The 261,524-nt window shown below is 37.7% G+C and overlaps 15 protein-coding genes and 1 long non-coding RNA gene across 36 annotated transcripts; 7 read left to right on the forward strand and 9 right to left on the reverse strand.

Annotated features, from left to right (window-relative positions):
* Positions 1 to 2,759: 2,759 nt before the first annotated feature.
* LOC116245637 (uncharacterized) lies at positions 2,760 to 4,375 on the forward strand. The gene has a single exon (XM_031617100.2). The coding sequence runs from the start codon at positions 2,805 to 2,807 to the stop codon at positions 3,957 to 3,959; it is 1,155 nt and encodes a 384-aa protein (XP_031472960.1). The 5' UTR covers positions 2,760 to 2,804; the 3' UTR covers positions 3,960 to 4,375.
* Positions 4,376 to 9,440: 5,065 nt separating this feature from the next.
* Positions 9,441 to 38,321, forward strand: LOC116257567 (cleavage stimulation factor subunit 77). Of its 5 annotated transcripts, none has more exons than XM_031634456.2 (25): positions 9,441 to 9,664; positions 9,936 to 10,038; positions 10,707 to 10,767; positions 11,523 to 11,600; positions 12,206 to 12,268; positions 12,621 to 12,730; positions 15,601 to 15,701; positions 16,113 to 16,174; positions 16,274 to 16,414; positions 17,211 to 17,339; positions 18,087 to 18,133; positions 19,091 to 19,154; positions 20,916 to 21,036; positions 21,523 to 21,581; positions 21,651 to 21,719; positions 21,801 to 21,941; positions 28,892 to 28,956; positions 29,118 to 29,214; positions 31,450 to 31,509; positions 32,707 to 32,859; positions 34,057 to 34,123; positions 34,205 to 34,315; positions 36,456 to 36,632; positions 36,988 to 37,206; positions 37,889 to 38,321. In XM_031634456.2, the coding sequence occupies exons 3-25, from the start codon at positions 10,747 to 10,749 to the stop codon at positions 38,050 to 38,052; spliced, it is 2,319 nt and encodes a 772-aa protein (XP_031490316.1). In that variant the 5' UTR covers positions 9,441 to 9,664; positions 9,936 to 10,038; positions 10,707 to 10,746; the 3' UTR covers positions 38,053 to 38,321. The 5 variants fall into 5 exon arrangements, with proteins under 5 accessions (XP_031490316.1, XP_031490307.1, XP_031490343.1 ...); XM_031634465.2 differs by lacking the exon at positions 9,441 to 9,664 and adding an exon at positions 9,720 to 9,847; XM_031634447.2 differs by lacking the exon at positions 9,936 to 10,038.
* Positions 38,322 to 38,575: 254 nt separating this feature from the next.
* LOC116256225 (uncharacterized) lies at positions 38,576 to 44,015 on the reverse strand. Of its 2 annotated transcripts, none has more exons than XM_031632529.2 (4): positions 43,880 to 44,015; positions 41,859 to 43,604; positions 40,320 to 41,782; positions 38,576 to 40,226 (listed from the first exon to the last, which is right to left on the reverse strand). In XM_031632529.2, the coding sequence occupies exons 2-4, from the start codon at positions 43,579 to 43,581 to the stop codon at positions 39,027 to 39,029; spliced, it is 4,386 nt and encodes a 1,461-aa protein (XP_031488389.1). In that variant the 5' UTR covers positions 43,582 to 43,604; positions 43,880 to 44,015; the 3' UTR covers positions 38,576 to 39,026. The 2 variants fall into 2 exon arrangements, with proteins under 2 accessions (XP_031488389.1, XP_031488382.1); XM_031632522.2 differs by having other exon boundaries at positions 41,859 to 43,631; positions 43,880 to 44,014.
* Positions 44,016 to 56,260: 12,245 nt separating this feature from the next.
* On the reverse strand, positions 56,261 to 62,718 carry LOC116247902 (guanylate kinase 2, chloroplastic/mitochondrial). Of its 2 annotated transcripts, none has more exons than XM_031620348.2 (4): positions 62,388 to 62,718; positions 59,799 to 59,930; positions 58,305 to 58,505; positions 56,261 to 56,754 (listed from the first exon to the last, which is right to left on the reverse strand). In XM_031620348.2, exons 1-4 carry the CDS (start codon positions 62,682 to 62,684, stop codon positions 56,416 to 56,418), a joined length of 969 nt encoding a protein of 322 aa, XP_031476208.1. In that variant the 5' UTR covers positions 62,685 to 62,718; the 3' UTR covers positions 56,261 to 56,415. The 2 variants fall into 2 exon arrangements, with proteins under 2 accessions (XP_031476208.1, XP_031476216.1); XM_031620356.2 differs by having other exon boundaries at positions 58,305 to 58,496; positions 62,388 to 62,717.
* Positions 62,719 to 68,637: 5,919 nt separating this feature from the next.
* Positions 68,638 to 70,017, forward strand: LOC116246132 (transcription repressor OFP14-like). The gene is made up of 2 exons (XM_031617842.2): positions 68,638 to 68,715; positions 68,804 to 70,017. Exon 2 carries the CDS (start codon positions 68,895 to 68,897, stop codon positions 69,687 to 69,689), a length of 795 nt encoding a protein of 264 aa, XP_031473702.2. The 5' UTR covers positions 68,638 to 68,715; positions 68,804 to 68,894; the 3' UTR covers positions 69,690 to 70,017.
* Positions 70,018 to 72,720: 2,703 nt separating this feature from the next.
* On the reverse strand, positions 72,721 to 122,259 carry LOC116262678 (regulator of telomere elongation helicase 1 homolog). 8 transcript variants are annotated; one of them, XM_031642188.2, is made up of 25 exons: positions 119,742 to 120,085; positions 116,875 to 117,128; positions 116,420 to 116,559; positions 111,673 to 111,754; positions 111,336 to 111,486; positions 110,737 to 110,899; positions 110,360 to 110,536; positions 109,119 to 109,243; positions 108,930 to 108,975; positions 106,754 to 106,895; positions 106,514 to 106,668; positions 105,841 to 105,932; positions 105,659 to 105,766; positions 105,449 to 105,517; positions 100,047 to 100,133; positions 98,061 to 98,120; positions 97,838 to 97,953; positions 95,919 to 95,976; positions 95,106 to 95,211; positions 93,384 to 93,509; positions 84,541 to 84,614; positions 83,868 to 84,236; positions 83,100 to 83,245; positions 75,658 to 75,740; positions 72,721 to 73,201 (listed from the first exon to the last, which is right to left on the reverse strand). In XM_031642188.2, the coding sequence occupies exons 1-25, from the start codon at positions 119,841 to 119,843 to the stop codon at positions 73,185 to 73,187; spliced, it is 3,048 nt and encodes a 1,015-aa protein (XP_031498048.1). In that variant the 5' UTR covers positions 119,844 to 120,085; the 3' UTR covers positions 72,721 to 73,184. The 8 variants fall into 8 exon arrangements, 6 of the variants coding, with proteins under 6 accessions (XP_031498048.1, XP_031498036.1, XP_031498031.1 ...); XM_031642176.2 differs by having other exon boundaries at positions 83,868 to 84,452; positions 93,384 to 93,485; positions 119,742 to 120,073; XM_031642171.2 differs by having other exon boundaries at positions 83,868 to 84,452; positions 93,384 to 93,491; positions 119,742 to 120,073.
* A 145-nt stretch (positions 122,260 to 122,404) lies between these two features.
* Positions 122,405 to 131,899, reverse strand: LOC116262734 (aldehyde dehydrogenase family 2 member C4-like). The gene is made up of 9 exons (XM_031642227.2): positions 131,614 to 131,899; positions 128,128 to 128,270; positions 126,236 to 126,619; positions 125,623 to 125,712; positions 125,053 to 125,226; positions 124,808 to 124,945; positions 124,540 to 124,677; positions 123,596 to 123,657; positions 122,405 to 122,901 (listed from the first exon to the last, which is right to left on the reverse strand). Exons 1-9 carry the CDS (start codon positions 131,714 to 131,716, stop codon positions 122,628 to 122,630), a joined length of 1,506 nt encoding a protein of 501 aa, XP_031498087.1. The 5' UTR covers positions 131,717 to 131,899; the 3' UTR covers positions 122,405 to 122,627.
* Positions 131,900 to 142,646: 10,747 nt separating this feature from the next.
* Positions 142,647 to 149,899, reverse strand: LOC116265133 (FRIGIDA-like protein 4a). Its single transcript, XM_031645652.2, has 3 exons — positions 148,810 to 149,899; positions 145,637 to 145,797; positions 142,647 to 143,468 (listed from the first exon to the last, which is right to left on the reverse strand). Exons 1-3 carry the CDS (start codon positions 149,645 to 149,647, stop codon positions 142,938 to 142,940), a joined length of 1,530 nt encoding a protein of 509 aa, XP_031501512.1. The 5' UTR covers positions 149,648 to 149,899; the 3' UTR covers positions 142,647 to 142,937.
* A 1,284-nt stretch (positions 149,900 to 151,183) lies between these two features.
* On the reverse strand, positions 151,184 to 158,096 carry LOC116257807 (serine/threonine-protein kinase AFC3-like). 2 transcript variants are annotated; one of them, XM_031634805.2, is made up of 12 exons: positions 157,885 to 158,096; positions 157,336 to 157,510; positions 155,153 to 155,179; positions 154,892 to 155,045; positions 154,736 to 154,784; positions 154,019 to 154,133; positions 153,713 to 153,839; positions 153,505 to 153,650; positions 152,724 to 152,788; positions 152,524 to 152,621; positions 152,048 to 152,153; positions 151,184 to 151,816 (listed from the first exon to the last, which is right to left on the reverse strand). In XM_031634805.2, the coding sequence occupies exons 1-12, from the start codon at positions 157,948 to 157,950 to the stop codon at positions 151,679 to 151,681; spliced, it is 1,266 nt and encodes a 421-aa protein (XP_031490665.1). In that variant the 5' UTR covers positions 157,951 to 158,096; the 3' UTR covers positions 151,184 to 151,678. The 2 variants fall into 2 exon arrangements, 1 of the variants encoding a protein (XP_031490665.1); XR_004173476.2 differs by having other exon boundaries at positions 151,774 to 151,816; positions 152,048 to 152,621; positions 153,505 to 153,652; positions 153,748 to 153,839.
* A 4,408-nt stretch (positions 158,097 to 162,504) lies between these two features.
* LOC116256708 (casein kinase 1-like protein HD16) lies at positions 162,505 to 177,210 on the forward strand. Of its 3 annotated transcripts, none has more exons than XM_031633151.2 (17): positions 162,505 to 162,674; positions 164,043 to 164,497; positions 165,630 to 165,755; positions 165,852 to 165,925; positions 166,087 to 166,156; positions 168,142 to 168,197; positions 168,285 to 168,356; positions 168,476 to 168,570; positions 168,723 to 168,789; positions 168,861 to 168,990; positions 169,077 to 169,295; positions 170,967 to 171,097; positions 174,353 to 174,527; positions 174,613 to 174,703; positions 176,415 to 176,572; positions 176,650 to 176,838; positions 176,912 to 177,210. In XM_031633151.2, the coding sequence occupies exons 2-17, from the start codon at positions 164,117 to 164,119 to the stop codon at positions 176,969 to 176,971; spliced, it is 2,094 nt and encodes a 697-aa protein (XP_031489011.1). In that variant the 5' UTR covers positions 162,505 to 162,674; positions 164,043 to 164,116; the 3' UTR covers positions 176,972 to 177,210. The 3 variants fall into 3 exon arrangements, with proteins under 3 accessions (XP_031489011.1, XP_031488990.1, XP_031489000.1); XM_031633130.2 differs by lacking the exon at positions 162,505 to 162,674 and adding an exon at positions 162,703 to 163,020; XM_031633140.2 differs by lacking the exon at positions 162,505 to 162,674 and adding an exon at positions 162,703 to 163,003.
* Positions 177,211 to 181,672: 4,462 nt separating this feature from the next.
* LOC116246140 (uncharacterized) lies at positions 181,673 to 182,056 on the forward strand. Its single transcript, XM_031617854.1, has one exon. It carries the CDS (start codon positions 181,673 to 181,675, stop codon positions 182,054 to 182,056), a length of 384 nt encoding a protein of 127 aa, XP_031473714.1.
* A 7,520-nt stretch (positions 182,057 to 189,576) lies between these two features.
* On the reverse strand, positions 189,577 to 195,220 carry LOC116262811 (uncharacterized). Of its 4 annotated transcripts, none has more exons than XR_004174524.2 (3): positions 193,953 to 195,220; positions 191,227 to 191,309; positions 189,577 to 189,951 (listed from the first exon to the last, which is right to left on the reverse strand). XR_004174524.2 is itself a non-coding variant. In XM_031642320.2 (3 exons), the coding sequence occupies exons 2-3, from the start codon at positions 194,555 to 194,557 to the stop codon at positions 189,888 to 189,890; spliced, it is 669 nt and encodes a 222-aa protein (XP_031498180.1). In that variant the 5' UTR covers positions 194,558 to 194,706; positions 194,772 to 195,207; the 3' UTR covers positions 189,577 to 189,887. The 4 variants fall into 4 exon arrangements, 2 of the variants coding, with proteins under 2 accessions (XP_031498180.1, XP_049935996.1); XM_031642320.2 differs by lacking the exon at positions 191,227 to 191,309 and having other exon boundaries at positions 193,953 to 194,706; positions 194,772 to 195,207; XR_004174525.2 differs by lacking the exon at positions 189,577 to 189,951 and adding an exon at positions 189,960 to 191,141.
* Positions 195,221 to 206,665: 11,445 nt separating this feature from the next.
* Positions 206,666 to 209,610, forward strand: LOC116245883 (probable polyol transporter 4). 2 transcript variants are annotated; one of them, XM_031617480.2, is made up of 3 exons: positions 206,666 to 206,935; positions 207,122 to 207,412; positions 207,747 to 209,610. In XM_031617480.2, the coding sequence occupies exons 2-3, from the start codon at positions 207,223 to 207,225 to the stop codon at positions 209,132 to 209,134; spliced, it is 1,578 nt and encodes a 525-aa protein (XP_031473340.1). In that variant the 5' UTR covers positions 206,666 to 206,935; positions 207,122 to 207,222; the 3' UTR covers positions 209,135 to 209,610. The 2 variants fall into 2 exon arrangements, with proteins under 2 accessions (XP_031473340.1, XP_031473341.1); XM_031617481.2 differs by having other exon boundaries at positions 206,666 to 207,356.
* Positions 209,611 to 214,459: 4,849 nt separating this feature from the next.
* Positions 214,460 to 220,753, reverse strand: LOC116245925 (uncharacterized). The gene is made up of 3 exons (XM_031617542.2): positions 220,377 to 220,753; positions 219,462 to 219,542; positions 214,460 to 215,336 (listed from the first exon to the last, which is right to left on the reverse strand). The coding sequence occupies exons 1-3, from the start codon at positions 220,533 to 220,535 to the stop codon at positions 214,863 to 214,865; spliced, it is 714 nt and encodes a 237-aa protein (XP_031473402.1). The 5' UTR covers positions 220,536 to 220,753; the 3' UTR covers positions 214,460 to 214,862.
* Positions 220,754 to 222,000: 1,247 nt separating this feature from the next.
* LOC116247589 (uncharacterized) lies at positions 222,001 to 227,244 on the forward strand. Its single transcript, XR_004170860.2, has 3 exons — positions 222,001 to 222,751; positions 225,133 to 225,250; positions 225,823 to 227,244. It is a non-coding gene; the product is annotated as an uncharacterized LOC116247589 (long non-coding RNA).
* A 23,985-nt stretch (positions 227,245 to 251,229) lies between these two features.
* Positions 251,230 to 255,552, reverse strand: LOC116256511 (systemin receptor SR160-like). Its single transcript, XM_031632895.2, has one exon. It carries the CDS (start codon positions 255,218 to 255,220, stop codon positions 251,543 to 251,545), a length of 3,678 nt encoding a protein of 1,225 aa, XP_031488755.1. The 5' UTR covers positions 255,221 to 255,552; the 3' UTR covers positions 251,230 to 251,542.
* Between the last annotated feature and the right edge of the window lie 5,972 nt (positions 255,553 to 261,524).

The raw sequence follows: 261,524 nt of genomic DNA on the forward strand, positions 1-261,524 counted from the left end.
ATTAAAAATAATCAATCCGTTTACATTCTTAATTACAGGTACGACGAGTTTTTTTTTTTAATACATTTCCCAAAACTCACCTAAACTCATCAGCTTTGAGGAGACACCTTGAAGAGGCTGAAGTCCCTTTCTCCTGCCCCGCCCCACATTCCTGCTTTGAGACCTGGGTGATCTTGCAGTTACTTTCTTCAAAGTACTTTGAGACCCGGTTGATCTTGAAGTTACTCTCTTCAACTCGAGAGTAATGTCTGCCATTGTTTGCAATGCAGAGGAGTAGTATCTGCAGCAGTAGCGTAGCTATATATAGGCTGGTGTGGGCAGTTGCCCACGTTAGGAACAAAATTTTTATTTTTTTTACATATTTTTACATAGATTTTTTAAAATTATTTACTTATTTTTATATGTTGTGCCCCTTCAAAAATGAGAATTTTTATAACAGTGCCTAATGGCAAAAATTGTATGGCTCTGCCACTGATCTACAGGAATCAAACTAATGTCCGAGCTTTTGCTGGCCTACCAATCTGACCAGCTATGATGCCCCTCCGGGCGACAACTTGAATTTTGACTTGCATGGTTCGCGTTTACAATGTTTTTTTTTCATATTTGGAATTTTTTTCCCTCTTGTCTCCTTGAAAGGTTGTTCATTTCTCCAATTGGACAAGAAACGCACATTCAATATATTGAAATTCTTGACTAACTTCAATTTAAGGCACGAATATCTCGTGGATCAGCTTGGATTTTAAATCCTTTCCAGCAGTCGTGTTTCCCAAGTTTCTCAGGTTTTGGGAAAGTCTCTAAAAGTTTATCTCTTTTCTAAAATGTCATGTTCCCCATTACTAATGTAACAAGAGTTTTTCAAAAAAAAAAAGAAAAAGAAAATAACGTATCGCCACTCAATTTTAAAATTAGTCAATAATAGCTTCACACTTAAAAGGAATTACCAAAAACTTGCTTACTGATAAATAACATTGATTTTGTTCATGTAGAATGACATAATACCTCTTGTGGGGAAAACCACACCTGCCTTGGCCCATGAAAATTTTTTGAATGATATTTTTGCTGTTTTATATCGATAAGTTAGTTTTTTTTTTTGTTAGTGGATGGCGCTTTGAAAATTTTATCTCTCAAGTTCGAGAGAACTTATGTTTATGTTTATGGCATTCTATCTGCGACATAGAATTATTATTTGACATCAAGTAGTTATAAGATTTCACTAAGTGAAATAACAAAAAACAGGTCATGCCAAAGTTGACTACTTATTTAGTGACTTTTGAAAGGAGATGAATGATTTTGTTATCTGCATAAATGTTAGTTATTTTTACATAATTTGTTTGTTTTTATTTTATACACCTTTTTGTTGTGTTTAATTTCATGCACTTTTTGTTTTCTCATTTTATTAAAAGCTGGATAATTCTTTCTTAAATGCATTAAAGTTCTTCCTTAAATGCATTAAAGTGCTGCGTGAGGGGGATTTGACTCACCTCTAAAAAAGCTGAAGTCTCCACCCAACCCTTCATTTTTTATAATACTCGGCCAAAACTTGTTGCCTGGAGGTAGCCTCTCATTTGTAGTATAGTGAGTTGACAATTAGAAGATTTGAAATGGTGACTGGTAGTCTACCAGCTCCTACCTCATCCGGTTGTGCTAACCTTTTAGTGATATTTTTATCACCAAGATAGTGCCATAACTTATGGGCAAAGGAAATTCACTACATTTCAGCCATGTTGTCTTGATGCACAATGGTCCATTGTAAATAGAATATTATGATCGAAAATATGTTTTTAATTGAAAATGAATTGGCTATATTAAAAAAACTGATTATTGTTAACCCACATTTTTCTGTGACTTGTTTATCATGCCATTGACCCCACTTCCAAGTCATCTTCCCGAATTTTGTCCTCCATTAAAAGAACCATATGAAAGCAAGAAAAAAAAAACTAGTGTACTTAGAGAATGCTTATTCTTTTTTTTTTTTTTTGACACATGTTTCACATTGAGAGAGCGAGAACAGGGAGGCGAGGGGAGCACAACTACAACCATTGTCGTAACTCGAGTGTAACGCCTATAGGAACCGAACCTACTGCATGATGTTCACGTGTTACCAAAAAGAGACGCTCAAGGTGTCGGTCCTGCCTTGCTTCAACTTGCACGTCAATAGATTTCTTTTATGATATAGAAAAGAAAGTTAGATGCCTATAATTTAATTTAAAATGAAATTAACATCCTACCAAGCCATGCCTCAGCCATGGATAACAACTTTTGTATTACTCAACCTCGAACTCGAGACGTGGCAAAAGCCTGGTAACAACCATCCCTTATCTTCAATATATAGAAACTTCATACGGTTAGAAAAAACAGCCAAAGAGATTATATTGGCAGGCGGGACGATATTGGTCTAATTTGATAATCTGGTAATTTCATATTTATCTTCACTTGCTTAATAATAATAATAATAATAAGAGATTATTCATTCACCTATATATTAAATATTATTAATATTATTATTTTTATTGTTGTTGTTGTTGTTAGAAGTAGAAATACAACGCGGTGAGGGATATAAAGGAAGCAGCAGTGGCTGGCTACTCGGATCCAGCCTTTCACACAACTGGCACCGGGCGGTTAGGAACTTGACTTATGGATCACCACCTGGTCAACGACGTGTCATCATCACCATCGGCCCTATTTTTGTTCTGTTTCAATTCTCGCCGTTCAAATGGCTCTTCAAGGCCAAGCCCACCCTCACTCCTTCCATAGCGGCCCTCTCCTCGGCCCCCTTCTCCCCCTCCCTCTCGCTGCGAGTCGGGATGATGAATCTGTGCAGGAGTTTCTGGAGGTTCTCTGAAGGGAACGACGATGGCGGTGATGATGGTGGCGGTCGCCGTCGGAAGAGCTTCTCGTTTCATAAAGAGGACGAGGGCGGAAACGGTGTTGTTGACGCAAAGAAGCCGCCGTCCGGCCTCCACCGGTCTCGGTCTCTTCCATGTCAAGGGTCGAGCTCGGCAGGGCTGAGCCTGATCGCCGCAGCCGCGGAGGTTCAGAAGCCAAGAAACGTATTGGAGTCGTCGGCGGTGCGACGGCCGGTCGGAGCGGGTCCTGCATTGGTGCCTGCGTTTCGGCAGAACGATGATTCCGGGTTGGAGCAACACCCCTGCACAGAAGGGTTGGGGTCCGAGAGCTCGGACGAGACGGGGCCGTCGTCCTCAGGTGAGTCCCGAGACGGGGAGGTGGATTCGGGGGTCGCCTGGAGGGAGCGCGTCTACCTGGAGAAATGGGCCAGGAGGAAGATGATAGCCAGGCAGAGGGTCCGATCTGAGCTTCCGCCGCCGCTGCCGTGGCTCAGCACCAAGGGCCGTCCGAGCTTCGTCCTTCACCCAGAGCGCCGCGACGGCCGCATCCTCATGACGGCGGTAAGGCTCGACCAGCACGACGTGTTTCTTGCAACCCGCCACAGCGGTCGCCTCACGCTTCAGCTGGTGGGCAGACCCCCTCGACCCTCCTCCACCACCACCAACAACAACCACGATGGTGCTGACGACCTAAAGGAAGAAAGCGAAGAACTCGATGAACAAGAACAAGAAGACGAAGATCATGGGAGCCCAGAACGACCGGTGCATGTGGCCGCTTTGGACGGCCCAACCGAAGAAAATGATGCCAATTGCGAAGCAGCCCAAGAAAAACAAGAAGTTCAGGCAGAAAGGATTCAGAGTTTGGCGAAATGCCTGAATGCCGCCATTACCATCGCTTCGAAAATCGAAGTCCAAGAATATGAGAAACACGACGGTGGCGGTCTCATTAATGAATACTACACCAAAGAAAGCGAGAAGGAAGACAAGAGCGATTCCGGCGTCGCCCACCTTCTTCCGGCTATGACTGCCGGAAGCAGCCAGGGTTCGTGCAGGTGCTGCGATTGCGGAGAGCTTGGCGATTTTTGGAACCATCGGTACGTTGCAGCAACGTAAGATCAGGCTGGCGGACAAAAAAAAATAAAGCCATTACTTGGAGTTGTCTCATGCAAACGGAGATATATCAAGGTGTCATTATCTTGGGATCCTGGCAAAGGTGGTCGGTAGGATCGATCGAGTAAGAAAACGGCGAGCCACAGGAATATTCCGGCAGCAGATCGGTGGAACATCCGGCATCCGCACGACTAAGAAACAAAATTAAACAATTGTGGGTATGATGTCAAAGTTGGAAATGATCGAGTGAACAGAGAGATCTTTTCTTTTCTTTATCTTCCTTCTTTTACTCAATTTTGTTAGGGTGGGGAAACAGGCTGAAGAGTTAGAAAAAAAATGGGGACATAGGAGAAGTTAGTTTGGTAATTGTAGAGCAAGGAGTAAAGCTGGTGGAGATATGGTTATAGCATTAATTAAAGAAATGAGGAAAGAATATCTTAAAATTATTTAAATTTCATTTTGTGTAATATTTGGTATTTCTTTTTTTTTCTTTTCAATTTCTCGTATGACAGCATAGGTATTGATTCTGGACAGCCCGAGGTTTTTGACTGTTCTCTATCTCTCTCTCTCTCTCTCTCTCTAAAAAAGTTAATTTGTTTGGCATTGGAAACATGCTCACAGATCTGGCAAACACCAACTTCCAACAGTGAAATTGGCTGGCAAGCCTGCGTTGAATGAAAACAAACTTTTCTCTCTATCTCTCTTATACATATATATATATATATATATATATATATATATATATATATAAGAGAGAGAGAGAGAAGTTTAATATATAAATATATAAATATATATATATATATATATATATATTGCCGTTTTATACTTAGTATGGGGAGATCCTGCCATACATTGCATTTATTTGAGCTATATACATATGTATATATGCATCGTGATAAATGATTGGACATTGAGCCTGCATTGATGAATACATGAGTGTATTGGAGTCATCAAAATCGGTCATGTATTTGCTCGCGTTGAGCATATTGTATAGAAACTGATACGATGCTAATCATTCATACAAGCGTTGAAAAATAAGCATTTTCTTTTATTGGAAAATCTAAAACAATTTTTGGTAAACAATAAAATTGTAAATAATTAAATATCACACTACATGGGTTGATGCGTATAAAGTAGCATGTATTCAAGTATTCGTTTATTTTTTTTTGGCATAAGATAATTACATTAAATTCTTTGCAATGTTTGTTTCTATTTGGCTATATGCATACCTAACTTGTCATGTTTACTATTTATGTACTAATACACGTTGTAATTGTGCAAGATAAAGTTCTTTGCATTAAACGCGCGTATTGGATTTATGGTTTTCGTGCATTAAAGTTGGTTGTATGGCAATTTATGTGTTGGCTATTTATATGTCTTTATGCATGTTTATTTACCAGTTTTATGCATTCAATTAGTTGGTCAATGCATAAAATTTTTGCCAAATATTATGTTTTTTTTTTTTTTACTAAAGCTGGTTGCAACAATATCACAATTTTACGTTAGTGTGTGTGTCTGTGTATATATCTAGCAGTTTATTATTGTATATTAATATATATATATATATATATATATATTGGGTTGTTATAAGTTGAAATATAAAGTCAATTTATACATTTAAGTGCATATCTTTGAATATTTTTAATTTGACTGCTGAATAAAATTTCTCACTTTTGAAAGCACATGTGAACCTAAAATCTTCTTAAAATATTTAAAGAAAATGAAATGAGGCAAAAAAAAAATCATGTTTGATTCTTAAATTAAATTTGTTAATTAATCCTTTCGTTCGTATTTGACCAACTTTCTCTAGCTTTACTAATTTTCTTTCGTTGCTGTTGACACCATCATGTTGATTTTCTCCGATCATTTGGTAGTCATGTTGCTTCTTAGATGTTGTGCTGCATCATGTTCATTCATAATAATGGCATTTGGATTTACTCTCATTAGCCAATCCTTTTTCTTCACAAATTTGTGTTTTCAAATGCATTCTCATTTTACTATTTTAATTTCATAAAATTGGTCGCAAGGAAATGAAATTTTATGTAAAAGACATGTTATCTGTATTTCATGCATTAATACGAAGTATAAAACTCATGACATTTTAATGTTTATGCTGAAATATGAAAATTAATCCAGTATAATGTTATTTGAAAAAGTACTGTTTCCATAATTTAAAGTTGACTGCATAATAATGCTTTGTCATTCACATACAAACACGTAACTTAATCTATTATATTTTCGTTATTAAATTTTGATTGTTAATATATAAACCATGTTTATGAATTGCATACTCAATGCATTTTTATAGTTCTTCTTTAGTTATGAGGTCATCTTATGTGCAAAACATAAGGAAACATATGTATGCAATAAGAAATTTAAAGGCATACGTAAGCTGTTTCATAAACCTATACATAGTGCATGATGAGTTTTCAACAAAACTGTATTGCATTAAAAGGTGTGATTTGGAAGACCTTCTGTTTATACAAACTAAAAATCTCGGTAGTAATATATATGGATCTTAAATTGTGGATATATTTTTTTTTAGAGAGAGAGAAAGCAATCACAAAACTCGTGCTGTTCTAAAATCAATATCTATTTCGTCATAAGAACAAGGAAATTAAACAGAAAAAAATGCCCAATGTTACACGAAAAATTAATGTTAATAATTTCACGATATTCTTTCATCGTTTATTTAATAATGCTATAACCAAGCCTCCACCCGCTAGCTTTACTCTTTACTCTACAATCATCAAACTAAACTTCTCCTTTGTGGTAGATCGCAAATTAGTAAGGAAAAGAAAAGCACTCTCCCAGTTCTCCCAATTATTTCCAACTTTGACATCATACCCACAATTGTTTAATTTTGTTTCTTACTCGTGCCGATGCCGGAGATTTCACCCATCTGCTGCCGGAATTTTCCTATCGCTCGCCGCTTTCTTACTCGATTGATCCTACGTCCACTGTTGCCAGAATCGCAAGATAATGACACCTTGATATATCTCCGTTTGCATGAGACAACTCCAAGTAATGGCTTTATTTTTTTGTCCGCCAGCCTGATCTTACGTTGCTGTAACGTACCGATGGTACAAAAAATCGTCCATCTCTCCGCAATCACAGCTCCTCCACGAGCCCTGGCAGCTTCCGGCCGTCATAGCCGGAAGAAGGTGGGCGGCGCCGGAATCGCTCGTCTTCCTTCTCGCTTTCTTTGGTATAGTATTCATTAGTGAGACCGCCACCGTCGTGTTTCTCGTATTCTTGGACTTCGATTTTCGAAGCGATGGTAATGGCGGCATTCAGGCATTTCGCCAAACTCTGAACCCTTTCTGCCTGAACCTCTTGTTTTTCTTAGGCTGCTTCGCAATTGGCATCATTTTCTTCGGTTGGGCCGTCCAAAGCGGCCACATGCAGCGGTTGTTCCGGGCTCCCACGATCTTCGTCTTCTTGTTCTTGTTCATCGAGTTCTTTGCTTTCTTCCTTTAGGTCGTCGGCATCATCGTCGTTGTTGTTGGTGGTGGTGGAGAAGGGTCGAGGGGGTCTGCTCACCAGCTGAAGCGTGAGGCGACCGCTGTGGCGGGTTTCAGGGCTCCCACGAACTCCGCCTCCCAGCTGTCGCCGGGGAACGACGCCTGTCTCATCCGAGCTCTCCACCTGAAATCGCCGCTCTGCCGTACAAAGCGGCGCGGGAAGGGCGTAGCCAAGGTAAGTTTTGAAAGGCACTAAAATTTTTAAGAATATTTGGATGTTATAAATTTAAAAAAACAGCAACCGCCTCCAGAGCATAGCCTAGTTAGTTGAGCTAAGACAGATCTCTAGTTCACGTTATGTTCATGTGTCTTAAGGCGGTAGGGCGCGGTATTTAAGTTGAGGGGTGCACCGTTGCTATCGCTGACACCGACGCAATTTAGAACCCCAAAAGCAGGAGGAATGGGAGGCCTTCGAGCTTTTTTTGGGTGGTGGGATTAATACCTTTGCTCATCCGAAAAAAAACTGCCATTGGACATGATCCATTTTCCGGTAAAAGAACTTCCAAACCTTTATTATAACAAACAACAAAATAATACTTGATCTGTTTTACTTTTTTACCAACGAAGAGTGTTATTTTAGCTCCCAACCCTTTCTCTCTCTCTCTCTCTCTCTCTCTCTCTCTCTCTCTCTCTATATATATATATATATATATATATATATATATATATATATATATATATATATATATATATATATATATATATATATATATATATATATATATATATATATATATATATATATATATATATATATATATATATATATATATATATAATATATATATATATATATATATATATATATATATATATATATATATATATATATATATATATATATATCAGTAGTGTCTATAACTGCCTTGCTTAAGCACATTGTTACTGTTTGTGCAGGTCTTTCAAGGGTTTTTTTTGCTCCTACATCCTTGTAAAATTTTCTACTTATGCCTCTACATGCAAAAAAAACTTGACCAATATTAACATATATAACAACTGCTTTATTATATATTCAATAATACTTCATGTAGAAAAATGTGTGAATAAAAGCTTATTTAGTGCTGAAGATAACGAGGAGGTATCTTGCTCTTGAGCAAGATTAGTCATCACCATAGTGATGAATGAAACATGCAAATTGAGAAGGGAATATTGGTGCCCCCCAAGTTATATATATATATATAATGTTCAACGAGGATCCGCTTTTTTCATTTAATGAAACATGCGATGCTATTGACCATAGATGCAAATCAGATCAAGAAAATAAAATAATTTTTGCTAATAGTGCCATGATAATATATATGCAGATGCATGGGACCAATATATAGTTATACCTTACAAGGAGTTTCATATATTTCCAATTTCTTGATGACAAATTTGGTTAATTTTATGTGTTCAACTTGGGTTCAAATATGCGGAGTTTCGTGATTTCACAGATTTGAGAGCATTGGAAGACATTCGACAAGTTATATCTCACTATACTATTGTGATCAGCTGCTGCCCATGACAAACGTCACAGTTTAGGAAGACCCGGAATCCAGAAGCGGAAGCAATTTAATGTGGTTCGGTGTTCATCAACTAGTGTGTAACATCTCATTATATAAAAGTCACACGTCCCTGCTTATGTTAAGAAATTGTTACAAATTTTTTAGTATCATTAAATGCAAAATATTTTTCATTTACAACACCACGATCTTCTACCATAAAAATCTTCGATTGAGATTTCTCCTTGATTCTTTGATATGCTCATTCGATACTTGATTAGTTGTGTCGAACCATGTTTTCAAAATTTTTATGAGAACCAACATATAATTTTTAATATTTTTCATTATGTTAAATTAAAATTTTTAAAATTTCTAAATAAAATTTCGACTTTTTAAAAATTGAAGGCCCTTGAGGCCCATGCCTTATTCTTATAAGTCGCGTGGGGTGGCATCCCGATATATCAAAAGTGAGTCTTCCACCTTGTAAGATAAAAGCTTTGTCGGCGGTGAAAAAGTTCCCTGCTCACCGGAATGAATGCAAGGGTCTTAGTCGAATCACTCTTCGGGGCATACCCGGGCTGGCTTCACACAAATCGGTTCAGTTAATATTAATCGAGGAATCGATTCGGCTTTTCTACGCCCCTTGCCTGCGTCATCACTCCGAGCTCCCGCGGTAGGCCATCTGCAAGACGTCCCACAGCAGGTAACTCTCTCTCTCTCTTTCTCTCTTTCTGTGAGAAATTTAGTTTTTGGACTATGGGAAAGAAGTCGAATATTTAGCGTCTTACTGGAGCATTTATATAATCTGGAGATTTAGCAGTCAATTTAGTGAATTTTTTGATTCGGATTATGAATCTGCCCGCCCTTTGCTGTTTGGTTTGAAAATGTGCGATTCTTATTTTTAGTGCATTCGTTAAGAAACCGCAGATGATTTGGACGGTTTTCTTCTTACTTTTGTAAATTTTCATGTTTAGCTCGGGTTGTTCTCTGCGTGGAAGAGTAGGGAGTAAAAGGGAAAACAGAAAAGGAGGACTGGCTTCTCTGGTTTACTCTGTTGGTTGCGTGTTCTGGATTAAGGTGGAATCTTCCCTAAGTTGAAGAATGAATAAGAGGCTCATTTCTCTGTTGATTCTGATTTTAATGTAGGCTTGTTACTGATCACTTGAGATTCTCCATAGAGGTCGGTCTAATATACATTCCTTCCCTGTTGAATGATGTGTTTAGGGTTCCATGTACGCCTCAAGCTCGGTGTTAGTCTTCAATGAAAAACATAACAAGTGGAAAGTTAAGGTGCCATTTCTTAATTAAAGAAGAAAAGCTGAAGTTAGTTAACGTCGTTCGGAAAATCCGATGCATAGACTAGCCAATCTGTAAATCACAAGTTAAATGTGCTTTTATATTGTTTTTTACTTATAAATTTGTTATTTTATTTTATTTTTCAAAATTTTCATTATTTTTATGGATATAATACTTCATGATTTGGTTTCTGAATCTTACGCTTCAATGCCTCGAGGCCCACACCTTCCCTCACAATAGGCTCAATGGGTTACTTCACTTTATTACATTTGACAACATGAGAGATGAGACATTAGCCTTCTATCTGATTTTTTTTTTTTCTCTTTTTTAGCATTGATCTATTGCGATTATTAGGTGACATGGAATTTTTGATTTTATTAAATTGATCCTTTTGTATTTATGCAATCATGAGAACTCGCTAACCTTGTCTTGAAATGCATATTTTGCAGCTGCAGGATTTAAGACTTGGAGTATGTGCTTTTTGCACTCATGGAGGATTTAAGACTTGCAGTATGTACTTTTTGCATTGTGGAAATTTAAGACCTCTAGTATATGTTTTCTACAGCTACTCATTAGTGTTAATATCTACCTGTTGGCGATGTTAGTGGTAGACTCTTAGGACCAGAGTCATGTGTAAACTGTTGCCTCCCTTTGTATACATTGGCCATTAGCTGTTCCTATTAGTCTCTTCGGTGATGACACTGACCAAGTGACCATGGTTTTTTACAATCAAATACAAAAAGAAAAATCTAGGAAAAAAATATCCTTGACGGTCAAAGACATTTAAATTCATACCGCAGATAATTTAGGGACCTTGTTCACTGCAAACTTATCCATTTCTTCTTTAGTTCCAATTCTGAACACCTTCTGAACTGTGGGCTGCATTTATGCATTCATGCCACTTGGGTTTGGAGTTACTTCAATTTTCATTTTCTCATTCTAAAGAAATTTGTTACATTCGTTTCATTATCCTCTCATAATTCAAATCAGATGATGCCATTTCTTGTCTCTTCCTAGTCATCTCTATTCTCCTATCTTTATACCCCTTCATATTTCTATTGATTGTTTCTTCAACTTCTGGTTTACTCTTGAACATGGGGTTGTGCACTCACCAGTTACATGTTCAAGGTTTTTATGGTCCTATTTATGCCTCACCTTTTACAGTAATTGCATTAGTAATAAATAAAACATATCGAAAGCTAGGGATTGCCTTGCCATGGATAAATAAGACCGACTGTTTTTTCTTATTACTCTTCTTTTTCCAGGAGAAAAAAGCTAGAGATTGTCTTGCCGTGGATAAATACAATGTTGAGGCCTCAGAAACACTTGCAAATATAGCACAGGTGAGGGGCCTAGTGTTTGTCATGCTGTTTGTTTGCATCTCTCTTTATGTGCTTATTTCTCATTGTCTCAACAATGCAAAACAACTCCTGGTGCAAATGAATACATGCTTTTCACAAACAGGCAAATCCGTAGAGAAAGCTAGATGATGCGACATGTAATGACCATCTGCCACTATGAAAGAATAGGTTGCAGCTCTATGTTATTGAATTCATGTTATGACAGCAGGGTTCAAGAAGATAAGAAGAAAATAAGAAGAAACCGTTTTCTCATAAGAGTAAACTCCTAAACAAGAGGCAGTTTTGTGTTGCAATATCGCCCATGATGCTTGAGAATTAAACCATGTAATATTGAGATCAACTTCTTGTCCATCCCTTGTTACTGGAAATCTGACTTTTAGATTCTAATTCTAGATGCCTCTTCCTTTTGTTTAGTAAATGGTCATCACCATCTATAGCTGGTATCTGCTAGTGCTCCAGTGAGCTGGGGTGCCAGCAGGGGTTGCCATGTTGGATGCTGATGGATCACAGGGTTCACATCTGAATGTAATTTATACACTGGAATTTATATTTTACATGTTGAATTGACGTACTTTATCTTTCTGCAGTTTTTACCTATTGCAGAGTCTGCACCAATATATGAGCAACTTCTTTCTACATTTCCGACAGTGGTAAGCTTTTGTTAAATTCCATTGTTGTCCGCTCCCTTAAAGCAGACCAAGGAGAGATCACTATGATATCATTTGAAGTACTTAGTTGCTGAAGGTTATATGATATTATGACATTTAACTGCTCTTAAGTAGTTGAAGATACATATTTGGTATATAAGCTGTGTCATGATGATGACTATTTTGTGAACTAAACTTGTGAGAGATCTCTTTATTAAGAATCCTGTCCAAAATGTAAAACTGTAGATTATCCTTCAATGTTCTTGTTCTTAGAAAAAAAAAGGGGTCTCTGATGATTTTTGGCATCTCTCAACCTATGGATCTGAATCATTGTCTTAAAACACATGTTTTGAAGGCCAAGTTCTGGAAGCAGTATGTCGAAGCTCAAATGGCTGTGAACAATGATGATGCAGTAAAACATATTTTCAGTCGTTGCCTGTTGAATTGCCTGCAGATTGCTCTCTGGTAAGAGGTTGTTTTATGCTTTATGTGAGCAAAGTTTCTTGCATTATGTAAGCATGATGACTTAAATAATTTGATAGGTTCCCTGCAAAAGAAATGTGGACTTCTGTTCTTTTCTAAAATTTGACAATGGTTTCATATGTTGGCCATATGGTGCAGAAATCCATCCATAGAAGTGATCCTGTCTCTCTATGGCACATGGATGCAGCATTTTAATTTTGGGTGCTGCATCTGCTTTGCATCGTTCTTCCCAAAATTTGACTTTTTTTTTTCCATATTTTTGGCCATATAGATGACAAAATCCATCCATAAAAGTGATCCTTTGCTCTATGGTACATGGACATGGCATTCTGGGTGCCACAGGCCCACAACCATGAAGCAGGTGTGGCTTGTGGGTGCATGCTAACCAAAAAAAAAAAAGGAAAAAATTAAAGGGAAACCGGAGGAGGATAGAGAAGGAGGAGAAAGGAGGAAGAGGAGGAGGAGGAGGGAAAGAAAACTTACCTGGCATTGGGAGAGTGCAAAAACCACCCACAGTAATGCAAACGGTCACAGGCAGCTGCATTAGGGTTCTTATAAATTTTGTTTACTGTAACCTCCATTTTATTAACAATTTCAAAAAGAGAACCATTTCCTTTTAATCTTTACCATCTTACTTTTAAAATTTTCTTTTATTACAGTAAGAGGCTTATTATAAAAGTATTCTATGAATCTATATGTATATAGCCATCCCTGCACCTAAGTTTTCTGGAAGATGTTGCACCAACATGAGCACTGCTACTGGCACCGGCATCGGCACCAGCACCAGCAGCACCCTGCACCCTCGTTACAACTGACATAGCATTTGATTTTCCCCTCTCCAGACTGAATGCTTCCATTGATTTCTAGACTGAGTCACATAGGTGCAGGCACAAGCACAAAATATATCCCATGACAATTTTAAAAAAGATATGTACTTAAGGGATAAGGTGCGCTATACATACACTATATCTCGATATATATTTATGAATTTGTACATATAATTATGAATTGTATATATAATAATGAAATCAAACATATAATTTCATGAAATCAAACATATAATTTCATGAAATCCTGAAGTTGTGTATGTGTTTAGTCATGATTATATGTATATAGCTTCAAAATTTTGAAGATTGAAAGGGTTTTTTTTTTAAGTTTTTTTTTTTTTGGGGTAAAATTATTGATCAGTTTGGGTCCAACCCAAACTTGACCCAGAACGTCTCCACTTGTGTCCAGATACTTGTGCCCCATACGAGCTGTACACATAGCATACCCATGTTACTTAGCTTTCTGCAAATAATGCAATATTATTATTTCAGTGCCTTTGTCATACCATGTTACCTTGTTACTTTTGTCATATGCTAAGTAACATGGACTCTTCAAAAGACTGTCAACTTGGTTTCACGCAGGGCAGCTTAGTTGAGGCAATAGACAACTTGCTTTCTTTCTCGTTGAATCATTGATAAGATCATAGTTTGTTAATTGTTAATTTTATGATTTTTGGATAATTTTTACATTCGCTGCACCCATACCCATGTTTTTTTGATGCTGAACATGCACCTGCACCCATACCCATATTTTTTTGATGCTGAACATGCACCTGCATAATGGGCTGTTAATCCTGTGCGATTTATTTGTGTTTCCTGGATATAATGGTTTGGTGATCATGTCTTTGGCGGCAGTATGACATGATAACCTACTTTCATTTCAGTGGTACTTGTTTAAGCTCTGTTACACCTTTACGTGTTAGTAGCCTTGGCAGTCCAACTTTGTTCCCAAGGAAGTTAATCCACTTGTTCATTAAATTAATGAAGCTTATTTTGATTGCATAACATAAAATTTTCCTCATCATCATGGTAGTACATATTTCTGTTCATCTTCAAAACTTGAGGGCAAAGTTTCATCTTAAATGTTGTTTATCATATTGATCTACACAAGTTGCACGCTAAATTTCTATTCTACTGAAAACACCAATGCTAGTAGCTTCAAGAAAGCTCTTTTCCAAAGGAGCCAATCCAGAATTTTTTTTGTGGTAATAATTTATTAAAGATAGCTGTAATTGTTATGAGGTGGGCCTATGCTTAAATTTCTCAACTTAGAAATACAAAATGGCAGCTGCTTCCCTCCCTCCCTCCCTCCCCCTCTCTCTTTCTCCCTCTCTCCCTCTCACATTCTCATGGTTCCTGCATTTAGCAGTACTTGGTTTGAAACTGATTTTTAAATGCTCGTCTTCTTTAATGCCCTTTTCATTTGACTCATTCTTTAATTTTGAAAAGTATAGAATCCATATCCAAAAAGTTCTTACTCAAATTGGAACATAAATGGCTAATTTTTCATTCAGTTACTATTGCATACATATTGCCATATCTCTTAGGGAGTTTAATGTGAAGTTAGATTATTTACATGCCTATTTATTTTTGTGTGATGGTTTGAGTTGGTTGGTCTAGAACATTAATGATAATTGAGTATTTGATTTGATTGTTTTTTCATGGCGTTATTTGTTTGATACTTGTAGAAAATATTCTAGTTATTCATAGTAAAATGTTGATTGGTTAACAGTAATATGCTTTTCATATTTTGTTTCACATCAATTGATCAGTTGCACTTTAAAAGATTAAAACTTTTCCAACTTTTCTTTGACTAGTTTAACTTATGAAGTGACATTAGGCATTGTCTTGGGGACCAATGAGATGTTGATTTTATCTCTTTCTCTCTCTCTCTCTCTCTGTCTCTGTCTGTCTGTCTCTCTATATTATATGTGTGTGTGTTGTTGATGCAGGTATACCAACGGTCCAGCACTTTACTAGCTGAGAAATACTAAAACCTGTTACCCATTGTACTTTTGATTTTAGGAGGTGCTACATTCGTTTCATCAGGAAAGTAAATGAAAAGAAGGGAGCAGAAGGGCAAGAAGAGACCAGGAAGGCATTTGATTTCATGCTGAGCTATGTTGGTAGAGAATCTCTTTCTCTTTGTAAAGAACGATGTATATTTCTTATGGTCCACTAGGTTTTTACATCTGTGACTTGAAATATATTAATATAGCTTTCTATTGGCTGTCAAACTATAGATATGTCTAAAAGTTAACTTACCATGGTTAAAATTTAAAAGATGGACATGTTTTAGATGCCAATACTCTTCTTCCAATAACCATCATGGGTTATTTTTCTTGTGAAAGTTTTGGATACCTTTCAAACCAGCATTCATTTTTGAAGGTTTTTGTCGATAGACAAATTTTCAGTGTGCTATCCCTTAAATGTCTATTTTCACATTCAAAAGCCAATTGCGGATTTATAACTGCTGTCAACTTTCCTGGCTTGAGTTGAGAAGAAAGTTTTCTCAATACTGTTGGATGTGCATTCAGGTACTGACATATCCTCTGGGCCTGTATGGATGGAGTATATCACTTTTTTGAAGTCCATACCTGTGAGTTTCTCGTACATTTTAACCCCAAATCATGGCATGTTTTTTCAGTATCAGTTCGTTGGTAAAGATTTAAGCTAACACAGTATATTCCTCCTTCAGGCTGTCACTGTACAAGATGAATCACAACGCATGACTGCAATACGAAAAGCATATCAAAGAGCAATTGTGACCCCAATTCATCATGTGGAACAACTATGGAGGGACTACGAAAGCTTTGAGAACTCTGTTAGCCAGGCATTGGTAATGCATTCATTTGTGTCCATTTATATTTTGACAGCTTCATGGATGTCTCATGGTTTTAAGTAGTAAAAAGTGCTAGCTGGTGGCACCCTCATAAGGCATAAGTGGGACTAGTTTGTCTGTGTTGTCAAAAGTGTGCCCAAGTCTCAAGGCTTCACTGGTTGCTTAGGCTGTCTGTCCGAGGTGACTTGCTGCATGAAAATGTCTACGGACCATCACTTAAGGCACATACACTGTTCGAGACACCCGATCACATAAGTGTTGCCAAAATTTATAACATATGATGTCATTGCGAGTCAAATGAAATACATCACAATGTGTGCCATAGAAGAAAAAAAGTATACACATGTTGTTCATATTTGAGACAAATTGTTAGAGGCATGTGCTTATCAATCTTGGCTATGTATATTTTAGTGTAAACATCTGATTTGCTTGCTGCGTGAAACATGGATTTCGTTGCCAGTTTCTAGGGAGTTAGAATTATTGTAAAATTTTGTGTTTCTATAAATGTAGATATTAACTGTACAAAAAGAAAAAAGTAGAGTATAACATGTACATAAAATAGTATGTTGTCTATATGTATTCTCTTCCAGTGCATTTATGGAGTGGTCAACCATCTCATAGCTGTCTACTTCTTTGTTTCCTTAAATTTTGACTTTGCGGAATGGGTTGGCTATGAGAGTCCGTGTTCATTTTATCATAGAGAATAAGAATCAAAATTATCAGTTTTGAGTGTGCTTTTTTAGTACTCTGCTGTTCAAGACTTGTTTTTACAGATTTCTTCCTGAGTATGCAGGCTAAGGGCTTATTATCTGAGTATCAACCAAAGTATAATAGCGCAAGAGCAGTGTACAGGGAGCGAAAAAAATATGTCGATGAGATAGATTGGAATATGATTGCTGTTCCACCAACTGGTTCCTGCAAGGTAGGGCCAGATCTAACATTTTGGATTTTCAGAAGAATTTTTAGGGCACCATTCATAGTCATTGATTTTGATTCCATATGCAAATTTTTGGGTTAGAGTAGATACGAGCATATGTTTTTTTTTTTTTTTGTGACATCCAATATGTGGTATACTGTCATGTTTCCCATTTGACTAACATGCCAAAGCTTTTCTCACACACAGATACAGCAAACACATCCACACGTTTGCACATAAAGTGATAAAACTTTTCTTTGTCATATGGCAATCAAAGTTATAGTTAACACATGATCAACCACAGTTTTTATATCTTTAGCTCTCTCAGTTTACCATATTCGATTATTTTGCTAGAGTAGACATCAATTTTGGGTGTTTCAAAATGGGGATAAATGTTATACCTCAGCTTAAAACTTTGCAAAAAGCACAATCCTGTTGCTTGCAGCGTCTTCTGTGGTATAGTATGTGCTGCTTTTCCTTTTGACAGAAACTACTAAAATCACACTGCTGTTCAGTCTCCTGTAGTAATGAGATATGAAAGTGAGGGTTGCTATTCAACAAGCAGCCATATTGCATTGAAATGGAGTCAACCCTTTACCTCCTCCTTGTTCTCCTCTCACTCTCTCCCTCTCCATGCTGGAGGGTGTATGTGCACTGTGTGGTTGTACAGTTGTACCTACATGCATTATTATTCGAGTTCAAGCTAGATGCCTGTAGGTTCTCTTTTTTAATGCAAGTTTGTGAATTTTGCAGGAAGAGCAGCAATGCATGGCATGGAAACGCCTGTTAACTTTTGAAAAGTAAGAACATGAGTTAAGGTTTTTTACATTTTACACCACAAAGTTTATGTGAGAAAGGGTACTCTTTGTTCCTAAACTTCTTGTGTTAGACTTATCACAAGTATCGTTCTTGGCATTCTAATCATCAAGTTTTTCTTTTGGGTTTTTATGAAATCAAGAATATCATGTCCTGATCACATCCTTTGTGGTGCTTGTCTGTATTGCCTACATTTGATGATCTATGTGAGAAGCTACTGTAGTGTGAGATGACAATCAAAGTTTTTTTCTGAAGACACACATCAGAATGTCAAATAAGCAAACAAGATATTTTTGCTACTATATGGGTTACTAAGTTCATTTTTTTTCTTTGGTTTGTACCTTAGGTGATTATATGGTATTACAGTTCCAAATATTGTTTACAGAAGTAGAGGTTAGCATGAACCTTTTTGCTGGTAAAAAGACACTGAGTTGCATGCATATGAAGCAACGTGTATGAAGTTGAAACTTGAAACCATAGGCTTGTTATGGTATCATCCTGGATAATATCATACAAGTAGTCAAAAGAATATAAACCAAATCCTTGATAACTAATTCCGGGTAATCAAACGAAGAAGACATGATACACCCTGGATAAATCACTTCTGGATGCTTGTCACCCTGAATCAGTTATCCAGGATCTCTATACATTGATAACTGATTTCTTCAATCAAACATACCCTAAAGAAGAATACAAGTAAATAAATCGATATATTAGAGCATGTGTATGTGTGTGTGAGAATGCTTGTATATCTATATAAATGTGAAAATGTGTGTACACTGGACAAGTGTACATATGTAATTAGACATATTTTAAAAGGTGGGAGAAGCATGGGTTTTGGTCGATCTATTTGTCTCTTTATTTATTGGATTAGAACTCCAACTGTAGGCACTACAAGGTGCTTCATTAGTGATTAATAATTCTTCTCTCATTCTTTGCAGAACCAATCCACAAAGGATTGATGTTGCCTCGTCTAACAGAAGAGTTGCCTTCACATATGAGCAGGTAGTATGGAAAAATTAATTTTTCTGGTTATCTTCTCTCCACTTGAATACAGATTTATGAAGTTATGCTATTGTTACTGTAATGATTGCATTGGCCTATTTTTTTTCCCCTTCTTCAAGTTAAATCTACCTGTTTTCTATTGTGTTGTGGTCAAGGGACATTTTCTCATCTCAGAGGGGGAAAGTAAAATAAATCAACTGACCATGTACTATGTGCTTTTTTACACCCGGCCCATATCGAAATGCTTTTGTATCTGGCTGTTTTATTTATCAAGTAGCTTTTTTTGGATCTAATGAAAAGTTTTGAAAATCTGCACAAAAATAGAAGATGGTTCTGTAACAAAGTGACCAGAACTCCATCATTTGTCAAGTATTTCCAAACCAGTATTGGCTTGTAGAACCACACTTACAATCGGTCTATGGACTTTCACTTGGGTGGTCGAGTAAATATGTTAATTTCATGATTGAAATTCCTGCCATTTTATCATGCCAAAATTATGATGTATGAGAAAGATACATAACTCCAAGCCATACCCTATTTCTTTTCCGCTCAGTTTTAGTGGGAATTGTATGTCTGACCAAACATTTGTTCATAAATTCAATTACTAATTGTCCACATTACATATAACAAAGAACTAAAGGAGCTGCATTGAAATGGACTTTTCACACAATATGGTAGGGAAAGGAGGGAAGACAAGGGGTAACTGGAAAGTACATCATTTGAGCTTGTTCAGTCAGGTACCTTCCTCAAGGGGATCAGCCATGAGAAAATCATTGCTCTCAGGTGGGGGTTTCTGATGACACCTTTTAGGGAAGAATGCACCGGGTTCCATGGGAGTAATAACAAGATTTGTTGGTGAAAGCTCCAATAATATGCAGCTCCACAAGGCTGTCATCTCAACGATTAGAAATTGTGTGTCAATTCCTGTCAAACAAGGACCAGTTGTTAGGTGAGGGATCCTTTGAAGGTGACTTCCTGGATCATACTGCCTCAACAATATCACCCATTTACATATATGGTATGCACCAGTGAAGAGTATAATAGACATGGTTTGATGCTCACACATGAGAAGATATATAGGTGTCTTCCAGCCCAATAATGTAGCATTGCCATTATGGACCACTCTTTGTCATCCATTATGTGAGATCTGATGGATGAGATTTTTGGAGAAAAGAGAAATTGTAGCATGCCTAATTTGCACATTTCTTTCCTAATATATATATATATATATATATATATATATATATATATATATATATATATATATAAATAAGACCCAAAACAAAGTGCACAGACAACACCATTAATATATATATATATATATATATATAAAACCCAAAACAAAGTGCATAGACAACACCATTAACAATTGACAGGCTATCATTTTACCATTGTTTTGATGAAAAGAAAGCAAATCGTCAGTTGCTGCATCTGAGCTGCTATATGTGTGTGTGCAGAGAGAGAGAGAGAGAGAGAGAGAGAGAGAGAGAGAATCCCAAAATCAACTATTCTAGCTAGACCATCCATCATAACGGATGTAATAGTTCTGCTCCTTTTCTACTTAAACTCCAAGAATCATGCCTAGTGTCTCTCCCGCTCTTTAGGTACCAGACGAAACCCATCTCTGTCTCTCTCTGGTAACTTTATGTGCATGTGGTTGCAGAAATGTACATTAGATGTGATCTTTCAGACTTAGAAAGCCTTTTCTTCTCCACTTCACTTGTTGGATGACTGACAGGTGTTTATATTTTTAATGGCCAGTGTTTGATGTATCTATACCATTATCCTGATATTTGGTATGATTATGCTACATGGCATGCAAGGAGTGGCTCAATGGATGCTGCAGTCAAAATCTTTCAGCGTGCTCTGAAGGCTTTACCTGGTACACTTCAACTTTCTATGAATAATGAATTTTATAGTCTAAACTGAAAAAAAAGCACCTGAAGAATTATTAGGAAGTAAACAACTTAAATTTCGTTGTCTATTAGTTATCTCAAACACTACTTAAGGAAGGTACAATCTTTTGCATTACGCTTTAGAAAACGGGAGCTTCTGCATTAAGTTTACATACTTCCAAAAATATCATGAAACAAAGAATGTTGTTGTTCCCCATTGTTTTTTGTCATTTTGAAGAGGTTTAAAAGAAGTAACTCTGCTGACCGCTACCCATATGTTCTCTCTTGTGCTATCTTGCAGTGTAACCCTTGGGCACATTGTTATCAGCTTCACTTGTTACCTGTTTTTCAGTTGAATGCATGTATATGAGTCTATACTTGCGAATGCTACTGCAACTTTTATATCCTGCCTTTGAGTTTCACGTTCATAAGAAATCAACAACCTCTTCAATTTGTTTTTGACTTTTGCCTAGAATCTGAGGTACTATGTTATGCTTATGCGGAACTTGAAGAGTCACATGGAGAAATTCAGGTAAATGTATCTTTTCTACTTACTTCTTTTTAGCACTTCAATTTTTTCTCAACAATTTTCTGCTGGCAGGCTGCTAAAAAGGTATATGAAAATCTTTTGGCCAACAGTGAAACAGCAACAGCATTGTCTCACATTCAGGTGAGTTTTGCGTGGGAGTGGTTCTCTTCTTTTAATAAGTCATTGTCATCACTGGTTGGTAACTCTAATTGCTTTTGTCAGTTTATTCGATTTCTGAGACGAACTGAAGGCATAGAAGCAGCCCGCAAGTACTTTGTGGATGCTCGTAAATCTCCAAACTGTACATATCATGTTTACGTTGCTTATGCAATTATGGCCTTTTGTCTTGACAAGGATCCAAAGGTACTTAATCCTAATGAATGTCTCAGTGCTGATTTAAATTTATACTCATTTGGTTTTGATGCAGTAATGGTTCCATCAAAATGAATTATCAACTGATTGAATGATATAAAATTTGTTGGCGCTGCTGAACATCTTCTTGTGCTTGTCATGCCAACTTAATACTTGTGAAAGTGGCATATGTCATATATATTTCTGTACACACACACACACACACGTGTAGGTATGTATCTGTGGATGCATGTATGTATTATAATCACAGATATCGCTGAGATTTTCAATGTCATATATCTTGATCGCCACAACAAAGGACATGGTTTTTGAAAAATATTGTGAAATGTTCATTTATCACAAAAATGAATTTCTTGCCATAATAACACAATATTATTGCGAAAAAATTGTGAGTTATTTCTTAAAGAAAAAGGCTTCTGAAAAGCCCGTGTGTTCTTTATTTTTATAAGTGGCAAGGCTGTAAAGGAAGAACTTGGAAAGTTGACTTCTATAAAACTTGAAATTCTTAATAGTTTGAAAGTCGACAGTTTGAAATTTGAATCTTGTGTTAGAATTTAAATATTAGACATTATGTAAGTATACATATGTTTCATATATGATTTGTATATATGAATATCTATGTATGCATAGGTGTTATGTATTTTATTTTATTTGCTTCCTTTTCGTTTTTATGTATTTTTTATTTCTTTTCTTTTTCTATTTTTACCTTTTCCTTTTTTGTAAAAGGGAACTAGCTGTTGGACCAGCTTCCAACGGCTAGATTTCTAGCCGTTGGAGCTGGCCCAACAGCCAACTCCTCCTTCTTCTCTCCCTTTCATTGTACTATATATATGGGACTGTTGTCCCTTGTTTGGTAAAGGCTTTTAGGCCTCTCTTGTGTATTCTTCTCTTGAGATTAATAGATTTGGTATCTTCTCCTCAAGTTTGAGGTTTGGTTGTGTATTACCTATTGAAGTTGTTGGGATCTTCAAGAGTGTATCTCTTGAAGCATTTGTATTCTCAAGATCAGGCCTGATTTACATGGTATCAGAGCAAGGTTTTGGCTCTTTGTGTTGCTGTCTTTCAAGCTTGGAAGATCCAATTATTACTCTTTCCTTGGAGCTGTGAAGCACTCCAAGTGTTCGATATATTGTTGGCTGAAATTTGACACAAGAAGGTGCTGTTATTTTGCTGGCCTCTTTTGGTGATATTTGTGACGGGATAAAGCTCCCTTGGTGGTGAAGATTGTGGCAGTCCTTGACGCGTCGAAAGCTTCATTTTTGTGTGGCTGTTTTTCATCCTAGCACTACCTCAACGTCTCTTTTACAAGGTACACATTATGGATGAAAGAACTTCCTCTACTCCTCTTCCCAAATTAACTTCATCAAATTATGTTTCTTGGGCAAAAACTATGGAACATTTTATTAGAAGTAAAGGCCTATGGGGACTCGTTGATGGGTCAAAAAGTGAACCTCAATTAGTCCTCACCAAGACCATAGATGGTAAAGCTCAAGAACTAGATGGAGTTGAAAAAGACAAGGCTATGAATGAATATGAGAGAAAATGGGAAGAGTGGAAGATAGGACACCACAAGATTATCACTTGGATTATTGCTTGTGTTGATACTACAACCATGGGCCAAATAGCAAAACATAATTTTGCTCATGAAGCTTGGGAATTCCTCAAGAAAACCCACACTATGAAGGATGTGGCCTACATGTGCAATCTTCAAATGAAGATTGCAAGTCTCCAATAAGGAGACAAGACCATTAAAGAATATGTTGGAGAAATGGAGCAATTATGGGACGAACTTGCTCTATTTGAACCCGAATGGTATGATCCAAGAGACATTGGAGTTAGAGAAAAACAAATCCAAAGGGAGAAATTTTATAAATTTATTCTTGGTCTTAGATCGGAATATGATGGAGTCAAAACTTCCTTGCTCCATAGGCATAAAGTGCCATCTATGAACGAAGCCATAGCGGAACTTCAAATGGAGGAGAATAGACTCAATTTTTCAAAAGACAAGAGTGAAAGTGTTCTTGCTACCTCAAGACCCGGTGCTCATATGAGAACTTATAGGCCTCCTCACTTTAATCGAAACTATGAGCATAGCAATAATGGCAACAAGAAGATTATATGTTTCCATTGTCAAGAAGGACATACCAAACTTAGATGTCCTAAATTGAGGAGATTTGATAAAAAGACAAGTGTGGCTGGGACAATGTATGAAGAAAACAATCGATTTGACCTAGACAAACTTGTAAGTGCCCTCCAACCAAAGCTTATTGATGCTCTTCAACCGCTTTTCAAAGGAGGAGGGACTTCTCCAATCTCCGGAGCAACCGTGGCATCTACATCATCAAGTAAGTACTCTTGGATTCTTGATTCCGGAGCTTCATTTCATATGACCCCTTGTAATTCTTTGCTTACCGAATGCACTAAGGAAGAATCGTGTCCATTTGTTAAAACCGCCGATGGAACTCCTCTTGAAATCAAATGTGTTGGGAATATTGATCAAAATTTTAATTCAAAAGTTTTTAAAATACCAAAAGTTAGATTTATTCCCAAACTTAACTTAAATCTCTTGTCGGTTTCTCAAATAACAAATCATGGATGCGATATTGTCTTCTCACAAAATAAATTTTTGATACAGGACCATCTTTCCAAGAAGACGATTGGGGAAGGTTCTAGGAAAAATGATCTCTACTATGTTGACTATTTGGATCTTTCCAACCCTACTTGCAATATAGTCAAGAAGAGTGACATTCAAGTTTGGCGTCAAAGACTTGGGCATTCAAGTTTAGGAAAAATGTCTTGTATCCCTTTTTTGGAAGAGAAATGTAAAGAAATGATCTCTTGTGATGATTGTATTAAAGCCAAAATTAAGGCTTTACCTTTTGGAAATAGAAATTTTGTTGCAAAAGCACCTTTTGAATTAGTGCATTCGGATGTATGGGGTCCCGCTCCTATTATGTCTAAAGGTGGTTTGCTTTATTATGTCATTTTTGTGGATGATTACTCTCGATATGCTTGGGTTTACTTTCTTAAACGCAAATCCGAAGTCCTTATGAATTTTAAAAACTTTTACAACATGATCAAAACTCAATTTGATGCAAACCTTAAAATTTTTAGAAGTGATTCCGGGGGAGAATTCATTTCCAATGAATTTGAAGAATTCCTAAAAGAAAAGAGAGTTATACACCAAAAGTCTTGTCCCAAAACCCCCCAACAAAATGGAGTCGCCGAAAGAAAACATAGACATATTCTTGAAACAACAAGAGCTCTTCTTATATCAAAAAATGTTCCAAAAAATTTTTGGGCTGAAGCAATTTTAACATCCATTTACTTGATTAATAGAATGCCCTCTAAAGTTTTAGAAAATATTTCACCTTTTCAAAAACTTTTTAACTTGGAGCCAACTTATAAAAGATTCAAAGTCTTTGGTTGCAAATGTTTCATTTTAAATGACAAAAATGATAAACTTTCATCTAGGGCTATTCAATGTGTCTTTATTGGCTATTCCGAAACTCAAAAAGGGTATAGATGCTATGATATTGAAAAAGATAAGGTGTATGTTTCAAGAAATGTGATATTTTTAGAAGAAGAAAATGGCTTTAATGAAAATAAACCCAAGCATGAAGATGACTATTCTTTTTTATGGATAAATGATGATGATGTTGATAATGATGATGATGTTTTGCCTTCTTCACATAATGATGCTCAAAATGAGGTTGAGAATACTCCTTTTGATAGATCTTCACCAAGAAGCGATGGATCACCAAGAGAAGTTATAGTTTATAAGAGAAGGTCTCAACAAAACATCCAAGAGTCTCAACCTACTCTTAGAAGATCTCAAAGAGATTCTCATCCACCTCAAAAATTTGTTTCCTATGACTCTTTTTCCCCAAAACATAGAGCTTGCTTATTAGCTATTCACTCTCATGTTGAACCTTCATCCTATCTTGAAGCCAAAACTAACCCACATTGGATTGAAGCAATGAACAATGAACTTAGAGCCCTTGAAGACAATAAAACTTGGGACATTGTGTCTCTTCCTATAGGGAAAAGGACAATAGGATGTAGGTGGGTTTACAAAGTCAAGACTAGAAGTGATGGATCACTTGAAAGGTATAAAGCTAGACTTGTTGCCAAAGGATATGCCCAAGAATATGGGATTGATTACGAAGAAACCTTCGCCCCTGTTGCTCGTATGACCTCTGTTAGAGCTCTTATTGCCATTGCCTCCATTAAACAATGGTCTATATATCAATTGGATGTCAAAAATGCTTTTTTGAATGGATACTTAAATGAAGAGGTATACATGGATTCACCCCCTGGGCTTGATTTACCTCAAGGAAAAGTTCTTTATCTTAGAAAGGCATTATATGGCTTGAAACAAGCTCCAAAAGCTTGGTTTGACATGTTTAGCAATGTTATGTTCAAACAAGGTTTTAAATCATGCTATTCTGACACTGCTATGTTTGTTAAAAATACTGCTATAGGTATAATTGTGTTACTTTTATATGTAGATGATGCCAACAGAATTATGCAGGTAAAAGACTTTCTAAAGAATGAATTTGAAATGACTGATTTGGGTAAAACTAAAATATTTTCTTGGTATTGAAGTAGCTTATAGTAGAAGAGGATACTTACTCTCACAAATGAAGTTTGCCAATGACATTATAAGCAGATCAGGTATCACTGATGACAAGGTGGTAGACACTCCTGAACCCTTAGGAGTAAAGATGAAGATTGATGATGGAGAAATTCTAGAAAATCCCACTCCATTTCGTCAATTGGTTGGAGCTCTCACATATCTATCCATTACAAGGCCTGACATATCACATGCGGTACATGTCATAAGTCAGTTTCAACAAAGACCCACTTCTGTACACATGGGAGCCGCATTGAGGATTGTTCGATATGTCAAACACACAATCACTAAAGGATTTTTTCTATCATCCTCATCAAACTTGAATATGATTGCCTATACTGATGCTGATTGGGGTGGAGATCCTAATAACAGGCATTCCACCACCGGTTTTTGTGTTTTTCTAGGTGACTCTCTTATTTCGTGGAGGTGCAAAAAACAAAATAAAGTCTCTCTATCATCAACTGAAGCAGAATATCGTGCCATGGCCACCACCACCATGGAGATTGTATGGTTAAAAAGCTTATTGAAGGACATTGGAATTGACTTAAATGAAGCAACCAAGCTCTGCTGCGACAATAAAAGTGCCATCTACATTGCTAGCAATCATACTTTTCATGAAAGGACGAAGCATATTGAAATGGATTGTCACTATGTGAGAGAAGAATATCTTAGCCGAACAATCGATATATCCTTTGTCCCTTCCGAATATCAACTTGGAGATTTCTTCACCAAAGCACTTGCTTCAGCACGTTTTCAGTTTCTTCTTGGCAAACTTTCGGTGATCACACCGTAAGTTTGAGGGGGGGTGTTAGAATTTAAATATTAGACATTATGTAAGTATACATATGTTTCATATATGATTTGTATATATGAATATCTATGTATGCATAGGTGTTATGTATTTTATTTTATTTGCTTCCTTTTCGTTTTTATGTATTTTTTATTTCTTTTCTTTTTCTATTTTTACCTTTTCCTTTTTTGTAAAAGGGAACTAGCTGTTGGACCAGCTTCCAACGGCTAGATTTCTAGCCGTTGGAGCTGGCCCAACAGCCAACTCCTCCTTCTTCTCTCCCTTTCATTGTACTATATATATGGGACTGTTGTCCCTTGTTTGGTAAAGGCTTTTAGGCCTCTCTTGTGTATTCTTCTCTTGAGATTAATAGATTTGGTATCTTCTCCTCAAGTTTGAGGTTTGGTTGTGTATTACCTATTGAAGTTGTTGGGATCTTCAAGAGTGTATCTCTTGAAGCATTTGTATTCTCAAGATCAGGCCTGATTTACATCTTGTTGATGCATTGTTACATTTTTGATGCAGTGGTTTGTTGATAAGTTGGAATGGAACTATGGCTTATGAGTTGCGTGGCTAATTTATTTTTCTCATGTCTAGTTCTGGTCGTCTACTTATTACATACTACTTGTTAGTTAGTTATTCACTTTGTTCTTTGTTATATATTGCTGTTTTTGTTATTTTGCCTGCTTAATTAGCAAATTCTAACTTATATAGCCTTTTACTGTATACTTTTTTGTGTCTTCTTTTAGCTTTTCATTTATCGTTCTTACATATTTTTTTTATTTTTTAAAAAATTTACGAGATTTTCCCAATTAAAGCAATATCTGTGTATGTGTTACACACACACACACACACACACACACACACACACACACACATATCTATAGATAGATAGATATAGGTATATATATATAAAGGTACAAATTTAAATGCAAAGCATTTGAGTAAAGCATAAAGTATAGTAACAATCAATTATCTACAGCTGCACCTGCCACCAGTGCATACTTTACTCAGGTGGAGCAGCTAACAGCACCCAGTAATATATGGTGCAGCAGATTTTAGTGTATCTTTGGGATGAAAAACACTCAGCCTCATGTTTGAAACGCACCCTGATGGTTGAGATGGAGCATCTCAAAGTGCATTCTGTGACATTTCTTCCACCCATTCAAATATGTCCTTAGTATATTTACAGATCACATTATACATTGAATTAATTACATTAAGTGTACCTAGTAAATATATTTTTCCTCTTATTTTTTTGTGTCTAAATGTGGTCTAAATGCTAAGCTGCTTCTTCTCAAATAGGATTTCCCAGTGAAACTATATTTTCTAAAACAAAGATCTGTGATCTCCAATCATTAGGATCCGTGTAATTATTCCAGTATGTCTTGTTGTTTATCTAAAATTTTCTCTCCATTGTATTCTTTTTTCTTCATTCCTTGTGTTATTCCTCATAGATATTACAGCATCTTTTTCTCCATGGGTGCATGCATTACTGACTATTTCCTCTTGCAGGTTGCACAAAATGTATTTGAAGCTGGGTTAAAGAGATTTATGCATGAGCCAGGATACATTCTCGAGTAATGTTCTTGCTTGCAGTTTTTCCACCATGTTATGTAGGCAGACATTAAATTAATTTCTTATCTGGTATAAGTGAAGTGCTTAATGTTTTGTAGACTAAAAATATTATATTATTTTGTGTCTTCTGCTCTGCCTGGTTATGAAAATCTGAACTATACAGGTATGCAGATTTCTTGTGCCGCTTAAATGATGATAGAAATGTTCGTGCTTTATTTGAACGAGCCTTGAGTTTGCTTCCTCCAGAAGAGTCTGTTGAGGTACTTTTCAAGTTTGCTTAAGATTTGTTATATATGACTTTGACTTTTAGTGTGGCTTATAGACTATAGTTCAAGCTGATAATTAATTAACTAATTGCAAAAGGTTTACTATTTTTATCTGATTAGATATTTTGGAAATTAGTTAATATGGATAATAATACTGTCATTTTTAGTTGCTTGTGCAAGGCCACATTCTGATGCATAAATATGTGAATCAAAGGACATTGTTAGCTCATTTAACTATATGCTATAAGAACAAGTGTTTGCAAATACATCTGATTTTTCTTTCATTATCATTGTCATCATCATCTATCCCATAGATTTGGTGCTTATGATACTGGTGTCTATGGGGTTCAGCGGTCAGCTATAAGAAGCTGCAAAGAAAACATAATGTGTGTTCATTATCTTAGAGCCTGAGATATTGTGATATTTCAAACTTTGATCCTTGAAAGCATAAATGAAAAATCATCTTTTGGTTGCAATATTTGTGTTGCTGATGGCAGGAGAATTTTTTTTTTTACAGTGTTTTAGATGTAGTTCAATTTTAATGTATTTTACTTTTTTTTTTTTGGTTTGCTGATAAATATCTATTAAAGGAAAATACTTCTTTTTACGAGAATGCTACTATAGCCATTTTCCCATCGAAAAGTTTGTAACTGATTTTCATCCAAGTGAGAACATGTTTATGCATAGCAGGTGAATTTGCTCGCTCCTGTACAGGTACTTGGATTTATCTGTGGTTGTTTTTTTTAATATAGAGGCAGGATTTCTTCTGATTGAAATTTTAGGCTTATAGATAAATATGTGATGGTTGGAGGGTTGTAAGTTGGGGGTGGATAATGGAAATGACTCGAGCAACTTTTTCTATATATTACAATGCTGCATGGAGAAATTAAAATGTGTTTATGGGTCGAGTACATAAATGTTGAGTTCATTGTAGTCTAGTTGACACACGCAACAAAATAGTTTCCATTCTAGTAAAGCCCAAGATCACAAGTCTATCTCATATTTATGTCCAAGATCTTGGAAAAAAACAATCGTCAAATTTGATACTATTTTTGTTATATTAGCATGCGTAGTGAGGATGTGATCTTATTCCAGGCTTTCATAGCTTTTGAAATGTGCATCTTTGAACAAACCACTTTGACTTGCCCCTTCTTGAGTCATTCTAGTGAGAGAGACTCCTGGGATGTGCTTTACACTGCTTATCAGTTGCTTCCAATGATGAAAACAATGACTAGTTAGTTATTTGTCCACATAAAGGTGATAAGTTGCTTGTATTTAGTGACTGATCTCCCAGACAACTTTCCCTTCTGCTCATCTTATCGCAGATAAAGTGTTGCATATGCTCTATCACGCAGTGTCATCTTTTATCCTTTCTTGAAGGAACCTTTAGGAATGGTGCATCACTGTGCACTGTTTCCCCCTGATTTGTTCTGCAATCCAATCAGATTCTTTTGATGAAACTTTTCATTTTAGAAATTTATTTATTAATATTTCTCAATTTGCATAAAAAGATTCTTAAAGACTAGAAAAAAGATAATTTTCATGGTAACATGTCCACGAGTATCATGACAATTGTCACAACTTTATTTATTTTACTGATCCTATGCATGTGATGATATATTAGCTTCCAGGTCTAGTTCTGGATGATAGTCACAAATATTGGAGATTTTTAAAGTATCATTTTTATTGCCAAAACAACATCGAGCATTTTTAAATTTTAACAGGAAACATTGTGATGTTTTCAAGATATTGCCAAAAGTTATAACTTATGATATTTTCCCCTTTTTATAAAAATTTCTTTTTTATTGTACTTTAAGTCGCCCAGTCTCTTCAAAACACTCATCGCACCCGAGTTGGGGTGCTGGTATGTGTGCAGGAACCAACACTCCCACATGTGTGACGTAGGTCTATGTTCCATTTCTCTTTATATCATACTTTTTCCTGTTACTTGTTTTATATATAGTTATATATAGTACTCTCAACATTTTCTTGGAAAAGAGTCAATGACTTCATAAAAATATATAATAGCAGAGAGAAACCTCACTGATAAAAACCAGAAAAACATGTACATGACTATATTTTGCACTAATATGAATTTTTTGTCATACTCATATCCATAGCAATGGCTTGAAAAATTTTGGTGAATTTTATATATAAATAATATGTATATCCATTTGTAACTGAGAACTATCTTGAAGTAGTTCACATGTTTGCTGCTGTCATGGCCAGGTATGGAAACGTTTTGCCCAGTTTGAGCAAACATATGGTGACCTTGGAAGCATGTTACAAGTACGATTCTTTCTTTCCTACTTTGTTTTTTTGTGCATGTATTTTTTTTTCTAGATTTTAGTATCTGTTGGATTCAGAGGTCTGAATCATTGCCCACTGCAGAACGTCGGGTAATCAGAAATTTTATATTTTGCAAGCCTGAAGACTTTTGTTCGCTAATTCTGAAAGTTCACGAAATGGATGGATACCTTTTTTTTTTTTTCAAACTTCAGAATTTATTATATGTATTTTGGTATACCTACAATAGGTTATGCAAAAAGGTCTCAGTAACATCTTTCGTGGTACTGCTTTCTAGTTAGTATCTTTGTCACGAAAGGCCCATGTGTGGAATTATTCGCTGGTGGAATTATTCCATTTGAGCTTGGAGCAATTCAGTCCAATGCTTGACCTTGCTCCTTTTCTTTCTTTATTTATTTTTTCCCCAACAATTTCCTTTTCTAACCGTTTTCCATGCATTACCATTTTAATACTTTGAACCTTTTGTCTATGGACATCTTTTTTTAATAAACCTTTTTCTTTCTCTCACAATCGTTTGAACATCTGGAGATTCATCAGAGAACATGTCTTGATGTTTCTGTTGATTTTGATTTTCATTTGTTTTCATTTTTATTACAGAAGCCTTCTCCTAGCGCCCAGTGTTTTTAGTCAAAGCAAAACCCAGACATGTTCATTTTATTTTTTCTGAAACACTTTTGGTAAAGGGTGCTTGTGTCTCACTCAAATAAGTGAAGCTTTAAACTCCATAAGGAGGGTAAAGTTTTTGTACAATCAAAATTTTGCCTGAAGAACTTTTCCCAATAGTGAAACAGGCCCTTAGCGCATATGTTCTTGTTGAGTTGGTAGACCACACATATTCACGTTCTGATTGTTCATGCTTCTGGCCAAATCTAAGTTGCACATGGTTAACGGCAGTCTCCTTTCTGCATGTTTTGTATAACCTTTTTCTCTTTTCTTCTTCTGGTTAATTGCTTACTTTAAATTTCAAGAATCTCTTGTTTAATCTTTCCCTTTCTAGTGGCTTAGAATTTTGGATGCAATTTGATTGAATTGTGAATCTGATTGGCCCAATGTGCAAATGTGCTTTGAATTCATTAAGGCATTCAACCTGGTTGCTTATGCAGCTTCCAACACCCAGTCTTTCTTACCTCTGGTTTTTATGAAAAATTTTATGCATTTAGAGTTGTAGCAATTTTTCAGGTAGAGCAAAGAAGGAAGGAAGCTCTTTCTAGCAGAGGAGAAGAGAGCTCATCATCTCTGGAGTCCTCTCTTTATGATGTCGTGTCCCGCTATAGTTTTATGGACCTTTGGCCTTGCTCATCCAGGGATTTGGATCATTTGGCTCGTATCGAAGTAATGTCTTTTTACCTCTATTATTGATTTAACATTCAGACATTTGAATTGCTTTGTTCCTAGTGGGAAGTGACTAACCTTGGGTCAAATTTATCATGTCCTTGCTAACAAGAGAATCTGAAGCTCAGAGTAAAGTTTTAAAAGCAGTGTCTTGTGGGCTGCAAATGCTATGTACTGCTGTTTGCTTTTGTTATGGCCTCATTCATTATTTTGTTTTTGTTCTAGGTTCTCTCATCATTAGAATCAGGTGACACTTTTTTCACTTTTCATCACAATAAGCTGTCATTTCATGAAGTTCCAGTTTTCCACTAGTAATTATCCTTCAACTTCATGACATAGTCTGCCCTTTGGAAAAGGGAGGGGGATGGGTGGGTGGGGGGAGATGGCTAGTTGATAATAGATGATGAAATTGCTAAAAATTGTTTTTTGTCAACAAGCGTTACTTTTGTTGACTATGGTATCTTCTGTGTCAGAAAATGAAATAAAAGTGTGAGCTATTTATTAGTGATATGCAGGCATGCAATGTCCATGCACTTATCTGGACAAAGTGATGATTCATGATCACTTAAAAAGGCTGCTGAAAAAGCCATCATCAAAGCAGTATTTATCGGCCGTGAATCGTGCCAATCTGGAAACTGTCAAATCCATTTGATAGAATTGTTGTTGAATTGGCAATTCAACTGAGAGTCTGAGAAGGCTATAAACTGATGAATCTCGTTAGTTTGATGGAAGTCCTCACCGAATTCAGGAACAAATGAGGGGATAATCTTACCCCTGAATTTTATATAGGTATAAGTGGAAGTGACTGCATTATTAAATTGACTACACATATGACGTCATCTACTGGTCAAGTGACAATCTTTCATCTCATTTCACTGATTAGCAGCTCATGATTAGCTGTTAGCCCTGAAAATAACTAGAATGCAGGGCTTGGCTTGTCTGGTTCTTCAATGATTTTCTTTTTGTTTGCATGATAGGGTCCCATAAATTAGTTGTCTCCTTATAACAGTGGTGGATATCATATTCTTCTACTTTGGTCCAATGCACTCCAGAATTGGGGCTTGAACTTCTTTATGTTAGTCATTCTCTGACATTTTGCTATCCAGCAAGCTGAATTTACTTAGCTTCTTTAATAAAAGCATTGAAAAACAGTCTCCAACTCTCCATCTTATTTGTTATGGGTTTTTGATATCACAGTGGCTCGCTAAAAATATTAACAGGAAAGGTGACAAAACAACACTACCTTATGAGACTGGTTCTTCAGGTACATGTTAAAATCTGCTTGACGAGGTGCTGATGGTCGATCTGATTGATAATTTTTTGTTTCTGTCATTTTATTGTTCAGAGAAGAATTTGGCTTTGCAGGCACCAAATTCTAAAACTGGTCTGGCATCTACGAAAGTAATTTATCCAGATGTATCAAAGATGGTCATTTATGATCCAAGACAAAAACCTGGTATGGACATATTGTCAATTTGATGTTGTTTATGTGAATCAATGCAGCATAGTGAGTGTTTGTACATCCTTGCTCATTCTTGTTTGCGGTCAACAACATTTTAATCTATTTGCTGAAAAGTTATATTCTGCTGCATAATCCGTAACACTAATGTGAAATTATCTCTTTCACAATGTTAATACATTGTGCTACTCTGGAAAACACGAAAAGAATGCGAAAAAGCATGTTTTTTTCATTTTATCCTTTTTTCCAAGAAGACTCATCTTCCCCTATGTCACCGGTGCGCGGGGTGCGGATGCGGGTGCCGGTGCGATACATATCAAAAAATTGCGGTGCGGCAGTGCGGCGAGGGTATTTGTTATTTTATTAATTTATTATTATAATATATTAATAATATCAAATTTGATAAAAATAACTTAAAAAAAAAACTGAAATCAATACCGAGAGGTGCTGATGGGATTGGATGCATTCGAACACCTCACCGATGGGAGTCTAACGTTTGCCCTAGATCGACTGATCGTGCATTCGGATCAACAATCTCCATTGCCATTGCTTGACCATCCTTATTTGTACGTGGCGGGGAGAACCGGAGAGGAAATGGGCAGGAGCGAGCATGAATCAATGATCAGGAGTGATGTTATCAAGCTCTGCTTCTGCATTTGCCGATTAGGGAGTATCTGATAACTCGCCAGAATCCGACAACCGGAGGACAACCGGCGATCATTTTTTGGAGCATAGGTGAAGGCTCGGTGAAATTTTTCAACTGCCGTTGGTTACTGAGAAGGGTGCGGGTTGGGTACAAATTTCCTCGGTCGGCTTGTTTTTAACATTTTCGATGTGTTTCTTTTTTGGAAAAATATGTGTTTTTTGTGACTATGGCAATCGTAAATCAAGCTACATATTCCTTATATTTAACTGCCCACTTTATCCAATTACTTATATATAATGAAAAGGCCATATATATATGTATATATATACTTCCCTTGTTCCCACCTACATATATAGGATATTTTAAGAAGTGAACCTTTTTCTTAGTAGCAGGATCTAGAGAAAGGATGGGAAAGACGATTTCACTATATTTTTGACCAGGAACAGGGCCCACCCCACCACAAGAATGTTTTTCTTATTAGGACGATAACTCTGAAAAGACAGATTACTTATCTTTTCTTTCATCTCGGGAGAAATACGATTTGGGGGAGCTAATTCAAATCCTTCGGGTAAAATGAGAACAGCCCCTACATTCAAACCTCCCTTTTTACCATTAGCAAGAATCTGTTTCAGTTGCATATCGTAGGGGATTCTAACAACTGCCTCAAATACAATATCAGGAAGCACAGCTTGTGGAACCTCAATATCCACGGGCTTGTTACCCAAGTGGCAATTAGTGCATGAAATACGCCCAGTTGCTTCTCTCGGATTTTCATAACTCTGCTGCACAAACATGGGTTATGCATTTGAAATAGATGCCTGAGTCATTACATATATCATCATCGATACAGAAATGCATCGAGTCATCTGTTCCTTTACCCAAGAAAAAGTATTTCTATTTTTTTGCAAGGTCTAATCATTGATCCCGGAAATTTCTATATATATATATATATATATATATATATATATATATATCATGTAAAATATTTGAAAAAATAAGAGAGATGTAATACAGGGTGCACCCTGGGGTAGACTAAGAGGTCTAGATCAGGCCCATCTCTTGCAGTGAAATTTTTTATTTCTACTTTTTATCTTCTAATTTGGTTTAAGAAGTAGGCTTGTGTGGCCCTTAGACTTGGACTGTAGTCCTTTTTGTTGCAATGGTTAACGTAAAATTGCAAGTGAACTTACAAACCGTTTGAATTGTTTGTGAAATTTAAGGTAAATTACTATTTCACTTTTGGTAGAATATATATCTGCATACATTTTATATTTATCTATACACTACATGCCCATAATTTTTCAAACTGCCACCTTATATCCGTTGTATCACACAAGTACCCAAACCTAGTGACATAACTTAATCTTGTACCTTATGAAGATGCAATTTTATCCTTTTTCAGGTTGTGCAATAAAATCACATCATAATCAATATTTTAAATGAATCTTATGCTTCTTGAAGGTTTACCTTTAAATTTAAATTTATTTCTAGGTGCTGGACTTCCTCCCAATGCAACTGTACCTGGCCTTCCAATTGTTTCTGCTTCCACCTCCTTGACAAACAGTTTGAGTTCAGTTGGCAATGGAACATCAAAGACTCCCGATGAGATGTTGAAAGTAATGTCACCAGCCTTGGTTACGTTTATAGCACATCTGCCAGTAGTGGAAGGTATTGCACTTCTGATTTGCTTATTTTTCTTTGGGAGGTAGCAATTCTACTAGTGAACTAAATATAACTTTGCTCTCCAGGTGTGCTTTGGTTCCAATTTGTGGATAAGGGAAACATAGCATGGCAGGATCTTGTATCTATATAATGCTGCTTGATTGTAGTTTTTTCCTTGTATCAGATTTTATGAAACCCAAGCTTGTCATTTTAAACATATTTTCTTGCATGCTCTTAAGCTGTCTGCTGTCTTTGTTTTTCGCAAATCTTGTGCTCGTCACATTTATCAGCATATGGATTGGTTTCTAGCTCACGGTACCTAGTTTGTCGTTGATTTATAACATTGTTATTGGTTTTACAGGCCCATCCCCAAATGTAGACATTGTCCTGTCCATATTGGCACAGTGCAACTTTCCTACTGGAGCTACTGGAAAATCAACTAGGTTACAACATCAATCGGCTGTAGGTCCTGTTCAAAGCACCACAAACGATCTAGCAGGGCCAGCAAAATCATGGTCAAATGCAAATAGCTCATCTGCAAGACCACAGAGCCATGCAGGAAAAAGAAGGGATTCTGATAGTAAGCTTCTATATGGCATCTCAAACCTATTATTTGTTTGAGTTTGTCCTAAGTTTCTTCCATTAGAAGACATCTTGCTTGAAAAGCTCCGGCTCTACCCTGTTAGAAGGGAAAATTAAGTATAGTTCTCAGCGTATGCTGCATGGGCATGTTTTGGGTCAAAAGGACCAAAAGGCAAGAGAAAAATTTACGACTTGTGAAAGTGAAACAAAACTAAAATCATGACAGTAGACCTTTCAAATTCCAAAATTTTTAGAAGTCAAGTCTGTCAAAGATATTGTAATGGAATACATGTAAAATTGATATTCTTGACAAGTTAAGGGTATTATCGATGTTGGTTTTGTGACATCCTAGACCTGGATATGCCTATTGTGACCCATGACATGCATCCGCCTGCCTCTGATTCACAGCTCAATATTGGAACTAGTCTGTGATGGGCTGTAGATTTTGTCCTCATCAAACAGAGAGAAAAAAAAAAAAAGTAATCAAGGTCAGGATTTCAAGATCAGGGCATTGCAGGTCCCTGTTCCTTGAAGTTGCCTCAGATTTTCATGTATCTAGTGTTACTGTTCCTCTTCCACAGTTGGTAGAATAGTCCCTTTATATGGTGCTGTCATTGTGATTTTATCATTCCGCTAGATTCTCAACTTCTATTCACCTGATGACTTTGTTTTGTCAATAGGACAAGATGATGATGAAATAACCGTACAGAGCCAACCGCTGCAGCGAGACATTTTCAGGCTTCGACAAATGCGGAGGGCTAGGGGCTTGACCTCTTCACAGACTGGATCCGCGTCTGTGGGGAGTGGAGCTATTTCTGGGGAACCTTCTGGAAGTAGTGGATGACTAATTGGTCAATCTACTACCTTGAAGGCCAGTGAGCATTTCCTTTTTCCCTTTTTGTTGTGGCAGTTTTTTAACTTAATGTTGCTACAACTTCTGATGTAAGAAACAGTTCTTTTTTCTGAAGAAAGTTATAGTTTCGTTTGGGCACATTCTGCGTTTGAATGTTTATCGTATCATAAGCATGCCAATCTTGTAACAGTATCCGTGTTCATCTTCACTTTGCTTTGACTCAGCCAGTAAAGCATCCATGTGTTCTTATGTTTTTCTTACTAAGCTCTCAAGGTCTTATACGTGCTAGGGCTGCCAGCCGGGAGGTACGTGTTTATTGAACTTTTAGGCAATTGCTGGGCTTAAAATCTTACGGACTCGTGTAAGCCGAGGAACCCTCTTAAATTTAGGGCTTAAATCCAACCTCCTAGGCAGGTACAAGGAGCACCTCTTGAACCATTCCACTTACTATTAGGTGAACATCAACAAGTTTCTTCCCAAAACTGTTGCTACGATAAGTTTGCATGTCTTCATAAAAGAGAGAAACTTTACAAATGCAATTACAGCAAAAGATCGATTCAGAACATCACTATATGCAAGAAACTAAATTACACATCGTGAGAGACAGAATCCCACTTTGGCAAGACTGATAATATAATGAAAGGAACCAACCACTTCGTTCTTGCAAGGAATGAAAAAAATTGTCACCCTGACAAGTAAACAAAAACTCAAGCTACTGAAAAGAATAAATAAAGCCCAAAAATGCAACCACGGCTACCAAAAATCCTAAGTTTGTGCAGATCTCAGCACCCACGAAATCTTCAAAACGCAAAGAAAACGGTCAAAGCCGATTACGCAACCAACAACTTGTTACTCCCACTCAACCTGAAACGCTCGACCCGGAGCTCGAGTTGGAACCAAAACTAGATCACTTTTTATGTATTAGTTTCCTGCCTTTGTTCTTTAACCTACTGAACTTGAATCGATTAATCCTTGCTTTCTTTGGTCTCTACATGTTCTGTGCTTGCATCCAATCTATGATCGACCTCTTCTTTCCTGTCTTCGTGGTGAGCAACCAAACTATGGGGGATGTCTTCTTTCCTGTCTCCATGGTGGATGTCTTCTTTATTACCTCCATCAGATTCTCTCTCATCGAAAGAATGCACCTCATGAACAGCAGAACTCGGAACACTCTCAGCTGATTTGGGCTCAGATTTATCAGCATTAGTTTCTACTTGTTCCTCCTGCTCTTCAGTGAATGTAGTATCGGTGGCTTCCCCAGCATCGTCTTTGTTAATTTGCTTAGATACCAATTCAATATCTTCACGAGGTCTTGCTTCGGGTACTTCCAGCTCTGCATGCTCATCAGAGAAATCATGAAGCTGCATCATTTTGGAGCCGTCACCATGCTTTTCAGAGAATTCTTTTGAAAGTTGCATCATCAACTCCTCCATGTCATCCAGGGCTCTGGCTTCAATAAACTCCAGCTCTGACTGTCCATAGCTTGGTTCCGATTTATCCTCATTTGGTTTGCTAGATTCTCCTTCCGAGAACTGCTTCAAAGCAAGACCAATGTCCTCTACAAGTTTTGGTTCAAGAATCGGCATCTGTATCAAGTCACCCGTTGCTACTTCTTCTTTTGATTCTCCATCGGAGTGTATTTCGAGCTGCTTTTGTGGCCTGTTCATGGAAGCCGACTCTTCTGCAACTCTGAAATCGCCAATTCTGTCCAATTCAGTCAAAAGGTCTTCGTCGAGGTCTTTGATGCATGCGACCTCTTCCTCCCCCATCACCCAAACGTCATGGTCGGCCCCCGGATGATCCTTGGAAATTTGCACAGTATTTGGCCGATTCGTATCGTCATCCATAGCTGATGACTCTGAAACAGGGAGTACGGGGTCCAGAACTCTTGATGTGGCCGCGTAGTTTTCATCAGCAATGTCCTGTCGAGCACCTTCTGACAAGGATACATGGATGTTCTTAGGCGATTCATTATGGGATCCACCTTGTATCGTCTCAGAGGTGCTATGCTCCATATCTGATAAACCTGAGGACTCATGCAATTCTTTAGTTTCCAAGATCTGTGAACCAGTTAACAATGTAAGATCAGCAGGGGGGTGATCCACAGGAAGAGCATTGGCGCTCTGCAGACAATCCTCATGTGCATTTTCAGATGAATCCTCCACCTGCAAATAAGATAAAATTTGATCGCATGAGCATTTCTTGTTGAACATCTCCTAGGACATCAACAGAAAATAAAAGCATGTTGAAGGTACTACCTCAGACACATGATAATCGTCAACGGAGGACAGATCTACAGCTGATACGTCTTCTTTCGGAGGCATGCTCTCTGATATTGTTACAGGTAGATCAACCACTGAAACGGCAGCAGTAGCCGCTACCTCCTCAGCATTAGAGGGATGAGCATGGACATCAGCAAAGGCTTCACCATCCTTACTCAATGCTCTTGGGGATAATTCAGCAACATGGATGTCCTCAGCTTTTTCTTGATTGTTGCTGGGTTGGATGGTCTCAATCACAGCTTCTTTTACCTCCGGTAGATGAGACTGGTTGCTCAGATTGGTGTGGCTTTGGCCATCTCCTACTGGAACAGAAACATCTGCCAAAAGATCGTCACTGTCTGAAAAAGCCACACTGGGTTTATTGACTGATTTGTTTTCTCCATCAGCAGTCTCTTCTTTAAACTCATGTACAATGTTCTTTTCCACTTCGATATCATGAGAACCTTGCTCTGAAGACTCCACTGGAGCATCAGAGGCTCCGGATGAGCATGGGAAGATTCCTTTCTCCGTAAAGGGATCACCTTCAACTAATGACGCCAAGCCTGAGTGAAATTTTTCTTGTGCTGATGGGCTCGAGTCGAAAACTGGCTCTCCCACCCGGCTGTCATCTGCTTCCTTTATCAGAATGTGCGGGTCTCTGGAACATGGTTGTGCAATTTCAGTAGTGCTCGTCGAAGCACCAGTCCAGAATGACTTGTCGCTTTCTTCATGAACATTTCCACCAAACTGTATTTCGTCTTCATCTGATGAAGTAGAGGAATTTGAATCATTAAAATCTTCTTCAACGACGTCTGATGCTGCATACTGCTTACTTGGAGACTCGTCAAGAGGAAGTATGACATGCTCAGGCGAACCCAATCTTGCAACCTCCATGTGAACTTTTCTGCTTTTCATCTGCATCTCTTCGGAGGGCATTTCTGATTCCTCCTCTAAACCTGGAAAAGGAGAAGTAGATCCTACGTGGTGGTCAAAAGATTCAGGTTCCTGAATATGCTCCTCTGTGATATCAGAAGCAACTGATTCAACGTCATGCACAAGATCTTCCTCAGGATTGCTCTGTCCTTCTTGGATTTCCATGTGCTTCTCTTCTTCTTCTGAATCACTCTCTCGCTCTGGTGATGATGAATCACTATCACCTGGTTCAACAGAAGCATAAGTCGCTGCATCAACAATTTGTGCTCCATGGGCTTCACCATGCAGTTCATGGTCTTTCGGTGTCTGAAAAAAGAAGCTCATGCTAGAGTCTGTACTTCCATTCTGAATACTGGGAAAGATACCTTCTCCCAAGGGATCTCCATTAGAGGTACTCACTTGTGGGATATCTTTCCCAACTGCATCAGCAGCATGGTGGCCATGAAAAGAAGACTCGCTGTGCTGCTTATGGGGTTCTGCAAGGCTCGTGTTAAGGGGTGGATTAACAGGAGGAAAACACTCAAAACCTGCAAAAGAATTTACAGCTGCCATATTATAAAAAAGAACCAGTAATATCAGAAACAATCTTCTTTAGATCAGTACCTCCAAATTGTGGCCCACCCAATAGATGAGCTTCATTTGTATACAGTCCCTTCTGTTGAACAGCCATGAAATCTCCATGGCTGGAAGTTTCTCCCGTAAGCATCCCATCCACGCCAGCATGGTCATATGGAAGATCAAATGGGTTCCGTTTTGCCGAGAAGGTTGAAGGCGCCCTAGCCGAAGCTGGAACTGACACCTCTGCTAGTTCTTCCTCTCCATCACAGGGTAGATCAAAAGGATTCCTTCTGATAGAAGGAAGTGTCGCAGACCGAATCAGAAAAGGTGAGGCTTGAAGGGAAACAGAATCCAGTATGTTGAATGAAGAATCATCCATATCCAACAACGATATTTTCTCATCTGATTGCAGGTCTATAAGGTCCTTCTCCAGCTCAATTTTTTGGTTCCTCCTAGCTCGACGTTTGGCCATCAGATTCTCCAGACGTCGGTTCCTCTCCAACTCAGAGCTGCCAAGATCCATGACATTCTTCGTGTCATCATCAGTCCACTTGACCCCGCTTATCACTTCGTGCCCTTTGTTTTCTCCTTCACGACTCTCGCCGCCTTCCTTCTCCAATTCAGTACTAACATCATCGTCGTCCTCGTCATCGTCCTCTTCATCATTGTCATCCTCATCATCAGAATCATGATTTTCAGAAGATTGCTCAGAATTTCCTTCGGACACTTCAAGGGAAGCAGGTTGGGGGGTCTCGGAATCCAGCAGGGGGTGAAGTTCGTCAAGCATGGGCAGTATGTCAGCCATGGAAGCATCAGGAGAAGAACTCTCTGCATGCTCCGAGCTAGAGTGAGATAGTTGGTCGTCTTGATCAAGCCCAGAGGATGACTGATCATGACGATCTATCCTCATCCAAGGGGATCCCAAAGAGGAAGTAAAAGAATCCTCAACATAGGCCTCAGAAACTTTATCCCGAACTTCGAAATCGTCGGCCTTATGCTTAGTCTCCTCAACATGATCTTCTTCAACCTTGTTCTCCTCTTTGTCCTTTCCTATGTCGTTCATCACGAACCGAACAGTTCGTCTGCTGTTCGAACGACAATAAAATTTCCCCCTGGATGAATCATCTTGGGATTCACCAGCCTTTAAGTTCCCAGCCAATCTACTCTCATGAATTGCTTTCTCCAAACGACCAGTACCCAGTCCTAGCCCTTCCCTTGGTCGACCTTGTGTGGGAGTGAAAACCAAATCCTCCTCATCTGTAGCTACTCCAGACACAACTCTCTCATCCTTCTTCTGTATCTCCAAACGCAAGGAGTCACCACCTTTGATCTCTCCTCCTTCATCACCCAAATTCCTATTCTTGATTGCCTCTTCTTCGATCGTCTCCATTGTATTCCTTTCCTTCTCAAGCAAGGGAACCTCCATCTCGGAATTCCCATCCTTCTCGGTAACAACAAGATCAACACCACCATCCGCTTTAAGAGAAGAGATCTCCCGAGTTTTCTCTTCTTTCTCCTCACAAATTTCAGGAATATGGGGATTCCCAAAACTCAAAAGCGTCCCCAGAAGAATGGCAGTGCAGATGATGACAGGGGAACTGGAAAGCAGAAAGAAGAAGGCGGCAGGAAAAAATGCATATAACAACACAATGAAAACCAAGATACCAGAAAGGAAGGGATGTTCACGCACAGATCCGCAGCAAGCTTTGCTGAAAACGATCAAGGATCTCTTAGTTTGACACCCGACCTTCTTGCAGTCAATACCCATCTTCAAATCTGTGCTGTTTCGATCTTCCACAATCGGATCAAACAAAAAAACTAAAAAACTATCAACAAAAACTATCAAAAAGGGAATTATTCACAGACTCCTATGCCAGAAATCAGATTGCTAACCGTCTTCCTCTCTCCCAAAACACAAAAGCGGGAGAAGGTGAAGGACCACCAAGGGGAAGAATGAGAGGAAAACAGATCAAGCCCAAAAAATAGACTTTTTTATTTAATGGGTGCATAAAAAATCCATAGGTTTGATGACAATAATAGAAATCGGAGGAAAAGATTGGAGTTACTTGGATCGGAGGAGTTGGTATTCTTGGCTCAGAAATGGTCAATCTTGCCTCTCTCTCTCTCTCTCGGTTTGTCTTTCTGCTTTCCCTCCCCACCTTTTCTGTTATCCAAGCTTTGGACGGCAGAGATAATGATTCATGCCAACAAAGCCAAAAGAAAGCGAGGAGGAGATCCTCCAATGTAGGGGCCAGCCATGATCACTACCTTCCCTTCTGTTCCTCCTCTTGTGGGGAATCCAATTAATCGCCGATTTTTTCTTTTTTCATGTTTCAAAACATAAAAACCCGGGAACCGTTAACGATCGTCTCGTCTGAACGGCGGTGCTGCCCTTCAAATCCCTACCTCACCCTTTTCTCTTTTTACTCACGCGCACACATTATATATATATATATATATATATAAACTAACCGTTAAATAATTATATGGATTTTTAATAATATTCAATCTCTTAAGTGTTCTTCAGAAAATTTTCAAGATAATATTTTCCCCAATCTTATCGTTCGCTTATAAGAAATTAACAAAATCTAAGTCATCTTCACATATAAAGCGTTAATGATGGCTCTTTTAAATAGTACTTCCAAGAAAAGGTGCCCCTGAGACGCAGGCTCCCTGTCATCAAGTGGCTGACTCTAAATTCAAATATCAAAATTAATGTATATATATATATATATATATATATATATATATGATGCGCAGAGGGCAAAGTGAGAAACAAGACTTCTTAAATATATAAGCCATGTTTGGATGACACTGTAAAAAAGCTACTTTGTAAAAATTAGTATAGTAAGAAGATGATTTTTAATAATCCTTTAACAATTGGTTTGTATGATTGAATGACACAATTAAAACACATTTTTTGGGAATAATTTTGGGAAACCAAGTTGTTCAATGTTTGAAAATTCGGTTTTGACAAAACTCAATTATGGGAAAATCTGGTTTGAGTGTCACCTAAATGTTCTAAAAACAGCGTTTCAGAGGCAAAATGTGGTTTACTTGGAGTGTCATCCAAACACTGCCATACATTTGTATTTTATCTTTTTTAACCGTTAAAAAAGTGACTATGTTGTGCTTTTGTGTCCAAAGAAGAAAAAAATTTTTTGCTTGTTCTACATCAGTTCAAATGAAAACTTGTTTTCCGGAATCTAAAGCAAATTTTATTGCCGCTTATCCTGTAAGGACTATTGATTACGTAATTTTTTTAATAAAAAATTTTATTATTGACCAAAAAATTTGTTTTTAAATTATTTAAATAATAGAAAAATATTAGATAACAAAGGTGTAGGCTTTTCTGGTGCCGCATCTGCATGGGCATTTTAATAACAGAGAAGGAGAAAGGACATCCCCGTAAATTTGGAGAAAGATTGAGAACATTCCCCATACGCGCTCAACGGCTCGAGGCGCCAAGCCTGGCCTCATCCAACTAGACCATTCGATCGCCGATTTTACCGGACGAGGAATCGTCACCGTTATGGAGCAACGGTGCTTTCGCCTTAAGAAACAAGCAACCACCCTTCCGTGGGGACCCACACTCCAGTGGCCTTTACAGCTGACACTCGGCGCGCCCACGCTGGAAGGCATTAAACTAAACAGCGGAATTTTAAAAAATAAACACTACTTTGCTATAACCATCTTTTACAACTATATATATATATATATATATCGGTTTTTTTAACATTTTGCGACATTAAAAACTGTTGCCATTGGTGTGTTCGACGGCAGCACTCCATAGGCCATGGTGCATTAGCCACACAATGCATCATTTATAACAGTTTTTACCATTATAAAATATGAAAAATCTCATCCCACGATAATTCTTCACATGTTGCGTATTTGGATGACGAAGAATGTTGTTGGAAGGCTAAAAAACATAAATATACTATTAAAAATGCTCCATAACCTATTGGTAAGAGTACTATAAACTATTGTCATACTATAAATGGTTGTTAAATTTTTTAGCTATCACCAGCAATAGTTGTGCAAATTTGAATTCATTATATATATATATATAAGAATTGAAATCAGATGGCTAAAGAATTTAAGCCTGTCTCTGATATCACTATAAACTGTTGTTAAAATTATGAATGTCTAGCAGCTAGTCGATTTTAATTCCCACATATATATATATATATTAATGTTGTTGATAATACTATAGTTGTTAAAATCTGTTTCTGAATCTAATTAAAGAGTTTACCAATTCAATGAATTGGGTTCAAACGAATAAGCTGTGAATAGAAAAAAAGTTGAAAAGTGACAATATGTCATAATTTTTGTCCAGCTGCATCTAACCCCACTCTTGAAGTAGCTGGTGTTTGTTTATGGGATTCTTGTCCACCGAGGTGAGTTATCTTCTTGTACAACCTTTCAATTCTTTGTCTTTTTTGTTCTTTTTCACAGGATAAAGGAGGCATTCGCCCACACTTGAAGCAATAGAGGACAGCGGCTGTAAAGAGTGGCGAAACTTTTTTTTTTTTTTTCATGGAGTACTAAATATATTGTTAATAAATTTTTAATTGACCTTGAAGCAGTGATCGAGTCTCGTGAGCTGCTCCATATAACTGGACTTAGGTTCATTTAAGTCCAACATGCAAATTCAAGGTTTCAAATTGGACTCTGTAAAGCATATTCTCTACGGAGACCCCACTTATCTTCGCCCTTAATTGTAATGGAATACATAAAAAAAAAAAAAAGCTTTGTATCGGATTTATCTTCATATAGGTTTGCTTTTCTATGCTACAAAAATTGCTTACATGATTGAATGATGAAGTTAAGATATCCAGTTTAGAGGTCTAGAGACGGAAACTTGGAGTACCAGCCCTTGCCACTTTGTCATAAATTAACCAGCCAATTAAGAAGCCTCACTGTATCTATCTCGGGTTTGAAGGGGTTTAGCATAACTGGTTGGATTGATGGACAAGTCATGCGATTTTAAATAACAAGTTGGCTCTCTCCTCTCTCTCTCTCTACAGTAACTCTATCAAGGAAAATTAAACCAAATATAATACATAACATATATATATATATTCTTATCGAATGCGTCATTGTTGATGCCATTTTGTGTAGAAACTTATTGGCTGATTGATACGACTACTTTTAATTTTTAAAATTGGTTAAGATATTTTAAATTAATGTTGAACTCATAAAATGAAAAAGGGCGATGAACCGATACTTATCAACGGATATGCGGTATGGATGAACTACTCAATACAGCGCCTGGACAATATTTTTTACAATATTGATCTGAAATAAGATTCAGTCTTCTACGTTATATTTCAAATTCATACAGGCATAGATTTGGGACCGTTTGATGTAGAGCCGCAAATGGATGGGCAATTGTGTCATTTTTCCTTTACTGCATTTTAAACTGAATTTAGCTAATTTTCTTCTGATATATTTGCAACTTTATGGGAAACCAAGAGAGGACATAAAGGTGCAACACTTTAGTTTGTTTTTTATTTTTTTCTCATTTACTTTTTAGAAAAAAAAATAAAAATAAAAAAAATATTGGCCATTACCAGCGGGGAGCAGATAATAAGAAGAAATACTAGAAATTTCTAAATGTCCAAGTTGAAATTCTTGATCATATCTAACACAAAGTCAGAAGTCATCAACGAGCTCGACTCAAACTCGTCTTGTTTATAAACGAGTCAAACTCAGGTTCAAATGTATGCTTGAAATGTTAAACGAGATGAGCTCGAGTTGTAATAATTCAATTCGTTTAAATTAGATTTGGCTCGACTACATAATGAATATTTAATTATATGAGGAAAAAAGTTAAACGAGTAGCAAGTAAACGAAATCGAAGTAAACAAGTTAATAATTAAAAGAAACAAGACGTGGTTATGATAAACGAGTTAAACAAGTTGAGTACGAACTCTATGTTGTATCGTAGAGTCTAGTTCGAATTTGTTTTATCGAGCTCAACTCAAATTTTCTAACTAGAATCAAGGTCACGCTGCCCCAACTCGATCTCGACTCGCTCGTGTGCAGCCCCAGCTGAAGTAAATAAAATTGAAATGCTTCAGTTTGGTTTTTTGGAAACTCAACTAATTTGAAATATCAACCTATTTTTTAGAACAATGCAAGGTTTGTCAAAAGTAAACAATGATGCTTAAGTCTCAAGGGGCATTGGTTCAGTCACTTGGGACAGTAGCTAGTTTGAGTAGCATGGGCACCCACATTCCTTTGGCAATTGGAACCCGAAAGCCATGCACTAGCTGACATGCAGTGGGGACTCAACCAGACAACAACAGTTCGACTCAATCCTGGACAGAAGAGCAAGGAGAAGGGAAGCTTCCGCTCTCACTCACGAGGTAGAATTTTTTCAATCGGCTCACTCACCTTGAAAAAGAAAAAATCATTGAATTATTTAGAAAAGTTATTTGAATAATAATGACGCAAATAGATTCTTGTTTCTCATCGGTGCTACTCATTTAGACTGCAAATGGTGAATGTACGACACTTTAGTTGATGAATATATAATTTCTTACCCATCGAAGTGGTCTTCAACCGCTAGAAAGAGATAAAAGATAAATGAAAGAACTTCCGCTCTTCCGGGTATCTACTCTTCACTTATTGGACCACTTGTTATCTTATTTTGTGAATGCAAAGAATTGGAACTATCAATGTGAAATATTCGCTTCACCATGGTCCCTGTTGATAGAGAAAGGACAAGGCATAGAGAAAGAAGAATACAATAATAATAACAATAAAAGGATAAAGGAATTGGACAGGCAAAGTTGGCCGGTTTGGACGGTAGCAGAAAAGGAATTTGATCCTACCAACAAAAGAAAAAGACTTATTTTTAATATTTTTTAATAACTGTTATGGAGAATGTGGGGAGGGGGTTTGCAGATTCATTTTTCGGGTATGTCTCCGTCTTAAGTATCAGCAGAGGCATCCCCACCTTGCAAAAGAAAAACAAGCAGCTTTTTATCATACTTTATTATGTGAATGTATCTTGCAAACTAAGCTAACGATGCATAATTAACAAAAAACTTATATTTTCCCTTTACTATAGAATTACTGCTATGCTCTATTCACCTGAAAATGCGCTCAGATAGTCTTCAATTGGAGGCTGATAAGAAGTTTAAATTCCATTACCAGCCATTTGGCATGAGGAACCTTGTGTAAGCGTTTCACGAATCTGCTATAAATATTGAGACAAATTCATGGAACACTTGTTTAAGCAGTTCATGAATATATCTCAATATTTGGAGAAGTTCATGGAACGTTCACATAATGTTTCTCATGCCAAACAGCCGGTAATAAAACTTAAAGCTCTTATCAGTCTCCAATCAAGAAAGATCTAAGCACATTTTCAGTGAATAGAGTAGAGCAATATACCTCAATATTTGGGGAAGTTCATGGAACATTCACACAATGTTCATCATGCCGTAAGGAGTGACCTTAGACTTAATGAAATTGAAGGTTATGTGTCTAGGACTTTGATGTTAGGCTGCATGTTTAGGTTTTAAAATGACCAAAATGCCCTTGAAAACAGATTTTTTTTTTTTTTTTTTTTTTTTTTTTGTGAAAGTTACTTATGAACCTATGTTGGGTCAGATTTAGATCCAAATTGGATCTAACAAATTAAGGCACTCTCGGAACCAGATGCAGTTTTCCAGAACTGAATCCAAGTTTAACTGGCCTAGGATCTGACATCCGCATGCAAATGAATCTGATTCTTCTTAGATCTCAAAGTTGAGCAAATGAATTTGGATTCATGTTGGCAGTCCAGAAAACCCGACCCATTAACATCTGCAACATTATTTTTGAGCTTCCTGCAGAAGAACAGCAGCTTTCATGTGAAAGTGGCAGACTTTTCCTGCCAAGAACTGAAGAAAACAAGTTGGTGGTAGCTGTGAACCGATCCACATAAGGTTTTCCCTTTCTTCTTAAGGTCCCTTCCTCAATTGGATGCCTAATTGATAGCACAAAAACCATTTTAGTGTGAAATCCTTTCATGTGTACTTCTGGATAATTTTTTTTCTGGAAAAATAGTATTAGGACAGTGTTAGAGCAGAACTTTTCTTACCAAAAATTTTTCCGGCTGAAAACTTTCCTCCTTTCTAAGGTAACAAACAAGTGAAATATCTCTCATTCAATACACCCTTTCTTAGGATTCAGGTGAGCTAGAGGATCATCCCACCATAAATTAATGAGCGCTGGAGCCTATATGAAATTCTGGTTAAGGGACACTAATTATAAAATTTAAAAATTTTAAGGGGAACTAACATGTAAATGAAAAAAGTATTCAAAAACATCAATATAAAAACAAAAAAATAAAAAAATGGGGTCAGTGTAGACAATTGTCCACCCATAACCTACACCTGCTTTTGCCCCTGGCTTGTACATCTCTTCCTCCCCATTCATTGCACAAGGGAAAAGTGTCCATTCTACTTGAACTAGAAATCAGCCGCCTACCAAGTGCTAGTCCCCGACAGGAGGCGGAGGGACGGGTGGCCTGCCTAGGCCGTGGCCCCACCCTAGCTAATTGAAAAAAAAAATTACATTAAAAAAATTGAAATTTTTTAGTTGATTAATATATTTTTTGGTTTTGGGTTTAGTTTGACTCTACCTGGTTAAGTTAGTTGGACCGTTAGTTGGACCATTTGGCCTGTTCCTATAAAAAATCCTTGCTCCAATTCCGGAGCCAGTCACATGTAGGAGGTAAAAGAGGAAAAAAAAAAACTTGGCTTCTAACAACTCTTGGTAAATGATAAACTATGGTGCCCAAGTGAAGTGACATTTTTGTGTGTCACCAAGTTCACACATTAGTTTCTAACATTTAGAAAAAAAAAAATCCACGAGGGCTCCACTTCTAGCCAGTGGCCGGCGTCCAATGTCACCAAGTTGAAAGAACATCAAATTAGAAATTCCATATTTCTAATTTTGCTTTAAAAAAAGTAAATAAAAAATAGGTTATACTGCCCTCGACGTGGGTCTCTCTCTCTCCCTCTCTTTCTCTCTCTCTCTCTCTCTCTCTCTCTCTCTCTCTCTCTCTATATATATATATATATATATATATATATATATATATATATATATATATATATATATATATATATATATATATATATATATATATATATATATATATATATATATAGTTTTAATTATTGGGCAGTTCATATGTATCTCCCTCTCTGGCATTTTGTAATAGTAATGCTACCCCACCACCTCTTTCGTATGCTTATTTATTTTATGAGTTCTTGGGGTTGCTACTTTGTGTTGGGGTAATTTTTTATCTGTTCACTTTTTTATTTTATGATCACTTTTTTTATTTTATGAGTTGTTCGCATGACTGGTTTGTGTATGCCACCTTTTCATTTGTTGGCTTCTTTATTTTATGAGTTCTCGGCATGACCAATTTTCTTATGCATGTGCTTTATCTGTAATTCAGATCTTGACTTCTTTGAACGTTTGGCAGTTTGGTTGTTTTTCACTTGCATGCAAACTATTATATATTTCGAGTGAGCAAGAGGTTAACAACTCACAAAAAAAAAGCCGTTTAGTATTTAAAAGGCAAAAATATCAAATAACATATTTTTTTTATTGATGTCAGTAGACAAATCAAGAAATATATATATATAGTCAAAGTTGCAAAAAACAATTGACTACCAATAGTCTTTGAGTGTGGTCGGCAGATGGGACAAATGTCAGCTATCTAACCAAATTGACCACGAGGCGTTTGAATGACACTTTCATCTAATTCAATCTTATAAGGACTTGCTTTTATGACAATAAGTGTTTTTTTTTTTTTTTTGAGTAACGCACCGGAACCTGGTTTTCTATTAATCAAGGGAGGCTAGTTTCACTCCTTTTTACAAAACTAGATTTTGTTAAATCTTAGTTTTCTTAATGACACCCAAACACTCAAAATAGACAAAATTAGCACTAAATCTCTGTTTGCTTTTTCTTCAAAATATTTAACCATACATATATATGGATTCAAAATTTTAGATTAAAACATTAATAAATCTTAGATTTCTTTATCAGGTTTCAGTACTTATGGTTTTCCTTTGAATCTTATAGATTTATTTCTATGGCTATATACAAGAAGCCTTGGCTTCTCTTTCCTTACCTGAATATTATAAACGAATGCAAACCTATGTTGTGTCAACTAAATATTAACATGCAATCTGCAATGCATCGGACATGTGCTGTGAAAGGTTGGAGGATTTCTCTATTCCAATTGGATGGAAAATTTTAAGAATTATATATATGCTGGCTACCTCTATTGGCAAATTATTTTTTTTACTTCCATCCTTTCAAACTACAAAAATCGTAGCTAAATATCTTAAAACATCATGACCAAAGAAAACCTGTAGCCGATGTACTTTTTCTAGTAAGTTTGGGTAACGGAAAATTAAAAAATCCACCTAGCCAGCATAATATATATATATATATATATATATATATATATATATATATTGGCCCAAATCCACCTATTTATACAGCCGTCCCTATTTACCCATCTTATTATACTAATAAAACTACGGGGTCTCAATGAGACATATGTTCCACCACTATAAATTTTATTTTTAATAATTGGATTTAAGTAGACCTGGGTTCAATTATATGGGTCAAACCACGAGACCTAAGTTATTGTATTAAGGTCAATTGAAAATTTGTTAACTATATATATTCAGTGTTTGGCTCCGTCGTTGCATAGTGCCCTTTTCGATATAGAAAACTGTGAATGGGTTTTTCTCTAAAAAAATTTTTCTATCTCCGTCACTGTAGGTAATGTTTATTTACCTGCACAGTCCGCACCAGTGTCCAGGCACGCCACTGTAGACATCATCACTGACGTGGGAATTGTACCGCATGCGCTAACGTTGATTGGCATCCACATGCTTGCGCCATTGAAGTGGAGATATTCACTGATGCGCCTTGTTGCAACATCTGCGAGTTCACTTCAGCGACGCTACGTTGTTGTCAAGTCGTCAGCACTCGGTGCACCAGCAAATAGTATGACTGTTAAAATGATTAAAGGGCATGCAGTGTTTTTTTGCAACTCTGACGTGTTTTTACTGTTAGTGATTATAGCTCTGACGTTTAAAATGCATCGTCAATAAGGGCTCAGTGACGTTTTAACTCACAGTCAGAAATCCGCACATACGTTGCCGAAATCTTGGATAGTCACAGTAACTATCAGCCGCAAATTTTCCGACATTAGTATAGTGAACATACAGTGACTAAATAAATTCTGGTCGAAGTTCCGATGATGTAGATCATCTGTGTCCGTTTCCTATAGTGAATGCTGACCTTTTAGTGACGAGGAATTCCGGTCAGTGTCTATGGTTAATAAACGTACTACATTTGCGCTCTCTCTCTCTCTCTCACACACACACATATATATATATATATATTACACCGTACAAATGTGCTTGATGTTCATATATTATAAAAAACTTAGACAATCCTGCAAATCTGTCGCAGAACAATTATCTATTTTTCATTATACATTGTAAAAAGAAGAATCATTAAAACTGTATACAATTGAGCAAATCCGTCACAGTACATATATGTATACATTGACATAACGGCTTTTAAAACAGGAAAAAAAAAAAAATCATAACCAAGCTGTATGGCCATTGCCGCAGTGGCCTTAAAAAAAAAATGATTGGCTTACTAAATACTATATTGTTGCCTGCAGTTGTCTCAGTTATTGAGGGAATCTGCCTTGTGTAAGCTATGAACACAGTCCGACATTTCTACTGTTATAGCACATGATATGCTATTTTACATACTTAACTTACAAGCATTTGCTTGGATGCCAAGAAGTTGGTGTTGCCTTGAGCTACTGTGCAGATCTAAACGGCAGATATGAAAGTAAACAGAAGTGAAACGCTCATCCAAGTTTGTGTAGGCTGCTGTAATAGGCTTATCAACACTTGCCCTTGCGCACACACATACAGGAAAATTAAAACTAGTTGGTTGCCCTGGATGGTTGCATACTTAAATTTTGTCGCTAAAAGCACTATGAACCTGTCACTAAAGCATCACATACCATTACTACATCATTAAATATTGTTGCTAATGTCCTGTGGCTGAAGACTTTTAGCAATGGGTTCTAAAAATTTAATCATGCGACAATTTAACAGCCAGAATATATTTGGAGTGCGTTATTTTTAAAATTTAAAAATAAATAAGGTGAAGAAAATAAAATAACATAAATATAAAAAAATGTCAACGACATGCCAATAGCTGATAATATCGTGACCAAGTCAGGATATGTAATTTGTAATCCACTGTTTTTCTAGTGTTTACAGGATATCAGGCCCCATGCTTAGGCTTCTTGTCATAATTTTTTTTAATTCATGTCTCATTTCAAGCTTCATTCTCAAATTCACAATTTTTTAACCACGAGTTTACACTGATTCTCATGTTAAATCAAACCACCAAATCCCAAGAAAAACAAACACCCAGTTAACTAGTTAATTATTTATTTGAAGTAGTCTACGTAATCTTTCATTGTTTTTATTCATCAGTATATGATAACTTAAATAATTTAAGCATAATATATACCGTATATTCTTTGGTACACATTTACTCGTTGCCCGTTCATGGCAATACTTAAACCATGTAAACGGGGCGGTCACAGTCAAGATCATGCATATGAAATAATATTTCATTTTAAGTACATAAACAAAAGTTCCTGTCTGTAGCATGACGTTCAACGTGCCCGTCAAATGAAATAACAAAACAATTATTATATTTTTCATAGAATTGAACGGATCCAAGTGTTTGGTGCGGTCTCATAACTTTCCCTTACAAGGAGCCTGCATTTTTACCATAATCCGGAAACTATGACTTAAATTTTCAAGTTTAATTTATATACACTAACCTTTCAAGACATTCTTCCTTGTCCCCTTTTCATATATTTTTATTAGTTTTGCTACTAGCAGTCAAGTATTGATTATTGAGCCTGATTTTAATATCATACAAACACAGACTATATGTTTGGAATTTGGATGCACATAAAGTCCTGGAATAAGTTCGCTTAAAGCTTGCAACTGAAAGGGGAACTAAAGTTGTGTAAGAATTTGTGTGGTCTCTAGCTACAAGGTTCAACGATCAGCTAGTGCTTTTTGAATTGAGACGGTGTTGTGTGTGTTTAGGGCCAATTACATACAGTTGTGTTTGAAGTTTGAGAGGACGTTTGATAAGAAAAACATTGCACTCATAAAACAAGTGTTCATAAAACACGAGAACATTAATAATTCCAGGTGAGTGAGAGGGCTATCCCACTACACAGGCGAGAGCTGAAGGCCCCCCTCTTCTCCTTTGCAACTAAGGCTCGAGTTGCAACAGTACCAAGTGGTGAGATTGCCGCATGCTCGAACGTCCATGTAAAACCCACTCCACTTACGATACAAGGAGCATAGCTGAGTTTCAAACTAAAGACACACCTTCAAAGTGCCTCCAAGCCCACCATTTTGTGCTATGCCCCCTCGGGGCAAGAACATGAATACTTACTGTAGGAAATGCGATGGCATTATAGGCGTTGCTTCCAGTTCTATCAGCCTAGATATAATCATACAACGTTTACTAAAACAAAATCATTATGCCGTTGAACTAGTGTTGCAGGTAAATATGTTCCTAAAACACAATATTCTTTTAGGTGCTTTTTCAAGCACCCAATCACCTCTTCTTTTCTCTTCAAAAAACTCTATCAAACATGCGAACGACGTATGTGAAGCACTTCGGGAAGAAATACATTAGATCTGTCTCCTTTCGGTTGATGCTTTAAAGCAAATCATTAGTTGTTACAGAGATACTATTTTTATTGCAATCAACCAACGTGAATTAAAGTCTGCACTTTCCACATGACATGCCAAAATAAAATTTGGAGACGAGTATCACAACTTTGCCTGTAAAATAGCGCTAACAGAATTTGATAATTTTAATTTCTAAAGATGCATCATCTTTTAGGGATATTATTTTTTCTGCAATTGATATTTGGGGAATAACTACATCCGGTGCACTCTATGGTTTGTAACTCTACCAACATGAGACTTGGAGACGTGACTCTCAGACCCTTATCTGTGAAAAACAATTCTCAAAAGTCTTCGTACGGATATTTCTCTCTAAGAAAAGGTGAAAAGAAAAGCCTTTTGAATGATCCGCATGAGAAATGTCTTTAAAAAGAACATTGCAGAAGCAGTATATATCATACAGCGTTTGACCTCAACAGATCTAATGCTTGACTGGAAGCAACCACATGAACAAGCAGAGAAAAGGAATGAAGGTTTCCATGAGGCTTAGACTAGATTGCTGTCTAACAAGCTTCTGAATCCAAAGCTGAACTTGTGAGCATTCCACAAAGGCACAAACTTAAGGAGTAACTGTCAAAGTTATGATGGTGAATGCAGGCATGAACTAAAAATAGAAAAATTTCTTGCAGATATATTAGTATATACATAGCGAAACAAGGGAAAAAAAAATAAATGTTCCGCTTTGCACGAGAAGATAGAGGGGGTCATGGTGCCAAAGCATAAGAAAAAAAAGACGTACATGCATATTTTCACTGTTAAATATTTGCACTTCGCTGCCGAACTTTAGCTTTTTCAGCATCAATTATAGATTCTACCAATTTAACTGCGTTCTCAAGCTTTCCCTCAGCATTAACAACGACATAGTCAAACTCCTTTAAATGCCTTACCTCCTCTCGAGCAGTTGCTATCCTCACCAGGAGCATCTCTGAGGTCTCTGTCTTCCTGTCTATGAGCCGTTTCACTAAAGCTGTCTCACTCTCAGGGACTAGAAATACAAAGACCGCCGAATCCCCTAGTATGGCTCTCAGAGTAGCAGCACCTTGAATATCTACTCGTAAAACAATGTCAAATCCTTTGGCCATGAAGTTCCGAATCTGCATACAGGAACACCGCCACCAATAGTACATTCATGACTAGTGAAACATAACTACGATTAAAATCAACTAGGAAAAGCACATAGGCAACACGAAAATATGTAAGTACAGAGAGATGGAGAGGAGTATAGAAACCCAAAATAGAAATGAAAGGTTCCACTATACTGCCGCTGACATGGCTTTTGACATGTGTACCTAGCTAGCTGCATAAAAGGGATGAACATGACAAAGAACAATTACATCCAAAATGCAAAAGCTATCAATTTGGGGAATACATTAAGCAGCAAATCTTTCTGACATTAAGCAGCAAATCTTTCTGACATCAAGGGGTAGACAGAAAAATGGAACCCTATTCAGCAAGTGCCTTTGTGCAAGTTTTGTAATTTCATAGGAACATATTTGTGAGACAGCTTACGCAAATCTGGTAAACTAGGTTCCTTTTCTTTTTGCCCAATTTACATGACTTGACTGCATAGTAACTTCCATTTATGCCAGCAAAGGTGTCTTGAATTTTGTGCAAGCAAACTTATTCATTTGAGCCATTTCAAGAAATAAAAGTAAGGGTGTTTCTTGAAAAGGGCTCTCTTTAATATTACCTGTCAAATAAAAGCATAAGCTTCATCTTCTCATCTCTCCATGTGCATAATGACATAAATATAGGTTCAAAACAAAAGCATGGTCTCCTTCAAAGTGACAGTTTAAAATTTTATTTATTTGCATGAAATCACAAATATTGTCAATGCTGTGGAAAGGTGTGGACATATTATCATTCTTGGGAGAGCTGTCGACATCAGCAAGATATCATAACAGTGCAAAATATCACCTACGAGATTCCATACTCAAACTGACATTCTCAGGTCAGACATGCACTAGTTGAGTTCTATGGGTAGCAATTTCTCAAACCTAAGTGTGGCAACTCCTTTGAATCACCCTAATCTGAAAATAATTAAACCTTCAAGAATTCTAAAATTGGACAACAGACAGTAATTCTGATTTAATTGATCGTGAATACAAAACATAAAGACATTTACAGACCAGTGACATAGGGCTCTTCCACACAATACACAAGCCTAACCCAATCCATGTTTAAGTACTCACAACCACAAGATGACCATACAATACAAACCACAAAGATAAGTACTCAGCATGCTAAAACATACTAGAAAGTAGAAACTTACAGTACTTGAATTTATAAGTTAACAGGTAGGTGATTTTTTCTTTCGTTTTCTTTTTTTTTTCCTAAGAAGTAAGTACCTTTTTTCTGCACATATTTGAAAGATAACATGACATAAACCTATTATCTCATTTTCCTTATACTTATTTTCCTTTTTTTTTTCCAAAACTTAAAATTTTGAAATAATAATAATAATAATGAAGGGGGGAACAAATTCACAACTTACAGAGAAAAACCTTTCAGAGAAATTAGCAATTTGTTGTATCGTTCAATAAGATTATCTATCAAAGTTAAATAACATTTGAAAAAGTCGATGTAAAGAGAGCCACTGCATGACTTAGTACCATGATCATCTGAAATAAACAGAAACAAGTACCTGCTGCTTAGGAATTCCTTTATAGTCTCCATAGACAAGAGCATACTCCAATAGCTCATCGTTGTTGACCATTGAAAGAAATTGTTCTTTAGTAACAAAGAAGTAATCCTTTCCATCAACTTCACCAGGTCGTTTTGGGCGGCTTGTAGCTGTAATGACAAAGTGAATTCCCTCCCGCACTTCCTGCAGTCTCTGTTGAAACTATGATGATTTAGGCATTGGCTGCAGCAGTCATCACAGTCCATGGCTTTAACCAGATTGAACAACTAAAAACATATTTATCAACTCCTATAAGAAGGGATCGACAAGGCTGTAAATCAAGAGTGTGGATCACTGGTAATAAATAATAATCACAAGAACAGACAGGAAATGAACAATTAAGCAGAAAACATCCAGGATCCAGCCAGGAGCATAAAACAGGGAGAAAGAGAAAACAACCACAGAAAATTGAGATGTAAAATAGACTTTGGTTGTGAAACTTGGAAGAGTAAGAAAATTAAGAAAACCATTTGATTCATGAACATTGGAATATTCGTCTAAAATCTCATATAACATGTATTTAAAGACATTTTGTTCACTTTTTTTCAGTTTTTTCAGTTTCTTTAATGCCAAACAGTTTTTTTTTTCATTTTCTATTTTTTATTTGTTGCTAATCTACTTATCTTTTGATGTTTGTGTCATTAGTTTCTCACTTATTTTATTTTTCCCTCATTTTTAGTTTTTTAAAATTTTAAAAATTTACTGTATTTGTCCTGTTTTTTTAAAGTTCGTTGTATTATACCCGAGAAAAACCTCGCCGTTTAAAATTCCCAGATGCTATTTGTGACTATGATTCAAACAAATATAATCTAAAGGGCATGTTTAGTAGAGTTAAGATTTTGAAACAACAGAACTATGTATCAAGGTTTCTTGGTGATCACCCAATTTTGCTGGATGGAAAAACTTATTCTTTTGCTGAAATCCAAGCTAGATTGCATGTAGCAATATATACATATTCACGTGTCTATACATAAATACATATGTATAGATACACAAGAGAGAGAGAGAGAGATTGTAGTTTTGACATTGACAGGATTACGAAGTTCAATTATATGTCAGGTTACTGCTTCCAATGTGATCGAGCTTTACCTTTTACAATTCACTAATGTTACTGTACTCTCATTTTTACTGGTATATAATTTTACTTGTTTCAATTTGTTGATCTTGTCTCATTAAGCTAATCATGTGTATGTTTTTTATTTTTAAAATCAGTGATTCCTTCTCTGCCTTTCTTATTTTTCTCCCATTTTCGGAGCCGACTAGGACAAGCACCAACTGCTCTCAAAAGTCTAGCTTTTGCTTCCTTGGAGCTCTTAATTACACAAGTTTTCAGCAAAAATAAACAACAATGAAATGGATCAAAAAGAAAACGTACAGAACCAGAACATTCAAATTCAAACAACATCCAAATTCAAAGATCTAACAGCCAGCAACTATAACAAATGCATTTCATACCTTGATAAGAGCATCTTTTCCTACTCCACTCGGCCCACTGATCACCACAATCAAAGGATTTGTTGGTGGAGCTAGAGGTTCTGAACTGAAACATGAGCCTAGAGCTGATTCAAGTCCCCTCATCAATTCAACCTACCAAGAAGTTAGCCAGCCAAATATCATACTCAGTTGATCTACGGAAGGTATGAATTCACAACGTTGAATAGCTAAACGATCAATAAGAAACAAGAAAAGAAAAAACAGCCACCAGTATAAAGGACCAGGCTTCCAAATAGAACCAAATCCATTAATGTGTGAGTAAAGAAGAATGTTCCATTTCCATATGACACTCGATCCTGCATTTCTCCTCATGCAAAGCATGAAGAAAATAAGGAGAAAGAATAAGAAGAAAAAAACGAGGAAAATAAATTTTTTTAAAAAAAAATCAAACACAAGGTTAATATGAGAAGCGGCCTGAAATGGCCCATTCAAAGTATTTTAGCTATCATGGGGACCTGTATCAGAAAACAGGCCTCTGTATAGGCCAATAGAATAACACAATAATATTAAAAATTTATTTCCTAATTTTTGTTTAATTTTTTATGGCTGATATGACCGAATACAGGCTGATGGGCATTGGTGATAATGTGTAGTTTTTAAAGGATTTTGAGATGAGATGGAACTGGACATTGATAACACTGCTGGACGGTACCATGATCCCTCAACTATTGCCAAATATAGGTTGATGGGCATGGGTGATAATGAGTAGTTTTTTAAGGATTTTGAGATGAGACGGAACTGGATATTGATAACACTGCTGGATGGTACCATGATCCCTCAACTAAGTTGGGTGCACAGGCGCATTGTGGGTGAAGTTGTTAATAATTGATGATTATGATACTTTAAGCTCTACTTCAAGTGCATATATTTCTTTTATCTTTTTAAGTGTGTGTGTGTGTGTGTGTGTGTGTATACATATATAAATATATATAGTTATAAGCTTCTCTCTCTCTCTCTCTCTGTCTATAGATATAGATATATATATATATATATATATAAAGAGAGAGAGAGAGAAGCTTACAACTACATTTGCATATCAAATAATTATATACATATACATACACACAATATATATGTACATATATGTATGATTGGTAAAGACCAGACACTTAGGTTAGGGATAAAAAACCAGACCCATCAATTTTGTTTTTAAAAAAACTATTTTAAATAAAATATAAATATCTTAATATGTTTATAAACACTATTTAGATATAAAACATGCTTTGGTTTGTGTTGTTTTAATGAAAACTGTTGATTTTTTTTATTATCATGCCATGGGGGCCATTCATTTTTTCTTATTATAAAAACAGCATTAAAGTCTAACAAATGATCAACTTAGTGTATGTTTTGCATCAACCCATTCTTAAGGTCATATCAATAAGGTTAGATTGAAAAAAAAAGAACACTTTAAAAATCAAAATCAAAGGGTCTGGTTTTTATCCCTGACCTAGGTGTCTGGTTTTTAACAATCTTTCTCTTTCTCTCTCTCTCTCTCTATATATACACACACACACACACACACACACACACACACACACACACACACACCAAGCTTTTTTCCAAAAATGGCTCGCCAGAAAATTTTCAGCCTATATGAAAGTAAAATTTACAATTTTTTTCAACCTAAACAAGGGATCACAACGGTTGATAAGCAGAAGTGAGAGTTCGTGAATGTTGTAATTTTTGAGTGGGATGACTTTTGCGAAACAGAAACGTGTAAAGATCTAACAATGGTTGAATTTGGAAATCAAGTGTTAGGGTGGCAGTTGGCACTGACTAGGTAATACAATAATTTCTTAATCGATAGAAACGAATAAGAGCCATATCCAGCAGGGAAAAAGAGGTAAATTTGGAAAATTTCTTCTGCTAAGATTGTAAAAGTTAAAAAAAGAAAGGTCGTCTATTTCAATGTCATAGGCTGTCACAATATAAGGTTCTAGTTCAAAGACCCCCAGCAAGAGGAGAAGGATCAACAACACGATGAGATGAACTGTATTATTTGAATACTTCTTGTGGTGGTCGCCACTTGGAAAAGCAAAAGGTTTTCAAGGACGCTACGACATAGACCGATGAAGCACATCAAAGATTCAAAAAGAGCTGCTCACTTATGCAGAATAGCAACTTAGCAAAAGCTTATCCGTCTGGAGTTATGAGTCCTTCATGCCACCACCTGGTGGATCAGTTAGCTCGTCTCAGGCCATTCCAGGGCGTTCATGGCCATAATGGAGTAAGACTCGAGGCCGAGGCCGTGCTTCCGCCATTTCAATGCAGGACGCAGTTGGTGCTCTCCAAATATTCAACAATAAGAAAAGAAAACAAATTTATATACGCATATCGGTCCAAACAGGTCGAAATTCTCAATGTCGAGCATCTGGATAAGAAAATCTAAATCTTGAATCTCTAAATTCACCAAATAACCTAAAATCATGGTGAACAAAGATCACGGACAAAGGAAAAAAAAATGCTCAACCGAAATGCACAGAAAGAAAAAAAAAAAAAACACAACGAAAAATTTTCGCTTTTAAAAAAAAGGAAGACCGAGGGAATTACCCTATCGGCGCCAGGAGGAGGGAGAGGGGCGGCCTGCGACCTCCTTGTGCCGCAGGTACTGAACGTCGACGCCATGGAAGCGGAGGCCGAGAGACGAGCCCTGAAACCAAACTTCTTACACTCGGAGCTCGCCGGAGGAGAGTCGGAGAAGTAGAAGCTCCGGTGCCGGCGGGGCGTAAACGGCGAGAAGGCCAAGCGAGAGGGTCCAGGCCGCACCAATGAGTGAAGGAAGTGGCGGAGGGAGGAGGAGCCCTGCAGCAACGGGTTCCAGCCCATCCCCAACGACCGACTGGCCATTCGTTTCCCTCCCAAACCTTCGCGTTCGGAGCCATGGTTCATCAATATCGTCACGGTTTCCAAAATATCGGGATCTTTTCAGGTGCCGATACATACAATCAAATAAAGCAACGTTATGTTAAAAGACTTATTTATAGTATTTTCATTTTCATTTTCATTGGCGATATTAACACGTTAAAAACAGACTTCTTAGTCACATGTATTAGAGTATTTATTAAATTCAACTTTTTAAGGTGCTATCAAGTCCGAACTTATGTTGTAAAAATCGATTCTCATAGAAAAAACTTCAAAAAAATTATGTGTAAGAGTGGTATTCATAGCATCCCATCCGATGCAAAATTGATAGGAGATAAGGCTCCCTACCTTTTATTCCAAAAGAATAAACATAAGCTGTATATAGGAAAAAAAAGTAGTGTTTGATAGTCTCGGATCTCATATTCGAAGTTGTATTAAATGGTATGCATGGTAAGATCGAGCACCAGTTTAAACAAACTCTTGGTAGTAAGGATTTTAAATCCACATTACATGTAAAAAAAAAACCATAAATTTGAGGTTGGGAATGGAGTTCGACCTTAAATCCACTGATCGGAGAACGATCTCAGCTTTACAGAAAGACAGACAAACCCTAAATAATGAAGAGGGAATAAGCCTCAAGAAGAACTTGAAGCCCAAAAGAACAAAAGATGAGGGTTAGGATTCAAAACTACTAATATATATAGTATAGGCAATTTACATATGTCACTTAAAATCATCTTTACATAACGTTGGTTTCATGATATTATTGTGTAGTTAACTAAATTAACTGGGCGGTCCCACTTCCTCACTTGTAGGTTCGTAGATCCTTGTCCACTAAAAAATGGTAGGGGACTCATTTTCTTTCAAGAATGATTCAGTTATCCATGTGAAACTTATTCACCGACATTCAAGAATGCGTTCAACAAAGAAAGGATTTTATTTTGTTGTTGTGGCTTTAGTTTACTCTTTCTGAGATCAGCTGCATTTAGAATCAATCTTTTGATTTTGCTTTGTTTTGTTTTTCCAGAATCGTTCTCATTTTCTTTAGTATATTGCAAGTATTGTTTTGTCTATTTTACAAACGGTAGACTAGAGTCGAGTCTGCTGCTGGAACTTTTTGTGTAGTTATGCTTCATGTTATGCTTGTATGGGTCACTTAGCTGACTTGGAAAAAAGCTAAGGCCATGTTTGATAGATTCGGACCCGAGATCCGAGAGACTGCTTTAAATAAGATCTTAATTTATACATTGGATCTTAAATTCAAATTATATACACAAAAACTTTGGATTTAAGATAGAATTGGACTTGAGAGGGGGGAGTTAGAGGTCTATAGTCAGGGATGTCAACGGATTGGATACCCTTGATCATATCTATTTTTTTGGATATTTACATATTCGGATTCGAATATGAAAAAAGTGTCATATCTGAATCCAAATCCAAAATTTGATTTTACAATCTGAATCCAATCCAAATCCAATTTTTATATTTATATCCAAATCTGAATTTTGAACCGAATTTGTTATTCAGCATGAGATACAGGATCCTTGTCTAGAAATAAATCTGATCTGAAACTGATCGAATATTTATGTAAATCCGAATTCAAATCGACTTCTAAATAAAATATTAATTTTTTTTCATATCTGATTTTTTCGAATCAATTCAGTCATGAATTCAATTCAAATTGGATATATTGATGTCTCTGTTTGTATGGCGTAAGCCAACATGAAAGAGCAATCAAAGGGCAACCAAAGGACATTAAACAAACACCAGATTTCCTAGGTAAAAATGAGGAGTAGGATTTTCAGCACATGGTCAAAACCTCATATTTGATGGCGATAGAAGGATCTTTCACCCCAGGGGCGGAGTCAGCATTTTGTTTAGAGACGGGCCAAATAATCCAACCTCAAATTTGGGTAAAAAAATACATTGAAAAACTAATTTTTTTTTATTTTTCTAATATTATTTTTTTTTCTAGTTCGGGGTGGTCCACGGCCTAGGCGGCGGCCCCCCTCCCTCCACCCCTGTCTGACCCTCTTTAGTTCTCAGATCCTCAGTGATCTCAAATCACCTTACAAATGGCGACATGTCAATGAAGGAATGTACGTGGGCGGTCACTGTATCACTCATTCCACCAAACACAAACACGGTGGATGGGCCAATGCATTCAGGCCTGTTTCTGAAATGCACAAAAATGAGGGAACAATAAGTTCTCATTCTATGCGCTTTAAGAACATGAACACGAAGTTCTTATTCTATGCGCTTTAAGAACATGAACCAAATATTCCTCCAAGTAAAGATCAAATCTGTTTGTAGCTGGTGGCGATCAGCATCCATTTGGTTATTAGCTGGTAGAAGTTTGCTCATCCTTCAAGCTAGTTTTGGATAAAAACGGTCCTACATACCATTCTAGTTGCAAAGAATTTAGAAATGTGATGGACAAAAACATTATCTGAAACACACCATTCCATTATATTTTTTATACATTTTCACGGACAGGGACAAAAAACCATACCCCTTGAGATTGATGGTTAAACCATTTTTTATGTAATCTACCCTTTATATATATATATATACATATATATATATAAAGTTAATTATTATTTTTAGTTTAACAGTGTTCTTGTAATAATAAAAAAACAGTCTCTTATAACATCAAAATTTTGACAGTAGAAAAATCAGTATTTTTTGGACTTGTGTTGGTTGAGCGAATCTCCACATGCTCTATGGGGGCAGGGGTGGAGGCAAGGGGGTTGGTTCGGTAGGGGCCTCTGCTGTTTTTCATATTTTAAAAAATTCAAAAATTTATATATATATATATATATATATATATATATATATAATTTGAAAAATCTATTTCAACCCATGTTAAAATTTTGAAACTATAATTCAGTCACTGCAACAAAAAAATGTTGGCTCCAACCCTTTATTTAGGAGAGGGGATATCCCAAAGAGGCCCAAGTACCTCTTCATTTTTCTTTGAGGACTTAGGTAAGGTGTAAGATGTTCATTAACTAGAGTCTCATGCATCCATCATTTGCAGTTTAAAGGAGTAACGGTTATGAGAATCTAATTGATGACTGCATGTCACACACAGGCTTTCAATGATGTGAAATTTGAACAACCACATTCTTCTTCTTCTTCGTGCTTGGTGGAGGAGCACCAAGACATTATTAGTCTCCGTTTAGAGAGTTTAGTCATGCATACACATAAAAGTAGTTGAGGTGGACATCCGGTCAGGGCCCAGGATTTTTTATAAGCTTGTCCGTTGATAATTTTCTGAGCCTGACCTAGCCCATCTATGATATGAATGACTGGTTTTGTCCTGACCCTGCGGCTAACGAATTTTGTTGGTGACCGACTTGTTGATCTAATGGTTACAACTTTTCCTTTTGGTGCAATTGATCTTAGATCTCAAACGAAAGAGGAAAGATGTTGAAAGGTTGATCCAAAGCTAACTTATCATAGCCCGCACTTGATAGGGGAGAACGTTTTTTTCTTGTTAGAAGGGGGAAAATATCTCTGCTATTTCAAACAATGTGCAACGGCAATTTTAATGGATGTGTTCCACAGACAGAAAGGTTATCCTTGCTTTCAAACATGCCGGCAAGGTTATCCTTGCTTTCAAACATGCCCGCAAGGTGTAAGGTATAGTCACAGAAAACACGTTTCTTTTTTTTAACTTGAAAAAATGTGATAAATTAACTAGCCGTTTAAAACTTTAAAAAACATGTTTTTTGAAAAAAATACGTTAAAAACGAAAAAATGTGTTTTTAACGTATTTTTTTCACTTTTTTTTCACTTTTTGGATTTGATCTTTCTTTCCTTCTTTCTATATCTATAGTGGATAATGGCAGATCTTAATGTTAAACAGTTTTTTTTTATTTGTTGCAAATCTACTTGTCTTTTCATGTTTGTGTTATTAGTTTCATACTTATTTTATGTTCCTCAATTTCTATTTTTTAAAAATTTTAAAAAATTATCATATTTTTAACATTTTTTTTTCAAGCCCACCGTATTATACCCAAAAAAAGCTCTCACCGTTTAAAACTTCAAGACGTTATTTGTGACTATGGGTGAGTCGCATATTGGATAAGAAAAAAATTCGGATACAGTATTACCTTGTTAAGTAGACCAGGTTTGGACCCGATTTTAGCAAAGGCTGGACCGATCGATGCCCCCTCTTCCATGATGGCTGACGCTAGTGAGCTGAGCCCACCTGACCCACCATGGGCACGGCTCGGTTCAGGCTTTTAATTTCTCATTTAGTAGCTGGTGGTACTGTGGGACGCACATGGGTGATTGAGCCAATGCGATGGGCCTGAGTTACTTGAATTGTACATCTTCCATACGTGAAAACCTTCAATTTAAGGTAAGGTTGTAACTGTGGGGTTGAACACTACTTTGTAACATGGGAACTATTTATTGCAAGGATATTTGAACATTTTCTTTTTTGGATTATAAATTTTTATGAATATTTTCTTCTCACTTCACTGATTAATTTGAATGTAACTAGAAATTATTTATATACTCATGTCTAATTGGAAATATATAATTACTCAAAAAATGGAAGGATGAAGACAACTAACCTTAAGAATGACAACCTTCAACTCACATCAACACTCGTCAATACCATCAGGCTAGCACCCTCCATAATCGAACCGACGTCATGATTAATATATATATATATATATATATATATATATATATATATATATATATATAGAGAGAGAGAGAGAGAGAGAAGTTAATATTACAAACTGAGTTTCATTGAAGTTGGAAGCCAACCACAAAAGTACTACTTTCACCCATATACGTTTAACTTAAAAATTGAGCAAGAGTAGTGCATTAGTTCTGGTATGACTGTACCATCTTTAAGTATGAAGGTTAGCATGGGAATAAATTTAGAGTTTAAAATAATATAATAGTCATATAGGTTTTGATCTCATATTACTTGATGATTTTTTAGTTCATAGTTGTTACTGGCGCAGAGAGTTGTTTGGTCAATTTCGAGTTACATCATCACGGTTGGTACCAAAGCAGAAATTTGCGAGAGAGGCTGCAAGAATCCCTTTGCTGGTCCCTTCTTTTTTTGAGATCTATGTGTTGATCACTCCTTAGATACAAAAAGAAGATCAAGTTCATTGGGAAAGCAAAGAAAATTTAAGAGGAGTCTCTCTCTTTTTTTGCACAGTAAGCTAGCACGAATTAGTGTTAGTTCATTGAATGTCCGACCTTTTACAATAATGTTTCAATAGCCAGCCAGCAGTTAATTAGAACGTGCAAAGTTTTCTTTAGAGTAGGCGTAACTCTTGGGATTAAGACTGGTCAGTTTTTGTTTTAAATTTTTAAGGCATCAATTCTTTGTAAATTATTGATTATCGACATATAATTTGAAGCACGGAAAGTAAACTCTCTATCTTAAGTGGACGAAAGGTTAGGTGAGAGTTTTGGCTCTAGTTTTTTTTAAGTGGTAGAATAAAATACTTTCCTATTCACCAAAAATTAGAACATGCAAACATTAAATTCTATTAAATTACACTTTTCATTAACAAAAGCGTTATTCTCGAGTCTGATTTTTTTTTTTTTTAATTAAAATCAATCGTTAGATCGCATTCAGTTTTGGTTTTATCAACCGAATTTGGTAAGCCTGCCGAACAAGACAAGTGAATTCAGTGATAAGAATCTGATTTTGAGTGGAATTTTTGAAGCAGCCGATTCAGCTAAATTTGTCAATCCGCAAAAAATATTACAAAATTAGAACTAAAAACTCTTTTCATTTTAAATCAGCGAATTGATGCTATAACACTGCAGCAAACTAAAAAGCAAACTAGAAATAAAAGAAGTAAAAAGATCCACAAAATTAAATTGTTGCATTGACTATACTAGAATTTGGTGGGTCGATCGTCTATATAAAATGACCAAGAATTCCCCGGACTGCGTGGTGTCATGGCTGACAAGTATCATATGATAATGCAGATCTCCAACTGTCATAGATCTAGCAGATAACCATTGGCTGGTAAGTGAATGAAACTTCAGAAATTCCTCCAGATTTCGACACTGATCGGACAACTCAATTCTCTCTCTCTCTCTCCCTCTCTGTACAGACTATAGAGTATCAGACTACCACCACCACCAACAACACCATTTTCACCGCCACCGCGCTACTGCTCGCCAACACCATAGTCCTGATAATAGATGAGACAGAGCAAAAAAATTAAGATGCCAAATGCTCTCCACAAAGCGCTCCATGAATACTTCTTCAAGGCGAGAAGAGCAACACGATCTTCAACGGAGAATTCCGTAGCTGCTGCCACCTCGTCTTCTTCCCGCAGCTCCGCCACCTCATGGCTTTTTTCCGCCTGCAGGTTCCCGAAGACCGCCTCCTTCGCGACTGACCGGGAGGTTGAGGCGCCTGCTGGAATTCACCACTTCAACACTCTGTTCCTTGCAGACGATTCCGGCCACCTGCCGGAGTTCACTTCGATTTCCTGCAGCAGGTCGAGCGACTTCTCGACAACCGACTCCGGTTGCGTCCCCCACGATCTTACCAGCAGCGGGCGGTTCTTGATCGTGCCAGAGGCACCTAATTCCACCTTCGGCGTCAGCAACGGACTTCCGGCGGCCCCGGCTATTACGGAAACAGAAACCCGGCTCGTTGGGCACAGCGTTGCCGTCACGACGTACTCGCCGGATCCGTTTCAAGATTTTCGGCAGTCGATGAAAGAGATGGTGGAAGCGAGAGCGCATGAGCAAGGGGTAGATTGGGACTTCTTGGAGGAGTTGCTCTTCTGCTATCTAAAACTAAACCATTCCCGCGATCACAGATACATTCTCGCCGCGTTCGCGGATCTGTTGGTGAGCCTCGGCACCGATCAGCTGCCCGCGTCCCTCCGGCCGGTCCGGTTACAGGACACGCCGGTGCAATCGGTCAATGGGCAGAAGGCGAGAAGGAAGAGTACAGGTATGAGGGAGAATCCTGCGAAAGTTTGACCCATCTACAGGCGGAAGACAAGCAGGCGACAGTTTTCTGAGCTTAGAACCAAATGGGTCGTCGTTGTTTCTCCCCACCTGAAAAGGTTGAGCCATTTCCGGCAAAGTAGATCGCTTTTTGTTACTAACGATGCTCAATTTCCACCGAGGAAAGTCCGAGTCGGATAGAATACTGAACCGAGTTAGACAATTTGGTTGTCCGGACCGGTACATAGTTCTCCTTGTAAAGTAAATCATAAAAGGTGAGGAAGAATCTCTGTTTGTGACGTATCGGAACTTCCGGTTCATAAAACCGTTACAATTTTTTTGGAACTGTATTTTGATGGCAATCGCCTGGGAATTAATTGGCATGGCATCCCGGCGAGAATAGCAGCAGTTATTTTCACGGGAAAGGGTCGGCAGTTTGGATTTTCCGGCTGCAAAATTGTAGGAGGACGGCTGTCTTTTCCATGTTTTTCTCTTTTCCGGTTTCTTGTGTCTCTTTGGCTTTTGTGTTCATTTGTATAGAAGCGTGAAAGACGCCCTGTGAGCATCAGACTCGATTCTTTTTGTTCGTTATTCTTTATAAATTCGTTTATTTTTTTCAAATGATTTATACTGACATCGTAACGTGAGTGCCACTCTTGTTCACATGGGCCAATTAAAGGCACAATAATTCCTCGAATTTTGTTTATTAAATTAAAAGCAGAGAAAATGGCCTGCATGACATCCAATAATTCAAAGATAAAACGTTGGAGATCTTCACATGAGCACCAGTTTTTTAGGTCTAATTAATATATGCGGCTAGGTCTTTTATTATTTACATAACACCCCCTCCCCCATGGCTAATTTGTTGAATTTTTGTGGAGAAAATGGCGTGCCTGCTGTCCAAAAGTACATTGTGACATCAGACTTCATGTTTCATATTTCACTATGGCTAATTTATTTGATATTGTTCTTTTCTGTTTCTTATTTCACTATGACTAATTCATTTGATATTGTTCTTTTCTGTTCTTATTTCATTTCCTAGGTCTAAACACCGGGTAAGCAATCAAACGAGTCTTATCCAGGTTCATTTCTTAAGCAAGAAAACCTGTTCAAAAAATTACTTGAAAGCACGTAACCAAGCAAGCTGAGCCTAAGCTCAAACTTTTGGTGCCGAACACGAGTCGGCTCATTGTTCTGAAACGTTCATATTCTTTGACGCAAATTTGAACTTTGGGAGATGCTATATTTACCCAATATGTGTACATAATGAAGCATACATATAAGCAAACGGCCCATCTTCATAGATGTCAATACATGAGAATTGATGACAGGAAAAACAGTTCACAAGTTGGATCAACCCATTGCAGCCCTGGCTTGAAGTATTGACATGGTTGCCAACACTCCAAAACAGGTATTAACGCCAATTCAGTTCCCGGCGACATTTAATGCAGTTAGATTTGACATAGGCTTAAAATCTGCAGTAATTTTTGAGTTTGGGATTAAGATAAAGATTGAAATAAAATCTTTTGTGCACGAAATGTATATGCTCATTGAAGTTTATCTAAATACCAAGCAACCATTAATAGTTAAATCTAAGATAATTCTGTTAGTTAAGCCTGAATCCAACCCAAAAAGACAATGAAACGCATATACTCATTGAAGTAGATCCAAATACCAAGCAACTATAAATACTTCAATCCAAGATAACTCTATTAGAAAAGCCTGATTCCAACCCCAAAAGACAATAAGAAGCAAACATTTGACCTAAAACCAGTATTGGTTTATATTGGTCCGTGCTGGCCGATACATGTCATCCTGTTGCTGAAATGATGCAGGGCTAGTAATGGTTTATATTCTTTTCTATTTTTATCAATTTAGGATATTTTAAAGTATTTTAAAAATAGAGCGACAAAAGCCAACACTCACCAAGATGGGCAGCCAGCTCCAGTTGGGTAGCCACCTCCAGCTTGAGTTTGACTCAAAAAAACTTAAGTTCTATGTCACATAGGTACGGGTACGAGTGCCGGTGCGGATAAGAACCATTTTCAAAAAACTTGGTGCGGGGTACGGCCGTACACACACATGCACATATCCATATATATGTCAAAAAATTTCAAACAGAATAATATATTTGCATATATATATATATATATATATATATATATATATATATATATATATATAAATTACAAACAGAATAACATATTCATAAATCATAATCCAAAATTTATCATTCTTTATTTTCATTCTTCTCAGTCCCAAATTTACTAAACAGAGACCGAAGAAAATCACACGTGTACAAAAGCATAAACACAAACAAAAGAACAACATAAACTTTTACATGTAAAAATCGAAGCAAAAAACGAATCCCAACACTACAAAGCAAAAATGAAGAAAAAAAGAGGGAAGTGAGACATTACAATGAGGGCTTCGAAAATTTTAACGTTAAAATGGTTTAAAAGGTTAAAATGTAAAAATCGTTAACATTAAAATCGGATAAATTTGAACTCAATCAACTTTGACCGAGTCTAAAAAAGGTCAAAAATGACCTTGGGTGCGTTGTGTAGTACCCTGCCGTACCCGTGTCATACCAGTACTGCGCGTACCCCGTGTGACAGAGCTTAAGCTCTTAAGCTCGAACTCAACTCAAACTTGAGTCCAGCTCGACTGAACAAACTTGAGCTTGACAATACAATGTCGAGCTCGAACTCGACTCGTCTATGTTAAGCATGTCTTTTTTCTTATAACTCGATTAACTTGTTTAACTAGTTTAGTTGCTACTCATTTAATTATTTTCTCATACCCTTAAGCCGGATGTGTGCCCCATCTATTGTCCAGGCACACATTCAATTTACCCAACCCAGAGCAATCGCTTCACTCTGAACCAGGGATAGAGATGGATTGGCCAAGCCAGGTCATGGCACAATGTATACAACACAATGGTCCTTGACATCAACAGCAGAAACAACAGCAACAACAAAAGTAATCATAATAGATATCTATTAACATGGGAAAAGAACAGAGAGTCAGATCAACCAGAATCTGGAGTCAACGTAGCTGATGCTTCAACTAAAACTGCAATAGCATGATGTTTGATTGAACATTATTACTTCAAAATTTTGGCGTGTGACTTAGATTACAGGCGTAAACAAGATTCACTTGCTACAGAAAATGAACACACCGGCATCCACCAACACTTGGCTGGAATCCTGGCTACACCAATAAGGAAATAAAATTTTTATCTGAATGATACATAAAAAATATGCATTGCACAAGGATGTGCCTTTTACATGCTAAACAACTTATCACTTCATCCAATAAACAGCCAGAATTAAGCTGAAAGCTGGACAAACGAATTGCATGACATATGAAATTTGAAACATTGGCCTCGAAAGGATGAAAACACATGCTTCTCTAGAATGAATTGAGTAAGCCAGCCCAAAGAGATCGTACATGAAAGTTGCTCTAGGAAGCGTTGAATGAGCAGCAAGTGTTTGACTACCAGGAATATGAGCATCAATGACATAATTAGCGGTTCCACTCATCTGAAAATAAAAAACACTAACATGACACATCAAAAGGGAAATGCAGCTATTCTTCGTCAAGTGTTGTGTACATAGTACAAAATGGAGTCACACGGGATTACATACAAAGACACAAATTTATAGTTCAAAGTTTGCGTCTTTGTTTCTTTTTTATATATGCCGTATGTGTTCATCAGTTAACTGCACGTGGAATTGATCTAGCATCTCATACTGCAGGTAGCTTAGCTGAACCAAGTGTTGTATTTAAAGGTCTGTTTTTCATATAAGTGGTATCCAGTGAGTTGGATAAGGAACCCACTGTGTGAAATATATACATCATATACATGAGGTCGGGTTCACCAAATAAAACAAAGGGTAAGATGAGAAGACATTGGGGCTGTCTCTGTGTGTGTTTTAACACATTGTGCATGTTATACTGGTGTGATGTGCGCAGAGTAGTGGTACGCTTGCTACACAGATTTCCAAGCAAAGAGAAATCTTTTGATTATATCAGTGTCCTATTTACCGCATTTAAGTGTTACCATGACATTTTAATCAAGTTCAGATGAATCATTATACAAGGATGTAATAATGTATAAAAAATCAAGTGCAAAACGATAAGTTACAAAATGGTGGAAACTCTCATATATATATATATATATGTGTGTGTGTGTGTGTGTGTGTGTGTGCATGCGTGTGTGCGTGTGTGTGTGTGGTGGAGTTTCTTTATATTCTTTCAAAAGAAAATGCAGCTCTTTTAGCTGTCAGCAGTTCCAAAGATTTCTAACCATGGGAAAGTTTCCAACACCTAGAATGGTCCTTATAAGATAGGGATGGTTCCCCTTTCTCGTAGGCTCATAGGAAAGTTGGTAAAAACCACACTACTTGGGTAAGAGACAAAAAATAGACCCATTAAAATTAATTATGAAGTTTCTTTTCAATCTAACCTTATAGATATGATTTTAAGAGTGATTTGGTGAGAAATGTACGTTAAGTTGGTGGTTTTTTTCCTTAACTAATGTTCTTTTTTTAATGACAAAAAAATGAACTGTCCTTAATCCTTATAACATTAAAATTTTGATACTTGAAAGATCGATTTTTTCTTCAAAAATGATTTAAATTAAAGCATGATTTATATTAACTAAGTGTTTATAAACACATTTGAAGGTTCACATTTTGTTTCAAACACATTTTAACACGAATTTAAGAGGTCAGGTTTTTATCTCTTACCCAAGTGTATCTACCAAATACTCCACACACACACATATATATATAGATATATATATATAGATATATATATATATATATATGTGTGTGTGTGTGTGTGTATGTGTGTGTGTGTGTGTGTGTGGATTCCTCTGGCCACCCGAAAGAATTCAGGCCTCTCACACATGCAGCAAGATGCAACACAGTCCCTTTATATAATATATATATATATATGTGTGTGTGTATGTGTGTGTGTGTGTGTGTGTGGATTCCTCTGGCCACCCGAAAGAATTCAGGCCTCTCACACATGCAGCACGATGCAACACAGTCCCTTTATATAGTATATATATATATGTGTGTGTGTGTGTGTTTATTGTAGTTTCTTTGTATTATTTCCTTTGTATTTTTTATTTCATTTTTTGTATTTTTATTTCTCATTCTGGAAAAGAGCTGCAGCTCTTCCAGCTGTCGGTAGTTCCAAAGGTTTCTAACCATAGGAAAGTTTCCAAAACCTAGAACAGTTCCCAGAAGGTAGGGATGGTTCCCCTTCCCGTATCCAAACTTCTTTGAAACTGTTGTAGTGATTATTATTATCAGTGCAAATTGAATCACTTGGGCTCTTGTGAATATGTTTCTTGTGAGGTATTGGGATTGTGAAATATAAATGTATATTTATACCTTTATATGGTATCAGAGCTTGAAAAGCTTTCAGTCTAGCTGTTTTAAAGTGGCTAAGAGATGTGAAGAGTTGCACATATGATGTGACAAGGATCTATTTTTCTTTTTCTAATGCTGAACGAAACTGCATGCTGGTGGTGGAGGATTCATTGGTGCCATGCCATTGAAGGTAGGCCTATTCAATGAGCTGAGTCACTTGAGCTTGGCTTAAGCTCAAATCATTTAATAAAATAATCTAGTTCAAGTTAAGAAACAGAATTGTTTAAGTAAATGAGTCGAGCTCGAGCTATGCATGCTTGGCTTATTTGAACTCGATTAAGCTCAACTGCAAAATCACATACATTACCATTTCTTCTGCAGACTGCAGCCTAGTTCCATTTCCATGTCTATATGACAGGTATTCGGATGCCACGCTGCTCTTGAAAACAGTTTTGAAGGATGAAAGGGCTGTTGCGGTTGAAAGGCTATGTTCTACAGACTGTCTTCTAAGGCAATAAGCAACATTATGCAAAATGCCATCCATATATGCTTGCAAATGTTGAAGTTGGAGAGCAAAAGTACTTGAAAGGGGTACAAATTAACAAGTCATATACCTTCTTTCCCAATTGCTGCAAATCGAACCTTAAGGTGTTGCTCATACAAAGGGATATATGGTGCAGGGACATAATCCTTAAACCTAGAAGGAGACAAGAAAGAGAACAAAGTGAGATATTTATAATAAAATTATATTCAAGGTGCCCGACGTAGTTTTACATAGTGACTGATAAGCAAGACTTGAAGAAAATAGGACAAACAGAAGATGTGAACATCTGACCATGTACTTCTTGTATGCGCACTCTCTAGGAGACTAGGTTCAAAACTATTGGAAGAGTTCCTTACAGAAAATCAATCAGACCTATGAATTCTATTGTATTTGAAGGAATTTGAATAGGACTGATGAGAATGCGCCTGGAAATTTCTTACAGGTGTGCCCATTATAAATCCCTCAAACACTGAAATATCCCATATATGAGAAAGGCTTTGAAAAGTTCCACATCTAAAAAGATTGTAAATAGTGGTGCACATATATATCTGAGCCTAAAACCTTGCCTCCCGGCTCAAATCCTTCTATGTACTGACAAAAAACAAGCAATGAGCCGGGTTGAGATTCATTAAACCAAGTTCTCATGACAAATCTTATTCAGTTTGTGACAGACATTTTAAGACAGCATTTTAAGACATTTTAAAACTGATTACATAAGCATTAGATTTCGCAAGTACAAATGTTGAAGTTGGAGGCTGTAGAAACACGAACCACACAGAGAGAGAGTGGAGAACGAACACACAATCTACGTGGAAAACCTCAGAAAGAGGTGAAAAACCACGGGGAGGCTCTGACCTAGGGGCACACCGCAACCCTAGGAGAGAGAAAATTAGATTTCACTTAATTCAACACTAAACACAAGTGACAATATAAAGAGGGAGAGAGGAGAAGCCGCCTAGGGTACCGAGCCCGCCTCGGTACCCGCGCCCCATAGAACCGGGTCCAGGAATGGATCCGGTTCCCACAGCAACATATTCTAACACTCCCCCTCAAGCTTGGCATACATGTCAAACATGCCAAGCTTGCTAACATTCTTTTCGAATGAAGAAGTACAAAGCCCTTTAGTTAGGACGTCTGCAACTTGATCTTCAGACTTCATATATGGCAGAATCAGCTCCTTTGAGTCAATGCGTTCCCGGATAAAATGACGATCAATCTCCACATGTTTGGTCCTGTCATGTAGAACTGGATTATTGGCAAGATTAATCGCAGACTTGTTGTCACAGTACATCTTCATTTTATCTCCCAATTCCACACCAATATCAGTCAAAAGAATCTTCAGCCACAGCATCTCTGTAACCCCCATTGCAACAGCCCTGTACTCAGCCTCCGCACTAGACCTCGAACATACTTCTTGCCTCTTACTTCTCCAAACAACTAGGTTACCTCCAAGAAAGATACAATACCCTGTAGTAGACCTCCTTGTGTCAGTGCAACCTGCCCAATCTGCATCTGAGTAGCCCTCAATGGTAAGTTTGTCCTGTCGAGTATACAACAGTCCTTTTCCTGGGTCATTCTTTAGATATCCCAACACTCTTTCTGCACTCTTCCAGTGACAATCCGTGGGAGCATGCATAAATTGACTTAGCACATTTACCGCATACGTGATATCAGGGCGAGTTAGAGTAAGATAGATAAGCTTACCTACTAGCCTCTGATATCGCCCTTTTCCTTCCTCATCCAGAATAGTGCCCGTCTTGATACTTATCTTAGTTCCCGACTCTATAGGAGTAAGATAGGGCCTACAACCAAGTTTGCCTGTCTCCTTTAGTAAGTCAAGAGTGTACTTCCTTTGATTCATAACCAGCCCTGTCTCTGATCGAGCAATCTCTATCCCCAGAAAGTATCTCAGCTTACCCAGATCCTTGAGGTCGAATTCCTTAGATAATCTCTCCTTCATCTTTCTGTTTTCTTCTTCGTCACTGCCAGTGACAATCATATCATCAACGTAGACAAGGAGAAGACTCACCAGACCACCTCTCTGCTTTATGAATAGGGTATGATCTCCATTTCCTTGCTTGTACCCAGTAGACTTCATAACGATCCTTAGTCTCTCAAACCAAGCTCTAGGCGACTGCTTCAAGCCATACAAAGCTTTCTTGAGGTGACAACATTTTCCCTCTTGAACATATCCGGGAGGCATGCTCATATAGACTTCTTCCTCCAGATGGCCGTTCAAGAACGCATTTTTAACATCAAGCTGGTCCATGCGCCACTTCCTGTGCACAGCAAGAGCAAGAATAACCCTCACGGTCTTCAACTTTGCAACAGGGGCAAAGGTCTCAAGATAGTCGATTCCATACTTCTGACTGAACCCCTTTGCAACCAAACGAGCTTTATATCGATCTACAGTGCCATCAGGTTTGTACTTCACGTTGTAAACCCACTTAGAGCCAACTAGGTGTGTCCCCTTAGGAGTATCAACAACTTCCCATGTTTTGTTCTTAGCTAACGCACCCATCTCCTCTGTCATAGCATTTAACCACTTGGGATCATCCTTAGCATCATCCACCGACCTGGGAATAACAACTTTGGATAAGGTTGTGATAAAACATTTGTAATTTGTACTGAGCTTAGCATAAGAAACAAATCTCTGAATAGGGTGAGAAGTACATGACCTGGTGCCTTTGCGCACAGCAATGGGGAGCTCTTCATTCGATGGACTTGGGTCATCCGGGGAGATCACAGGATTGGGATTGGTTCTATCCTCATCACCAACATCTTCCACTGTAGCTTTCTCCTTTCTGACATAAACCTGGCCAAACAAGTGATCCCGGGCAACAATGGGCTGAGCATCCACCGTGACCCCTTCCATATGGCTGCCCTTCTCATTACTGACCGTGACCGTGTCAATCACACTGGGACTAACCTTGTAATCCAAAAACTCCATAAACTGAATTAGCTGATTAGAGGAATACTCTTCCCCTTTGTTCCCAAGACACTCCCCCTGAAGAGGATTCACCGAAAAATACGACTCATGTTCATGAAATGTGACATCCCTCGAAACATACACTTTGGAAGTAGTGGGATCCACACATTTATACCCCTTCTGAGTGGAAGAGTACCCCAGGAAAACTCCTTTAATAGACCGGGGATCAAGTTTTTTGAGAGTAGGGCTATGATTATGCACAAAACAACTGCACCCAAAGACACGAGGAGTAAGAGGCCACGGATTCTGAGTGGGCCACAGGGTAGAATAAGGAGACTGACCATCCAACACCCTAGTAGGCATACGGTTAATGAGATGTGCACTAGTGAGAAGTGCATCACCCCAATACCGCTTCGGGACATGACGTTGGAACATAATGGCCCGGGTAACATTCAATAGATGACGATTTTTACGTTCAGCTATACCATTTTGAGGAGGGGTATAACTACAAGAGGTTTCATGAACAATACCCTTGCCTTTCAAGAATTCATCAAGGGATTGGGAGACATATTCCCTTGCATTATCCGTACGGAAAGCTTGAACAGTAGTATGGAATTGAGTCTCAACAAAGGCAACAAAGTTTTTCACAACTGCTGGAACCTCACTACGTTCTCGCAACAAGTACACGAACGTACATCTAGAGTAATCATCAATAAGCGTCAAAAAATAGTGACAACCACCACACGTGGGTACTCCAGAAGGACCCCAAACATCGGAATGAACTAAGGCAAACGGATGAGTGGTTTTATTCAAAGAAATAGGGTACGAAGCCCTGACATGTTTAGCCAATTGACACACTTCACAAGCGAAGGAGTCAATTGAGACAGAAGCAAACAAATGAGGAAACAACTTCTTTATTAACTGGAAGGGTAGATGTCCAAGACGCTCGTGCCATCGCAGAACAGTAGATCTATCGTTCACACCAGACAAGTGACCACTCGTGGCAGAAATCAATGCTGAAGCAACTTGTACCGGCAGCCTGTAGAGCCCATCAGTAACCGAACCAATCCCAATCTTCTTCCCCGTCACCAAGTCCTGCAGGGAACAATGATCAGCAGAGAAAATCAGATTACAATTTAATTCTTTAGTAATACTGCTGACAGAGAGTAAGTTGACAGGAATATTGGGAACATGCAGGGCATTGTGAAGACGGTATTTGTTCAACAGGGACAAGCTCCCTTTCCCAGCCACAGAGATAGAAGACCCATCTGCCATAGACACGCGTTGCTTGCCAGAAGAAAGTTGATATTCTTGAAAGAGTTTAGAGTCCCCTGTCATGTGGTGAGTGGCTCCACTATCAACAATCCAATCACCAAGAGAAGGGTTACCTTGATCAGTCGAGGCAACGAGAGCTTGGGCTAGCTGAGCCCCTTCAGACGTGGAGGACTCCTCAGGGGTAGTAGATAGACGGCTGATGTACGCCTGTAGCTCCTTGAGTTGAGCAGGGGACAACTTGGACTTGGCACCACTAGAAGAATTGCTCTGACTGGAATCAGACACAGAAGGGCTACGCTTGCCAGAGGGAGGACGACCTCTGACCAGTCTCTTCTCGGGATGAAGATCCCAACAGAAATCCACCGAATGCCCCAACTTGTGGCAATGAGTGCAATGTCGGGCAGGACGCTGCCCAGTCCCTGAGGCACGGCTGACAAAGGCAGAAGGGCCATGACCGGTGTCAAGATGCATCACCTGGCGACGTTGTTCTTCAGACTCAACACGAGCATATACTTCCTCTATCCCCGGAATCTCATCACCATTAAGAATCTGGCTACGAATAGACTCAAATTCATCCCGCAGGCCTCCCAGAAACAGAAACGTACGGTCCATCCATTCCTTTTCCCAGTAGAGGGAATGATCTGAACCGCATGTCCACTCATCAGTCACATGATAATCTAACTCCTCCCACTTGGTCTTCAGGGCAGCATAGAAGGCAGCAACAGACAAATCACCCTGTGTCAGAGAGTAAATACTGCGTTTAATCTGATAGGTGCGCAAATGTCTCTTCTTGCGACCATACATCTTTGCAAGCACAGTCCACATATCAAAAGAGGTCGGCTTCCGCAGAATGAGGGGCTGAATATCGGATGACACGGAGCTGATAATCCACACCTTCACTTGGCTGTCCTCCAACGCCCACGTCGCCCATTGAGGATCAGATTTGATGGGCGCAGGTTTGTCGCCAGTGATGTAAGAGAGACGCCCACGGCTAGTAATCCCAATCTCGAGAGCGGCAGACCAAGATAGGTAATTGTCCTTGGTCAGACGGATGGAGGTGACCTGGAGCGGCACGTTCTCAGTCTTGGAGGCGCTGCCCGTGTCAAGAACGGCATCTTTTTGAGTCCCCATCGCTTCTGCCATCACAAACTAGCACACAGCAACAAGAGGCACAGCAGCGGGAATGAGGCAACGGCGTCGGGAAGGAGGCAACGGCGTCGGGAAGGAGGCAGCGGCGACGGCGGCTGGAATGAGGCAGAGGCAACGTAAAGCAGGCGACGGCGCAACACAGAGGCCACCCACGGTGGCAGAAACAAAGAACGGGACGAACGGAGGACCGCGGAGGCGTAACAGAGGGCGGCGGAACAGAGGACGGCGGCGGCGGAACAGAGGACGGCGGCGGCAGAGCAGGGCGACGTCACAAGGGCAGCAGCGACGCCGGAACAGAGGACGGCGGCGGCGGAACAAAGGACAGCGGCGGCAAAGCAGGGCGACGTCACACGGGCAGCAGCGGCGCCGGAACTTCAACGGCGTCGGGCGACGAAAAAACTTGACGATCCTTGGAAAAAACGCTTCTCCAACTCCGCTGGCTCTGATACCATGTAGAAACACGAACCACACAGAGAGAGAGTGGAGAACGAACACACAATCTACGTGGAAAACCTCAGAAAGAGGTGAAAAACCACGGGGAGGCTCTGACCTAGGGGCACACCGCAACCCTAGGAGAGAGAAAATTAGATTTCACTTAATTCAACACTAAACACAAGTGACAATATAAAGAGGGAGAGAGGAGAAGCCGCCTAGGGTACCGAGCCCGCCTCGGTACCCGCGCCCCATAGAACCGGGTCCAGGAATGGATCCGGTTCCCACAGCAACATATTCTAACAGAGGCAAACATTCCGCACTTCATTACATCCTTTCTTGTGAAGACTTCTCACATACACAGGAAACGAAGCAAAATCAATGCATGAATTAGTATTATTAATAAGTTCAGGCACAAAGACAAGATTTTTCTTAATATTGAGAGCACAAAAAGTATCAAGAGGTTTAACAGGTTTGGAATCAGAAAAAGATATGGGTACATTTACCATGTAGCGTAGGGTGTTTAACACCATCTCCAGTGACAACATTGTTTTTCCTCGTGTGATTAGCTTAGAATATTTACCTGCATCGTCAGTGACATGACCAGCCACACTGAAATCAATATACCATTCTCCTTGATGGTTTTACTTTTGATTAAATGAATTTATAGCACCAAGAATCACATCCAAGTCTCCCATGTTTTTTTTTCCCCCGATTGGCATGTTGGGTGAAAGTGGAATTCCCTGGTTTCCCTACTTGACAACTCTACGATGAGCTTGTCCTTGATATTCTCCTCTTCCTCTAGTCAACCCTATAAATAGCACATCTTTTACCAAGATGTACAACTTTGCCATATTATACGAGAAATTTCTCGCCGTATAATACCCGTACACGTTTTTTATGACAATGCATGAAACCCAACTCTTAAACCAGCAAGATTCTGCTGCAATTTATCCAATAAAAAACTGTTTCGCCTATTAAGACCAACTGATGAGCAATATTGTTCATGGTGATGCTCTATAATGTTTGATGAGCCTTTGTTAAGATTTTGAAAGTCCTTCAAAGTTCAAATACACAACTCGAGATCTTGAAATTTGAGAATAAGTGCTGACCAAGTTCTCATACAACTCCTTAGAAGGCTTTCAAAATCAGTTCAGAGAAACAAATTGGACTGCAGAACCGGAGGACAAACACAGCCCGAAAGAGGCTAAGTTTGTTTATTGCAGAAACAGGAACAACCATTCTTTGGCATCTCAAGGTCCACATCAGAGTGCCAAAGATGCATTGCTTGGGATACAAGACAACCACAGGTGCATGTCCTATATCCTGCATTTGCTTGACGAGGCATGTTGTGGAAAGGCAGAGTTCCTGTTTGCAATTCCAGAGTCATTCAAACATATTTTCAGTTGTATGTTCATCTGACACCCTAATGAGCATCTGTTGTGATAGATTGACATGAGATATGAAATATCAGGTTGTCCTCTGTTGCATTCATGATCCAGATTCTAGATTTTACATATGTGAGATGATTTAACAGAAAATCATGCCCTTTTCCAAAGAAGATGGACGGGAAAACAATTAACACAAGAACATCACCATCTTGATGTAGGATCTTTTACCAACTGAAGGTACTACCAGAAACAGATACAAAAAGCAAATGAATATGGAAGAAGGTAAAATACCAAACAACTTTTTTTTTATCAGCTAGCTACATTTGAATGCAATACCTTTTCAGAAGAAAAAGCCTTTCTGGTGCAGAGAATAACATGGCAACAGATTCTAGCACAGAGCTTGCTTTCATAGATTTTGACCGTAATGCCTTCAAAAATTCCACAAATTCCTTATATTCTGAACTTGATAATGTGTTCCTTACCTGAAAAGGAAAAGGGGGCACAACCACTGGTTGAAATCTTTCCAAATATCCTGCATAACTAAGTTCTTTTTACAAGACAAAAAAGCTGTGTATCAATGCCATGAATAGCATGGAATGAAGTGTGAGAAACCATTAAATCTTCAGACCTAAACTCAGAATTGAAAATCCTAGAAATCTTCATTATGAGAACTTGTGTTTGACAGCAGAAGATATTTCAAAAAACTAAAGGAAAAAATGGGGAGACAATTGATACAAGAGCAGATCAGGAAGTAATTTACAACCAATTGAGCACTTTAAAGCAGTAAGTAACAATTGATTAAGTAATGACGGCCAAATGGTTCGAGTTTTAGAAACGACACACTTCAAGACTAGCACGCACAGTAGACAAAATGGCAACAACCATTTCGAGTTTCATAATTAAGAATTGATCAATCATTATATTAAGTTTTCTGTTGCAGAAAATTGGAAGTAACAAAATGAATGTTTGTGGATGGTCTATATATATATATATATATAAACAGAGAGAGAGAGAACCTGTGGTGTGTGCATTTGTGTGTGTGTGTGTGCGTATTTGTGTGGTCTAAGGTATATGTACGTGTGTGTGTGTCTGGTATTTGTATACCTGCTTTAAAAAGTCAGATGCTTTTGTAGCTTTCTCATCACCATGAGTTGTAGATTTATGACTAGTGTTGGTTCGACTAACATTTTCTAAGTCCACTGTCATCTCTGTACTGGTGGAAGCATGCTGGCTGCTCTCTTCTCTACAACAATGACCACTTTCTTTCTCAGGCATTGACATTTTCTCAGACCTCCACGATCTTGTACCTACGTAGGTCTCCACATGAGATTCAGAAGCTTTAACTTTCGCAGATGTTATTGTTGGATCCCCAGATTTTGCCTTTTTTGAAAAATGAGATACAGTCACCTTATCCGGTGTCACTTGTTCACCCACAGAGTCTTCATTTGACAGGTCAACTGCTTCATAATTCTTCTGTCCAAATTTTTCCACCGTTTCATGAGCACATGAAATATCCAGTGTAAGTGGTCTTGTCAGGTGTCCATTCAATTTACGAACAGTAAGGATAGATTTATTTGCAGGCATAATTTGGGCACTGAGTTGACTTCCAGTGACTCTTTTAGCAGCAAGAAGAGAAGACAATGGCTGTTTGTTGGAGCCATGTACCATAGTTCTGGAAGGTTTCTCGACCTGTTATAAAGATTCAAAATAATAATACCAAGAAAACCTAACAGAACATTGTCAATAAATTAATAATGTGCAGTTATTTGAATATTACCAAAGGTACAATAGCTTTTGAAGACAATATCATATTTGAATGCTGCTCCATTTTTGCGTCAATGCAGCAAGTCCCTGCAAAATCATGTTGAACATATTGAAACTGAAGAAATGTATAAGAGAAAACATTCCTCAAGAATCCTAAATATACCATGAGCCCCCGCTAGAAAAATAGAGCACGGTCATCACCACACAGGTGGATAAAGATGGTTTATGATTGATTAAATTAGCAAGCAATTGGATTAACAGATTCTATATTTTAGACTAAAACCAAAAAACTTATGCTTTGCATATTTAAACTTAAATTTCTCCTTAAGCAAATGATAACACATAATTAATTAGCATGCTGTGATAATTGACATAAAATTTCTTCCCTTGTTGACTTTCATAAATAACCAAGTTTTGGTATTACCAAACAAGGTCAAACCACTAATTTCAGTGGAAATCAAATTCACAAGGTGCTTTAAAATGTACTTCCCAATAATTGTACTGATTTAGTATCATTCAATTGTTGTCCGATGTTTTAGTTTGATTTATCTGAATAAGTGCAGTAGAGAACATACTTAAATCAGACTTCCTACAAGAAATATAGTTACTGTTTCAAATGAAATGCTTCTGTTCTGAAGTGGATTTGCACATATATTGCCACATGATAATGGACATCTGGATAGCCAAGAAAATATGCTAGATAGCCTAGATCAGTCATTTCGAATTATTTTTAACTTGATCAATTCAATTTTTCATCATTGCCAGTGATAATCATTCCATAAACACAAAGCAATAATACAATCACACTTGCAGAGGTGTGTTTGCCAAACATACAGTATCAAAATAAACAACGAAATCTAAACCACCTGTCAAACATGAACCTCGTTAAATCTAACAGACCAAGCCTTTGGGGTTTGTTTTAAGTTTTAAGATCATATAATGCCTTTTGGAAGAGAAGAACCTTCCTTGCAGGAATAAAGAAACCAGGAGGAGCATCCACACACCTCATCTATAGCGCACAGGTGCAGAGTGTGGGTCCAAAAGATTTTTGAAAAAACTTGGGTGCGGGTCCACAAGATTGTGTGTGTGTGTGTGTGTGTGTGTAACTATGTATATATATATATATGGGTCCACAATAGTTTTCCTTTTGCCAGAAAAAAAGGCAGGTGCAGTCAGCAGCACCTGATTCGGATGGCCAAGTTATAGAGTGCTATGCTGGAGCTGAGTCTGCACACTTGGCATGTTCATGTAACATAGCACCTCATTTAAGTCACCATTCCAGAAAGTATTTCTGACACCCATCTGATAAATGGGTCATTATTTAACAAAGGCTACAAACAATTGTTTTCCTAACAAAGGTAATTCTAGCAAAAGGAGCAAATATATCTTAATAATCTACAACATATTCTCATTAGCAACTTTTACCAGGCATTCTAAACTTTAATCCTTGTAGAGAACCTCCACTCTTAATCTTGACTATGTATACCCGTCTACATTATGCTAAAATAGCAGGAAAGCAGAAGATTGAAAAAACAGAACTAAAAGTACATAAAAAGAATACAAAAATTACAGAAAAAATACATACAAGGAAAAGGTATACAGAACCTATATAGAAGTTATATAAATAAATATATGAATCATATAATATCAAGAAATAAGCATATCCATATGCATATGAACTGTGATATATGACAGGATATACATAAATATAAGCACATAAAAGCACTTAGACATAATCTAACAGGGAAATACCCTTAAACAACATAACCATTAATGAAAGGCACGACTAGTAAAATAATGACTACAACCAGATTGTTGTTGCATGAAAAAAATAGGTGTGGCATCAATAGGCTTAAGCATGATCATGTTGGAGTAATGGAAGAGGTAGTAGAACCATGCAATGAAGTCAAAGATGAACAAAGAGAATTTATGAAGTTTGGAGTTATTTAAAAATAAGAGGAACATTGTGAATGACCTCCGTTCCTTCAAATTGGAAGTGAATGATACGGACTCATCCGATCAAAGGGACAAATGTAATCAAGGAAAAATTTAAAAATAATAAAGCAAATTGAATCGGGTTTGCCTAGACCCGATCCATACACCCAAACATAATGGGCGGTGGCATACTTGTAAATACTTGTTGTTTTTTGTATTTACTTGTAACATAAATTAGGTTATATCAATGACAAGGTGGAAGGGCCACGGTTGCTGCCCTCTTTTCTTTTCTCTCTCTCTATTGCACGTGCAGTCACCTCTTCCTCTTCTCCTCTTGCATCTACAAAAGATTGCATCCAGTGGTTTGGCATTATATCTCAAAATCTTACATGGTATCAGAGCAAGGTTATTGCCACTGAGATTGTCCGGTAAGAAGTTTCATTTTCTGGCCTAATTTCTGTTTTTTGCCCTAATTTCTGCCCTAATTTCTGTTTTTCTGCTCTAACCCTAAAATCTTTGACCTAACCCTAAAATCCTTGATTTTTGCCCTTGAACTTGACGTCTGCCCTAATCTAAAATTCCTTGTTTTTCTGGTTGCTATCGTCTACCCTAGTACCTACTGTAAGTCTTCATCCTTATACATTTAGCCTCAAAATCAACCATGGACCATCACAATCGCAATTCTTCCATATTGTCGTCCAGTTTTCTCTTTCAACTCATCTCCCAAAAGCTGAATCACACCAATTATTTGACTTGGAAATGTCAAATAGCCCCTTTCATCAAGAGTCACCGTCTCTACGAGCATCTCAATGGCACCACACCTACGCCACCCGAATGGATCATGCGAGAGGTGAAGAATACTGCAGGGCAAATTCAAGAAACCATTGCTGAAATTAATCCTGAATACGAAACGTGGATGGCACATGATCAATCCCTTGTAGCATATATCACCTCCACATTATTAGAAGAAGTTATGGCGAACGTTGATGATGATCTTTCAGCACTGGAGTTGTGGAATGTACTCGTTACCACGTATTCTCAAGTATCAGAAGCAAGATTTCTACAACTCAAGAGGCAATTTCAAGATATCAAGTGAGGAACACGTTCAGTTTTGGAATACATACATGAAATAAAAAATGTCAGTGACCAGCTTGTAATCATCGGGCACCCAGTCAGTGACAAGGACAAGGTACAGCAGGCTTTGAGTGGTTTGGGGTCAGATTTTGATGTTTTCTGCACTGCTTTAGAGGTATTACCTGTTCTTGAAGACCTCAAAGCAAAATTGATTCAACATGAAGCAAGTCGACAAGAATTATTTCCTTATGGCAGTCACAATGTGTTAGTCATCGAGACCCATGCTTTGCAAGGAAGCCATCCTAGGGTTTGGAACTCACAGGCAAGCATGGGGAGAGGTATTCTTCCAACGCCAAATACAAATGCTTAGGCAAATGTACCAAGAAGAATACCTACTTGCTTTTATTGCAATAAGAAATGTCATGTGAAGTCAGAATGTTGGCATAACCCTCAAAACAAGGGAAAACAAGTCAAACATGACAATAAGGCAGCACGGTCAACTGTATGTCTGTATTGAACACGATTGCATCATCAAACATTCCTACTGATGTGCAACAGATTTTAATATGACAACCTTGTCTAAGGTCAATCTTAAGCAAAATGAAGAAGTAATGGTATGTGGATTCTGGTGCTGCAGTCCATGTGACCGGTGACGCAGGTAAGCTTTCTAGTGCTCTCCCTTATTTAGATAAAGGTTCAGTTGTCACAGGAGATGGTTCCCATCACAAAATATCACATATTGGAAATGCAGACATATCCATGACTCACTCCTCCATACCTTTAAAGAATGTTCTTGTTATTCCAAACGTCAAGAAAAATATCATTTCTGTGTCAAAGCTTATTGATGATACCCATTCCTCTGTTGAGTTTACTCATTCTTCTGTTTATGTCAAGGATGCTCGAACCAAGAAGACATTCGTTGAGGGTGTTCGCAAAGGAGACATGTACGTCATTGAAGAAGCTCCAAAGGTGTCCAAGTCTTGTATTTCAAATTCATCTTTTCCCATAGTGAAGTCAATATAGCAGAGTATGATAAGTCATCCATTTGGCATGGTCGTTTAGCACATTATAGTCGGTCTTTCATTCAAAGTCTTGTTGCAGACGGACTATTACAAAAGTCTAGTCTAAGTCCAATGAATGAGTCTAGCATGTGCTCAAGTTGTCATATTTGTAAGAGTCATGCTCTCCATTTTCAATCAATAAATAAGTGAGCTTCGAAGTTATTTGATACCATATATTCTGATGTTTGGGGGCCTGCTCCTATTTTTTCTTCTTCCAAGGATAGATATTATATTGTTTTTATTTATTCTTATTCTCGTTACACTTGGATTCACTTCATAAAAAGGAAATCAGAGGTTTTTCGCTTGTTCACTCAATTCCATGCCTTGGTCCAAAACAAATACTCTAGTAATATCATGCATTTCCAATGTGATGGTGGTGGTGAGTTCATTTCAAATGATTTTACTGAGTATTTACTAAATCATGAGATCACTAGACAGATTTCTTGTCCACACACACCACAACAGAATGGCATTGCTGAAAGAGCATAGACACATAGTTGAAGGTGCACTAAGTATGATGCATGACACAGATCTGCCCATGAATTTGTGGACTGAAGCTTTTCATATTGTTGTTCATGTCATTAATCGACTACCATTGTCTCTACTTGAAGGAAAATCTCCTTTCTTTATTTTACACCAAGAACAACAAATTATAATGAACTACGTGTTTTTGGGTGTGTCTATTATGTACATGTTGATGTTTTCTTGAGAAATAAGTTTCAATATCAAGTTGTTATGTGCAGATTTGTGGGTTATGCAGAAAATTATAAGGGCTATAGATGTTACAATCCAAAGACTGGGCGCGTGTATATATCACGAGATGTTGCTTTTGATGAGCTCAGGTTGAAGGATTTAAAGGAGCCACAGGCAACACTTAATGTAAGAGATGATGTATATGATTCATGGTTGAATGTTGTAGGCCAAGGGGCTAATACATTCCATGCACAAAGTGACAGAATTATTGATGAATTCGAGACAGCCACAGATACTCAGTTGGACAGCACACCTTCATCTACTCAGACCAAAACATGTCTTCACCTACTCGGTTTTTAGGAGTAGTGTATACTCGACGATCAGTTCCAGCAACTGCTCCAGAAACTGTCACTGCTTGTCCACGTAGATCAGAACGTGTACGGCACCCTATTGATAGATGGGTAAGTTATGATAATTTCTCTTTGGATTTTCAGCTTTTTATGATAGAATTGAGCAAAAAGGTGGAGCCAAGATGCTATGAGCATGCATGCAAAAGCAAATATTGGGTCGAGGCCATGAACGAAGAAATGGCTGCCTTGAATGAATGTCAAACTTGAGAGATTGTTCCTCGTCCAAATGGTAAGAATGTAATAGGCTCAAAATGGGTTTACAAACTCCAGTATAAACCTGATGGCAGCATTGATAGATATAAGGCTCGTCTTGTAGCTAGAGGCTTCACTCAGCAGCATGGGAAAGATTACGATGAGACTTTCAGTCCAGTCATCAAGATGCGAACAATCTGTGTTATCATCTCTCTTGCAATCTCACATAGATGGACTTTACATCAGTTGGATGTTAAAAATGCTTTTCTTCATGGCTTTCTAAAGGAAGAGGTATACATGAAACAACCCCCAGGCTATGCTACCAATGATCCAACTCAATGGGTGTGCAAATTACAAAAATCGTTGTATGGGCTTAAGCAAGCATCTCGCTCATGGTTCGATAAATTTTCTCTCCATATACAGCAAGCTGGTTTTCTCTGAAGTTCACTTGATCATTCCTTATTCATATATCACGCGGATGAAGATACCACTTGGCTACTCATATATGTAGATGACATATTAGTTCTTACTGGAAATTCTTCATGTCATATATCTTATGTTAAAGAGGTATTGAAACAAGAATTCAAGATGAAGGATCTCGGCGAACTACGGTATTTTTTGGGTGTTGAGCTTGATAGAAAATGTAACACATTAACTCTTACGCAGCATAAATATACTCTTGATATTCTGGATAGAGCAGGTATGACAAATTGCAAGCTCATAAATACTCCTAGTGTTCTCAACACAAAACTGAATGCCTCTGATGGGAGTGATGCATACTTAAATCCTAGTTTCTATCGGAGTATAGTTGGCATGCTGCAATATCTCACCTTTACAGGTCCAGTCATAGTGTATGCAGTGAATCAAATATCTCAGTTTATGCATGCACCCACAGGAGGGCATATGAATGCTACCAAACGCATTTTGCGTTACCTTAAGGATACTCTTGGGGATGGACTCGTTTACACAATACAGTCTACTATTTTGAATGGACATAACATTTCCACCTACACTGATGTAGTTTCTGGTTATTGTCTCTTCCTTGATTCCAATCTTATTTGTTGGAGTAGCAGGAAACAACGTGCAGTTGCCAGATCTAGCATTGAGGCAGAATATAGGGCAATGGCTGTAGGCACAGCTGAAGCCTCATGGTTACGTCATCTGCTTGGAGAACTCTCCCTTCCCATTGCTTAGTCATCTTTATTCTGTGACAACCAAAGTGCGATCAAGATTGCTTTCAATCAGGTTCTACGTAATCGCACTAAGCATAGAGATTGATCAACACTTCATTCGTCAAAAGTTTGAGGAAGCCGAAATTGTTCCTCCTTACATAGCCACGTCTCAACAAGTAACTGATCTTTTTACCAAGGGGTTCACAGGGCACCATTTATGGGAATTGAAGAACAAATTGTGCATGATCAAACCTCATGTACAACTTGAGGGGGTTGTTAAGATTGTACAAATTGAATCGGGTTTGCCTAGACCCGATCCATACACCCAAACATAATGGGCGGTGGCATACTTGTAAATACTTGTTATATTTTGTATTTACTTGTAACATAAATTAGGTTATATCAATGACAAGGTGGAAGGGCCACGGTTGCTGTCCCCTTTTCTTTTCTCTCTCTCTATTGCACGTGCAGTCACCTCCTCCTCTTCTCCTCTTGCATCTACAAAAGATTGCACCCAGTGGTTTGGCGTTATATCTCAAAATCTTACAGCTTGGAAAGATGCCAACACAAGAAGATTAATATCACATTCAGAATTTTGTTTTAGAAGCCTCTCTCTCTCTCTCTCACACACACACTAATGAACTTGGTCCTACATGGCAGTGCTTAGTCGCAAAATGACAAAATGATTTGCAGAACAAAAAATACAGATAACAGAGGGAAGCATATCCATTAAAGAAATTCGTATTGTATTGAGGAGAGAAATTAGAAATGGAATACAAAAATGAGGATGTTGAGATGTCCATCCTTTTGGATTGGTGCGACCCTAGTAATACTTTGATAACTATAACAAAGGTTTTGAGAGGTAATCTACAAAATGGCACTGGCAAAGGAAATTCAGGATTCACATGTGCAGTTGAGCCTTTTGGTACTGTTGAGAAACAAATTTATAAATTTGAGGGGTAGATTGGAAATTCATCATTGTCTTAAGTCCCTTTCTATTAGTTTCTTAATATTGTGGGCCCCTATGCGGTCTTTATAAACTAATATTACATCAGGATTTGGGATATAAGATCCTTTTTCTTCTCTTTTCCAACTTCCTGCACAGGTTTTTAAAAGACTCAAGTTTAAGGCTGGACGTTGGGCCGGGTACCCAGCCTGACTCGGGCCAGGAGAAAAAAGGCACCAGGCCGGCTCGATCAATTATCGGGCTGGCCCGGTGGGCCCGATTAAGCCCGGGTAGGCCCGACAACATTTTTTTTAATATATATTTTATTGATTTTTATATATAATTATAATATTTTATTACGATTAACATATAAACTTATATTAAAATTTATTTTTTTTTTAATTTAATCGGGCTGGCCCGTTGGGCCCAGGTTTTGGCTTTCTGGTCGGGCCAGGCCAGGCTGGCCCGATGCCCAGGTTTACTCAAGTTCAACAACAAGAAACAGTGGCTAGTCCATTACACGATTGAACGAGCATAGATCCATCTTGAAACATGACAAAACTGCCTTTTACATGTGAAAATCTTTAGAACACGTCACAACTGCTTTTTAAACAAATGCAAGTGAACAACAATTTGCAACTTGTTCAACTGCCACAGAATGTTCCACATGAAGTTTGCACAATAACAGTCAAACCTATGTAACACGGGTACTGCTCCAAAGGAGCAGTACCAGTACCGTACCGGTACGGGTACGGGTACGGCGTTGACCGTGTCGGGAACGGTCAAAGTACCCGAGGTCGAATCCGACCATTTTCAGACTCGGCCAAAGTTGACCGAGTCCAAAATCGTCCATTGCACGTTTTAAAAAACCATTTTTTTCCCTCTCTCTCGCACGATGCCTTTGCCCTCTTGCCTCACCCCTCTCGTCCCTTGCCCTCTCGCCCCTTTCACCCCTCTTGCCTTTCTCATCCTCTCCCCCCCTTGCCCCTCTCATTCCTCGCCTTTTCGCCCCTTGGAACTCCCAAAGGACAGATTTTTTGTCTTGAAATTCTTAGTATCTACAAATTTTGGATGATGATTTAATGATTTATGAATATGCTATTTTGTTTGTAATTTTTTTGATATATATATATATATTATATATATATATATATATATTTGTGTGTGTGTGTGTGTGTGTACGGCCATACCCCCGCACCCAAGTTTTTGGAAAATGATTTGTACCCGTACCCGCACCGGTACCCGCACCCGTACCTATGTGACAGAGTCAAACTGAATTAAAAGAAGAATTGACCTGTTATCTAAAAGAAAAAGATATGATGAAACACAAAACAAAGGAAGCACACAATAGAAACCAGAACCAAAAAGCATACCAGGTGTCAGCTTTGAGAGCTCTGAAGCCACTTGTATATCTTTGTCTCCACCAACAACAGCTGGTCCCTCGTCAATTTTTTCCTTCAAAGAGACCGTGATATCTATACCTAAATCAGGAGTAGAGTCTGAACCCAAAACAATGAATCACAAACAAGGCTGAAATTCATGACACTAATGCTTCATTTATCATCTGCAAGCTAGTATCGAGAAAGCAAGATAATTAACTACTAGACCAAGAACAGCAAAGTGCATAGGTCACATGCCCAGGCCAACATAAGAGGCTGTGTTGCATAGAGTCTTCAAATAATTAATACTTTTATATACAAGCAATAAAAGAAGGGAGAAGATAGGCACCACCAATACAGTTTCTTATGCAGGAGATAAATCTACTGAAGTGTAAAACTAATTGTGGATAAAGGCAAAGTAGGAATATCAGCTTGTAAGGAACTAAGGATGAAGATATTGAAAACAAGGAGCCCAAGCAGAAAAAAACATCTTTACGGCATTACCTTAAGTGAACCAAGAAAAATTTCTTAGTTTTAAAAGTTCAAAGTCCAGACAACTTAAAGTAGCCTGAGAAAAAAAGAAGAGAAATCAACGGATAGGATCTAGATTGTGCGTTCTACAAATAAGAGTAGTCAAATAGTTTTGTAGGTTTTAGGTTTTATATTCACAGCCAGTTGCAAATGTTTCACATTCTTTTCCAATGGAAGTTTGCTTGCCTTTTACTACTTCAATTTCCAGTTCTTGCTTATCTCTTGAAAAACAGCAGTATACTTCCCATGTCTTTTATTACTCAGCCCAAATCACAAAGAAAATTCTGAAAAGGCAAAAGGCCTTCATCCCAGTGAATTGATCCACAAGACTAAGGATGACAGTTTGAACCAGATTATTCAACAAACCTCATGGCCTGTGAACACGAAATCTTTCTGTTTTAAAAAAATTGTGAAAAAAAAAAGTTACACAAATCCCAACAAGTAACCGAAATAGTCTAAAGACTCTAAAACAAACTGGGCTGCTGGCAAGCCAAGCCTTGGTTGGATTCTTCTCCCAGAACCAGTCCAAACTCCAATCGACCGACCCAATATGTGCTACGCCAGCCTTTTATACACCCCCAGAAAAGATATCATTGCTCAAGTTTTCATTAATTTTGTTTGCTCCTTTACAATTTAGTAGAAGGCCCACATTAAACATTGAGGGTCATATGAGGACCAATTTTCAGAAATAAAATTTTCTAAATCTCCAAGGCCAAAGCTTTTGCAAGTTCAGAAACATGTAAAGCTATTATGCGAAAGTTTTAAGACTTCTAAGCTTGACTAAATCTCAGAAGAAAGGGAATGAGCAATAAAAAAAATAAGGGACAAAAGAAACAAAAGAAAAGGAACAAAATAAAGGAAGGAGGAACAGAAAACTGTAAGAAAGAAAAAGGAAGAAAGTGAACCAAGGAGAAAAAGGGAAAGGATAAGGGAAAAGAAAGAAGACAAGGAAGAACGGAAGAGTGAAGAAGACTGGAAAGTAGGAGATGAAGACAGGAGTAAGAAAGATTCTTTTACTAAAAGAACAATAAAAAAATGGAAGAGAAACAAAAAGGCAAGAGACTGTATCTGTAATCTAATTGCCTTTTTTTAATATTTCTAAGATTTTCTTAAGAAAAGCTACTCAAAGTGGCTCAAATACTTGGATCAAAGAGAGAGAGGTATGCAATAAAACAAACAACTCACCTGCTTTTGGCTTGGCATTCAGTCGGACGCTTACTTGATTTAATGTTCCAATATCACGGAAAAAACGTGTCAATGTAAAGGCTGCATCTCCAAATTTTGAGTAACACTGTGGAACTTGATTTAGTTAGATCATAGATGCCATCAATCTTGAAATTAGTCATTTTATAAAGCTAGTTTACAAAACATTGGCATTATCTAAAGGCTGCTGGTACACACAAAAAAATGACTATTTGCAAAACATATTGATCCTTTTAATGTTAACAACATACAAATCCTTGAAAGAGGAAAAATTATGGGAAAAACAGAAACCACTTGGTCTCATTTGTTCTACTCAGTGGCACAGCAACATCAAGAAGATACAAAACTTTGAATAGGAGAAGGAAGAAAAATAAAGGAGTTAAGAGCATGTTTGTTTTTGGCCACAGAACCAGAAACCATACATTTGCTTTCTTTAACCTATGATAGGTCAAAGACTATGTGTATGACCCAACAAATGCAGCTTTAAAGGGCCTGAACTTTTGAAGGGCGTACTGGAGAATCACAAGCTATGCCCTTCCTTGGTTTGTCCAAACTATGATCATTCTGTGCTTGCGACGACTGACCAGGAGTCATAAGAACCATGTATTTTGGGAGTCACAGGGCAAAGAAAAAAATGCTTCAAGAAAAAATTTTACAATTTCATATAGCACTTGGGTCTGTCATCAAACTTAACAAACTCATCTAGGGGTGTACCATTCAGAAAAATGTGAGTGCATCATGATATTTGAAACTCTTGGCAATGCACCAATATCAAAAGAAACGACAAAATAAGACCTTAACATGAGGTTGAAGCCAAAGTGGCAACTGACGCTGACGATTGTATTGTGAAAACCTGCAAAAGCAAAAAGATCTAAGATCCAAGTCTACAAGTTTAGGTTAAAATGCAAAGAGAAATTACTGTTGACATTTCCAAGGTCTTAGGCCAGGAAACGATAAATCTTGCCTCTTGCATTTAAATTTTTCAAGGATTCAAGATATAGCAATTATGTTGTTTCAGGATGTGTAGCCAATGCCACACCAATGCCAGCAGCACCCATGAACTTGAAATCCAAAAGTCTTCAAAGCCACAAACAAACAGCCAAGAAGAGGCACAACTACTATAACTTACTGTGACTAATATGAGCTGGAGAATAACAGAGTACATGAAAGTAATAAGATGGTCCACTTAGAAATTCCTTTACAACATTGTCAAACAAAATACAAGAGACACTACATTTCTTTTCTAAAGATTAGGAAAAGTGGGAGCAGTTAACAGAAACATGAAATGGTTCACCAAAAGCGACATGAGAAGCAGAAGAGAGGGCTGGGCGTTAAAAAACGCTGAAGCAGGGAAAACGTATGCTCATAATACAAAGGTACAAGCAAAAATAAAGGTAAGTGAACATGGTGGAATATAAAACGTAAACAAATGAAGAAAAGTAGTAAAAAGTAAAAAAAAAGGGAAAAAAGGAACTAAGTGTATCCTTGTGATAGTAGAATATCATATGCATTCATGTTAAAAAAAATTTAAATTCCATTGAGGAAGTGAGGATAAGACAGCAAAAAATAATGAAAATAGACTAAGTAAAATTGAAGCATGTTTCTCAATGCACAAGAAACAAGCTTCAAATGAGAGACAAATTTCCCCAAGCTTCCTCCTTTAAGAAAAGGTTGGAGATTTAAGCTCCCTAACTATGTGTAGGGAAGCAAGATACCCCATCAAATAGAAGCTTCCAGTAACTATGAATGAGAATCTTCATGCTTGAAATGTTTATATAATACACTGATAGCCTCTTCACCAGATAATGACATTTCAGTGGATAAAAAGTTAAAAACTGACCCAAAAAAATGCATCTTTATATGGACTCCAAAACAGCCGGAATCCATGAAGATCAGGATTTACAGATTAGACATGGTTTTGAAAGTCCACAGGAGCGTAAAAATGATTTCATGGGCATATATGAGTTTTCATGTATTGGCTATATTGGCTAAAAGAAACTGCAGTTCAGAAATTCAAGCCAGTATTACAGACTTTTTTGGTGAGCACATCTAAGAACTTAAGTGTGTCATGGGACTAGGATCTGCAAATGTATGTAGGAAAGGAAAAGCACAATACTGAAAGTCATGGGGAGTTCACATTTAAATATGGAAGATTGCTAAAGCACAGTACCATCCACAAAGAAGATCACATCCAGCAAGGGCAAATACATAGATTCCATGAATAAAAACCAACAATTAATACTTCACAATTAAAGAAGGTGAGACACTGTCATATGAGAAAAAGAGCTTTCAAACAACCATTTCCCTTACCTGGTTAATTATGCATGTGTAATGCTACAAACAGAAAATATTGAAATAAACATCACATCAATAGTGACAGACTTAAGAGCATTTGACCACTCTTAAAAGGCAACCAGCTAATTATCTCATTCAGCTTAGCCAGTCAAGAACAACTTAATCTACTATTATCTAAAGATAATCAAGTTATGATTTCAACCAGGTAGAACCCATAAATAAATTATATGAATATCGAGTCACGGGGTTATCTTTCAGATGCTTAACTGATGCCTTGATGGTAAGGGCAATAAACCAATGATCACAGAAAAAAATATGCTGATTTACTACTATTACAGGATTTTCTAAGCTAATCGATCAGTGCATATAATGAATTTAAGGTGATGTTAAAATATCAGATTAAATATGACCAGCATAACCTTTCATCACAAAAAATAATTGCACCATAATCATGACGATGCCGGATCACCCGACCAATTGCTTGATTCACTGCCCGTGCAGCTTGTTGGTCATACCATGCATCTCCAGTCAAAACCTGTCAAAAAAGTAATTACGTCCATAGTCAAAACTAAAAGTTCACTAGGGCTCATACTATTCAAATGAATGTCAGCAGGTAAAGTATTTTCTGGAAGTAAATAATACCTTAGCATTTCTTTTTTGTGATGAAGCCTGTGAATCCAGGTATTCACGTTTCAAGCGGACCTAAAGAACAAAAGGGACTACAAAGTTGAGAGAAGAGACTGGCTATAAACTCCAATATTTTAGGAAGAGAAAAACGAAAAAAAAAAACATTTCCCCTGAAATTAACTAAAAAAGGAACACTCGTTCCAAGAGAAAGCTAAGATGCTACAAGTTAAACAGCAACACCAAGAAACATGCAAAAACTGACAGATGATAAGAAGCATGTAAAACGGCAGTTGTAAATTGAAGCATGCAAATGGTGAACTTTTCAAGGACCTACTATTTACAGCCAATTGGTTAGGAGCTAATTCTACTCTCCTAGATCCAGACTGGCATTTATTTGCAACAATGTTGTAAAAAGCATACTGTAAGCCGTATCGGTCTGGCTTTAAGATACGGTGTATCGTAACATACAGTAATTGTATCATATTTTAAAAAAAAAATTAATTAAAAAAAATCTGAAAAAATCATAAAAAATTAGTAAAACTTAACGTATCGTAACGTATCGTACATGTATTGTAACTGTATCATAACGTATCGTAATTGTATTGTATTGTATTGTACCTATATCGTAATTGTATCGTTATATGTCGTAACTGTATCGTACGATGCGGGGCTTGTATCGTAACTATACGATACAGGTGGTGTATCGTATAGCATTTTTGAAACATGACGATACGTATCATACGATACTGCCATGTATCGTACGATACGTACAACACTGATTTGCAGAGGATGGCATGAGCTTATGAATGTTCCAGGAAGATCACACTTGCATGCAATGTTAAGGATATCTCGATATATCAGTGAAAAATACACATTACATTTACATAGTAATTCATTTTTGCATCATCTATAGTCAAGCTGAAGGATGCACACAACAGCAGAATAGGGGAGGATCAAAATCCACCACAAGATCATGTATGTTTTTGTGACCTAATAACATGGAAACGTAAGAAGCAACAAAAGCTGCAATCTCTAATATTAAATATCGATAAGGAGCATAATTACAAATATCCCCAATATTTTTCTGAAATTATGGCCATTTTGTTGCCAACCAGTAATATCCACCAAAATATCATCACCAAACATGACAAATATGATGATGTTATAGCAATATTGTCCCAAGATATTCCCTGAGACAAGAAAAAATCCATAAGTTGGACGTATTTTTTTATGTTTAAAAAAAAATATGTCTTTTCATATTTTGTGAAAGAAAAATTATGGAAAACCTATTATCTCATAAATTCTTTTGTGTTCTTTGTAGTCAAGTTTTAAAGCTTCCAATTTTTTCTGAAAGGAACTTCAAAAAAAAAAATCTGGTCAAGGCATTGTGAGAAGGAAACTGGTAACTAAGATAACAGAGTATCCATCTATGGCCCAAGGAGCCACTAAATTAAAATGCACCAGAATAATTAATTATATTATTTCAATAAGATTTGGTTACTTAGCTTCCTTCAAAAGCAGCACAAGGACCGATGGATGCCGGCTAGAGTAAAGAAGAAGCAGTATGATTGTAGTACGACAAACAGTCTAAACCATCTTACATTCAAGACCTTCACAGAAGCTGCATTACTCATGAACTTCAAGTTATTTCAAAATGGTAATGAAAGTGATCTACAACAATGGAATGGAATGAGCAATGGAATTAGGGAAGTAAACATTGATATAAGCTTTCAGGTTCTTTTCATTTAATCTTCAGTGCAGCATTACTCATGATACTTTAACAAATAGAAATTATATTCAACTTATGTCCACTTTTACCTTTCCACCACATATGATATACACTCTACCTGACTGCAGAGTTGCAATTTCTAGTGCAACATGCTATAATTTAATTTCATTAGAAGATAGCTTGGTGATTCAATTACAAGAAAGAAACCAGACTTTGTTCAACTGTCTTAAATGATATTGCATGTGAACCAATGTTATAATTGGAAGTCAAACCTTAGCATCAGACCTCATAGCATATGGAATACCAGTAATGATGACAGCTCTCCCAGCATTGTCAGCAAAGTCCAAGCCTTCACTTACCTGCACATATGATTTAATTTACTTTTTTTTCCATAGAAAACCTTAAGCAAAGATTACTTATAACTGAAGAGACATCTTGAAGATGAGGAAAATAATCAACTCTGTTTAATTCTAATGATATGAAGAACATTTAATTTTAAGATTACTTTATGTTCTTTGTCAAAATCAAAACATCAACCAGACCTGATTTGCATTAACTTTTCAAGTTAGGCTTTTTTATATCAAAATTCAAAGTTATGTCACATGGGTGTGGATGCAGATGAATGTGTGGGACAAGGATTAGACTCATAAGCAACGTTGGAAAAGGTGCATTTGGAAAAGGTGCATTGTAACGCATATCGGTCGGGCTGACCTATAGGTCGTATCGCTAATCAACAAAAATTAATTTTTTAATTCAAAGAATATTAAAAAAAGAGAAAATAGACAAAAATTATAAAAAATCTAGAAAGTAAAGAAAAAATCAGAAAATTTCAAGTCTCAGCTTCTTTCTTTCCTCTTTTATTTTTTTAAAAAAAAGTACATACATATAATTGAATTAGCTTTGGTGCTAGTAATTTTTTATAAAATGATTATGTGACACATGCACATCAACATAAAAATCATGTTTTTGAAATGTAAGAAAAATGCAAAGTGGAAGTGGATCACATTTAAGTGTAGGTTCCACATGTTTTGTTAGCAATTTTTTTTGGGAACTTCATCTCATGGAGGAGTAGGACAAGGCCAAAAACAAACAATTTCAGTCATGATCAAGAAAGTGGAAAATGAATTTTGTTGATAAGCTTCTTCTTAAAGTTATTATAATGAACAACTTAACTTTCAACAAGCTTCGATCAGTGGATTTCAAGAATTTTGTTGTTAGTGCTACAAACTTTGGCCCATGATATATTCTCCCAAACAGTGAAACAACAAAGAAAAAACTACTAGATGAAGCAAACAAAGATGTCCTATCATATGTTGATGGAATGAAGAAAACATGGACACAGTGTGGATGCACAATTATGTTTGATATTTGGAAAGACACGATTAGAAGCAGATCCTATATAAACTTGTTGGTGAGCTCTCCAATGGGCACCATATTTTGGAAGGCAAGTCATGCAGAAAAACGTCCTAAAAATGCAGAATTTATAGTTGACTTTTTATCTTCAACTATAGAAGATAAAATATAATTATAGAAAGGTAAAATACATCTTGTGCTGCCCATTGTATTGACTTAATACTTGAAGACATCGATAGTTTGGAAAACGTGGCAAGTATCATGTGCAAAGCAAGGCAGGTTGTCAAGTTCATATATAATAAGCAACAAGCTTTGATATAATAAAAACTTACACAAAGGGAAAGGAGTTGAGGAGGCCTGGTGTGACTAGATTTTGCCTCTCAATTTATTTGTTTGGTTTATATCTTAAAACAAGAAGAGAGCCTCAAATTTATGGTTGCCTCCAATGAATGGAGACATGTAGAACACCCTGAAAAGAATGATGCAAAAGAACTTACAAGTCTCATTCAAAGTGATGATTTCTGGAGAAAGGGAAGAGAAATAATCAGGTTTGTTAAACCATTAGTGAGAATATTAAAGATGATAGATGGGGAAGGGGCCACTTCGGATTATTTATATGAAGCACTTGATAGAGCTAAAGAAGCTATCAAGAATGCAAACAACGACAGGAAAGAAAAATATATGCGATAAGAGATGGAATCTATGTCACCAAGGTGTGGGGTGCGGGTGCGGGTGCGGGTGCCCATGTCGGTGCCGGTGCGGCACATCTCAAAAAATTTAGGTGTTGCGGTACGACGAGAGTATTTATTATTATTATTATTAATTTATAATAATAATTATTATTATATATATATATATAATATATGTGACAAAAAATTTATCTATAGATCACAAAAATTATTAAATAACAAAATCAAAATTGCAATTTGATAACGAGGGATTATTACTGTAACGATTTTGGTTTTGGGTAGGTTGGATGGATCTGGATCGAGACCCGGACCCGAACTCCATCACTCGAAGAGGAAGCCCGACGCAGATTCCCCTTCTCTTCCTTGTCTTCCTCTGTGTCTCCCCCTTCGTTGCCCTCTCATTCCTCAGGTGAACATTCGATGCAAAGAAGAAGGTGGAGGAAGGAGCAGCGACGGCGGCGGCGGTGCAGTGCGGCAGCGATTAGGGTAACTAGGTTTTTCTCTCTCTCATCTGTTCCCCCCTTCCTTCTCACCCTATCTCACCTGAGCCCTCTCTGTCTGCACTCTCTTCCTCCCGCGCTCCTCACTCGCCCTCTCTTCGTCTCGCCTTCAATGCACCTCACCCTATGTCACAAGGGTGCGGGTACGATATGGGTATGAGTACGGGGACACGACAATTTTCAAAATTTTTGGATACGCAAACACGGCGAATTTATATTCTAAAAAATGATAAAATAAAATAAAAAATTAATAGTTCACTCTTACAATCTCATAAGAAAGAAAGTCTCAAACAAAACATTGTTTATCACAAAGCCACATCTGATCTGCTAAAATGCTAAAAACAAGAATAACCATGCTGAAACTCCAATAGGAAAAATCATACAGCAGGCCATAGACACTCAAACAGAAAATCCCCAAATCGGCAAATCCAAAAACACCGTCCACAACATTGAAGAAGAGTTAAGGATCAAGATCAACGGATTAACCGTCCAATCTTCAAACAAAAACATCCCCAAATCGGCAAATCCAAAACAAAAAAAAAACAAAAAAAACAAAAAAAAAAAAACCAAATCAAGAACATGAAACCCTAAGTTCTAATTTCGAAAAGAAAAAAAAAACCACTTACTTGTTTGCTGCCGGCTACTGCCGAACACCACCAGACGTCGTCGCCATTGCCCGCCATTGTTGCCAAACTCTCTACTGCAACAGTCGTCGGCGGTGAAGGTTAAAGGTCGAGCGTGGTGCATAAAAAGAAAGTCGAGGGTTGTAAAAAATCGGGTTAGAAAATTGGTTCGGATCGGATTTGACCCAAACTTGATCCAAGTTGTATCCCACCGTCCACGTGTCGGGATCCGCGTGTCGGCATATCGAAGCGGGTACGCAGGCTATTTTGCCCTGTCTGTGTGTCGTAGCCCTCACCCTTGCTCTCTCTATTCTCCCAAATCGTGTCGTCCCTCTCCCTCTGTCTAGAGCTCTTGTGTCGTCCCTCTCCCTCTGTCCCGAGCTCTCTCTGTCTGTCTCCCCTCTCTGTCTGCACTCTCGCACTCCTGCAAGCTCTCACGCCCTCTCTTCTGCATTGTTCCCTCCTTCGCAACTATCTCGCTCTCTCTCTCTCTCTCTCTCTACCGCCCTCTCCTTACCTCGGTGCGGTTTGGGTGCGACCTCCCTAACATGGTGCGGTTTGGGTGCACATCTGAGTCGCACCTGCGCCGCGTTGACGCTGGTGCAAGTCCACAATAAGTGCACCTTGGTGACATAGGATGGAATCGTAATTGCAGAGTCTCATACATGTTGCAGCAACTTATCTAAATCCTCATTTGTTTTGGAATAATATGGTATGAATGGATGAACAAGTTCGGAAAGGTTTAGACTTAGTAACAAAAAAACTTCTTGCTCATGAGGATTATGCAAAAATGGGTCTTGAATTGATCAAATATCACAACAAAGATCCTACATTATTTCTTGATGGGTTGGCCATGAGTGTTATTGACACTTCTCATCCACATAAGTGTCTTACTTTTGCTGAATTCTTTATGATTGGTTAATATTTTATTTACAAATTTACAACTGTATAGTTCTCAATTCTGTTTGTTTCTTTCTTTAAATTATGTAAGGTATTTGGTGAGATATATTTGGATCTTCTGTGCCCATTCTTCAAAGAGTAGCAGTCAAAATTTTAAGCCAGCCATGCAATGCACCAGCTTGTGAAATAAATTAGAGTGCACTTAAAGCTGCTAACACGAAGAAGAGAAACAACCTTTGACCATCTAGATTAATAGATTTGATATTCATTAGAATGCATATGCATTTGCAAAGCATGGCTGCAGAAATAAAGAAGATAAATACAAGTCCAATCTATATTGACCATGTGAATCCATTTCCAGAAGAAGAAAATATAGAGGTTGGGTTGTCTTCAGATTTAGAAGAAGAAAAAGATAATTAAGAATGCTGACCAAGTCGAACAAATGAAGAAGAAGACTCTACTTCATGGGATGAAGATTAAGGATTGATATGTTCTTCTTTTGTAGTGAAGAATGACTTATTGCGTTGTAAAGCCATGAGGGCTATAAACTTGATGTTACTTATGCATTTGTTTGTTTGCTTGTGTTCATTTTCTAATTTTCTTTGTTATGTACTACTTTTGTTGTTGTCTTATTAGTTTCTCATTTATTTTATTTTTTCTTAATTTTTAGGATTTTTAAATTTTTTTTCCAGTTTCTTTCCTGTATTTTCAAGTTCACTGTATTATACCCAAGAAAAACCTCACCATTTAAAACTCTGAAACGTCATTTGTGACTATGATACTACCATAAAAAAAAGCAGTTTCTAGATAAGGGGTAAGCATACAAATAAATCTAGATGAGTCCCCCCCATAAGTCATTGATACCAGATTATGGTTGTCTGACTAGATATTGATCTTTTTCATACAGTCCAAATCTGGCAATGTGATATACAAATAGACACACATGCACATGCATGCATGCCCCACAAGCATCCACCATTCGGTGGACGCTACTCTTCTAGACTGCAAAACGTAGATGTGCGACACTCTAGTTGACAGGTGAACTACTTCCAACCCAGGTCCCTAAATCAGCATTGGACCCCAAGGGCAAGACACCAGAACAAAATAAAAAAGCATGCACCAGCTTAGATGCACATAGAGAGAGATTCATATAAAACATAACATAAAAATTATGAGAGGAAGGAGCAAAGATATTCAGAATTGCATGGATAACGTTTTCAAAAACAAAAAAAAAATCCTAACATATTGAAATACAAAATAAATTCAGAACACCTTTGACAAGAAAATTGCCTTGGGAATGAAAGGAGAAAAGCGAACTTCACAAATGGAAGTAGCAAAAGGAAATGGATTCAGTGGAAAGAAGACTCAATGGGTAAATAACATTCCCAAAATAAGTTGTGTTATCATTCTGTTTTCACATAGCCTCCTGGATACCTTTCCATGACGCACTTACATGTGTATACACAAATCCATTTTAGTTTCAACTTTCTTTTGTCATTGAAAAGAATTATTCCAGAAAAATCACAATACTTCTAAAAGAAAAGAATAGATGCTCATATTGTAACAAATAAAAAAAATACTTGTAACATATAGATGTCAGATGTAAAACCTTCCCACGGCACACAGCAAAAAATACTGCACCAGATGCTGAATTATTGTTCAACTTAGCCTTGTAATCCTGCATTTTCACATTGAAAATTATTACAAAGTTTGCCTGAGCATGAAAACATACTTTTGGAAAAGATAATGTTCTACACAACCTACTACAGTCAAGAACCAAAGAAAAGCTACAGGAACACAAAGGACTACAATGGGACACCTCGATTGCATTTGGAAAAAGTGCAGACTGTCTGGGCTCAATGACGGGCTGCTTATGTCTAGAAATCCTTTCCCAGATTGTAAGTGAATTCATTGTGCTTCCATGACTCTGTAATGGAATACCAACAATTCTCAGCGGCAAATTCAGTGGTTGCATATACAACTCAAGTATGAATTGATTACCATGCTTTGCCAAGACTTGATGCAATTGTCCATGACATAGTAAGATGGGAAGAATACAAGAAGTCCCCCAGGGACAATCCGGGCAAAGTTTACTGTGACATAATCATTTAAGAGCAAATTATAAATTTGTAGAAGAAAACACATCTGCAAAAAACTTGCAACTGTTCCATTCTTCAAAGCAATAAAACTGGGCATGGGCAGAAAAAAAACGACTTACCTTTCTACAAGTATCCCTACTATTGTGGTTTTTCTTGAAAATGTAAAATTTTCCTTATTTTCAAATAAGTGAAAAAAAAAAACAAGAAGCAATAGGTTTTAGTAGTGCAATTTTCACAGAAAATATAACAAAAGTCACTGGAGTTTTTAAACAATATTAAATAATCAGGAATCCAATCAGAATATAATCTCGAATGAAGTCTTTGTAACCATGTTGAGCATGGAATTGGCTCAAACTGCTGCCCAGCTTTATATAAATGCTTTATAACAGGGATAAGATTCAGGTCTACAACCAATAAGACCAGGACCCAGCCTGAACCAAACAAAAGTAAACGATTGTTTGCAGGTAGGGTCTCTCCCCACTGTAAGGTTCCAATGGTCCAGGGTTCTACAGGAATAATCGTCTTTCAGGTTACATATCACCAATCAATGCAAAGAGAGGAGGTTTGATACGTACCAACTGCATTACCCAGCTCTTGTTGATATTCTGATGAGTCACGATTTCGATAAGAGGAATTAAATATTGAACCAGATGGACCAGCAGGTATAACTCCAACCCAAACTTGACTGGGGGAAATAACATGAGGATTTTCCAGTCTAACCGGAAATGGCCTGATAATGGCATGGACGTTATATACAGAGAAAAAAAGCGTTTGATGAACAAAAACAAGAGGGGTATCATTAGGAGTCAACTTACAGATTGAGTTCTAGAGCAAATGATTCCATTGGACACAATGTACCAGAAGTCAAGATAATAGAGTGAATCCCTAGCCTAACAAACTCTTCCATGGCAATTCCCGGATTAAAACACCACCAGCTAAGCGTCCTGGTATTTTCACCTAAAGTAAAATGAATTAAATTTTGATTCACTGTAGAAGTAAACTTGTAATCAAGTGAAATAACTTCACTAGGTTAGCTGCTTTTTTCAGCTCTTCTCTTCACATGATCTGGCAGGAAAAAAGCTCCATTATCCACAATACTGACTTTAGCATTGCCCGTATGGTCTAGACATCTAGAATACCAACATTCTTGTGATCAATCCCAATAGTCGATGGGTGTCTTTAACCCTTTGAATTTCATAATTTTCAAAATTAGTTTTGAATATTACTTATGCTTTTCTAGTGTTTCAAATACACAGCTTAAAACTTGTGTAACACACATGCTAAATGCAGTGGATGCTCCAAATTACAATATGTGTTTTTAGTGTTTTAAATACACAGCTTAAAACTTGTGTAACACACATGCAGTGGATGCTCCAAATTACAATATGTGTTTTTAGTGTTTGTATCTCAAGACTGTGTAGAGACTTCATAAGCAACCATGTGCAGATGCCAGCATCAAAAGATTCAGAACCATGCAACAATTGCATGCACATTCATACTCACTCAAAATACATCAAATCATGCTTAATTTACTCAACATTGGACTAAATTGTTGTGCAAATAAAGGTAGGCAGAATATGGGGGGAAAAATATGACCAGATTTAGGCATACTAATACACTTTAAAAGCAAATAGCCAAATAGGAATGCTAATGTAACATTGATGAAAATCTTCAAGGGCTTATAAGGAGGTTGCTGAAGTGATTGATTCTCCTGATTCTTGGCTTTTCTAAGGGCTACAACTGAAGTTGCTAAGAGGCAGGTTGAGAGCCGCCAGACTCAAAGCCCAAGGCTAGTGTGGGAGTGGGCCAGGTATTTACAGGTAACATGCACAAAATATACAAACTATATTTAGCACATCTATGCCTAGAAAGTATGAATTACCAACTCATAAAGCAGTTGAATCATGATAATGACCCAACCAAGAGCACAAGAACCTTTCAATGGAAGACCAAGAAACATCAAATACAAAGTACCACATTCAATATCAAGTGTATCTCTGAAGTACAAAGCAATACTATGCACCCCTTTTATCCAATTCAAGGGTGTAATTTTTGTAGATCAAGCTTAAGTTGCAAACGAAAATCCTTTTCTTCCTAGAAACATGTAAGGCCCCTCAGGACTAATTATTCGCAGTCCCAGGAAAGACACCCTAAGGATCATGAAATATGCAGTAACAATTTCTTGAAACAAGAAGGCTTTTGTGCTTTTTCATAATTGGTTCATCATTTTATGCAGTTCCAACTATTTGAAATATGTTAATCATGTTTTCAATTTTCTATCCAGTGACATTGTCTCTTGTATTTCAAAGAAACTTTTCCTTTTTTTCTTGAAATTTTAATTGTTCATCAAAATATTTTTTTCTACATTGCAATAACTGCATAGCCGGATTAAGCCTGGTTAGTACCTTTCTAGTTTCTTATAACCTTGACTCAAGCAAATGGCACTGCAGCTGATGAACTACAATAGTTTTCTCTTCTTAAGAACCACATTCTCTCAGCATATCAAAAACAAACCTCCAGATCTCAACAAAGCCCAACAATTTGTAGTATTTGGCAAGTATTTTGATGCCAATACTACATCAGAGTACACCAGGCCCATTTTGATTTCACCATATCCAAGAAAGAAATTAATTTCATCAGTTTGCATTTTGTTCCATGCTAACGATAAAACTTTAAACTTTAAAGTCAAGAACTGTTAGTTTACATGATCATAATAGGTGCTGACTGCTGACAACTGAGTCGCTTCTTGCTTGCAGTCAGAGATCACACTCGATCAGTAACTTTAAAAAATACACAACAAAAGAGAAAAAGAAAACGTCATTTGGCACTCAGTTTCAAACTCATTGCAAAATATTCAAAAAGAGGTCTTCAAGAGCAATGGAAAATTAGCAGTCAAAGTCACATCATCCCTCATGCAACTTTAGGCCTGTGCAGAGCCAGATCTATTGATTTCGGGAAAGAAAGTAGGAGACTAAAAGTCAATAAGGATACCTTTTAGAGACCCATTGCCATTTATTTCGGACTCATGCACATGAAACTGCATTAAGCATGAGGTATAACTGTCATGCTAATAGCTATCAAATTGATTGCATCATAAAGTTCAAAAAATAATTGTACAGTACAATGGTCGAATAAATCTAAAATCATTAGAAAAAAGTGATTGCAGCATTGACAACTTACACGGTAGTAAGCTCCATGTCCTTTGTCTCCATCTCTAAAGATAAGTTTAAGAAAATCCCTTAGGCTTTCAAGCCTGCAAATACCATCCTTCTTTTGTTCCATTACATTGGCAGCCAAGTTCGCAGCTAACATGGATAAGAGAGTGATTAGTGTGAACATATATATATATATATATATATATATATATATATATATATATAGTAGGGGCAAGTTAGGCGCTTAGGGGAAAACACAGCAGCAAAATTTTGCTTCTGTTTTATCTTCACACTTCACGCCTTTCTCATCATCTATACACTTAATACATGCATTGGCTTGGACCAGTTATGCAAAAGTCATGAATTTCTAAATACTGTTTATCATAAATCCAAGTCATTAGTCTTTTATTTCCCTAAAAAACAAGCAATGACATGGAAGTACCTAATGTAACATATTCTCTTTGAAGTCATTGAAGAATATCAAAAGTTACATCTATAATTACAAAAAATGTTATCACATTTTAAACAGCAAGGTTTTTCTTGGGTATAATACAGCTAGCTTGAAAAAAATGAGAAAAATACGGCAAATTTTTAACAAAAATTAAAAAACTAAAAATGAGGGAAAATAAGATAAGTGAGAAACTAATAACATAAACATCAAAAAATAACTAAATAAGCAAAAATAGAAAATAGAAAATGAAAACAAGCATTTTTGGCATTACAAAATGTGAAAGAAAATGAATAAAACAAAAAAAAACACAAAAAAAGTGTAAAAAAAAATCTTTCTATTTTGTTTTGATGTTTAAAAAAAACATTTTTTTAGTTTTAAATGGCTGATTTATCGTGTTTTATACACGTTTTTTTGAAAAGAAAACGTGTTTTTTGTGAATATGGACTAATATCAATCAAAAAACATCTAATCCTATGACACCTATATGATATCCTCCCTAATCTTGTGACACTTACTAGTTCTAGAAGCTTTTATCTGAAAAAAAAATGGCCAAAAAACCTTTGCAAAATGGAAAAGCACGACTTGTCTCACTTCATGAATGTTGTTTCCTTGTTTGAAATGAAAAAAAAATATATTACAGGTAAATTGAATTTTTTGTCTTTAAGGAAGACTAAATGTCAGCTACATTTTCCAAAAAGCAACAAGGTCTACATTCAGAATCATGAATAAACAGCAAAACATGATCTTTTTTTCCTTTGTGTTTGTGTGTGCATGAAGAAGTGCAGGTAGGAGAAAGAGAGAGAGAGAGAGATCACCATCCTCAAGGAGTACTGCCACATGCTCAATCGTATCAATAAGCATATTTGATGTTTCATAAGTAATGTTAAGATTTCCAAGAAAGTCAAAAATATATGACCCTGGTTGTGTGAAACCCAACTCCTTTGACTGAATAGGCAATTCCTTCACTTGCTTCTCCAGCTTAAGCAAAAGAGCTACAGGAATTTTACAATGAGTTAGATGAATCAAATGCAAGTACTATAAAAACACACTTTGCTTCATCTACAATGCTAACATCTGTACAATACACTAGGCGCATCAACATTTAATATTTGCAAGGTTAAACACATATGTAAAGGAAATTGCAAAATATTGAAAATACTGATGTTCAATTAATGTTTTGTAGATACTGTACCTTTAAGAATGGCAAAGTTCTCAGGGTCCAAATGTTTGTCATCGAACTTTTCAATTGACCTTCTTGAAAGAGAAAGTTCCACACATTCCTTTGCTTCAGAAATGCATGCAGCAAGATGACCTGAGGTCAAATCAAATGAAGCAGCATCTGCACAAATGCTTTCCTGCATCAGAGTAATGCATCTTTAACCCAAGAAAAGTTATAGAATATAAACTTTCTGACAAATATTAGCAGCACCTTTCATTGTGGTAGCACGACTACATCACTAAATTTGCAAAACAAACATATAAAAAAACAAAAAAAACAACATATGATCATGTCTTATCACATCCATTTTTCAAATCTTCATAAAATTTGGAAAAAGATGAATGTCTGTTAAGCAAGTTTATTCAGTACCGATGAGGACTAAATTATCATAAGGGCTAGAACAAAACCTTAAGCAAAGTAGAGGCTAGAAAACATTTTCAATTCTCATGATCAATCATATGCTTTCCAAACAAATAGACAAAATGAACTGCCAAATTTCTCTACAGAATCATTGAACATAAAGCTTTCTTGGGAGAAAAATAAAGAAAAGGTCAAGGTAATGTGACAATTACCAAATTATGGGCTTCATCGAATATGAGTATTGTATTCTCCCACTGAATACCAGTGAGAGAACTGCGATTTCCAGGATCAATAAGGTAATTATAAGGAGCAAATACAATGTCAACAGCTTTGTGAAGTTCTCTTGACAAATAATATGGGCACCTGAAACAGACAAACAGCAGACTAGAGGTTATCCATAACAAAGTGACCAGTCCAAATATCACCTGAAAAGAGCATTTTGTTATTCAATTTGTAATTAAGATGAATTGGAATAATACGTATTTAAACATTGCACAAACTAACAATTAAGGACATGGGCAAGCATAAGGATGCATCATAGAAACATACGGCCCATTTGTCCTCCCTATATTCACCAAATCCTCTATATCAACAGGTTCAGCTCCAATGTTTGGATTATTCTTGATATAATCTGCAGAAAAGCATCTTTAGCATGAGGAAGTCATAAAGATTATACCTAATAAAGCCAGAAAGACTTTGAACCTAGAGGCAAATCACAAATATTTGATACAAGCCCTCAAATAATATTCTTGGCAAACTTGAAGAACATCACTCATAACCAGAAATGGAAAAGAGAATGAAATGCATATTAGATATGACAAAAGAGAAAATGAAAGTTGATCAGCAGTAAAAGCATAGGCATCATCTACTACAGCAGCTAAAACTAGCTTATGTTGAGTGTCATTACTTGGACGTGTGGAGATTGTTTGCAATTTCTTAGAAATTGTGGGTTGGTCTCTTTTTTATTTTCTTTTTATTTCTTTTATGGACCTATTTTGCAATTCTGTTTAGCCAACCCTAATCCTCATTAATATGGGATTAGGGCTAATGAAGATTGATTTGGTTCTCTTTCTTAAAGCCCACATACAGTGTATCAGAGCAGGCAAACTCTAGCCTGGACTAACGCTTCCAGGTCCCCTTCTTCTTCCTCTTTCTTTTCTCTTCTTTTTCCTTGGTAGACATGTGGTTACACACATCTGGTTTCTGTGAGGAGATTGCCTGTAACACTCAGCTTCTTGGCATCATAAACAGTTTATGAAGTACAGTTTTAGCACTAAAACTTCCTGAACCCTACTATGTTTCTGTGTGAGTATTGCTAAGACATTACATCAGAATTCGAACTAATAATAAATATAAAAATATACGACCTAGTCTTGCTCGTGTTTCGAACCAAATAGAAAATGGATGTCTGTTAAGACCTTTCGGTCTGATAACGCTCGTGACTATATGTGTCAAATTGTGGAGGATTTCCTTCGAAAAAGGGGGATTGTTCATGAGACCTCTTGTAGCTATACCCCTCCTCAAATTGGAGCCGCTGAGAGGAAAAATCGTCAGTTGCTTAATGTCACCAGAGCCCTTTTGTTTCAAAGGAATCTTCCTCAATATTATTGGGGAGATGTTGTCCTTACTAGTGCATACTTGATCAACCACATGTCTAGTCGTGTGTTAAATGGGCGGACTCCCCACTCTATGCTTCCAGGGAATCGTCAACCCTTTCACCTTCCCCCTCGTGTCTTTGGATGTGTTTGCTTCATTCATGATCACAGCCCTAATGTTAAAAAACTTGATCCAAGGTCAATCAAGGGAATATTTGTTGGGTATCCTCCTACTCAAAAGGGGTATAAATGTCTTCATCCTACCACTGGTCGTGTTTACGTTACCAAGGATGTCACATTCTTGGAACATGTCTCTTATTTTGGTGAGAATCCTCTTCAGGGGCAGAAGTCTATGTCAAGAGAAGAGTATTCTCCGAGTCAGGAAATTCAATTTACAGACTTCTTAGAGTACAAGCGGAAAGAGAGTCCACCGGTTGTTGAGGTGCTTGAACATGAGAAGAAGGAAGGGTGCTCCACTGGGACGGAAGATGAATGTAGTCGCTTGTTTGGGCAGGTGTACTCAAGGCAAAGGTTTCGTATAGATAAGGTGACTGATGGTGAGAACTCTACTCCTAATCCCAATCCTACTTCATCCCTGGATGACCCAAGTCATGCCCAACATAAACCTGTTGAGGAAGACATTCAGACATAAACTGAAAAAGATGAGCTTCCCATTGCCCTGAGAAAGGGTGTCAGGTCATGTACTCAACACCCTATTGGTAACTATGTGTCATATTCTAGACTGAGCAGGGATTACAAATGTTTTGTATCATCTCTTTCTTTGGCTATGATTCCCAGGACTGTTACAAATGTTCGAAGTGATCCCAGGTAGACTCATGCTATGCAAGAAGAGATGAAACCTTGAGCAGAAATCAGACATGGGAAGTGGTAGAGATCCCTGAAGCGGCTCATCTGGTTGGATCCAAGTGAGTCTACACCATTAAGTACAAACCAGATGGGAATGTTGGGAGGTACAAAATTCGCCTGGTTGCCAAGGGGTTTAGTCAGAAATATGGAATTGACTACTTGGAGACGTTTGCTCCTGTTGCGAAGATGAAGACTGTTAGAGTTATTATTTCTCTAGCAGTGTTGAAGGAGTGGAAGATGTATCAACTTGATGTTAAGAATGTTTTTCTCAACAGAGATCTTGAAGAAGAAGTGTATATGTGTATGCCCCCAGGATATGAAAAACCAAGAAAATACTGTAAACTAAAGAAGGCTTTGTATGGGCTCAAACAGTCTCCCCAAGCATGGTTTGAACGTCTTAGACTTGTAATGAGACGACATGGCTACAATCAAGGAAATGGAGATCATACTCTGTTTGTTAAGAAGAAGGAGGGTAAGGTTACTCTTTTGTTAGTCTATGTTGATGATATGATTGTTACAGGTGATGATGAAAATGAGACAACAAGATTAAAGGGTTTACTGGCTGTTGAATTTGACCTCAAGGACCTTGGCAAACTAAGATATTTTCTTGGCATTGAAATTACTAGAACAGGTACGACCCTTGTGTTAAATCAAAGAAAGTATACCTTGGATTTACTGAAGGAGACAGGACAACTAGGGTGTAGACCGGCATCTACTCCTCTGGATGCTGGACACAAAATCAGTATTGAGGATGGAGAAACTCTGTGTGAAGAGGCTAAGGGGAGGTATCAACGTCTGGTTGGAAGATTGATCAATCTCACTCTAACTAGACCAGATATTACCTTTGCTATTAATGTGATGAGTCAGTTCATGCATGCTCCAACTGACGTTCACCTGAAGGCGGTTGACATGATTTTGTGTTACTTGAAAGGGAATCCAGGCAAGGGGCTTCTATATGTGAAAGAAGGGCTTATTGAGATTGAAGGGTATTCTGATGCTGACTGGGCAGGCTGTGTTGATACTAGAAGATCCACTTCAGGGTACTGCGTCTACTTGGGGAAAATCTTGTTGTTTGGAAGAGCAAGAGACAAGATGTTTGTTCTCGCTCAAGTGCAGAGGCTAAATAAGGGTTGTTCCTATGGGAGTGTTAGAATTACTATGGCTGAAAGTTTATAAAGATTGAAGGACCTATGAAGATGTACTGTGATAACAAGTCCGCAATAAATCTGGCCAACAACCCTATATTACATGACCGAACGAAACATGTCGAAATTGACCGACACTTCATTCGGGAAATGATTGATGCGAGAGAGTTGATTCTACCATATATGAAGTCTGAAGACCAAACTGCTGATGGTCTGACGAAAGCCTTACCTTTGACTCAGTTTGAGATGAATGTATCCAAGTTGGGCATGTTTGATATGTATGCCCAACTTGAGGGGAAGTGTTGGCGTGTGGTATATTTGGGTCACCTATTTGGGTCTGGATCTAGACCCAATCCAGTGTATTGCTTTTATGGCCCTACTTAACCCGTGTAAACCCTAATTTTCAGGATGTGAATAATATTCTAAGAGAGAGAGGGTCTGGTTGCTAGTGGGCACCAGTCCTCCTCACCCGTGGTTTTTTCCCTCTTGTTGAGGGTTTTTCCACGTTACATCATGTTCTACTCTTGCTTTTGTTTCTACAGTTACGAAATTCACAATCAAACTAGGAGTCTAAAATAGTCCAAAAACCAGCGAGACCAGGGTATTATGGCCATTGGTCAATGGCAAACTCGTAATTTTCAGCCATAACCACGGGTAGATTAGTAATTGGCTAATCGATATTAAATTATGATAATCATGATTAAGTTTATGTAATGATAGTTTAAGAGCTTAAGCACCCAATTAATGATGGATTAGAGCTCTTAAGCTAAGATTAAGCACTAAGCTAGACCGAAAGTAAAATTAATCATTTAAATCTAATTAATTGAACAAACCTCCTCAAAATATATTATTGTTTTTCTAAACCTACTCAAGATAGGATAATAATCTAATATAAAATAAAATATAATAAGTAATAAAAAATAATAACTTTTGGCTATAAATAAGGGTTGCCACCCCCTTTGGAATGCAACGTAAGGGAGAAGGAGACGAGAGAGAAGAGAAAGAGAGGACAAGAAAAAAGGAAGGAGAGGAGGGAGAGAGGGGGGGGAAATTGAGGAGAGAGAAAATGTCCATTTGCGATGCATTGTAATCACTTAAGGTAAGTATTCTTGATGATCCTGGCGAGGCTGGTGTTGATCCTGGCAGGTCTATAGATTCTCCTACAGTGGAAGATGACTTGCCTATTGCACTACAAAAAAAGAAAAAGACAATAGTTTGTGTGCCCAGATAGACTTGAAGAGCATATGTAGTAGTGTTTTATATCTGCCCAGTCTGCAGTTCCCATTCCTATGAATCATCAATAGATGATTATGGATCCCAAGTGGAAACAGGTTATGCGGGATGAAATGGATGTGTTGATGTCACATGGAACTTGGGAACTTATTGATCCTCTTCCTAGGAGCGACATTGTTGGTTTTAAGCAAGTGTTCATGATCAAATATCATTCTGATGGCTCTGTGAAATGGGATCAACCCAATTTGTTACTTTGACGTCGTAGGTGTGTTCCATTAAGTGATGTTACATGAAGAAAACAAAAAATATAAGGAAAGGGAAGAAAAAGAAGCAGGAGGTACTACATTAAGACTTAAAAAGTAATAGCCATGCAAATGGATATGAAGTACCCAAAGCAAGACTCATCAAGTAGGCGAATTCAGAAAATCCTGAGACAAGGGTCAGTTTCAAACATACCAGACACACAATTGTAATGGTAACAACGACGTTTCTTGGAAAGAGAATAGCAAATATTGTTTTGGACTCTTCCATGAAGATTTTTCACTTTGTCATGTATACACATCTGCTCTCGAGAACCTAGGACAACCATCCTGGGCCTGCAAGTCAGACAAAACTGCAACTGTGTCAATAAAAACCAAATAAATAGACATACTGGAAGAATACATATTGATATCTAAACAATGTCTCAGGAACTCCACACAAATAGTGACATCATGAGAAAACAAGTCATCATGAAAAATGTAAAACCATAAAAATACAATTTACCTTCAAGCAAACCAAGGTAAAGGAACAGAAAAATATCTAGATTCTTTGTTTTAATAACAATAGCCTAAGACAACAGGAAGTAAGATAAATGATGTTACAGACGCATCAGAAGTATATTAATATTCTGATCCATATTCCTAACTGACCTATAAGGGCTTGTTTTCAGCTCCTGGATGACTTGACGTAATTGGCTGTGTGTTCTTGAAGTATAAATTATGGTTGGTAGCTTTCTTTCAGAAGATTCAGTTGAAGGTTTGTTGATAGTATTCCCACCATTTTTCCCCACCAATGCAGGATGAATCGATGAATAACTTAGACTTTGCCTCCAAGCCAATGATGCACAAAGCAAACACAAGGTCTTCCCAGTTCCAGTAGGACTCTCCAGTAATGCATTACATCCCTGGAATATTTGCAGTACATAATATTAGCAAGAAATCAAATCCACAATATCATGTCTAAAAATAGAAAACCAGTTGCTTGATTTTTGTTGTAAATGTGTAAACCAAAAAAGAAAGACAAAGAAATATGAACAATGGCTCCAATCCCGCAAATGTATGCCATATAAATCCAGATGGAACAATCATGTGGTCAGTTTGTTGCTTCAAGCAAAACTTCATCAACCTAATCAAACTTAGACAAATTAAACAAAGAAACATAAATGGATGAAGAACCTTGGTTGTCAAAATCTTGAGTAGTCAGCAGACTAGTGCAACTAGTCCACTGAGTCAGTTACCAACCAACCTGTCCTTTAAACCAGCGACTAATTGGTTGGACTAGTCAAGTAGTGAGCCGACTAATCTCTGGCTAAGTCATGTGGATGCAGGTACAGGTACGGGTATGGACATGCAGGTATAGGCATGGAAATTTTAGAAAATGTGGGTATCAGGATACGGCATGGTTCATATGCAAAATACCATCAAAAATTCAAAATGAAAACATTTAAATGTGTTTGTTTGCCTGTGTATATGTATATGCATTTCTTGTGCAGATGCATATGCATTGCATTTATTTTCATATAAATATATGTATTTCTTTATTTATAATCAACTGACTTGGACCATATTAGACCAACTAGTCCCAATTAGCCTTTTTACTGTCAAGATCAACCTCTATCCGACTTCCAATTTTAACAACTTAATGAAGAACATGATCTGAGGATATGCCCTACTCAGTTCCTGAATACATTGCTCACAATGGTTTGCAATTTCACATTATTTATCTTTTGCATCGATAATAGATAGAAATAGCAGAACCACTACATCATCAGGAGATAAGATTTTATGATCTGTAATAGTGCTCACTAAATATTTAGTTCTTTTTACTGCCAATTCCACAATAAGATTGTGATAAAGGTTGTGATAAGAAAAGGTTTCCAAAAAATGCTCAGAAGCCAGTTCAAGCATGACAAACAACAAAGTGAATCAAATGTGTTCATTCATAGTCGATCATTTTTCTGGTTTTATATCTTAGACAGATAAACCTTTTAAGAGAAATTAAGGTGCGCAAAACTGTACTGTTATAGAGTTGAACTAATAATAATTTTTTTATTTACTAAAAATGTGTATGCTTTTGTTTGTGGTCTTATGATTGTGTTGGTCTAGGCAACTGTAGGAGACACAACAACAATGACACTCCAGATAATAATTGTTGGTGTATTTTGGGGCATGAAAGAAACACTCAAAATTCATCCATCAGGAACTTTTTTATTAGCAGATATCCGTAAGTTACATGAATAACTTGTCCTACAAGTAACAAGGTAGACGTCTGAGAAGATCTTGAACAAACCAGCATGTGACAAGCAATCAAGATACCCAAGAAGAACAGCTAACAAAAGACCACAGGACAGGTAACAAAAAGCCCAAAAAAAATAGAAACCAAAGTCACCATGAATGACACCACTATTAGGGGAAAAAAAAGGAACCATTTTATTCATCAGAATACATTTTGCTAACAAAAGAACAGTAATTAAACCCTGACAAAAATATGTCCAATGAAAGTAATAGTCAAACATTGATGGTGGAGATGATGTCTAAGAAAAATATGCATTTTGTTTGTCGTCACGAAGAACCAAAAGTTTGTATACACGTCAACCTTTAATAAGTAAGTTTCTCATTGTCGTATGCGAGTTTTTGCACTACCAAGCATGCCAGAAGAGAAATATTATACGCACGGCCTGCGGTAGCCCTAGTGCCAACAGAGTCATCATCATCGTCTCCAAATCAATCTCCACATGATGAGAAGAAAACACAGACACCGTTTCATATGCCAAGTTTGTGGCGCTTGCAGCCATAGTCATTAGGCAACCTAGAAACTAACCCATCATAACATGCCTTTAAATTACCTTAATTTGAAGCAACTCATGAATTTCGTAGATCATTTTGTGACTTCGAAATATTTCAGGGTGGTCAGCCACGGAAGTGGACCACTCCTAGCATCATGTTTCATGCAACAGCAACAAAAGGAAAGCAAGAAAGATGATTCACAAAGCCGCATTAAAGCATCATTTTTTCATTGGATGTCAAAATATATAGGATTTTCAGACTTGTCAATCACCAGATAAGGAAAAAAATCAGTCAATCCCTTCTTCAGTTCCTTCTTGACCAAAAAGTTAACACTATAATTACCACCACAGTTAAATCTTCAATCTTTCACCTCGAAAATAATCGAGGCCAATAAAATTGACAACAAAACAGTCTTGTTGAGCGTACAGGAAGGAATGAAATTTAACCAAGAATTGATTTAGGTTAATTATATTAACCAACATAGGATAGGGAAAAAAATTGTCATCCTCCAACACCCCATCTGCGGAACATCCCTCCAATGCAAGGCTGCTGGGAGTTAAGGCTCCCCTCCCTATTATTAGAAAGAAGAAAGAATAACGAATGGACCAGTCCAAACCAATTCCCGATCATCCATACCATGCACAAGAAAGCAAAAGAAAAAACTAGAACGTTTTGGTTGTCTAGTCCAATTCCATCCAAGTGGAGAGAGAGAGAGAGAGAGAGAGACGCACCTCCTGCAAGGATCGGATGACGCTTTCCATGTACACGAGTTGGCAATCATAGGCATCGAAAGGGAACTCCACGTCGACCCCCCTGATCTTGTAACTAGGCATCTCTTCCCTTCTTCTTCTTCTTCTTCTTCTTCTTCTTCTCTAATTTGGAGCTGCAGAAACCCTAGCTACTGGGAGCGGAAGAATTTTGATCGATGGAGTCGGAACTAAGGGCCTCTGCTCTGGGGCGGCAGAAGGGTTTCCCGCCATAACGGCTTGGGACGTTCGACTCTCGGTTCGGGTCTAATGCCTCGACCCGAAACGAAGCGCAGGCGTCGAGTCACACAAGCGGACGCTTTACGGCAATGGCAACACTTTTTGAATAACCTTTCCAATAGGGCCCTGTTTGATGCGCCAGGGAAAAGGAAAAGAAGACGAAGTCGTTCACAGACTTTTTCCTCATTTTTGACGATTTTTTCTCCCGGGCACATCAATCCACCAAAGTTTTTCCAAAACCCAGTGGGATGGGGAAAGACATCCTCGAAGAAAAAAATCGGACCACAAGAAGGTGTTCGACTTTTCTCCACGGAAATTCTTTTGCCCGATTCCTTTCTGCGTGCACCAATGGCTTCCGCCATAGGATCGGACGGCCCAAGCACCTCCATGCAGAGCCGCGGGCATTGCCTCCAAGCTTCATTGCCTGAGGCTGTCTTCTCATGCTGAGCGAGACGATAAGGTTCCACAGTTGCAGCAAATGATCGGTCTTCTGATCGAGGACCGGAAATAATGCGCGACGAGGCAGGCGCCCGGTCTTCCCGTCCCGTGCTTGGCCTCCTCTCTAGGGCCACTCTGTTGCCACCGGAATTACGCGCGGCGGTTTCTCTCAACAGCAACTCTGATTCTGAAAAGGGGTGCTCCGGTAAGGGAGCCTTTCTCCCAAGAAGAACCAGGTCGATTGCAAGAAATTGCTACTTCTTTTTGTTGTCAACTCAACGAGCAATGGCCAATGTATTGTTGGCTGGGACATGGACAGCAATGTTGGCTTCCTGTTTGGAGAATGGTGACGTTGAAGGGTGCGCTGTAAGTGTTTGATGAAATGCCTGGAGGAGATACGGCTTGGAATGGCCGTCGTTTCGGATTATGTCCAGCAAACACAAATCGATTTTGGAATGAAGGGAAAAAATCTCCTGCATGAAATTTTTGTGGGCAAAAACTGGATGGAGCTTTTCCCGGGTGGATCTTCTTGTTTCTTGCATGCAATAGCTGGAGAAACCATCACGTTGAGACGAGATTCTATGAACGGTGTCAAGGTTATGGACTGAAACTCAACCCTGCTGCATTACTCCATGATCTAGGGTAAGAACGGTGACATCGAGGATTTGATTTGGTTGCATGGTTTAGAATCTTGAGTGGTGACATCGATTATTTGGTTATTTTTCATTCAAACAAAAAATGAAGATAAATTAACTTAAATTCAAAGTCTTGGCCATTATTGTACATTAACTTAAATTCTCTTGTTTCTTTTTTTTTTATCAAATATCATTTTAATATTTTCTTCCCTTTCTGTCCATGCAGACTTTTATAATTATCTCTTTCTTTCGTATTTCTTTGATCTACTTTTCCTCCTCTTATTCAATTTTCTTTTCTTTTTCTTTTTTTTTCTTTTTTTCTTTCATTCGTTTATTTTTTTCTCTTTCTCTCCATCCAAACATCCAAACAAGGCTAAAAGCTTTTCAGTGTGAGAATGGTTTTCAGCCATGTAAAGTTTCCGAACAAAATTGTTTCCTATAAAAATTTCACAAATATTATTAGCTTGTTAACCAAAAAAATACCTGAATTATTTGTAATTTGAACTCGCTTTGAATTGCATCGAGTGGGAATTGAAGGGTCGAAAGTATCTACTACTGTTAAAAATGACGCAGCCCTGACAGCTGCTGGTCAAAATGTTTAACTGTCGCTAAAAGCGCCATGCCACAGGAGTATTAGCAACAGCTTATGGTATAACAATGTTTTATTATGTTAATATTTAACCATCTGGTAACTTCTAACCGCTAATTAAATTCGATTTTCTTTTTTATAGGACTGCATTTATTATCTAATTTCTTGTTCAACCTTTCATTTATTACTCTGGCTTTTCGTCGTAAGGATTTGCAAAGCGCTCTCCTTCATAAAACTAAGCTGTTTATAATTTAAAAAGAAAGGAAAGACAAGACTCATGTTTAACATTGTCAGTAAAATATTTTATGGATTTGAAATAAGCTGATTTTGCAAATAAAGTAGATAAATATTGTGATACTTCCCATAATTTAACTAAAACCGGTGATCATAATGTTACGGAGTTGCATATAATAAGGAAATTCAGGAATATAGTGTTATAGCCTTAATGTGATGTCTGTGGTAGGTTTCAAGCAAACAGTAGTAGTTCGAAACCCACCTGCAAAAGACTTGATTGCTCCCCCATTTTTCCTGTGTCTGAATTGCATCGAGACATGTGTCGAGTACGATATATTCATCAACTAGAGTCTAGTGCCTACCATTTATGGTCCAAAAAAGTAGCACTTACGAAATTGAACTGTGCCTTGATCGACTAGGTATGCTAACACCATTTGAGGCGATGGCTGTGGTAGGTTAAATTGACAGTTCTAGAATGTGTTGAACCAAGACATGGAGAGATGGAGCAAAGATATTGAAACTCCAGCATTTTCATTATATATATATATATATGCTTCTTTCCTCTCTTTTTTGGAATTAAACTACATGCTCCACTTAGTGCAGTTCACTATTCATTTCTTTAAAATTACATGAACCCTGGAGACAATCTACTCAAGTTTGGTAAAACTCTTTGTGATCCCTCCTAAAAGACCATGGATTTATTCAACAAATGAGACATAAATATAGAGTACATGGTTAGAGCCAAGGAGAGTTGTGAACTGGAGTGACAACTGATTTAACTTGGAGGAAGTTGTCAAGGGCATGCAGGCCAAGGTTGCGGCCGAACCCACTCATCTTGTATCCACCATATGGGCAGTCCGGGTCGAACGCCAAGTAGCAGTTGATCCAAACGCTCCCGGCCCGAACAGATCTTGCAACTGTATTGGCCACATTTATGTCCTTGGTCACTATGCCAGAAGCCAATCCATACTGGGTCTTGTTGGCTTTCTCAATGGCCTCATCAATGGTCCTGATCATCACAGCCCAAAACAAATAACTGGTTAAGAAGAAGGAAGTCTTTGTCTTTCCTTTTGTTTCTTCCCAAAATATTACCAGAAAGATGAAACTACTGTGACCAAGCTTCACCATTTTCATATTTGGATGCTTCTTTAGCTGTGAATGGATTGTCAAATGCCAAGCATAGCCAAAGCCCTAACAGATCTGGTGTGGTCTGTGTTAGGGGTAAACATCAGGCCAGGTACCCGACTCGGGCCGGGGCTTGGGCCGTAAAATTGGGCATTGAGCCGGCTTGATATGTTCTTGGGCCGGGTTCTATATTGAAAGCATTTTTTTTTGTTCTAATCAAGCTGGTCCTCGAGCCAGGGGCGGAGGGAGGGGGCCCACCTAGGCCGTGGCCCCAACCCAACCAATTGAAAAAAAAAATTACATTACAAAAATTGAAATTTTTTTGTTGTGTAATGTATTTTTTAGATTCGGATTTAGTTTGCCCTATATGGATAAGTTCGTTGGACCGTTTGGTTCGACTCTGAAAAAAATCCTGGCTCTACCCCTGCCTCGGGCTACAATTTCGATCAGTTAGGCAAGGCCCAGATTGTGACCCGGCTTGAGTCTGACTTCTTATCGAACGAGCCAGGCTAGCCTGATGGGCAACCTTACTCCGGACTTCATGCTCAAACTATTGAAAGAAGCAAGAGAATACTTACTTGAACTTCATGAGGGACATGACCGGTCCAAATATTTCCTCCTTGGCAATGATCATGTCATCCTGCAGTATGAGATTAGGGAACAACAAATTAAGTGTGACCCAATAGATGCTAGAATGCATTTCTTACTTAATCTGATATGTAACTGCTTGCTCAGCCCTGTAGACCATGGTTTGTTGCGTACATTTTATAAAGGAAATACTGAATAAATTTTGACATTTTGATTGCTCAAATGTATACAGACACAAAAAGTTCCCAGTCTAATAGCTAAGCTATACTAGCATATAAGTTCAAATCTAGGCAGTTGGTTCAAACACACACACACACACACAGAATTTTGTTTTTTCATGTTGAATATGTGCAGAGAGATGTTTGAAAGACAGATTGCCTAAGTAAACCCTAAATGTACAGATGTGCATACACAAACACATGTGGATCAGTTGTAGAGATACAATCATACTAACCTATTTATATATGTTATCAGTGAACAATAAAAGTATTTCATTCTACTATTCAACAAGAGGTGAGACTCCCATACTTTTTTCTCTCTTCCTCTTTTTAGTGTCTTAACATAGACACTCTCACTATACTTTAAATTGCACATCAGTGTTCTAGTGTCTTAACATAGACACTACCACTATACTTTAACTTGCACATCAGTGTTCTCCTTTTATACCAAAAGAAGTTGATACCTTGAAAATTTTAAAATGGAGACCCACTGCCTACTGTTGCGGCAACTCCCTCGACAATGCCCATTTAGCGCCCATTAAAATATGAGGATTTTGAGTTAGTGCCCCTCAGCTAAAATTTTCAGCTCTGCTGCTGATGCGGATGTATTGTGTGTGTGCTTGTGTGCTTGTGTGTGCATGTGTCCCTTTTTCACAGGGAACAGAAATGCTAGGCTACATTCTAGAATGTGATGAAGAATTTATGTATGTATATACCTTCACATCTGCAAAAATGGTAGGCTCAATATAGTAACCAACATCTCCACAAGCTTTACCACCTGTGAGCAAGGTTGCTCCTTCCCTCTTTCCATGTTCAATGTAGGACAGCACCTTCTCAAACTGCTTCTCGTCAACCTGTTAACCAGTACAACATTGCAGAAAAGAAAAATGAAAGATGGCGCGATGAAGAATCAACATTAACTGCGTGATCTGCAGATGGATATGGTTTCTTCCCCATCGCCATTGTTTGAGCAGCAAAGTTTACCTGAGGACCCTGCGTAACGGTGGGATCAAAGGGGTCTCCCACCACCACTGCTCTTGCCTTCGCCACGCACTTCTTCACAAATTCATCGTAAATTCCTTCCTGTAAAAGAATCCTTGTTCCAGCAACACATACCTCGCCCTGCAAAGCCAGAACCAGGAGTAAAGATCAAGTGATGAAGGAAGAATATTTGGCTCATGATATTTATATAAAGAGATAGATCTAGAGAGACAGAGATAGAGATTTGCCTTGTTGAAGAAGCAGGCCTTATGGGCGAGGTCAACAGCTATGTCTACATCTGCATCATCAAAGACTATGAGAGGTGATTTTCCCCCAAGCTCGAGGGTCACAGATTTTAGATTGCTTTGCCCAGCCGCTGCCATGATCAACCTCCCCACCTCGGTTGAACCTATGAAACTGATCTGCAGCGCAAGTTGAGGACTACTCTTAGTATTAGAAGCAAATTTTAGCTGCAACCAACATCAGTCAGGCATTATGTGCACGAATATAAAAGTTTCACAAATTTGAGCATGCATGTTTCAATTAATTTCAGCAAATTTTTTGAATTTTCCGAGTCCACCTACTTGGCTAATGACAGATATTATGAGCGGAGACAGAAAATTCCAGATAAGAGACGCTAGTTATAAAATTTTAAATTTTTAAAGAGTTTCGATATATAATTGAGAAAAAAAATCTTGAAATATCAATATGAAAATATTTTTTTTTTATCGGTTTCTACGGACAATTGTCACACGATGCGCGCACACACCTGCCTCCGCCCTGGGATAGATTAAGCATAGGGTTCAAGGAACCCTTACCTTGTCAACGTCCATGTGAGAAGCAAGTGCAGCTCCGGCCGTAGGCCCAAAACCAGTCACTACGTTGATCACTCCATCTGGGATATCTGCCTGCAATTTTCACAAAAGCGTTAAAAAAAATTTAAAAAAAAAAAATCATACAATCAACCAATAAGAAACCTTCATTTTGTCATTTTTTCGACTTGCCCAGGCCGCGTCGAGGAGCCATTTGCATGGTTGGCTCAGCCCACTTTTAGGGCACGTTTGCTTGTTTGGAAATTTCCTTTAGGGGCCGTTTGATGTATTGAAAATATAGAGTTAGAAAGAAGTTTTTAGAAACTTATTTCATGAAATGAATTCAAGAAAAAGAATTCAAGAAAAAGAAACGAAATTCATATTTCCAAAACATTTTTATGTTTGTTGAACTTAGGTTTATGTTACTGGAAATAAATTTCTCAGTTTGAAAAGAATGAAAGATGAAAATAGATTAAATGAATGTTTTGGAAGCCCAACTATCTTAGAAATTTTTTTTCACCCCGTGGAAAAAAATTCTAGAAAGAAAAAAACCAATCCAACGGTTACTTTTTTTTTTCATCACCATTGAACCCCGAGATACAAAGCATTAGCAACTCACCAACTTAGCAAGGTGGGCAAAGTAGAGCGCGGTCAAAGGGGTCTGCTCCGCCGGTTTGACCACAACGGTGCACCCAGCTGCGAGGGCCGGGGCTAGGCACGAGAAGAGCAGCAGCGACGGGAAATTCCATGGAATTATGAGCCCAGCCACGCCCATCGGCTCCCGCCAAGTGTGTCCGATGAGCCCATTGTTGAGCTTGAGGGTCTCGCCGTGGATCTTATCGGCGGCGCCTGCGTAATACCGGAGGCTGCCGGAGACGAAAGGAATGTCGACGATCTTGTTCAAGAACAAAAGCTTGCCGGCATCGACTGCCTCGAGCGCGCCCAGTTCGTCCACGTTTTGGTCGATCAGGTCCGCGAATTTCATCATCAGCCTTCCTCTTTGCTGCAAATACCAGACGCGTCCCCGTAAATAAATACAGATGAGATTAAAACCAGCAGTCCAGTAAGAAAACGAAGGAAACCCATGTTCAACTAGATTTTACAATAAGGTCATATCCAGATCAACAATTTGAATCTGAGTCAGACCCGTGCTGGATCCATATCTCATGGACAGCAATAATATACCATGCTGATGCAAGGTTTGGTTCAAGATTGGATCTTATCTGACCTGTCTACTCTCTTCCTTTTTTCTTTTGTGAATCCATAGATTCTTTTTGCTTTACTTATAGTGTCACCTCTAGATAATGAGGGTGCTGACAAACCAGATCCATATGCATATCCAAATTCATTATCTATGAACATTTTAATCTAGTAATTGATAAGCTTGGACCAGACATATCTGACCCATTTATATTTTCGAAGATAAGGATGTCAACCGAACAGATTCGAATAGTATATATGATTAGCTGCATCCATTTTTAGAATGTTAGCATATTCAGATTGATGTGAACAAAAACGAAAAAAGTCATATCCGAATTTGAATCTGAAATCTGATTTTATAATCTGGATTCGATCCGAATCTGATTTGTACATGAATATCTAAATTTGAATCAGAATTTTGAACCGAATCTATCTGATTTTTAAAATGTAAGAGCATTGGATATAGTGTATTTATTTGGGCGCTCCATCTCAGAATCTAAGGGTCAGACTTTATTGCCTGTTCTAATCATGGCGATTGAACTAAAAAACCAGGGACTACAGGAAACGTAAGCTGTTTGGCTAGTATCGACCGACAAATTTGAGTTGCTTCAAATGGATCGGGATCTGAATCCAGATCAGGTTCAGAACAACCCATTTGCAACTAAAAAGGCAATACAAGTATAATCTATAAATCGTTGGCAGAAGAATCAGACTTCTACCAATTAGTGATCCAATGATGAGTAAAATAGGACACACAAGCATTAAGATATTCAATGGCAGCCGTTTGGCAACAGTAACACCATATTCACAAATAACGCTTCGGAGTTTTGAATAGCGAGGTTTTTCTCAAATATAATACGACAAACTTGAAAAAAATACGGTAAATTTTTAAAATTTTAAAAAACTAAAATTGAAGAAAAATAAAATAAATGAGAATAACACAAACATCAAAAGAAAAGTATATTTGCAACAAATAAAAAAATGAAAAAAAAAATTGGCATTAAACAATAAAAAAAAAGTGACAAAAATGTGAAAAAGTGTGTTAAAAACGTGTTTTTTTTTTTTTGTTCAGTTTCAAACAACATTTCATTTTTTCAAAAATAATGTGTTTTTTGTGATTATGAGTAACATTGTGGCTGTTTTATAAATCTGTTCCAAAAAATATGATAGATTCATGACACGCCATGACTCACTGTTCCATGAATTTACCTCATTTTTTGAGCAAAATTATCAGAATGTGTTATTGCTGTCAAAAAGTAAAGTCCTACCCAATATAAAACTTAGCATGGTTCTAGTGAGTATGAGTCTTACTGAGCCAGGCATCCTGGGCCATGGTCCTTTGTCAAAAGCCTCTCGAGCAGCTTTCACGGCGAGGTCAATGTCTTCCTTGTCGCCCTCTGCAATTTTCGCGATCGCCTCTCCTGTCCGCGGGTCGATGGTGTCGAAGGTTTTCCCTGTCAAAAGAACACGCCCGTGCCATGTTAGATTGATCCATGATCTGAATGCAAAAGCAATTTGTTCCCATAAACTTAATCAAGTTTGATGCTTTTGTTGAACAAAAAGTGTAAAAGATCCAGAGATCATGTTTGATGATTGTTGGTGATTTACTATAATCAAGCAAATTTTCATTGTTTGTATCCTCTTAAGGTTCATGTAATCAACAACGTTATCTTTATTATCATTCCAAAACTCTAATCCCTAATCTCATCAATGAGCCCTTCCAGTGGCATAGCTACATAGTGACTGGTGTGGACAGTTGTCCAAATCAGTCTATTAAAAGTTTTGTATTTTTAAATGAGAATTTTAAATATTTATCAATGAACTCTTCTCAGTGGTGTGGACAATTGCCCAAACCAGTCTCTTAAAAGTTCTTTATTTTTAATTGAGAATCTTATTTATATATATATATAAGTGTCCCAACAGATTTAAATATTTTTAAACAAGTGTCCCTCCAACCTAGCTCTTCCTAAGTGAGGGTGGTCCGGTTTTGAGTGAGTAAGCCATTGGTACCACCTCATGGCTTCATCATCAAAGTAGATGATGGCTGTGGCACCTATTACTTGCGTGGAACTTGCTGGCACTTGAATTATTGGTGGACTTTGTAGTTCCATTCTTGTGCCTTTTGTGTGTGGAAACTTTTGAAAACCAAATTTGATAGGCATTAGGAGACTAGTGTGTTCTTCACTAGTAGTAGATATTATTTAATATGGGCCTTCCTTATAATAATAATAATAATAAATATTATTTAAGAGTTAATAAATATTATTAATAATATAATAATAATAATAAATATTATTTAAAAGTTATTGGGCTGGATCGAGCTCCCATCGGCCGATCGGATCAAGCCCAGGCAAGGTATCGGGTACCTGCTGGTGGCCCAGCCCGCCGCCCAGGTTTAGTGGTGAGTTGAGTGTGGTGAGTTGAGTGTGCATCAAACCTAAAATCACCCTATACCACAGTCAAATCATTTGGGCCGTCCGGTCTTTCTTTCTTAATTCACCATAACCCAATGTTGTAAATATCTGTTTTTATCTCTGAATGAACTAAAGCAAGCATCGGATAAACTGCTCGATTAAAATAGAAATATATACTTTTAATATAATTTAATTTATAAATACAATTAATTATAACAAAATGTACAATTATATATTTATAAATAAAATAATATTTAAAAAATAAGTTACGGGAGCCGAAGCGCACCGACATCTCATCCATGCACACCTACTTAATTATGATGCATAAATCCATCCCTACCATTTACTCTTTAAAACAAAATCTTGTTTATTGCAAGCTCTAATGCTACGTTGCTCTGTTTAAGAGAAATTATTCAATCTCTTTCGAAGAAAAAATAGCTTTTCCCAGTGAATTCGACATCTAGACCCAATTAAAAATGCCAAAAAGGAACCCCAATTAAACTTTGGTTAATTCATTTCTATAATAGAAAGAGACAGTGTTAGGTTAAGAAAAACACAGTGTTTCCCATCAAATGAAAATGAGAAGCAGGAGTCTCACAAAGAATTCTAGAGAAAGCAACAACCCCGTTATGTTTGAAAACCGAGTCCCCAAAGGACAAGCAATCAAACATCATCCACTAAAGATCCGACCAGCAAATGCTTTAGTCAGAAGATGATAAGGTTCAAAAGAAATGAGCCTTGATACAAGACACATGCACGGACCAGATCTTGCCATGTCCGTTGTGGCGTCTGTGTATGGATTACTTTCTATGTGAGAAAGAACCACTTACTGGCTACTGCAACATGCTTTGTATTATATAGCTTGTTTGATAGCGGTAAGTTTTTCCCGAATTGAACTTTTCAACTTTTTACCATTTAACAATGAAAAGCATATTAGTTTCAAGGGATGCAGCATAGTTGGTTGGGTAGACACGGTACAGGTGCGTCGTGGGTTCGGTTCTATATGACAAGCACGTAGATGTCAAACTTTTTACTCCTTGAGATAGATGATGCATAATGAATGAAAACTTTCTGAAGAAAATTAAAGTAATTAGGATTCATTTACATAATTTGATTGTTTTCTTTACCTTTCCAATAATTTTCATATTAAGATGTTGACTTGAGAAACGGTGCTTACTTTGCTCGCTCGGGTCCCATTCCACACTCAACCGCTCGAACTTTGCGAACATGACAAAAAGGTGGGCTCACATAAGTGGCTTGGCTATAGTGAGACCACGTAGATTTGTCCTTGGCAATTGATTTAGGGCCATAATCCTTGAACCGCAAAAACTCAAAAAGTTTGGGAAGCCAAATTAATTTTCATAATAAAGAGAGAAAATCCAACGCCCAAGTTTTCCTCGAAACAAGCCACACCTCAACACTCTCCCTTCGAGATGGTGAAATTAAATGGAAAAAAAAAAATTGAGCTCACTAAATTATAATTTTTTGCACATGAGTTCATACTAAATTATATATATATATATATATATAATCTTTGGACTTTTCATTGCATTTGAGTGAATAAATCCTCTCTTGACAGCTGTTGTAATTAGATGAAGATACTGGTGTTAGATGTCTCTCTCTTGCAATTATGGCCCTTTGACTTAGGTAAGAGAATTATATATACATTTTTTCTGACTAAGGCTGGCGAAATTTGATTGGCTGGATATCTCTTTCTCTCTCTCTTTATATATATATATATATATATATATATATATATATATATATATATATATATATATATATATATATATATAGAGAGAGAGAGAGAGAGAGAGAGAGAGACCCTTTGATTTAGGTAAGAGAATTCTATACATTTTTTGTGACTACGTGGGACCGCTGATGAAACTTGATTGGCTGGATATCTCTCTTTATATTATATTATTATTATATTATATATATATATAATATAATATAAAAAGAAAGGAAAAAAAAGAACCTTTGATTTAGGTAAGAGAATTATGTATACATTTTTTCTGATTACATGGGACGGCTGGTGAACTTTGATTGGCTGGATATCTCTTCCTTATATATATATATATATATATATAAAGAGAGAGAATTGAGACAAGCACTTAAAATGCATAACAAACTGAATGCGGAATTAATCCCGTAAACAGGAACAACTAAAATCTGGAAAACCATGACTGAAGGAGTTTAATTGTGTAATCCGAGACCAGAGACTCTACCACCATAGATCGGTATCCCAACTAATTGTCCCAGTTTTACTGGAAACTGGGTTGTCCTCAGCACACGTATATAAATGGGATAATCCGGGAAAAACCAATCAATCTGTAGAAGAAGAATCAATCTGTAGAAGAAGAAGGAGAAGAAGAAGAAGAACCTGAGACAGCGTCGACGAAGTGGCCATTGATGAAGAGCTTGGTGAACTTGATCTCCGGTAGCTTTGCCTGAGGCAGACGCTCGCCCTTACCCTCGGAACCCATCTCTCTCGCTCTGATCTTTTTCTCTCCGGCCTGCTTCGCTGCTTGGCCGACCGTCGTATGCTTCCGTTCAACACGCCCACCGATATAAAGGAAAACTTTTCCCCTTTAGCTGCCAGTTTGGCGGGGCGCGGGGACGCAGAGGTTGTGGTAGAACTTGCTTCTCTCGTGGCTTTCAGTCCACTCTGTAATAATGACTTCCTCTCTCTTTCAGATTTTTCCCTCTCTCTTTTCTTGCTACCTAACTTCGAGGCGGCGCCACAATTTTTTTATATAATTTTCTTGAAAAAGCTAGCCAGTCAAAACGTAATCCTAAATTTAAAATTTTCAAAATTTTGCAACGGATGTGGAGGTGCATGGCCATGACTGTCGCACTAAAAAAAAATATTGTAAGGTTCCGTTTGATGTACAATAAGTTTTGAAAAAAAAATTGGATTTAAAAAGGTTTGACTTAAAATAAATTGGATTTAAAAAGGTTTGACTTTAATTTCTTGTGTTTGATGCTGAGAAAAAAGCAGTACAAACACTAAAAAAAATTCTTGTACATCAAACAGGCCTAAATGTGTTAAGTGAATTAAATCCATTTACATCAAGTTTGCGTAGCCTTTGTTGCATGACATGTGTTCGTTCGGGAACAAGTAAGGCGACATGTGTCCAAGTCAGAGCATGGAGCCTCTTCTGCATGACATGACATGTGTCCAATCAAATTGTTTATGAGATTAAACTATTGATTCATAAGTATCTTTCCTATGTAAGGGTAAAATGGTAAATACAAACATCAAATGACAGAATTACCCAAAACAAAACGAAGAATCCCAAAAACTGAGAACCAGGATTTACGTTTGGCCCGGTAACTAAGCTTATGCTCATTAATGCGTTACAAGTCGGTTGCAAATTTAAATTGATTAATTTTTTCTCAATTAATATGACGGTGGGAATCTTTTAAGATGGGTCAACGTTTGCTTCCACCACAACAATGATCGACAGTCTTCATCCGTATTAATTTCGCTCGAGTCGGCGGAATTAAATGCATATTTGAAGGCCAATTTTATGGGATTTTAAAATATACTTTTTTTTTATATAATATCCCATTTTTGAAAAGTTTAATTTTGTATTTATAATTTAATATTGTGAAGAATTGTAGAGGACTTACAAACGTGTTATTTAAGCGATTTAGCTTTGAACCAAAAACTAGGAAAGAGTTGATTCACCTAACCAAGAGCTGAGCTAGCTACTTTTTTTTAAAGGAGTCCCTTACTTTTCCTTTCTGCTGGGATCTCAGGTCAGATGATGCACCCACCCACCTGGATAACTAGATTTGCTAACCTTTTAAAAGATTTCCCCAACCTAAATCGCATCTTTTCCATGATCTCGCTACGAGAGTCATTATTCAATTTCTTCACATGAATTTTGTGAACGACTCAATCATTCAATTTTATACACATGATTTTTGTTAGAGTATAGTGTGTGTATATATATATATATATATCATACTAATTGCCACGCATAATCATTAGCAATGGTATGGTGCAACAATAAACATGGTTTATATATATATATATATATGATGACCCTAACTTTTAATAGTCACCCAGCCATTTGATCTTGTTAAGGATGATTACCAGAAAAATAAACAGAAAAAGATATATATATATATATATATATATATATGTGTGTATGTTTAAATATGTTCAATATCAAATGATTAGAAAAAAAAAAAAAAAAAAACTACTACTAAAAATGGAGTTGTGATAATGTGTAATTGTTTAGGGTCATAAATAGATAGAAACACATATATATATATATATATATATATATATATATATATATATATATATATATATATAATGGATGTCAATATATCCGATTTGAATCGGATATTCGACCGATCCGATCCGAAAAATCAGATATGGATAAAAATTTAATATCCGATTAAGAAATCGGATCGGATTCAGATTTAATAAATGACATTCGATAGGATTCGGATTCCGATATACATGAATATCGGATCGGATTCGGATTCGGATCGGATTCATTTTTAGACAAATATCCTCAATCTAATACTTGAAAAATGGTAAAATCGGGTTCAAAATTCGGATTCGGATATAAATATAAAAATCAGATTCGGATCGGATTCGGATTGTAAAGTCGGATTTCGGATTCGGATATGATTTTGCTTTATTCGAATTTGAATCCGAATTCGAATATATAGATATCCGAAAAAGCGGATATGGTTAAAAATGTATCCGATTCGAATCCGATCCGTTAACATCCATTATTGCTAAATATTTATGACCTGACAAAATATCAAAATGAATTTTTTTGTTTATTGTACACTAAAAAGTGGATTTTATAAATCAGATAAGAAAAGCTAAATCACGGTTGACTAGATAAGCGGGATATTATTAGGGAAAGGAGCAATTATAAGAGCACTGAACGAAGTCAAAAAGCATTCCATATAACTATTGAAAATAAATGGGTTCGTGTGGGCAGTTGCCCATTCAATGTCCCTTTAGTCTTGATCAACAAAGTTTTTGCATAAAAAAAAGTGGGTGGGAAAGGATGGAACCCATAACATCGGCCATCGCTTTTTGTTAAGCCTGTCAAAGCTGACAACGACTTCTTTCGTGGGTCCAAAAACTTTCCTTTCTCTTTTTCCTTTAGGCCACGTTTGATGGCCACGAAAAACACTGTGGATGGAGGGAAAATTTTCTTTTTTGTACGGATTCAACCGGTGCCATCAAACTTAGCAAAATTTTCCCCGCTCAAAACTCGCTTCCAGGGTAAATTTACCCTGGAAAAAAGTCGGACCCTGGGGTCCGACTTTTTTCGAGCGATTTTTTTTGTAGCCGTTAGGGCTTCTTCGATGAGTTGGGGAGGGCGAGGGGGGCGACGCGAGGAAAGACAGGGTGGTGGTGGTGGCTGGGGAAGGAGAAGGAATCGGGCAGGCGGCTGGCCCCGCGCCACCATTGGCATCAAAGCGGCATCACTCCATGAACGCAAAGCATGCCTCCTCCGTCGTTAAGAAGACCATCCCTACAGAGAATGAGACCAACGGGACCAAGCCCACCTCCCCTCCTCACCAACTCTCGTAAGTCTCTCCGAACGATTGATCCAATTCTTCCTATTTCTCTTGATATTTTAGTTTCCCTTTCTGATAGTTTTTTGAATTTTTGATGCTGACAAACTTTCGCCGTCCTATTTGGGACCTCCCCTTTTCGTGGTTTTGGCCTTTCTTCCTTCCATTTAAAGGTATTGTCTTCTCCTCGTTCTGCTCTCTTGGTGGGGAAAGGACTGTCAAGAAGCTGAGATTGTCGAAAGCTTTGAGGATTCCTGAGGGGACGACGGTTTCCGATGCTTGCTGCCGGATGGCAACTCCCCGCGTTGATGCTGTTCTGCTTACCGACTCTAATGCCCCATGACACACAGTCATGGTATCAGGAGAAAGATGGTTGTTCAGCAGTAAATTTACATTTGTTCATGAAAAAATTTTCTTGCATACCAAACATGGAATATTTTACCTCGAAAAAAACATCCAGGCTATCAAACATGGCCTGAATTAGGAAAAAGGAAAGTTTAACCAACCGTATATTTACCATGGCTTTTTTACCTGAAAAAATTCTTCCCCCTCAAAAAATCCATGCCATCAAACGTGGCCTGTCTTGCTTTGGTTTACATAGTCGTGTGGTGGAGGGAAAGTTTTGTTTATAAAGGAAGCTGTTATATAATTTTCAAAATCTCTCGAGCTAAATTCAATTTTTTTGAAATTTTAATTGTAAAGTTTTGATTTTATCAAAACCACTATACATCAATTTTTCATGCATGGTGGTGATCCTTTGTAACTAAGGTTGGGCAACTGGTCCGGGTGCCTAACGGGTATTTGTACCTATCCCGATCCGGCTTGGTTCGAGCAAAAAAAAATCATGCTGGCCCACGGACTCGATTTGGCCCGGTATATTATTTAATATTATTTTATTTTAATAATAATATATATTTTATTATTGGAAAATATTTTATATCAAAATATTTTTTATTTTTAATTAGGCTGAGCCTGATTTCGGGTCTCGGGCCAGGCCCAGACTAAGTTTCGAGGTCTCAGGCTGACCCGAGCCCGACTCTTATCGAGGCCGCCCGATGCCAAAGCCTATTTGTAACCATTTCCATTTGGAAAGCCAGTTGAACACTATTTAATTAATGAAGCATAATATTATATCCAACGAGGGCAAGGGCGAATGCAATGGATAAAGTGGGGTGCAGGTAGACGGCGAGTTTTCGTTCTGAATTCATGTGACGTCAAATTTGATGTACTGAAAATAAAAGAGAGACACCGATATACAAGTCATTCTAAGGTCATGAAAGCATGCCTAGTATTCTTGGGGATACAGGAAATGGTAAAGACTCTTTTAGCCAAATGATAGGATGAAATAATCCTATTTATTTGGAATGAAATATAATATTATAAATAATATTGCGAGTGTCATCACTGTATGGCACTATGTACCATTTTCTGTATGGCAATATGTACCATTTTCAACTTTTTTTCAATTATGACAAACGAACTCAAAGAGCTTAAATTGGTTTTAATTGCCCACACTATTTCATAAAAGTTGTTTTATGTACATATTGATATTTCATTAGTTTTCACTTTTTATTTACATATTAAAAATCCTTAAAATTTAAATTGTAAAATAACCATGCCCTTAAAAGCACTTTGTCAAAAGGGACACTTTAGTAGTGTTTGTATGTGCTTCAAAAAATTCATAAAACACTTGTAACAATATTGAATGAATCTATCTCAATTTTAAGGCAAATACATAAAACACTAACAAAGTGTTCCTCTTATCAAACACCTATTTATGGTCCACCATTGGCGCTAAGCAATGAGTGATGTCGGGATGGTCAAATCATAATCGGCAGCTTGGCTGAGGGCAGGGACCACCTTCGTGAGACCAACCATTTCATTGGACCCACGTGTTGCTATATGTGCCGATGTGTCCAGGCTTGTTCCGCATCAAACCTGCTGGAGGAGACCTCCATAAATTTTATTAATCCAACAGTGCCAAAAAAACAATATTTACAAGGGAACTAACAAAAATTGTTGCAACGATGCGTCCAGGCTTGTTGCTGTTGAATGTTTGCAAAGGCGATTTGTTCATTCATATTTTCTGGATTAAAAAAAAAGAAAGAGAAATGTTCATTTTGAAGATTTTTTTTTGTTATAATTAAGAATAAGGTTTTTTTTTATACTTTTTGTATAAGTCACTTTAAAAAAAATGTTAGAGTCAGGTGGATGCGCTTTTGCTTTTTCAATATTTTCTTTTGTGACTAAAATATATATGTTTCTTCAAGTGGCACACTAAAATTTGATAACGATATAATATGTTTCTCTAAGTCCATAGTCACAAATAATGTCTTGGAGCTTTGAACAGCAAAGTTTTTTTCAAGTATAATATGGCAAGCTTGAAAAAAAAATATAGTAAATTTTTAAAAATTAAAAAAAATAAAAATAAGAAAATATAAAATAAATGAGAAACTAATAACAAAAAAATCATAAGTAGATTTGCAGCAAATAAAAATAGAAAATAAAAAAAAAAACTGTTTGACATTGAAAAGAAACTGAAAAACTTTAAAAAAACGTGAAAATGTGTTAAAAATACGCTTTTTTTGGTTTTTAACGTTTTTTTTTAAAAAATATTTTTTAAAGTTTTAAATTGTCATTATATTTATCATGTCTTTTTGCTTTTTTTTTAAATAGGTTTCCTATGTTTATGGGTAATAGTAAAAACAAAAAAAAGTTGTCGGTATCTTAAGGTATGTAAAAGGTTAACAATTTACCAGAGTAAAAAGAAGCCAAAAGGCCGCGCCCCCTTCCCCTTCCCTAGAAGTGGTGGGTTGTGTTGGGCATGAGTGGGGTATCGTACATCTATCAAATAAAGTATTGTCATACCTACCACTTATAATATATGAGATTAGCTCTTACCATAACCAAAATGACCATGCACTTTTTATGTGATCGTCCGCCCAACCAACAATGCTATGTCCCTTGAAGCATGTTGACAATGTAATTTTTTTCCGTTTAATAAAAGTTTACTCTAAAGTTTATGATCTTAATTAACATTTTCTTACAGAAAGTATGGCTCTTATTAAAAGGACACAACAAATATCATTTCTTTTTGAAAATGGCAGGCAATAATAGGCCCAAGAAAAGAAATTTCTCAAGAAAAAAGACATATAGTCTTTTGAAGTTTATGATAATATTTCGAATAAATAAAAATAAAGAATAAAAATAACTTTGGTCATCGGTCTGTGAGCGCCTTTTTTGACCAATGTTTTGTTGGGATATTTTTGCTGCAAAATAAAAGTATATGCACTTGTCCATGTACCTTTCGCCATTGTGCTCCCAAAAAGCAATGGGCCCATAAATCTTGAATTCATTTCATCCTTTGGATTCAATCTGAAGTTGATTGAAAATTGACAAGTGACTGTATCCAAAAATTCAACATGTAGGTTACAAATATGTGGAAATTGGTCGGCCCCAAACCATTTCATTTTTTGTTAAAAAAATGTTTTGAACAAAACAAAAACATCCTTATATGTTTATAAAAAACTATGTTCAGAACCAAACACGCTTTAGTTTAAGTACAATTATATTTCGATGTTATATGAGGTGTTCAATTTTACTTATTATAAAAGTACAATTATATTTAAAACTTGATTAACTTAATATATGTTTCTCATCAAGTTATTCTTAAGATCATATCTGTAAAGTCAGATTGCAAAAAAATACACCATGATAGTTGCACTTAAGTAGTCCGGTTTTTGTCTTCGACCTCCTGATCTAGGACCTGATTATTAAAAGCAAAAGTTACCATTCAATTATATATATAATATATATATACATATATATCATTCATCCATCTAACCAAAGCCATATGATTGCTTGAAATGGGTTTTCTCCTAGGATAGTGTTATGCCAACTTGGTTGGAAGCTTCTGAGTTCATGGATTCTGTCGTGAACTGCTGAAGAAGGGTTGAAGAAGGTGGATGCATCCATGGATGTCGTGTTCAACCCATGGTGAAGGAAAGAAATTTCAACAAAGACGGAGAGACCTCCAATGGTTGGTGGAACACATACTGTTGGATTATGCTATGAAGTCAAAATTCTAATTTAATTTGGTTTCACAAGAGACTACCTAATCCACATGCTTTGCACAAGGATCCAAATCTACCAGATGTAACACCTTGTTTGATTGCTAAAGATTAATAAATATATATATATGTTGTCCAAAAGCATCATAAGTCATTGCTAAAAGTGTAACATGAACTGTTGTCGCACCATAAACTATTGTTAAAGCTTACATGAAATTGACAGTTTTTTTTTTTTAACTTCTAACTAGTAAGCAACACACACACACACACAAATATATATATATATATATATATATATAGAGAGAGAGAGAGAGAGAGCGCCTCTTAGAATCCTGGTAACCCTAGTAACAGAGGTATCTTTTTGTTGAATGTCTGTGGTGAGTATTCAGCGAGGAGAGAGATCCACTATGGCCAAAATGTTAAGATTGTGGTTGTTAAGATCTAGTTTTCATGTTATAATCATAAAATATAAGATCCCAATTTCCATTGCTTTCCAAAATGCATTACTGATATGCCTTAGCATGCACCAGGCCATGTTGAGCAAGAAAATTAAATTTAGAAATTACTATAAGTATTATTGTAATGCAAATATCCGCCGATACTGGGCTGATATTGAGCAAAGCGACCAAAATTCAGAAACGCCCGAGCGTCATTAATGGTGAGGGGTGGATGCAATGTTATATTAGTCACAAAGGCCAATTTAGATTTTGATAGATATTGTTAGGATTCATGTTCTTTCGCATGTGCATAAAACTATTATTTATTAAGTTATTTTTTCCTGTTCTTTCACTTCATAGGGTGTTCAAGAATTGATCCTAAAATTCATTTAGTTAGAGAAACATGTTGAAATTGATCATTTATTCTCATGTTTAAATAGATGCTTTTTAAAGAACAGGTTTATATAATACCAAAAACTGCCAAAAACTGGGAGCCAAACACTAGTGTCTTTTGTGAACTTCCGTTGAAAAGCTGGTTCCCAGCAACAGGGGTGGAGCGAGAGTTTTTTTCAGGGGGTAGGCCACATGGTCCAACGACCTTATTCGGGTATGGTCAAACTAAACTCGAATCTGAAAAATATATTAAGCAACTAAAAATTTTTAATTTTTTTAATGTAAATTTTTCTTTTTCAATTAGCTCGGGTGGAGCTACAGCCTAAGCGGTCCCCCCCTCCCTCCTCCTTTGCACAGCAAGTCAGCAGCAATGAACAAGTTGATAGTGGCCGAGCCACATGTAAGCTTGTGAGGGCAGTTGGCCACTAAATGACTCAAAAATTTATTTATTTGCACATTGGCTTGGTCCACCCACTTGCTTATTCTTATATTGGAGCTCTTTATTCATTTGCCTAGTGTTTCTCGAACATTTCATTAGTTGTTTTGTGCGTTTTACCTGTGACAGTGGAATGACATAATAAAAAACCTGTCTCGCAATGTTGCACTTTCTCTGTCAAAAGTTAAAAGCAACTTAGTTTCTCCTACCAAGAGGTTAAAAAAAAATAAAACCAGGTTGAAACTTATAACACCTCACCCCCCAAGTCTTGACATACTTAGAGAAATATGCCTATGTATTGAAAAACTACAAAATTTTCAAGCCTGATTAAGAAAAGAATTTTCGGAGACAAGCCTTCCGCAACTCAGACGTGTTTATCATAATCAGACTGTAGTTAGACAATGTAAAATTATTTATTTTCTCTAAAATTTTCCTTTGATAAATATGTGAAAATGAAGGTTGTTTTGGGTTTTTTTTAATATATAGTTATGGTTTTGAATTAAGTGTAGAATTAATTTTTAAAAATACAATATATTTGAAAATTTTCAAAAAAAAAAAAGAAATATACTCTCTGGAAGTTTCTTAAAACTTATGCAAATTCTGACAAAAATTGTAAAAATAAAACTGTATCTTTGCAAAATGGAAAATGCAAATGGTATATGAATTTGATATACGCAAATCCTTTTTCTAAAATTCAACCTCACTGTGAAGGCAGAGTAAGTTAACCATGCCCTTGAATCTAAACATTTGAAAAATGAGAACTTGTCAAACTAAACCACCATTAACTTGTGATATAAGAAGATTAGCCTTCTTTTCTACACAACAATTTGTATGTATTATAGTGTTTTTAAGATATTAGTTCCGCTATTTAAGCACATTGAAATATCCAATTGTTCCCACGATGAACATGCACTTTTACATATATAGTTGTACAAGGATATTCCGTTATATTAATAAAAGAGATTGGAGCCTAACTCTCCTCAGGTTTACATAGAAAACATTTTCCTTCAGAAACTTTTGCAAAATTTTGGGCTTTTATTAAAAGTTTCAAACATGATACTCTTGAAAATTTTTCTGAATATGCTTAAATTCCCTAAAAAGAATTCATATATATATATTGAATGATGACTCTAGCTTTTGAAAGTCACCCAGTTATCTAATCAGGATTATCTAATATATCATTGATTCACTATGAACAGCTGAGAGAAAAACAAGAAAAAAAAAAGTGGTGGGTATTTTTGTCATCTAATATTAGTTCACTTTCTTCATATGAATGTCATTGGTTATATTGTTAGGTGACTCTACATAACTATAGTCATCATTAAAGTCACTCAACTTACTCATGAATGCCGTGTGATCCATTGAGATAAACAGTTGAACTAAAAACAATGAGAAAAATATGTAAACTAATACTACATAACGAAAAGACCCATTGCCTTTTCCCCTTTGTTTTTCTCTCAAACATCCGATCTTAATCATAATGGCCAGTTGAATGGAAAACAGGAAAAATAAAAGGAAAATGATATTTTTTATAATCTAGTATTAGTTTAGACATTTTTCTCATTGTTTTTCTTTAACTCTCCAGCCCAGCCATTGGCAGCCAGCAGCCTTCAATCAAAGATCAGCTGCCCTTAATGAATGAACAGATGGAGAGGAAACTGACTGACAGCCCTTCATCAATGAAGAAAGAAAGAAGAAACTGGCTGGTTATATTCTTTAAGTTTTCAGGCAGAATCAAACTTTCATCTCAAACTGAAATTTAAACAAAACGTAGTCTTATAGTTTCCTTTCGTGTTTTGACAGTTTGAAATTTTGGTTTCAAAATTGAAAATTACTTGTGGGATGGAAAGTGAATTCAAATTATAGAGTTCATGAATTAAAACCTTATGTCTTGTGTTCTAAAAAAAAGATTAAGAAAATCCAGAATTCTGAAGTCATAATTCAACCCCTTCAAGTGGAATCATATTAATCCAGAAATAAGTCTACAATTCTGAAATCAAAATTATTTTATTAATAACAAAAATTCTTTTTTTTTTTTGTTAAGAGAACAATATCTCTTAAACTCTACCGTCTCTTGTGAATCAAACGCATCTTGAGAGTTTTTTTTTTCCTTAGCTTTCACTTTTTACCTTGTTGCGGGTGCATGCTTAGCACCCCTAACAAATCGAGGCGATCCGACTCAAGTCCAGTCCGTCTGCACCCAAAAGACAGACCGTCACCCCAAAACTGTCAAGCCTAACTAGAACAAAAATCGATCCAATTTAAATAAGGAAACAATAAGATTGTGTTGGCGCTCTTTTGTAGCAAATCGACCGAACCAAGTTTACCTACATGTAAATGATTGACTCCTGTTACAATATACCATCCACGTCGGTTTGCCGATATCCGATCAACTGGAATGTAGCTATAAAACCAAAAAATAGAATTCCGATTCCGGACATTCCTCGATGGAAGGAAATGAGAATCCGGGTGGTAAGAGAAGAACTACCGCCACGGGCGAGGGGGCTTAGCCCTCATATAACAAAAAAGAAAACCCATTCAATTTGTACAGAAATATAGTCAACAATCAGCGCTATGGGTTGCTGTTACTCTCATGGACAAACTATGAACTTTCTCTTAACTACCTTAATTCTCACCTTTCACTATGCCCACCTATATATTTTGAACACTTGTGAGATCTACTGTTATCTTCGACAAACAACCAACAAACTAGAGCCTCAAAAAAATGAGAACAGCTCTTCTACACCGAGTAAGAGTCAAATAACCAACTAACAAGCAAAATCTATGAAGTAGCATATGCCTAAGAGAGCTAACGGAGATAGGTAGACCCCTGGTAGGAAGGTAGAACAGAGGTGTAATCATAGCCACTGTAACTTGCTGAAGCAGACACATAAGGAGAGGCAGCAGCAGCACGAGAGGTGGGTACCTCTTCTGGCATGAATGGATAGGAACGTTGGGACATGGCTGCTGGACTCCGGCTTCCACCAGTGGTTGATTCTGGCAAATACGGGTAGTCGTAACCACTGTAAGCCGACACATAGGCCGCAGAAGGCTGATGGGCAGGTAAGCTCTGGTCCCGCCAAGTTGATGATGGGTATGCATTAGCATGCCTTCCAGCTTTGGCAGGCGGGAAGGAAGCAGAACCTACACCACCACCACTCACCCGGCTCCTCTTGTTCTGCACTTTTGGGGGCCCACTGAACTTCTTCTTGTCTGCCTTGGCTTTCTCCAATTGAGTGACGCGCTTCTTCAGGCTTTCAGGTGAGAACTCGGCCTCTAGCTTGTGGTCTTCAATGCACTTGATCATGGCCTTGAGAGCATTTATCTCCGAAGAATCATCCTGACCAGCAGGAAGAAGATCCAATTGCATTAAAGGGCTATCAAGAATATTACCTCAGTTGAAATCCCAATCACATGAATGGACCGTTAGATCTTGAACTTGAAAAGAGGCAACCAAAAAATAGCGTTGAAATAGACATTCAAGTCAATTAAGGGAACCAGCCTGGGATCCTAGAGGCTATAATGAACTTTTTACATTGACCAGCCAGAGAAGCCAACACTCCACCCTAGCAACTTGAGCTACTACAAGAGAATCTATGGAGTTCACTGGCCCACAATCCTTTTGTTAATACACCATACTCCAAACATGCTGGGCAGTGACTGAGAAACAACTACAGGATTTCCGCAACAACCACAACCCTGAGGCAGGAGTCTCGTGTCAGTTTTTATGTACAATTTGCATACACTTAGGTCAGCTGCACGTGATATTAAAGAAATTGCATAATGATGCACGTCTACAAAATGTTTATAGTTCTGGAGAAGGGTAATTCATAGGCATAGGCTCGGAACAATGCCAGATGTAGCTTCAGCAAGGAAGACAACCGAAGCCAAACTTGGAGATCATCCAAGAGGTGAGAAGTTAGAATTTGTTTTGGTACCTAGCAAGATTCCAAAGACCAACGCCAGTGTCTCATATTCACAAGGCATACAGTTGAAATATCAGCAAGTTAACCATGTAACTTGATCAAATATGTGCACTCGAATCTTCACAACCACGTATATCATATGAGAGAGACAGGACTTCAGTATATTTTGTGTAGTGCATAAAAGCTACGTGATCAAAGCATGCTCAGGTGAGCCTGGCAGCCTATGCTTAGGGCAGCAGGGTGCTGCCTAAGCCAACTAGGCCCCATTGCTTAGGTCGGCCTAATTGTGCCTATGTTATCCCTGCCTGCGCACAGTTACTCATTTGTCTAAAGTTCCTTCCCCCTCTCCCATTTGTCTTCTAAAAATTTATTAAATTCAGAGATAAGCATCAGCGTGAAAGAGTGCAATCATAAACAACATGTACCATAAGTGGCACAACAGCATGAAATCACTTTTTGGGATGCAGAAATGGGTCAAACCCATATTTTACAACAATACCAGTTTGCAGAGATGGCATGAAAGACTATAACTTCTAAAGGGCTTCCCAATATCATGAATAGGAATGTCCAAAGTAATCACAAAGCAAACAAACTAAAGATGATATATTTGAAAAGACACATTTAAAACTACAAAAATGAGAAAAAAAAAAAGAAGCTGAAAACAGAAACTTTGTCTTTTTTCCGAATCTGTATTGTCTTTTCCCATTTCCAAAGAAACTCCCATATCTTATTACGTTGACCTTTTCTTAGGCTTCCATATATTTGAACTTTTGAAGCAATCTTAGTTAAACTGTTCATTCCAACAACATATCAGAGGTTTGGCGGAATATGGACAAGAAATATTATTATATTTTAATTTGGAAGTCAAGTGTATACATCCCACTGGACCCACTTTTGTTTCGTAATTGACTTGAGAGAGGGGGGAAAAAAAAAGAATGGGGCCTTCAGGTTTTTATTAAATAATGTGCAGGTAAAAGATCATCATGTTGTAGAGATTATCAAACTACAACGATCAATATGCCAAAACGGAAACACAGTTGTGAGTCAATAAACAAGAGATTAAGCAGACTATACTTCAAAAAAAAACTTGGTCAGCCATGCCTTATGACTTGTAGACACAAATGCTTCTAAGTGCATAAGCATCCCAAAGGTTATTTTCAAATTTCAATTAAAACACAGTCAGAATGTTCCTCTTTTCTTATCTCAGGCTACACAAGCTAGGAAACCCAGAACAGCAGAAGACACAATTTTGTCCTGCTCTAAAAGGATAAGTAATAACCTGCAAAGACTGATGTTTTCCAAAATGCATTATAGAGCATAAAACCATATTTTAATAATAATATGAATTCCTCCACTTGAACATCATAACAGAAAAGCAGCTAAGAAACATGAAGACAGTAAAGGATCATGAAATGCTAATCATCAAAGACGGAAAGCCAAAAAAATCAAAAGGGATCATGAGCTAAATAAAACCAGTTTGATTACTTCTCAGCAATTTCAACAGAAACACATTTAAAAGTGATGTACAAAATGAGAGAAACAAAAGGGGGAAAAAACCCTTAGGAGTTGCAAGCCAACTTACTGCAGAACCACCCTTTGCAGCCCCATTTGCATTTTTTCTTATGCTTTTGAGGTAGGCTTTGAGAAGTGGCACTGGGGCGAACTTACTAACTAAATCAGCCTCATGAATAAAATATATAGCATCAATCTCCTTGCCGTTGTTGACCAATTCTTCAATAATATCTGTCGAAATTAAAAACTGATCAGCTGCACATACAAATGTGCATAGATGTGTGCATGCATATATATATATATATACATATATACATGTGTGTATATATATATATATACACACACATGTATATATGTATATATATAATGTTATAGAATCACAGAAGCAACACCCAAGATTCCAAGCAGATTGCTTCCAGAAAGTTACATGCAAGAAAGAGCGGGTTCAATTTGACCAGGTAGAATTAACAACTTTAAGCAGTTGGTTTTGGAAACATTAAGTGAACCTTTTCCAAACAAAGTTCTGGAGATCAGATGAATACTAAGCTAGCTAATCTATTGTTCAGTGGCCATGGAAAATTTCTCACCCATTAGACAAAAAATCTCAGCAGAAAATGGCCCTTACTCCATTTATTGTAAACCAAAATAGCATCGTTAATGTATAAAAGCAAGAAGCATCACCAGAACAGAAATAGGAGGAGTAGCATCCTAAAGCTTTTGCAAAAAACAAAAACGTTATCAGAATGAGGACTAAATCAGAAAACAATGATTGTATTAAAGAAATTGGCAGGGAACAAAACACCTTTTTTAGGCCAGGAGTTTATTACAAAATACTAAGCTATATCTCAAAGGCTCACCTAAGCTTGCACCTAGGCTTGTCTAGACCCTTAGGCTTGACTAATTTCAAAGAATAGCAGTTCCTATACAACTTGCCACTTGAAAATGCTTTAAGCATCACCTAGGCGCCCAACAGCATATGTTATCTTTCTCTTAAAAACCCAAAGTTGCGTTCTTTTTTTCCTCATCACTTTTTTCTTCTAATTTTGCATTTTTTTCACTTTTTGTTATTGCAGGTGATTTGCGTTAAGAAAGTGTGTGAGTATATAGTTATACTTATACATACAACTATAATTCATATACTCTTACATTTTGGTTATTTTTATGTTATTTTAGGTTCTTAACTCTGATATGTAATATCATATATATATATATATATATATATATATATATATATAGAGAGAGAGAGAGAGAGAGTGATTGGTAAAACCAAACCACTAGGTCAGGGACAAAAACCAAACCCTTTAAAATAATATTTATAGTTTTTTTTTTAATCTGTCACAAATATCGCGTCTTAATCGAAAAAGATGCGTTAAATACACCAAAAATAAGTCAGCCGCATAAAACAGCAATAAAACGCTTTTTTTAAATGCCATAATGTTTACGTATTTTTTATGAATTTCTGATTCTTTTTTTTTACATAATTTTCAAGATATTTTAATTTTTTTAAAAATTCACTGAGATTTTCCCGAGATATACAACATTGTTGTATTATACCTGAAAATTTTCTCGCCATATAATACCTGTACAGATTATATGTGACAAGATTCTAACCTTACCAATATGATCTTAAGGATAGGTTAATGCAAAATATAAATTAAAATGATCATTTTTTGGGTTTAATAGTGTTTTAAATATATATAAGTTGATCATCTTCTTAATTCTTTTTCTTGTATAAAAGTCAGGTTCACAACAAACAATGTTAACATGAAAGCTGTGATTTTGTTGACGATCTATATTTCCTTTTTCTTTTCCTAATAATATTCACACACACACACACACACACACACATAATCTTCTTTTTTTTTTCTTGTTCATTCAAAATTTTAAATTATGGTAGAAATCAGTTTCACAACAAACAATGTTAACATAAAAGCTGTGATTTTATTGAGGATCTATGTTTCCTCTTTGTTTTCCTAATAATATTAGTAATTTTCGTTTTTGTTTTAAGATTTTCGTCTCAAAAATTATAAGTGAAGATTTTAATAGTTGCCATTCAGGAAATGGTAACATTTTACATACCACACACACACATAATCTTCTTTTTTTTTTCTTGTTCATTCAAAATTTTAAATTATGGTAGAAATCAGTTTCACAACAAACAATGTTAACATAAAAGCTGTGATTTTATTGAGGATCTATGTTTCCTCTTTGTTTTCCTAATAATATTAGTAATTTTCGTTTTTGTTTTAAGATTTTCGTCTCAAAAATTATAAGTGAAGATTTTAGTAGTTGCCATTCAGGAAATGGTAACATTTTACATACTTTACAAAATTAAAAGCATTGATATTTACTTGTAAGGTTTCTTCTACGCAATGTAACGTGTAAACATTAATTGTCCAACTTCATTAAATTTAACCTTTCAGACTTACAACTATGATTATCATGTTATCAAATGTTTAATGTGTTTGTGTTATGGTGCATTTTTAATTGTTGTGTCGTTATCAGTTGATATTTAGGCTCTTCACTCAGAAATGCTTTGGTTTTGCTGTTAGTTTTAACAAATACTATTGCATTTTATCGATTCCCCTTTCTAGGGAAGGGATTGATTATGTGCCTAATCCTGCCTAGTCCCTTCTACGCTCAGATCCACGTAGGTTGTGTCTGCTGCTTTTGACAACAGTGTCTTGTATAACAATTAGGGTTGCATTTGATAATTCTACTTTTCCCTTTATACTGCTTAAAAGTGCCTAGTCCAGCCTAGGCACACCTAGGCCCAGGTGGCCACTGATTGTCTCAGCTTCTCCTGGCACTTTTGACAACAAAGATATTACGTCAAGATTCAATAAAAACTACAAAATAAGTAAGATAAAAAACAGAAGATAACAAGAAGATAATTTAAGAAATATAGATGTTACGTTTAATTTGAAACTTTTAGTATATATGACTGTCAGGAATATTTATGCCCTGGAACAGGGGTCCAGTGGCATGAAATAAGAACCTTGGAGCTTTGCCCCAGATGACCGCAGCTGATATTGATTTAGAATAAAACGTCAAACTTCAAGGCATCCATCTTAACTAAACATCAAAACTGAATTTTTCAAGCACAGTGGAAGGGATCAAATATATGCTTATTCCATATAAGTTCACTGAGACCTGCTTGAGGAAAGCCTCATTGATTGGAAAACTTTGATAATACACAAAGGAGAACGCATGCCAATTTTACCAAGTAATGAAAAAGCATACCTCCCATTTTCTCCTTGAGACCTAGAGTGATCGCGAGTTTTGGCATGTCCCTTCGAGAAGCAAATGCCACTACAAGCTTCTTCAAGTAATCTATTTCAAGCTTATCTACCAGTTTGTAAGCAACTAAAAGTTGCAGAAACATTTGCACCTCAGCAGCGTTTGAAGCCAAACCACCATCACTCCCATCGATCTTCTCCTTCCAAGATTGAGCCAGCGACCACGCTCGCTCCTTCACGCTAGTCGCAACTCCCCCTTCAGTGGACAAGGTCCTGAGCAGCAATCCGCACGCCCACCGCTGGTCGGACAGCCCAACTTTGTCCCCCCGCTTGAACACAAAATCTTCAAGCGCGTGCAGTATGAGGGATGCTGGATCAACTGCGTCTCCAATAGCCGGCTGCAACTCCGCCCGGATCGTAGCCAGATCCTTCCTCCTCACTATCAGAAACCTCCAGAGGCTGCTCGCATCCATCTTACGGCACAGGAAACGGAGGCTCTTCGCTACATCAGCGTCCTTGGGAACATCCCCAGAATGCTCCTCGATGTCTGACAGCGCCGCCTGCTTCAGCTTCTCGACGCGGTCGGTAGCATCCGACTCTTTGGAAGGGAGTGACTCCTCCCTAGTGGCCAGAGATTCCAGGGTCTCCTTTGTGGTAGAGTCAAGGGTCCGAAGTTTCGAGTCCAGCGTTTCAGACTTCCGCTGCAGCGTCCTCTCGAGGGAGGAAATGTGATTGGAAAGGTCCTTCCAGAAATTGGTGAAGTTCGTGATCTTTACCTGCTCCGTCTCGAGGTGGTCGATCGCCTTCTGGAAGGGATCGACATTAATGGCGACAGTGGCCATTGGGGAACCTTAGGATCGTATTCTTCCCTCTCTCTGCCTATAAAGGAATAAGAATAAGACCAGAAACCTTAACTCCTTCCCAGAAACCCTAGCGCTGTGAGGAAATGAACCCCAAATCGGAATTCTGAGGAGCGCAACCGTTGAATGAAGCCCTAACCACGAACCAACGAGACACCAAGACGACGCCTGAACGAGGGACGCGGAGAGAGAGAGAGAGAGAGAGAGAGGGAGGGAAAGAGAAATGGCGGGGAAGAAAAGCATCCGACAGTCGGTCCTTTCTTGATATGACCGGGTAGGCTTCGAACGGGTCGAGTCCCGAAATCGAGAAACTGCAGACCCGGACAAATAAACGGCAACGGCATCCGATTTGCGAAGATTAGTTGCGATCCCTTTCGCTACTTTTTCCAAAGCAGAAATCGAAGTTTTTGCATGCATATTAAATCCTACTTAATTAATCCTTTTCTGAGCCTTTTTTTCTTATTTTACATTTTTTAATAGAAAAAATTTCCAAAAATATTGTCAAATAAAGACTCCAAATAACTTGCGAGAAAAGCTAAATAATAAACGTATAATTCAGTTATAATGAATAATATTGGAAAAATAATTGTCACTAACTTTATTGTATGTAATGTTAAAGAGGTTCCCAGGGTTTATTTGATAGTTTTATGGAAAGCAGGGTGCTCATTAATAAAATCACAAAAGTGGTTGTTTTTTTCCATAACCAATAACCATAAGCAAATCGTAAGTCTTAAAGTGGAATTTTCTTAAAAAAATATATAACAATATTAGTGATAGGAGACTAGACATATAAACTTAAAAAATAAAAATAAAAATTCATTTACAAATATATGGGTATTCCTAAATTCTCCTCATATATTGAATGCTACGGTTTTCTACCCAACCCAATTTAATGTTACAAGTGCCAATGCCATAGTTTTCATCTAACTACTGATCGGAATTGCTTGTAATTAACAGCAAAAAAAAGATTTTAATTAGCAATCAAAATTGAATTTTGTATGCAATTTTACATTTCTTCCTAGTGAGAATCCAAATTAAGCATTAATAGCTAATTTAGTTATACGTAATGATTAATGATTAATCTATCTTATCAAATACCATTTGTCTGCTTTAACCATCTGAATTTCTATTCAGGAGGTTCATGTTCCATATAAATATGAAAGTTAAATTTCGTCTGATTTTTCTAAAGAACTACCTGTAATTCTAGCGTTAACAAATTATCAAATACCGGATGCCTCCAAGGTTGAATCGGCCACATCCGCGCAAGTAGGCTAATTTAGTAACAGACGATCGAAGCCAGTTCGTACGGGGGATTGCCTGATTCGATATTAACGACATTATCGGGCACCTATTCAATCGGCTGAACAAGGACTTGACGACTTAGTCGAATACCCAAAAACTGCAAAAACGACCAAAACTCCAATTATATATATATATATATATATATATATATATATATATATATATATATATATATGGAGAGAGAGAGCGAGGAGAGAGGATAAACATATTGACAAGTATTGAATTCGACAAGCGCAGAAGCAATTAGATATATGATCGTCGTCGTTACAAAATTTCTCCTGCTAACAGATGGTGGGCGTGCGTACACATTACAGAGCATTCCTTCGCCAATTTTCTTCTTTTGCACAGGAAACAAGATGTCAACCACCTGCAGTATCATGCTTCTGCTAGTCCACTTTGTTCTTTCGCTGCCTGAACCGTTCATCATACAATTTACCTGCAACCTTAGCAACACAACGCCGTCTAGTGTAATGGACTAAGCAGATTGCCTTCAAAAATAATTATTCACTCGCCATCTTGGACAGTTGCCGAGCTCACTCACCCTTGCCACAAGCAATTCACATGCATGCATATGTATGACCAACTACCTGTGCAAGAGCAACTGGTTGCAGCAGAACAAATGCCTGCATCAAGAGATTCGACAAGATCGAGTGACCGTCGTGATTTTCACTGAATTTGTGATTGTTCACAGATCCATCACCACATTATTTCTCATGTAGTGCCCTTAAAGAACGGATGGTTCAGCGCTTCATGAGCTGTCAGTCGCTCAGCTGGGTCAAATGCCAGGAGACCTTGTAATAAGTCTGTCAGCACTCCACCAGAGTGATCCACATGCTGGCATATCAGATTCTGCACAAGTCCGAAAGCAGGAGCATAAGACAGACTGAAACAATGGTTTCACACTGGGCATCCCATTTCCACATTGAAAATGCAGAACACTTGTGAATTATTCTCAGCTGCATACAGGTGGCTGCTTCATTCACATTGTCAAATATAATAAATATAGGACGTACATTTGATAGGCATGAACACGGAGTTAACTACAGCCAAAGCTTGCCTTTAAGGAGAAATGAACTTCACCTTCAGTCTGTCAAGTTTCCTGACTGCTCGGATGCTCTCTCTAGAAACTGCTCCCTCTGGCCAGTTCAACCTTGTCCCTCTTCGAAAATATTTCTCAGCAGATTGACTATAACAGCAAAACATAACACTAAAATGTCAACAACAGGGAAGAAAAAACACAGATAGCATCAGTAGCATTGATCGCATTGCACTCCTTCCGCTCTTTTGTCGTTCATTTCCAACCTTGCACAGAATTCCTTATAAGGACTTTAGCAACCACATAGTTAGAGCTCAGCTAAATAGACTGAAACCTGAGACATCTTCACTCCCCTAAAAGAAGGTAATGGTACCTCAACTACCCAAACAAGGAAACCAGTTGTCCAACACCCCTTTGGACTCCCACGAACAATATAGACTCAGCTATACCGTTAGAAAAAGGATGTGCAAGCAGGTCGATCATGGAGAAGAATATTAGACAACAATACTCAGACAAGTACCTAGCTTTCCTAACCATCTGCACAGGCAAGGGACCCAAAACTCTCTCCATCATAGCCAAATGCTCCAAATTCTCATGAGTTTGAAACAGTGTCTCCCCCTGCAAAAAATTAGCCTTTCAAAACATGTACATTAAAATTTCATGATCCTACAATCCCAATCACTGACTTCATTTCAAGCCAATGGAACATATTATACTTACTGAGCAAAGTTCAACGAGTATGCAGCCCACGCTCCAGATATCACATGGATAAGTCCATCCCAAGCCTAATAGCAAGAACAAGCTATAAGAGTCACAAAAATATTAACTAAGGTCATGCTCAAATGTATCCAAATGCTTTTACAATATCAAATGGCCCATGGCAGCAGCGAAACATTTAGTTCTTTACTTCTTTATAAGGCATGGAATTAAAAGCAAGACATAGCAAAGTGGCATTATGTAGATGATAAACAGACTGCTTTTTTATTTTTTGGGAGAAAAACACGTGAAAATGTCTCCACAAAATAACTTCTGAAATAAACAGAAAAACAAAAAGCCCACCCACCATTCCCTAAGTTTAACAACATATTAGCTCTTTCAAGCTCAGCCCACTAAAAAAAATCACAAGAATTTCCAACTTCCTAGGATTCCAGTTTCCTAGGAAACTAAAAAATGCATGATAAGCACCCTCTAGTCTCAGCAAGTTAGTCACATTATGTCTGGAAGAATTTTTAACAAAAGCGAAAAAACTGTAAAATCCAAAAGTAGGAGACTACTCTTTCCGCTAGGTGGAGAGGAAACAAGTTCACAAAATTAATGAAGTGAAAACAACAACGATGACCAGGATATGCACAAACACGCTTCTAATAACAGCTCTAAGATATTCTTTTGAGGACTTAGTTTCTGAACCTTCTGAAACACAACGACATTACGACAGTTTATTCCATCTCACCCAAATAAATAAACTTGATTTTCATTCACCCGATCAAATTAACCAGTTTACCTAGAATAACCTCAGGTGCACGGTAATGCCTTGTTGAAACAACAGAGCTATGAGCCTCATTCTCAAAGGTTGTGCTACCAAAATCTATCAACTTTATGGCACTCGACTTTGGCAAGTACTTAAAATGCATCTCACCCTGTGAATTCCTCTGTTGCCAAACATCCATTTGTTGGATAAAAATTACTGAATACCTGAAAAAAGAAAAAACTGCAGGGGTCTTGAAGAACTTATAACATGAAATACCTTTCTGCATGGAAGCTTCACATACTCAGAGGACACAAGAAGTATGTTTTCTGGCTTCAGATCGGTGTGAATTAGGTGTAGATCATGAATATCTGAATAACATGAAAAAGCACTAGTATTAGGTCAGATAACTAAAACATGATTGTGGATGACACCAAAGAAAATCAAGTAAGCTGCAAGGAAATGGTCATGGGTGCCACAGAATAAAGAAGATCATGGAGATCAGTAAAATAAAACAAATAAAAATAATAATTGAATCTAATCTACACACATGCAACAGATTCGAGTAGCTGACGCCCAAACTCTCGAACTAGATCAACAGGAAAGGGGCTGTATTTATTTCTCCGTAGAAAATCAAATAAGCTGGGCCCAAGCTTTTCACACACCTGATCACATCATCAAAGCTCATCTAAGAACACGTTTTAAACACACAATGTACACCATCTGAAACCATGAATTCTCAAATTCAAATTAGTTCTCATAATCTGCATATATATGTTTCAAATTAAATAGACATGTCTCAAAGAGAAATTACCCAAGATAACACACAGGATTGACACAATTCAGACTCCGCCAAAAACTAAATTATTTTTTAGCAGCACTCTGTCAATGGCAGTAAAAACTTGAACCACAGCATTTAAATTAGAATCATAGTTTAGTTTTTTTAGAATTAAAAATGAAAAGTCATACTGCATCTGACATTAGAAAAACAGAGAACTTTTGAACTTACAATTTTGTAGAAAAGAACAATAACTATATAAGACATGATTAAGAAGTAAATGAAAACCAGAAATTTTGAACAAGGAGGCCAAGATTACAGGCCTGCAATGCCAGTTTCCAACACAAAAAAAAAAAAAACTAGGGAAAGCATCTCTGATAAAACAAATATCAGGGTGAAATAAGCAAAAGCTTTATCATGTCCTGTAGGAAGTTGATTTACAAGCAAATGGCAAAAAACTAATAGATCACTTCAGCATGAAATACTTACAATACAGATATGATTGCGGTAATCAAACCAATTACGAATTCGTACGCAGCTGCAATAAGAACCCACAAACATGCAGAGATGAGCATTTGAATGCAGGAAGCCATAACAAAATGAAAATTTCGCATAATATTTCCAAAGCAATTAAAATGTACATACTGTAATCCAGTGATATCGTTCTTTGTAAGCCGGTTAAGGACATCAATTTCCACCATAGCAGCATCACGATATTTACGTATGCTTCTCACTACCTTGATTGCCACATACTCTCGTGCTTCACGATCCCAGCATTCTAGAACACGACCGAAGGTGCCTATAATTCAAACTTCAAAGGATTACCAGGACAACAGAAAAAAAAAAATGAAAGGGTGGGTCATGTTAAAATAAGCTTCTCAAACAACCAGAATACTTGCGATTTACCTTCACCAATCTTGCTCAGTATTTTATCTGCAAGATAGCAGAAAACATCAAAAACCATGCAAAAACATCGATAATAAAGACAACTATACAACTTCGGCAATCTATCAACCAACCAAAAGTGACTAAAAAGGAGTTCTGTATGATGCCAGTAATGGTATTCGCAACCATAATAATACAAACTAAAATTAGCATAACCACAATCATATGCACAAGGAAAAAAAACCAGTAAAAGGACAGCACTTAATGCATACATACAGGTGTGCACACACACACAAATGCATTTAGATGCACATGTGTAAACACCTGTACAAAAAGGATTTGTGGATTTGGATAACCAATATTCAATGAACATCTGACCAGTTCAGCCATTTTTTCCAATCTAACTTCATGGATGAGATCAAACAGCTCAACAATGAACATCTTTAGGTTTGAAAAAGAATGCCAAAATCTTATGCAACGACTAGATTTTATGACCCTCCAATTCTCAATCTACCATTGAGTTTAAACTTTAAAACCCTCATAAATCTTGATCTGTGCATCGGCTTTTCATATTTTTTAACCCTACAGATTTGGGACATCCAAAATCAACGTGAAGTCAGAAAAACAAAAATCAGCCAGACAATCAAAAATATTGGTTGGAAACACACAGACACACATAGAATTGTGGAGGTGGAAACTATGCATGCAAGTTGCAGCAATGTAACTGCATAGATATTGCTAAGAATCAGAAATTGAATCATATTTTCAACATAGGATCAAGGTATTTTCAATTTATCAAGATTTGACATAATATGGGCCCTTGAGTCTCAAATTTCAAGTCTTATAAAAACTTATATTCAGTTATGACCGAAGACTCATTCCTGGTACAAAATATATGCATTACATCTGTAAGTTTGATCTCTCTGTGTGTGTGTGTGTATAGCCCACATATGCATGGAGACAGATGCATGTATCTAATGAACCAGAACATGGCTATGTAGGTAGATTCTTACAGATATTAACTTAGCTGCAATTTTGAGAAACAACTCCAAGGCAACATAATTATGAAATGTTAAATGATAACTTGAAATGTGCAATTACTCATGTGTCTCACAAACATAAACAAGAAAAATACAAATAGCTACAATAGTGTGAAGAAAACCGCCTTTATATCGAAATGATGAGACACATTATATCACATGAATGGATAAAGCTAAAGCTAAAATGTTCAGTCGGTGGAGGAAAATGGGTCACAGGACTCATAACCACCAGATTTTGTGATGCATGTCTTCCTATGTTCATGAATACTTCATGATGTCATGATGTCTGGTCTTGCTGTGCTTTCTCATGTCAACATGGGAAAAATGTGTGAAAATGGAGGGTGCATGTACTGTTTAGACTATGAACATATCAACGGTTCAATGCTCAAGGAACTCTCCTCATTTCACCTTGTAAAAGTTCAACTTGTAAAAGAGAAAACGGATGGATATGATACAACAATTCTCAGGATAACCCATTTAAGGAGCCAAGATAACACCCTTTCAATCCTTGAAAGTCTGACCCGAGTGTTTCTTAGAATCTTTACACGATTTCCCAAACAGCCAACAGGTACTTACAAGATAAAACTCAAAAAAATATGCCTCCCGACAACAAACTGGAATCTTCTCTTCTTGCTTTCCTATTGCAGTGGAATATCCAATTTCTTGATTCAAATGGCATAGTCACGACTCGGGCATGTGTCACTCAGTGTTGAGTGTTGCTACCGTTGAAAATAACATGGACGTTTGCCCATCAAAGAAGAGGACACACCCTACCTCCTTTGATCTTCGTTCATAGAGTGGGTCAGGGCACAGGTGTTCATCATTCGTATCCACTACGAATGTCTACACGACTCCTTGTTTATCTGGAATTGTACATAAATGCTAATAGAAAATTCTGCCAAATAATCAAGCATACGATTTCTCCACTTTTTGTACCACAACCACCTACTCAGCCATTATGTATTCCGTGCTATGGGGTTCCTTCATTGTAGATTAAATACTCATATTTCATCGCTACCACTCCCTAGGCTAAGCTCCCGACTAATGTGCGTCCTCAGTGTAGGATCAACATCGCCAAGAAACAGAGATCACAAATTCACCACCAGACCAAGAAAGAAAGAAAGGACGGAAGAGATAAGGGGAAAAAAGGTTCAAGGGGCATACATCTGGGCGTTAAGTTCTCTCCAAGATCAAACACATAATGTCCCTCTCGATCATCATCCCGCATAGGAGGCGATGCCCTGGAAGAGCCCGCATCTGCCACAGCCAACCGGCAATCCACCCTGCCCCTCTCCCCGTGCTCTACCAAACGGCTGACACCCTCAGCTTCCCGACGAGCCTACACAGATCAAAACCATATCAATACCAAAGAAAATAAACCACTTCAAACTTCTTCTCCACTTTCCATAGCCCCACAGTATTCAAAAAGAGGAAAATAACTCTAACGAGCCATAACTTGCCGCACACCCTAATTAACCACACAGCTCGGCATGCTTTGTTATCTCGACAAACAGGGACAGCATCCAAACAAACAGTAATAAAGAAATGCTAACGCCTAAAAATAAGCAAACCCTAATTCTTCCACCGAGCAACCAATGCTTGCTAAACTTCCGGCAAGTAAACCATCAGCACAACAACGAGAGATGGGATCATCAAAAATGCGGTGACAATAAAAAACCTAATTTCACTTTAAATAGACCATAAGAGGCGGACCTGAGAAGGGGGAGAAGGGAGGACGTCCCAGGTGGGTCGAGGCCTCTTCCTCTCACGCCTTTCCATCTCCTTCGCCTTGCTCGCGAGGAATTGGATCGTTCCTTTCCCTCCTCTTTGTCTCCGTGCTGTCCTAGCGTTGCCTTCTAAGCAGCGCTCCGCCAGAAACACGGAGCCCCGGCGAATTCTTTCAGTCTGAAACAAATTTTTCCGGCTCCCGCAGATAAGAAGGAGGAGGGAACAAGTTACTGGATCTGCAGAACCGACCTCTGACCCGAATTTCGTGGACAAGTGGATCGTCTCCGATTTTGGGTTTAGGAACTAGTTTTTTTTTTTTTTTACCTAAAATTTTACATTGAACCCCAGCTTTTGCCTCTAATTGTGTATAACTCCCATTTTTTCTAAAATCATATACGTCCAACGTAAAACTTGCTCTGGAATTTGTCTCCATGTATGTTGAAAGGATGTTATATTGTTAACCAGAAGTTGACACATAAAATTCTCACAATCTTTCATAATGGACTATCAGATGGAGAACACTTGCTCTTGAAAGATAATACTTATTGCATATTAAAATTAGGTATTGTTGAGAGGTAGGCTCCCGACCTTTATTATTACCAAATCATAGCATATTTATAAAAAAAAAAAGTTAGGTTTTAGAGTCGAACATGAAATTTACTTCGTTATTAATGTTATGATCCATACTAAGTCAATAACTTGATATGGCAAATTCCCGATTTGCTTGGCCTACTAAAAGCGAAAAACTAAAAAACAATATTCAAAGAAGTTAATGTCATTGTCACCGTCACCGCTTTTTTTTTTTTTTTTTTTACTCATATGACATGAAACTTTGATTCACCGAGCAAACATAAAACCCTGAGACTAGTACTCCCACTTGTGAAACATTTGTCTTCTTTAGGCTTTGAATTGTAGTTTTTGTATTATTTTTATTCAATGATAATATATATATTAGTATTAAAAATGTAGTTTATATTCAAAAAACAATTTTTTTTTTTAATTGGTTTGTACCCGGGCTCGGGTATTGGACGTCGGGCCAACCCAAGCCCGAGTCTTATCCGGCCAGGCCGGCCCGATGCTGAGGTCTATGTTTGCCCACACTAGTCCCACCAACTATGTTTATTCTTTATATCAGGACTTGAAATATTTAATTGTTTATATATGTAGGTCTCCTAAAAACATTAAAGTTTTTGAAAAAATGTCACGCCAAGTATAATTTTTTTGGCTCAGCCAATGCTATCAGTTGTTTTGTTTTGCGCTAAAAGCTAATCACCAGTCAACCCTCCCCACCCACCCCAGTGGCGTTGATGTGTGACCAGGCAATTGCCTTGTTTGTGTGTACAATGTCTTACTACATTTTATTTATTTATAACTTGGTGTTTTTTAAAATTACAAATATTAAATATTAGTGCTCCTTAGTTAGAAATTTCTGGCTCGCATAATCAACCTACTTGGATGAATATTCTGAGCAATTAATTAAAGGGAAAAAAATGCTATTTTCAGCTCATCAACAACAAGTTAGACATAGACATCCCTTCATATATAATAATTCTAAACAATATTGGCATAATACAAGTAAAGATTATTGGGAAACAATAGCATCAAGAGTAAATTTTTTGCACACATGACATATAGTGTTTGCCAAGATATGGGACATGACCAATGCCAATAATGTTTTGGCGTGAATCGTTAACTAAATTAGTATTTTTTTTTAGTTTAGCATGTTTATGTGGCAAAAAAAAAAAGAATGAACGGCTTTTATAACATCGATTTTTTAATAGTAGACAAAAATAATGTTTTTCTTAAAACAACTTAAATTGAGACATATTTTACGTTGAATTGGTATTTATGAACACATTAGGATCCACATGCTGCTTAAAATATTTTTAACAATTATTTAAGAGGTTTAGGTTTTGTCACTCACTTAGCATGTGTGTTTGTGCATATATATATATATATATATATATATATGAGAGTGAGTGCACTAACAAAGGTTGAGAAAAAAACGTAAAATGTACATCAATTTTTCCTCATTATTTTCTCTTAATCCTCAATACAAATTAAATGGCTGCGTGACTTTAAAAGACTATAGTAACCATTCAATTTTATGCATGTATATAATATATATATATATATGTGTGTGTATGGTAATTATAGATTTCAGACCACTCAACATTCATCATTGAAATACTTTTTTATATATCAAAACGTACATATATTGTATTAAGAATGTTAATAAGTCAATTTCTCAAATTAACATGCTTCTATAGCAATAAAGAAACGAACATTCTAATAACTTATATTTTTTATAATATAACAATGATTTATTAAAAAACAACTTGAACTAAGACGTATTCTGTATTTAGTATATATAAACACATTAAAACGATAATATGTTGTTTAAAATAACTTTTTTATGATTTATTGAAAAACGACTTGAACTAAGACATATTCTGTATTGAGTATTTATAAACACATTAAAACGATAATATGTCGTTTAAAATAACTTTTTGCATTAATTTAAGACATCTAGTTCTTGTCCTTAACTGGTATGGGATGTATCGATTTTCCTATCTATATACACACAATTCTGGTAACGGGAGACAACTTAAAAGGCTAAAAGGGTCAAATCGTTACAAACTTTAGGGAGAAAAAGGTGGTTTCTTGTTTTAGGTACTGAGAAAACGCAATGCATGTAATTAACAAGTTCGTTTTTAAACATGGTGGAGGAAAAGGCCTTTTAGACTTTTAGTCGAAACTGAGTTTTCCTACAACCTTATTTCACTGATGGAAAAACCGTGTTTGGTTCCTAAACAGGTTTTTAGGTGTCACCCAAACACGGCGTTAGGTCCCAATCATACTTTGGCAAGTCAATGGTAAGGTTGAGCAGCGGGCCGGGCCGCCGTAGATACCTTGCTAGGGCCCAAAAAGAAAAGGCATTGTGTCGGCTGGATCCGGTTGGGCCCGATAAGCCGATGGGCTTGATAAAATTTGTAATATTTATTTCATTAAGTTATATATATAAATATAATATGTTAGTACTATTAATTATATTTATCTATTATTTTATATTAAAAACATGTATTTTTAAAAATTTAATTGGGCATGACTCGGGCTCGGGTTTTAATGGTCAAGCCAGGCCAGGGCTAGGGTTTCGGGTGTCGACCGGTCCGAGGAGTTGACGACCTTTATCAAAAAAGCCCCCAACTTTGATCAACAAAAAATATGAGTTGGGTACATGAGAAACAAAGTCATTGAGTTCATGTTCTAATATTGCCAATTTGTTATCCAAGCTTTTTCCATGGAGATGCATTGGTAAAACTTGGGCAGCTAGAGCCTACCCACATCATGAAAATTATCTATGATAACTTTCTGAAAGTAAGGAAATCAAGGAGAAGCAATGCAATTAATAGTTGACAACTTATAGATAATGACAGTATAATTGTATCCATGCACACCTATTGTTGTGGTAAATATCATACTGATAAGGCAAGAACTTGTCGCCTTCCAAACTTGTGAACCAAAAGAAACTCACGGGATTAATCTGAGTTAGGGTTTATTTGATGCAGTGTAACCTTGATCAAAACCAGGTTCTCCTCTGCCCGCTAAAACTGAGTCACCAAGTTAAAGTCAAATCCATAAATTGGTATCCCCATTTTCAATAGCACAAATCAAATTATATATATATATATATATATATATATATATAGAAATTAAGCATGGGCATCGAGCTGGTCTGGTTTGGCCTGGCTTGATAATGAGTCGGGCCCGAACCAGCCTGACATCCAAAACCTTGGCCCAGCTTGACTCGAAAAACCTAAGCTCAAGCCCGGCCCAATTAAATTTAAATATGTATTTTTAAATAAAAAGTCATATAAATATAATTAATCATAATACAATATTACATATATATATATAAATTAATAAAAATTTAAAAAACTGATTATCAAGTTGACAGAGACTTATCGGGCCGACCCGGGCCAGCCTGGGTTCCTATTTTCTGAGCCCGAATAGGGCCGGGTAGTGGGTACCCGACAATAACCCAGCTCGGCGCTTAAGCTTAATTGAAATCAATGGGTTCATTTCTGACACAGAGAGAATCCATTAATTTCAATATATATATATATATATATTGTTTTAAGTCAAATGAAGTTAGCTTTTATGTATGTTTGTCTCTTCATTATAAAGAAAGCAAATGATGATCTTAAAATTGACAAATTTAATGTAAATAGAAGAACCATAAAATGATTAAGAATCATTTGTTACATTTGTTCGATAATTCACAGAAAGCATAAAGTTTATTTTCTAAAGAAAGTAAATAACAGCTTGCTCATGGATTTGTAAATAATATCACACAACGAGTGAACATGTGACCTCCCATAAACCATCAATGAAGCTAAGCAAAATATCTTATAAATCAGTTCATATTAGCCCATATAAGGAGTTTTGTGTACTTGTTATTCTAATCAAACCCATGTAAGCGGTTAAAACGAAGTGTTACTGCGATATTTTCTTTCTAGGATAAACGATCTCGTTGTTTTTACAAGCAAGCGTTCAAGAACTCGTGGTTAAATCAACGAGCATCTAAAATTTTCCAGAGACAAACATGCGTAAGATTGTGGTGCTCCGCCTGGTTTGGGTTTGTACGAATGCAAAAGATTTCGATTCGTAAAAGCGTAGAGAAAAGAGGGAGAGATCTGGATTCAACCATCCATCCGTTGATCTCAGGAAGGACTGCTCCACGCTCCCGCGTTTGTGGGGACACTTGGGGAAAGGTATAAGTGCCTCACTTTTTTGTGCCTTTCTATTTCATCGTCCAATCTATCCTATCTCCTCCCCCCCTCTCTCTGCAGATTACTGCAGGCTTACAAGCCACCGCCTTTACCTTGCCTCCCTAAATCTCCATTGCATAAAGAAATTATCTTCCTCCCATCCCCTTCCCCTAGCGATCATCATTTATACGCATATTCCCTTGTATTCTCATTCTTTCCCTCTATGTCCGTCACTGGTGTGTTTCTCTAAGAGCCCGTAGCGCAAAAGGCTTCCGATCGTCACAACTGTTTTTCATACGGTTCACCCATCTCATCAGTTGCCTTCTTTGGAGGTGCTTATCGATCCAACGTATGTCTGGGCGTTAAGTTCGATCTATTTCTGTTGTTTTATCGATCAATAATTGCGTCAAACAATAACTTTTTTTGTCAATTATTACCGCTTTGATGTTGAATTTGGTGTATTGGATGATTAACTTTTACAAATTTTGATGTCTGTTTCGTGGGTCGTTAGAAGAGCTTGGTGCGAAGGACCAGAAGGAGACAAAGAAGATCATCTATTTGTTTTTTCAGTGTCGTTCTTTGCTCCTTTCTGACTATATCATGAATGATAAAAAGGAGTTTTTTGATCCTCTTTGATGGTTGTTGGCTTTTTTTCCTAGGTGGGTTATGGATGTTTGGTATTCTGTTGGTTCTATGTGTGACATTCACGTGTTCGATGTGGTTTTGTTTTGCAGACTGAATCATGATTTGGGGACAATCCTTTAGAAGCAAACGAAAAATCTTTTACGAGTTCATTTGATTTAGCTGCTTGTTGATTACCGTTTTACTGCATACCTCATGTGACAATAAAATTTAAGTCTATGAGCGTTCTTTCCCTTTGTTTGTTGCTCGTTAGCAGCTCTTTGTTGTGGATGTTGGTTGCAATATCTTAAAATATTATTCCTCGTAGGAGTGTTTTTTTCTTTTTCTCCTCTGCTGAAAGCCTGAAACCGTTGTTGATTTGGATTAAACATCTAAAATTGATAGTGGTTCAGTATTCTGCTTTTGCTTCTTATGTTAACTATAATGATCTTAATGCAAAATCGTTACAATGAGTTCCAAGTGTTCGTAAACATCTGTAATCTTGCCGTCGTGGCTTTTCTGGCAGTTAAGGACAATCAATCTTTTTTCTTTTTTTGTAATGTTTTCTGTTTATCCATGACCAATAACAGATTTTGTTCGGGATTTTTAGCTATAACTTATATCAAGGCTATCATACTAAGGTGTTGATGCATTTCAATAGCTCGTTCTTGTAGCTTGCCCTTGTTCATTCGAGTTGGCATATGAAGGAGTTATTCTTGTTTGATGATTCTAGTTCTATTGTTTGTTCAGCACGAAATTGGTATACCCTTGAGAAGCCTGAGTACCTGGGATCAGACTGGGGAAGTGGAATTTTGCATGGGGACATGACGCCTAGACTGCGAAGTGGAGCGAGGAAGCCTGTAATGAGACAGAAAGGACTCGGTGAACCAATTCCAGTTTTGGGTGCTCTTGATCCTTCTTCTGTTCCTGCAGCAAACAAACCTACTAGACGGACAGCTGGAAGAGGGAAAAATTGTGATGCTAGTTCCCCAGGTTTAGGAAAGATTCCTTCGGCGAAAAACATTGGCACAAGACAAAGAGCTGCTGGTCGGGGAAGGGGAGTTAAATTGGCCAACCAGGACGAGGATTTTCCTGGTCAAGCTGATCGCGTCCAAGGAGTTGGTTTGGATCAGAAAATGGAAGAACGTAGTGCAGATAAGTTAGTAGCTGAGGAGGAAGGAAGCACAGCCCCATTACCTGAAAGGGTATGAAATTAGTTTACTGCTATCAGTCATTATCTGCAACCTTCCTATTGTTTATCTTCTGGAGAATTAGGTAAATCATAAACAGTTACAGCAATGTCATGATTTATAGGAAATGAAGCAGTAATTGATTTTATCAGAGAATCTACTTTCTGGTCAATAAAATTGATGGAAGTATCTCTCTTTGTTTCTGACAATGATATAAAATGGAATTTCTTTGAATTCAAAACTCGTGGATTGTTTGAATTCAAATGTTTCTTTATTGGCTGAACACTAGATGAGACTGTTGCACCTTGGCCCTGGCTTGGGTGGTAAATTCCATTGGCCAAAGCCTTGGTATTGGATTTTATGGCATAACTGGATTATGGATCTGGTGGTTGCTTGCTTTCCAACAGCTGCTTAAGGTTATACTAAAGTAAATATAACATTCCTATAACCAATTAGTTGTAGAGGGATATGGTAGGTTCATTTATTTTAAGATTTTTTAGATTATTACTTTATTAGGTTATTCCATGTGTGTGAAATTTTCTGTCATTGAACTTTTTTCCTCTGGAATTTGAAATCCCGACCTCCATGGTGGATGGTTTGGTGTGCTTCTCACTCTAAAAAAGTCCACCTCCTTGGATAGTTTGGTCTGCTCCTCATTCTCAAAGCACCTACATGCTGCTGTGCATTTGCTTATCCAATTACAACTTCAAAACCATTTGTCTAACCAACAGTGATGAAGGCGCATGTGTGATTGTGTGGGCAATTGCACGTACGGATACACACAAAATGCTTACTTACATATTAGTTTTCCATGGCCATTTGCTTATTTACATATTGATGCCGATCAGCCACTTTACTATTTATTTGAAGGGTTTAAGATTTTTGTAGGGTATAAAATATGATTGCTATGTGTTAGTGCCTTCCAGTGAGAAATTTTTGGCTCTGCCACTGCCATCCAACAAAGGCAATTTTCTTTCTCATGTCTTCATATGACATCATTTTACATGATTAATAGTCTAAGAACTTACCATACATCATGCAAGATGATGAACATGGAAGACAGCAGAACAGTATCAACTCGCTTTGCTTTTGGCTTATCTTCATGTTTTATCTGTTCTTTATGAAAATTTCATTGTTTTCACTTCAGGTGCAATTTGGAAACTCACCCGTTTATAAGATAGAAAGAAAGTTAGGAAAAGGTGGCTTTGGTCAAGTTTATGTTGGCAGAAGGGTAAGTGTTGGGACAGATAGAACAGGATCCGAGGCCCAGGAGGTAAGCTTTGGAATGGAATTTTGAAGTTTGAACTAAGCAGTTCTTTCATCCACCGATTATATGTTCATGTATTGACTCACTATTGATTATTAAAAGGTTGCTTTGAAGTTTGAGCATTGCAAGAGTAAGGGTTGTAACTACGGTCCTCCTTATGAGTGGCAAGTGTACAGGTAGATTAATTTTTCTAACTTACATAGTTCTTCCTTATTGAAGCATTGGTATTGTTCATTTGTAGACAAAAGTTTGTCTGGAAGCTTTCCTCTTTTTTTTGTTTTCTTCTCTCTTTCTCGGACTATTATGAAATTTACCTTTTGTTTTTTTATTCTTCCAGCACTCTTAATGGCTGTTATGGATTGCCTTTGGTCCATCATAAAGGGCGGCAAGGGGATTACTATGTTATGGTAAGTTATTTTCTGATGATCTTCCAGTGTTGACGAATGCTAGAACCTGCATAAGCAACATAGAGTGGATGTGCATACTGCATGGTGTCTCATATCCAGAGCTTGACAGCCCTGTCAATGGCTTACTCTATGCAGACAAAGCCATATTATGATTGATAAGTTACTTTTGGGTGTGACGAGGGGAAAGTTAGCTTGATAAGAAATCAATGAACATTAGCAATGTTTTTTCATTGTGAACTCCAGGAAAGAAAAAGTATATCAAAGTGCATAAATTGAGCTAATGCTAGTGTGGTCATTGGATTGGGAAATTGTTCATGTTCTTGATTGCTTTCACAGTTTATAATGCTTTTCTCACTGGCTAGTAGGTAGCCAGCTGACCTAAGTCACGTGGTTACTTTGGAAACCCTGGGGACTAGTGCTAGTATGAAGGTGTGGGTACAGGGACACACCTGTGTCGTGTGTACATTTTACGTTTTTAACAAATTTTTTATTTTTTATTTTTTAAGCAAATTCTGCTGTGTTTGTTATATTTGTGAGCTGCATACGGACTATGAAATGACATGATTTGAGATACAATCATAAGTTTCATCTTCCAGTTAGGACGAACCAGGACCCCATCAATTCCAAAACCAACCCTATAGTGCCCTATAGTGACATTCCTTGCACCCTATAATCACATTCCTTCTCTGGTCCATGGTGCGGGGGTGGCTAACGCAAACAAAATTGGGGCATTTGACCGATTGGCCAGAGAGATCCGTTTGTACCCATCTGTCCCTATATGGAATGATGCTCTTTGTTATGCTGCAACCCATCTTGAGTCTCCACGACCTCTTTTCTCCATCCGTGACCCAAGAAGTTGGCTTTGCCAACATCATTAGGGTATCCCCTTTATTCTATGATGACTCCGGCATGGACTGGCTTTTTGGAAGCCCATTCCTGTCGTGCTCATGGGTCGGCTGGACTGCCAGTGATCTTCTAAAATTATTGTGCCTATACCCGCATCGTCATACCTGTACCTGGATTTGTACTTGCACCCATGTGACTTAGCACTTAGCAGCCGACTAGTCTGTGGCCACATAGTCTGTAGGGCCATGGGACGATGGCATAGCTGAGATGAGACCACGGAATAGCTGGCCGACTAGGTTGACTACTTGCTGCTAGGCCATGAATTATTAGTAGGCCTTTTGGGTAGGGCTGCACGAAGAGTCGAGCCAGCTCAAGCTTGACTCGAACTCGACTCGTTTATAAATGAGTCGAGCTCAAGTTCATTTGTATGCTCAAAATGTTAAACAACCCCAATTTGAGTTGTAAGAACTCAACTTGGCTCAACTACACAATGAATATTGAACTATAAGGAAAAAATAATTAAATGAGTAGCAACTAAACAAGTTAATCGAGTTAAACAAGTTACAAGAAATGAGACATGCTTAACATAAACGAGTTAAATAAGTCGAGTTGGAGCTTGACATTGTATTGTCAAGTCGAGCTCGAGCTTGTTTTGTCGAGCTGGATTCAAGTTCAAATCGAGTTTGAGCTCGAGTTTTTTGAGTCAAATCAAGCTCGAGCTGGCCCAACTCAAGCCCGACTCGGCTCGTGTGAAACCTTACTTTTGGCCTTTGGGTCAGTTTCATATTTTCTTTTTACTTTTCTTAGCTTTTTGTTGAGAAGATAAATTTCCCTTTCAGAAAGTTTTGAGTTACACATTTATATTTTACGGAGATATGTATATCTGTTAAACATACATACAAATAGGTATACAGAAAAAACATATATATTTGTATGCATATGTATACATATGTATATAGTTTATTTGATCCTTGATGACATTTGTATGTCTTTTTTTACTTTTGGCCTTCATGTTGTGTTGTCATATCTTTTATTGATTTTAGTTTGGTTAACCAACTTGAACCAAATAATCCTTCTTAATAAGGCCTTGACCGACTTTTGCCCAACTTTCCAGTTTTGACAAATTAGGCTTTCTGCAGGTCATGGACATGCTTGGTCCCAGCCTCTGGGACGTCTGGAATTCTTCTAATCAGGCGTATGGATGCATCTGTTTTGTCTCTAGCTTTTCCTTTATTGTCTTGTGCAGTTTTTGCATTCTGAAGGTTTGCTAATATTTGTTTAGGATGTCAACTGAGATGGTTGCGTGCATAGCTGTTGAGGCAATATCTATATTAGAGAAGCTTCACTTGAAAGGGTATGTTCTGGTCGTGTTTCTTCATGGAGGCCATGGAAGAATTTGATGGCCTTCTTTTCTTGCTATTTAGTTGTGCAACATTGTTTTGTTAGTTTCTAATTGTTCTGTCTGCCATGCAGCTTTGTGCATGGAGATGTTAAACCAGAAAATTTTCTACTTGGTCAGCCTGGGACAGCTGATGAAAAGAAGCTATTTCTGGTTGATCTTGGATTGGGTATGTTAATCATCTTGACTTTTGCTAATGCCTTATATTTCTATGGACTAGCTAAAACCAATATACATTTGCATCTGAAGATACTTTATAATAGAGAATTGCCTATTTTCTTTGAGTGTTTTGCCACTTAATTCAACTTATTTCTTCTTTAGCATCAAGATGGAAGGATACATCATCTGGTCATCATGTTGACTATGATCAAAGGCCTGATGTTTTTAGGTGTGTATGTTGGTCTTCAGTTTTTATGGTTTCTCGGGAGTGAGACAATTGACATAAATTGAAATTTGCAGGGGGACAATAAGGTATGCAAGTGTTCATGCTCATTTAGGTAGGACAGGCAGTAGAAGAGATGACCTTGAATCATTAGCATATACACTAATTTTTCTTCTAAAAGGAAGGCTGCCTTGGCAAGGTTATATGGTAAGATAACCACTTATATCTATTTTAGATATTTACCTTATTTCTTTGCTGACTTCATTTTCTCCCTTTTGCCTCTAAAACTGCAGGGTGATAACAAAAGTTTTCTTGTTTGTAAGAAAAAGATGGCCACCTCACCGGAGATGCTTTGCTGTTTTTGTCCTTTCCCATTTAAGCAATTTCTTGAGATGGTGACAAATATGAAATTCGATGAAGAGCCAAACTACCAAAAGCTGATATCACCTTTTGAGCAGATTATTGGATCAGATGCATCATTGAGACCTATCAGGACTGATGGAGCTCTTAGGGTCAGTTCTTTTATCATTCTGACATATATGCTGATATTCATGACATGGTGGGGAAGATAAAAAGAAAACAAACTACGCACACACATAACTATGGTTTGCTTCATGAATAGGTGGGTGGCATGAGTCCAACTTTGTACCTGTGCTGATGCATGGTTGCTTACGTCACTCCTTGTGTACGTGCTTGGAACCATGCCTATATGTAGACATTGGTTATGGTTTTCTCTGTATATCAGTAGATGTGCATGTGTAGGCTGTGTTTTCTCTGTAAGTGTGCATGTGTAGGCTGTGTTTTTGTGTGGTAAGCCCAGGAAGTTGTAGTGCAATGACTGCTTTTGAGTGTCAGCTAATTGTATCCAAAAGGATGTCATCCCGGAGGCATTCATTGAAGAGTCAGTTTATAGACAATGGGTCGACTTTGGTTTAACTTTAAATCCATTCTAGGCAACAGTTCAACACATTCTTTTTGTCTGCTCATTGATGATAAGCTTAGTTGTTAAGGCGTCGCCTAGTGTGAACTAGCCATCAGTCCACATCTCACGCCTAAGTGATGGGCCTAAGTCAGTCATTTAGGTGTGGGGTGTGGGTTTGGCGCCTAGGCTGTCACCTAGGCACTCTTAGTGGCGCCTAGGCTGGACTGGGCGTTCTGGTGCCTAGTCCATTTGAAAGTTTGGGTGACTTTATCCTCTGATACTTGATTTGTTTTGCTTCCCAAGACCTGTTATCCCTTGAGTTTAGCTTAATTTTATTGGAGGGAGTCTGATTGATCCAGTGGTTGCAAAAGTTCTGTTGAAAACAGAGAATTTTTGCTATAAGTATCTTAGAAAATTACAATTCGTGCAGAAATTAGTTTGCTTACAAGGTCTATCTTTTACCTGAATTGATTGAGCTAGGATTGTAGGTGTGATTTGAGTTCTGCTAATGTATGCATTAGACAGCTTAAGTCAGAGTCGTGTAGGTGTCTTTTACAGTCTTTCAAATTTGTTCATATTCAGTTGCCATCTACCATAGGTCCAGTTTAGAATGCACATATTTCAAAGTAGGTATTATTTTGGTTATTTTCTGTTTCATGTATATTTTTTAGTGGTCAGCTTCAGTTCTACAATGAGAAGTCTATCATCTGGTTTAAATTCAATGCATTAACCATATTTTGCTGTTTTATAAGTTGATTTTGACTAGTCCTAACTTGCTAACATGCTGGCGCACATAAAGCATAAAGGTGACATTTTATAGGAGGGTCACTGTGACCCTGCTTCAGTTCTACAATGTTCATACACAGTATGGAATATCTGACTCATAAGATGCACTGTCTTACATGTACAACATCACCAGATATTTTAAAGATTGAAATGATCCATATCCAGTTTTTATAGGAGGGTCACTGTGACCCTGGTATGCTACCTCTGGACTGTGTCCCACTTGACAAGCTTGTTGGTCACAGACTGCTTATCTGGTAAATTCTGCTGTTAGCAGTAACAACTATTAAATAGTTGTGCATTGGTGCTTTTACTCAATCTATGGTGAGTGGTGAAATGATCAAGGAATGCATCATTTTTTGGCTTCAATGTGTACGGTCTGCAAAGTGCAATTATAGGCAAAGCTATTATGTTCAAGATTCCTTAGATATCCTTATCTTTCTTTACGTTTATTCTTTCTATGCTTTCATGAACATAGATAGGGCAGAAAAGGAGCCGTCTAGTTGTTGAACTAGAGGATGATGACCAGCCAAAAAAGAAAACACGCTTAGGCACACCAGCCACTCAATGGATCTCAGTTTACAATGCTCGCCGTGCTATGAAACAAAGGTATGTAATGGACATTTTAGTTATGATTGGGAAGTTCTATTCCTTGCTCTCAACTAGATAAGTGGTGTAGCATTGTGCCTTTGGAATTCCTATAACTCAAAAATTGGAAAACTGAAGGTAATATAAATCAACTCACTAAAAGGAGCCGAGAATAAGTATTTTTCTTTTTCTTTTTCCTTTCCATTTTACATCTGTGGCATGAAAGATGGTTTTTTTGATTGCTGGTTATGATAAATATTTTCTGCTGCTGCATGCTAGTCATGTGCATTGAAAAGTGTTAGGTTACTAAAAGTATTAATGTTTGCGTTAGCTTAGATTGTTGATTAGATGTCTTTTAATTCCATGATTTGGCAAAAGAGCTGGTCAAGTTTCTCGGAACATTTTCCTGCTGAATTGAAGCATGTTTCCTTTCCCGAGCAAGGAAAACATGTTATTCATCTCAGGAGCACGTTGTCAAAATTCATGTTAGGGAACAATGCTCTCTCACTCTCTCTCTTAACACACCAAGAGAAGAAAACCGAAGAAGACAAGGATTTACGTAGTTCAGAGACAGGGTTATCTTATGTCCAGGGCCATACAAAGTTTTTTTCACCGCCATAGAAGAATCAAAGAATACAAGAACCACCCCTCATAAACAAGGTGATTAGGGCAAACCCGCAAAAAAATTATATGAACGCCCTTACAAGCCTATTAATTATGGATCAGGCTTCACATTCCAACCATTCTAACATTAATGCCATCAATTTTTTTAAGTGATTTTTTGCAATGTGAGCATTTTAAGTTTCATGATTAGTTATAGTCCTTTTTTCCTTCATAAATAGCTCTATTGGCATCAGTGGCAATCATTTATGCGGCAATATAATTTTTCTTAGTAGACTGTACTTGCTGGTCATCATAAAATTGGTAAAATGGAAAACCTTCTGCATTTATATTACCTTGATTAACACTTCTCTATTTGTACTGTCTCTATCTATACGGGCTTTCTTCCACATTATGTATTAGATGGCAGTCAAGTACAGCTAAGAAAAAGTTGGTGAGTTAAGAGTGCTTCTAGTGGATGTATGTGTTTTTGTCCCAAAATTCATTTGGCCTTGGAAGCAATAGACATTATGAATGGGTGCAAGTGCACTCAGAAGACTTTCTCAAGGTTGATCATAAATATTTCTCCTTTTTTCTTTGGTTCATGGTCCAAGGATGGAGAGTGAGGGGCCTTGGACCATGCTTTTCTCAGCAGGCCTTTGCCTCACGTCTTGCAATGGGCTCTTCCTCTTGTATTGCTTCTGTATGTGTGAATGTATCGTGAATTTGTGTGAACCATGTCTGATCTACTTTATGACTCAACTCTGAGTGAACATATTACCTGGACCAGACATGGATCTGTTTCAGATTCACTAGTATGATTGCAAATATGTCAAATATGGTATAATATTTTTTTTCATTTTTGGCTGCACAAGATTCAATCTTCATGTATTCAGCTCTTCCAGAATTTTGCAGCCCCAATTGATTAGGTTTGCTCAAATCATGTTTGTTTGGATAAGTGCCTGATAGCGATAATAGTGGTTCGGGTTTGGGTTGAATATCCAACTGACACAAAAACTGTTTAACTTGGCACTTGGTGTAGAAAAGAGGAACCCAATTTCAGTTAAATTTTTGTTTATCTTGGATACAAACGGGGATACAGTTAAAAATTCAAATCTGATCAGATTGTTGTATGCAAAGATGTGTACTTAGACCTGAATGCATTGCTTAGAGGATTTGACACCCTTTATCAGAGCTAATGTGCCGTTTCCTGAATTCTGTTGGAAGAATGAGCATGTTTTTGTTCTTCTTTCCCTAATGGACATACTTATATGTGAGGTTCTTGGTTGGATCCAATCTTATTATTTGGAGCCAGATTAAGTTTAATGTTTGGATATTAGAACTGAAAGAAGCCTTAATCTGACTTTTGGTTTGGTTGGATCCATTCAGATTGATTTGGCAAGCAGTAGATGTGACCCGAGTCTGACCAGTTTACTTCGCTACTACAGACCTGCATGGAACCAAGTCTGGTTTTATTTGTTGCTGAAAGGATGTAAGACTAGTTAAATCTTGGAAAGTCTAGCTAGGACTGTCCAAATAAATCTTTTTCATATCATACTTGGGTAAATATAAACCTAGATCAAATATTATCTAAGTAGGCCTGCCAACCAAATGGGCCTGGATTTCCTCATACTCAGGCGAGATTTGATCTGGATCTGTTTTGATCGAGTCCTTGATGTACCTAGGCTTCTCTTGATCTGAGATTTCATTTGATGAGGTTTGTTGAGTACACAAGACCCGGCTCTCATTGGACATGTGATTAGATGAACTTAGATCTGATTTAAAATGGGATCCCAATTGAACTCTAGTGCGTTGGGTCTAGGTCTAAATGCATGTGGTGTAACCATAACTCAAAGTAACTGGATAAGGCAATTTCAATTTTAAGGGCTTGGAAAAAACATTTTGCTCAGGATATCTAAGCCGCCTGGTGTGGTCTAAAGTCTGAAATAGGAAAGCCTTGGACCATGAGGTTATCAAGTGACCTGTTTGTGAAGACTCTGGACAGACTCTGGACAGACAAATAACGTGCTGGTCTCAGCCTGGCTATCATCAGTTTCTATAAAAAATCATTCTCGTGGTCTGCTTATTTCATTTCCACCTTTGGCTAAGGAAGTTGGGCAGGTCAGGCACTTGCGAAGCTCAGTAGCATGGAGGGCTGCTGGTACCTGGGACTTGCTCCTTTATGCATGTGTTATACACATTCATAATCAATTTTGTATTCGCACATGTATTTAAATGTGTTTAAATTTGTGGACCAGAGCTGGTGGAAGTCATTCAGAGAGCAAGATAGAGAGGAGACACCAAGTAAGGAGGCTAAAAATTTTGAGGGAGTCAACCTCTGACCCAACATCGTATTCTATTTAACAAAAGATGAAAATGGGCCACATCAACTTTTGAATGCACTTGGCTTGCTTTTAACTTGAGTCAGTTGTGCACCTGTTTTAGAAAGTAGTCTGGTTCGGCTGATTATACCACTCACATTTGCGAAGCCAGGGGCTGCATTGAAGGCACTAAGTAGAAGCACCTGCACCCATCGATGCTTTTTTTGGCTTGTCTGTGTTATTTAGACTCTTATGGTGACTTCTCATGACTTAGATGAGACATGAAACTTGGTATGCTTTATTTGTTAACAGCCTTATATGCAAGTCGAATGATGTATCTTATTGTCTAATGCAGGTATCACTATAATGTTGCTGATTCAAGGCTTCATCAGCATGTAGAGAAAGGAAACGTGGATGGCTTGCTTATTAGCTGTGTAGCTTCTTCATCCAATTTGTGGGCCATTATAATGGATGCAGGAACAAACTTTTCTTCTCAAGTTTATGAGCTGTCAGCTCTATTCTTGAACAAGGTTTTTATGGTTATTGTAGAATTCATTTTTTACAATCAGTATTTTTAGTGTTAGCTACTTAATGTTCTGATTATTTTCTTAACAGGAATGGATTATGGAACAATGGGAAAAAAACTACTACATCAGTGCAATAGCAGGTGCTAACAATGGCTATTCCTTGGTTGTGATGTCAAAAGGTTAGCATGAATGCTGAACCCGGATCCATTTTTCTTATTCTGTAATTCTTTTGTTAGTTTGTATGCACTGACTGATGAACATATATGCGTGCGGAATGATAAATTTTGCTTGAAATATCACATTTCCCTTTATTAGAACACAAATTTAGTCAGAAATCAACCATTTTGTTGATTGTCGTCATAAATTGACATTCTCTTGTCAGAGGAGATATCAAAATGGGATGATCAATGATCAATGTCCTTGTATGCAGAGAACTGTCCATTTTTGAGAATAAAGTGTTTTGTAAAGCTACCCTCTTGGTAATTATCGTCATTATTGTTGTTATATATATATATATATATATATATATATATATATAATATGTATGTATGTATATCTATATGTGTGTATATGTAGAGTCTTTCTTGTGTCTTATTTTTTTCTGTATTTTATGTTTTTGTTAAGGAACTAGTGCTCTGAGTTGGTTCTATGTTGATGTTAAGCATTTATTTCTTAAATGCTATACATTTTTATTATCTAGTTGTGCTGTTTGTGTTAAGCATTTAATTGTTAAATGCCTTTTATTTTATCATCTAGTTGTGCTTTTCTGACTCGGCATTGTACCTTTGTGAGTTTGTGAAGCTCTCAAATGCCAACTTAGTTTACAAGTGTTCTCTTGCCTTTTTGAAATTTCTTAACCTCCCATTGTTTGCTTAAAACCAGTGCCTGTGTATGTAGACGAGTTACCAATCTATAAGAACAATGAAATCAATGTCTTCCCAAATGAAGGGACCTTTTATTAAACGAAGAACATCGATGTGGACTGGATTGTTTAAGAGTCCAAAGTCATTTGCATTATACGAAGAAAGATATCAACATGCTTTCAACAATTGCCTTGCCAGTTTTATTGGACATATTGGATTAACAATTTTTTCTTGACCCGTTAACAAGCTTTTGACAAGAAAACTAAATCCACATCCTGGAAAGGAAAGCTGCATAAAAAATTTCTGCATCACTTGTTTATATAAGATGTGCCTCTCGTGTTTCCTGAAGCCTGTTATGCATACCCAGGATCTACCATCCAAAAGTCTGCAGAACTTGATGTGCCTCCTCGTTCCTGATAAAAGCTTTCAGTCATCTTGGTTTTTACATGGTTCTATGATGAAAAATACCTTCTCATTAGGGTTTTGTGGTGCCTTATGTTTTTGTGACCCAAATTCTCTTGCTAGTCAAATCTTGTTGCTTGAATCGATTGAACTTGAAGAAAATCTTTACCATACTCTTTTCTGTGAGAGTGCTAGTGCTGCACCCATGGAAACATTGGCTTTGTAACCAACTGCAGTAAATGGTACAGGAGTGGATGATGGCCATGTGAAATAAGTTTTTACAAAAGTAAGCTACCATACATAAACTGGTAAGCTAATAAAAAGTTCTAACTGTCGGTCAGAAGGGCTCTTACATCTTACTAAGTAGGTTGACTTGAAACTCCAAGTTGTTGGTCTGGTTTCAATACCTAGGTTGTGCATCGTTTGCCATTTGGCAATAATGCAGGAACTCTGGCAAGAGAGAGAGAGAGAGAGAGAGAGAGAGAGGTTACCTTGGTAGGTCCTGCACTGCAAGAACTTGCTGGTTTCCTTCATTATCAGGAAATGGAAAGCATGTGGTTGCTTTGTGCAAGGTGATAAATGCAATGCTTGTTATGCTAATAGTCCGCTACTTTTCCTGTTGTAGGAACATCGTACACTCAACAATCCTACAAAGTTAGTGACTCTTTTCCTTTCAAATGGATCAGCAAGAAATGGAAAGAGGGATTCTTTGTAACTTCCATGACAACTGCTGGAAACCGCTGGGCTGTTGTCATGTCTCGTAGTGCTGGTTATTCTGATCAGGTATATTTTTGCCAGTTCCCTAGCCGCCCAGATGGAAGGTAAATAAATGTTCACTTATTCTGTTTCTTGAGTTTCAGGTTGTCGAGCTTGACTTCCTATACCCTAGCGAGGGAATTCATAGAAGATGGGAGAGTGGCTATCGGATAACAGCAACTGCAGCAACATCTGATCAGTCTGCATTTATTCTAAGCATCCCAAAAAAGAGAATAGCAGATGAGACCCAAGAAACCTTGCGAACTACAGCTTTTCCTGGTATTCATGTCAAGGTATGGTGGCTTTGAGATTCTAAGTTTTGGTGTTTCAACATGGTGCTTGTATTTATATTCTTAATTGTTCCAGGAGAAATGGTCCAAAAATCTTTACATTGCATCTGTATGTTATGGAAGAACAGTATCCTGAGATTTGTTTCAGTGACAACATCAAATCAGGTAAGAAACTGATATTTCTGGCAATCTTTTTGTCTTCTCATAAAGCTGTCTGTCTTAATGAATGGCTGTTAAAGGGATGTAGTATGAGTTAGCCCTCGTGAACAATTCATCTTTGTACTGAAGTAAATATCCAATATCAACGAATCCAAAAAATGTAATCTTTTTCAAGAGAAATCTGAAATAGAGAATTCTTCCCCCGTGCTTATCATAGTTGAAGGCTTGAAGCAATTCATCTTATTTTCATGCCAGGGATTGGCTTTAGGATTTCCTTTATCAGCATGACTTTCCCGTTCACACTCTTTAGGATCAAATGTTCTCTGGAATCTGGATCGATATATATTCATTTTACCTGCCTTTTGCCTTAGACAAAAGATGACGGTTTGTATTCTTTGCAAAATGATCCTACTATTGGCAAAAATTTACATCTCAAACCAAACGCATAAATGTAGATGTGTGCGTGCTTAGATGCTGGATACTTTATCAGTTGTTTACCCAGAACCCATCTTTGGAACTTCATGAATTCGAATTCATTGTCCTCGGTGAACTTTGTTAAAAGCACTGGCTTCTTGTTTGCGTATTGTTCTGAGCAGTGTAACTCAAGTTGTGGGGTGCAAGTATGGTTAGGCTGTTCTAAGGGTAGGATCTATGTCATATGGGTGCTTTTAAATGGCTGCCGCACCTGTGTTGATACTGGTGTTGGTGCTTTTTTTGGGTTCAGCCAACTGAACAGGGCCAAAACTGATTATTTCAAATGTGTACATAACTAAACTATATCTAATACAAAAATTTATATCTAAATATAGATAAATGAGGCTACTAAGCAGTTAAATGGCTATGTAACAAATGATTTGTTATACATATATACACACACGTATATACATATATTCACTGCATCTGCATTTACATTTTTTTGAAATTGCTGTATCTGCACCCGCACTCTGCACACCCCGCACCCATGTGAGATAGGTTAGGATTTGGTGTGTGTGTTTGTGTGAATAATTTAGATCTCGCCCGATGTTGAGAAGGCAAAGTTGCCATTTGTGTCTGAGGACTTGGGCTCATTTGCAAGCCAACCAAAATAGCACTCAGCGTGTTTCCCTACAAGCATTTGGTATAGCGGTCGAGGGTTACCTGGTTACCTCCAGAGAACTGACCCATTAACGTTGCTGGTCCTTGACTCTTCGAAAACATAAAAGAAAATCCCAACAACTTGCAAGGAAAAAGACTGCTAATTGATGCAGTAGGTGCCCGCTTTGTTTGACCACAGTGGTCAATTCTGTTGTCTTATTGACTTGCTGACAGCTCCTCTTCATTATGATTTTGCTGCTGAATGAGAAAATATGCTAAGAGAACTATTTTTTGGCCTTGCGTTCCTTCTGTTGTTGGACTACCCACTCAACATAGTGCAGTTTTTGCTTTTGGTATCCCTTTTTCAAAAGCAAGGAACTGCTAACCTGTTTGCGTCGTCCAGGTTTTAGATTTTATGTTGGACTTTTATTAAGGCTGAACTATTTGTTTCAAACACATGGAAAGACGCGACTTCGTTGCATTGCCAGCGACGAAAAACTCTGTAGCTAGTACTCCTGCTCCTAAGGTTAACTTTCTAACTTGTGATATATATGGAATGTGGGACCAATCTGCTCCTATGTGATTTAGCATTTGGTAGGATAAATAAGGGTCCATCCTGGTGAGTTTTCTGTCCGAATATGGATGTAAATTGTTTGGATTATATAGACCATCGACCCAATTATGGATCCATCCAACTGGATCTGGTAAAAGAAATTGGATCCAATTACTACTAAAATTCAGATTTGGTGATCTGTTTCATGGCCCAACTTGGATCCTTCCGACTGGAATTCGATAAACATCCGGCATAATTACATGTAACCGTTGGACCTTTTGTTGTTCACATCCAAACTAAGTCTGAAAAGAATAAAGGTGCGAATGCATTAAAATCTAGACCTGCCCAAATCTGAGCCGTCTACGTCAAAACTATTTCTGAGCACAATTGACTTTTTTCATGGGTTTAGATGGATTTTGCCAGATTAATAAAAATTTTCCTCTTGTATTGAGACTTTGACGTCCTTCATCTTAAAGTTTTAAAGCCGGAGCTTGCAGCAAGGTGGATGTCTCCTGTTCACATATTGGCGTTAGTTTTTTTTGAAAGGAACCACTCGTTTGTTAGGCAATAATAGAAATCCTTACTTGCCAAAAAGTGGAAATAATTATCCTCTCCCTCTCTCTCTACAGGAGTCTCCCTCTCTCTACAGGAGCCGCGTATTGGGTATATTTTTTGTTTGATTTCCTTGGGTGCTATTTTCCTAGTAACATTGAGAATTGGGTTGAAGTTTGTTATTCAGTGGGCTTGGGAGGGCCGGTTGTCCGCCCCCCACTCTCTGTGTGTTTGTCCAGGTTTTTCAGCTGTTGCATGATGTCTCGATACCGTTTAGTATTTTGTTTAAGAAGAAAAGGATCTTATTAGGTAAAATGTCTGAAAATATTTGGTGAAAAGCTGATTAGGTCAAAATAATGCTGGAGTACATGTCAATATTTTGAATAGAATAGTATAAGAGTCTTCCACTACAACTAAGCTACAGGCCTAGAATGTTTTCAGTTTTGTTATTTAGGCTAAAAGCCTTACTTCTCTCTCTTAGGCCTGCTCAGCTCACCATAGGCTACGGCAACCCCAGATTCGGCTCCTTGAGTGCATTTTGTGAGCTTGAATGGTGCATCTGGAATAAGCTAAGCTAAGCTAGGCTGTTTGGTTTTCTTTCTCTGACCCACTGGTTTGCGAGTTCGGAACATATGTCTGTGTGAATCTGATGCTTTTTCAATTAAATTTTATGAATAAAATCACTTCCAAATGATGATCAGAATAGAATTACATTAGCATTCACATCCCAACCAGAATCAAAATTCGATATAATTTAATATCCACTTGCACATGGATGTATACCCATCAATTTGTAAACCCTAGATTCAATCTAACATGGGTTCTCATAATCTGATTTCTGAATCCAATTCCTAACCTTAATTAGGTCGCACAAAAATCATGTTATCTGGATCTGACCCATATATAACCCTAGTTTAGGGCCTCCAAATAATGAGCTAAGCAAGCCAAGCTGGGTTCTGCGTCACTGTTGGTCCTTTGAAGTTGAATTCCTGCACATATTGCGTGTATATGCAATATGTTTGAAGTCAAATAATCTCAGCGATGTTTTTCTCGGGTATTTTTCAACGAAGTTATTCTTCTAGAGTAAATCTGAAGAAAATATTAACAATTTAAAAACAATAAAAATTGTAAAAAACCTTAAAAAATTCAAAAAATTAAAAAATATTAAAATCTCAGAAAAAAATCACTATAAATTTGTGATTTTTTCATGTTTGGTGAGATTTTTTTTCCTTTTTTCGTTTTTATTTGATTTTTCTGTAAATATCGAAAGATTTTTAAAAAAATCTCGTAATATCTGTGACACTGGTACAAACAGTATCTCTCCCCACTTTCCAAACGAATTTGGCAATAAAATAACAAGCTTCTTTATCCATTTACCAGAAATGATATAGACTTTGAGAGTTGATACCGATATTTAACAAGGTTGTGTGTCAAAGAGGGCTGCAGAAAAGTAAATTCAGTGTGCAGCAGCACATGGGATAGCCAGTAACTTTGACTGTGCTTCCTGAGAATCTGAAATCCTCTGAGATGCCACCTACCATTGTCCAGAACACGGCCGAGAATCGATTCCTTCATCGACCAAATCTTATTTCTGAATAGATCTGACATCTCTGCCGTCGGTTGATCTCATCCAACTATTCTCAACACAAACTAAAAGATCCACCAGTAGTACATGAACTTAATGTTCATAATTTTACTGGCCATCCATCACCAAGGTGTTTGACTAAGATTTTAAGTTTCCCCGAGAATATGATTTAGTGACTTATATGAGCTACCCACATGCCATTAACAACTCAGGATGAAGCTCGAACTCAGCCTACGCGAAGTCCATTCTTTTCATATGCTATTGCCAGTTTGATTATGCTTTTATCATAAGATTTTCACCATAGCCGATTCAATGTCAAGAGAAACCCGAAGTTAATTTCGAAAACTATGGTTTCTTCTATTATTTGATTCCTTATTCATAATTTTACATATATTACACCTACTGTGTATATGCCACATTTTTGGAGAGTCCCTAAGAATGAGATTAGGAATTGGGAATATTAGCATGTGAAATCCTACTTGAGATGCTTTTGCATCTTCCCATACTCATGGTACAGCACAGATCCCTTCTGAAAACGGGATCAGAGTTCTTTTTGTCCTGATTTTTTACCATTGAGTTAAAATAAGAAAGGGCACTTTTTGCAATATTATTAATTAAGCTGAATTTTAAGTGGTTTATTTTGGCAGCTCTCTTATAAACCAGCACCAATTAACTAAATCTAAATTTTGAAAGAGGAATAGAGACAAACTAAATATAGATTTTCTTTTTATTTTTTGAAGAAAGGTCTAAACATACTTTCACAGGAGTCAAAATTAGATGCCGGCTGACATGTTTGGCATTTTAATCAAGCATAACGCTGACTAAGGCACAAAAAGCCAGCGTTTGCGCCCCTTGCTGCCTATATATATTCACAACCGTTGGCGTCTATCGGAAACTCTCTCATGCTGGACGCGATGGAGTGGTCTCCCAGCCTAGACAGAGCAAACTCCGTCACCGGAATCCGAAATTGGTGGCAGAGTGACCAGAGAAGTGTCCGACATGGGCACCGGAGCCTGCGGCTCGGCGCCACGGCCGACGCCTGCTGCGGTTGTTGGAGAGCATCACCACCTAAGATGAAGGGCTGGAGGGTCTTGTGGAGGAGAATTAGGAAGGGAAGGTGCAGGATCTTCAACTTCTCCAAGTCAGTCTGTGTTGCTTATGATCCTTATACCTATGCCCAGAACTTTGATCATGGGTTTGCGTCGTTGGAGCCGGACAATCTCAGCCGTTCATTCTCAGCAAGGTTCTCCAGTCGGTCGAGGGATTACCTGGTCAGGATTGATCGAGATTTTGCTTGAGTTTTGTGGCTCCGTTTCTTCCTTCTTCTTCTTCTTCTTCTTCTCGACTCTGCTAGATCTCTCAGGTGAACTGTACAAAGAAAAAAAAGAAAGTTGAAGTGAGCAGATGCGTGTTACGATGACAATTGGTTGTCATTTTTCCCGAGAATGAATAGCGTTTGATAAGTGGGGATATTCTTTGACTGTCTGTTGTCTCTCAAGAGATTTTGACAATTGCTCGTCATTTTTTTCCGATTAGGAGAGCAATTAGTGTTTGACAGGTAGGAATATTCATATTTATCATTTAGCGTACTTGGGTAGTTGTTTGATAGGCAAAAATACTCTTCAGCGTGAAACTATGTTTTAAAAAACAAGTTCTGTATGCCCCTCAATGCATATAACAAGTGTGCCCGATGTGAACATATTTACCACACTTCTCCTCTTTTTTTTCATAATGTGCGAGAGCTGATAAAATAGGAATCTATACTAAAATTTGAGGACAAAAAGTCTCCAATTATAATAACAAACCGCATTTACAATGTGTGAGAGAGCATAGATAACAAATCCAACCCCTCAATGATAAATAGGGATATCCTAAATAGGCCGAAACCCGTCACCCTTTTCCTTGCCTCGGGTCCAATGAATTCATTTATGAGGAGGGCCACCTCAGACAATTATTCTTCCACTCAAACTAGCTTTTACCATTTGAGTTGGTGATTTTCACAGTTAATGCAAGCGAGAAAAGATATTCAAGCAATCAAACAACCCCTAAAAAAAAGGAAAAGAAAAAAATGTCTACTTTGTAGATATTAGACCTGTGTGGAAGCTTAGATATAAAGCCGGCGATGCTCGTTTTAGCGGAGGGCGGTGGGTGTTCGGATCGGACGCAGACAAGCTACTAGGCAACCGTGTTCGGGACATTTAGGTGTTTGCAATAAGGAATTTCTTTCACCTTTCCATTTTTCATTTTTGTCCTTAAGGAGGTGTTCCTACTCTTTTTAACATTTTTCCCTGTTAGGAATATTTTAATCATTTCATGCGTACCAACACTTTCCTTTTTTTTTTTTTTTTTTATTTATTGAGGGTCCGAACCATTGTATGGATGTAAACCGTTTGGATCGGATCCAATGATCCAAAAACAACCGAGAATCAGATTCATTGAAAGATTTTCTTGGTGGCTTTGGTTTGTGCAGCTCACGTTCACACCTCGTTTGGATTTGGATGACTTTTCTTGGTCTCAAACAGGCAGCTGTCGCTAACCAGTGATGTTCATAGTTCCGTGTTCATCGCCATATTCTTCCGTGTCTTCAACCATCATCATTATTAGTTTTGGACAAGTATTACTTGACAACATATTCGTCATCCGAGGGATTGATGCAACGGTGTGAAATGAGGATTGGTTGGTGGTCAATTTTTATTTTGAGTGTCAAGGACCTCAACCTCCTGTGCTGCAAAAATGAGATCATCGCGCAACTTGAAGCGCAGATGACCCTTGGAGACACCGAAAACATGCCCTGTACCTTGGGAAGATGGGGTTTGAGTGAGAGTTTTGATTCTCTATTGGGCGGTGTGTGTTCCCCGCTCACCTGGATCACATACTACACCCTTTTGATAAACTGGGACTTCATATAAATTAAATAGGAAAACCAATTGATTTTTTTCGTACCCATTAGGTTGCTAACGGCGTTTGATGCACCCATTAAAACCAATTTGAGGTTGCCGTACAAATTTCACCCGATGCACAGGGCCAATCAAATTTCTAAAAAACCACGTTAAATTCTTTCATGCCATCAAACAGGCCCTAAAATAAAAAGAAAATGTGTCTTGCATGTTTGTAATTTTTGCATCCCTAATGCATGAATCAAGTTAGAACTCCCATCTTTGAGACATCTGAATTTGAGGGACAATGGAGATTTTGAACTCATGATTCTTGAATAAGTAGAATCTGTCGCAATCAAACACTTATCGAGGTTTAGCTGGAATCAAATTCCAGAGAATATAAATGCTAGCGCCATCAAATCAAACTCTACTATTCACAATCTTAATGGGTCGTTTGGCTGTAGGGATACTATGTGATTATCTCATGATTGCCCCAGAGACTGGGATAGGTTCATTGAACACTAAAATTAGTGTGTCATGAATATGCTCTAATCATCATATGCTCACATAGTGTCCCTACTATCAAACAACCCCTACGGCTAAATTTGTTTTCCCTTGGATATCAAATCAATACTGCATGGTTTCATAACTCAAATCCATAGAACCGACATCCGCCGCCTAAGCTTCAGTCAACATATCAAGAAAAAAAAATGGAATTGGAAATCCTAATAATTGAAGACAAACTATGACCATGAAAAATTGAAGGTGGAAACTCATGGCTAGCCTAATAAGCCAATGGATAAAACTAAAGGACAAAACTCTAGGATTTTTGCCTTCACATGTTGAAAGGAACAATATATAACTGAGATGACTAGTCCCTATTTGGGTCTTTTTCTTTTTTTTGTTGAGATTTATATTGTGCAATTGACTGAGTGCACATGATTGAATGAACATGGGTACAAAAAAACTTTTTCATTTTCTTATTTCATGCTTCCATGAAAAGCAAGTGGATGCAGTGAGACCCCTGTTATCTGATGCAACCCTTCTATTTAAAAACTATAGGTTTATTTTAAAGCTTTCTCTGCACAAGATAGTGCACCAAACTGAAGCAAAAGGAATCTTTCATTTTTCTGATTTTATGTGAGAAGTGATTAGCATTAGGGATGTATAGTTTGTGAGTAGAGGTTGTTCTCAACAAAATTGGGTCTACGAAACCGTTCAGTTTGGCAATTGGATCTTGAGTCCAAAATTAGTAGAAATAAAGCCGCGGGTTTGGTATGAGATCACTCATTTTGGCAATTGGATCTTGACCCTCCAAAATTAATAGAAACAAAGCCATGGAGTTTGGATCTTGCCCCATCCATGTCTTTCAAGTCCCATGGGCATCGTCCTTATGCAAGCTAAAGCTAGTGGTACCTTATGCCATCATAAAGGGTTGTTCAGAAATAGTAATAAGATGTTACTTTTCTACATATTTGTTCAAAAAATTGAAATTGAAGCAGATTCGCAGTATATTTTTTGAATCGTTCCATTTTTAAGGCAGATACATGAAACAATAACATTCTGTTACTATTCTCAAACCGGCCCTAAAAGACCTCAGACCATTGGACTTCTAAGCCAATTTGGGATGCCCGTGGATCGAGGAGGAGATAAAGTAGGAAGATCAATATCCAATAAATACTGAAATTCTTGGATCTCCTATTCAGTTGCAACCAAAGTCATCTTCTAAAAAAACAGGGCCAAATGATCATGCATGTACTTAGGCGTGGCTTTAGGATCCAATCTTTCCAGAGTTAGAACATTCCGAGTCATCTGGATCTGGATCTTTAAAAACTGAACTCAAATCCAAATACTAATGCTTTCTTTTTATCAGCTTAGCATTTAAGGCTCAGAATTTGATGAACATGGGATCGTGGGTCCAATTCCCCATGCACGGGCATCCATTGGGGCAGAAAACTAAGAAAACAGAGAAAGTGCCTACTTGCTTAGCAAATTCAAGCAAGTCAGAACAGTTACGAACGAAACAATTAATTTTTCAAGAGCCCGATTCAAAGTCCACACAAAGATTAAGAGCATATGACCAAGTGACACGCTCCTAACAAAGAACAACACAACAATCTTCTTGGTGATACATGTCTACATATATAATTGGGTTGTACTTTACAATCTATGCTGCTTTGATTTGTTTTTGTCAAACGCCCATAAATCAATCTTTCTTTGTGTATCTTAACAAAAAACAAACGTTTTTTTGGATCCCTAAAAGATTTGCTGCGTTCTTTGAGAAGTAGTATAAATAGAGTTTTAGTTGGAAAGAGTTGGATAGATATGGGCTAAGGTAAAGCTATACAGTGTCTCGAATCTTTGGGAAATGTGATTTGGGGTAACTCTCAAGTAGATTCTTGCGTAGCTGTGCAATGATAAACTCAAGACAGAGAGTGGAATGGACGGGAAAAGATTTTTGAGAGGAGTGAAGCCCAAGCTGCAAGATGTTAATTGAAAACATTTTACTTTTGATAAATGACAAACATTAATTGCTATTGTCTTGGCAATCTTAGCTATTATGTTCTCTTCTTCCATTTAGACATCATATATGTTATTGTGCAGCGAAAAAGGTTCAATGTTTACATCGTTGAAGACTAGAAGATACAATCAAGAGTACAGTTGGAAAGCCATTAAAGACTGATAAAATTTTTACAAAATTTAGGTATCTAGGCAAGTGATTTAATTCAACGCCTTCAAGAAGAAGGATAACAATATGTTGATACCCAAAAGGCATTTTTTTTTAAACTCAAGTGGGAGAAAGAAATGGAGAAGGATTGGTACTGATTAAGTTTGTTGTCATAGTTCTTAGATTTTTTTGAAATTGAAACCAAAACTACTAGGAGACGGGCTGGGATTCGTTAGCAGGGTTGTTAGAGTGAGAGGCATGTAGCGCTATCAAGGGCAACTGCATGCCAATCTGGTTCTGAAATTTCTCTGCACATGATTCAGATTCAATTTGGCAATGCCCATCCTTCTTGTACTGCAACTGCGAATCCCTTAGTGGAAGGAGGAAGATAGAGAAGGTAAAAAGAGATGAAAATGAAGCCTTGTCCTACCATTTTCCGGCGAATCACCTCTGCCGCCTTCTAAAGTCACTGATGTCATGTTTTGGACGTTCATCCCAAATTTAGATTTCTGGCTCTGCCACTGAGGAAACGTGCATGAAGCATTTCAACCTCAGGCTGGCTTCAACATGTGCAAAGAATTCCATTCTTTCCGTCATTTTAAAGAGAGAGCCTTCGCTTCCTCTTTGATTGCATGGAACAAGGAGAGAAAACAAAAGCCTGTGATATGGAGTTCGGGTTTATACATCCAGGGTCAGGCCTTGAACTATGAGAATTCTCCAAAGTTTCTAATCATTTAGGGTGTGTTTGTTTCACTGTAGATTTGATATCTGCTGTGATCTAAGATCACTAGGATCTTAGATCTGTAAGGTTAGACACCCCCAATCGAGCCTTACGTTAGGCCGTGAATTCAAAATCCGTGCTATTAAGATTTTACAATGCATACCTTTTAACGATTTGAGATCTGAGGCTCTCAAACACTACGAAAAAGAGAAAAGAAACTTGGTGGAGCGGAGATATGACAAGATTATTATATATTCTTAGTTACCTGGATTCCACCATTGCCTCCCATTTCGTAGTGAATCTTACCTTTTCTCCATGTTGGGGCAATCATTTAACTTTCCAACAAGCTGGTGGGCTAAGAATTTCTATCTGTTGTCCTTTGCAGATGCTGGAAGAAAGTGTGAGCATAGTGCTCGAGCGTCCATAGACATGTACAATCATTTTCTTTTTCATTCATTAGAAAAGAAAGAAAGTTTCATCGAGGATTCAATGTTGCTCTTGTACTCAAAAGAGGGTTCACATGTCTGAACTTGAGATATGAATCAAGACCAGCTTCTCTGCAGCTTCTGCAGAATGACCTCAAGTTACAGTCTGCCATCTTAGGAATAATAATCTTTTAAAGTAGTCGATCTTGTTCTTGAAAGATGAGAAAACTATATATCACAGGTTGGGAGGACTTTGTTTGAACGAATTGCTGTGGGGAACTTAATTTTGTATAAAAACTCGAAAACTAGAGCTACACTGTATCAGAAAATTCAGAAAATACGTCTATTCTTTACGATTAGGAGGCAAAATGCTAGCACTTAAGGAAAATTACCCAAAACAATATAATGTTTTCATGATCATCATTACCAGTATGTATTTTAAATAACCCTTTGAAGAACGGAGAAAATCTCTTGGAGATTCAGTCACTTGATGAGGCCATTATATCTTATAATAACGACCTCGCTTGAGTTCGCCAGATCCATAAGATTTCATTGGGACCCAACTCAAGAAATCGATGGGGCATGCTGTTAGATATGCTTTGCATCTAGTGGCACTTTGCTGCTTAAGATTGCTAAATCTATTAGCTCTCGTTGTACCCAACTCAAGAAACCAGTGGGGCATGCTGCTCTCCTGCAGGATTATACATGGCATTTTATTTCATAAATTCTTGAAGTAGTTGGTTGCATGTAATCTGAGCTCTTCTTTATATATACTTTAATTTTAGATCCTGACCTTGTCGGTGCTGTGTTTGCTGAAACCTTATGCATTCCATACTGATGAAGGAGAGACTATTAAGCATCTATTTTGGGACTGCCCGATTATACAGCATCTATACCAGACATCATGTTATACAATCAAATACTATATCTTCTAGATCTAAGTAAACTTGTCCTCAAGGTCATTTGGCATTAGGAACAGCGTGTGGGTGTTCTATGATCAGCCCCAAATTTATTCTATGAGGTATTGGTAAGGAGGCATTCTGTTGTCCGGTACACATCATTACGGGGCCAACATGCTGTTGGTTTAGAAGGAAGCCGCTTACTATGGCATACATGGACTTTCAGACTTGGTGGAAACTAGTGTGTGCTCAGAATGACGCATTTCACTGCGTGGCATTAAGGTTGACACAAGTCGAATTGCTAAGAAAGTTCTACGTGATGTTGCTTCTCTTATCAAAGGACTTCAACCGGCTGTAAGATTCTGCTTCGTACATTTTTGTGCCTTCCTAACTGCCTGCTGAGAGGTCTTCAAATGAAATGTCATGAGATGACTCTATGCTCTCTTGCTCCAAGGGGCTTAGAGTAGTTGGTCAGGTTGATGGGCAGGTCGTAAACCTGTCATCAGTTAGTTTCTATGGACAATAGCGCTCGCCCCCCACCCCCCAACACACACACACACACACACACACACACCATCTTTAAGAGAAGCAACTGGACTTCGATTGATTTCAACCGCAAAATATGCTTCAAGGTAGATGACTTACACCGTAGACTGAAAAATTTTTCCATGAAATGGGACGAGACAAACTATTATATGGTGAATAACTGCACCTATAAACGTATGGAGTACGGGTATTGTCACCGATGTGGATGGCAGACCTCTAGTTAGTATGGAGAGCAGGTAGACGCCGGTTCAACTATTGCTTTGAAGGATTCTTTTCGTGGACATTGAACTCGCGGCAGCCAAAGCACCTGGTGACACACAAGTGACCTCAAACAGATGAGCAGTCTTTGCAGAACGATGGAAACGTGAAGTTGAAATGCTTTCTGATATTAAACAGCCCGGAAAGTTCTTATCGAGCTGCTTGATTCTCAGTTGTGTAATTCAAATATGAACTGAACTGGGCTAAAGGGTGTGTACATAATACCGGCATGAAAGTTACTTGTGACCGTGAAACTAACCATCTTTCATGTCGTGTGCAAAGCAGTCACTTTAAAAATAGAAATATTTCGTACATGAAAACACATCAACCACGAGGTAAACCCTTGGGTTTTATAACTAGATTGCTCCTATATGATGATTCTTGTTAAAAAATGGCAAGTATAATTCAGAAATAGAGACAGAGAGGGAGGACAAATAATTGGTAAGATATATTAAGGGAGAATATTATATTGGTACACTCAACACTGATAACAGACAAGACATGCAGGTGCATGACAAGGTAACAGCCGGAAATGAAAAAGCCTCGTACGAAATGGGAGGGTACTCATCCTTCTCACTCATTTTAAAAGCCAAGTTTCAGTAAGCGCCATCAATCAGTGCAAAATAAATCTGGGAGACAATCAGACAACATATAGAAGAAAACATTTCCTTGAATTTGGAAGTTGCCCATTAAAATGAGAGTGAGGCTGTCTTGAGGACGATTGTCTAAAATGGATTCACTGTATGACACAGCTGCAACCTCGACCATCATCATCTTCATCCTCCGATTCATTCATTTCACTGGTAGATCAAGAACAAAAAATTAGAAATTGGGGGTGCGATCGGTATGTTGATAAACAGGTACAAATATGGTTACAAGATAATGCAAAGTTCTGCAACTCTTATGAGGCTAGGAAATGGATGGAATGGTTATCTTAGATATTTTGAAAGAAAAAGAATCAAAAGATCACATAAACCAGGTACCAGCATTCTCTATCACGAGATTATATTCTGAAAGTAGGAATTAAAGTGTGAGGAGTACAATGAGAAGTTGTTGGCCTTTGAGCCAGATGGTGCCTACTTCTAACAGTAAGTTGTCCATGGTAGACACCGAGATGGATTCCACACCATGCTGCTTCATGTTAAGAATACTACATTTTAAGAGTCAGCACCCTTCCAATGATGTGTCTTATAATGCTCCAAACGAAAACAAAATTAGCTCGCTTGAAAACCCAAAGAAATAGTCATAGAACAACAAAAAACTAAGATAATGAAGCAAGGAAAGCAGCATGCTTCTCCGCAACGACCATATCTGTCTTCTATAAGAAGCAAGGAGGCAACGCAACACTGAAGAATGACCATAATCTATATTCTACACATACAGAAGAACAAATAATACATCCTGAACCTTGACATGCTCTGACCGTGAATTTTGTAACTAGTGCAAGCGGGGCTTGGTCAGAGGCTGTGAAGGAGGCAAAGCATGGTTCACATTGGAGAAGGTACTGCAAATTTATCATATATCTACCCAACTTCCACACTGATACCAAAAGGATTATTAACAGTAATACTACACCAAAAAGTTCTAGCAACGCTGCACCTTAGAAAGCCATTTTTCACTTGAACATTAACAGAACTGGTATACATAACTTCCAATATATAGAGAGCCATTCAATCTAGACCCATATCTCCACAGGGCCATAAGGATCATGGGATATTACCAGACCCACAAGGTGTCATGTTCTAGCACAGGATGTGTGCTGGAAATGGAAAACCCTTTACTGCTTCAACCACAACAGACCTAGTACTATATGAAGAAAAATTTCCAAGACAGAAAAGCCAGAACAGCGGCGTATCAGAAAGATGGCAGGATCACATACATCAGGAAGAAAATAACTCTTCCATTAGAGAGAGCTGCATAGGATGTTCTGCTCTTCAACTTCTTGTACTTTAAATTGCTTTCTTGGGTTTTCAAATCTTTTGTGTTTCCCCTTCAAGAGATAAAAATACAGTTGTTCCTTGCAAAACTCAAACAACAATGGGACTTGCATTATGTAGTTTACAGTAAATCCTTACTTTATTCAATATTCAGCTGCTGGATATATTATCTCAGTGTCCACTGTCCAGTATACAACTACCAGTTGCCTCAACTCTCCATTCTACATGAAAAACTACTAAATTTCAGAATTATCTAATAATAGCTTATAAGTAGTCATGCCTAAATTGTAATTTCAAGTTGAAAAAATGATGAAGTAAAGAGAAATGATCATGTCTTTCAATCAACTTTATTATTTTTGTAACTTTGCGCATCAATATGAACAGTTGATAAACCATATTCGTTTACTCCAAGACACTCCAAGGTTTCAAATTTCTGCCCCCCTCTGTTCTTTTGCCTTTTCTGAGTCAGCTCACACCTTCCTATACCGTTCCTGATGATGTTGTAAACTTTCTATGGAAACAACTATAGACCTGCTTCTTCTCGTGTATCTGGTTTTAGTAAGCAATATCTCATCTCCCTATGCACTGCCTTTCTTGAACTTTCCTTGGGAAAGTTATGCTTGAATGATGTAAAAGTATGGCAGCCTTAGATGCTGGGAGCAAGAAGGAGGTTGGGGGCTTGGCTTCTTGTTAGAATGATGTAAAAGGGGGAAAAAAAATGAAAACAAACACGCAAACCTGAAAAAGTTGCATTCAATGCCGCACAATCTTTACCTAGATTACTGTTAAAGCAAATAGAAGAACAAAAATCTCACAGACTGAAAAAGGGAGCAAAAAATCAAGTTCAGAGTTTGGGAGCCTAGTACGCGAGAAAAGTAAAGAATTCTCTTAATCTATTGTATTATAATATTATCTGTCATAAGGCACCCAAAAGTGATGGCAAGACAGGCCAGGCCAGGCCAGGGGTTAAAGTGGGGCAAAGAGCTACATAGCAGGCAAACAAAGACAACGGTACTTGCTTCTCAAGAGAAAAAAAGAAAGAACAGAACTTATCAAATTTATTTGACAGACTTCACACCCACACTAACATATCAATTATCATTGGTAAAAAGTATCTTGTTAACAGATAGTCAAGCATTGATGTACAACACATGCTTACCCATAGGTAATGCATGTTCTCTGCAGCTAGTTGAATTCTCCCTTTACTAGGTTTATTTTAAATGAATTTTTAGATATCTGTTTTGAAGGCACTATCTGAACCACCATACAAAGTAACAGTTGTCATCATAACTAAGTCTTGTTCAGCTTTAGAGGTCACATTTTTTGTTTCTCCCCATTTATGGCGACAAGTTCTCCACTCTGCAATACATTATATCACCACCCAGGCACTTTCTCCATCCAAGCTTTCAAGACTTTTTTCTACTTTCTTAGTTTCTTCCAGTTTAACCATGTTCCGTCCTAAGCAACAGTAACAATGATCTTAGTTATTATTATGACCTTTCATTATCCCTTTTAGATCTTCAAAAGTCTTCCTTCATAGATTTAGTTTGCATGATAAAATCCAGTAGTGGTGAATCTATAACCACTTGTAGCAGGGAACCTCTATAACTTTTTTTTTGTCCGTTAAAAGGAAAAAGCTCACATAAAAAACTCCCATTTAATTGGATTGAACAATGCAAATTTCTGAATATGTAAATGCCTGTGCACACTGTTTTCTGACCAGCTCGTGAGCTATAGGCTTAATTGACGTTAAAAGTAAACTGAAAACTTATAGAAGCTTTATTGTCTTCTTTTGTTCTGTTTCCTCCCTTAGAATATGGTAGAACCTTCTTGCTGCAAGTATTTACTGGAAAGGGTACCCCTTAAAGGTTATTGTGTCCAGTATTTTCATGAATTGCATGTGAAAGAGAACCACATCAGACAGGAGATTGTGATCCAAATGTGAAGGGATGCCATTCTTGATTCACAGCTTGCCTCAAAACTGGACAAATTACCATTTCTGCCTTTCATTCTCACATGATACACTACCATGACAGAGATGATCATTTACCATTTACAGTAAAAGGAGATTTTCCATCAGCGTGGCTATGATCTTCGGTTGTTCTCTTAAGAAAATGTACATAAGAGTCCCTAACCCGTCGTGTGCCAAGTAGGATCCCTTTGGTCGAATTGCAGTCTCTGCCGTAGAGCATGAAAAGTCAAAATTGAGTTCCCGAACAACAAGGGAGTACCTTTGCTCTTTTTCCACATTTCCGATTTCCCAATGGCCCAATGAGATATAAACCCTCAAGCATCTGAACCCACAGTCTAATCAGCCTCAAGAACCTTGCCCAAATGCATTCATGTTCCGGTCACTTTCAGCCATTTGACGATCAAGGCAGTTCATCAATCAAATCAGTAATAACTAACCGACTGGCAAACAAGCTACAAAATACATCTTGGCCGTCTGAAAAGAACACATAAAACTTCATTGAAATGCTGAAGCGCAAAAGTTCAAACGGCACCTCTTCCAAAATGAAGATCTAACAGTAGTTCTTCTAGTATCATACAGTAACAAATTACCCCAACTATAACCTCCAACTGGAATTATTCAATCCAAGTTCAACCAACTTGTTCTTCAGCTAAGATCACTAAGATATTAGTAGAATTCAGATCCTAAGCTCGCCTTTTCCCACGTTCTATAACAAGAGGAATTACTCTAAAAATCAAAACATGTACACATTCGCGACACCCGCATTTTGACTTAAAAGCGGGAGAAGAGATCGAAAATAAGAACATATCAAACGTAAAAAATTAGTCAGGTCACCAAAAAATAGACACAATAAGAGCAAAACTCATCCCCGAAGAGACCAAAAATTGGGCACCTTGGTTCGAATTCCCTGATCTCGGTAAGATCACGGCCCCAGCCGTCGGTCCACTGAACTTTCCTCTTCGCTGCAGTATCCAACACTGAGCTCTCGTCATTCTCCCCCTCAACTTCCTTAGCAGCAGGACCACCACCATCACTCCCACCGGCCGATGGCTTCTTTAGGCTACTCTTTTGAAAAACCTTTACACCCAGTTCGTCAACCCCGTCGGCTGTTCCCGCGATCACCCCGGACGGCGAGGTCGATGAGTACTCCTGCTGATGGACGACTGGCTCGACTTTGAGAGGCGAGGGTGGACCATCGAGGCCCGGTGGTGGTGGCCGGCCAAAGCAAAGAAAGGGCTTGCAAACCCGGCGGGTCTTCGCCCGGTGCTCGGCAGGAGCCAGCGGGTACTCGGCGGTGATCTCCTCCTGTGAAACCAATTGATACTGGCGGTTCCAGGGAAGCACTCTCATGGGACTGTCGTCCGTCCAACCCCTCCTCCTCCTCCTCCTACGACGACGACGACCACCACCACCGATCCAGAAGAGAAGTAAGGCAAGGCCCTTGGAGTACCCGGAAGCTGACGAGGAGATGAACCCTCCTTCCACTGAGATTAGCATCACCCTGCCTCACATCTGATGTTAAAACACACATACACACTCTCTCTCTCTGTAGGGATGCTACTCCCAGGAGGTTGCTTCTCTCCCTTTCTCTTGATTAGAGAGAGGATCCAGGAGGGGAAAGAAGAACGCCACCACCACCAGCAGTCCTGGACAACCAATATTTGAAATTTACAGACAGGAGAGGAGGAGAAAGAGAGAGAGAGGATCTCACCCTCTAGCTATAGGCAACAGGGAAGAAGCCAATAGGGAGCAGAGCGGCCCCTCCTCTCTACCTCTCCCCTTCTACCAGGTGGGGTTGGCCAACCACATTAGCAGCGCCATGGTGGCTGCAACTGAAAGAGCCATCCACGACTCTTCCTGCACGCCGCCCATCTCACGGCGACAACCCGAAAAAAACAAGGATATTATGTTAACATCAACCAAAAGGAAAAGACAGCAGAAAAAACATTAACAACAGATGAAGGGAGTGAGGGAGAAGGCAGGTCACTTCACCGATTTCCACATGATCATCACCCTCCAAGGAGACCGCCATTAATTGCATTCTCTGCACAAATAGAAGCCCAAGCTTCGTCAAATTAAGTTAAAATATGTTCTCTTTCTTCGAAATTTTACTACAAAAGCTACAAGTTTCAAGATTGAGAAATAAGTGTTTCCTCCTAAGATCAACAGTGGATGGAATTTGCTTTTTTCTTTTGCTTAATTCGACTGCTACCATCCAGCGGATTAACATAAATTAGAGAGACAAAGCACCAGAAAGTCAGAAACACGTCACGGAAACAACAAGGGCAGGTTGCTTTCACCAACTTCCACATTATCACAGCGGCAACGACGTGACCAAGTGCACGCTGTCATCATTTGCTGTCGGCGGAAATTGCCTGAAGGTCGAGAGAGAGCGCACTTATTTTATCACCAAAAGTTTGCGAAAAGAAGCTTCACCTTTTGGGGAACTAACATAAATATGTTCTTATTCATCAAATATTTCACTTTAATTTTTCAATATACTCCAACCTGCCTCAAGGAGTTTTATTTGAACTTCCAATGCCCGATACGGATTAGCATCGGTGTCTTTTTTAAACGTAAAAGATACTTTACAATATTGCTTTAAAAATGAAAGGTACATAGACCTATATTGGAGTAGCCGTACGGATCCATATTAGTGTCTCATAAAAAGTGATATTAGTAACACTAGGTAACTGGCATAGGGGGTTACATGTTCGAGTGCGTGTGTGGTTCCACATTAGTTGACCTCGTGCTAGAAAACCAGATTAGTTGACCTCGTGCTAGAAAAAAAAACTTCAAAATGTATCAGCATTTCTTATATGAGTAGCTTGAAGAGCCGTTTAGGTTTTTGAGTACTTGGAAGACAAAATAATGGTCAGTGATGGGGTTGGCGTGATCAGTCACTATTTTGACTGTCAGCAACTATATGTGTTGCAAAGGAAGGTCACGATGTACAAGTTAAAGTACAATAGGGCCGACACCCGAAAGCACTGAAAGTAGAGTTTGTATTATAAGAAACCCTATACCATAGGGAAACAAAGGGTTGGACCGGGGCATAGCCATGATTTTTTTCAGGCCAAACAATTCAACATTTGAATCTGGGTGGAATCAAACTGAACTTGAATCCAAGCAATATATTGTGCAACTAAAAATTTTCAATTTTTTCAATATAATTTTTTTTTCAATTGACTGGGGTGGGGCCATGGCCCAGACGGCCCCCGTCCCTCCGCCCCTAGGTGAGAGTTTTGTCTCTTTGCTGCACGGTGGGTCTCCTTGGTTCGCTCGAAAAGACTATGTGATGGAAAAAGAGAGGGTTAACAAACACAATGGCTTGAACAACAATGGTTTGAACAGCAAGTTGCATGGTGAGGCTAAGAGGGTGGAGCATAGGAGAGAGGAAAGAGGGTTGAAGAAGGGAGAAATGAACCAGTTAGGGATGAAGACTAGTAGAAAGAAGAGTTGTAGGGAATGTTCAAAATTTCCAATGATCATTGTGGACAGTAGCGGAGCTATTGTGGGGCTGGCATGGGCGCCTGCCCACGCTAGCCCAAGATAGCTTCGTGTGAAATGGAGCCTCACGCCCGTGTTGATGCCGGGTTGCCCATGCCAGAAATGGATCGGGTTCCATGAGCGATCCAGCTTCACAAAGAAACTTAAAACAGTCGGCCCGCCCATTACACCCAAACTCACCGAAACTCAGAAAGGGGAAGGCCGAAGGGGCGAAGCGCCGAAGCCACAAATGGCGAAGGGCAAGGCCGTAAGGGTGGCGGGCGCCAGATGATTCTTCAAGATGATTGAATCGTTTCTTCTTCAAATGTGTTGGGTTTTTTTCATTTTTTCCCCCTTTTGATTTTTGTGCTGAAGAACAGAAGAAGCGCCCAGTGGCTAGATCTCGATTGGGCGGCAGCAGCAAGCAGCCGACAGGGTGACGAGCGGCAGGTGATTCTTCTTCTTCTTCTTCTTGAATGATTGAAATTTGGATCGTTTCTTCTTCGAATGTGTTGGGTTTTTTTCATTTTCCCCCCTTCTGATTTTTGTAAGAACAAAAGAAGTGCGCGGTTGCCAGATCTCGATTCTAATTTCCCACATGATCAGTTGGTGGGTGCTTTGTTGAGTTGTTCCAGACTGGGGGACTCCTGGTATGGTATATCTTCTTAGTTCTCCCTCGTTTTTTTTTTGTTTGTCACTTTATTGCTTTTGTCTAATATGTGATATTCCGTTAGGGTGTTTTCAGAACACTTTAATCTGTTTTTGCTTTCTATAGATGGAAATGACTTATGATGGAGAAAATGACCTAAAGAAGAGTATCTCTTTTGCTGTTTTACATAGAGAAAATGTGCCTGCAGCCTACTGACTGTTGTAGTTGAACTCAAACAACGAAGTCTATCTATTCTTGTCCTTGCAAATTTTGTAATTCAAAGTTCCATAGTATGCCTCCTAAGGATCAAACCGATGCAAGCTCGAGTTGTTTTGTTTTTATCAACTTCATGGTTTCAGTTGGCAAATTCCCATGTGAGATTACAAACTAGCCAAATTCATAGTACATAAAGGAAAGTATCGGCATCCGTTTGGTTCATGACAGAGATATTTGATGGTCTTTTCACATTAGCTTGTTTTATCATTGGCTCCAATTGAGGAGGATTCGTTATTAGTTCTTAAACTGATGCGACGTTCATCTGGGAGGAGGAAATTTTTCGCTCTTTCTATGCAAGCTCCTTGATTCTTCTTTCTTCTATTGATCATCAGTGGTTGTATCAGTACAAAAATTGGAAGTTTGATTTCTTCGCGCCTTTAAATCCTTCTTTCATCTTATTCTTGAGGATTCCATGAACATATAGTTAATCTATCCTAGTTTTCATGGTTTGATGAATGTCTTGCCATTCAACATAGTGGAATGAGTGAACCCTTATACAAAATCATTGCTCTTTAAATATGAGTTCATTGTTGATTCAAACAAAGACCAACTTGCATGTGTTTTGTTTTTGTAATGAACAAGACAATTGATTAACAAAAGATGGCAAAGTTAAAGACTTTAACGAGAAGTTCTCCAAGATATTAAGCATATTAAGGTATATTGAAGTTGCAAATATGATATATGTTTGTTACATGCTTTAGTAGAAGATATTTGTTTAGGACAAGAAATAACTGAGACAAGCCAAAAGCCTGCAAATATGATGTATGTTTTTTTACATACTTTAGTAGAAGATATTTGTTTAGGACATGAGATAACTGAGACATGACAAAAGTCTGCAAATATGATGTATATTTTTTTATATGCTTGAGTAGAAAATATTTGTTTAGGATAGGAGATAACTGAGACAAGCCAAAAGTCTACAAATACGATGTATGTGTTTTTATTTTTACATGCTTTAGTAGAAGATAATTAAGACAAACCAAAAACCTGCACTTATGGTGATATTTTAACCAATGATGCAATTCCTGCATATGTCTCTTGTTGAGAACACTGCCACAAGAAAATTAAAGAAACAAAACTATGAAAACCACATGTTCTTTATATACTATTTTATTTTTATTTTATTTTTAATGAATAGGCATGGATAAGTTTGTGGTGAGAATGCCTACATCTGATAAACATTATTCAAAACGAGAAAAATCAAATTAAGAAAAGAAGGAGAATCAAGTGAAAAGCAAAATGATATAGAATTTGACGAAGCAGAGTTGCCTGCAGATCCTATGCTTCGTCCTTATATGTCAACTTATCATCCAAATGTTTAGGAAAGTATTCGCAGAGCTGATCTTCTGTGAGGCTCTTGTCAGCATCGTAATTGTGAATTTTAGCCCAACCATCAAAAGCGAAAGTTTAATCCAAAATGGTTTGATGAGTATAAGAATTGGTTGGAGTACAGTCCAAGCAAACATAAAGCATATTGTCAATATTGCTACCTTCTGACAAATTTGTTACAAAGGCATTTGTGTCTGATAGGTTTAACAATTGGAAAGAGAAGAAGAAATTTGATTTACATATTGGGGGCTCTAACAGTCATTATAATGTAGCACGAATGAAGTGTATAAGCTTAATACAACAAAGAAAACATATCAGTCCAATGCTTCATAAGTAAAGTGACCAACAATGACCAACAAAACAATGAACATCAAACTCATCTTTGGGCAATTGTCAATGTAATAGGATATTGTTAAGACAAAGATTACCATTTCGAGGGCATGATGAAAGTGAACCCTCTTTCAATAGAAGAAATTTTATCGAAATATTGAAATCATTTGCAAAGATTAGTAGCCAAATTAATAAAGTTGTATTGAAGAATGCTCTAGAGAATAACAAGCTCACATCTCCCGATATACAAAAAAGATATTATAAGAGTATGTGCAATAGAAACTACAAATGCTATTATGAAAGAAGCTTGGAGATACTTTTTTTTCTCTATTGCTTGATGATTCTCGAGATATCGATTAAAGAACAAATGACTATTGTATTATGATTTGTTAATGAAAAGGGTCAAGTAGTTGAGTGATTTCTTGCCCTTATACATGTGATTGAGACAAGTGCCATATCATTAAAAGCAGTGGCAGAAGTAACATTCTGCAAGCATGGATTGAGCATAGCAAGTTTGCACGGACAAGGTTATAATGGAGCAAGCAATATGAAATGTGCATTTAATGGACTAAAGACTCTTATATTAAATGAGAATGAGTCTGCATATTATATTCATTGTTTTGCACATCAACTCCAATTGGCACTAGTTGTTGTTGTTGAATATCATCCAGTAACTGAGTTCTTTTTTGAAATATTATCCAGATTGTCAAATTTTTTCTCTACTTCTTGTAAAAGGTCTGACCTTATTCGGGAAGCAGAATGCATGAGAATTGCTAAAGCACTTGAGTTAAGTGAACTTCAAACATGACGATGATTAAATCAAGAGATGAGTCTCAAACGACTTGGTGATACTTGCTGGAGTTCTCATTATGATGCCTGAGTCAATTTAGTCAACATGTATCCTTCTGTGATTAAGGTATTAGATTTTATTGCAGAAAATATAATTAAAGGAAAATGAGAGGCACTTGAATTGATATGTACCTTGCGAAATTTTGAATTTATATTTGACTTGCATTTGATGTATAAAGTTTTGGGGGTAACTGACACACTTTCACAAGCACTTCAACGAAAAGATCAAGATATTGTAAATGCTATGAATTTAGTTATTGTATAAAAAAGATGCCTTCAAGATTTGAGAGATAATGGTTGAGACTCTTTTATGAGTGAAATTTCTATATTTTGTAACAAATTTGATATATTTGAGCCTAATTTAGAGGAAATCTATACACCTAAATGACGACCCAGACGTGTACACGAAAGGATTACATTTTCGCATCATTATCGTATTAAAGTATTTTATGCCGTTATTGATATGCAACTTTAAGAGTTGAACAGTCGTTTCACTGAGGCAAATACAGAACTTCTTCTTTCAGTGGCATGTTTAAGTCCAAAGAATAACTTTTCTGCTTTTGACAAACATAAGTTGATTAGTCTTGCCGAGTTCTATCCTAAAGACTTCAATGAAGCAGATTTCTATAGACTTGAAATCAATTAAATGTATATCTTGAAGACATGAAAACCACTGAAGAGTTTTCAAATTTAAAATCTTTGACTGAGCTATCTGAAATGATGGTAACAACTGGAAAACACATAATATTTCTTCTGGTGTATTTGTTGATTAAATTAGCACTAACTTTACTAGTTGCAACTGCAAGTGTTGAGAGAGCATTTTCAGCTATGAACATTATCAAAACTAGACTTCGTAACAAGATGGGAGATGAATGAGTTAATGATGCTTTAGTCACTTACATCGAGAAAAACACATTTGATAGTATTAGTGATGAAGCAATCATGCATCGTTTTCAGAATATGAAAAACAAATGAGGCCACATGTAATTTTGTACATTACTATAGTTTTTTTGACTTGCTTTTTGTGGCCAATTGTAAACTTGTTTATAACTATAGTCATTTTATTTACTTTTTTATGCTAATTGTAAATTTGTTCATATTCATAGTCATCCAATTGACTATTTTGATGTCATTGGCCAATTGTAATTTTGTCCATAACACTAATGATATGATTTGCTTGTTGGGACCCATTGTAAGTTTGTTCATAACTATGATTATTTGCTTTATTTTAAAATAACATATATTTTAGTTTGATTATTTTTTTTCACATTAGTGCCCCATAGCCAAAAATTTCTGGCTCCGCCACTGATTGTGGACATAGAAAATTGAATAACAAAAGAATAAAAAAGTGAGAGAAAATGAGAGAAAGGGAGAGAGAGATTGGAGGGTGAAGAAGTGAGAAATATAGGGAAAGAAAAAAAATGATGAAGATTATGAGAAAGAAAAAAAAAGTTGACAAACAAAGAAATGAAAAACCAAGTGTTGTAGGGGGATGTACAAGGAACAAGGAACATATGAAAAGGATGGAGCTTATAAAGGAGCTTCAGGGACATGAAAAAATTTAAAGAAGCTGAGAATGGAGAATTAGGAAGAGTTGCACGGATAGAAGGGGAGGATGGAGATGAAAAGGGTGAAGAAGTGGGATTTTGGGATGGAGAAGAAGAAGACCAACGTGAGGATAAGAGGGTACCAATAAAAATAATCCATGGTAGGTTCTTTTGAAATATATATAGTTGATATCATGTAGGAAGTGGTTTATTTTGTCTTATTCAGTAAATCACTTAAAAATTATAGACAATGACTAGATGATAAATGTGATATAACTTTTCTTATACTTTGTGGTTGTTATGGAGTTGGGCCAGGGGAGGGAGGGGGTTCATTCATGACAATCATGAATAATTAACTCAAAGCGAGTTATGCAAATTAGGAAGTAATTTAATTTTGAGTTGGTTAATTTAAAGAAGTCAATAATTTTATGCTCAGTAGAGTAGCGGTGATGTAAACCAAGAAACATCAAACCAAATAAATCATTATACAAATGATTTGTAGGTCCATTGACAATTATTTACTTTTAAGTTAATATTTATTTAGAAACTTAGATAATAATTTATTGTGTCAACAACAACTATCGACATATGATGTTCTACTTGTAATATGTTTCACAAGTGAATCCTTTTAGGTTGTGCATAAAACACTCTATTATCTGATCAGTTAAACAATTACTAAAAAGAGCAACTAAGGATGATGCACTTTGGCTAGATTTCAAATAACAACTATTTTGAGGTCTACTTGATGAAGAAGAATGTTTTGTTGAAGAATGTTTTGATCAACATTTTCTAATTTAGAGATTCTAAGATCACTACGATGGTGAACAATATTCCAAGAATTATGGGTTTAAGGTAGTATAAAAATTGTGCTAAAAAAGACAAGAGATAAGTGTGCAACCCTCCTATGCATGACAATAAGAGAATTCATGATTGTAGACAAGTGCAAGGTGGCCCAGTTCATTGAAGACATTGAACAAGTGAATTGCCATGCATGGGGTGTCCTTATGCTCGCTCATTTATACACAAATATTTGTAATGGGTTTATGCCATGTCCACATCTATTTGAATCCAAGTAATTCCCAATGACAAAATTCATGATGATGAAGATCTCGTATATACAAGAGAAATGGTTGGGATGATCTATGTGGGCACATCAATGGAAGCTCATCAAGAAATAAATTATTATTTATTTTCTTGGACTACATAAAACAACAATTCATGATTGTAGATAAGTGCAAGCTGGCCCTGATTCATTGAAGACATTGAACAAGTAAATTGCTATGCATGGGGTGCTGCTATGTTCACTTGTACATAAATATTTGTCATGGGTTCATGCTGTCATTTGTTTGTACAACCTTCAAATAATTCTCAACAACAAAATTCATAAGGCTTGTAGACAAAGAAGAATTTAGGTATGTCATTCTACAAGAAATGGGTGCTCTAAGGCTGAAATTAATAACATTTGATAATAAATATAACAATTTGAACATGTAACTTAAATTGTCCAATGTAGTTTGCTACCCATTACACCATTCTATCAACAATGCACTTTTTGGGTTTCACAAAAGAGAGAGAAAGATTAACAATAAAGTTGTTGAATATATTGGTGTTCTAAGTGCTATAAACAGAAACATGATTGTCATAATAACTTGTTTGTTCTTTTGATGGGTTGTTCTTGAAAATGACTTGGTTGTTTTTTGCCATTTGTTTTTTTCCATTTTCTTACCAGCAACTTTTTGTGCACTATTCTTTTTTCTAGTAATTGTAATAATTTCTTAGCTTTCTTTTGATATATGTTGTTATATGTATTAATCTATTGGGTATCTACACTTGGGTGGTGCTTCTTCTGTGGGTTAAGGGTTGTAAAACCTTTAGAACTCACTTTTATTTTGTGACATTGTTTAGGTGGGTTGTTATAGATTGATGGTCAAGACAACTTTCCTAGTGCATCACTTGTTAATTTCTTCTTGTATTTATATGTTTCTTTACTTTTTGATGTCAAATCTACTAAATGCATAAGTTATATATGCATGAGGTTGTAATAAGAAGCTATTTGACACTTCTTATCTTCACATTAAGGACTTATGACTTGTATACAATATTTCTATCTTCTATGCTTTGTTCATCTTTCATAATAAGTGACGTAGATAATTCTCTAATGTTTCTTAATCAAGTGCTTTTGATATATATTGAATAAATTACCTTTGAAGTAGTATTTTTTTGCATGTATACTTGACTACTTTGTCATTAATATTGTAAGTAACATATGTTTCTTGCCCTTAAAAGATTCTTTGTCCTCCCATACCTGATGATACCTATAGAGATTTGTTTTTTGGATGCCTACTTATATGTTCTAATTTATAGCAGCTCCATTTTATGCAAATGCAGTTGAGGGGTACACATATTGTGGCTCACATTAATATTTTTATACACAAAATTGTGGGTGTAAGTTGAAGCATTTCACATTTTCTTTAAGTTCGTTGATAGTCTCCATTGTAAGCCATTCAAATGCAATTGAGGGATGCACATATTGTAGCTCACATTAACATTTTTATACCCAAAATTGTGGGTGTAAGTTGAAGCATTGGCATTTTTTTAAAGCTTATTTTGTTTAAGACCATTAATAAATAATTCATGTTGTTCTAAGAGACAAAAGATTAATAAAAAACAATCACAATTGACAACGCCATGACTCGAACTCGAATAAACTCATGATTGGGTAATCAGGTCAAAGAGTTGTCCAAACGACTCGACTAAGTTAGGTCACAAATTTTTATAATGCATTTTTTCTATAAATAAATTGTTGTGACTTCATGTTTGATCCTTTCATCAACTTACAATGACTAACATATAATATGAGTGTTTATGTATAATTAGTAAAATTTATGATATTTCACTATTCAAAAAATAAGAAACTTTAGTATTCATCAACACACAACAAAAAAAGAACATGCAATTAGTTGGTGATCCCAAGTAACTGATGAGCCTAACTCGCAACCTAGTAAATAGATGATTCTACCCAACTTGGCTGACTTGCAACAGGGATTAGAGAGTTTGTCAACTACGGCAACAATAAAAGAAATTTTCAGTGTATGATGATAATCTCAAATTTTTGTGTACTTATCATACCTATATATATGTAGTGTCTTTCGTTGCCAATGCTCATTTCCTTTTTATCTTCATCCAATCTTTGAAAACATATATTTTCTTTAAGGTTGTACATACAAAAAATTTGTTCCTATGAAAATTAAAAAGTGAGACTGTCTTTGCATTGGAGCATGTACATTCTAAGACTTTCGTTGAAGCATGTCTTTTAATTAAGTGTATACTTATGTTGTTTCCTATATTTTGGACAATGTGCTAACAAATATTTAACCATATGTGAGACAGTTGCAATTGCTATTAAATTTTGTCATTTGTTAATACAACTTTGGGGGTGTTTTGCATTTATTGCTTAAGCACATACCACAAGCAGTCACTCAAAAGTCTATGCAGTCTGTTGCACAAAAATGCACCACTCAAAATGGAACTCTGGGGTGATGGTCTATGTCTAAACACTGCAAACATGATCATGGATGAGTATTAATCATTGTTTTGTAGAAAACAAGAGCATTATTAAAATCTATTTGTAGCATATCAATCTTCATTTACTTGCATCACATTATAGAAACAAGGGTCCAGGCTTAATTTCTTCTACAAATAATCAACTAACATATTTCACTATTTTTCATGGTCTTTGTCTTCTTTCTCCTCAGGTGGTCCTTTAATTCATGCATATGAATAGAAAATTTTCACAATCATTATCTATGTTTACAAAGGGATTACAAGTCTTCGTTAGTACAATGTTAGCCTTTCAATACTTTAACATATTAGACATACTTAGAGATACCAAATTATTGTTATGATCACGTAAGAAGGTATACACATTGTATTTCCCATTGGGAAGCAATGTTATCACCATTCTTGCTTGACAATCATATCTTGAATTTGGCTTCCACAATATTAAATTTCCACTTAGCTTCTTTTGACCTTCTTCAGAACAAATCTGTCTCGACTGACACAATGTGCACATTTATCCAAAACTCATTTCTAACATTGAAATCATGCTCAAGAGCATAAACATTATAAAATTGTACGTGTTTGCCTCATTATCGAATGACATTCCTATTATTGGATACAAGGGTCAACAATATTGTTAGTGCTTGCACCTGCATCACAAAAACAGCGGTAGAAAAGACCATTCTATTCACCTTTCTTATCGCTGGGAATACTAACTTCAGGCTCATTATTTATATAATCACCAAAACATTTTCATATGCAGGACTAGAGTTAGGTACATCATTCATCCAGATGTTATTTTCGTGATTAGAACTTTCAAAACTAATTGAGATACCTTCATCACTGCTGCCATATTTTTCACTACTACCAAAAGATATGGGTATCACTAGTAAAACACATCATACTACATGCATACCCAAAATGAAGTTATTTGAGTGGATAAAGTCCACAATATTTTTTTTACCAAAATGCATGTGACAACTGAACAACAATGATTAATTGCACATGACCAACTATTAATGTAAAATAAAGCTGCAGTGACTTACCAAATAAAATAAAGTTCAACTAATGAGTTACCACTTCAATATATATATATATATATATATATATATATATATATATATATATATATATATATATATATATATATATATATATATATATAGATGATAAGTAAAGCAGTCTAATGAGCTGTTATATAGAAATTTGAGTTATACCTTTTGGTGACCACCAACTAACGCATACGCATACGATGACGATGATTTAGCGAACACGCATTTGACTATGTACACGGTGAGATACCGAGATGACATACGACACCAATTTGTGATATGATCTTTGAACTTTTCCGCCGCGTTCCTTAAACTCTATCATCTTGAAGTAATTTCCAATGCAATGGATCAATTCCACCATGGCAGGCTAATAGACAGAAAATATTATCCCCATGGAATATCTTACAAGAACTACTGCTCGCATAGGTAAAAGCATGGGACAAGGGTTGTAACGTGAATCACGTTGCACGAGTTTGACTTTAAAAATCCACGGATAATATTTCTTGGGCCGCCCTCTTCATTTTTTACCAATAGGAGAGGAGGAATGGCCGGAGAGCTCGACAACGCAGCGCCGGTGGGTCAACAATTTCGAGCTCTTCTCCACAAAAGAGATTGGCCGCCGCAGGAGACGGGGAATCATCACGCGGAACTTTCGCTGCATGAAGACGACGTTGATTGGGAATGCAGGCCGTCGGCGTCCTTTTCCCTTCTGATCTCTCTCTCTCTCCGTGGGAGAAACCTTGACTGCAGAGTCTCCATCCCTGTAAGGACGTGTATCTGAAGTCATAGGGCACAGGTAGCGAGCTTTCCACGAGAGAGGGAGGGTTGACTGAGATGTTCTGGCAAAGGGTTCATTCCATCTGATTGGTGCCCGTCAACTCCCATTCTCTCTCTCTCTCTCTCTCTCTCTCACACAGACGCTGCCCTACCATCCCATTCTCGTCGCTTTCCCATATCTCAGATCTACACCGCTCTTTTGCAGATCTGAGACCAAAAAATATCCGGCAGGAAAACCACGGAGTTTCTTTCCTTCTCTCTGTATTCTCCCTCCCCCTCCGAGGAGGACAAAGAAGGGAGAGAAGCATGACTATGGGGGAGACAATAGGGAGGCCAACAATGGGTTATCCCCATGGCCGATACGAGCGGGTGACGGCTTCGGGCAGTGAGGACCACCGGAGCCCCGTGGAGGAAAGGAGCAGCACCAGCAGCAGCAGGAAGTATGTTTTCGCTTGTGCCGTCTTTGCCTCTCTCAATTCTGTTCTCCTTGGATACGGTATGGTTTCCCTGTTTTCTGTTCTCCGTTTCCATCTCTTCCATCTTTCTACAACCCCAATCGTCTTGTCTGTGGTTCTTTCCACTGATTAAAACCAAGAGGAATCAGAATGAGGCCATACCTCCTGTGAATCTATTTCTCTATCCCCCATTTCCAATTGCTTGCTTTTTTAGGAAATTAGAGCCCCCCTTTCTGATGAAGACTTTTTCTATGGTGAAAATTACACGATCTTCTTGTAGTTCTCCTTGCTGTTTCTTACGATCTGGCCGTCCCCTTTTTTGGTTTCTCAAGTGAAGGATCTCCCTTGTTGTGTCTAATTTGCGCCATGTTGCAGATGTTGGCGTGATGAGTGGAGCAATCCTTTTCATACAAGAAGATCTGAAGATTACGGAGGTACAGGAGGAGGTCCTGGTTGGGTGCTTGAGCATTGTCTCTCTACTTGGAAGCCTCGCCGGCGGCAGAACATCAGATGCCATCGGCCGGAAGTGGACAATGGGCCTCGCCGCCATTGTCTTCCAGTCAGGGGCAGCCCTCATGGCTCTTGCTCCCTCCTTCGGCCTTCTCATGGCGGGCAGGCTCTTGGCTGGGATTGGCATTGGCTTCGGCGTCATGATCGCTCCCGTATACATTGCAGAGATATCTCCCGCCATTACCAGAGGGGCACTCACCTCCTTCCCTGAGATCTTCATAAATCTGGGAATTCTCCTCGGTTACGTCTCCAATTATTGCTTCTCTAGTCTGCCTGCCCACTTGAGCTGGAGGGTTATGCTCGCTGTCGGCATCCTCCCCTCCGTGTTCATCGCAGCTGCATTGTTCATAATCCCCGAGTCCCCTCGATGGTTAGTTATGCAAGGTCGCTCTGAAGAAGCGAAATGGGTGTTGACAAGGATCACGGAGAGGGAGGAGGAAGTGGAAGAGAGGTTGGCGGAGATTAAGAAAGCTGCAGAAGCTGGCTGTGCCGACGGCAAGGATCAGGATAAGGCCATCTGGGCCGAGCTACTGAGGCCTTCCCTTCCCCTGCGCCGGATGCTGATCACGGGACTTGGGATCCAGAGCTTTCAGCAGATCACCGGCATCGATGCGACCGTCTACTACAGCCCCACCATCTTCAAAGCCGCAGGCATAACCGGAAACAAAGCACTCATCGGTGCAACTGTTGCTGTCGGCTTCACAAAGACTATGTTCATCTTGGTGGCCATTTGCCTCATCGACAGGGTAGGGAGAAAGCCGCTGCTGTATGTCAGCACAATCGGCATGACCACTTGCCTTTTCTGTCTGGGCCTTACGTTGACGTTCATGGGCAGCGGCCATGAACCTAAAGGAGGAGGAGCTGTTGGTATTGCCATAGCCGTCTTGGCCGTCTGCGGAAACGTCGCCTTCTTCTCTGTGGGCATTGGACCAGTCTGCTGGGTCCTGACTTCTGAGATCTTCCCTCTGAGGCTCCGAGCACAAGCGGCGGCACTTGGTGCCGTAGGAAACAGAGTATGCAGTGGCTTGGTAGCCATGTCCTTCCTCTCCGTCTCTCGTATCATCTCTGTAGGTGGTACCTTCTTCGCCTTCTCTGTGATCTCGGCCTTGTCTGTCGTGTTCGTCTATACTTGTGTTCCAGAGACGAAAGGGAAAACTCTGGAACAGATCGAAATGCTTTTCCAACACGGGGATAGAGAGTGGCAAAAAGTTGAAATTGAGCTCGGTGATGCTGAGCACTTGGTTGAGAAATAATGATGAGTAACAGCTGAGGAAGATCCTGCAACAAGAGTTAAAGTAGGGCCTCGAATACCTGCCTACTGGTTAGAGCATCTTCTGGGGTTCTACAGGCGATTCACCCCCCTGTACTTTTAGCTACAGGGGTTCTTCACCTGGAGATGACCTTCTTTTTTGTGAAATGCCCATCATCACATCTGGGTTGCAAATTTGCATTTCCCAATATAATCTAGTTAGGGAAGTATAGATCAATATTGTTTATGAATGCAAGTTTGATCCATGCACTGTAGAAAAACATTTTTTAAGAAACATGCCCACTTCAGCTTTCTTGTGTCATAGTGGGAGGAAAAAAAAAGAATATTAATGAAACATGAATAAACATGTTAGAGGCACCTTATGCTCTCTCTTTTCCTTTTATATTTAAGTTGGCTCATTCACTGTGAGTATTCTTTAATTTGATGTTCAATAGAAATGTTTACTGGTATGTATCAATACGATGCTTGTTGCATGTGATGGCCTCCCTTCAGGTTTTGTCTTTTCAGCCCTTTTTCAAGGTTTTTTTTTTATACTTCAATGAATAGCTTCAGGTGGGCAGAGACCTAGTAGTACATTTCCACGAAAAAATAATACGGAAAATGGCCAAATAAAACAATTTAATTAAGTAATTAATTAAATCTGTAGTTTAATTAATTAATTAAATCTGCATTTAGCCTCCAACCTGCTGCTTACGCCTGTGTAATTCCAGGTGCACTCTATAGATTCTGGCCCATTTCCTTGCAAGAGGATTACATTCACGAGAGACCTCAAAATGTTCCGCTAAAAGCTGAAGTGAAACTGTTGTTAAGAAAGATAACCGTTCAACATCAGGCTGCTCTCTCAACTTAGCCACATTGTAATTGAATCTGCCATTAATCCTCCGGGATTCAGCCTGCAGAAAGGCTCCAGTTTCCATTTATGTGCTTTCAAGGACTTTTTTTTTGTTCTTGGTTCACATGAATTACGTGTATTCTTTTCAATATTAAATTTTGACAGTGAATAACCTCAAGTGTATCGGGCAATCAGGTGGCAAGGCAGTTCACATCCAAGGGGTTTACAATATAGTATCTGGGCTTTTGAGCTTGTCTGAACAGTATTCTTGTTTTATTATTGTATGCATTCATGACAAACATTAGCTACACTAAAATAAGAAAGCACACAGAGGTTTACCAAATAAAGCAGCAGGTTGAAACCTTATATAAGGTGCATGCACCTGTATCAATCTCACAATGAGAAAAATGCCCTTGTCTTCACATTTCTTACAGACTCTGTCACACGGATACTTGCGTTTAGCCCACGTACCCGTATCCGATACGCGAACACATGTGTCCAGATACAAGACACGGCTGGAACACACCAAAAAATAAATTATTAGTTTAATGTTTTTTTTTTTCATTTTATCATTTTTTTGTGATGCATCCAATTATTTTCATCAACAATCTTTTCAAATACTCAGCACTTTTGTGATAAAACAAATTTTTTTATAACAGTGAACTATTAGTTTAATGTTTTTTTTCATTTATTATTTTTGAGAATATAAAATTTGCCGTATCCGCGTATCTAAAATTTTCAAAATTGTCGTGTCTGTATCAAAATTGTTGTGTCTGTACCTGTATCGCCGTACCCGTATCGTATCGTACCCGCACCCATGTGACATAGCTTACAGATGATACATTCAGGTGCATCTAAGCTTTCAGGCGTGCCCTTTAATGCAAATCTTTTCATTCTCAGTTTTCAACAAGTAATTGAGGTGCTCCGCTTTCCTTCACTAGCTGCAACATCTCCCTAGCAAAGAATTTGGATCTCAATTAGTCGATATTTTGATAATGTAAATCAATCAAAAGATTTTTATTGTTAAAACATCGACTAATTGAGATCAATCAAAACATTTTAATTATTCAAACATCGACTAATTGAGATCCAAGTTCTTCCGTTATACTAGATAAGTAGACAAACAAGTACTGCTATAAGCAAACGAAAGTATTAATCTTTGCATTTTGCATATTAACCCCACCCCACACCCCCTTTTCATCCCTTCTTTTTCTCTCCTTGGAGAGGGGAGGGTAAATGAAGAACTTGTAAATTGAACTACCCATATATAAAGTACAATCCACCCATCTTGACCTTTCTATATTAGATATATCCAACTCAAAATCAATGTCAAGATAAAAAGATATTAAAGTATATGTTGACAATGCTACAAATGTTAAGTCAGCTCTTTGTTATTTTATCTATGCTTGAAGCAGTTTTCTTTTTACAATTTTTTAAATATTTTGGTGATAGTTTGGCAGTTTGAACGAGGTGAAGCCTCTCCACTTTTCCCTACCCCTACCTTCAGGATCCAGTGCTGCTTCGGGACGTACGTGGTCCTATAATATGCATTTTAACGTGTCATGTATGCCATTGTAGTTCAACGTAATAGTAACCACAAGAATCAAACTGAGGACGCATCGAGAGCATGATACTCAAACCAACAGTTATGCCAATGCTCTTTGAAGCCAATATTGTGGTGATTCTTTCTGCTCAAAGTTAAATGAAGGCACACATTGCCTTAGATAAGGGTGTGTAATCTTATTCAGGTTTAAACTTGAATCCTTTAGTTGGGTTTTATTGGAAAAGTCAGATCAGTTTACCAATTGAATTTAATTTAAGATTTTAAATTCGGTATGCTGTTTCGTAATTGAAACTCTAAGTTCTATCTGAGTAGAATTGGTAAAGGTCTGACCTGAAGTACACGTAAATGTGGCATTGTATGCTACTCAGGTTTGAATTCCAATTTCAAAACTGATGTCCAAATTTGAGTCTAAATCCAAATCTAATTCGCGGAGTCTGGTTATGCTATCAGTAAAGGCTGGATTTAACCCGAATCTGAACCCTTATATCCAAAAGTGATACCAAGCTAAATTTTTTTGGGTGAGCTGCATCAGTGGGGTTCATCAACAAGATACCAAATTTGAACAACACTTGAAAATTTTCTCTTTCGGTTTCTTCAATGTCATTAAAGTTGAGAAAACAAAATCCGTTTGAGATGCCACGGCTTATCATGGATCCAAACGGTTCGAATTCGGGTTTGACATCTAAGCATACACAACAATTTAGATAATTCATCTTTACTAGTTAGAAAAAAGATTCAGCTAATTAAGATCCAGATATGAGCCACATTAATTAAGCTTTATACTTGAATTAAATTAACCCAGGGGCGGAGCCAGGGGCCGCATGGGCCCTGGCCCCACCTAATTTTTTTTTTTTAATTTTACGTGTAAATTTTTTTTTTAAAATATCTGTCCTATATAAAAATTTTGAAAAATGTTATTTCAGCCCATGTCAAAATTTAAAAACTTTAATTCGGCCTCCCTCATGAAAAATTTGTGGCTTCGCCCCTCTCTACCTTCCAAATTGAGTGCTGTTTTAACTGATCATATTAGACAATGAATTAAAGCCTGTGTAAGTTCATGCTTGCTAGTCCCACTTAAATTAGGCTTATTACACCTAGACTAGCACTCGAGCATATTATCACTTGTATCCATAGCTAAGATGTTGATATGTTATTGGAGGGTCTTTTATGAGAAGAACATTATGTTCTTAGAATGCATGTTTTTAAAACACGTTCTAAAAATACCATGCAACTGTTTCAGAAACATAATGTGATTATGTCTACCATTTGATTAATAAGTCTTTAAAAAGCATCCATGATCACACTTTATTTTCTGAAACAAGAACATGGTACTTTTGAAATATGTATTCTAAGAACATGCATTAAGAACGTAATATTCTTTTTATCAAGCGCTTTTAAGAGTTGATTCACCCCTCATGAAGTCGCATTTGGGATTTATCATTTTGAAAGCATGGAACTGCGTTTTTCTTTAATCTTGCTTTGAGAACCATGGATCTCTTGGCTAGACAAAGCCAAAACATGAGAATGTATTCCTTTTTTTTTTTCATTTTGCTTATCGATTTCTGTGAACTTGTATCCTCGACCCTGATTTTAAGAAAATGTGATATGGGCATGGCCCTACACTGTAACACCTCCTTGGCAAGAGAGAGAGAGAGAGAGAGAGAGAGGTTAATGCTGGAACAAGGAACTCAGTGTTCTCTAATCCATTCGGGCATGTATGACACGCAAGGCCAAGTTCTTCTCAATTAAGCAACCCCAGGTGAGTCTCCTGATTTCATTGAGTTATTTGCCATTATTTTACACTCACATAAATTTGTTGACGGCAACTAGTTAGAGTCACCTTAAAATTCTTTTTATTGGGATCTAAAAACCTCTTTTTTTTCTTTTGTTGTTAAAAGTGACTGGTTCATTCTACCGCCCCCTAAAAAAAGTCACTGCCTTCCCCTATGCCCACCCTTTTGAGCGCATTGGAACGTGACAGTGACCACTCCAAGACTCGAACTTGAATCCTTAGAGGAGCCGGACTACCTTGCAGCTTAGTATGCTACCACCCCTCGAGGTAAGAATCTTAAAAAAAAAAAGAAAAAGCTTTGAATAGTTTAACAATGGCCACATCTTGCTCCGAATTTAGGAAAGGTTGCAGCTGTAAAAGAAATCTGACCATTTTCTTTAGTTGATTTATTTGACGTATTGATCAGTTGATTTATTTGACGTATTAATCATCAGGCCATTTTCTTGGTCACCTTTTCTTGGGTCCCTCACTGGATGAAACTTCCAATGTTAAACAGATTTAGCCACAAAGGGCATATAACTGGTCGGGCTGGCGGGTTGGTAAGAGCCCGATCATGAATTTGACTCCCTGGGCATTGTTCCTTTGAACTGCAAATAATCAAATAATGGTGAGTGCTACACTTCAACTTCAACAATGGTGAGTGCTACACTCCAGTTGATGTGTTGATGGGTGTAAGCATAAGATCATTCAAGTCTTGAACATTTAGAGAATGAAAACATACACAAGAAATTAAAACAAACATATCCAAAGAATTTGAAACAAAATCATGTTCATCTTGATGGTCCAATCTTGGCAGCCATTTTGCTACCGGTGATTATTGAGGTCAAATTTTTGTGTACTTTTGTGTTCACTTTTGTGTAAGATAGAACAGGGGGGCAGACAGACAAACGCCTAACGATATAGATTTATTAAGCTTAATCGAATCCAGCTACTGGAACTAGCCGGAGCACACCCTACACAGGTTCATTGAGCTTGATCAAAGTTGCTTATTTGAGCAAGTCTTACAGATTTATACAAGAAAGAGCTGCAGAGATGCAAAGAATTACTCCATCATACCCTAGAACATTGCAGTTATTTAATTTTATACAAATCTCTTATTCACCTCAGATCATCATAACTATGCAACATAAAATGTGAACTACTTTGATTACTAAAACGAATCTTAGGCAGAAATATTACAAGCAGGAAACAAAACAAACTTATTTATGTCTGAGTATAAAAAGGAAACTCAAGGCAGTCCAACAATGCAGCCACTTGAACAAAGCCAAAACACACTATAAACCCAAGGAACTGCGGAAGGCTCTACAGAATGTGCTGGAAGCCACCAAGGGGAAGGAAGTATTCAACACACTGACACACCTTGCTTTTCCCATCTTTTAAAGCTTCTTCATGGTTGATGAAATTTTCCTACTCGACATGCCAGTTAGATCGCAGCTTCAACGTTTTTCAGGAGAGAATACCTTTCTCACTGATGCACCAATCAAGAGCAAGACTTAAAAACACAGATCCCAAGCACCAAATTCTTAATAGGAGTCATGAGCAGGGCTTTCCTCATGAATGTCCATTGAAGAATCATTTGAATTAGAGGCATGGATTTCCCTGTTTTGATGGGAATGGGCTTGGCACACCTGAAGAGATTGGACACCACCACTAATGTCGTGATTTTGTGAAAATGTGCCATGCTGGTCCGTGTCAGAGGAGCCGACTCTCCTCCCTCCATTTCCACTCTGCAACACATTGCTGGGCAAATAACCAGCCTGAGCTAAATGAAATGGCTGAAGGCTTCTCCGCACTGGACTGGATAAAGCATTAGAAAAAATCGAATTCTTGTGCTGATCAGAATGGCTAGGTCGTGCGCCCTGAGCCAGAGCCTGTCCAGTTACACCAGGATATGCTAAGGAATTATTCAAAAGGAACATCTGGGGCTGAGCATTCTGGTGATACATTTGAGACCCTGGAGATGTCGATGTTTCTTCTCCACTGCAATCAAGCTCATTCTACAATTTGTCAAAAAAACAAACATTTAGTACATGTGCTGAATACATATTCCAGTACATTCCCTTTAACTAGAAAGACTGGTCGGCAACATGAATCCATATGAGTAAGGGAACTATAAATAAAGTTGTCGTATCATGCTTTCCACTTCATTTCAAGGAATGGTCAGTAAATTAAATGGTTCCTAGCAACCATGGGGATTTGAATCTCAAATTCAACCTAATCACTAATCAGCTACCCAAGAAGAGAGCCCGCCAAACTCTTCTTGCAACATGGTGATAAAAGGTTTAAAAATAATAAACCCCTTGGAGAATCCACATATTGAACAAGTTATGCTGTTTAGTATAGAACTTCACCAAGTTGGGTTCAGGAACATCTAAAAGTGATTTTCTGTCAAATAGTTATTAACCTAGCACCGGAACAATCCAATCGACTTCTGAATTGGATCCAAGTGACACATTCAATCACAATGTGTAATTTTTGAATTGGCTAATAGATCTTACACATCTAGAAAAAGGATCACTCGCCTACAAAGATATAACCCATCCTTCATATAGACCAAGGAACTATCCATTTCATTTAGCTGATATAAGTCCCGACAGTTTATGGCCCCTGTGCACATTTCTTTTGCAGCCTTTCTGCTAGTGTATCCACATATTTTAAACAAAAATAGTTTCCCGCCACTGCATCGGGTTAAACCTAAGGCATACTGAGCTACATTAGCAAAATAACAAGAATAGTTAAACTACCCTATTAGCATGCATATCTTTCTCAAGTTAATCAGCCCAACATGGATGCAGATTAACTATTAGACAGCAAAAGATACAACACATTGTATCAGTAAGTGTGCAATATGCATGCAGAGGTTTTGGGACCCAGTTGATAATAGGTTTGCAGAAGTCTCTTTGCTATCCTGTCATAGTTAAAATCATTGTCAAAAATATCATTTCATGTTTTAAACAGTGAGGTTTTCCTCAGTATAATACCGCAAACTTGACAAAAATGGGAAAATATGGTCAACTAAGTCACATAGGTACAGGTACAGGAAAGCGGGTATGGGTACGGAATTTTAGAAAATCTTGGTATGGAGGTATGGCAAAAAAAAAAAAGTGTAAGAGTGTGTGTGTGTGTATATATATACACACACACACACAACACATCATGAAGACGACGTTTAATAGTTTCTTTCATAATTCATACATATAATCTCATAAAACATAAATAAGCTAATACAAATATGATTAAAACATGAGAAAAATGTGAAAAATGTGGTTTGGATCGGTTCCAGGTTTAAAATGTTTGGAAAGAACACATTTTTTTGTGACTAAGGTTAAAATAGAAATAGCTAACTACTTCCAATTATACATATATACAGATGTATGAAGAGCACCTCATTCTAATTGGAACACTCACCTAGAAATAAAAGAAATCAAAGCACATCAATTTTATATTCTCTGGCAGCAATTGGGATCTGATTTACTCACAAAATCTAGTATCACATAAAAAATGGATATATTTGGTCCCCAAAATGACTCTAGTTCTAAACTTACCATCTGCAAAAACATTCTATTACAATTAGAACCTGAAAAAATTGGTTGGAGTTCTCTTATAAAAGGACACAAGGATAAAACGCTGTATCTAATTATCTACAGAAGAACTAGGTGCCTGAGGAAATGGCTACGGAAGCAAAGAATATCCTATTACTTTGTTATTCACAGTCACACACTAAAGAGGGAAAAATTGCTCTCTGAAGAATAATAAGATTGATCATTTTAGTTTCTTCAAAGTATAAACCAATGTTCCTGAGAACTTATGTAACATTTCAAAGGTAACATTCGTGGTGGAGCACAGGATACACCAACCGTCACAAGCAAAACAGCTAGATGCAATTTATCAAAGGAGCCTTCTGATGCTCCTATATTATGATCGAATATCAAAGTGTACCATATTTAAGAAGAAAATAAACTAAAGCAAGGGAGACAACAGGAAGAAACAAAATAGCCAAGATAAGCAACATAATTGCAATTTGAATCTCAGGATCTCAGACAGCACCAATAATGAAGTCGGTTATTATGCCTACTGGTAGTAGAGCATTCTCTGTAAGCATTGTGCACAAAAAACCTAAAGCTCCTAAAGCTCTTCTATATACATCATCACTGCAAAGTGCAAACCCCTTTTCTCGTGGGGGACAACTTCTTCTCCCTCCCATTTTCATCCCTGTCATTTGTGTCTGGGGTTGTATAAAATCTGAGAGTTTGGCTGGGTTTTAAACTAAAGCTAATGTAGATCAAACTAACAAACTGTCCTGCACAATTCACGAACAAAGGGGAGAACTCCAGGTAGACATACAAAAGCCTATACTTTCCCGAACTGCATAAACATCTTTAGTTTGTTCTTGTTATTGCCATTATGTTTGCAGTCCTCGGTACTCAGATCATGTCAAAATAGACAAGCAAGAAAATACATGGCAATTATCAAAATGTATAGGGCGTTTTTCAAGAGAGTCAGTCATAGAAGCTTTTACTACCATCCGTTTTGGTCCAAAATTTGGGGCTAAGAGAATCCAGAATCTCCAGATCCCATACAACTCATGTGTTGACTTTACATCAGGCTTATCTCTTCAAATACAAGTCCTTAAAACTATCTGGAAAGAGATAATTGCCTTTCTTCTTAAAAGCAAAAAAAGAATTTTGATCTTATTATTTGTAGCTCAACAGTATTTTTGCATGTGCCATTTAGCTAAGAAATTCTTATATGAGGTATATCATCTCATCCACTGCATTTCAGTTTTTTTCAATAAGCTGAGCTGTGATGTTGGAGATCTACTTTCTCCTTGATATGTCATCTGATTCATTAGATTCCATTTGCTTATTCAGCTGGGAGTGATACTGCTTTGTATACCATAATTATTGTGTCAACACTGTCAAGGACTTAGAGGGCCACGAGCTGAGAGACTTGAAAGTTGAAATATACCCACCAAGATATTTCATGCAGAGATTTCATGTAAAGTATTATGTCTTGCATTGTTTCTAGTTTGGCTAATATTTCATTTTGTCATTCATGGACAGTATCATAATCTTTCTACAGCAATGAATATCAATACGATCAGTAATCAGTATTGCACTAGCATATATACTTGTTAGAGGATTTTTTTTCTAGGTCAGGTGTATTTATATATCATCTTTTAGAAGGTTTTGTTAGGACAAGTCGATTTGGGGATGACCCCACTTGTGTGTGTGCATAAATACATTGTTTTGTTAGAATGTTTTGCTAAGATAGGTTGATTTGGAACAGGTTTTAAACTAAATGTTTGGTGACTGCTTGGACTGAATGTATGAAATTACCATATAGACATGTGACTTACTTTGCTGAATGCATGAAATTATTTGCTTACTAAAGATTGTATCTCATTGTATTTATGATCGTTTATTTCCTCTAAAGTGTTAAAGCGTTTACATTATTTTGATTTTTTGTCTTCATTTTTCTTATCAATTCTTATTTGATTTTTAAATTAAAAAATTATGCTTTTTTCTATTAATCATATTCACAAACCATTCCAATTCCAATTCTAATTTGATTCACCAATCCACTGAAGTATTCGGCTATACAATTCCACTCAAAACCCGATTTTGATAAGATTAGTAAGCTAAAGAAAGAAACAGTTATTCATGTTTTATATTGACCTTGGAAATATAATTTACGAAAGTGTAGCCAACAAATTTTCATATACTCAACAAGATTACGACAATTTGAAAAATGAACACCTCACGATGAGGTATACTAATAAGTAGTATGGTATACTAATATTAATGATCACTAGAACAGGAAAAGAATGTACCCAAAAGAAACACACACTCACAGATTCTTTGTATGCATGACGAAACAAGAATTACCTGTGATGTTGAACTAACAAAGGGAAAAATCAACATCATCTACAAGTCCAACTAAGGCACCCAAGGTTAGGGGGAAAATATCGCTCATTTGAAAACCTTGGCATCCACAAGATAGGGGCATAGTAAGAGAAGACATGAGGCAGGTAATACAACACGATAAGGATAAAAGGACAACATATAAGATGAAAATGGAAATGATATCTGACAGAATAAAAGATTCAGCGAGATATAGACCTGTAAATAAGCAACAATATCTGCTGCAGTCACCCTTGCTCCTTCTTCATGTTGCCTCAGTATCCACTGGTACAGTTTCTCCTGATGAATATATAACAATCATAAGTACCTGAATAAATGAACATGTTAATAAACGACAACTACATAACATCGTTGCCTTTCCGTTGCAAAAAAGCAACCACTAGCCATTCAGATTTAGTAGCCTTCGAGGTGCTTGTTGAACAACTTAGTCGTCGCTCCATTAGCATATTTGCCTAGCAACGATGTCCTTTATACTCCTTAGGAAGCAAGATTCTAGCTGCTTTACCAAATAAATTTGATCGCCGAGGACCATGACAAATGAATCAGGTTATCCAATAAAAAATAACTAATATCTAGGTCTAGGAACTCGAGTATCGAACAACTTTGCCTACGTTCCCGAAGGCAACCCAACCCGACGGATAAGCATTAATTCCTTTGAGGGCCTTTTGTTCAAATAGACTGACTTCTGGCGACATTCATATCACTAACAGAAGACAAACTAGAAAACGTCCAGTTTTTGAGAAGTCCTAGATCAAACAAGTGAAATAGGGGTAACCTGCACTTATTCACTCATTAGTATAAAGACAAAATCAACCAAAAAACATCTAACGCTCTAGAAGTCTAGACCATCTTGTCCAGAGCAATCCAAATCAGTATCTTAAATACCGACAATCCAAGATAAGAAATTAAGCATGGAAAGCAACAAAACAAGAATATATATATTCCAACCAACAAAACAATATGCCCTTCCTAAAACCCCCAAACGCAATCACGCCGATGCATAGGATTCATGGAGCACCAATGGCACAAAACTCCAAAACCCCAAAACGAAGGGAAGTTACAAACAAAACCCAAATTCGATGAAAAAATATCTAATTGAATCTGAATTCTCACCATCCCGTGCCTCTCACCCGCCTGGAAGGCGAGTTTCTGCTGGTTCTGCGCCTGCGTGTATAGCTGCGATAGTGAATTGGCAGCGCTGCAGAAGGTGCTGTACATGGTCCTGTCTACCTCATCCAAGCCCGTTGCATCGGATTTCCTCTTCTTCGCCATTCTCTTCAGAGACTCAACGATAACAAATATGCCAAAGAGAAGGAACGGAAAAAGAGAAAAATCTTAAAATTGCTCAGTCGGCTGGGCCTGGAATATCCTCTTCAGGTGGAAGACAAGAACCCTGGAGCTTGCGCCATGAAGAGAACCAGCAAAAGAGGGAAAACTAACGAAGATGAAGAGAAACCCTCCTTGACGGTGCGGGAAAGAAAGCGCGAGTAGCAGCCTCGTGCTATATAACTGAAAAAAAAAATGAAAAACGAAAATACAGGGAGGAGAAAAAGGTTGTAAAATTCAATTGTAATTAAAGTAAATTAATTGATGGAAAAGATGCTTGTAAAAAATGAAATATGGGAATATTGCGAGGAATATGAAAAATTAATTCCAAAGTATTGATGTTCGTACTTTCGTTTATATAATATATATATATATATATATATATATTATTGGATATTATAACTCAAAGATAGTCGAAAGATTTCAACTTTCTATAATCAGCCCATTTAAATAAAATAAAGTACGTATAGTATTAATTTATTTTTCAATTTTTTAAAAAAATCGTTAAATAATTATATTCATAATTGCTACATGATTAATTTAATATAAATTTTACAACAATTAATGAGACAAATTTTTTTTTTCACCCTTTATATATATACATAACAAGTAGCAGTTAAACCCTCCTATACTATATTCGTTAGGAATTATTTAGGTTATTTAATCAAAAAGATACATGAAAAATATAAAGATAAGCTATTTTTTCAAAAGTCCAAAATATCATTCAAATAACAAGAAAGAGATAATGACAAATAAACAAACAAATTTTGTGGGCATTTTTGCATTTCATATTACAATCTAATCTCCTCTATCAAATTCCTGGAATCAAGTGCTTAAATAATCCCCAACAAAATCAATATGAACAAGTAGTTACTAGACTCTTATATATCATGTTAAATGGAAATCATTTGATCGTCGATTCTAAGCCGATGAAAGTTGGGAGACTAAGTTGAAGATATAAAAGCTCAACTGTTTTTTGAAGAGAAGTAAATGTCATTCAAATCAAGCGATTATCCTAGTTCAAAGAAGCTGATTGTTTATCTTTTTTTTTTTCTTTCTCTTACTATCTCCTTCTTTGAAGAGTATTTCAGCCTCTTAAAAATAAATGGTTATACTTATTTCAATTTAATCTTCACGATGTAGATTGTCGAATGTACTTAAAATTGACAACCAAAACTTTTCTCACTAAAATTGATGTAAATGGTATGGTACTAATATATTTTCTTTTATAAAATATATAGCGCAATGAATAGTCCAATAAATAAATGAAAAAGAGGTTGGGCATCGATTCAATTTTTTCTTTTTTCTTTATCATGTGCTGGTTTTTGAGTTCCATGTTTTCCGTACGGTTCATCAAAGGGAGAGAAGACAGTATGGAAGAAAAAAAAAGACAAAAATAATGAAAAAATTGGTTGAAGCCTCAATATATAGCAAAAAATGACAGGTGCAAGATCCTTACCCATTCATATAGGCGGAGGAAGGAAAAAGAGAGAGGAAAAAATGCATGGTATTTTAACCAATTAGTATTAATTCACACCATCCTCCAGTAACAAAATCAAAGTCGAAGATCGTTCCCGATTGGTCTACCATTCAGGATTTGGCTACCCGTGAAGATTCTCAAATTACAATGGATTTGGTTACCCATGAAGATTTTCAAATTAGAAAATCGAAGTAGATTGTTCCAATTTGGCTACCCGTGAAGATTCTCAAATTACAAAAGCAAAGACTAAGATCATTCCTAATGGTACCATTAAAGGATCTGACTTCCTGAATAAGCTCCCTCCCATCTGGATCAAATGAGAGGGAGAATCGATAAAAGTTGGGGGAGACACAGAGGAAGCCACCGTAAACTGGCAGCGATAGCGAAAGAGCTAGTGGAGCTTCAAGGCAATGCGATTTGTATGGCCTTGTGGGCAAAAGCTAAGGGCATCAGGGGACTCGAGACTAAAGGCGGGTTACTGGTAAGGTACTGAAAGATCTCGGCAAGAAATGGTAGGCCCAAATCGTTGCCCAAACTCTCTTGCCTTTATAGTTGCTCCTCTTGTCGTTGTCCCTCTCGCGACCGTCCCTCCTGTTGCCCACTCCCTCGTGTCATCGTCGCTTTCTCTCACTTGCCATTGCCTTTGTAGCGGTTGCCCTTCCCAATGCTGTCAGCTTCACAGGTATGCCTCTTTCTTTCTCTTTTCCTCTATCTCTCTCTCCTTCTTCCTCTCTCTATATGTTGGCCATTTGTCGATGCAGACGAGATAGGTGCTACCAGAGCAACCTCTCTCTTCCTCTCCCTGATTTTGTAGCTTTATTTTCTCCCAATTTTCTAGGATTTATAGCGATAGCATATCACAGGAGAAATAGCGGTTGAACCCCTTTATCTCTTTCAAATTAACTTCTTTTAACAACATACACCATTAGTTATAACCTTAATTTGATTAGATTAGTGCCCTACTCTTGAAAAGCGATCCAATTTAAATTTAAAGGAAACTTAGTTCTCACAAAGAGTGCAAAGAAACCAGTCTTTAAGAGGAGGTAATGAAGCGATCAAAGAACACAAAAGATGATGGTCATAGCAGAGCAACTATTGGAAGCACACAAAATAATGAAATTATCTACGGGCTTTATTGGAACAACACTCTATTACTAAGACTATCCAAGTGCATCACGATTTGACTATTATTATCCTTCAATCATGATGAGTTCAATTGGAATAATGCGATCCATAATCAATAAAATACTGCTAAATTTTGTGACCATGCTTGCTTCTGTTTTTCCTCTTTCCCATGTTTAGCATCTGAATTATATTTAGTCTTAATTTTCCTTTGCATTAAATGTAACAGAATGAAATTGTGTTGTCCTTGCATCCTGTTGAAAGCCTCATGATGTTCTTGAATTGGGAATGGTAGAATATGATAAATTTATCCTCTTGGATTCTATCACATCATTGTGAGTTAGCAGCTTCTTTTATTACGTTGAAAGGGTTTATCTTATGCTTATTAGTATTCAACATTGTGCTGGTTAACTTATGTTACCCTTATGATGGGCTATTTCACACTATGAGAAGGAAAACGTGATGTTGTCAACAAAACAAAGAATTGTTTGTTTATGCTGGTTCAAATGCTTTGGCAATAGTGACTGTAGAATTTCAGTTATGGAAGTTATTGAACCTATGACTTTACATTATTCTTAACTTAAAAAGGGGCAAAGGGAAATGGTACAAGGCTATTCATATGAATGTGGATGTTTTGAATATGGAAATGTAGTGACTGATTAAGTCTGTTGGGATCAATTTTATGAAATTCGAACTTATGTCAATTTTAGAATCTAATGAGTTAAGGTTTTTATCTTAACGTGTCATTCAAATTAAATGCTTTTGGAATTAGTTTTGAGAATCTTGGTTTTGGTGTAATCTGATTTGTGTGATTAAACAAAGGCAACTGCAGGTTGTGAACTCCATCATTTTACATTGGACACTTAAGGGAATAGTGTGCTGATTATTTTGTTGTTGGTGATAGTTACCTGAGCATTTGCCCATTATGAGAGCATTATGACCTGCTATGCTTGAAATAGTAGCTTTCACAAGTTGGCTAGTTGAGTTAATTGCTGATAGCCAGGGGCAGAGCCAGGATCTTTTTCAAGGGCGGGCCAAACGGTCCAATGAACTTATTCGGGTAGGGCCAAACTAAATCAGAATCTAAAAAATACATTACGCAACTAAAAATTTTAAATTTTTCTAATGTAATTTTTTTTTTTTTTCAGTTAGTTGGGATAGGGCCACGGCCTAGAACCCCCCCCCCCCCCCCCCCCCGCCCCCTACTGATAGTGGTGGCTTCAGGGCAGAGCTATAATTCTTTTCCTGAGGAGCTTCTCTATAATTTCCAAAATTTATATGGGGCCATTTTGAAAATGTTAAGCAGAATTATATTTTTTAGAAACTTAGGGGAGAGCCAGCCACCACCGCTCCCCACCCACACCCCCCCCCTCCCCTCGTTGGGTGGCTTATGATTTAAGAAGATTATAGTTTGTTGACTTCTTGATACTTGTATATGAAGTGCATGTCTCCATTATATCTAAATATCAAGAAATTGTCATTGACCAAACTATGAAGTTCATAAAATTTTCCTTATTTTATTCTTAAATGCTAAGCCACTGCTATTAATAAATAGCACAGTTGTCCAGCTTTTAAGACACGAAGTTTTAAGCATGAAAGTTGATGATGCTTCCTTAATATGATGGGCATATGTGGGCGCACTGGGAAGGCAACACATACAATAGCAAAACTTCATTTTATCATCTCAATTATCAAAACATGTGATGTATTATTCTATATGGGGGTCGCTCTTGTCGATAGAGTTCAACTTTCAAAGATACTAGCTGGTAAATTGGTAATGCTATTGTTTGGTACGAAGACTTAAATGATTCCTACCTATTTGGATATCCTACTTGTATTTGATCTTTTCTAACATATGTTTAAGGAATTCGCTTAATTTTATATATGCATTTGTGGTCTTTTGGTTTCTGATAAATTTTGTAAATTTCATTGATATTTCAGGTTTTGTTCAAATGGCAAACTCCTCCACTTACCTGAGGCATTGATGTGAATATAGATATCTAACACCGATTTGCATAGTAAAAGTGGACCAAAATTTGAGATGCTTTTCTGAAATTAGGTATGGGGATGCTACCTCAAATTGTTAAATTCTATAAGAAAATTGTGTGTTGTCTGCTTTTAACTTCTTGTTTTTTATTACTGTAAGGAACAAAAAAATGAAATGTTGTTGAAAGAAGATTATTCATATTTATAAAAAAAAACCTTCATTTTTAAATCAACCAATTCGAGGATTCTCTAACAAAGTCATCATATATTAATATATTATTGAAGGCTTACCATTGACCTAGAACTTCTTTTGTTTGGTTGGTCATCATGTGACTTTCTGCCACAGAAAGTTCAGCAAGGTGAAACAGTAGTGTATGTGTCATAATTAGGAAAGATGCATTTGATCATTTTATCTATTTATTCAAGTTTTAGTTCATGCCCATCTTCTTGTTATCATGTTGAGCCTGTTAATAGAATTAGATGGAAGAAGTGATAAGGATTCATTTATGGAGCATGAACTATATTTAAGGACAAAGGATTACAAGTAAGAAATTCGGATTACAATAAGAAATCCTCTTAATATTCTAATGTTCTAGACTTCTAGCTAAAACTGCTTTAATTATTTTTTTTATTAATTTTATGCAGATTCAGATTAGCCACTTTGGTCGACTTCTTGCAGAGATCAGGTTGAACAGTGATTAGAATTTACTCTTATGACTTCCACAAACTCATGAACTGATATTTATGATTTTATTCCATATTTGCTTTCCCACAACCTGATTGACCTCATTAATTTTGATATTTTGATAATTGATTTATTACTTGGTGAGCTAGATAGTATATATAGACATTGTGTCTGTCTTGTCTATAGGCACTCTTTTGTGTGGATTTTTTTTTCACTTTGCTTGAACATGGTTGTGGCATTTCTGCTGCAACTTATGTTCTCTTTTTCTCCTGTGCCATATATTAAGCATGCATCCATGACTTCTTGTTGGCGTATTTTGTGCTCTCCTGCCATAAGCGGAGCGCTTTATCTGGCTAGTTGCGCCTACTTTTGCATGTGAGCCTTCTGCTTAAGTATCTATTTTGTCACAATGTTCATGCAAATTTCTTTTGAAACCTTCTTGTCGTTTGAATGTCTAGATTCTCTCATGGATCCAACATTAATAACCCCAATGAGATTGTCAAAGCAGCTGAAGGCCATCACTTGGGTCTTGGGCATGGCTTTGCCAGTTTTGGTTTCTGGTGGCTCTGTAATCATATTGTTAGGAACATTATTGATTGCTATTATGGTTCGTTTTCACAGGTTGATGTTTTTTTCCTTGAACTGTGGTTCATTTTCACAGGTTGATTGCCATTATGGATCTCTTTACTTCCTTGGTAGACAGTAGGCACTAACATCTGATTTATCAGACACTTTTCTCCGTAGCATTTGCTGCTGGGGATTAGGCTCCCCGAAGCCTTTTATTACCAAAGGATTAATGCATTACAGGAAAACAAGAATGACCAGACGCTTGTCTCAAGCATATATTGTTGATTCCTATATCTTTAATGGCAATTCTGCTGTGGCTTTAAGTTTGATTATCATGTTATGCCTTTACATGCTGTCCCACCTTCAGATGTTAGTTTGTGCATCTAACTTCACCTTCTTGTTTGCATTGTGATCAAGTTTTCCTTGTATTGGTCGATTTTGTTGTGGAGATGCACTGCCACATGCATATTGATATCCACAGGTTCTGTGATGTAAACTTTTATGAACATTTTTTTTGGGAGGATGCGTTGGTAATAATAACTTAGCTGGAGACGGTGACAAAATCACTGGTATAGACGCATTAAAAGCCACGATCAACGACCGGCCACTATGCTCATTTATTTGTATCATTACTGATGCATGTTTCATGTCAGTAAATGTTTCTCTTCCTTTTTTATTTTGTCAGTAAAACTTTCATTGACACTGCACTGACTTTTTTTTTTTAGCGCCAGTAGGTATGTTGTAAAAGGTTTACTGATGCTTTGTCTCTCTTTAGTAATATCATTTTGGCACTAATAAGGGATCATTTTTTTGTACGTGGTCTTCACGTTCACAGCTTCAGTAATGTTACAAAAACCAATGTAATTAGACTCGATCAATTTTCCTTTGAGGTATGATACTAGAAATGATAAACTAGCTCACTGAGGAACTCATACAATACATTCTTGATAAATTACGTAAATCAATATGTTGAAATATACATCCGTTTATGTTATACAGTTCCACATTCAGACTTCAGCTTTTTAAACATCTATGATACTTGACTGATTTCATTCTAGATCTATTAATTGCATTTTTTGTAATTTTCTAAGAACTATTCATCTTATTTCTTGTTAAATGAAAATCATTTTTTTGAGAAAACACAAGTAGTGGTATATGTTTATTGAATATTATGCACATACCACTTCTTCTCTTAATTAAGTTTTATACACATTTATGCTTTGCAACTATGTTTGGCATTTGCTTTTTCTTTTCTCTTCTTGTCTTTTTGTATATTGGAGTCGTTCTCTCTTGCAAGAAAATTGTTTCCAGTATATAGCACTTCACTTCCTTTTTGACTCACATACATCATACATGTGTATAAAACCACACACACACACACAGAGTAATACTCTTATACTTGTCTGTCATTGTTAAACATCGTTTCAATGCATAATATATATTCATTGAAATATTTGGAACTAGCTGTTGGTTTAACTTTGTCCAGTCGACAAAAATAAAAAGTATTTTAGTCTGCATCCATCGTATCATTTCCTTTATTCAGATGTTTTAATTTTTCATTTTACAATCATCTCATTGACCTTAACCTCTATCACACCTTCACTTGTATTTGCAAGCATAGTTGAGCTTCCTTCTTGCATTTGGATATGTAGTGCTGCAATTTTAACACATATTTGAAGGCCTTCCTGGCATAGAATTAACAACTAAATATATGTTTAAAATTTTAGTCTCAAGAGTTTGCATGTTATGAAGTATGTAGAAACAAGAGTTGCAACTAATGAACCATGTATTATAGGGAAAAAATATGAACACTTTAGCATATAAAACGCCTAAAACGAAAAAAGAAAAAAAAAGGAAGCACCTCTACTTTCAACTTGAATAAATCAAGAAATTAACTCATTATTTATCCTTATGGCAATGGACAAATGTTCTAAAATACGAGACTTAGTATTCGTATAGTTATACCAAGTTTTCATGCTTATGGTCTTGAGGAGTGTAGCGTAATTGGTCAAACTGGCGATAAAGGGCTGGTCACTGGTTCGATTTCTGTTAATGCTACTCCCCTGTATTGCAAATGGTGCATGACACTTAGTTGACGGATGTCACGTTCCTTACCCAAGTTTTGAAGCAGTGGCAGGGAAAAAGGGGGAGGGGCTTCACCTCTTCGGGGTATCTCCACAATTACTGTGACCAAGCATAACATATTAATGTTCCCCTCAAGTTATGCAGCATGTTACAAAATGAAGAGAAAAAGCATAACATATTAATGTCCTCTCAAGTTATGCAGCATGTTACATAATGAAGAGAAAATTTGCAGCCATAGGAGTTTTTCATATTACAATTCAACATTAAATAGTTAGAGGAAATATAGGTATAGCCCAATTAAAAGTACCCAATGTCCAAAACTACGTCTCCTATTGTTTTGAAAAAGCAAATAACAAGCTTACAAAAACATGAGTTTAAAAGGAAACTTCACTGTGAACGCTAATCTGCATATATCCATTTCCTAATGTACTAAGTTTCTAAGGTATAAGCTTCTAAGCTGAGCTCAATGTAAGAATACCTTAATCATTATAACTCCATAATGATACAATGAATAATCATTCCATAGCAAAAATATAATTGTTTATTTTATACGCATAGCACATAAACTATATAAGATGATTCCTCATAGATCCATAACTCACAAGTAGGGTTGGGAAACAAGACGAGCTGAACAGTGAATAATATTTAAACTCATTCTGGTACTTTATTAAAGCAGCTTTAACTTGGCTCATGTTTACTATGAGTTGAACCTAATTCATTTGACAATAAAACATACTTTCTAGTGCTCGCCAAACATGAGTTCTTTCATTTATATAAGAAGTTGAGCTTGAAATTCACTCTTACTGCTTTGTGAGTCGTGACGAACTCAGCCAAGAAGCTAAGCACCACGCCTGTTTTGACACTAGCAAAGATGGGTCTGGACTGCAGTCAATGTTACGTGGGTGCGGTCCGTGATCCTAGTGAGGTTGCCCGTGATCCTAGTGAGGTCGCCCAATGATTATGCCCCTTTTCTGCCCGTTTGCATTATATTAATTGTATTTTTAAACAAACATCATGTTTTCTTACCTTGATTTTTCTTATATTTAACGTGTTGCATATGTTTTAATAATGCCATTATAATGCGCAACTTCTTCAAGTATTAAATTGTAGAGAATTTATATCAACTTTGAGTTTGTTTATTGGCTTGGATTCAACATTCTCTGAATCCATGGACTTTCAAGGAAAAATTTTCTTGTTCTTGAAGAACTGAACCAAACCTTGACCTTGTGCAGATTTGGTTAACTTAAACGAGTTTGGCCTTAAGAATTGGCACTTAGAATTTGAAGAATTACAGCTGTTAAGATATTTGGTCTTCAGCTTTTGATGTCTTGGATCTTATATTTTGGTCGTTCAATTACATCTATTTTGTTTTCATATTTTATTCTTCTTTAATTTGTATGTACTGTTTTGGCCTGGACAGGCTTATGTCTAGATCCTAATTTGCCTAGTGCTTTTGGCTATGTAGTTGCTATCTCAAGTCCATCTACCTCCTTGTAAAGTGTGAACAATTTGAACTAATATAAGCTTTGTAAGATGCTCTACTTAATTCATGTGATTTATATTCATTGTCCATATCTAGTTGTCTTATTACTATGCCTATTAAGTGTTTTTAAGTGCAAGCTGTGAACACATTCTTGAAAAGAACGTTTGTTTTAGTTGCTAAAGTTGTTTTGCACGCTTTTGAAAGGTTAATTTTCAGAAAAACACCTAAGGGGTTGATTATAAAAAAACAGTTTTTCATATGGTTAATTTAACCAGGGTTTGCACAATAATAAAAACACACATCCTCGTTTTGTATTGTCAAAAAGACACCTGGGTTTTTGCACTATTATGACAAAGAACTGTTTTCCATTAGCCCCGGGTCAGTGTTGCTAACTTGAGCTTGGGTCATTATAATAAAAATACCAAGATGCCCTTAATAAAGACCAATTGATTGTCATTTCATTAGTTTGACCATAAGTTTTTTGTTAATTTAACCATTGAATTTTTAAAATAATCTAATGAATATTTTTCAATATCTGGACAAAATATGAGGCTTTTTCTAACAGTATGAAAGGGTGGGTTTGTTTTTTGTTATTACTAATTTTTTAGGTGTATTTTTTGAAAATTTCTTCAAAAAACAAAAGGAAACTAGAGGAAAAAAAATGTAGTAAGATGTGCAACTCTAAGCTTAGCCCCTGAGGCTCATGAGTCGCTACCAAGATTTTAGTTGCCACACAAAGATCTCTGTCCACTATTTTTTTCAAAAAGAAAAATATTATAACTTGGGCTCTCATTGCACATTATCTTGGCACTTGCTTTTCAAATGAAAAGAAACTAATTCAGATGAGGGGCGTAGTGTAGTTGGTTGGGCTGGCCAATCTTTGAGAGCTCGGTCGTCAGCTTGATTTGCATAGCCGTTACCCCTTTTGATGGCAAATAGTGGCAGTGCGACACTATAGTTGACGGGTATATCATAGGTCCACTTGCATCTTAAAGTTGCCGTGAACCCCAGGGTGAGGGGGAGGGGGGAAGCTTTCAGCCCTTCTTCGGGCAGGTTTTGCTTACCCAAGGGACTAATCCACATAGAATCCGAGACACATTTAAACAAATAAAAATTTGTTAAATCTGTATAAGCCATATGAGAGAAATAAAAGAAAGAAATAAAGAAACCTTACCTGGGCTAGATAGCATCTTGTGAATGCTAGAAATTCAAGCTAACACATTCATTTACAGAAAACTTGAGTTAAAAAAAAAGTAAAAAAAAAAAGGTTGAGCTACCCTTGGATGGGCTTGAAGAAGGATTTAGCTTGCTATAGGCTGAGCCCACTTTGTCAAAGATCACATGAGCCTGCTTCACTAGGTTCTATTAAGGGAGTCTACGGTATTATTTATAGTCTAGGGATCAGGTTGGGCTGGGCTAGATTAGAAAAAACAAATATTTTGAATGTCTTAAATGAATGGAATCATGGAAAGCTACCTTTGCTTATAATTTCCAATAGATGACAATGGGAGAATTTTGAAGAATACAGAAAAGAAAGACCTAAATGTGCAAGCAATGACGTTAAATACGCTATTCATGAATGCAAATCAAATAATTGGCCAAAATATCACAAAAGATCATATTATTATCAATATCATGGATGTGACAATAAGTCCAAGGACAACTTGGGTAGCTTAGGGCGGTACAATGAATCGAGCCAACTTGAACTTGCTCAGTTAAGCTCGACTCGAGCTGGAGTCATTTGTTAAATAGTTGAGTTTGAGCTTAACTGAAAACTCGATCTTATAAACGAGCCGAGTTACATGAGCTTGACTCGATTAAACTTGAGTAAGCTCATTTACTCTAAAGTTTCTTTAAAAAGTTCCACACTTAATACGAAGGAAAGAGATCAGGACAAAATGGGAGTTGGTAAACAAGCTCAAACAAGTCGAGCTCAAGCTGCCACTCGGTCTATCGAGTCAAGCATAAACTGACCTTGTACAACTTGACTTGTGCTTGAGTCGAGCTCGACTTGACTCATGTACAGCCCTAGCCAAGCATAGGCGACAAGACAAAGAGGACGACATGAGTTGTCGCTGGCAATGCTCAAGCCTGACTTTTAGCTAGGTGTGAAATTGGCATTTCTTGGGCTTATTGAAAGATTTAAACCTAATGTGGTCCATCTTTTTTTGTGAGAGGTGTCTAGATAACATGATTTTGAGCGTTAAAACTCTACTTAAAGTGAGAATATCTAGACATTTCGAGATTATTCCTAAAATGTGTTTAGTGTTATCAAACTTGAAAATTTGTGTGTCAACTAAAAGATACTATCTGTTTTGAAATTACTTAGGCCAGATTCATGTAATTAAACCCAAGCTTGAAGGTTGGAAGTGCATGTTAGGCGCAATTTGCTCCATTTTGGTTTAAGAACACAAGTTACACGATTCCGAGACCAAATTCCATAAGATAGAATAAGCCAAAAAGGCTAGAAGATTTCATATTCATAGTAGCCAAAATCTCCTAAGTTCCTAACCATACGGTTGATGATGTATTGGAATGTTCAAGAAAGGCTACAGGAGGGGAAAAATGGATATCATATTTGAAACATCACTACAAAAAAAGGTGGATTCTCTGACGGCCAAAAAACATTGGTAAAACTTTCACTGACATTTTCTCGACACGCATTGTTGCATTGACTGGTGTAGACATCTTCACTGATGCGTCACAAACGTAGTTAAATAAACTATTGATGAACGTTGGTAATAATAAAGTTTCACTTACAGCCCACAGAGCAAACTCAACATCCATACTCGTTTAGTTCATTGAAATGCTTATACTACTGGTCATGGTTCATCTTATCGAGGGTGTTTGGTGACGGGAAATCTGTGTTGTTTGGAACCGAGTGTTTCATCAATGTGTAAACATATTCAATAGAACCCATGCATGGAACACTGAGTTCTTTTCTGCTACCAAACGCCCTCTAAGTGCCTAGAACCTTGCCTTAAAAAATTTCTGTTGGCATCTCTTTGATGCTCTCGAGCAGACTATATTTGAGATTCAACTCTAAGGGGCCAAGTAGTCCAATGCATGACTTCTCTATCTGATGAAAAGAGACAATGATATGCTCAACACTTCTCTTGAATGATGCTGTTTCTGCATTAATCAACTCCTGTTTTTATTGCTTGACTATTGCCCTTGGGCCAAGCATGAGTAATTTTCTTTTGCACCTGGAAACGACACCATTGTTCTCTCGCCCACCTGCAACAGCAAGCAGCTGCTATAAAGATTTTAACCATTAGAAAAACAAATGATGGTTGAAGGAAGCGGTTCATGAATCAGATAGAAACCATCTGCAGTGCCCCCGATCATCCCAGACTGCTCTCTTTCCATTACACTGTTGAGAAGCAGAGGTATAGGCACCTGTTGGAAACTGCTTCTCCCCAACTCGAGGCTAGCGATTGACAAAAAGTAGCCTCCAGGTACTTGCATGTCAAGCCAAAAGGTACAGCATGAGTTCAAATTCCACGCACGCCCAGTGGAGTATATAGGAATGCATGCAATTTCTCCATTTTCATAGTAAAAAAATTAATTCGCACTTAGGAACATAGTATGGTTGGTCGAACTGAGTGTCATGTTCACATGTTCACGATACATCATCTCATCTCAACTATAAAATGGTGGTATGCATTACACTCGAGTTAAAGGTTACACAATAATAGGATCACCCAAATCCCTGTAAATCCTGGGAAAGGGGGAAGAGATGGCTTTGCCTTGCCCGAACTGCCATCATAAAAAGTAACCGGAACTTGACCAGTGTAAGTAAGATTAAGAAGAAAAAAAACTTAAAAGATCCTTACTCTTGGGGGATTCTATTTTCATTGTACAAATAACTGAAACTTGACCAGTGAAATATTAAAAAACAAAAAGTTTTTTTTACATCCTTTGTCTTGAGGGATATTTGACAGGTGGGGGTTAGGCAAATACTTGCCGGAATATGCCAAGAGATGCAGATGGGTTATTCAACTTGAAGAATAGCCAAGTACAACCCTTTAGCTGGGTCAAATTTCACTACAAAAAAAGAGCAGGGACCAACGCGTGGAAAGGAGGACGTTGGTGAAACCGCATTTTTACTGACGTCCATGATGCCGTGTGGCTGAAGATCGAGTTTCACGACAACGCTCAACCAACGGCACATTAACGGCTACAAGAAACGAGAAATGCATCTGGTAACAAATGCTGACAATAAGGTAAGATATTCTTGACAAATTTATTGTGAGTAGTGCTTGTAACGATCAAGAAGCTAAATATAAGTTCACTTCTAATCTTAAAACCTTCACTGCTGAGCAAGGATAAGTTCGTTTAGTAAATGTTTCTTGGAAATTATTTCTCAACATACCCCTAAAGCGTGGAAAAATAAAATTTTAAAAGCTTGAGAACCGTGTGAGATTTTTAATTTGCACCTCTAATCTTAATTATATTATTTCCACTTGAAACTATCGTTTACATATTTATTAAAATTTTGAATAGTTATATTCTTTTAATACTTTAAATTCTGATCAAGCCATGATCAGAAAGTTAGGCGTGGTAGACTTGATAAAAGAAGGTGGAGAGATTAGAAAGAGACCTTTTATGCACATATTTTTTAATCCTTTTGATTAACCGTGATTTTCAAATGTTATGTATATACACATATATAAATACACGTTAAATAATTAAAAGATTAAGTTTTTTTTACGATGCCTCTTCGTCTTTCATGTGTCCAAAATGTCCCTTTTGCCCATCGTGTCAACTAAGATTTTAAGTGTGTGTGGTGCCTTGAATTTATGGGTCCGTCCTAAGCAGAAGGCGGAAACAGGGGGCCTGGCACAGGTCTGGTCTTCCCCTTCCCTAATTTTTTTTTAATTTACATGTAAATTTTTAAAAAATTCATTTGTCCTACATAAAAATTTTGAAAAATAGCATTTTAATTCCCGTCAAAATTTTGAAACTATAATTCGACATCCATCATCAAAAATTCCGGGCTCCACCTTTGGCCCTAAGTCTTGGCTTTATTGGATCCAGCTAAGACCGAGTCGAATTTTGGACGCGAAGTGGACTATTAGGGGCGTGATAGATGGGCCCTGGTTAAGGGTGGGGGCAAATTAACGCCAATTATTGAGCTAGGGTTTTTAGTTGGCTGTATGCTAATGACATCCAACCGTGTGCACAGCCTTTTTACCTTTACACGGAGGAGGCAGATTGATGGCAACATTTGGGGCACAAAAAGAGGGCAGTACTTTGATTTTGATTGTTGAAAAGTAGTCAATGTTTCATATTGGACTTTATCGGCCAGCCAATTACCTTTTAGTAAGAGAGAGAACATTTTAGTAAGAGAGAGAGAGAGAGAGAGAGAGAGAGAGGAGAGGGGAGCTAATTAGATCCAGCCACATTAGCCTCAACAACTGCAAGCTAAATTATCGAATCGATGATACACAGCCTGGTTGCACTACCCATCACTTGAAGAGAGAGAGACTCTTTTGTGGTAAAACACTTATCTAGAGTCACCCAACCATCTTATCAGGACAGTCTATATGAAGTATATGGATGGTCCAGAGAAAAAAAAGAAGAAAATAGTGTAAACAAATATTAGATGACGAAAATTTATATCACCTTTTTCTCTTTGTTTAATTTTCTCTTACCGTCCATCATGTTGGATCGGACAGCTCTGATTAAATGGCTGGATGATTCTGAAAAGCTATAGTCACCATTCAATCTTTTGTTCACATGTCATTACATCATATATCTAGTTGACTACAATCCATGTTCTTGGGAGGACTTCCGTAAAAAGCTTATCTTCAAGTTTAGATTAGAGCTTTTGACAACATATATATAGGCCGAAGCCAGGATTTTTTTCAAAGGTGGGCCAAACGGTTTGGAACTTATCCGAGTATGGCCAAATTAAACTCGAATTTAACAAATACATTACACAACTAAAATTTTTTAATTTTTGTAATGTTTTTTTTTTTGAATTAGTTAGGGTAGGGCCATGGCCTAGGGAGTCCCCCCTCCCTTCGCCCCTGCATATATAGGATCACAAGGCATTGGACCTCAAGAGTAGAACTTAGATCCGAGCAGAGAACCATAGACCTATTGAGTAGATCCTTGGCTTCACTGAGTGAATATAACCTAGTTTGATAAATCATGGATTTTGGTGTAGAACTTTTGGTATATCTATAAAGTAAGCCATGCCATGTCCCATTGGGAGAGCCAGAAGGGCACTTGCTTAATTTGAATGCAAAATCCGCTCTCACGCACATACATCTTTTCTAGTTTTAATATTTATTTAGATGAAACTGATTTCGGTGTAAAAACCCTAACATCATACTTTTTGCTTCTAAGGTTCTAGTTTACTTTGGGGTTTGAGTGGACTTACGGTATATCCTTCAACTAGAGTGTCACACTTCTCACTATTTTCAGTTTATATAAATAATGCATTAAAGCGTGGCAACAACCATATGATTCAAACCTCAAACCCTTTCTATCTAGCCGCTTTGCCACTTAGTTGTCAAAAGAAACTAATAAGGATTTGTGTCTAAATCCATGTTCGCTAATTAAAAACAGCAAAAAAAGCAAGGGAAAGAATTTATACTGCTAGAGAGAGAGAGGATCAATAAATTTCTCCCATTCCTTGTCAAGCTGGTTACATGCACACTCTGCACATAAAAAAAATTTGGTGCATAGAAGTACAATGACTAAAATACCCTTATTGAAATAATAAAAACAAACTTTCTAAGGAGTAAAAAAAGGATTGTAAAAAAGTAAAAATGTCTACTTAAAAAAAAAAAAAATCAAAAATGCCTTCACCGGCCTTTAGTGCATATTTATTGCGTGCACACGACTCAATCTGGTTCCCTGTTCAGTGATTTCGCGCCGGGGAAGCAACTCAGGCGTTGGGAAGCTCCGGTGGGCCATTCTCGTTCCGCGTTGACCCTCAAAATTTACCACAGTTGAGAATGTGGCATCTTGTTTTAGAGCCTCCTGAAACATTTTGTGGGTTTGATTTTTCTGGTGGTCGCCATGGTTTCACGCGTAGGCGTCTGTGCTCCGCTGGTGTCCTCAGCCGAGGGGGCCAACTTAGCTGTCCTGATTGCTTCCTTACTTCTTCCTTTCTTTTTGTTTGGTGTCGACGTGAAGCAGCATCCTCCTCTCTATCCTTTTCTCCTTCTTTCTTTTTCTTCACTGCTTCTGCTTTGGTAGGTATCAACATGCCAGAGAGAAGGTTTAGGACAAGTGTGAGTGTGACTGCTGTTCATGGTACGGTACGCACTGAATCACAACCTCAAGTTTCAAAGCAAGAGAAAACATGTATATAATTGAATGTATTTGTGTGTTGGATGTTGTCGGATGATTAAACATTTTAAAAATTTTCATGCCAACAGACAGTATAGCATTGCATGCAGATAGATATACACATGTTCCCTTAGAGTTCACTTGGTTAATGGAAGGGTTACATACAATTCCATGAACATGCTCCAAAAATTGGGATAGATTCATGAACCATTGGCTTTAAAGTTTCATGAATCATCCCCAATTTTTAGGACAAGTTCATGGAACAACAGTAAGTAACTGCTAGATGAGTCAAATAACCACTTAGATTCTAGCTGGTATTCCAAGTGAAATTTAACCATTATAAATCAATGTAAAATATATACTCCACGAAGAAAAATGAAAAATAGTTGTATATTTGATGTTACAAAGTTCAAAATCAATTCTTTGGTCACGCATCTAATTTCAACTCTTTCTTTTCCACTTATATAATACAATTTTAGACCAATATATATATATATAATTGTTAGATACCAAACAACTTAGGTAAAGGATAAAAACCAAACTTATTAAATTCATGTTAGAAAGCGTTTTAAACAACATGCAAACCTGCTAATGTGTTTATAAACACTAATTCAATATAAATCATGTTTTAGTACAAGTTATTTTTGTAAAATATTACCAAAATTTTATATATTATAAGAACAATTCATTTTTTATTATTAACAAAACATTATTTAAGTAAAAAAACAACTAAGTTGACATACGTGTCCCTTCAAACCACTGTAAGATCGCATCTATAAGGTTAGATTGAACAAAAAAAAATTAACAATGAATTAATTTTTAATAGATTTGGTTTTTGATTCTTACCCAAGTAAATTGCTTTTACCAATATATATATTGGCTTCCCACACGCATCTCTGGCATGTAGCAATTAGATAAGTACTGGCTTTGCAGGCATCTTGCTATGCCACCATGCTGCACTTTAATTAAGATTGTCTCATTGGGAATCTTCTTGGCGTTTTATGAGTGGTGGTGGCCACTACTTTCTTCCTCCTTCTCTTTCAATTTCTCCTGCGCATATAAAATAATAGTTGCTACTGCACGTATGCGCTGAAGTGAGGGATCGAATTTGATGGGAAAGCGTGTCTACCGATCACGCGTATGACTTATTCTACAGTGGCTTGTGGGTCTTCTTCTATTATTATTCCAGTGAAAGGTGGGGCTCAATATAATTGGTCGGCCCCAGATGGGCGCGCTTGTTTGATTTTTGTGGGTGTTATTGTTTTGAACTGTAAAAAGTAAAATCCTACTGTTTGAATTGATTGTACATCACCTAAGTTTCAATACAGTTCAGACCTTCGAAATAAGGAAAGAAGGGATGGGGTACCTTTTATGTCTGTTTCTTCAAATAAAACAGTTAATTGTTAAATCATCAAAAAGAAAGACTAAAGAATTCTTGATTAGTTTCAAATAGATGCAATTGGCCATATGGGAATGGATAGATTCATTGGTATTCAGTTTCTTAACATTCATTTTGTTAGATAGTACCGTAATGTCGAGTAAACTCAAAACTACTTTCCTTTCCATCCGTAAGATGGAGTTTTAGGTCTCATTTCATGCACAAGAAAAATACTATGGAAGGATGGATTTTTTTTTTTTAAAGTTTGTATGGTTTTTTTCTACAACATCAAACACAAAAATTTTACCATGCATTTTTCATTGAATTCAGAAAAACTTTGTACGCAAAAAGGTCAGACATCTCTAGGTCCGACTTTTTCTATCAAACTTTTTTTCACTAAAATTTCTTTCTTCTTCTATCTATTGAAAATTTTACCATGCAAAAAACTTTCTTCAAATGAGCCACCCAATGTAAAGCGACCACAAAAGTTGAAGTGGTAGAGGGTAGTATGCCTAGCCAGTCGTATCATACTTTAAATTGATTTGACACATAATGTTGGTATCCAAGTCCGGGTTTATCAATTCCATCCTCTCTAATTCTTCTTTCCAAGTGTCTATTTTTCCATATAAATATAGTTGTAAAAAAAAAAAGAACAAATTAGCAGTGAGGAGAAATGGAAATATTTCAAATTGAGTTATGGCTCGACATTTATTCATTAAATTGACAGTTGATTTGAGCCATTAGATTTTTAAATTGAATGGCTCAAATGTTATATTTGTTTTATTATTTTATTATTATTTTTTAAGATCTTTTCTCTTCTTGATCTAGCTTCCCTCCCTCCCACTTATATCAAACCGGTGAGGCATTGGCCGGTGGCAGTGTAGATGGATGAATTATTCCACCCATCTTTTGTTAAAACGAAAGAGAGAAGAGAGACGCGGCCGCCGGTGCCTTTCGCCGGCCCGTTGGGTCTCCGCCATTCCGATGGAAGTGAAAAGGAAAGGTGCCGGTGGCCACCGGCACTAGAGGATCAATAAGGAGAGAAACAAGTGCAAGGTCGGAGAGAGAGTGTGTGAAAAAAACTGTTAAAAAACAAATAAGGCAGCATCTCACTCAAATCAACTCTCAATTTGACAAATACATGTTGTATATATATATATATATATATATATATATAATCTGACTCAAATCAACTCTCAATTTGACAAATACATGTTAGAGTTAAGCTTTTAGCATTCTTTATATGTAGTATATATAGTGTTGGAAGAACTCAAAAAACAACTAAGTTTATTTTTCTTTGCCCAATAATTGAATGAGTTGTTTGGTTGTTCCAGATGAGGAGTTGCGAAATTTAATTCCTCTTTCTTTCACTTTACACATAGAAGCTTAATTGATTGAGCAAGAGAAGAAAGAGTTGTGACAGACGTTTCACTATTAATGTGTTGTCAAGGTTGGGCTTTGTATACCTGTAAAGAAGAAAAATATGTCATATTTTCTCTCGATCTTAACAGCTAGCCTAACTATCATGTGTCTCTTCCTTTGCCTGTTAAATCACATTTCACAAAAGATACATTAAAGAGCTATGCACGGTTATTAAAAGTAATAAAAATTTTAGAGTGTTTATGGTAACTAATTAAATATCAAAATCATTGTTGACCATCCAATTCAATGAAAGATGGACTTAATCTTCTGAGCTATCTCAACAATGGATTGTCTAGTTCTCCTCTGCACCTCCTCTCTTATCAGTGGCGGAGCCAGAAAAATTAGCTGGAGGAGCACTTGTTTAAACAAACTCAAATCTGGTGGGGCACTAAGAATAAATATTTAAAATTTTTGTTTAAAAATAAAAAACTTTTAAGCGGCTGGTGTGTGCAACTGTCTATACCAGCCACAACGTGTTTACGCTACTGTCTCTTATGAATGCGTAGTTGTTCCTATAGACACGGGCATAGCTAGAAATTTTTTATGAGGGGGAGCCAATTATAATTTCAAAATTTTGATAGCAGCTGAAATATCATTTTGTAAAATTTTTATGTAGAATACATAAAACTTTTTATAATTTATATGTAAATTAAAGAAACTTCTTTTTTTTTTTAAAGGGCCCAGGGTCCTGCTGACGCCCCCTTGGCTCTGCCCCTCCCTATAGATACACACATTTGTGCGATGTCATACTCATTTAAAATGCTATAAAAATATTTGATAAGAAAAATAATTGTGTTTTTGTATCTGGAACATTATTTTCTTATTTTAGAAAACATTATATGATCATGCATAGAATTTGATTGTTGATTAAAAACAACATAAAACAAGAACATTACGTTTTTAGATCATATCTTTGACAAACATGTGTTTGAAGAACATTTCTTCCTATCAAAGGCCCTTATGAGTTTTACAAAGACTTATAATGCCTTTCGACTTTATAATTTCTTTTGGCCAAATAGAACTTCTAGCTGCACAACCGTAAAATTAACAAGGACTCGATTAGACAATGCCCGAGATTAGTTATTGAAATATACGTATTAGTTTTGGAAGTTGAGCATTATATATATATATATATGTGTGTGTGTGTGTGTGTGTGTCCGCGCTTAAAATAAAGGAAAAACAAGACTAATAGCTGTTTGAAAATTAAACACAGCTCCTTTGATGGTTGAAAGTACTTGCTTCTGCGCAACTCAACAGTTATTTGAATTCATCAGTTCAATTTGGTCTAATGAGCTAGCTGAAGCTAGTTAATATGACGTTGATTAATGGCCCAAAAGTTTATACATATCTTCAACGATATTAAGGAAACATGCTTCTTAAATAATCTTTATTAGGGATTCGGATCAGATTTTGATTGAAAAAGGTTGAATATGAAAGAAATTAGCTTAAGATCAGATTTAGATTTAAGAATTGATATCCAGTTAGATTCAAATTCATAGAGGTTTTAAGTAAATATCGTTTCAGATTTGGATTCAGTTTCAAATATATATCTTACAGTATCCAATATCTAATGCATTTTAAAAGTTGCTTCTTAACACATCATAATGCCGTTCAGAATTGGTTGCCTATTCAAAATTTGGAGTCGGGAAGGGGATGGGAAAATAAAAGTCAGATTTGGATTGGGCTGGATGATAAAACAAAATTCAGATATAGTATACAATTTTCTTCATTCATATTCAAAACCAAATTCAAATTAGAATATATGAAAATGAGGCAGATGTGATAAATGATACATGTGATCCGAATCCGATCTATTGACATACACCTGAATAAAGATGTTGTTATACCTCGAAGGGTGCTAGCGTACTGGGCCTTCTCTAAGGACTCGTGTTCGAATCTTAGAGGAGTCACTGCCACGTCCCAGTGCGCTCTACTTTTAGACTGTAAAAGGTCTCGAAGCATGTTCCTTGAACTAAGTGGGGCGGCATAGGGGGGTAGTGGCTCTTAGGGGTAGTAGAATGAACCATAAAAAAAAAAAGATGTTATTATAAATATTTAAAAATTCCTAAAATATAAAATCCGGGCATATCCATGACCGACATCGGACTCACTGACGCGATGGAACAACAACCAACCATGAGCCAACCAAAAGTGCCCACTTGCAGTCTTGGCTGGATCATGGCTGTGCTCCTTGCATGGCCAACACAGAGAAAATGAACATCAGGGCCACTAACTAGTCACATGCTCTCCAAGTGCATGCTAAAATGGTAGGCCTTGTTTTTGACCTTTTGCGCCCCGAAACCCAATAATAGGATGTGTACAACCTGTACCCGAACTCATCTTTTAGAAATTTTGCGAAAATAATGATGATGGCGATGATGATGACGACGACGACGACGACGACGACGATATAGTCCCTACATATCTTTAGAATGGGTTGCCTTTACAGGCACTAGTTTTAGTTTTGAGTGGTAGAAATTTTGGAGCCCTCTTCACATCCTGTGGATCTTATTGCCTATATTAGGGTTTGTCTTTTAGAGATGCTAGCTATTTCTATGTTCACTCATCAAAATAATAATATTTTTATGTGACATTTATGGTTTGTAGAGACCATATTGGTGGGGCAAGTATTGATGATAATGACTATGATTGTGATGATGATGATAAACCACAAATGAGCAAGAAAGTTGTCAAATAAGAACCACATACAAAGAAACATTATGATTGTGCCCAATTAATGAATGTTACAAAAAGAGACTGAGTTTCCAAATTTGTCCCTGGTGTTGAGAAATCCATTGTTGACTAGTTGTCATTGTTAAATCTCTGCAATTGCACTTTTAAGATAAAACTGCCCTTTTGTTATTTTAACCACAATTGAAAGCGCCCTATATTAAAAAAAAAAAACTCAATAAAATAGATTTTTGTTCTTTTCATAAAAAAAAGAGGAGAAAGCGTATGAGGTCGCCTTTGTTGAGGGCATTTATTTCCTTTTAATATTGAACATAGAAAGTCTTGCTGCTAATTTTAAATTCAAAATAACTTTAAATATTTGACTAAAAAGTGGAGATGGTTTTTAAAATTAGCTACATATAAAGTATAGATGAATATGTTGGTGACGGCTTCGATGGGTATAGTGTAGCTGGTCATGATAGGGGCCTGACAGGTCTCTAGTTAAATTCTCTGGGACTATTTTCTTGTGTTTTAAAGTAGTAGAGCAGGACATTTAAGTTAAAAGAATACATTCTTAAACGCCGATGCAACTCAGGATCACGAAAGCAGGGGGAAGGAAGAGGCCTTTGAGCCGCGTTCCAGGCAATAGGACGAACCTCTCACTCGCCCGAAATATGTTGGTAACTACATGATATAGTTAGGATCTTATGTAAGCTTATTTAAAGATCCTTTATATTGTAATTTCCTCACTGTTCTCCAGATAAATTAAGTACAATAACGGGTCACATTCATGCTGTTAACTTGCTTAGAACGACACGAAAATAACGAGATTGTAAAGGCAGTTGTAGATATAATGTACAAATCATAAATGAAAAAAGCTATTTTCCAAAAAAGGGTGCTTGCCTTGTTTGTCATTTGTCAAATTTGTCCCCCGTTTGAAACTTTTCTAAATCCATGAGATCCACTTTCCATTGAGCAGGACAAATCCAAACGTGAGGTCATAGATAGATCCTTGAAGTGACGAACAAAAACACTAGATTTGGTAAAAAAGACAATATTGCTTTTATTTATCCGCACAATGATTTCGATCATTGACCCAAATCTGGTTTCATTTAGTTGGATCTCGCAAACAAACATGGGGTCCAAATATTAAGTACTGGATCCCAATCTGCAATGGACTAAACTGAATCCGGGATAGAGATCTGACAAGGTTCCGACCAAAGCGCCAGATGGTACGTCTATCGGATCAGGAACCAATTTTAAAGTTAGGTCCAAATCGGAATCCAATTAGGAGAGATCCGATTAAGTTGGTTAAATGGAAGATTTCTGTAAAAAAAAAAAAAAACTGGGTTTATGGATTAAAAAATATTTTTATAAAATAACGAAAATGCCCCTGAAATGATATATGAAAATATTTTTTGTCCATTAAATTACCTTTCTACCCTTTTCGCTATTGTTAATTTCTAATATATCACTTAAACGGGTAAAATGTAATTTAGTGATGGACGTTAATGTTATATAGGAATAGGGTTTTTTTTTTTTTCAATTTTTTGTGAAGTTAATGGGCAAGCTGTTGTATGCCATTGAGGGACAAATGTGATTGGGCAGCAGCGTTAACTGTTGATTTTGAGGTGAAATAAATGGTTGATATGATGTTGCTGATAGATGAGCGTCTTGTGGATAGGCCCGAACAAGGAGCCAAGCAACTCGAGCGAGCTCGGGTTCGAGTCAGTTCTTTTGTTAAACGAGCCGAGCTTGAGTGGATGGTTCTTCCACTCGACCATTTTCTTCCAGTTGAGTTCGAGCCGAGCTTGAGCCGATGGTGACCATTTTTTCGAGTTGAGTTCGAGTTCGTTGAACGTGTCTCAATTCAGCTCCAAAGCCACAGTAACACTAATGAACTTGTTTTTCTCATTTTCAACTTCATTTTTCCGTCTTTTTTCTCTGCCTTTGTCATTACTCCAATGCGGATGAACTCCTTCGACCAGCATCGGCATCCGACGATCGGTGAAACTGGTGATGGCAATCAGGCCGTGTTTTCTTTTTCTTTTTTTTTTTCTATATCTCTTTCTCTCAAAATCTCTCAAAATAAAAAAAAAACAAGGTTTCTGAAAACCCTCTCTCCCTCAAACGAGAGAAGCCAAGATCGAGCTGGCCGAACTCGGGCTCCCTCTGACTCGTGTTCAGCTCAGTAGCTGTGGTTGTGGATGTTGTTCTTGAATGACTTTGAGTAGTTGTCCTCCTTCACGCAAATTCAAGACAATCAAAGTAGGTGCCTAATAAGGTAAAACCACTCCTCTTTTGTACTGTTTGACGAGAACGTTCATACTTTCTTAGATCTAGCCATAAATTTTGAAGTTTCTTAACTGGCTCTATGGGCCATAACTAGACATTAAACACTTATTAATTACTATTAAATTTAGTTCAACAAATTGACACTGATAAGGTTCAATTCTCATAGATACCTAATCTTGTTGGATGGTTAAAAAAAAAAATCCGTTCCTTTATATTGTGTATATATAAAATAAAAAGTCAATATTTGTTGTGCTTTGGATACGGATATGTAAAATTTAAAAATGTATTGCTAAAATGACTATAAAACACGGCTAAAACTAACTTAAACTGTGGCTAAGCCAATTTAATAACTCTTTTTTTATTAATAGTAAAATTTTAATTTTAGCCACTTGGCAGTATATGGTACAATATTTTATATATAGGAAAACAAGCAAGTACTTGACCCTCGTATGTTAGACTAGATGAAAATCATAGGCCATTGATCCAAGGAGATGAGACGTAGAGATTAAGTTGTTGAAGTACCCTTGAAAAGAAAAAAGGGGTTTGGTTTAAGGGTACTATTACTCGCTTGTTTTCATCTTATTTGCCTTTTCATGATTTCATCAAAGCCTAGTATAGAAGAGTCTCGTAGTTTTCTGTTATATATATATATATATATATAAAGATAGACGTTTCTTTGAGCTAGGTCCTAGTAGCCGCATGTATTGAAACTGAATGGAAACTTCATAAAGGTTCATGACCCCACCGCCACTCCTGCTTCTTTTTAGACCGTGCGGTCCAAACTCTAGCTCCGCCTTCTCTTTCTCACCAAGTGATGGGTCGCACAACCGGTTGGAATGGGTGTCGTGTTATAGCCACATCTTGAGCTTTAAGTCTTGGAGGGTGCTATCTTGGTAGTAGTGAGAAATGTTGAGTTTGAGATTAAGAGTGTTATTATAGAGGCTAAATGCACCGGTTACTGTCCCTCCCTCTTCCCCCATTTCTTCTTCTCCCTCTCTCTCAAATCATGCAATAATAGAAGCAATAAAAACTAATTTTGATTTTATTGGAAAAGACTACATTAAAAAATCTCCACATCTAACTTGCAAGAAAAATAGTGACCCAAAAGAATACTAAGGGGATTAAATGCTAGTTAGAGGGATTAGGAGGAAGAGAAGTATGACGGTGTATCTCAAAATTTTCCAAGTTCAAAGAGTACTAACTTTAGAGAGAGAGAGAGAGAGAGTGAGAGAAACTGGTATATCCCAAATCATTTAGGTCAAGAGAAAAAATTAAACTGGACCCCTTAAAACGATTATTCAACTATCTTTTATATTGCAACACAACCATATAGGGATGATCTTAAAAAATAATGCATCGAAATTTTTGAGAGAAGAAAAGTCAATATTTTCTATGAAAGCAATTTGAACTAAATCATATTTTATGTTAAATTAGTAAAGTTTAGCATATTGGGATGTTCATATTTCAAGTTGTTTGTATAATAACAACTTAAAGGTCTACATTTTGTTTATGGCTAAATGATATATATGTGTGTGTTTGTGCGTGTGTACAAAGAGAGATGTGACATGAGACAGCCCATCCAGAGCTGCATTTATGGCAGAGGTTGTCGCAGGCGCCCGCATTCAATCACGCCCATGAACTTTTATATATATATATAAAAGTTTGAATCCGATCAGATGTCATTTTTAAATTCAAATCTGATTCAATTTTTCAATCTGAGAGTGAAAGAGAGCAAAATGAAAATTGTGGAGAGATAAGTTTATATGTAATGTATGTCGAATTAAATAGAACCCCCAATACCCAATTCGGACCAAATATTTTCAGCGAAATTATGTAATCCGGTCAACCCAAGTGTCAAATAACCAGCTCAATATCAGCCCATCACGGGTCAGGTATCTAACTACCCATTGTTGCCCACTCTTACAAGCAACTTAGCATGGAGGACCATTACCTTTTCTTAATACAATATTTTTATGACAATTTTTGAATCAAATTTCGTGTCACAAAGAATGCGACGTTGATGGGTTTCTAGAGTCGTTATGTTAACAACTTTTATTGGAAAAGTGGAGAAAATTTGAAAAAGTTGGGCGAATAAGATAAGGAAATTATGTATGGAGGTTCGAACCGGATAAGTTCAATAGACCGTTGGCCCGCCCTTGAAAAAAATCCTACCTTCGCCTCTGCTCCTAAACTTATTCCATTAAAATAAACTAGGTTGGTCCAAATAAAGCAGTACGCCTTTCCCTCTCTAATACTCCCAACCTCCATCTAAATAAATCCAAAGAACCTTGTTTAACTGCACTTTTGCTTGTCCCCCCACTTTTGGCAGGTCAAACCGACCCATTACCTCTCATATGAAATTATGCCGACCCATTACCTCCCATATGAAATTATGCCTTCCTTTTCCATCACGGGCGCATTATGCCTTACTTTAAATGCCTCCTAAAGCGCAGCAATATATATATATATATATATATATATATATATATATATATATATATATATATATATATATATATATATATATATATATATAGAGTGATTAAATGATGACTCTAATATCTAGAGTCATCTAATCAATTAACAATGTTAGATGGATGGTTGAGAGATAACGACAATCAAAAAAACATATAAATTATTACTACATAACAAAAATGACCATCACCTTTTCTCCATATTTTTTTCTTTAACCGTCTCTCATGTTAAATCAAAAGATCTTGATCAGATAGTTGAGTGAACTTAAAAACCAGAATCATTATTTGATTATTTAATTATATATAATAATAATAATATATAATAATAATAATAATAATAATAATAATAATAATAATAATAATAATGATGAGATCCCTAAATTGCCAGTGGAGCCCTCCACTGCGACATTTTCGTCGGATAGTAGAGTCGTGAAACCTCTCACCCCCATGTCCTTCTTACTAAATTAAACAATGTTCATGTGATCCTTAAGCTTCCAAAAAGCTAAACACCCATATTAAGCTTTTTGACATTTCATGAGATTTTATGAACATGATGTCCAAGCTGAAATAATTGATGACTTTATATATCCTCGTGAGCTCCTAAGTCAATAATTATATATATATATATATATATATATATATATATATATATATATATATTGTTAATTGCTTACTAGAAATCAAACCTTCTAAAATGTCACCTGAACTCGAGTACACTCACTCTTGACTGGTAAAGGATCTGAATCTCGAGGTGGGAGGAAGGAAAAAAAGTTGTATTTTTGCATCTACTTTTTGTCCATATTTTGAACAAAGAATCAAGTTGCTTGATTCTTTTCTTCGTAAGAGCCACGCACTTTACACAAACTAATAAATAGAAAGGTGGAACCTTAACAAAAAATTGTAAGCTAAGATGGAAACAATATAAGCTTAGTAACAAATTGAATGGTAATTCTGTTTTTTAAAGTCACCAAGTCGTCTGATCTACCATAGTGGACGGCCAAGAGAAAAAAAAAAAAAAAAAAAGTGATACATATTTTAATAATTTAGTATTAGTTCACAATTTTTTTTAATCATTTTGTATGAATAACCATAAATAAATAACTCTAAATTGCTGGAGATGTGTTCACTCACTCCATTGAACATTTTTAATGCAAACCGGAAAAAATTACCACCAAATGTACCACTTTTCCAGAATTGCAAACAAAAGCTAAGCGTGAAACTGGAAAATTTTTTTTTTAAAAAATTGCCGTCAAATTTACGTGCACTGCATGTTACTTGTATTAAATAAATAATTAAAAAAAAAAAAGATAGAGAGAGAGAGAGAGAGCACATGGGAAGAGGAGGTGGTCGCGGTCTTCAAGATGGCTCATGAGCATCGAGACAGGACGCCCACTCCGCTTCCCACAGCAATTCGCCTGCCACCACGTGGCGCCTCGTGCTTCTTCACCCCCAACCCCGACCTCCCCCCTGAAACCTTAGAGAGAGAAAACATACAAAAACCACATTAAATAAATTAAAATTTATGAGCTACAATAGAAAAGGAATTTCTATCTCAATCTCCCCCCCTCTCTTTCTCTCTCTAAAAATAATGAGAACAACAGCCTCACATCACAGGAATCATTCTCGTTCAATTTAATTTATCACCCAGAAAATTAATTAATCCCTTTCCTTCCCATTCACCACACGACGCCCTGCCCCGCAAGGCATCTCCCTCCCTTTCTCTCTCTACACCTTGTTAAATTTGGTGGTGCCCCACTCGAGGTGGGATCCCATGCGGAACGCCTGCACTGGACCTTCAGTAGGGCCCCCTCCACTCCGCACTCCCCTTCCCAGCCATGAATAGTGGCGGCCCTCACCGTCCCCCATGGCTCGGACCCATCCCACCACCACTTATCTAATCCGAATTGCCTCATACTTGACTCCAACTGGTCGTCACGCTCGAACCCTAGGCTTGGATCAACTGAACTGCGCTTAGTTTGAGCGGATCAACTAGACGACCGCGCTTGGTTTGAGCTCAAACTAACTCGTCTTTGTAAGCTGAAGCAGTGGCGGAGCCAAAATTTTTTAGCTATGGGGCAGTAGTACATAGTTTAAAAATTTTCAAACTAAAATATATGTTATTTTAAAAATAAAGCAAATATTGACGTGGGCAACACAGGCGTGAAGCTGGGTTGAGACTCCATTTCACATGGAACTTTCTTGGGCTGGCGTGGGCAGGCGCCCACACCTGCCCCACGCTGGCTCCGCCACTGAGCTGAAGCACAACGAGAGAAGCGATCTAAGAGATACTCGTACTCACTTTCCATGTGATTGGAAAACGCTAAAGAAGAGCAATTAAGATTAGTTTATAATATAGGTTTAAGGATAAGTTGAAAATCTCTCTTTCTCTCTCTTATTGTCCTTTTGTCCTTTTCTCACTCAGTCGCTGGCACGTGGTCCCCCACCGCACGTGGGCTCAACCCTTCTCTCTCATCTCTCTACACTTCACTTTCAGCCATTTGTTTAGATTTTCTCTCTCTAAGTTCTTCTCTCTCTAAGTTTTTTTTTCTCTCCCTAAGAGGGAAAAGCGCGAAGGGGGGAGAAAACTCTGTTCTGCGGCCTCTTCCTCCTCCGTGCACGGCGTTGTCGCACTCGGGGGTCCGCACGTGCTCGGCATCTATGGGGGCCAACCGTCCCTCCCCCATTAGATTTACAGCGTCGCACGTGCGAACCTCCCCCGGCCTCCACACCGTTCCCCCTCTCCCTGCTCTTGGCCCACCTGATCTTTAACGCAGAAGGAGACGCCCTCCGTTTCTCAGAAGAGAACGACGGCCGTCTTTTGGTTTTGCTTCCTCCATTAATGGAGGAGGGAGGAGGAGGAGGAGAGACCGAAAGCCTGGGCCCCCACAACGCCGTCCCTTTCCCCGTTGCTCAAAAGACCAAGCTGCCCTCCTGCTGCTCGCGGAGGGAGATTCTTAAGAGGAGACTTCACTCTCTCTCTCTAAAAAGTTGTACTCTTCTGTTGCGTGACGGAAGAATCGACGGATTTCACCGACTTCAATGCGTTCCTCGCGTAATAATTAGTAGTCGTGTGAAATGCCTGAATGCACGAACTCCCCTCGTTCGCATTCCCTACAAAAGTTTCGTGACGATGATGGCGATCGCTTTTACATGAAGATGGTCAAGATTGGTGGGGTGTTTTAATCATCTCGGCCGCTTCATGATCCTCAGATTCTCGCCACCAACTTGAATTTCAGCAGCGAGCTTGATTGATGCTCTGATGTTGTGCGCATCGTGAAGTTTTACAAGATGAAATGGGTTGTGAAGGGAATGATGATGAGAAGGGCGAAGACGGTGGTGTGGCGATTATCGGTGAGGCGTGGGGACGGGGGAATGTCAAAGATCGACGTCAGCCACATGATAGAGTTGACCGGAAAATGGCCGTGTTTTCCGGCAGATGCCGACGGAAAAGGACGTGACTCGGCCTGGGATGCGGATGAGTGGGACAAGGTAAGACCCACCGGCGGCCCGAGGGGAGCACAGTGGCCCATTTGTCCTCTTAGCCAGTGAGGAAGGAAAGCTGCAGCCGCACCACTCCCCACCTCTCACAGCTTTCAATGGCCTCGCTTTCAAACCATGGCTGGTTCTCAGGACATGTTCGCCCTCTGTCATTTTCCTAGAGAGAGAATGGGGAAAAGAAAGAGAATATACAACCAATTTATGTATAAAACAAAGATGTAGAGGGTACATATACATGGATAACACTAACAAGATGGAAAATGAAATGTAAAAAAAAAAAAAAAAGGTGAAAAAATCTGAATGAACATTTTCGCTTTGCTTTTCCTCCGCAGTAAAAATTTGACCTTCTTCCGTTTGCTGAAACAACTCAAGGAGAAGGCATCTGGAAATTCGAAAAAAAAAAAAAAAGAGGGCAGATTTTTCCTTTTCCTGCTAGTTTTTGGTCCTCCTGATCTCCCTACCTTAGCTACCATCTGACCGATCGATTGCTACCGTTGCTGCTACTTGTTTTCCGGCGCCTCCTTGATGCTAGTGTCCACGGAGCAGAAGCTTCCGTCCAGCTCGGTGCTGCCGCGGCCCCCATTGCCGCCACCAACGTGAAGCTCCTTGAACATGGCCATGACCTGCAGCATCGTGGGTCGCCTCCACGGCCGGTCATCGAGGCACTGGCAGGCAATTCTCAGGTGCTGCAGTAGCTCCATCTCCAGCCCCGGCTGGTCCTTCGTCTTCAGCGCCGGGTCGAACACGTCGCTGATCTTGAGCTTGGCGTGCTGCTTCACCCACCCCACAAGGTTGTTGTCGCCGAAGTCGGACGAGTCCGTCGGCTGCCGGCCCGTGAGAAGCTCCAGCAGGACCACCCCGAAGCTGTAGACGTCGCCCTTGGTGCTGCACCGGAAGCTCTGGTAGTACTCCGGCGGAACGTACCCCGGCGTGCCGGCCAGAGTGCTGACGCTCAGGTGCGTGTCCATCGCGCTCATGAGCCTCGCCATCCCGAAGTCCGACACCCGTGCCTCCAGGTTCTCGTCCAGCAGCACGTTGCTGGACTTCATGTCCCTGTGAATTATGTGGGGTATGCAGCTGTGGTGGAGGAAAGCGAGGCCCCTCGCCGCCCCGACGGCGATCTTCCTCCTCGCCGGCCAGTCGAGGTTGACGCCGCCCTTCTTCTGGTCGTGAAGGACGTCGTCGAGGCTGCCGTACTTCATGTACTCGTACACAAGGAGTCTCTCCTCTCCGACCTTGCAGTAGCCGAGCAGGGGAACCAGATTCCGGTGCTTGATCTTCCCGATCGTCTCCATCTCTGCCGTGAACTCGCGGTCGCCCTGGCCGCTCACGTGGATGAGCTTCTTGATGGCGACGACGCTGCCATCCTTGAGCTGCGCCTTGTAGACGTCGCCGAACCCGCCGGAGCCGATCAGGCTGTCGTGGTGGAAGTTGTTGGTGGCCTCCAGCAAGTCCGCGAACGTGAGCTTCCGCAGCGGCTTATCAAAGGTGGAGAGGTTGATGCTCAGCGCCTCGCGTGTCGTCGCCGTGAACTTCCAGCCCGTCGTGCGCGTGTAAGTCCCGGAAGAATGATTGTCCGCGAAGCCGGCAGCGGCTGCCGCGGCAGCCTCCTTCTTCCGGCGCTTCTTGCTCTCGACGACGACGATGATGATGCCGAAGAAGCAGAAGAGGGAGAAGAGGAGTGCCATCGCCACGCTACCCGCCAGGGATGCCTGCTTCCCGTGGGACTTCCCGCGCCCCCTTGAATCAGAGGAGGCAGAGTCGTCGCCTCCGCAGGGAGGAAGCGGTAGGCCGCAGAGGCCGGAATTGTTCTCGAACACGGACGCCGGAAAGGAGAAGAGCTGACCGCCGTTGGGGATGGGACCGCTGAGATTGTTGTTGGAGACGTCGAGGGACGAGAGGAGGCCAAGGTGGGAAAAGGTGGGTGGGATCGGCCCCTCCAGCTGGTTGTGGGAGAGGAAGAGCTCGGCAATGAAGGTCAGCTTTCCCAATTCATCTGGGATCTTCCCGGTGAGCGAATTGTGGCCCAGATTGAGCACGAGGATGTAGAACATGTTGCCGAACTCAGGCGGGATGGGGCCGGAAAGTGAATTGTAGGAGAGGTCCAGGAAGATCATGCTGCCATTATTGCTGAAAGTATAGTGGAAGTCGCCCATGTAAGTTCTGGTAAAATTGCAGGCGTGCCGGGTGGGCACCCTCTGGAGGTTCTCTTGCCGGATGCCGCTGAACTCAAGGAGGCTTCCGGCGCCACGGCAGGTCGGGCTCCCGTCGTTCTTCAGATAGACGTAGCGCTTGTCGGAGATGAGGCCTGCAGCAATGCTGCCCGACTGCTTGGCCAAAGCGCCTGGTATGGGTCCCGTCAGGTTGTTGCTGTTGAGGTCCAGCCAGATGAGGCTCTTGCAGTCGCCGAGTTCTGGGGGGATCATGCCGGAGAAGGAGTTGTTCTTGAGCTGCAGGATCGCGAGCTTCGACATCCGGCCGATCCACGGCGGTATCCCCCCGGAGAGCTGGTTCGACGACAGCGAGATCCAGTTGAGATTGGTGCAGTTGACAAGGCCGGCGGGGATGCTCCCGGTGAGCCAGTTGTTGTCGAGTACCAAGTTCTCCAGCGTGCTGATCTTCGAGAGCTCCTCCGGTATGGTCCCTTGGAGCATGTTCAGCCACATAACCAAGTCCCGAAGACGCCTGAGCTCGCCGAGGCTCGGCGGGATCGTCCCCTTGAGGTAATTGAAGCTCAAGTCCAGAGAAACGAGCCCGGAGCAGTTGCCCAACGTCGCCGGAATAGAGCCATGGAACTGGTTGTCCTGGAGGTAGAGCTCTCGGAGGGAGTTCCCCGAGTTCCGGCAGATGCCCTCTGGAATGGGGCCGGAGATGTTGTTCGAACTCAGATCCAGGATCTCTAGCGCCGACATGTTGGCGATGAGGTCAGCCGCGAGCTCGCCGGTGAAGTTGTTGTAACCAAAAAGGATATTCCTGAGGTTGCTCAAGAGGGATAGGCTTTCCACAGGGAGGTTACCGGAGAAGCTGTTGCCCGTGAGGTTGAGAATCTCCAGAGCAGAGCAGTGGGCAAGCGACGGCGGGACCTCTCCCGAGAACTTGTTCATGGAGAGATCGAGATTGCGCAGAGACGAACACGAGGAGAAGAGCGAGGAGGGCAGCTCACCTTGCAGGCGGTTGCCGGAAAGGGAAAGGGACTGGAGGTTAACGCCGAACCCGGCAGCAGGGATTACTCCGGAAAAGGCGTTCCCCGAAAGGTTGAGGTACGTCAGCCGCCGACATCCGATGAGGCCGTCCCCGATATCGCCGGACAGCTTGTTAGCCGAGAGGTCCAAGTGCTGGAGGGAGGCGCAGGCTCCGAGATCCGGCATCCCGCCGGAGAAGTTGTTCACCGACAGATCGAGCACCTGGAGGTTCGTGCATCCGGCCACTGGAATCAGACCCGAGACCGAGTTTCCGTGGAGACTCAACACCTGGAGTGTCTTGCAGCCGCCGGAGGAGACTATCCACTCCAGCGCACCATCACCGGAGATGCCGTTCGAGCTCAGGTCGAGCATCGCGAGCGCGGGGGGCAAGCTTCCGCCGCTTCCGGCGGCGGCGGCCGAGTAAGAGAGCTTGTTCGCGGAGAAGTTCAAGCGAGCAAGACTATAACAAGAGCCAAGGCCGGAAAGAGAGGGGAGTTCACCGTCGATGAAGTTTCCAGAGAGGTCAAGCTCAACGAGGCTCTTCCCGCAGGCCAGCCCGACGAACGCCGATAGGTTGCCGGTCACGTTGGCGTAGCCCAGACGCAGTCTCTCCAGCGCAGACATGCCCATCAACAACGCAGCCACGTGTCGGAGATCGACGTCCAGCTGCCCCCCGCTCAGATCCAAAGACGAGACGCGACGGGTGTCGGCGGCGCAGGTGACGCCGGGGAAAGAGCAGGGGTCGGCGTTGGGTAGCCAGTGGACGAGGGACCTCGGGTTGGAGACGGCTGCCTTGAAGGCAAGGAGGCGGCGGGCATCGTCGCCTCCGGAGGACAACCTCCGGGTGGGAGCGGCCTCCGCCCGAAGGAGGCCGCGGGCGGAGGCCGGGAGGAGGAGGAGGAAGCAGAGGAAGAGGAGGAGGTTGGTGGTGCCAATCCTTCTGTAACTTTCCATAGGTGACAAAACCTTTACGTGTTGGTGGTGGCTTCTCTTCATTCTGGTCTGGGAAGTAGCTCCGCCATTACAACCTACCAGCAGAGAGAGAAAAAGAGAGACAGGGAGTCAAAAAAGACGAGACTGAAGGGATGGGATAGGTACTTATAGCAGAGCAGAGCACAGCACAGCATAGCAGAGAGAGTAAGAAGAAGATGAAGAAGAAGAAAGACTCGATAGAGAGAGAGATGAGCTGGTGGTCACATGGCATATGAAACAAGAAGAGAAGAGAGAGAGAGAGAGAGTTGGATTTTTTTTTTCTGATGCGAAGGGATTTTTTTTATCAGTATTTTTGGGGAAGTGTTTCAGTCGAGCTCCCCTAAACAACTCTCTCTTTCTCTCTCATCCTTCCCTTTAAAAAATAATATATAGATAAAGAAATTGCGTGCTTCGATTGACGAGAGAGAGAGAGAGAGAGAGAAGAGGAAGGATGTGGGGTCCACGGTGGAGGGCGAGAACCCGCAGGCTGCCGGTGGACGACGAGATGTCGAATGACCTTTTTGCCCTTATTCCCAACGAGTGATAAATGAGCTCCAGGAGAGGTGCTTATACTATTCTTTTAAAAGACTATTTCGCCCTCGAAGAATTTGTGAATGGCCGGCCAGTGTCGATCCGTTCGGGTTAATCGCGTCCGACCCGGTTTCATTTAGCTTATTTTCGATTTTTTTTTTTTTTTTTTTTGCTTGGTGAATCTATTCTCTCTTCCAGCTAACTCCGTTCCAACTTTCGAAAAATTATTGTTCTAGGCGTAGTGGGCTGAATCGCTTGGTTTTTTTATTTTTTGAAATAGAAAATGTTTGAACATATTAGAATTATTTATTTTAATGAAAAATAGTTTTTAATATTTGGGCCCATTGACAAAGGATTAGTTTGAGTCCAGAATGGAATAGATTCGATTTATAGACCAATTTGTACAACAGTAATTGAAACCTTATTAACAATATTTTCAATTTGAGAAAAATAAAACCAATTGCATCCGATATTTAACTAAATTATATGATTTTTATATCTGTTTCTTCTCCTATTTTTCGTCTCCCTTAACATGAATTATTGTGTGGAAAATGAAAATTTTTTGGATATTTTTCAAGGAAAAATTAGGCCACCAACTTGTTGAAAACGTTGTCTCTTGGAGGAAACCATACTCACTTCCGTTGTCCGGATCACCAGAGTCACTCGAAAGTTGTGTTTGTCACAAACACAAAGTGGGAGTTTCCAAGTTGAACTCGACCAATCATTAAGCTTTTGGACGGGTTTTGGCGGACCATATTAAGCCAACGCAAACATTGGAATATTAAGTTTTTTTTTTTTTCTTTTGGTATCATTAAGTTTTTTTTTTAATTATTTAAATAATATTTTTTGTTGATCCACAATTGGTACAACTGAATCGTTTCAGTGCAACCTAGACGATTGGGTTCGGTTTTCAAATTATAATTAAATATTTACATAATTCATAATAATTGACAAAATTTCACTCATTCTATGTTGTTTTTTTTTTCATTTATTTCCATATTTGTTCTTACGATTTTAAATCAAACCATTTTATTTTTATCAAATTCTTGGAAACACGTCTTGTTCTTTACTTGGTGGCTTGTTTTGATATCAAAACTTTCTTGATCCGAGGGGCATAACTTAATTGGTCAAGTTAGCAGATTAGTGAGAGTTTGGTCGTCAGTTTGTTTCTAGTGAGTTTGGACTACCAATGATAATGAAAGTTCAAGTCTGATTCACGGAGTATTTTGGTTTTCTAAAATTATGAGAAAATCCTTTTGATCTCAAACAGGAATTGGATAGGGGGGGCTTTGTTCCTTTCTTCCAAAGTCGAGGAATTTTATTTTTTTGAATTTTTTTCTTAAATTGATGTCAACGAAATCTCACATTCAGAATCATGTCATCCTTTTGGTCCTCCTCAAACAGTTTCTTCAGTACAAGAGAAAGAATATTTTGAGGAATTAATGGAAAAAAGCATGATAAGATTCAACACCAGACACTCTATTGTAAAAGTATTACCTAATTGACTCAAAAAAACAAAAAAAAAAAGTTATGTATTTTCTGTTTCAAAAAACTTTAATTTTAAGAAATTCAAATATCATAGTGATTCATTTATCCCAACAACTCAAAGAAGCAACTTTTTTTTTCTTTTCCTTTTGTTTTATTCTCTAAAAGCACCAGCATCTAGGAATGCATGAAAGATGCGTGTAGTCATGCACTTCTAAAGCAGTATTAGAAGGTTTTCAAAAAGCTTTTGGTGTTTTCGGCTGACTCTTTTTGTTTGACTGTACAACCAACCGACTAATTAATCATATATACATACATACACACATATACAAAAAATGCGTATGCGTCGTCTATTGATAAAATGTCGCATTACCTGCCGTTCCTATCATTGGTTCAAATTTCAAAACCAATTGCTCCTTCTACAAAGTCAATTGTACTTCTCATAACCCATAGTAATTTCCCACAAGTAAAATTTTAAAAACTTGAGAAAATAACATGTTAACTACATTGGAAACAAATAATTATTGAAACAAATAAATTTACAAAGTACTTCTTCAAAACCATCATATATTTGGTGACCCAGAAAAAAATGTTTGGCGATAAAATCATAGCTTGTGAAAAGACGAAGAAATGAATCAAGGGTAACGCGGTAAATTCCTCGCCAAAACTTAAAAGTTGCCGATGGCCAAAGTCTCGCCGCGGAATTCGTGCCGATCCCGTAAGGACATAAACGTCATTTTGATGTTTTCGTGCAGCTGCCTGAATTCACCGTACCAGCTTGGCAACCTCATCGTCATTTGGTCGCACCCGAGAGGGTTATCTTGTCTTTTCACATCCGTCCGAGAGTACGCGTCAGACCGTTTGACGGTCTAGTCCCAAATCATCACGAAGTTTCACGCCGCAGAGAAAATTCGCGCGCTGTGGAAACACCCTCGGAATTGGAGATAAACTTCGAAAATGCCATTCGCCGGCCCCTTTCAGGATAAATCTCCTCGGGGCAAAGTACAGGCGCTGTAGGCCGTGAAAGTGACGATTGCGTCTCCCCACACCTGTCGCTCTCGTCGGAGTCTGGGCTCGCCTGGGTGCGCCGGTCCAAGCCCAGGTGGGTCCTGACCTTTTGGCTGCATTTAGTTCGCCACAGTATCTGGGTCAGGGCTAGGTCGCTATGGTTGAGCCTGGACCCTGTCCAACCCTCCCTCATGGACCCACCTCCATCACTTTCCGGTCCAATCTATAAATATAAATATAAATATAGATAGAAATGATATGTATACATACATGTGTATATATAAATTAAAATTAACCAGTTGATTCTCTTGTTAAAAGTGCTATGAAACTGTGGCTAATGAATAAAAACCTACTGCCATATAATAAACCATTGAGAAGATCGCCAAGTTTTCGTGATTCGCTGTCGAACACCAAGCCTATTCCAACAGCTCGGACTCAGAAGCTTGTAGCATTGGTCATGATAAACCCCAATTTATGACTTCCCCCTTAGCAGAAGGCGAAGAGATGAATCAATTGATTCATAGGATCCCATGTCGGTGCGGGACTGAGAGGGCTCGAACCGGCAGCTTCCGCCTTGACAGGGCAGTTTTGATGGCTAACTTATCCTTTCTAAAGATTTTAAACGATGATTTTAAGAATTTAACCATCCGACAACATTTGGTCGCTGGCTGATTTCAGTTTCTCTTCTCACTCTCTTTCTATATATATATATATATATATATATCATTGTTTCACATTTCTTTTCAAATGGGATGGGAAGAAGATGATAAAGAAGAATCTAGAATCTAGAAGTAATCAGGAAGCTCTCTCAAGAAAAGCCAAACATGTGGCAATCTTTGCCGATGTTAGGATATGCTCATACACTTTTTGGCTTTTTCTAAATGCTGTCATCAATGGTTCATGTTTGTGGACTTCCTAATTTTTCTAAGCAAGCATAGCAAAATTGAATCACTTAAAGAAGATTTTGATTCTTTGTATAGTTGTAAAGCATAGTTCAACCATCTCTCTCTCAGTCACTCTCTCTCTAAAGTTAGTACTATTAGAATTGAGGAAAAGTTGGGATAAGGTAAGAGGGCTTTGTCGTTTCTCTTTCTAGCATATTTTGATAAGATTTGACTCCAAATATATTTATATTTACACTAAGTTTGATACACCAAAATAGTATTAATAAAAAAGATAATATTTTCTTTCAAGTAGGCTGCGTTGATCAATGGGTGAAGTGAATGTCTTTTTGGAGTAGCATACTAGGCGGCAAGGCGGTGCGGTGCACCTCAAAGGGGTCCAAGGTTCAAATCCCGTGGTCACTATGACGACCTAATGCACTCATTCCCTAAACCGTAATAGGTCCCAACACAATCTTTGTGAACCCTGGTGGTGACCGACACATGAAAGAAGCAGTTGCGTCTCTTTCGGGGCGGAGGCAGTGCAATGAACCACTTTCTCTAAAAAAGAAATGCATTTTTGGAGTTAAACACAAGAGACTAAGCTGTTTGACTCTTTAAATGCAATTCATGCATTTATTCTGATAGCGTGCTTTAGGGCAATTAAACCACTGGGTGGCATATAACTGAAGCTTAACAAAGGATGCTTGATTCCCATGAAAACCATACTTTTATCACATATGTAATAAATAACTCAGCCATTTATATAAATATCTACTCGGTCCCTCCCCCTCTTTAAGATCATAATAGTTGGATCATGAATTTTTCCACTTCCATAAGATTTGGATCGAAAAATGGATCTTGGCATTATCCAAACATCAAAATTTTGGCATTTGCGATTTGAACCGTTATGTTCCGGAGTCTCCAACGCAAAAAAACTAATTTTATTTGTATTTAAATTCATAATCAAGATCCAGATCCAGTAGAATCATACTAGTTGTACTTTGGTCCAAGTTCCCAATTAAGTCTAGTGACCCATTGACAAAAAAAAAAAAAAAAATCCCCCCACAATATCTCCCCAGCTACATGAGACACTAAGATCAAGCAAGGCTATTTAAACTCATAAAGGGCATTCCAAGCCCTACTTTGTTTGAGAAAAGAAATTATAAAAAAAAAAACTTTTTTTATATGCTTAAATCAGTCAGAGATATTTGTTTTGGAAAGCTTTATGCACTAAACTTTGTTGGTAGTCAATAAAATAATAATAATAATAAATAGTTCACATATGATGCATCATCTTCAATTTAGTGGTAGTTATCATGATGGAAAATCCTGTTTCTTCCACAGTTATGACTGTCTAGTCACAGAGAGAGGACATCATATCAGGTCCCCCAACTCCTGTTTGGGCAAAAGATGAAATTGGGGCATTAATGCTACCACACAAGAAGAAGGAAACTCTGAAGAAAAAGGCTGAAAAGAAGTTGATCTTTTTGGGCACTCAAAACCATGAAAAGGTGAACACTTTGGGAGTTCCACACACCTGCTGCTGCTTCTGTCCCATGCCCCTTCCTTTTTCCACTTTACACATCAGTCATTTGGGGCTTGTGCTTAAGCATCCATTCCAATGATCCACAAAAAAAAACCCTAAAATCTCTTCCAACTTGCAGAAACAGCTTGAGGCAAATGTACTTTCATGCTTTTTTAATTCTTTTATGTTTTACATGCCTTTTCAAATGTGAGTTCTCACCTCAAGAGCATAAGAACAGAGAGTTTTTTGGCTGTTAATATGCTTGACTTTTTCATAGCTTTGTTTTTTTTTTTTTCTCTCTCTCTCTCTCTTTAGTGGATTGTAGTGTCAAATTAGGAGCAGGGGCGGAGCGAGAAATTTTTTCTGGCTGCGGGGCAGTAGTAATAAATTTTGAAATTTTAAGGGGAACCAACATGTAAATAAGAAAAATTGCCCTAAGTTGTCTACAGAAAAATACATATTTTTTACGGCTCAGGCTCGGTGTAGACGTTGCCCACACCTGTCTCTGCCCATGACCATGCCTCAGTAAATTAATATCCTTTTCACACAACTTTTTCTTTTTTTACTGCCCTCCTGCTTTTCAATCCAAAATGACAAACTTGTTTGCTCTTAAATTTTGAAAAGAATTGGGAGAACGCTTTTAATTTTGAGAGCTAAAGATTAGTCTAAGATCAAGGTTGTGCTTCAGAGCCACAAGGTGGCTAGTGTGGGCAGTTGCCTACAGCAGCCTCACAAACTTTACTTATTTTTATGTTAATAATTTTATATATTTGGTTGTTTATATACATGTATAGGTGCCCCTCAAAACATTAAGGTTATTGAATTAGTGCCTCCACCAGCCAAAGTTTCTGGCTCCGCTAGTTTGTGCTTCCTTGACACCCTTTAGAGACCGTTT

This window comes from Nymphaea colorata, chromosome 1 (assembly GCF_008831285.2).
Source record: "Nymphaea colorata isolate Beijing-Zhang1983 chromosome 1, ASM883128v2, whole genome shotgun sequence".
Classification (NCBI taxonomy): domain Eukaryota; kingdom Viridiplantae; phylum Streptophyta; class Magnoliopsida; order Nymphaeales; family Nymphaeaceae; genus Nymphaea; species Nymphaea colorata.

What these genes read in the sequence shown, in the direction of transcription:
- LOC116245637 (XM_031617100.2), top strand. Translation starts at nt 2,805, where the DNA reads ATGATGAATCTGTGCAGGAGTTTCTGGAGGTTCTCTGAAGGGAACGAC.
- LOC116257567 (XM_031634456.2), top strand. Translation starts at nt 10,747, where the DNA reads ATGGAGGATTTAAGACTTGCA. An exon ending in TGCTCTGAAGGCTTTACCTG is followed by an intron (nt 21,037 to 21,522) that starts GTACACTTCAAC and finishes ACTTTTGCCTAG; the next exon opens with AATCTGAGGTACTATGTTAT. An exon ending in ACATCTGCCAGTAGTGGAAG is followed by an intron (nt 36,633 to 36,987) that starts GTATTGCACTTC and finishes TTGGTTTTACAG; the next exon opens with GCCCATCCCCAAATGTAGAC.
- LOC116256225 (XM_031632529.2), bottom strand. Translation starts at nt 43,581, where the DNA reads ATGGGTATTGACTGCAAGAAGGTCGGGTGTCAAACTAAGAGATCCTTG. An exon ending in GGGTGGGCCACAATTTGGAG is followed by an intron (nt 41,783 to 41,858) that starts GTACTGATCTAA and finishes ATTCTTTTGCAG; the next exon opens with GTTTTGAGTGTTTTCCTCCT. An exon ending in ACGATTATCATGTGTCTGAG is followed by an intron (nt 40,227 to 40,319) that starts GTAGTACCTTCA and finishes TCTTATTTGCAG; the next exon opens with GTGGAGGATTCATCTGAAAA.
- LOC116247902 (XM_031620348.2), bottom strand. Translation starts at nt 62,684, where the DNA reads ATGGCCAGTCGGTCGTTGGGGATGGGCTGGAACCCGTTGCTGCAGGGC. An exon ending in CTCCTCCTGGCGCCGATAGG is followed by an intron (nt 59,931 to 62,387) that starts GTAATTCCCTCG and finishes ACTTCTTGGTAG; the next exon opens with GTTGAATTGATGAGGGGACT. An exon ending in GAAAAGATGCTCTTATCAAG is followed by an intron (nt 58,506 to 59,798) that starts GTATGAAATGCA and finishes AAATCATCATAG; the next exon opens with TTTCAACAGAGACTGCAGGA.
- LOC116246132 (XM_031617842.2), top strand. Translation starts at nt 68,895, where the DNA reads ATGAGACAGAGCAAAAAAATTAAGATGCCAAATGCTCTCCACAAAGCG.
- LOC116262678 (XM_031642162.2), bottom strand. Translation starts at nt 119,843, where the DNA reads ATGCCTAGTTACAAGATCAGGGGGGTCGACGTGGAGTTCCCTTTCGAT. An exon ending in TTGCTGTGTGCCGTGGGAAG is followed by an intron (nt 100,134 to 105,448) that starts GTTTTACATCTG and finishes TCATATGTGCAG; the next exon opens with GTAAGTGAAGGCTTGGACTT. An exon ending in GAATGCCAAGCCAAAAGCAG is followed by an intron (nt 93,510 to 95,105) that starts GTGAGTTGTTTG and finishes TTTTGGGTTCAG; the next exon opens with ACTCTACTCCTGATTTAGGT.
- LOC116262734 (XM_031642227.2), bottom strand. Translation starts at nt 131,716, where the DNA reads ATGGGTTCCGAGGGTAAGGGCGAGCGTCTGCCTCAGGCAAAGCTACCG. An exon ending in TTGCCCACCTTGCTAAGTTG is followed by an intron (nt 125,713 to 126,235) that starts GTGAGTTGCTAA and finishes TGAAAATTGCAG; the next exon opens with GCAGATATCCCAGATGGAGT. An exon ending in CCATTTTTGCAGATGTGAAG is followed by an intron (nt 123,658 to 124,539) that starts GTATATACATAC and finishes CTCATACTGCAG; the next exon opens with GATGACATGATCATTGCCAA.
- LOC116265133 (XM_031645652.2), bottom strand. Translation starts at nt 149,647, where the DNA reads ATGGCCACTGTCGCCATTAATGTCGATCCCTTCCAGAAGGCGATCGAC. An exon ending in TCTCAAGGAGAAAATGGGAG is followed by an intron (nt 145,798 to 148,809) that starts GTATGCTTTTTC and finishes TAATTTCGACAG; the next exon opens with ATATTATTGAAGAATTGGTC. An exon ending in CTGCAAAGGGTGGTTCTGCA is followed by an intron (nt 143,469 to 145,636) that starts GTAAGTTGGCTT and finishes CCTGCTGGTCAG; the next exon opens with GATGATTCTTCGGAGATAAA.
- LOC116257807 (XM_031634805.2), bottom strand. Translation starts at nt 157,950, where the DNA reads ATGGAAAGGCGTGAGAGGAAGAGGCCTCGACCCACCTGGGACGTCCTC. An exon ending in TCCCTTCTCCCCCTTCTCAG is followed by an intron (nt 157,511 to 157,884) that starts GTCCGCCTCTTA and finishes TGATCTGTGTAG; the next exon opens with GCTCGTCGGGAAGCTGAGGG. An exon ending in GCTACTCGAATCTGTTGCAT is followed by an intron (nt 153,840 to 154,018) that starts GTGTGTAGATTA and finishes CATGTTATTCAG; the next exon opens with ATATTCATGATCTACACCTA.
- LOC116256708 (XM_031633151.2), top strand. Translation starts at nt 164,117, where the DNA reads ATGACGCCTAGACTGCGAAGTGGAGCGAGGAAGCCTGTAATGAGACAG. An exon ending in CAGCCCCATTACCTGAAAGG is followed by an intron (nt 164,498 to 165,629) that starts GTATGAAATTAG and finishes TTTTCACTTCAG; the next exon opens with GTGCAATTTGGAAACTCACC. An exon ending in TCTGGTTGATCTTGGATTGG is followed by an intron (nt 168,571 to 168,722) that starts GTATGTTAATCA and finishes TTTCTTCTTTAG; the next exon opens with CATCAAGATGGAAGGATACA.
- LOC116246140 (XM_031617854.1), top strand. Translation starts at nt 181,673, where the DNA reads ATGGAGTGGTCTCCCAGCCTAGACAGAGCAAACTCCGTCACCGGAATC.
- LOC116262811 (XM_031642320.2), bottom strand. Translation starts at nt 194,557, where the DNA reads ATGCTAATCTCAGTGGAAGGAGGGTTCATCTCCTCGTCAGCTTCCGGG. An exon ending in ATCAGGGAATTCGAACCAAG is followed by an intron (nt 189,952 to 193,952) that starts GTGCCCAATTTT and finishes TTGATCTACCAG; the next exon opens with TGAAATGAATGAATCGGAGG.
- LOC116245883 (XM_031617480.2), top strand. Translation starts at nt 207,223, where the DNA reads ATGACTATGGGGGAGACAATAGGGAGGCCAACAATGGGTTATCCCCAT. An exon ending in TTCTGTTCTCCTTGGATACG is followed by an intron (nt 207,413 to 207,746) that starts GTATGGTTTCCC and finishes GCCATGTTGCAG; the next exon opens with ATGTTGGCGTGATGAGTGGA.
- LOC116245925 (XM_031617542.2), bottom strand. Translation starts at nt 220,535, where the DNA reads ATGGCGAAGAAGAGGAAATCCGATGCAACGGGCTTGGATGAGGTAGAC. An exon ending in CGGGTGAGAGGCACGGGATG is followed by an intron (nt 219,543 to 220,376) that starts GTGAGAATTCAG and finishes TATATTCATCAG; the next exon opens with GAGAAACTGTACCAGTGGAT. An exon ending in ATATTGTTGCTTATTTACAG is followed by an intron (nt 215,337 to 219,461) that starts GTCTATATCTCG and finishes GACAAATTGTAG; the next exon opens with AATGAGCTTGATTGCAGTGG.
- LOC116256511 (XM_031632895.2), bottom strand. Translation starts at nt 255,220, where the DNA reads ATGAAGAGAAGCCACCACCAACACGTAAAGGTTTTGTCACCTATGGAA.